The sequence below is a fragment of the Cuculus canorus genome, chromosome 1 (genome assembly GCF_017976375.1).
Source record: "Cuculus canorus isolate bCucCan1 chromosome 1, bCucCan1.pri, whole genome shotgun sequence".
NCBI lineage: Eukaryota > Metazoa > Chordata > Aves > Cuculiformes > Cuculidae > Cuculus > Cuculus canorus.
Genome location: NC_071401.1, coordinates 94,278,527 through 94,566,884, shown reverse-complemented (window position 1 = coordinate 94,566,884; position 288,358 = coordinate 94,278,527). Strand labels below are relative to the sequence as shown.

The window sequence follows — 288,358 nt, the reverse complement described above, 5'->3', positions numbered from 1 at the left end:
TTGCAGAGTTTACAGGTGTATTGGCTTTACATACCAAGTTCTGGTGGTGAGGGGGAATGCAGGAAAAGCCTCTGTGAGAAGAGGCAGGGACTGCTCAGTGCCAACACAGCCAGTTCCAAGCGGCTCCAAAACAGACCCACCACTGGCTAAAGCCGAGACCATCAGCCAAGCTAGTGGCACCTCTGTGAAAACGTATTTAAAAAAGGGTAGGAAAAATGGTGTGGCAGTTGTATGAGAAAGGAGTGAGTTAAAAAAGATGTGAGAAGCAATCCTGCAGCACCAAGGGCAGAGAATAAGGAAGGGGAGTGGGAGAGCAGCTGGACGTGTGGCAGGCAGCTGGACAAGGTCAACCACCACAACTGGTGATTTTTCTGCCTGTAAAATACCTTTCCAATGTTCTTGTGTAACTGATGAGTTTGGACTTGTCTCCTCTCCCATTTGTTATGATTTCCCCACTTTCATCCCCAGGAGCTATGCAAAGCCTGTAAGACTCCTCTTGCCAAACCTATTTCAGTCTGCCAAACGAGAAGAAACTTAATCCCCTACAATTCCCCTTCTCAAAGTCTGCATATGATTACACCACTTTGGAGTTGTGCATGTAAGGATTTTTATTATATTAATCTAGGGATCAAATCTGATTTTCAACAGAGCGAATCCTTTGTGCTCATAAGAAGGTCATGTTTGTGAGATAGAAGAATTCCCTTCTGTAAACCGATCTTGATTTTATTTTCTTTCATTTTGTACTTAATTGCTATCAATCCTTTTTTGGAGATACAATAACACAGGAATAATATCAACATCTCAGGAAACAACTTCAGAGATACTCTTGTTAATTAATTTTGTTATTTTTGTTTATTTTTTGCCAAGGTGAGCTTTTACGGCAGCAACCTGAGCTATGCAAAGCTCTGCAAGACAGTGAAAAGGCAATGGCAAACACTAAGCTGTTCCTACCACATATCTGGATAGAGAGTTCAGTTCAGTTCAGTTCAGTTCCTGATGGGCAACCTGAGTCTCAGCATTACTCACAGTTCAGCTAAGGACGACCTTTTACAGCACCTGTGATTTCAGATCAAATATGAAAGTGGAGGGAGACAGCAGGATTCTTAAGTCTGTCCCAAGTAATATTAAAATCATTGCAGGAGAGAGATGGAGTTCCTCAAAGAAGTGATGAGAAAAAAAGACAGGGGATAAATTTCAGAAGCTGAGGAATAAGTTTGCAATAATTGACTGAGCTAACTTTCTTTAGGTCTCTCAGTGTAAATTTGAAGGAAAACCTGCTTAGTCTCTAATACGGTCATTCCTGCTTCAACTCCACTTTAAGTGGCCACATACAGGCACAACAGTAGGGTTAAAAGGTGGAATAAACGCTAGTAGACCCCCATGCAACAGCCCTAGTCCTGTAGGCCCTGTTTTGAAGGCAGATTGGGATGTGATGCAGCCTGGACAGAAGCCAGAACAACTTTCCTTCTTCTCACAGAGTTCAGATACTCTGTTTTAGCTTCTGCCACTCCTTTGCTTGCTAGCAGAGAGTTGTTGCAGCTTGTTGTAAGCAGCTTGAACTGGCTTTGAATCGAGAGCTTATGCTCCTTTGCTCTTCTCAAACCTCTAAAATTTCTGCCCAGGAAAATGGCAGGGGTGCATCTTCTCTTCCTCTGCTGCTTCCTTCTGGGCTGTGCAGTCCTGCTCTCTCCTCCATGCCTGCTCCCTTATTCCCTTAACAAACTGCCAAGAAAAAGCCATGTATTCCCACTTCTGACTCTAAAGTGCCTGACTGCTGTGATTGTAGGTGATTGCTCTAGGGCAGGACAAGCCCAGAGAGCTCTGGGAGGATATCCATAGTCTCTGTTATACAGCTGATTAAAGCAATTCAGCATCTTGGCAGCAAAGCAGCAAACAAAGACAGTGTGAGGCAAGCAGCTGATCATAAAGGTACAGTTCTCTATCTCAGGGCTGAGTTTCAGCAAAGACCAACTTCCTGCAGATTCAGCTCCAACGCCGCATCAAAAATTATTATGGGCCTGATTGTCTCTTACTTGGTACAGTTCATTCTCTGCCATATGGACCAAACCATCAGGCTCCCAGTGACACCTTGGAGTCACCATGGGCCATTCAGCCCATCTGAGGGAGTCTCCTTTGGGCAGACTGGAGGTTGCTACATACCTTTTTGTCCCAAACAACCCTTCCCAGCTACTGGCTGGGACCCCTCTCAGCTCCCTTGCTTCTAGGAAGTGTTCAAAGACTTGATTTGTGAATTGTGAATTATATAATTTGTGGCAAAGTTCCTGCTGGATGAAAGATGTGCACTAATACAAAATATGACCATTGTGACAGAAATCAGAAACAGAGCTATGAAGAAATGGACACAAAGGATGAAGACCTAGAGAGTTATGATTAATTGGAAACTTGTTATCAGAGTGAAAATGTTCATGCAGTGATAACTTACATTAACTGCCTTGAATCATCTTTGGGCTCTGAATGTGGTTGGAGCTCAATAGGACCTCTGTGGAAGCACAGTACATTACCAGGACAACTGAGTTGGTGGGAAATGCCATGGTGTATCTGTGTCCTAGTATCAGTCCTGCTGTTTACTTGCTGTGTGTTCTTGGGTAAGTTATTTCTCTTCCATATTTTCTTCATGCAAAAAAACACTGAGGACTGAATTTATCTTATCTGTAAAACTCTGTAAGTTTTATGAATATCAAATGTTATATAGGAGTCCTACAGTTCTTAAGACTCACGGTGTTGTCTCTATTTCGATGTGGGATTTGTGGGCAGAGAGGAATTTCAGTGACAAAATATTAATCTCTGTTTTATTTTTTCTTCTTTTTCATCCTTTCTGTATATGTATTCAGCTCTAATTGCAAAATGTGAAAGTAAACAGAGGGAAGAAATTCAAGCAGCGCCCCTGTAGAATCAAAACGTTCCAGACAGCCTTGAAGTTGTCTAGCTTTGATACAGCTGACAAGGTAGTAAAACTAAGGGACTGATCACAACATGCAGTGATGACATGTCATAAAGCTGAGTGTGACTTCTCATGGTACAACTATTTCCAGATGTTATCTTGCAACAAGAACGGTGACTGTTCCTCCTAATGAAACCACATCTTGATAGGAAACTATTTTCTAAGGCATTATCCTTAGAAATGGCCTCTAGAGTCAGAGATATGAAGTTCTGACATGTTGAAGAAATCACAGGTGATCCTAAGAATTAACAGGAAGATGGCCATGGGCTTCACCGAAATGTTCCCACATAATGTTTTATAACTTTGGCAACATGTTCTGTCACTAGGAACAGGACATAAACTCCTACCAGTGCTTTCCAACACAGAGGTTTATTATTTCAGCTAGGCTGTAAACAAAAGAAGAGGGGGGAAAAAAGGAAAGCACAAAGCCTCGTGCAATGAAAAGGGAAGACAAAGCAGGAGAGTTAAGAAGTGCTCTTACTTCTTATTTGATCAGAACTTGTTTTTCTCTAACTACACTAATGATTTCACTACAAAAGTACCACCTCAGTTTTGCAGTTTGTTTGGACATAGTGGGCCACACAAATCATCCCACAGTAGTCTGCTTACAGACCTTACTTGCATGGAGAAGTGCTCCAGGAGCAGTGCCAGCTTTGTGCTAAGAGTTAGGAGTTTCAGGGTCCCCGTGTTCTGTTTTGCCCTTTCTGATTTATCCGTTCCTTGCTCAACCTGCAGTGCTTTCCTGCTGGCACTGACATCAGCAGGTGCTGTCAAATGTCTAGAAGAAACCAAAAAAATTCGAAGCCTCTTAGTACACAGACTTTGTGACTAGTATAATACTGGGTTCATAGTAATTTTTCTTTATCTTTGGGTCAAAATGATAAAGTACTTCTGGGAATAATATGCATTTTTTAAGCATTTCACTCTGTGCACCAGTTTCAGACAGATGGTGACATTTTGCTTCATTATAATTCTAATTTTTCAAAGGAATTGACTACACAAGTAAAAAAGTCAAACCAATTACAGTGGTCTTGGGGCATAATTTTTTCTCACAAAAGAACATACCTGAAATCTCTTGACATATTGTTTCTTTAGAAGAAATAAGCATATGAATGAAGAAATCCTTATGCTTTTAACTATATCTAATCAGCATTACCATAAAAATAGACATCCACACAGAAGAAAACAGTTTTTTTAAAGCAGATGTTTTTTGGACAATGATGTTAGTGATATATTAGCACAGAGTAGACTTGCCAGGATCTCAAATTCAGACAGCCCCTCAAGCTTGTAGACTCAATGGGTGTATTTTACTCTTCATACCTAAGCCATTGAATCCCTGCTAGAGGAAGCAAAATTGATGAAAAAAACCTTTACATTAAGCTGAGAGAAAAATCTTCCCTTCATGGAATGTGAGCCTGTGAGAAGGAATAATAACATGCTCCATACCTGTTTTGGCCCTAAGATTGCAACTGGAAAATGAGCTTTGTCCCCTCAACACTTGAAATAGCAGTTGCCTCATGACTCAGGAAGTTGCAGGAACACAGCTTCTCTTGTGTGAGAGGTGCTGGTTAGGTGAGGGTCATACTTAAGTACTAGGATGTGCTGGACACCCCAAGTGCAGGTGGAAACCACAGAAAAGAGGTGTACAAAGAGCTGTCTGAGGGGACAGGATCTGCTGGAGGCACATGAGAAACTAAAACATAGACCCTGAGGTTTCCAGATTGATGTTTCAGCAATCCACAGGGCTTCACTAGGCTGTCACTTGGCACCTGAAGTTTGGGTACACTTTGCTGTTTATCACAATATTTTTGTTGTCACTCTCACTGCAGTCTGCAAGAAAAAGGAGGCTGGGGTACCAGGGTTCTTGCATAGTACACAATCATTAAAGCAATAGAAACACCATGATATCAAATGGCATTTATCCAAAATTTCAGTTCAATAGATTATAACTTGTGCCCACACAACCATGACCACAGTGCTGTATTTTTGCATCTATATTGCTTCCCTGCCCTTCTTAAGTCATGGAGTAGTCATGAGCAAAGCTACTGCTTAAACTCTTGTTTGATTAACATCATGATAGCATCTGCACTATTCCTTGAGTTCAGTTTATTAGGGGTAATTGGTCTGTCTGGGTTTAACTTATCTCAATGTGTATCAACTATTTATTGCCCTATACACCTTAAAGGTATCTTCCATTGGAAAAAAAGCTAATCTACTCTCTGACACATTTTCCCAATTACAGTAGCTGCAGCAATTCCAGGAAAGTGCTGCAGAAACGGATGAATTCCCTAGATGCAAGTCTGTCTGTCTTTAGCCAGCTATTGGCTGATGCCTAATGTTTCTTTTGGTGCATTTGCATCAAAAAAGTTCAGAAATTTTGTTCTCCCACTTGTCCAGGGAGGGAATTAGATTGAGTAATTTAGGACTTCCACCATAATACATTGACTAGGATGGAATATGTATATGTATATGTACACATATATAAATAAATATATATACACACTTATGTGAGATATATACTCACTTATATATGTGTGCATATACGTATACACATCCATATCTTATCCTAGTCAGTGTATTTTGGTGCACGTCCTAAATTACACATATAAATATACACACATATATAAGTATATATACATATCTTTATATAGATAAGTGTATATATATATAAAATACCACTTTAGCATCAGAACCCCTTGACTCCACTGAGGAGGACTGCTATTAAGAGTAGTTCTGTGTGGCAACACTGGGTCTTTCTTTCTATGTATCTGTGTTGTTCTGCCTTGACAGGTAATTTTAACGAATCTAGTTAAGTTTTTTTTTTGCATCAGATTCTCTTCTTTTAGTCTAGGTGTACTTCACTGGTAGAGGAGAGGGGTAGGTGAATGTTTTTTGGTTTCCCTAAGAGTGCTCGTCGAAACATATTCCTTTTGCTTCAGGATAATGCTGTATCTTAGTCACAGCAAAGCAGCAGGTACTTTGACAAATCCAGCTACCTAAAGCAAGGCTCCTTAGCACTCCTGATGCAGTAAACAGACTAGTTGTTGCAGATAGGTACAGTTTCAGTGAGCTACTCTGGTTGCTCACACATCAGTTTGGCCATTTATTACAAATTTCAGACAAAAGAGGTTCTGGTGAGGCTGTAGTGCAGGAGACTCAGAGAAGTCTCTTGCAGCGGTTATTTTTGTTCACAACACTGGTCACAGCCCAAATTATTTAGCTTGCACATGTTATAATGCAGTTCACAGATGGAATTTTGCAGTGCCAATAAATACCTTGCTTTGCTAGTCTTTGACCTGATGGATTAGCCTATAAATATGACAAATCTCAACAGTGTGACATCAGCATTGAAAATATTGCCCTAATCAGGAAGCACACCTGGAAATAAATGTGCTGAAGTACTGAGAGAACAAACTCTCTGTCACCAGGAGATCATTTACAGCACTACCATTGTTTTGAAGGGATATTTGAAAGGAAGGTGCTCCAATGTCGCTAGTACGCGGCACATATTTTAAGGTCTCCTGGAGTGGAAATTGATGTAGGCTAATGAAATATTCGCCTATCTTTAATTGCTAAATGTTAGAATTATGTTCTATGAGCATGTAAATCCAGCAGGATTAGATAACGCCACGGGAGTCGGAGTTGTTTGCAGGACGGAGATGCCATCTAGTGGAAAAGGCTGCTGAACCTTCCTGCAGGAGGAGAAGGTCCTAGAGCCTCACAGAGCAGTCACCGTCCCCTTTCCACAGCTGTCCTCGCATGGAGACATACAGTGACACAGGACCAGATCCCAAAGAGCCAAAGACTTAGCGTGGGAGGAAAAAAACCCAACAAGCAACAATGTGATGTATGCTTTCCTTGATTCCTAAACTGCTGACAGTTGTACTGGAAACCAGTTGTATCCAGGGTGCTTGAAACCTGGGGTTGGGAGAGGAAACCTGTTGGAAAGTCCTGGCGAAGTGCAACCTCAGACACAGGGACTCATTCACTTCCCGCCTCCTGCTTTGTCTCTCTGGGCTGATGACAACAAAAACAGGTTCAATAGGAGCAAATGAAAGGGGTGTACGCCTCAGAGTAACCCATTTTCTCAGAAAAGGTGATGGACAATATAAGGTCGACACTATGAGATGGGTTTAAATGTGGAGATGCTCAGGCTGGCTGTGAACGAGCCCCCATTCAAACCCAGAGCAGAGGAGGGTAAGGTGAAAGGCTGATTTATATCATCAATGATTTATATCATTATTGCATTTTTTTCTTTTTTTTTTTCCAAAGCATGCCAGCAGCTCACAATGTGATGTCTGCAAGACCAAATTAATCTCCATAAAATACAATAAGTGTTGGGGATATAGCTCCTTATTGTGCTGAACTGGTCAAAGTGCAGGAGGCAATATACTGCCACACCCCAATAAGTAGCAGAGCTGTGGAAGGGGTGAGGTGAAATAGCAGGAGCCACTGCATGACTCTACAGCTCAGACAAAGTTTCCTGGAGCTGATCTCTTCCCTCAGCAATCCTTGCTCCAGATCAGTCTCTGGAAGGCTGCTTCACTGACTTCAGTTTCCAGCAACACAGGCCTTGCTCTGAGTTTCTCACAGGGACCTGGTCAGTGCCTGGAGACCCAAGGTGTGAGAGCTGGTCTTGAAACAGGACTGTCTCCATGTGCTTCTTTGTCATTAAACAGGACCAGTGTTTGCTTCCTACATAAAAAGAACATAGGAAGGGTTACTGCACCAGGACTTTGAAGACCCAGAGCATTATGTATATATTTAGTTTTTATTCTTAATCCACAGCTGTGAATGAAGTGATTATAATGCCCTTAAAACTTCTTGATGAAGTCAGATGTTTGGAGAACAGAATGTGAGTTGTTAGCTCCTGAGATCACTTTGCAGATGTATAAAATAAAAGTGAAAAATATCACTCACACATTAAGCCATTTCCATTTTCCCTTCCTTTTCCCTGTTGCTGCTCTTTTCTCATCTATAAATACCCACTCGAGTGCCTGGTCCCAAAGCAGTGCTAGAGTAGCTCTTCTTATTATCAGCACAGCCTGATCATTCTGTCTGCCAAGAGCTTAAATATGCTAACTTGAGCTACAGAAAGACCTGGATGTGGGGAAACTGGCCTGGCTCTGCTGTTTTACAGAAGAGACAGATCTCCAGGTTCCTTGTGCTGGGACTGGGAGTCCCATGTGAACTTCTTCTGTGAGGCTGTTACACTGGAAACTATCCGTTTCAGCTGGACTCTGCCTCCCAACACCCTGTAGGGAGGGCCTTGATACTAAAACCAGGGCTATAAATCCTGCCTGGGGGGAGTCAGAAACTAAAAACATTAAAGGCATTTTGTGCCTTCAGAATGGCAAAGTTTCTTGTAGAAATTGGCCTTTGTGTTCTCAGGTTTATCAAATCTCTGTCTCTGTAGTTGAATATATTTTGATGATGGAAGAGCTTCTCAAGTCCTTGGAGTTCTACCTGTGCTGAAGAAATCATACAAAAGTCATCCAGTGTTGCTCACACTAGAAACTCCCCATTGTGGTAAAGCTGCAGTTTCTAAGGCAAGTGAACTGCTGCCCCCACGATTGTGTTAAAGAGTGTTGATGTTTTGTATGATGCTCCAAATGTCTGCTAAGCATGAATGAGAAGCCCCATTGCATAAGATGGTTGTTGCAGCCAAACGTTTGCTTGCTGTCGTCTCCCATAGCTGAGCCTATGTTACCAATGGCACAAGCAAAACTACAGAAAACAGCCGCACCACAGAATGGCACGTGACTGACGTCTAGTCAGCAACTAGCACAGAAGAAGTCTAACTATCAGTATGAGGGAGACTGAGAAGTATTATGGGTAAAAAGTACTGTTCTTCTAGGTGAGTTTCCTTCAATAGCAGTGAAATTACTTCTGTTCCACTGACTCAAGTGACCAAGTCATGGTCAACACCTGCTGAAAAGAAAATAGTTAGGAGATATTCAAAGCTAGGGGAAAAGAGAGATTTCTGATGCTGACATCCTTGTCAGTAGCAGGTTGTTTTCCAAGAGCAGATAGACACAGATTTTTTTTTTCCAGTTTTCAGTTAAGAGCTTTTTTTGCTTAGTGTCTGCTGCTGTTCATTCTGCAGCAGACTCCTCCTGTGTAAGAGGTATTATTTAGACTTCACTCTTCACCTGGATAGCAAGAGCTTCTTTTCAGCCTGCTTTGTTTGCTTTTCCAATTATATAGCTCTTCTTTATTCCTTTTGTGGCTATTTCTTTTGGTCTTTCTTCCTCCTTCTGTGCTGAAAGCAGATCAATGCTTGGCCTGGCCATAAACCTTCCAAGTTTTTTTTCAGGTCATCTTTCTAGAACTGATCATCAACACTTGGTGTAGAGAGGGGGAAAAAAGTAACAGGGCAAAGAAAAAATGGATGGTGACTTTTTTTCTCCTCTCTGGAAGCTTTAAAGTATAAATATAAGGGAGGAATTTTCATTATTTTATATGACTTCAAAAATTTAGCAGTCAAGTCTGAGCTGACATTGAAAAAGAAAAAAGTCCTCAGTTTGTAAAATGCCTGTGAAGCTAAAACACTCTGCAGCCCAAGTTATGAGTATGATTCTGTCCAGTGTGTCCAGCTGGGTCAGTAACTAGGTAGAAGAACTGCAATGAGCCATCGCTTTGAATCCTTAGCAAAAGACCCTAAGAGCAAAGTAGTATTAACAACTACAGTATCCATAGGACACTGTCAAATTCTCTGTCTAAATAGGCTGCTTTGGACCAGAAGCTGCACATGGATGCTGAAATTTTCATTAATGTGGAGATTTTCAGCAACAGTTGCTTTGCTCCTATTGCACTGCACTCCATAATGTGGCTGACATAGACTAACGCACTTCACCCTAGTGCCTCATCCGTTTTTATATCCACTACTGATTAGTTAAGGCTTGTTTTATAGCCTTTGTGGCTTATATAAACTTCAAAAACTATGAAATTCTTTTTCTCAGTCTCTCAGCTTGCTCTTATAACTTGCCTTTGAATCTTTCTCCTAGAGGTGGACATCTCTATCTAAACACTCTTGGTAGATTGCCTTACCTTACGGGTTTTGTGTTGATACGAGTAACCTTTCCTGCCTGACAAGAACTCTGTCAGTGGTTACAGCAGCAATTCAGATCCTTCCAGCCCTGGAGTAGCAATAGAAACAGCAGCTGCATGGTGCGCACAGTATTTTCATTCTCAGTCTGCTTTGCGTACATAAAAATGCTGGGAAGAAAACATGGTAAAATGATTTTATATGTCAGATAGAAAGGCAGTTTGTAATGAGCAGAAGAATGAAGGGGGAAAAGAATGTGAGACTTTATTGAAAACAATTGCAAGTTTTGATTTGCTTGCTTCAGGTTTGCTAACAGCATTATCAGAGTACTCTTGTCAAGTGCCATTGGCTTCAAAACTGTGTTCTGTTTCCTACAACTAAGACATAAAAATAATTTTTAAAATTGGACACTGTCATCTGCGTATGGATGTGTGGCTGATGAAGCCTGCTGAGTTCTTAATTTCTGCCTTTCTGGTCAGCCCTTATTGGCCTTGCTGAGTGCAGTGCAAGTATGCAGGTGTAATTCAAGATGGAACAAAACAGCAGTAGTCCCTTAATCGAGGTCTAAAAAATTTTCATGCCTCTACTTCATATAGCCATGTGTGTACAAAATCACTGAAGCGCATTGGCATGGCGTAGTGTTAGGTGGAGCTGCTTCAGGGCTGTATCCTGACCTTAGTCAAGCTGTAGAGAGAGAAAACTGTCATGAATCTTCACCCGCCAGATGATTTGAATAAAAAGGTAAGAAAAAAAGCACTTTTACTAAAGTAAGAATTTTTCAGCTTTCCACAAGATTACACACTTTTACACTTGCTATAGAGAGATTAATGAGTAGCTAGCTTTTATAATAAAAATAATAGGAGTATTTAATTCATCTGACTTGCTCTGATTCCTGCTGAGCCAGCAGAGCTAAGGTGGAGCATGTTGGGAGATCAAGGTGTTGTTTTCCTTTCCCTGTTCTGCATAAATTGTGCCATTTTTGGCACCATTTACCATGTCAAAAATGGAACGACAGTGTTTCAAGAGCCTCTTCTCACCAGAAGTCTTCAGGAGCCTTAGCCCTGTAGCTGTTAAACAGGAATTTCTCTGGGCCTTATCCGGTGTTTGAAGGTGTTAATGAAACCTCGCCTCTGTATGAATATTTACATATTGAATTATAACTCTTTCATCATAAAATACGCTGCCCTTTTTCTGTGACTGTTTAGAAGTCTGCCCCTGATAAGAGACACAGTAGACTCCTGGATTTGTTGTTGCAGGGCTTGTTCCAAATCCCAGTAAAGCAATGGAAATATAAGCTGGGAACCATACATCCGGGAGCACAGCAGACCCAGATAGTTAATTACAGTCCCTGCTGGGTAAGGAGGAGGGACAGCCATTTTAAACACAATGTAGCTATTAAGCATGGATGGCCAACTAGCCAGGTTTGTGAATCAGAAGAAAATAACACTGAAGGCTGCAAAGGTGAGTTGGGTGTATATTTTTTTTCTGTTTATCTATACTGGAGAGTCAAAGATTTTCAGTATGCTGCAGCGTGTACAATTCATTTCCAGTTACAGCAGGCTTCTAGGCAGAATCTAATCTTTCATATAAAAAATAAATCATTGAAAGGAAATTACACTAAGTGTTCAAGATAAAAAAGAGGCAGAAAATACCTTCAAATCCAGTTTGAGTGTCACTCCTACTATGTATTTATCTTTCTTTGCAAATCCTTCTGTAACATTAAATTTGTGGTGTGTATTTTATTTAGATTACTAACCACATCTTTTTATAAAGGCTACATCTCTGCCAGTAAATTAAACAGTGTCAGGAAACATTCACAGCTGCTGTAAATCTGTCTCCTGTTCAGTATAACTTTTAGAGTAGTGCCTAATATGATTTTAGTCTCAGACAGATAGGACTCTCTCAAGTATCTCTTAGTCCTTGTCTGGGAGTTAGCCTTTCCAAGAGACAGTTCCCAATAAATAGTTTGCACGTAGCTGAGTTGACAAAGAGGCTGAGAGTTCATTAGTACAAATGTGGCTGTTGCTTGCCTTTTAGCCTTGGTGCCAAAGAACTGTCCTGGGCACTTTGAATTTATCAGCACAGATGTAGCAAGTGTTATGCATATACATATGTTCACCTTCTGGAAATAAAGGCAGTATGATTGTTAACTTAAAATCTCACATTTACTACCAAATATGGGCATTTTTTGAACAAACTTGCTCAGTGTAGATCTGCACTTGCCATTCGTCTCCACACATGAAGATGAGGACTTCTTTATTAATCAGGGTGACTTGACGTTAACATTGGGTCAGCTTCTCTGTCTTGTGCATTTGCTTAATCCGGTCTCTTTTGATACAAAGCAGGCTGTATGCCTCTGTATGTATAGGCAGACTGTATGCTTCAGTAGTAATGGTTCCCTGAGGAACAGAGCAATGAGGAACCTGAGGCAGGAGGTGTCTTCCTGCTCTACGCCCATAACTTCCCTTACTGCTAATGCAAGAAATCTCTTCATGCATTTGGGTTTCTTGGAGAATAGTAGCTGCTTAATGTAACTTTGACCTCTTTGGTTAGCCAGATACAAATACAGACCTCTCTATGAATGGGAATCTCCACTTCTCACTCACATGTATTTCACTTCTCCTGCATCATGTTGTCCACTAGTACTCTGGGCATTTTAAGTAAAGAGAAAGATCAAATGGGATTGAGCCTTTACTTAAGCATAGGTCATGCTTTATTTGTCATGCAGTGCAAGTGAAGGCATACTCACTTCCTCAAAGGATCAAACTCTTCGCATGGGAACTTGGGCAAGACACTTGTTTCTCTGTGTTTAGTGTGCTGTGACCAGATTGATGCCTGCACGGGTCTTAAAACATGGATCTCTACTGCAGAACATACTTCGGTTAGCTGCACAGCTTTTGCATGTAGGTTGAAATTAAAAGGGTATTCAGGAGATTATAATACTTATCTACAAACCTAAAGCAAATATATCAGAGCATTCATCCAAAAGTCTATGAGTTTAACATCAATTATTACAGAAATAATGAGAAAGCAACAAACAAGACATTGCCCATTACTTAGAAATAATCTGTTATCAATACAAAGTGGATTTGGGAGCAGCACCATAAATATACTGGACTAGATCATTAGATTAGAGATGATTCTTTACCAAACAATGCCAAGGGCTGAATATTGAATGGTCCTGTTTACAGTCCTCCTTCCAGAAGTTTATGATTCATTTTGAAGCGAAACGGATTATTCTTACACTTAGAGCAAGACAAATCAGAATGGTGATAGATTGCTAACTGGGACTGTTTCACTTTAGGCAGACATTATACAATTCAGAGCAGGGGATTAGCATTCTTTTAAGAGGAATAGTCAGCTTGCTTTTATAGATCTACTGCTATGTCTATCCCCTTCCCCATTTCTCTCTCACAGCAGAGAAGCTGAGGGTTCTCTCTCTTTGCCTTTGAGTTCTCCAGACTGCTTTCTAAGTGCAATACCTTTCTTGATCTGCATCAACATTTGTTCTTTTATTTTATCAATTTAATCTTTGCAAACCATGAAAATCTCTATGTTCAAGTTCTACAAGGTAGGTCCCATTCCACCTAACTTTTGCCACCCACCAGTTAAGCATCTAGATGAGGCTGGTAAAATCCCACTAAAATTAGGTGGAGTGGATTGCTCCTTGGAGTTCCCTGAACACATTGCCTGATGAATCCCACCCTGTTATGGAGTGTGAGGGAAAATTTCTAGGTCTCCTTGCTTGTACTTTGCTCAGATGGCGATACATACTCATGCTTCACCTTTCTGAATTGTCCATGGAGCTGAGCTGTCTGATCTTCAGAGACAGTGAGCAATGGTGTTGTACTCTGTAAATGAAGACTTGATGCTCACCCTCTTTGAAACCTAGATGTGTAATGTGCTGAACCCTATTTTTACCATCGATAGGCTTCCTAGCATGAGAACCCAAAGGTGAGCTCAGAAAGTAATGACACCATAAAATGAAGCAAATGCTTCAGAAATGCTGGACTGAACCTCTATTTGTTCTCTCCATCTATAACTGTCGGATAGCTAAATTGAAATTTCTGAAGTGTTTTGAAATCCTGGATATGCATGCTATAGCCAAGCATTTTTATCTTCATTCTCACATATCTTTAGATTTCTATTAATTTTCTTCCTGTTTATTAGCTACAAACTGTCACCCCATGTGCTGGTAAGTACACGAACTAGGTTATATGACTCAGTTTAGCAAGCTCTCTTGTTTGCGGGTGGTGAACCTCATGCAAAATACATTTTTCTGGTCCCAATACCATAAGGTGTAATCAGGAGTTGGTCTTGAAGGGATTTAGCATGATTGGAGCTGTGCAAGTTGGGAGGGGCAGACAGAATATCTGATTAACTCCAGGTTTATCTCACCCTGGCCAAGCTCCTTATGAAAAGGAATGAGTACAATGTGTAAGAGGTCAGCCTGCTGTCAAACTGCTCCTGGGAGGGAAGGTTTGGCCTTTCCCTTGAGAGAACAGCAAGCTTGATAACAGCAGGATAGTTCCAAGTGTCCTGAGGTTTGTAGTTGTTCACCCTTGCATGAGATATAGGACTTGGGCCAGAAGTAGTTTTGTTTCCACATCTTTATCTTTACCTGTGGAGTAGAATAAGTTAGATGTAGGTTTCTGAGTTTTCTGAGTGAACATAAGCTGAAATATTAATCTTTCTCATTTCTGGAATTTATTTTACAAGAAAGTAAAACTGAAACACATTTATTTAGGGAGATACCAACATGGACTTAGAAGCAGAAAAAGAATCAAGCTAATAACCCAGCGTGTGCACATATTACTTGCCTGGGCCATTCCAGTGATCTGTTTCAGTTGTCCCAGAGCTCTGTCTGGCTTCTGCCATCTCTGTGACAGAATTTTCTTAAGAAGTTAAATGAGGTCATACAACCACTAGACTGGTGTGTGAGGCTGGTATTTTCCACTCACCACCATTCATGAAGTCAAAAAGATTTCAGAGTTTGTTCTGCCTATCTAAGTCCCTGGTACTTCAGAAATTTATGGTCTCTGATATACAGTGGAAATCCTTCATCTCAAAAAAAGTGATAGAAATACAACATCTCAATGCTCTCTGCTTCCAATAACCTGGGAAAAAAAGCATAACTTCCATCAAGGAATTTCAACACTTTAGTCCCTATCTAGTGGCAATGATTTTTTTTCAGCTGATTGTTAGAATTATCAGCCTATGACAGTATCATTCGGTACAGTAAGTTACAGTAAATGCTTTCCAGCAATGAAAGCTTGATTTCTTTATATGCTTATTTTTATTTTAATACCCAAGAGAGACAGCTTTCATAAGGAGTCTCACTTTGTAGTAAATGCAATATTAATTTTAAAACCAAACTGTTTAGGTTTTGACCTTGAAATCAAGAAATTATAGAAGCAGAGCCTCACTGATCAGTCTAGAATTGTTTGCTTGTTAAAAGCAGCATTTAAAATAACAAAATACCCTACTGTTTCTCTGATTTTCCAAGGAATTATTTACACTTCTTTAGACAATGGAGGAGATTAAGTAGAAACCTTAAGTAATGAGTATTATTCATCATATCTCTCTCTAAAGCTGAAATTATCTCCTTGAATCTTTGCTACCCAGGCTGTGATTTAGCGAGTCATTCAAGTATGTTGCCAACATTTAAACATGCAAGAAGTTTATTGATTGAAGTCCTCACTACTTCTAGGCTCTATACAAGAAGGACTGTTGAAGAACTCTACGTAGTTTTAACAGTATTATTTTCAATTCAATTTATATATAAATTATAGCAGAAGAATGACCAAAATTAGGATGTCCCTTGATCATCCAGGGAAATCATAAATTATACCTCATCCATATAGAATTCTTTCTAAAACAGTTAAAATAAGTCTACCTATAGGTCTTGATTAAACAGTGACAGGAAACCCAGATATAAAAGGTGAGAAAATACTGGGAAGGAAATGAAAACTTTAACATTTTGCAGCAAAAAATGCTAACCAGGTATTCAGTGCATAAAAATAAGCCTTTGACAACTGCTTAAATGAGTGAGAGCTTCCCTCTTAAAGAGGCAACTTTTGCTAAATTCAATAACTATTCTTAGAATAGAAGTGACAGTTCACTGGGCAGCAGAGCAGTCACTTTTCCTAGTACACAGTCAGTAAACAAAGGAAAGACATCTGAAGCTGTGACCCTGGCCCTAATCCTTGTCCCCCTCCCAATATCTTTCATCTGTCCTTTACTGATTTCAGGAAGTGGTAACATTTGTTAAAGAGATTAACACAGAAGTCAGAACATGCAACTACCAGACATGCTTTGGGATAAATATGATTCACTGAACATCCAGAAGATGGCATAGATGTAGCAAGCCTGCTGTGGAGAAGCCTTTAAATGCCATTAATGCCATTAGACGGGACAAAAAAAAAGAAAAGAGGGAAAAACTTCATGTAACTTCACTTGTACTCCACAGGGCTACCCCAGCAAATATCATTACACAGAGAGAAGGGAATAGAGTAACCAATTTGTGAAAAGTGTAAGGAGCTTGAGTTGCAGAGCTATGGGCAGTGCCAGGGAGGGGACAGAGCGTTTTGCGAAGGCTGGAGCCTGCAAAAACCAAGGGGCAGCTATGTGGCTAGAAGAGGCTACAAGGGCCAGAAGGAGCTGAAGCAATGTTTAGGTTGCCTGTAAGGAAAACACAGTGGTAGGGAGGCCTGCTTGCCTGTCAATAGCTTCTGATGGAAAAGGCTTTGAAAGGGAAGGCCATTTCTTTGGATGCTATTTAGATTTTATGAATGTGGGTTATTGTAATAATGCTTTTATTAGATGTTAGGTTGGTTATTATTAAGTGTGCTGCTATTATTTTTTTTTTGCATTGACAAGAGGATGGAACAGTTATATGTTTTTAATGTTTTTAGTCTCCATTATACAGAAAAATAAAATAAAAAAAAATCAAGTGGCTCCTTTGATATTTTTATCAGTGCACAACTAGCACAGATGTGGAACGAAAACACAGTCTCTGATTGAAAGAGTCTTCAGCATAAAATGTAGTTATAGGCAGTATAATACTGAGAGCTTAATACCATAGCCTGTGACTTGGCCATTGTGTTCAAAATGGAGGAAAATCTTGGTCACGTACCAAGGCTGAGAGCAGTGATGATGGCATCTTACAGATGCTGAAAAGCACTGCTGTATCCTAAGACTTCCTGAAGTCCTGCAAAGGTGTTTTCTTCTGTCATTGCAATGTCTGTTCTCATACCAAAAGGAAGCTTATGATGTGACTGGGATGAGAAGGATCTGGAATTCAAAATTCAGTAGAGAAATTCTACTCGTTGCAACATGGTCCATTGAGTAGCTCTTGCCCTCATGAGAAATGTCCCGTTGATAGAGCCGTCTTGGACAAAGGGATCTGTGAAGATATGTCAAGAAGAAAATAGTTTGAAAGTCGCAACAATTATTGATATGGCTAAATGCAAACCCATCTTTTGCAAACTGTGGTAATAATTAATCTGAATCATCAAGGGAAAGTTGTTATTTTGTCAAGTCTTGCATAATTGTTTGTATGTGGTCAGGACCGGACACCCCACCGCTCTAATCCTCAGGTTGAGAAATTATCAAAATCTTGAAAAACAGAAAAGATAGAGCTTTCCCTTCCCTGAGAAGTAGAAAAAGGCTTCTGTCTCCTATGCTTTTTTATATACAACCACAAATGTAGCTCTTTGATTTATGTAACAATGGGAGAAATAAGTGAATTAGAGATGGTTTAGTGGTAAGAGACTGGACTATATGTCTGGAAAACTGCTTTCTGCTCTGTTGCCGGCACTGAATATGAGCAGGGACGAGTCACACAGGGCTGGAGTCATACAGCAGGACGAGTATGACAGTCCAGGTTGCTCCAAAACACTATCTCCGTTGAATCTTTCTCTTAGAAATGCTGACAAAAATATTTCTTACAAAAATATTCCCTTGGTGCTCAAAGGTCCTGTGTAGTCTTGACAGGTCAGGACACTAATGCCAAGGTTAAGCCCCGCTGGCATTCACAGGTGGGCTGTTTCCAAACTAATCTCACCTGTGATCTTCTTGATCTAACAGACCTTCCTATTACACCTCTCTCATACCGGGCTCCAGCCAAAACCTGACTGCCAGGAAGGTGCTTATTTTGCAGCCAGTAGCTCAAGGCCCACCACAATGAAACTTTTCATTTGGGATGGTCTGCTGGGAAATCAGAAAATGTCAGAAGAATTAAGCCTGTTATTAGAAAATTACCAACCAGCTTAACTGATACGTGGTATCAAAGACACTTAAATCCCAATCTGTGTTATGACCCGTAGCACTTTCTGTGGTAACTAATTAAAATAACTTCTTATTGAAAGAGGAGGCAGTCTAGTTTAAGGTGAAAACCACAATTACTGTGAAAAATAAGTAAGAAAGAAAAAAATAGACAGATCAGTTTCTTCTGCTTTTTAGTAGCAAACCTCCTGCTCCAAAATGCGATTTCCTTCTTAGTGACTCAATCATCACCTTAAAGCACAACAATAGTGGTATCTTCTAAAAAGTACAATATAATTTTTGAATTAGGATACCAGTATCATACTCCCCTTCCAAAATCAAACTGCATGCTGTCCTGCTCTGTAATTGCTAATGAAGGTTTCAGTATGGGATCAGTCTATTAGCAATGCTACTTGTTACGGAACAGATTATAGATTCTGAGCTGAGAAACAAGAATCGTTTATATTTAGGGTTGCAAAACCTGTTTCTATATTCAGAAGGCATAAATGCAGTATTTATTTCATGGAGGAGGAAACAAATTTCCACTTCTATGTCCAGATGACATAGAGTTGGCAGTTCTTGAGATGATTAACCACAAGTAATGAACAAATCTTTCTAATTCTGAGATTATATTGTATTATAATTCTTGCTTTTGTTGCTTTGTCCAGAATTCTTATGTATAAAAGACTCTTCAGTTCATTGTCTTGGAGCTAGCATACAACTAAATGCCAGTAAGTTGGTTCAAAGACATAATTATGAAATAAAACTTAGCTAATGACCATGTTTCAGCAAATCACATAGTTTCGTCCATGTGAATGTAACTGGCCTTATAAACATCTTGGGCTGATACATAGCATTCCCTGGCACATTCTGGCCTAGACCAGTCACTATGTGATTGTTATGTGTTCACTTTGGTGTTTACAGCTTGATTAACTGAGAGGACCACAATTCCCTCTTCTGCCTCTACAACTTTTTTTACTCAAATGTTTGTTGACTGACTTGTTATATGAAGTTTCATCATAATTAGATATCAGTTCAGAGTTCTTCTTAGTCATGCCTTCAACCAACCTATGAATAAATTGCACCTCACAAAGCCGTTCAAGTAGCTCTGACCATACTGGCTCTGCCTTTGAGTAAAAGAATGAGGATATGTTGAGTAAAAAGAAAAAGAGACCATGAGGGAAAATTTAAAGTCAGATTTTTCCATGGCCTCTGAAAGAAGTTATCACAGTAAGTGCTAAATGTCAGCAAAGTGATGTCAGCACCTCTGCTAATACAGTTACTGTTGAACTGTAAACCCTGAAAGCTTTCAGTTTCTGAAATAACTAGAGCACACTGAGGAATAAATGGAAAATCAAGGCAATGGGATTCATTTCAGACAGAGTCTTGACTATCTGCCCCCTCCATATTCCAGTAAGGTAAAAAGTAATCTAGTCAGCCTCTTTCTCTCCGTCCCTTGATACAGAGATTTAGTACAAAATAGGGAATTAGGAGTTCCTGAGACCAGTCCCATATCCCTCTGTGGTTTTGCTGTGTGAGGGGATATGTCATCAACCAGGAGCTTGAGCAGGTTTGATTGTCCAGCCATTAATTTCCTAGTCCCATGCTGACTGATGGAGCTGTGAGAGTAAACTTGTTGAAGCTTCAACAGCACTTTGTGTAGCAAATAAATATCCCCGTCATCCAGTAGCTTTGTGGAAACAATAATAACTGTGCCACCAAATAGCTGTTTTGTAACATCTTTTTTTTTTTCGCTGAGTTCATATTCCTCAGTACTCCCTTAATCACAAGTCACTAGTAAACTGATTTTTTTTTAACAATGTATTTAGTTTTGCCTTGCTTTCTGCCTTCTGTAGACTAGACTTTTCTGTCTGAAATGACTCCTTACAAAGCTCAACTTACTTGCTTTGTAAGTCTCTTTTCTTTTGGTTTGTGTTTTATATTACCCATTACTTCTAAGACTTACCAGTAAGCAGTCTATGCATAAAGTTTGATGCTCATTTCTCCGCAAACATAGGATCTGAGTTTTAACCTACCTGGAATTTAAAGACAACTTCCTCCTCAAGCAGTGTTTAAGATTAAAAGAGAATATTAACTTGATGCAGATTTTTAAAATGCATGCACCTTTCGAATCACTTAATTCAGAGATGCCTTGATGTATTTTAAACTTTAGCAAAATGTAAGTATTTCATGTTTACTTTGTACCACAATGCTGCACATACTCTCCTAACAACAAGTGGAATGCTGATCACCCCTTAAAGTGATTTTTTGTTGTAAATCAAACCACTGATTCTCCATTTCTAAATAAAGAAGGAATCACCAAAATTCATCCATTCCAAGTGGAACGGTTGGAAATAACTGCCCTGCAAGCTTGCGTACATAGCTGAGGAGTCAGCAGCTAGAGAAGGCGGGCAGCTGAACCAGTGAGGCTGCAAATTCAAAGTGTAACAAGAGGTGGAAAGCCCAGGGGTCACCCCAGGAATGGTTCTTATGGGTGATTCTCCAACCAAAATGGTTGCAGTGGAAAAGAACCTTTAGAGGGTGCTGCCACTTGTATGGGCATATTAGATCAGCTTGGGAGCAGTCTGCTGAGAGTGATCTCCCTGGCATCCCCACTTACTGTGCTTTTGTAGCGTACAGAGTGAACAAACCAGAGTGGTTCTGCATGGTGCCTGCCTGGGAGGAGTGCTTTGGGCATGTAGTCACTGCTGGTGCTCTGCAGGCACAGGCTAAGTAAAGTTTGAAGTAAAACTCACTGACTACATAGTTAGGTCCCTGGCATGGACTGTTTAGTGCTATTGATCTGCTCTTGTGGGGCCTGTCTACTTGCACAACTCTCTCAGTAGCAAATTCAGCTGCACAGGTGCTGAACTATAGCAAGAAAGAAGGGAATCAGGGCTGTGGGAGGGAAGTTAGATCAAAACGAGTCCCTGTGCATGGGCTCAGTGCACAGAGGATCTGAGCAGCGTTGGAGCTGAACCCTGCCCCATCTCCTATTTATAGCATGCACTGTTGGGTCTCTAACCTAAATCTGCATTTAGAGCTTTGCTAGGGAAAGCACTTATTCCCTAGCCTGAGCTGAACATATGTGTATATATATGTAAGTCTATTTGGTTTCCATAAAACTTGAAATACATGCTTAAATTCATAGTGCTCATTCCTCTTGACTTGAAGTCTGTGCTGGGAGTCAGACTCAGACCTGCAAAGCTAACAAAGCTACTTTTAAAATGTTGTGAATGGCAAAAGGAAAGCACACCTTACGTAGCAATAAAGGCATGAATTTAACGAAATCTTAAGAATCTAATAATAACAATTCCAGATCTAATAGTTACAGAAGAAGTAAAAATGCTTGAATTCAAATTCATATCCATATAATCCTTAGTTTCTGACAATTATTCTGATATTATGCACACCCCTTCATTACACCTCTGGGTACTAAAGTTGGCAGTTTTATTGCTATACCAGTGGGGTTAGAGAGCCGTCGGGAGTCAGTCTTCCTCTGGGACAAATGAGATGTTCAGGCTGAGAGTTCTTCCTTGCTCCTAGGATTCTTGGAGTTACTTTTATGTTTACTAACATGCTGTTACACTTTTGCTTGGTCTTTGTTGATGTCCAGCACCCCCTTATATCTGAGTTTACCACATATAGGACCTTTTACATGTGTTAAATATTGTTTCTTTGTTACTCCTAAGATTGTATTTGTTCAGATCCAGGTCTGACATGTCTTTAACTAACCATTGGTGAGTTTTTTATAGCCAATGCCAAGCCTGTGTCCCATCTCTTGTCATCTTGTGCCTGTACTAACCTATGTTGCATCCTGCATCTCCATTTCTTAAGGCTGCTGCTGTCGTATCAGAATTGTATTTCTTTACAGGACATTAACATTTTGGAGTCATAAGTACCTCCTTCTGTATAAATAGCATTAGCAAGCAGTTATTCAATCTAATTCTATAGTTGTACCACACAAAGAATAACAAAAGTAGAACGAATTAGCCATAGACACCAGGTCAATTAGAGAAATTGCTTCCACAGTTAAAACAAGTAAAAGAAAGCTGCAGGCAGGTCAAGGTGTAGTTCGGATGAGCAAGACCCAGAAGCCTCAGTCCGTAGGGTTTGTGCACTCAGTACGGAGCTTACTAGCAATAGCAATACTGAAGTACAACTACATGGTTGCAGTTCAGGGAGTGTTACGTGTGCTTAGGGCCTCTTAAAAGTGTTCAGTACGATTCAAGCTCAAAGGTGTGAAAAAAAAGATTCCCTGAAGACAGTAGGGATCATCTTCTTTTTCTCATGCAGCAATGGGAAGAGGCGGGGTATATTATTCACTAGCATGTCAAGGAGGTGGTTTCCTTCAAGACAAAGAAAATAAAGGTTTTTGAAGCTTCTTGGAGCAGCATGATGAAAGCAGGAAAAGAAGGGCTTCAGTAGCCTCTGTCTTGTGAAACCCAACTAGATTTTGGCTTACAAGGGTCACTGAGGGCATGTGGAGCTTGTGCTGATCAGCCTCAAGCATTTTAGATGCAGCACACAGATAAGGTCACTGATCTCACATCTTTATTACAAAGTCTGTTCTCAGGTGACATCAGCCACCTGCCAGCTCTATCTTTTAATTCCCTTTCCTATCACTGGGATCTGAGTACCACAACTACCTACCCAACGTTTTTTTCTTAGATTCTCACCTGCACCTCTGACATATTCAAATTAATTTTTTTACTACAGCTTGGCAAGCCCAGATATGGAGAAAGACATAAGCATGTCTTGAAGTTCATATATTTAGCAAGCATTTAAGCACATACTTCTATGGAATTAGTGTCAGTGGAGAGCGTCACAAGCTTCAGGTTTATACATTAAATGCAGATAAGGTACCTGCTCAAATTTGATGCTGAATCAGGTTCTTAATTGGTTGAAAATCTAAAGCTCAGCCTTGAGCCATTCTTTCTACAGGAAATCCCTCTGGCTGTAGTGAGATAAGTCATGCCTCCCTGAGCGCAACTGTGCTTATTGCAGTCAAATAATATAAAAATCACCAGTCATCAGGGCACAGTTTGCTTCTGGTTAAACCCGTAACAGTTGTAAATGATTATTCTTATCCAGAGAGTCACACTAAAATAGAACAGAATCCGGTTCATATTCAGTTTCTTTGGGAAAAAAATAAAGGGGAGAGAGGGCTGGGAAGTGAACTTACATGTTACAAGGGCCGAGGGAGGATTTCTGGGTGTGAAATATGGGTGAAGAGACACTGCCAGAAGAACAACTAGCTTTCGTATGCTTCTCCAGTCCCAGAAGTCTGGGTTACCCTTGGAAAAACACTCTTGAAAATCTACTGTCTAGAAGGAATTGATAGAGATTAAAAGGCAGCTGCAGAATCTCAGGCTTCTGAGTATTAAGGTACTTCTGAGTGGCAACCAGGAGTCAAGGCTATTTGACATTTTTGATCTCAGGGCATATTTTGATACAGCAAGTGTATGTGACAGAATTTAGGTTAAAATGCAATGGATTTGGATAGTATTAAAATGTATTATTATGGAAAGTGGGTTAAGTTTGGAATGGCAAAACAGACTATTTTATTAGGGCCATATATATCTTTAGATGCAGTTTTAATTACATAAATTTTTGTCCCTTCAAATGGATAATAGAAGAGGTAACGTATGTCTGTCTTTCAGAATTTATTTTTAACTGGACAATTATGCTTTGCACTTCATGAATTATTGCACTGTGTGATGTTTTCTTACATTGTCAGAACACCATCCTTTTCTTCCTACATGAAATGTTGTATCAGGAGTGACTGAAAAAGTATTGTGCACCTGTACAGTAAATTATCAGAAGTCTGTTAACTTCTGTGCTCAGACATGGCATAAGGGCAGTCAAGTTCTTACAGGGCTCCTTCTTCACTCTGTTTTTTTGTAATTACCCATTGAGAAAAGGGAAATTACCTTCAAGCAAAAACTGAATTTGAGAATACTTTAAAAACTGTAGTGCAATCAAGTTAAGGAAAGCAGTCTGCGTGTGCACAACTATTACCTACGGGAGAAAGCTCATGAAGGAGTATTGCAGATTGCAGGAAAATTTAAACATCCATAAAATGTAGACTTTAAGTGGAATTGAAAAGAAACCAAGCCTGTGAAAACATCCAGTCAAACCACCCACTTTATCTGATTTTCCTCTGGTGCCGCCTTAGGCAAGAAAACAGAACCCTGAGGCAACTTTATCCAGCCATCACTAAAAAGTCTTGTTTCATTAGTTACAGTCTAGTGTCAGTACTGCAGCCTGGGGAAAGCATCCCCGGGGAATAGCTTGGGCTCTTTTAAGTTTTGCCAGCCTGTGCTTTCATTTTGAGTCTCCAACAACTGTTGCTGTTTCTAAATAGCCTTAGCTTCATTAAATGTAACTGAAACATTTAGTTCATCAGGGTCTGCACAGGGCACCTGAAGTTTCTTTGTATTGCCTTGGCATAAAATATGTATATAGTAGCCATATCCTGGGATATGACAGGGTGGAAAGAGCTGAAGTGCAGCTTCTGTCCAACACTCTCTCTTTGGAGGTAGACAATTGTTGCTGTGAACAGAGGGAAAAGACATCTTTGCTCCCCAAAGACCTTGCTGTTTTTCTCAGTCTGCAGCTTTACTGACCTCTCCATATTACCAGTGAGCCAAACTCACTGCTTTCCTATTTAGCTTCAAAATCAGAGTCTCAGTTGGCTGCCTTATCTTTGTGTTTCCTATTGCCAGCTTCCTCTTTCTCCAATATGCCACTGGCTTAAAGCTCTCAGTTTCTATTAACTTCCACAAAAGAAAAGGATCATGGGTTGCATTTGTCCCACTCACATACTCATACAGGCCAACACTGGCATTAAGACTACAACTCTGCATGGAGTGTCCAGCTAAAGAAGACCCACAAGCCTTGAATTCCTCACAAGTTACCTCCTGGAAAATGGTTCATAACTGAAAATGTCCTAAGGGGTTCATTCTCTGAAAGCCCACCATGGATCAGGTCTGCAGTACCACTAAAGCATAGCGCCTCAGAGGGAAATAAAACATGGGAAGTTTATAATAAAAGAAGAACAAAATTCTCTTTACTTTCTGTATGCTGAGGAGGAAAAAAGGGGGAAAAAAATTCTTTCTGCTGTGTTTCAAATGTCCCAGTGTGTGAACACATCAGTTACTCCAGGCACAAGTTAAAAGAGGGGTTGAAAACACAAACTCTATAATGGATGTCTAGACTCAGAATGACTCCCAACACCTCAATATTACTTCCCATGTATGGGAAAAAGATGTGTATGTCCAAATTCATTCAGCAGCACATTCCTCCACATTTTCTTTTATTTGTTTTACTCCAGACAAATGAAGCTCTCTAGCCACTTTACAGGCATATAATTAGACATTTCCCTTCCCTTTCAAACATTTTACATCAAGGTGTCACGAAAGTCATAGGACTGAGGCATGACTTTTATAGAAAGAAAAAAAAAGATTGAGCACAAGGAGCAAATTAAAGTAATAGTTAAAAAATGAACTGCTAATTCAACCACATCTTCAATGGAAAATTCATATTACAATGAAAACACCAGCATATTTTCTTCTCCTTTGTGAGTTTAGCTTGGAACATCACCACAGCTTTAAAACTGGATGAAAAGCAAAGAGTCTTGGAGTGAGAATTTCTAGCATCTGTTTTGCTTTGGCAGCACTAAAAGGAAAAAAACCCCTCTTGTTAAAAGATAGGTGAAGATGTTTGGCTCAGTTTTCTGACCTTGATCTTCGTGTTAACACTGAGAAAATCTGATCACAATGGCCTAATTTATTTTTTCTTAATGCAAACTATACTTTTATACTTTCTAACTATTTCTGGTATTATTTGAGAGACATTTGCAGGACCTTGGTACAACATTCAGGTCTTACTTTTTTTTTTTTTTTTTTTGCAAAAGGTTACAGGATGTATAGTTTGAAATCTGTCAAATTAAATAAAAATTACACTACAGATTAAACTATCAATTTTATTGCCCAACTGCCTTGCTTGGTGCTAACTTGTTCTGAGAGAAAGGTCTGATTCAGCATCTTCTGTTACTGCAGGTCTCGCTCACCAGTGAATTGAAAGGCCATTCATTCAGTCCCTGTGATAACGGACAAATCCCAGTGGCTTGATTCATGCAGGCATGTCAGTGAATGAGCCACTGAGCAGAATTTGTCCCCATGCATTTGTAGGAAGCTGATTAGATCCTCAGTTAACCTCTGGACCTCCAATTGCCAAAGAAGAATGTAGGAATTTTGGGGGTGATGACTTTAGGATAGGAATTCACCTCATGATTACTTAACAACAGACTGAGTGTACATTTTCAGGATTTTGCTCACCAGGAATGGTTAAAAAGTAGCCAGAATACAGTTGATACATAATAGGATTCTTACTGGTATATTAAACCTTGTGCAAGATGATGTTATTAAATGAAAAGTCTAATACCACAGTTGTTCCCACTGCACTGCACATGGATTTTGTACTTGCAGATTGCAGGTTGTCTGACTAATAAGTGATGAATCTTGTCTGTCCCTTGCGATTTCAGAAGTGATTTGGCACACATTTTACCATTGGCATAATGTCTTCTTTAAAACAGAACTTAGTTTTATCTGTAAAAATGCTGCAAGTTTTCAGTTGTCTGCAGAAGCCTCCTTCGGCTTATTGACTTTGCCTGCTAGGATGTCACACTAGCACTGACTTTTAGCTTTTACAAGAAGCAGAAGAGAGGGATTTTGTAACAGCCATTGCAGTTAATGGATTCATCAGAGTTTCTTTATGCTACAGCTATAGTATCATTAAATGCAGTTTAAGCTGAAAATAATTGCCCAGTGACAAGGAGAATACAAGCAAATAAAAAGTTTTATTTGCTAAATGAGTGGACTCAGCAAATGACTTTATACCCAAGTGATCTATGGAAAAAGCAATGTCTGCTGTTCAAATTCAAATAGGAAAGAATTAATTTCTTCATGTGTAAAACCTATATTGATCAACTAAGCCTCACTAACCATTCACAAATCAGACTATCACAAAATAAGTTTTGGGAAATCATTTTCCTGGCAATACATTTCCCTTCTCCAGTATAGGGGCATTTACAAAAGAAGCTATTTTGTAAGTGACTGGGACACAAATACTATTTTGGTGATCTATATACTCAACTAGGCTATTAATTCTATTCAGTTCAGAGCAACTCATTAGACACACAGCTCTGCTTTTGCACATGGCCAGCATTTTCCTGCTGTAACCAAGTAAGCTCTGAGTTCCTGCCTAGTCCAATGGGGATCTAGGCAATTTCTTTACCTATTCTACCATGAGGTCAATATTCAGATCAGTGTGCTTTGACACTTATGACACCCTGACAGAATCAAACCCCCTCACAAGATCTGCCTATGATGTTTTATTTTAGTATATGACAGTTTTCTTTTCAACAGCCAGATTGTGCCAGAGGTAGGAACAGAGGTTCAGCACTTAGCCTGCTTCTGTGTGGTCTGCGATTACTCCTGAGGTAAGCCTTCAGCAAGTGAGTAAAGCTTTTCAGATATCCTGCTTCTTGAAGAGATGATAACTCAGTTGGCAGCTGAGTATAAAACACAGGAACCATCTCCAGCCACTGCAAAAGCCTGGTCTTGTTCCCACAAAAAGAGTACATGACTAAAAGATCTGCAAAGGGGTATTTTTGAGTGCCTGTGTTCCCAAGGATTAAATTTTGGATGCCCCCACAAGCACACTCTTGCATGCTGTCCTGTAAACCAGAGATAAAGCAAAAGGACAAACCAGGAAGCCCTGATCTCCAACTGGATTGCAGCAATTTCTGAGGCCACTCAGGTGTGACTCCACTAAGGGATCTGAATGGCACCAGACTTCCACATTTTAGGTGCTTGGATCAAGCGGAATGCAAAAGATCGTGGAGTCCTACTCTCTCCTGTTTCTTTACCCTTGGTTTACCAGACAGCATGCAAGAGAGTGCTTATGGGGGCTTTTCTGAACTCTCTAACATCGGTAACAAGTGTAATCTCAGAGTTTTGGCTATACTAAAAAAAAAGGTGCCTATCTGCAAATTAAAACAAATTAAATGATCTGCTTCAAGCACATAGCTCTTTTTTACAACTGTTTTCCAAGGAGAACAGTGCAAAGGTAGATTTTGCCCATTTTGTATTATGAGGAGTGTGATCGACTTTTCTTTTCACATCTCTGCCCATTCAAACAGTTTTCACAGAAATCAGGTGAAACAATGACTGAGCCATTTAAGTCCAATGCAGAAAATCTAACATATGGACCACAGTTGATGGGGTTGCCTTGTGGTGTGAGGATCTGCCACCACCTTCTCCAAATACTCCACCACTACTTTAACCTGTTCCCCTAGACATAGTAATTGGAGGATGTCCATGGCAGCTTGCTTGGATCCGCCTGAAAGAGACATAACAAGTGCCAAGAGGGAAAAGGAGATGAAAACCTATATAAACATGTAATGCATTAAATTCTGCAGTGGTCATGCTTTGACTTTAATCTTAGCTCTTTCTTCCACTCGTATCTCCCTAACCATGTCTGAAGGTGGCTTTGCTGCCAAACCACCTTTGTTGGAATTTATTTGTTTTACATTACAGTGATGAAAATCAGCAGACAGCAATGTAGACACTGATACGCTTTCATATACACATTATATTTAATGTAACTTGAGGCACAAAATCTTGAAACTTTCACAAATCTCTGCCTGTCTTTCCTAAGAGTAGTCTGTTTCAGTAGATCCAAGAAGTTGCAAAGATCATCCGTTGCTTAACTTCAACACCAAAAATCACAGGCATTTATGATTCAAATTTTCAAGACTATTGCACTATGCACACTGTTGTGTTTCCATAGAACTGTAAACAGTGATCAGGTGTTTCCAACAAAAGGATTGGTTTATACACCAGAGGCAGTAGGGGTATCTTTAACTATTGAATTGTCCTTAAACAAAGGTAGGTGTTTGTCTAGGTTCTGCTAACTAGATAACAGATTATATTGTGGGCTTTTTGGAAGCCAGCTATTTCTGAGGTAGATAGCATGCTGGAAATGCTTTGGTTCAGCATCTCTGTGTGGATTTGTATTCCTATTTACGTGTGTATGCAAGTCCATGTTGGGAGTTACTCCATTGTGTTAAAGTTATGCATGTTTGATATAGGGAAAAATTTCATAGAAATGTAAACAACAGTGGAGAAATGCAGGCTAGAAAAGCTGTGTGTATTCTACAGGAGTAGAAGTGAAGCTCAGTTTTTTTTTTCTCCTTACTATTGTTTCTGTGGTAAATTGTTCATCCATTTAATTTACAGTACCCACAAGAAATGCCAATAGGATACTTCCCTAATCCAGACAGATCAAAAAGAAAGTGATGCAATGTACTTGGAATTTCAATATCAAGGATAAAAGCACTAAAGCTTTACAAAGAATCAACGTTGTACATAGTCCATGCTTTACATATTTAATTTATTTGCTTAGTACAGAGGCAGCATCTATTTTCAGAGATGGTGCTTTTTTTCCCCTCCCTAACTCAGCAGCTGGGATAAATAAGAAAGTAGTCAAAGATCAAATTAACAGTTTGAGGGCCACAAGTCTGTGGGATTGAGTGGAAAGGAGGACAGTTGAGGAGGAGAGTGACAGGAAGAATTGCAACTTCCAGATATCCCCATAATAACTTCTAGGCGCACGATCTTATAATGTGATATTTATTACACTTCACAGTAGATTGGTCTATCTCAGACAAGTTTCTTGCTGTGCTGCTAATTATTCCGTTATCCCTTTCCTCACACGGCACTGCAGGGAGGATATAAGTGGAGAAGTTCTTCTGAACCCCTTGCACTGAACTCACACTGATGCTGGCAGCTTCTGACAACACACGGGCCATACTGTTGCGATAGGAATAAACCTACCTCGCTTCAACTCTGTAACTGGAGATCCAAGCATTTTGGCCTCAAGTCATGTCCTTAAGCTTCTCCCTGGACTGCAGCTTCCAAAATACCAAAGTACAAATTCTCTTCTTTCTTCTTTGCTCGCCAGCTCTCTGGCTTACCACCTCAACCTTCTCCAACAGCTGAGAGTGAGGAAGCTGCAGTCAGGAATAGGTCCGACTAGAAGAAAGAACAGACCCTCAGTAACCAGTGGGGCAGAAGAAAGGTGAGATGGGATGCTCAGTCCTCAACAAGTGACTGCCAACACACTCAGGAGATGCTATTGAGAAAAGGAGCCCCTTTCTGCTGAGGAAGGCAAGGAGGAGGGACCAGTAACAAATGGACTGGTGTGGAAAGGTATTTGTGGGTGCATGGCTGGGTTGGAGAGAGTGAGGAGCTGGCATGACTGACAACAAAGAATAGAGTAATGAGTTTAAATTGCCTTCGTTCTAATGAAGAATACTAATCGGGTTTTTAATCATCCCAATAGAAATATTCAAGCTTGTACCACACCAGGTTGCCCTGACTAGAATCAGGGCTCTATCATAGCCTGAATAATCAAGTCTTTCTGTTTCAGTACCCTGTCTAGCACTGCGTTTTCTGTCAGAAGGTTTGAACCTTTCTTACACTGAGGTCTCTCCATGCTGCCACAGAGATGTAAAAAGAACTGTATGGAATACAGAATAATACCCAGAATATTCTTCACTTCCTTCTCACGAAGGCTGTGTGGCAGTGCAGAGCACTTGTTACTGGTTTTCATCTTAAGGAAGGTTATTCACTTCAACAGTGGCACACTGAAGTGCCGTTGAAACATCTATTCCCCCCTGCTACTCCCAGATAAACTGCCCTTTGCAATACTTAATACAGCAACCACAGTACGAGTGCATCCCAGAAGAGTGCAACCTGGTCCCCAGAAGAGAAAGAAGATTGCTCTGCAAGAAGCTAGAACATGAGAAGCATGGCACAAATGGAAGATGATAGTGCTGATAGTATTAACTACTTGTAGCTGTGCATTGAGGGCATCGGAGATGACTGAATGATCATAGAGACAGCATTTGCAGTAATAGCTTTGAACAAAGAAGTCACTTAGAGATAAAGTGGCAGTTAATTCGAAACAGAATTTCAGACTTAGCTTTGCCTTTTCGCTCCTCTTTGAAGGAAATGAGAGGTGACACAATTGGATTAGATACACATTTAGTCTTTTTCAGAAATGAGGATATTATTTACTGAAAGTATTGTAATAGTTCCAAGCTGATAAATGCAGTACATTGTTTTTGGCATGCATATCAATTCTTAAAACAAATACTATTACTAGAAATTTTGTAGAAGCTCCTTTGGACTCTTGACAGTGTATTAGGTAAATGTGGACTTTGTAGTACTATAGGAAAATGTACATTTTTACAGAAGCTTTGCAAAGTTTGGCAACACCATCCAGCCCAATTCTCTTTATAAAAAAACTCTTGAAGTTCATTTTTTAGGACTCGGCTGCCAAAATCCACAAAACTTGGCCTACTCTTACCATGACAGTAAGCGAATGAGGGAGATAGAGATGTACCTTGGCAAATGTCAGGAGCAGAGATATAAAAATGAGAAAGACCTTGAAGTGAAGTAGTTCCAAAAACCCAGCCATAGCAAAAGACCCTTTCCTTCTCCTACACCATGATATCTAGGGTCACAGCAGGTGAAGGTGGTTTGGTCTGACAAGGAAATTGTGAAAACCTCACTTCTAAGAGAGTATCTCTGCTCCTGTAGGCACACAAAACACGTATGCCATCTAGTATGAGTGTGTGTATACAAATTCAGGTTTTATTTGCACACTAGTACCTATCTCAACGTAGATATAGATATAGACTACAATTATTTTAATTCAATTTTTTTCATTTCAGAAATTGCTGGCAATGAGTATAGTAGTTCTTCTGAGGTGGACTGCTTCTCTCAGCCCTCTCTTTATAGCAGCTGGCTGTTTTCATCTTTGCTAAAGCTGTGTGAAAGGTTTTATTTGTTGTGGAACTACAAGTCAGGAAGGATTCACCTGCTTTGGAGTGTGTGCCCAAAACCAGAACTGGCAGGACATCTTGTAATGTATTGCATCCAAATACTGTCTTGCCAATGCTGGAATTAAATTGTCTCACTCAGTTTTGATAGCTCCAGATTTCTGTAGGCTCAGTTTATTGGAAATCTAGAGCCCTTTTCATGGCCTAGGCCTGATGGCCAAGCTCCAGAAAAAAAACATTGTAGATCACTGTGTTCTTCTGGACAGACTGGGTGCCTTTTTGTCCAGTCTGCTCTACTTAGTAAGAAGGAGAGCCATAAGACAGGGCCCACTAAGTGGCCAAGACCAGATGTTGCCCTCTTGCTGTCCAAAACAAGTCTTGCTGGTCGATGAGAATCTCAACATGAGCCGGCAATGTGCGCTCACAACCCAGAAGGCCAACTGTATCCTGGGCTGCATCAAAAGAAGTGTGTCCAGCAGGTCGAGGAAAGTGATTCTGCCCCTCTATTTCTCTCTTGTGAGACCTTATCTGTAATACTGTGTCCAGTTCTGGAATCCTCAACATAAAAAGGATATGGAGGTGTTGGAACAGGTCCAGAGGAGGGCTACAAAGATGACTGGAGGGCTGGAGCACCTTGTCTACGAGGACAGGCTGAGAGAGTTGGGCCTGTTCAGCCTGGAGAAGAGAAGATTCAGTGGAGATCTTATAACGACATTCCAGTACCTGAAGAGGGCCTACAGGAAAGCTGAGTAGGAACTACTCATAAAGGTTTGTGAGGATAAGACCAGGGGGAATGGGTATAAACTGGAGAGGGGCAGATTTAGACTGGACATTAGGAAGAATTTCTTCACTATGAGAGTGGTGAGACACTGGAACAACACATCCCTGGAAGTGTTCAATGCCAGGTTGGATGGGGTGTTGGGCAGCCTGATCTAGTGAGATGTCCCTGCCCATGGCAGGGGGGTTGGAACTAGATGATCTTTAAGGTCTCTTCCAACCCTTACTATACTATGATACTATGAAAACAAGCTGGTCTCCATCATCCAGGTGGGAACTCGGGACTGTCCCCTGAGACACTTTCCTGTGTAGCTCTGTGAGTTGCTTGCCTGCAGTCTGTGTCATCTCCTCCTCACACCCACCACTTGGCTCAGTAGTATCTTACCCATGTTATTCAGTAGAAACCTTATGGCTTCAGTTGAGATGACAGAGTACTTTCCTGATTCTATTTACCTGTGGAAAGTAGCTCAAATCTCCTGTGTCCAGGTACAGGACTGTTTCAAAGGACAGCTCTCAGAGGCAGTCCTCTAAGGTGGTTTTTTAGTGACTTTTCAGGCTACTGACTTGCAAAGATGAAAAAATGTTGCTGCAGATCATTTGGGATATATTCAAGGAAGTGATACAAAACAAAGTGAAGGAAGTTATTGGAAAGTACACATAGTTAACAACAGTCTAGACAAGCAATAAAACAAGACAATATAGGGAAAATGTAAACAAGCCAAGGCTGAAGGGAAAGAGAAGAACTAAAAGAACTTGCAGAAAACTGAGCAAATCTCTCTGAGGCTGGAAAATCAGGGCAAGATCTGAGGGAAGATCAAGAAAGCAAAACAAAGGTTAATTTCTGTGGAACTACAGTTGGGTCCCTAATAGCAACAATTAGGGTGAAAAAAAGAGTGGTGAACCACATACCACAAAGGTGAAGCAAATATGAAGGAAATACTTTAAAGCCTGCCTTAGCTAGCTTTAGAAGCTTGCAATACGAACATAGTAGACAAGCTTGAAGGGACTCAATTCCTTCATTAGAAAACTCTGCTCCAAGAAATAGGTAAAAGCAGATGACCGCCAAGAATAAATAAATATCACAGATGGCCTTTTAGGGGCTGGAGAAACAAATTCTGCTAAAGCAGAAAAAGAATCTGAAAAGGTGTATCGGAGCAAGTGGAGGTTCAAGGTAGCTGAATAAAGAAAATAGCTGAATGAACCCCGAGGAATAGAGTTCCTTTCATTCCAAGCAATCCGGAGGTATAAGTTCATAGTCCTGATGAAATCAATTGTCAACAGCCTGCAGTTAGCTGCAGATGAGGGGGGGAAAGGCAGTTTGACTTTAAATCTGGGTACATTGCAGTGGTCAAGGTATCAGGACGTGGAAAAGTATGGAAAGTGGAGGCACTCCGCTGTGACCCCACTGTCACTGTTTTTGCTGGCATTCAGCGGAGGTATGTTATGAGAAGTAGAAGAGACACAGGGAGTTCCACATAAATACACTGATAAAAGCTATGCTGGAATTGTAAACCAGTGCCATAAGGATTTATGGGGGTTAAATAATTGCTTCATATAAAAAAAATCAGTGAATGATGAAACATTATGAATTTGCCATCATTCTTTTTGCTTTCAGTTGGATATTACAAATACTAGGTGTATTAGAGAACAAAGGCACTAGTGGTCTGATGCTAAGGTCCATATGTGGACACGGGAAAAGCAATGGATGTAATCTGTCTGGATTTATGTAAAGCCTTTGACAAGGTCTCCCCCAACATCATTCTCTAAACTGGAGAGGTATGGATTTCATGGGTGGACTGTTCAGTGGGTAGGGAATTGGTTGGATGGTCACATTCAGAGAGTAGTGGTCAACAGCTCAATGCCCAATGGAGATCCGTGACAAGCGGTGTCCCTCAGGGGTCTGTATTTGGACTAGTGCTGTTTAATATTTTCATTAATGATATGAGAGCAAGATTGAGAGGCCCCCTAGCAAGTCTGCAGATGACACCAAGCTGAGTGGTGCAGTTGTCACACCAGAAGGATGGGATGATATTGAGAGAGACCTGGACAGGCTGGAGAAGTGGGACTGTGTGAACCTCATGAGGTTCAACAAAGCCAAGTGCAATGTCCTACACCAGGGTCAGGGCAATCCGTGCTTTCAATACAGGGTGGGGGATGATGTGATTGAGAGCAGCTCTGCAGGGAAGAACTTGGAGGTGCTGGTTGATGAGAAGCTCAAGATGAGCTGGCAATGTACACTCACAGCCCAGAAGGCCAACTGTATCCTGGGCTGCATCAAAAGAAGTGTGGCAAGCAGGGCAAGGGATGTGACTCTGCCCCTCTGCTCTGCTCTTGTGAGACCCCACACGGAGTGCTGTGTCCAGTCTCGAATCCTTAATATAAGAAGGATATGAAACTGTTGGAATGGTTCTGGAGGCGGACTGCAATGATGATCAGAGGGGTGGAGCACCTCTGCTATGAGGACAGGCTGAGAGAGCTGTTTTTGTTCAGCGTGGATAAGAGAATTCTCCCAGAAGACCTTATAGCGACTTTCCAGTACCTGAAGGGGGTCTGCAAGAAAGCTGGGGAGGGACTTTTTACAAGGGCATGTGATGATAGGACAAGGAGGAATGGCTTTAAATCGGAGTGGGGGAAATTTAGATTAGATATCAGGAAGAAATTCTCCCTGATGAGGGTGGTGAGGTACTGGAACAGGTTGCCCAGGGAGCCTGTGAATGCCCTATCCCTGGAAATGCTCAAGGCCAGGTTGGGGCCTTGAGCAGCCTGGTATGGTAGGAGGCAGGGGGGGTTGTACTGGGTGATCTTTAAGGTCCCTTCCAACACAAACCATGCTATGATTCTATAGCTGGTTGGATATCTGACAGATACTCTTAGATAGCATACAAAACTGGAGAAATCAATTCATGGTAATTGTCATGTAGATTAATTAGTTGCAGCTAGGAAAAGGAAGTTGTAAAACAAGCAGATTATTTTGTGCACCTTGTAAACTTCATCTTTGCTAGGCGTTCTCTTGTGTTTGAGAGTAAAAGTATTGCTTTAGAATGTTATATTTAATATCAAATACTAATGTATCAAGACTGTGCAGGTAGAGTGCAGTTTTGTGGACTGGATAATGCAGTCAAACAAAGCAGATAAACAGGCACTCAAAAGCTGAAGCTGGAACAATAGCAGATGTAAAGTACAATCATTTGAAGACAAGTGAGGAAACTGGAAGGTAGGAGGTGAAATCAAGGCATGGGAATGACTGAACCTGAGAAGATTATGATGGTGGGAATATTGAAGAAGTCAAACAGATAACAGAATGCTAGAGATAGCCATGCAAATACAGCCAAGGTCAGTTCAGCCAGGAACAGACTGAACAGCTTGGTCTGATTAGGTTCAGCTAAGCAGGCTGGCGCCCTACGCAGGGATGTTGCCAAACTGGACTCAGTGGAGAAACACGTCCCCAGGCACGGAAAAACAGCAATGCTGCTCTCTTCCCAGTGTCTAGTGAAAGCCTAGGAGATTCAGAGAAAGAAGGCATTTGGAAATATCAGTCACTGTTGCCTGTAGAGGTTTTGGTGTATAATTAATATTTCAGTGTAACTTGTCTTTTGTCTTGTACAGCAGTTGTGATGTTTTACTGAAGCCATCCTATCTGTTTCTAGAAAGCTGATTTCAGATTTTCATGCATTTTCTTCCTTAAAAGCTGTGACTGAAATCTCTGTAAGACCAAACCATGGGAAATTAACCTAGAGCTGAATATTAATCAACTCTACAGTATTAAAAATCATATAGCAACCAAATTTTCTCTGCCCACAACTTGGCACCAAATGAAACTGTAATCTAGAAGACCATCCTCAGAGACTAGACCTACTGAAACAAACATGTTTGCACTCCCGGAGACCTTTGGACAGCTCTAGACTTAATTGTGGCCTATAGTGATACTGGCTTTTCCAGTCTGTACAGTATCTTTCAGACATATTTTCCGTGAATAATAAAATCAAGAGAATGTGGGGGTATATGAGGCCACCTGGGAGCTATATCTTAATATTAGGTATGGGGTTCTGTTTTGGGATTACTTTTGGCTTTGAGCTCTGCTCATGCATATCCTAATACATAGATTTTGCTCTTTAAAGCCGTGAACGAGCATTTTTAAGCATGAGTACCTGTAGTTCAGCATCTATATCCATCTTCTAAGGCTCTTTCAAGCATTCTGCTTTTGAAAAATGCAGACCAGGTAATGCTCTTTGCACTAACTTACCCAACCTTTTAGGAAACCAGTTAACATATGGCAATGGATGGGAATGCACACTCTTTTACTTCTTAATGAACTGCTTGAGAAAATCAAATATCCCATCTAAGAGACACTCGAAAAAACAAAACTGGGTCTACTGTCACATGGCTTCTTGTTGTCATGTGTTCAAGACCACTTGTTAATAGCTGTCTCTGTAACCTAAGAGTTCCTGATCTGAACATGGTAGTGTTAGTAATTGCTATTGAAGGAGACTTGCTCAGCTCAGTATCTTCCAGTTAAATCTCTCTTCTCTTTACCTGCTGCCATTTGCAAGCCTAACCAGTCAGGAGAGCTTTGATTTGTTTTACATGCTTTTCATTTTCTTCTTTACATGATGGATGGTAGGATTTATTATAGCTCAGAGGAACAAAGCAGTTGCTATATAATCTGCCTGAGGCAAGCCATTCTGGTCATGGCCAAAAAGTAATAGCCATGGTCCCTGAAAATATTTTGCTCAGACTTTCTGAAAGAATTCACCTTTGGGGCAGAGAGCAGGCATGGAAAAATGCAGCCCCAAAGGTCAGCATTTTGCAATGCTTATGGCATATGAAAATAAGAGGTTGTGATGGAAACCATGGTGCAATCACAGTGGTAATGGGTGCATCTGGCACCCCTGTGCCATCTTCTTGTCACGAAACAGTAATCTTCTTCTCTTATAATATCATAGATTATATTTTACTTCCTCTTAAACTTGAGTTGAGTACATAAGTCATGACAAACTTGCTTTCTACAGTATTTTATCTTAAAGTTGGGTCTTTTTACCTCTGTATGTACAAATGTTTGCACTTTGCTTTTGGAAGATAATTTTATTAATCTTTTTGTAGTAGGAATGCGATGATCTATGTTGGCAATAGTAAGCCTTGGGATAGTCTTTGTACACACACCCTGTGGTGCAAATGCTGTACCCTTCCCTTTATTACCCTCTTTTTGTGCACTTTCAGTAGTGTCATACGGTCTGTCAACCTCAGTAGTTGTCTATAGGCTCACTTCATAATCTTCTTTGATAGAGTATGGCAAAAGTACAAACTTCAGTTCCTTTCATTCAAGTCAAATGCTATTTTCCAGGAAGACACTTTAAAATGCACAAAGGTACTCATATAATATTTTTCTGACTTTTTGGTACCACTCCCTGAGAGGCCATTCAGTCTGGGCATCTGAAACTGGTAGTAGTAATACCATATTTTTGTTCCAGATAGTCATGGTCTTGTTCATCTCAAAGAAAGTCCAGGATGGGTGTTTTCACAGGGGTCTTATTAGTGCTTATGAAAATAACTTTCCAAGTAAAATAATCTATTATTTCTCAAACTACTACAAAGCAAAGCTCCACTAAAATATCAATGAGTTTTAAAGGTGATGAAAACACTATCCTATCTGATGGAGACCGCTAAGGAATGTGTTTGAGAATCAGAGACAGTGGCCCCATGGGGGAGAATTCAGAGTGGACTCTCCCAGATTCAGCAACTCAAATAAACTGAAATCTGTCTGGGAGAGACTTCCCTTCCCCTTGCTGTCCTCTGAAGTATGCTGTTGAAGATATGTGACAGGATATAGCTAGGAGGTATTGAATTTGCAAGTTTCTCTTTGGTTGAAGAATGTACTTTGTGCTACTGAAAACACATTGATAGAAGGAAGGATACAGTGTCTGAGAAACTTGGGCTTTCCAGCATTTCCCAGAAGGATTTCTGGTCATCAAGGCAGCTCTAAATAGGGAAATACAAACTGCCTAGGCCATGTCTTGAGGAGAAGCCACAGGAACACCAGGGGAACCAACCATCACAGGACAGTTGGAGGAAAATGCTAGATCAGAGAAAGTTGTTCCTCTTTCTCGTGGTTAGTGGTTCTTGTAGCTGATTGCTTTCAGCCCTGCTTCTCCTAATATGCCCTGGAACATATCTTCTGGACCGTAACCCTTGGCCATTTCTTAGGCCTGATATCCTGTTTGTAGCCAAGAGCAATTTTCAAGATTGAGTCCCGAAGAGCATTGTTCTCCATGGTTGTGAATTTGATCCTATTGCAACAAAAATGAATGTTATGCTAGAGCTATAACCTGAGTGACCCAGAGAGCTGTCTGCTCTTGCTCTCATAATAATGAGCATGGAAGTGCTACAGGAATTATATTTGCCTGCTAGGGTGCTACCAGCAATGTGAGCAGATAATGCCCATGGAGACATTTATGCATCCTGCTGGCTCATGATGTGGCAGACCAAGCATATACCCACCACAGAGTTTCAGAAAGCAAAGACATGTGGCCCAGTTCCAGGAATCTGAGGTGAATTTTGGCTCCTTTGGACATTTGAACCAGACTGACAGGGAAGGGGCAATTAAAATCCCTCTTGCATCTGAAACCTATTGTAATTTTCACTCTGGTGTGGAAGGTCGTCTTGGATTTTGGTTACTACTTGCGAATCTGTCCCAGAGCCAAAACCGGAGGATGCTCATTTCCATAGCTGGGGAAGAGGCAGCCAAACATGCCTGGGAACGAGCAGCTTTTCTCAGGGAGCTCTTTTGCTCCTGAGCTCTCTGCCACTTGGTAATCCTTTTGACATCTTGGGCAGTAACATGTCAGTACTGCTGTCTGCAAGAAGCAACACCTCTAGACAGGATCTTAAATTTGGAAACTGAGGTTCACCGTCAAAATCCTTTCATCCCTAGCAGGACAGCAGCTTTGCTGAGGCTATGAAAACTCAAGCCATTTGGATGAAGAAAAACCACCCTCCCTCAGGTGAATAGAGAAGACATATCTCAGCAATTGCAGTCTTTGCAAAGGCAAATTACTTGCAATGGAGTTGAAGCTTTTGAAAACACTAACTGCTGTGGTAACGGGATTTCTACAAAGGTCACTGCTGGTTTCATTGAGAACAGAGCTGTACCTTCCTCAGCCAGCTCGTTCTGCGTGAATCTCAAAAAGTGGAATAAAATCCCACTCCAATTACATGCTTTTCAAGTGTGCAAATGTGTCAGCAACAACATATTGTAATGAAAAGAACATACAGTGGAGAGCTTGTACACAAACCACCTCTCTAAACCATAGCAGGCTAGGTAATGTGCTGTGAATTCCTTGGTGTGGCTGCTGTTGCAATGTCAACAAAGAAGTGACCAAAGAAGCTAGATGGAAAAATGTGTATCAACCATCTTAAGAGCACACATACACAGTGGGAGCATAGTTTCTGCTTTCTTTGAAGTACAAATTTTGATGTGGCTCTTAGCATTCATATGCTGGGAGAACTGCATTTCCTACAGCACCTTCAGGTCCGATGCTTTACCTAATCTCATGGGAATGTGAGTTTTTACCTTTTCAATTCTTTTTTTATCAAGAAAATAAACAATAAGAAGCAGATGAATGGTTTGATCTACTGTTTAGATGAATAATGTAATGCATAGGGGAAAATATTAAAAACATAGGAGACTATTTGAAAACAAATTAAGAAAACATACAGTAGAGAAAGTGCAGAGTCATGAGAGTTTCTCTCCTGTTTAACCAAAAACCATTTAGGGATTAAATACCTTGAACGTTTCATATTCAAGTGTTCCGGTTTGGAAAGTATATATTTATATTTCCATATGAGAAACTCAATGAAACTCTAGCCACAGGGGATCTTCTAGTAAGCATATGAATAGGAAAATATATTTTAGGTTAGTTTCTTAGTTTTACAATCAAATTTTTTTCATGTGCACGGCAATGTGAGTTTTTTTACCATTTTAAACAAATATAATTTCAATACTGAATATGTCTTGTACTGAATGACAAGGTATAATCCAAAGAATGCTTGATGAAATGGTATTTGGACTTAGTTCCGCATTTTGTATTATATTCTGTTATTGTTAATATGAAGTGGATAGTTTCTGTTGCATTGGTTTTATAGTACTTCCTTTCAAACTGAGACACATTTTGAAGTAATGAGTCCATGGACAACTTAGGAAGCATTCCTACCAGCTTTTCACTAACACTTCTACTAACTGAATGCCTTGCTATTATTGATGCAATTTTTCAAAAGCCTGCAATAAAAATAGAAAAAAATAGTTTGCATAGATTAAGGTGGAAAGCCAGCTGGCAGACATGGGAAACATTAAGTTCTAGCAGTTTAGTACTGAAATATAAAAGCAATGTTTGGGCTGCAGGACTGAAATGGCTGTAGAATGCAGAGCACCATGAGTCATAGCAGAATAGTTCTGCCCTCCAGCCAGCAGAACTGAACTTTTCACCAGCTTGATTTTACTTGGAGTGTGCACTAAAAATAAATGCACTATTACAAGAGATAATTTTTTGTGCTTTCCCTTCCCATCTTTACTGCATTTGTCTTGAAACTCTTTTAAGGTTTGGCTGTACTATTATCTCAATGTTGCAGAGGGAGACTGAGTACTGAGAGAACATGTATGCTACAGTGTTCAGACACCAGTGTGATTTCTCTGGGAGCTGTGCTCCTCAGTACTTCTGGGGATCTGGGCAAGAGTAGACAAGGCTCAGCTTTACACAGATATTTAGGTGCATAAAAGTAGAAATAGATGTTCCTATATTTAGGTGCATAAAAGTAGAAATAGATGTTTAGCAGTTCTCAGGTGACAATGTCTTCCTAGGACATCTTGAACTTATTTTGTGAAAGAATTTCTAGAATTATGTCTTGTCTTACATAACAATCCCAATTTCTTGCTATCTTATGTCTGTTTTTTAACTCATTAATTGGGGTTCACTGAAACAGAGTAAAAGAGCTAAGGCTTGAAGTGTCACTGTGACTTTTCCCCACTCCCACTGTGAACAGTCTCATGAGCTAAAGGTCACTCTCTACATGAGAAGCCTGAAGCACTTTTTCAGTGAAAGAAGAACTGACTTTCAGATCAAGGATGAGTTGGATGTGCAGACCTGATGCGTAGGACTAACTTTTCTGCCAGGGATTATTGTTTTATTGTCTGTTTTCCTAACTTAACTCCATACAGAGCCAACATAAGAACCGAAAACATCCTGAGCATGTCTCTTATCATCATGGGATTTCCTGCTCAGCATTATTGATTGAAGAAGCTTGGATAAGTATTTCAACATATCTAGCCCAAACTTTTGAACTGTTACCTGTTGTTGCTTAAAGGAGACAGGTTTATGAGCTTTGATACTGAGGTAAAACTGGGGAAACAATACATGAGCTTACGTGTTTTGGAGGCCACGAACTAACAAATTAGCTTCTCCTTTTAGCTTGCCTCAGCAGCAGTATAGGAATAGTCCAGGACCATGTGGTCACCCACCAGGAAACCACTCTTGTCTAGGATAGTTTGCTTGTAACAAAGGAGGAGCAAGAGCTGAGAGCATACAGCTATTGGCAGGCAGCTGACATACGGCAACCCATGTCTTGCTCTTCCTCTGTTGGCCACACACTCCTCTTGCTCCTCCTGTAGAAGCTTCCAAACTCAGGTGACCTCCAGATGAGCTCCCTCGTATCACTTGACTGGCAGAAAAATAACCCTACAGAAAGGAACACACACATGTCACTTTCTGTCTATTTTAGCAAGGTGATGGCATTCACTGCAGGGATCATGAAAACACCATAGATGGTGCAAAGGTGGGGAAGGGACAGGACAGTTAAAGCAGAAAGAAAATGGGGGATGAGAAACTGGAAGACCGATTTGCATAGCCATGAGCAGTGTATTCAACTCACTCATTTTCTGGAGCCTCTTCTTATCTTCCTGGTAGACAGGTTTTGCAGTCGTAATTTCTTGCTAAGAACTGTGATCACCTGTGGGCTCTCTGTCAAATGGATGAATGGAAAACTGTTCAAAAAAAGATATTTACATTTTCTAGGCAAGGATGCAAAGCTGAGAACTGCCCATCCAACCTAAATTCTGCCCTCTGCTTTGCAGTGCATTTGCACAAAGTGTGAAGTGCACCATTCAGAGCATATCCTTGTATTATGCACTCCCAACAATCCCTCACACTACAGCTGATTTCACAGGCACAGTGTTGCCACAGATGCTGATGTGTGAGACTAGCACCTTAGAATATTCACATTGATTTGGGCAGTTTCCCAGACATTGACAGAAGAAAGAAGAGGAAAGTGGTAATTGGGCATTTTAAATAATGTATAATTCAGTTACAGATAAACATAATTTAATTAGATAGAGAAAAATAATTTCTAGTATGGTCCTTCATCCCATGACATTGCAGAGGGCTCTGCTAACAGAAGAGCGTTATATATATATATATATGTAAATATATATACAATGAAAACTGATAGGAGCTGTTGCCATCTCCCTCAAAGTAAATATAGAGAAAGACATACCAGTGCAACAGGTTCACGGATTTGGGGAACAATTCAAGTCATGTGAAATTCTTTAGTCTCTGGCAAAGTGAAAAACGTCACATGTAACTGTCCTTTTCAATGTAAAACAGCTGCTGCCTACTGGCACTGCCTGAATGCCTACAAACCTGATCACTTGACAGCAGATTTCCAGCCTGTAGTTTCCTATCGTTGCAATCATGACATTCTTCAAGTCTGTTAACGACATTTTAATGTCCGTTTACCAACGCTGCTGAGATTTTGCTTTTGCTAATATGTTGTCTGTGAATTTGAGGTGGGCAGAATTTTGTAGGTAAACAACTCACCCCATGTGTAGATCTCCTCTTTCCCCCAAGCAAAAGGGAATGAAGTTATCATGGCTCTGCTTGGACCATGTGATGTCCGTACAGGTGATGCTGAGCTACAGGTATATTGGACTAGCTTGCTGATATGTAAGTCCTGGAAGCAGTATCCCTGGGATTATGGATACAGAATAATGATATCCAAGGGATATCACTTTAGCCTTTCTGGAGCTGCAGTGAATTTCCTTTCACTGCTGTTGTTTCCATTTGGTTCTGGGAGTCCCATTAAGTACCAGAGTAGTACCAAAGACAGTGGACAGGCTTTACAGATAGCAAATATCCATTCTCACTGTGTTCAAGGTACTTGATTTTCCTCAATTCAAATCAACACTATCTGTGCTTTCTGCATCTACAAAACAAGAGCAGAAAAGCACTGAAGCAAACCCAGAATAAGTCATCAAAGGAAAAGGGTGTTGTGGCTAAACATATTGGAAACTTTGGTGGTCAGGGATTTCAGCTGTGTCCGTGGCTGCTTCAGCTCAGTGCATTACAACCATAGTATGAATTTATTTCAGATGAGATTCAGCCTCTCTTTTGCCAACAGGAAAGGGGTAATCAATGATGTTGACTTTTTATTCTTCTTACTCTTTTCTTAGCATTATACAACCACTTGTAACCTTATTTATTTAGGCAATAAGGCCTTTAAGGGACTTTGATCAGCCTGGCTAAAGTTTCTTCAAAGATTAACTGACGTTCTTTAAAGTACATCAGTTTCCTCTTAAGCAGGTATTTGCTTACCACGTAAGTGCGTGTCGAGTGCTATGTAGTTATAAAGTTTGCCGGGCTCAGCTGTAGATTTCCTTAAGACATACTGCTGACATCACTGAGTCTCCTCTCAGACTACTTTTTTTTCTCTCTCTCTCTCTTTCCCCCTCCCTTCTTCTCCTCCCTCCCTCTTTCCAGTTTCTTTATTCAGGTAATTCCAACTCAGACTTATTACAACTTGTTTTTGACTGACAGTGAGGGAAGGGAGACTCTGTGTTTTATTTGTTGTTTTTTTGGTTTTGGTTTTGTTTTTTTCTTTTAACCATACACATATGCTGTATTGAAAAGACATCCAACGTTTTATAAAAAAGATTGTTTGACTTGTCATGACGATAAGATCTCGTAAGGAATCTGACCATTGCTCTTTTACAGGTAAGAGGTATTTGTCAAAAATGCATACATGCTTAGCAGTGCTTTGGAAACTATGAGGAACTGAAGGCTAATGAGTAGGTTCTTTTTCTACTTTTCTCTTATTTTAGTAATTTAAGAATTTAGAAACTGTCTGTAAAAGAAAAATGTTTATAAGCTCATACCTTCTTGTGAACTTTGAGATACAGGCAGTTTAGGAATGATAAAGAAAAATCTGTCATGGTTTGGTCCTTCCACTGATGAAAGCTACTGAATGTGAGGTTTGTAATGTATGTGGCTGATATTTTTATATGTTGGGGAGGGTGGCAGATATTGATCCTATCTTTGTAAATATTTGCCTGCCAGAGACTTTTTCTTATAGAAATATATAGTGATTTTCAGGGTCTTAGAATCATATATTTCAGTCAGCTCTGATTTTTTTTCAATGCAGAAATCAGTTCCATTGACATAGTGGCAGAACTTGCCTAGAGCTTTATCCAGTCCCTGTTACCTATCTGTATAAGAAAAGATTACATAAGGTTTCTGTGGTAGGTATAAAGGATGTAAACGTCCAATTTGGAGAACATTATGCATTTTCTTCCAACTTTTGTCTGTGTATTCACATTACTTGTTTAGAACAAGTTTGGCTTATCCTCAGCAATCACGGTTTGAGCCTGTGTTGCAAATTCCTCTCTACTCTGTGTAGCTCGTTTTTTCCTCCCTTTTAATTTTCACACAGGGATCATGTTGTAAAGAGATATACAGATAAGTTCCTTTTTTCTCCATGACGTGCTGGCCCCATAAAAAGGAACAAAGCTGACTTTCCTTTGTGAAGCTGGAGTATCTACATTACTTTTTAACTTGCATTTGGCTGTATTGTAATGAGAGGCATTTCTAGGGTCCTTCTGACCACAGTACCTGTGTACCTATCTGGCAAGCCTATTTTATGTGTTCTCCTGTGGTATTATTACCTGAGATTTCATCTTTTAAAATAGAGGGAGAAAGGTGGTAATTTGCTGTTACAGAAATGTCTTCTTTAATTGCTTGACTGTAAAATGTCATTATGCTCTCTGCACTCTCTAATAATCGGCTTATAGGAGGTCAGAAACAAGCCTGGAATGTAACATACTGCTGGTTGTACAGTACAAACTGGCATCAATTTTGTAAAGCAGAATGTAGACGAGACCAAAAACTTCCCCAAGAATTTCATCCTGGTAAATGAGGCATGGCCTAGAAACAAAAACAGCAGCAGATGACTTGGGCTTCAGTCTTCCAACATACATACAATACTTCAGTCCTGTTACTTTTTATAGAATTTCAAATGAAAACTAGTAGGGTTTTTTTATCCTAGCTCATGAAACAAACAAGCCATCAACCCACAGACCTTATTGGATCTGAAGGCACTGTTTGCCCAGATTTCACTAAAGCAGTCAGGAATATTACTCCCTTCTCTTCTCCTGTTTCTCTCTCCTAAGACACACATTTCACACAGAAAGGCTGTATTATTTGGGAACAGGTAGAGACCAAAGCTATTGAATGTGGTGCACTAGCAAGGAGCCAAGAAAAACAGAAACTTAACTGTTTTGCATGCTGAACCTCAGAACATTTTGAAATAAATTTTGATTCACTTCGCTTCCAGGAAAAACAAAGCAGGTTATGCGATGATTTCTTTTTAACTTTTTTTTTTTTTTTTAAATGGAAGGAAAAGTCTTTACCTTATTGTCTATACTGCATAGATGAAAATTAGGAAAAATGTTGGTTAGAGTATCAAAGAGTTAAAATCAACCTTTGTGGTCCAAATGGATTCACTAAATGTTTAATATTTGAAAGCTATCTTCCTGCTGAGCTGTTCTTAAACCTGGTGGGATGAGGGAACATTGGTGATGCCCTTGAATGATTTACTACAGGCTTGAGGATCATTTTAACACTCAATGTGTTTGTATCATTAGTCTGGCGAACTGCTTGGCATTAAGTATGTGCATGCTCTTGGAGTAAACAGGGCACAGTTTACTGTGAAAAAGTAGTTCCCTTACATTGGCTGTTGATGAATTGAAATGCTTGATCATTCTATACCTGTATAGCCTGAATTCTGAGAAATACACATGGAGAACAGCTAAAAACAGTGGATACATTGCAAATAGGGCTGGACGAAAGAAGAAAAAATGGCAAGAACTATAGTATGTTTCCATCCTCCTAAGTACATTCTGAGGTTTACAGCAAGTTAAGAGGTCATGATCAGACTAAAGGGAGCAAACAACAACATGAATGCTGTATTATCATCCTTTACTGGACAAAGTATGTTTTAGGATAACACATCTGCAGTCATGTTCACTCACTGGGGAGAAAGGTGTTTGGTAAATGTCGTATTCCAGCAAAGCCCTTCACAAACTTTGCACTGCCTTTGGTGAAAGGTTGAAATTGCACCGCTGGGACATAGATTGAATCCAGCATATATCTCAGGGAAATACCATGATGTTAAGCAGATTCCCTATGTATGCAGGACAGCCTTGGGGATACTGAGAAGTCTTGCAAACTTTTAGTCATGAAGGCCTGAGAATCTTCTTGGCCTTCTTGCTGAGGAGATCTGGCTTGCTTAGCAAGTGTTAGTGGTATGTGTGCCATCATTTTGGTCTAGGCACTTTGGTACTTTCAAAGCCCCTTCTCTCCCTGCACTGTGTCTGCCAAGTTATAAGAGCCAGATGCCCTTCTGTTTTCTCCCAGGAAGGCTTCTTGACTAAGAAATATCTTTCTTCCACTTGGTTCAAAGTAGGTCCTGCAATATGACCTTCAGAGAATACTGCATTTTACTTGGCTTTTAAGGTGAAGGGGAGGTCTAAAGCTTGGGAAATGTAGCTTGGTGCATTTTAAAACCACATGACTCCTTTCTGGTTTGTTTTTCTCATGGAGATTGTCAACTAGATTTGTCCACACCTAGAGAACCTAGGTAAGCCACCTACTTTTTATAAATCAAAAATGATAAAGTTTTGACTGGAACAATAGTATGGCCTGATTAGATTAATTTAATCTCCATTGCTTTAACTGAGGTGATTCACTCTTGGTTAGATCATAGCTTGCAGGATACCTCTCTGGTTTTACATTATGAACTTCTCCTTATCTACAATTAGCACTTTTGCATTGAGTCATTATGATAAAAATGTTTATCTATTGAATAAATTATCGTAATCTGTAAGGAAGAAACAGTACACCTACGCAGATGACTTGAAAGGCGTATTCTTAGCATGAACTGATGAAGAGAGAAGGGAAAATTACACTATGATCAAAATTCCCCTTTTTCTCACTAGAATTATATAGCCTGAGAAAAACATACAATAAAATAGATGTTCTCAACATTTTGACCAGTAAATAAATTATGCCTGCTTGAATGATTTTTATTTCAGTCAACATTTTCCAAGGAAAATGTAAAAAAAAAAAAAAAAAAAAAAAATTGGAATTTTTCTGACCTGATCTGTGAAGATCCTCCTAATTGGCCCCCTTGTTTTCTGCTCAGTCATGATCCCGACTCAAAGCTGCCTACGCTTACCCCTGGAAACTTCCATGCCAGCTATTCTCTTTTGAACACCCTCCAGCCTCTCATCCAAGCAAACAGGCTTCAGTTCCTGCTGCCTTATCCAGAAATAACGTTTCCTGTAAGTTTCCTTCTTCAAACTCTTAAACACCAAACCTATCAACAGTCTCCTCTCTCCACAATAAACAACCAAACCACAACTCTGTGTACTGCATCAATGGGTAAAAGGACATTGAAGACCAGCAAAGATATGACTTTCACAACATTTGAACAAGGCTGAGCTTCATTCATATACCAAAGCTATATCAGCATATGCCAGGTATTTGTGATACAGAGCACTTGCAATTCTGATTCATTTTCTTAGGCAAATGACATAACATTTTCACAACAACACAAAAACTTGGAAGGCAAAATAGAAAAACATTTAAGACAACTTTTTTTTTTATTACCATATTGAGTCTCATTAACTGGCACGCTTGGTGGTCTCTGTGGTACCTGGTAACTCATCTCTTTATTATTCTCAGTTAATTGGTTTTAGATTCTAACTCCTCTTTCCCTAAGATTAGGCAGAAAGTCAACTGTTACAAGAGACTCCATTTATGAGTTATAAATTAACATAGCAAACATCAGATCATGGGTGCTGGCCATCAATATGTCCATTATCTGCTCTAAAGTGTGCTATGTAAAATGTGCTGAAAGCTCCTGTCAAGGCACAAGAAAGAAATTGCCTGCAGTGTAAAATGCTTCCACAAGACTAGAGGTGAATGAACATAACTCAGGCAGGTGTGGGAAATCTAACAAACCTATTTTCAGCTACGTATAATGGACAATCAAAAGGCCTCATGTCTGATTCTTATTCACAAGTTGACACTGCTATGGGAAATACAGAGGCAGAAGGAGTTCTTCAGCTGGTGGCATTACATCATGAGCTCAAAACTGAGGTCTGTTTGGCTTCATCTGTGAGAACAGATTTCAACAAGCAAAACTGATAGACTTATGTTGTACTTCAGTTTGCTTTGCAGATGTCTAAAGGTCTATTGTACTAAGAGGAATTCTCATAATATAACTTAGTTTTCCTCATATCTTTACTCTACTTGATCTAATTATGCCAACACAATTAAGGCTGCAAGCTACAGTCCCTGTTGCCAGTATAGGTAGCAGCATTATCAAGGCTTCAGTTCAAGTCTTGAGGAGTTCCTTGTCCTTGAATTTCATTCCTACTCTGTTCTATTATCAGTTGTTTTTTTTAAAAAAGTAACAACTCAAAACCACAACCCAACACACAACCCCCCCCTCCCCCAAAGAGGTACTGAACCTAAATATATATTTTTGGCACAACAAATGTACAAAAGCTAGTGTTGAATTCTGTTTCTGTCAGTGTAAAATGACCAAATCTGTGACTTGATCATGACTTAGAATAGTATTTATTGGTAGTAAACCTTTGTCCCTTTGGTGAGGTTTCAGGTTACAGGGAACATAAAATCAAATTTTAAGGCCGTTTCTTAGTGTTTATGTGCAGAAACCCCAGAGAACGTTTCAGTGGAGCAATCCCAGTGATCCTATCACAACTTGATGTGGGGCTTCACCTTTGCAGATACATTTCTAGTTTGTAAGGAGTGAAAATGTTAAAGGGGGGCACCATGCCTCTAAACGCTACCTTACTTCTTTAGACCTTATAAATCTTGATTGCACAACCAAGTTAAAACTTTTTTTTCTGATCGCTTTGTATGATCTTAAGAAACTTGTTAACCACCCAAGCTGTCACATGAAGACTATGTCACAGAAGTCAATAACCTTTATGTTCCTACTAGAAACTTTAACTATATTGCTAATAATACGTACTGTATAAGCTCAATCATTAACGTTGAAATGCACAAAAAAAGCTGGGAGAAGGCCCAGATCGTCATTCCCCATCCAAGAAAGAAAACAGTGGTCAAAGTTTCTGAATTTGCTGAGTTTCTAAACTCCAGGTGCTATTAATAGAAATTACTTCTGATCTTCAGCTTCGCTCGGCTTAAGAAAATACAAGCCACTGAATGGCTCTGGTTTGATTCCCTTCTCTTTTTCAACTGATTACTAGCTCCATCTTGCTGAATGGCAGGTTAGAGGTAGATTTGAGCTGTACCGTGGACAGGGCAACCTTTGAAAGAAGCAGTGGTGACAAAGATGTAGGATGCAGGTTGTTTGCAGGCAGGTCCAGATATCATTTTTTGGAGGTGTATGGGTAAAAGCATCATGGATGAGGAAGCCTTTCACTACACAAGCATGATCAATCCATACTTTTGGAAAGAACATGGTGGCAGTGTATATGCTGATGACATAGACAAGCAAACTGACCTGTGGTAGGGAATGTCATAGGCAAGAATCTGTAAAACAGAACAAACATATCCTGCATCTTTAGATTCCTACATAGTTTGTTTTTACATAAGAATCTTGATCATCTGCTTCATTGCATAATTTACATACTTTTACAATAACTAAACTGGATGTGTGATAGAAAGGGTACATCATGTTGCATAATCTTACATTGGATTTCACACAGCACAACATCTTCTGTGGGATTTGACCTGAAAGTCTTCATTGGTATAAGACTGACATGTATTTATTTAGGATATTCCAGCTTAAAATACACACATGTACTACATAATTTACATGTGTAAGCCTTACTCTTCCAGAAAGAGTGGGAGTACCCTCACATGCACTGCAACAGTGAATTTCCATAAAAGCACTATTCAGAAGCACTGGCCATGTTCTACAAATGCAAGAAGATAAATCTCAGCTGTCTAAAAGTTAAAGGTCTGTTCTCAGCTCGTCAGGCACTGCAAGGAGATGAGCACCTCCAGGCATTAGAAAAAGAGGCAGACTCACGGTGTGGAGGTGTCCAGCTCTCTAGATTTGCTCTTGTGCCTTAGAAGACTAGCTCAGACTAGATAGAAACATTTTAGAGAACTAACATGAACAGAAAGTTATTTCAACCTACACAATCCAACAGTTGCCCTTGCAATGTGTGTACCTTTCGTAATGGCTCAGTTTTGTAGATGATGGGCAGCCAAGTCAGAACTACTGCCTCATAGTGAGGTTTCCAGATGTCTGGTATTCCCAGGCAAATTTTAGGAAAAGCATATCTCCAAATTTCTTTCAGACAAAACTCAGTTAGACAAAGAAGCATTATTCAAGTTATCCCAAGCATGTAGTAGGCAGAGCCATACTGGAAAACGAGTGCCTCCAACAAAGCAAATCATTTGTTGTCGATGCTGATGCTGAGCACAGCCTATAATCAGAACAGGATATTTTTCACAGTGCTGCACATCAGCACTATACTTTGCAGTCAGGTGAACAAAGATGAGGAAAGCTTTAGATGTACTCTAAATGATTTCAGATCTAACAGTGAGGCATGACGCAACACAAAGGATATACTTGCTAGGTGAACATAACGATGAGCAGATGTTTCTTGAATTTCTAATCAGTCTCAAAACAGGTATATTTTCAGCATTTGGTTGGAAGCTGGTGAAGAGGGGAATTTCTTATATATCAAACAGGATGGTATTGTGGAGTGGTGTTAAGAGAAGTCTAAAAGCCAGCAAAAAAGTCACAAGGAATATTTACTGATAAGAAAGAGGAATAAGATGCCAACAAAGAGCAAATAAAGCAGAGCTATGGAGGTCAAGGCAATAGCTGTGGAACAGCTAGTGCTTTCAGAAAGGACGTGATCCTTTTGGGAAAGACTGGGTATGACACTGTGTCTCCAGTGCAGTGAATGAAGGAGTTTTCTGCATTGCTATTAAGCTATCATCTGGCTGGTGGAGTCTCAGTCTTTGGGACTTACAGCAACAGCAGTGTCTTTACCCCATATGAAATATACTACTGCAATTCAATATGTTCATAGTCCTGCTTAGCTACTTTTGCAATCACTTATCTTCAATAATTGTCTACAAAATACTAATTCTGTCCCATAGCACCAAAATAACATATAAACAGCAATAAGATAACATATAAACATCTGGTAGATCTAGTTACACATTTTTCATCAAATGTGTCTTTCAATGAAAATGGAGGATTTATTAAATTGAATACTACAGGACAAGTACGGAGGGTTAGAGATCAAAAAGTTTGATTTTTCCATTGAAAGAATTATCTGTTGTGGGAGATGCAGTTATTTCCTCTTGCCCCAGTTATTCTTTATGCCTGGACTTCTCAGCCAGATTATATTTCCATTTATTTATCAAGCCTAATAACAAGGCAACAAAAAGACTTTGGGGAGTGGTAGTATTTTTTGTTCTCATAAATTAGGCTGCTTGGAAACATCAAAGTGACTTCTGAAATTCATGGCACCTGTAAGTCTTACAAAAAGCAAGGTAGAAGTTGATGAACGTTTTTGAATTTTATAAATAAGCTTGCGGTATTATGAACGTAGTTGAAAACTACTCTCAGCAGAACATGAACAATGTTCTATTCAGTCTAATTACCTCAGTGATCAAAGTTAGTCCTTCCCAAGTTCTCAATTATAAAAGATTGTGGATGAGATGACATGGGATCATAAAGGAACAGTCATAAAGATAAGGTATGTGTAAATAAACAGGAAAAACAACCTCCTTTGAGTATAAGGAAATGCAATAACTTTGAAAAAGAGCATGAGCTCTTTTTTTTACTGTTTAGGTGCATTATCACTGCTGTTTTTCAAACTGCTGTAGCACAGCACCACAAAAGTTTTACGGAGGTTCCCAAGAAACTACAGGACAAAGAAAAACAACTAATAAATCACACAATTATATGCCAAATGCAAACAGCATTGCTTCTGCTGTGTTATCCTAAGAGGAACAGTAGTTCGTTGCACAAGCTTCACTTGTCACTGAACCAGCTGGGAAACTCATGTGGTCTTTACAGTTATGGAAGGCTGAGATTTTTCAGTCAAGCCTTATGGGCTGGAAATGAAGATTTGGGTGAAGATATATTGAATTAATGTGACCAAGATAGAGCAGCTTAGACTGAAAAGCTATGAAAACAGTTTTGAAAAGTAAAAAATTTCGATTTTGTGGAAGCAAGATGTTGTGAACTGTCACTTTAAGCAATGTTTCATTCTTCACCTGATTCAAATTAAACACACATGCACTCCTATATAAAAGGCAAAGCAAAAGTAAAGGTTTAGTTTTGGTTTGCATATACATGATCTTAAGTTCAGTGTGACTTCTTTTTTTTTTTTTCCAGAGAAGTTGAAACTTTTATTTTTTTGCATTTTTATGTTTGTTTTGATATTTTTGGTTTGGCAAGAAAATCAAAAAACGTTGTTGTGCACCAGTACATTCATGCTATTTCCTCCCTTTCAGAAGCCACAGTCTCTGCAGCAGACTGAGGGGTCTGTGTCATGGAAATTGGCAGTCATTGAGTAATTTGGGAAAGCAGTGAGGAAAACAAATATTCTTTTACCTCTGATTCTTTGGGAGTTTATCTGGAAGACATGCAACCCTGGGCTGTGTAAACTCCCAGTTAAGTAAATCAGGGAACCGCTTTTTCTTAAAAAATCTATATTTTTTATTCTTTTTTTTCGATATAAGAATGACAATAAGGTTCTGTATAATAATAACATTTTGTTGATGGAAAGGATAAATAATTAAACAAGTATATTTTTATTTCCATCCCCTCACAACGAAGGGATACAAAACAGCCGTCATGATTAAATCCACAGGCTAATTCAGCTTAACTTGGCAGGTGAACAGAGGCTTCAGAAATTATGTTTCAACAAGCTTCATGAAAGTAGGTGGATTTATAAGTCAGAGAAACTTTATTAATACCTTCACTGAGAAGAGGAAATCAAGGGGGTCCAGCCTTAATCAGACATCAGAGATTCCCCACGGAGGCGAGAGGAATGGAAAAGGTTTTGCACAGAGCTTGCATGTTGTTGCAGTCCTGGGCTCCACCCTGGGGATGCAAAAGCAGGAGGGAACAGTGTTTTGCCGGTTCCTTCCCCATGGCCTCGTGGCCCCAGCCACCCCATGAGCTACAACAGCAGCTCTCGTAGGAGGAGAGGCATGGACAGGGATGGAAAGGTAGTAATCCTGTAGCCTTCCCTCTGCCAGGCTGCTGTGGGTGACAAGAGGAGCCCTTTCTCTACCACCTTTCACCAAGGCGCTCATGGCCTGAAATATCTATGAAAGGACTAAAAATTATCATTTCCATTTAAAACTCCCCAATGTTTCTCACCATTAAGCTTGATTGTTTTCATCCCTCTCATAAAATATAAATGGATTTGAGAGTGTTACTAAAGTACTTCATATGAACAGAATGGAAACACATACCAGACAGTAGCTTATGCTACTTTTACCTTCAGTTATTAGTTTTTAAATCTCTTTTGCTCTCCACACATCCAACTCAGTATCCCAAGCAAGCAGTGGGGCTCAGACCTCGTGTATCTCCACCCACAGGCGAAACAGAATAATCCTATGGACGTCACTGGGATTCTCTTCTGTTTCTGCTATGAAATAACAAATATAACCAAACTCCCTTGAAGGAGTTTCCTCCCTCCCCTCTACATGTTCTCACCTCCTCCCCTCAGAGTGTGTAGAAGTGGAAAAAAAGGACATTTTTCCATTCATTGCATGGAGAGTATGAAAGCTTGGCACACAAGTGAGCTATGTACTGGAATTTGGGTGGGTCTAGGAAAAAGTACAGACTTCAGTGGAAAACATATATGGGTGTGTGTGTGTATGTGTGAGAAAAAGCCTTTTAAACCTTAAATTAACCACATGCATGGATTGGTCAGGAAAAGAAAAAGAGAAAGCTGCCCTGAAATAAAACTCTTGGGCAGTACTGAGAATAAGCAACCCTACACCAATATGGAAGTGTCACAGATATTTTTAGTTTCTCCCTGACCACTTCAAAGAGGCAAATAAAAGGCTCTATTTTATACACCTGTGGAGCATTTTAATTGTTTATTGGACCCTTGTTACCATTACTGTCCCACTTGGGAGCCATGGCCACCATCCGTAAAGGTAATGAGGAGGCAGCGCTTGGCTGGGCATAGCGACAGGTCCAGGGTGGGGATGGAGCCAGGGATGAAGATAGGGTTGGAGACACAGTGGCCTCCCAGACACTGTGCTGTGTTTTGGCAAAGCTCAAGGAGAGACTTAATTGGGCAAGGACTTTGCTCTGAGACCATCGCCAGAGGTTGTGGTGACTTGTCACTGCAGACATGTCTGAGAATTGCTGTTTGAGAAAATTATTCTGTGCCAAGATCTAGAGACTTTATTAAGGGTAATAACGGTGCAAAGGGAAATGTGTGTAAAAGAAGATGCATTCACAACTGACTCTAGATACACTAAAATCTCCCACATCGATACTTCGTATTTGCAACTGCTTATACTTTACAGAATAAGTAATGCACTCACTTATGAAAACACATATAACAGAAAGAAATATTTTCAATAGTAAAGATAAACCTATGGTTTCTATGCAAGTGCGTATATATCTTTGCCTGTGAAATATCACACATCTTGATTCTATTGGACACTACTGAATTTTAAATTCTTTCCAGTATTTAAAATTTTTAATATATTTTTGTTAAGTAGCTACCAAATATCTGTTTCAGATCAAGCAGAACTTGCTCTCTGTTTATCACAGTTGGACAATCAAGGGAAATGGGTACCCAGTGCAATTTGAAATATTTGTAGTGCAGAGAAAATGGAGTAGGAATGAACATTTTTTTATTGTGTCCGTCGAAGAGAATACTGACCACATTTACTCTGTAATTCACAATAAAATAATTAATTATCAAAAAAATAAGTAAGTAATCTATATATGCTTCTGCTATGCTGGCAGCATCTTCTGTGCTTTTGCCTAAGAAAGAAAGACATGCAATTTAAAAATCACTAGGTTTGGTTGGGGAAAGTGGATACTTCATCTCACAGGCTGCATTTTGCTATCATGAAAGAAGAGTGACTTTTAAAAACATTTTCCACAGTAGAAACTTGTTCACACAGGTAGGGCAATCCTTCATATCCAAATAACCTCTCAAGAAAATTGGCTCGTAATAAGATGAAAACAGGACAAACCCATTCTTCTGTATTGGAAATGTGCTTTGTAGTAACGCAAATATCGTAAGGCCAAATTCACTGGTATGTCCTGGCCATGCAAAGAAGCCATAAATTTGGCTTCATTACCAGGTTACTCTGCATTTATTGTTACCCTGCCTAGATCATAGAATCATAGAATCATAGAATCATAGAACCATAGAATCATAGAATCATAGAACCATAGAATCATAGAATAGTTTGGGTTGGAAGGAACCTTAAAGATCATCTAGTTTCAAGCTCCCTGCCATGGGCAGGGACATCTCCCACTAGATCAGGCCGCCCAAGGCTCCATCCAACCTGACCTTAAGCACTTCCAGGGATGGGGCAACCACAGCTTCCCTGGGCAACCTGTGCCAGTGCCTCACCACTCTCATAGTGAAGAAATTCTTCCTTATGTCTATTCTGCCTCTAATCTGCCTCTGTCCAGTTTATATCCATTGCCCCTTTGTAAAAAGTCCCTCTCCAGCTGAAAGGTTGCTACAAGATCTCCTCGGAGCATTCTCTTCTCCAGACGGAACAACCCTGAAGTGGCACAAAACAGCTATACTATATAGGTAAGAGAGACACAGAAACTGTCATAGAGGAAATGTTTTATTACTGTAACAGGGTCTATCTTCAAGCTGGGTCAAGGTGTGCTGTTTCCCCAGTTAGATTTGATTCTGTCTGCATTAGGCACTAGGTGAACAAAAAGTTACCAGTATACAGATCTTTAGAAAATGTTTTCTTCCTTGCCGGTTGCTTGCTTTTTGCATCCCTACTATTTTCAATACTAGTTAGGTTTTTATATGTTTAAAATGCACAGATTTTTTTTGGTGGAAAATCTGTTCCATAGACTGATATTTCAGTTTTGTTATTTAATGACTGCATAGAGATGGAAAATTATAAACATTTTTATTTCAGCGGTGTTTGTGAATGTGTACCTACAGTGGGACATTTGTGGGGTACTAAGGCTGTTCATCGACCAGCATAATATCTTGTGGTATGGTCTAAAGGACTGCTGTGATTTACGGGAAATGTAGCTTTCGTATGAAGAGAGCACATCAAAAAAATCTGCCACAGCAGAAGCCTGACTCCCTGCAGGGAGCCTCACCTCACAGCCACACCTGCACTGAGCTGTGAGAGCCCTGATGTGCAATGACTAATTACAAAACAAAACCCAACTTGACTGAAATACAGTGCATGCATCATGCAATGAGTTGGCATTGCAAATGGTAATTAAAAAGAGAGCTGCAGAGTCACTGCATGTATTCATACTGTACAGTTGACGTACAGGTAGGAACCGATACCCGTGCTCATCAGAGCGAGACAAGGCTGTTGCCGGGACCTTGTGTCCAATGTTGGATTTGAGGCTTGGGGTATCTGTAGCCCAAGAAAGGAAAGAGATGCACAAACCACTCTAAATGATTTGAAATATCCTGCTGCTGCCTGATAAATGCATTTCATGTACCAGGTGGTAGCTGAGAAACATGGAGAAGTAGCCCTGGAGAAGGCAGACTGCAGACATTTTAGCAGCTTTTGTGAACTATCAGGAAAGTGCTCACTTTTCTCCCTGCCTCTTGCATAACCATGACTGGGCACATTACTATTCATTTTCAGCCACCCGCTGACAATTCAAATTAAAAATCTAGAGTAATTGCCTGGGTTTGGTTTTGTTTGCTTGTTTGTTTTTAAACAAATCCAGATCTTTATTAGACCAAGAAATTAATTTGGAGAAGAAGGCAAACAAACAAGAAAAGAAACCAGACAAGCTTTTTTGTCACATTAACACTTCTTCAGGTCTGAAACAAAAGCAGCAAATTTCAAACCAACTACAGTTTGGCAAATCAGTTGTTCTAAATTTAACCTTATTACTATTATTCAGTGGTAGAGTAGGTGTCTGCCAGCTTGTGAACCGATGGGTGAGTCCTGGGAAGATTAAAAACAAGGTGCTGTCCTTCACCTGCTGTGAAAGAAGGGAAAACAAGGACACAGCCAACCTACAGTGAGCAGGGAATGACACTCTCAGCAAACTTAGACAGCAGCCCATCCCAGCATGTTTGTGCTCCTCACTGACCTGGGAGGGGACTCCCTTCCCTATGAACTTTGTCAGACTTAACAACCTGAGCAGCAGATGGGTTCAGACCCATTATTTTCTATATTATTATAAAAGCCACCACCTGTGACTAAAATACTAGGAGGAAACACAGTCGTCCCTCAATTCTACAGAAACATGAAACTGTCTTGGAACATGAGCTCGTGTGGTCAGATTATAGCCAGGTGATTTATACCACACAATATATAAATAAGCATAAAGAGAAGTAAAATATACCTCTGGGCAAACAACTTGATCACCTTGAGCCACAGCCCTGAAATCAGGGGAAAGAGCAGCATAACCTCTTTGAGTGCTTTTGCCCAGCTGGTGTTCCTGTGGGAGCTGGGCTCCAGGAAGGTGGCCAGTGCACATGTCAGGATGGGAAAGACAGTGGGAGTTGTGTGAAAACATGCTCTCACAGAAGCCAGAGCCACTGCATTGCAAAGGGCCTGGTCCCAAAAAAGGAATTAATTACTTAAGTAGGACTTAGGTAGGCCTTAGTTGACTAAGTGAAAAACTATTTTGCAAAAAATCCCTGCCCAGCTTCTCTGTTGTGCTGGAAGTGCTCTACGTGTACAGGTGTCTACATTTCTGACCGTCATTTTGCTGGGCACCCAACAGCTTTGCATTTGAGGATGCCACAAAGCACCACGTAAGACACTAAATGGATTACTAGTATCTCGTATCTAAGTAAGAAGATCCAGAAATGAGGCATTCCTTGGCTTCAGTCTTCGACCAACATATCCCCTTCTCTACTTCTTCACCTTCCACTTGCATGGCAAGTTCTCCCTTAGCTCAGTTCCTGCTCTGTGGTGTTGCTGAGATATTTGCCGGTGCCAGAAGTCTACTGTGAGGGGTCGCTAATCCTCCTACAGCAGGTTGAAAATGTAAATGAATGTGGAGGTACAGGGTATAAGCTTGATAAGCATAATGCTGGTATAAGCATATTGCAAGAATAATACCCTTTTCAGCATTGCAGAGTAGTTCTAGACCTCAGCTCCAGAGAAACAGAGAGGACAGGCTCTCAAGAGTCTGTTTAGACTTGCCCATGTAAAAAAAGTCAGGTAAGGTTTGCACAGCAATAATGAGGAAGGGGTTAGGGGGTGGGAAAAACATCACAGCAGAGGCAAGTTTTAATGCTGAACTGTATTAATAAAGTGTTTGAAACTGAAAAGAATTTGAGCAACCATATGCCAGCAAGTGAGATATTCAAAAGTATTGAAAGTTGCACTGCTGAAGAAAAGCCATTTGTAAAAATAAAAGAGCAGAACAAGTTTCTGGGGAACCATTCTCTCTTTTCCAGCAGCATTGTATAAATCATATTGCCAAGTACAAAAAGGAGAGTTTCAGTTTACTGAAACTGATCAGTTTACTTACTTCTTTCTGAAAGAAGACTTTGGTGTAGGTGAAAGTTCCCAGACTGAAGGCTCTGCATGGCCAAGTCCCCTGTTCTTCCGCAGAGCCTGGGGCAGGTTTTTGAAAAGACAGACGACTCACTTGCAGTATGTTAGCTGTTCAGATGCTAGTGGAACATGCTTTTTTCCTACTTGGAGGCCTGATGCAGAGACCTGTGAAATCAGTGGGAGCTTCCTCATTAACCTCAATAAGCTTTGAGTCATCTTTTGCCTTCACTCTGCCTACTTGTTTGTTTTCCTATTTGCTTGCATCTGTGTAATTTCCAAGGCTCATCTACGTAAATCAATAGTTGCTGCAAAATTGCTGCATACTGCCCTTAGAAAGAACAAGATTCCAGTACAAATCTCCCTCAGAAACAATGTGCCATGAGACTTCTTCAGCTTGAATTAATTTTTCACAGCCAGATGTCAGGCCGGCAGCCTAGGAGGAAAAAGATGGATTTGAGTTTTCACTTTCTTAATACTGGTCTGTAAATGATTGTCGCCCTGTCCCTACCATAAGTGATAAAAACATGCTGCTAGCTTCCCCACCTCACCGCTCACCCTCACCTCCAGCACAGTCAGTTCTGCAGCCTCCAGGCACTACCCTGCCTGCAGACTCAGCTGAGCTCCTGCTTTCACCCATTCCTGGGTGCCTGATCCTGGGGAGAGTCGCCATTCACAAGGCTGCCCTGTGCCGATCGGTAGCTCTGTGGAGGGGTGGGGAGCTAAATGCACAGCTTTGGGAACTGATTTGGACTTGAGGAAGTATTTATAAAAATAAAATAGAAAGTTGTTAGTTTTTAAAGGCAGCATCTCTCACAATTTGACTGATTGCCAGCCTGCCTATCATCACTCTCAATGCTGATCAGATCTAGCGCTGAAGTACTCTTTAATGAAGTCCAGAGTAGCAGTGTCCAGCTGTATGACTGCATACTGCTGCTGGTGTCATAGGTGAAGCATACTTCTGCGACTACTGCTTCCCTCCTTCTACCTCTGCTCTCTCCTTTTGTATTCCATAACTTAGCTACGGAGAAAGATTTTGCTAGCTGACAATTGTGCAGCATAATCTGGTGCATAGTCCAAAGGGAGGAGGGTGTTCATGCTAGGCAGAGCACTGAGAATTCATGAGGGACTTTTATAACTTACTGAACCACATCAGACCTAGGAAGATTACATAGCTCTTTTCAATTTCCTCACCTCTACTTTTTTTTAATGCCAAGCCTGCTAATGGTTTATGTTGGTTAATAAAACACTTCAAGTTTTGCTCCTGTATCAGAGTGGCAGTGAAGCATGCAGGAGGGTTTGCTCAAGTGGCAAAACATTTCTGATTTGAGAAAGAGCAAACAACTGAGGCCATTCAAACAAGTCATGCTCCTGTAGAATTTAATCAGTTGTTTCTGCCAAAAGAGATCTTGCACAAGCAAATCTGGCTTCATACAACAAGAACATTTTTGCATGTATGCAAGCTGGCTTTGACCTCTTGATAATGCGGTCTCTGGGAGCAGAGTTAATGTGCTTGTTATACTCCTGGCTGCTGCAATTACCTTAATATCAAGGTATTCATGCTTGGTGGTTTGGTATGTAGCTCTATGTTTTATTGACTTTGTCTGCACTAAACTTCGTTACCAGCATGTGCTCTAATGGGGAGTCTCCTTTGGCTGTTCCAAAGGGCTGGTGAGGAAAGGAGGTAATTCACAGGACATTAGAGTGCTAGACAAGTCTGAGACAATTAAATTTTATTCCTCCTTGAAGTACTTGTTCTTTAGTTCACTTTTATTTGCACATGCAGTTTGAGTAGGGTTTTTTTTTACAGCAATAAAAAGTAGTTTATCAGTATAAAATCAGTTAACTGATGGACAATAGAAGTAGTTTTAATTTAAAAATGTGTACAACTACTATTATTCAGTCTTCTTAGGTTGTATTAACTTACTGTGGTAGATGCGATTTCTGATTTAGAGGGAAAGGAGTAGAAACCAAATAACTCCAAATCTTCTGGCTGAGGTGCTGGGGATGATTGTCGGAGCACAGAGTATCTTACATGTTTATGTAAGGCATAAGATGAGAAATATTAATGTAGGTGTTACAACATGGGTTTTATACATACGGACAGCCAGAAATCATTTATTGTGGAATATTGTACTGGTTACTTCACCCACTGTGGAAGTGGAGGGTGGGAGAGAACCCTCCCCTGAAGCCTGGGTTTGTTCCAGTGTTGGTTTCTTCAGGGATTCTTTCCCCACGTGGCTGCTGATGGCAAGAGAGGGGAGAAGAGGCAGTGCTGCTCAGAGGCCATGTGAATGATTCTTTCTCCCCATATCAGCATGGAAGAGAAGAAAGGAAGTAGTTCTGCAGGGAAAGGAAACCAAGATGAATTTCCCTGGAGAGGAAAAGAGCACTAGAGGAATTCAGGATCACAGAGGAAAAAGTGATGTAAAAGAAAAAAAGTAGGAAGCAAATCAACGCAAAAAATATCCTACCACCAAAAAAAGCACCAGAAATTGGCTTGGATCCATTTCAGGAAATCACTGTAAAGCTGAGTAACTTTGTCACATACAGAGTTACAAATCAAGGGAAGACACAAAAGATAACAGGGGAGCTTTGACACAGCCTCTTTCATCTATGGCAGATTCTAAAACTAACATCTATGCCATGCTGACTTCATATGTGAAGGTAAACCTTACACATCGGCACAGTAGAGAGGCACAGTGAGAAACAGCTTTGGTTGTGAGTTGAAACAGAGTCTGGAGACATTGCCTAGGGCTGAGCTTTACTGAGAGCTTTACTTCTCAGCTTAAGCCTGAAATGGAAAATTTTGCAGCTGTCCCTCTGTTGGCATAGCCATGACTCAATTTGTCTTGCAACTACCTTCCTACCTCCCATCTTGTAGGGGGAATTCTTTGGTATATCTGACATGTTAGGTGTCCTCAAGATCTGAAAATGTGACAGGCTGCAGTGTCAGGATTTTTCTCTGTTTAGGGCTCCTGGACACGGAACAAAGTATTTCAAGGCAGAGCGGAGGCAAAGGCAACAATTCTTACCAAGCCCCTTTGCAAGGTGAAACTGTGGACCCAGCTGGTGCTGCAAAAGAACAGCACAGTGTATGTGTACCAAGCCTGGCATACGAAGGAAGCATCAGAACATCAGTGCGTGTCAGGCAGAGCTGCTCTGCATGGGATGGCCAGTGCATCCCAAACATACCAGATTTACTTCACATACATCAACCCTTTGTGCAGAAGCCAGTGGTTTTGGGGCATGGTAGAGCCATGGTGAGTGCGGTGTGCCGAGTGTCCGTGTGCCCCTTGCCTTGAGCCACCCTTGACCGTGACCATGTAAGTCTGCTCTTCACCAAGCCTGTGAGCACTGTCCATGCCCCACCAGCTCAAGCCCAACAGCTGGAGCACTGAGGAGGGAAGGTGGAGCCTTTGCTGTCTCCATCCTTGTGGCCTCCAGAGGAGGAGAAGCCATCAGCCACGGGGAGGTGCTCCCGAGAGCAGGCAGCCAGGTAGGCTGAGCCAGGGGGATGGGATGTGGACACGTCCCAAGTGCTGGATTGGAAAAGCCAGCTCTCTCCTGGCCTAGCAATTTGGGGCAGGAAAATTTGTTCTGACAATGTAAAGTTTGTGCCTGGGAGTAATGGCTAAGAGGAAGTGTGCTTGACAGGAAGAAGCGTATTTATTTCAGGACAGATTTTTGCACGTGTTTTTCATACATGGCTTATCCAGAGTGAGACTCTCTGTGGGGAACTGAACGTCTTCACTAGGTGATATGCATCTTCTTAAAAGGTTTCCTGTTAGTGGTTGCGCGTATTTACTGTGCACTGACAGTAGTGCTTGATTTTGATTTTGCCTAAAGAGTAGATGCATGTATGCTCCTTCCTGCTCTTACCTCTTACCCCTCCCCCCTCACTGCCTCCCCCTCTCCCCCCCCTCCCTTCCCATTTCCTCCTGTTGTTCTTTTTCAGATCACTTGAAGGTTTTTTCCTGTTTATTGTCCGGACATACTGTGCATTGTGTGTCGATTTGACTGTCACATGAGGACTCTCTTACTGGGATCATTGGTGCATTCCTTTCTTTTATATATATATACACACACACACATACGTATGTGCATGCGTGTTTGCATGGCAAAGGTTTATAGACTATGAAAGAGAAATGTCAGTGATTAAACCAAAATTAGAGTGAGCTACAGGTGTTAATGGGAGCTAAATTTAACTACCCTTTCCCAGAAAACCTGCAACAGTGTGAGGAGTATAGTCATAAGCAAAAATTCCCCTTAATTGACATAACAGGAAAGGTACTTCTGTGGGTAATTATGGTGATGTCCTGGACTGGCACATGTGTGTACCACAAATATATCTTTTACTTCCTGTAAAATACTTTTAAGTAGCTATAAGGAAGACTTTGGGCTCTTTTTGAGGGAAACAATGGAACAAAACAATGCTTTTTGTACAACGTGCCAAAGCACAAAGGATGCAGGGGATGTTTTTTTTCTTTGTTGTTTTTGTCAGCAGGAAGTTTTGTTGTTGGAAACGACTATAACATGCACTGTCCTTGCTCTACGTAATCATTGTCTGGTCCTGCAAGCCGGGTCTTGTTACTTGCCTCATCAAACTGGCACAGGCACTGTTCTGCTTCACTCTGTGGGCTTTGTTCAGTCCTGAGTGTCAGCACACTTAATCTTCATCCGGACTGATGCACAGTAAACAAACTTCAGGAGTTGAGTAGTCCAATGATTGCTGGGTTCGTTCAGGTCAGGGCCCACAGCTAGAATGCTGACTTTGTGAATTGCCTCCTTTTTTTTCCTTAGACGGCTTAAAATTGGAGTGCTGTACAGTGCAAACAGCTTTAAAGTGTTTTCAGGTGCAAATATGCCTTTCTAAAACTCGACTTTGAAGTGTTCAGGTCTGCTTTGTTTCCCTCTAGATGAGTTGTATGTTTGTAACAAAGAGCGAGATCCGATTGAGTAAATCGCTTGTGGAAGTTAATTGTTCACAGTGAAAGCTGGTCTGGCTCATTTTGCCTCTGTCGCAGGAAGAGACAGAGGTGCTGTCCTGGATCTGCGTTCTAAACGAAGCATTGACGCGACTTTAATTTTGATCAGATGTCTCTCTTCAGGGCATTAAAGAAAACCTGCTCAGTAATCAAAAAATGCCTCTTCTCTAGAGAAACGTAAGGAAAAAAATTTAATGCTTTTTACAGAAATAAAGTACTAATATAAAATGTCAGCTTGGTCAAATTTCTTTTGCAGGCTATCATAAAAGAAACCTACTTCTCCATATTTGGCAGACACCAGAATCAAAGGATGATTTTTTTTCCTGGAAAAATGAATGTAAAATTATTTTAATGTCAGATATTGTATGATGGTAAATTTATATTCCAACTGTTTTTATTCACTGCTGCTGTGTTTAGATTGTGTTTGTGCCTTCTCTCCATCAACATTTTCAAATGCTTTTCAGAATTAGTTATCTGCTTTGGTTTCATTAAGTAACAGTCTTCTTTTATTCTCTCCTTAGGACTGAGGCAGTGAGAATGGAAACCACAAAGATTAACATGTCTCGTGTCCCACTGGTTAACGGAGGCATCGACACTGCCATGCTCAAGGCACACAAGCCCCGTGTGATGTCCAAAAATGGTCACAGCAACGTGCGGATAGACAAAGTCGATGGTATCTACCTACTTTACCTTCAAGATTTGTGGACTACAGTTATTGACATGAAGTGGAGGTACAAACTCACCTTATTTGCTGCTACCTTTGTTATGACCTGGTTCCTCTTTGGAGTTATCTACTATGCCATTGCATTCCTTCATGGAGATTTAGAAATAAACAAGTTCACCCCAAAGCATGAACCATGTGTCAAGAACGTAGATTCTCTGACTGGGGCATTCCTCTTCTCCCTGGAGTCACAGACAACCATTGGCTATGGATTTCGTTTCATCACAGAGGAGTGTCCTCACGCCATTTTCTTACTTGTGGCCCAACTGGTCATCACCACCTTGATTGAAATCTTCATCACAGGTACCTTTCTGGCCAAAATTGCAAGACCTAAAAAAAGGGCAGAGACTATTAAGTTCAGCCACTGTGCTGTCATTACTAAACACAATGGAGAACTTTGTTTAGTGATCAGAGTAGCAAATATGAGGAAGAGCCTTCTTATACAATGTCAGCTATCTGGAAAACTTCTTCAGACGTACGAAACTAAGGAAGGGGAGCGGATCCTGCTGAATCAAGCCACTGTCAAGTTCAATGTTGACTCCTCTTCAGAGAGTCCTTTTCTCATTTTGCCTTTAACCTTCTACCATATTTTGGACGAAAGCAGCCCTTTGAGAGATCTCACACCTCAAAATCTCAAAGAGAAGGACTTCGAGCTAGTGGTGCTTCTGAATGCCACGGTGGAGTCCACCAGTGCTGTCTGCCAAAGCAGGACTTCCTACATCCCTGAGGAGATCCACTGGGGCTATGAATTTGTGCCTGTGGTTTCTCTATCTCCAAATGGAAAGTACGTTGCGGATTTCAGTCAGTTTGAGAAGATTAGGAGAAGCACAGATTCTACTTTTTATAGCATGGACTCTGAAAAACAAAAATTAGAGGAGAAATACAGGCAGGAGGATCAAAGAGAGAGGGAACTGAGAACGATGTTGTTACAGCAGAGCAATGTTTGATTGAATAGACAAACTATTCTGACTGATCTTTTTGGCAAACTGAAAAAACATACTGTATGTCTGCTATGAAACCAGCAGTGAAGTCCTTTTCAGCAAGTGGCTCTGGTGTAGAGTAAACCTATCCATTTTTTTGACTGAGTTGTTAATCAAAGATTTTGTAATTACCCAGGATTTCTTTGTTCATTATATTGACTTAGCAAAGTTGGATTTGTATTGCATCTCTGCCTTATACCACCACTAAAAGCAGACACACCACGTTCTGTTTGGAAAGTGAAACTGGATGCACTGTGGTGATTCCTTCAAATATTTATTTTATATGGTTTTACTGTGAATGTGCATTTGCAGAGACAGCACACAATATTGCTAGAAGAAAATATGCTCCTTTAAAATATATATATTTAAAATGTATATTCTCATACCAGGTATTGCCTTCGCAGGGATTCCTGGCACTGAAAGTAAATTTATTGCAGAGACAGGTGGTTGGATATGAGAAAAGCCTGCAGGGACGTATAAACTCCTTCTTAAATCTTGAAGGAGAATGACAGAATAGTCATGCTTGGTGGTGACGAAGGGAGCACCCTGCTACTTAGAGCTTGGTTTTTGATTACTTACTTTTTAAACATTGTTAATTCCTGATTTATATGTAATAGCAAAAAGGGGAGACAAGGGCAAGCTACAGGGAATCATAACAGTAATCAACTAAGGTTAAAGCTGACTTTGAGACACTTGTTCTTTATTCAATATAAGTAGTTTGTAATAGCATAATAACAATACATTTCTACAGATTGCTTGCTTTGCTATGGACCATATATAATTCTGGATAAAAAAAAAAAGCTGTATAATGTCTGTAGACAATATTTACTTTTTCTCACAGCCATAAAGGACAAGCATGCATTTCATCTATTTAATTTTTGATCTATTAAAACTATTCCATTAATAAAGGAATTTAATTTAGGCAGCTCCTGATCTCTTTGTGGCACCAGGAGAAGGTGTGATACTTCAGAGATGCTAAAGAGCAGAGTGCTTAGCATAGGCAGTTGCATCCAGCAAATAACCCATGGAGTTAGTAGATCACTAAAGTGGTCAGCTTATGGGTAGCTAACCAGGTAGCAGTGGTGTCCACGTAGCATGCCTATTATACATAGACCAGCTATTTTTATGGGACTTAGAAATTATTTCTGACTCATATCACTTTGGCAGCCTTCTGAGTTCTAGAGATTTTGTTCCTCTAAAGCTCTGGCAAGGAGAAGTTGTATTAAGTACAAGTTCTGGGTCTGTGGGCCAGGTCTTGGCCACAGAGCCAACACGGCCCGTAATGATGAAAGGATTTTTGGCATCATTACACTTAGTGTTACTGTGCTTAGCTTCCCGGCACTGTGTGGCCTAGTGGAATGCAGTCCTGCAATCTGCCATACAATATTCTATACAGTGAATGAATCTAACTTCATGCCTAAAGACCAACACAGCAGGTTGAGCATGGAGATGTCTGTGATGCCACAAGTGAATGTCAACAAGAAGGGAGTTGCACTGCAGGAGGTGTGGGTGGTAAGAGGGGTCATGAGAGGCTTGAAACTACTTTTTTATGTAAATGGTTAGCTCTCCTGTGTGAAAAGTCAGAGATCTAAGTACCTGTCTGAAAAGAGAGACTTAACTTAAGCCAAGGATATTTCCTACCCACTACAATGCTAGCAAGGTTTCTAAACCATTGTAATTGCAGAGTCTGCCTAGCATTTTTGGTAAGAATTCCCACATGGTACTACGTTCTTTTGTCACACAGGTTTTCATTTGCAACCACATACAGAGGTTGTTAATGTTTAAATTATTGATAGTTAGCTTGCAGTTTTCCTTCACTTTGTTTGATTGCTTATTTCATTGCAAGGAAGTGAGTATGCTTCATGAATTTTTGCAGTCGCTTTGTAGACCTGAGATTCATGTCCTACAACTCAAAGAACACTGCTTTGGGATGCTGAGGGGAAACTGCACACGTGTTTCAACTCTTCTTCTGCAAAGTCTTAACCTCCATGTTTGGATAATCAAAATACACTCAAATTCTTTCTTCTGTGGGTAATGGCTCAAATCATTGCTAAAGTCATTGCCTTAGCTATGTATTGACTCTAAACCAGCTTCACCAACAGCAAGTGCGCTGGTCCTTCTCCAGAAATACCTGATGATGAACTTGATCCTCTTCTTCCCATCCCCTCCCCATCCCCAGAAATAGAGACAGGTCAATTTGTGTCTTTCAGATGAGTGTTCCATCTATTTCAATAAACTTGGTTGTTATTGCATTTTCTTGCTTGTATATAAAGAAATCCCAGTGCATTGAGCCCTATAGGGTACACACATGCTAAGCCCCAGTCCCAGTGGACCTACATGTTTCTTGAGTGTCAGATCTAGGAAGTCCTGTGGGTACCCAGCTGCAACAATGTACTTGTGTAGAGACTTCTGTGGCAGCCATTTAGGAGCCTAGACCAGGCTGCTCCAGGCTTTGACAGCTGCTGAGCAGTAATTTTTTAGGATCTTCATTTTGGGAGCTAAGGAAGCAGGTTGAGACTTAAGTTCCTGTGTACACCAGCCGCGAGGTCCCACTGCTACGTTCACTAGGTCATTCCAGTCATTAGGTTATCCTGAAGAAAAAACATCATAAGCAAAAGCCTTGGAAATAAAAGCATCACAGAAATTATATTCTCTGAACTTTCAGTCCTATGATTCTTTATAAAAAAAAAAGAAAGGAAATGAAAAGAAAGACACTAGAAATCTTTGACAAAATCAAAGTAAATATTTGTCAGGTAGTGGAGATTGTACAGTAGTATTATATACATACACTAGAATAATACATAATGCACTGCAATTCATACATTCATTCCAGCTTCAGAATACAGTCTTACTCTGCAATAAGCTATACTTTTCCTTCCTGCTTTCATACAAGCAAAACTTCCATTGCTCTATCTACAAACTAAGAAGGCCTTGGCATGCTTAGCTGTAGGGTAATGAACTACAGTGGAAAAACGTCATGACGTGGATCATATGAAACACTAGCAAACCTCTCGCTGCTTGTGGTAATTTCTGGTTGTGTAAACACTACTATCATGATTTTCCTCAGCTGATGACAGGATGGAGAACCAGAGAGCAAAACCTCCATGGCCCTCCCAAAGCTGCCTTGGCCATGAATAAAGACTGTCCATCCCACATGATCTTTGAGGGTGTGAGAGCCATCATGTCTGCTTTTCCCAAGAGTGCTGGGACAGAGCATCAGCAGCTTCAGCAGGTCAGATCCCTACATAGCCAGCAGCAGTACCTTCTCTCCTTGCCCCACAAGCGGAAGACAGCTTTGGGAACCACTGATTTGGATGATTATGCTGGTTTCTAAAATGCACTAATTTATGAATGAATTTAAATTAAATCTAAATCTAAACTTTCATAGACTAAAGAAAGTGGTGGAGCCCCACGTCCCTGTTGCACTAAATTCATGAATATGTCTGTCAAGGATAACAAATCCTCCATTCCAACCACTACATCATTCAGAAGAAAATAGTCATGGTAAATTAAAATTTAGTGAGGAATATGACATATTTATCGGCTTTGTTTTATTTTTTGTGAGTCATCAGTGAGCAGAACATTTTTCAAATTGTTTTAATTATTTGGACTTAAATAGCACACAGCTGAAAAGGAACTTATTATTTGTTTTGACTTCAATACTTCACTTTTCTTTTTTCATCTTTTTTTTTTTTTTTTTTGATTTATTTTTCTGTAGAGGTAGGTGATTGGTGAAGCAAAATATCTGTTGCTTTTTTGCAATGATTTAGGAAGGGGAGAAATTAACCCCCAGACTGCAGGCTGACTGTGCCAGAGTCAGATCCATCATCCTTCCCAAATGTTTCACATCATCTTCCAAACTGATGACAATGTTTGTAGAAAGCCAAGAATTTAAGAGGAGAGCATAATGATCTTCAGAAACATGTGCTCCTCTAATTTTCTGAATAGAGGTAGGCAGGCCAATAGCCATTAGGTCTAAAAGATACCAGGAGAGAGAATGCAGAATGGAAAAACAGAGAGGACAAAAAAAAAACCCGGTCATGCACACTCACACTCATTGGTATGACTGAATATTTGCCAATTGCATAGGATTCCAGGTTAAAAAATCCCACGATACTCAATTTGCTGAGAAGTCAAAGGACTGGAAAAAGTGAATGCAAGTTCTAGATTTTAACAAATTTTCATGACAACTTCCAAATATATTTACTCAGCAGTAGTCTGATGACAGCTTAATCTTGAAAGAGTACAGGTAAGACTCTTTGATCAGTCTTTCAAACCTGTGATAGAGAGAAGCTTAAAAAAGCATAGTGTATGCTCTAGGTCTTTCTTTTTCATTGCTAATAAATTGTTTGGCAGCAAAGCATCATCTCCTGGTCATCTTCATGTTGTTGGGATTACATGAATAAAAGAATGGTACCCTGACTTGCCTGCTCAGCCTTCAGCAGATACTGTCTGCAAATACCAGATTACCAGAACAGAGCCCTTTTAAAGCAATAGGTACTGGTTGAACATCTTATACCTAAATGGCTTGAAAGAGCTTTTGGAGCATTTCCAGGATATCATGTATTCCCTCAGCAGAGACTATTCAGAGCTGCCCTGTCCTGTATTAGCACATAGTACACAGAGCAGATTAACATAATTCCAAAAGTATCACAACATACATAAACTTTTTATGTCTCCTCAACAATAAATTCCAGAATAGTCACTGTGCAACTTACCGTGTAGCATGACAGTTAAATTCATTCCTTCCTTACTATCCTATGTAGATATTTATGGAGAAAAAATATGACTTGACTGACATTAGTGGTACTGAGAGAAAGAAAGCATTTAAGGACACAGGATTTATGATTCTGACAGACATTTTGCCATGATTCTTTCACAGTAGACAAAGACTGTACTTCTCTACTTGCCTGCTCCTCTCCTTTGCCCAAGATCAGCATCCTAAGCACCAACAGCAGAAAGGAGCATTGCCTGACACTACCTAGGCTCCAGCTGAGGCTCAAATGTGTGGCAGTCTCTGATGAACCCAAAACTGATGCCGAGACCCTGAACTATGGAGGTGTTCTGTTCTACTGACTTTAATGCAAAACAAAAGTATCAATGAGAGCAGCAATATAAATCTGCCTTGGGCCACCCTCACTATGTATCGACTCCAGCTCAGCCTCAAAGTAAAATGCAGAGAGTCTGAATTGCTATACATTAAAAGGGGCTGGGGTGTCTAAGGATAAGACTTAACAGAGATCAGATGTCTCCAATACTCATCAATGGCTTTTGCAGTACAAATTGTTCACCTTCCGTAGAGAACAATATTTCAACGTCTTTTCCCTTCTACTGCTTATATTAAACATCTAATTATCTAACTCTGGTTAGGATCATAATTTATTATCTTTCCTTTGCAACAAAGATATATACTTGAATCATAACCAGAGTAAGAGTTCGCTTAATGACTGTGGTTGAACAACAATTTTCAAGTTAAGGAATTGTTATTTATTCTTTACCCAATGAAATTGGTAAAATGGTCCATGAAATGTACCCTTCACTGTGCTCCAAAATAAGAAATACATCAAAATAAATACCAAAGTCCAAGATCTGGAATAAATTAGGTGATTCATGCAAAATGCCAATCTGACTGGTTATCGGAAAAAAACAGATTGTTATTTTCAGAAAAAAAGTATTGTAAATGCTACCCTAAAGCAGTAGACAAAGTTTAGGAAGAACAGTATGTATCTGTATAGACTATGGAAGACTCTTGATATAAGTCAACATGTAAAGGTGCAGATGTATAGCTGTTTTCCTGTGAGAAACAAAGCTTTAGGCAATGTTCATGTCCCAAAGCATGTCCAACTAATACAGGTGTGACAGAATTACTCATTTCAGTCTTGGAGCAGTACAATTAGGTGTCTAGGGACGGTCAAAAAGCAGGTTAAGTGTAATCTCCAATGAGATCCTTAAGTTTCTTCCCCCCTCACTCTCTCCTTTGCTCTCTTCCATGAATTCATTTTGACAGGATCTGCTCTCTGCACCAAGTGCCTCAAAATAGCAGTGAATAACAAATGGCATCCCTACAAATTCTGTATGAGCATAAAGCATCTCCAATCTGCAGATTTGGGTTACTATTTTGACAGCTTAAGGCTGACAAAAGGTAGAGAAAACACTTACGGAAAGCTATGCAAGAAAAAGGGAACAGACGAATACCTTCTCTTAACATGTAGTACTTCAAAACTGAGACTTGCTTTCCTCTTTAAGTATGTTCCACCTAACTCTAAGGCAAGTTGGTTGTTTTTTTTAGAAAATTGCCCTAAAACCATATTTTGACTCATATCCGGGTGAATATGATAGCCTATCTTTTCTCCTTCAACCAAAGTTCTTGAAAGTTAGAACAGACACTCAAAAGTTATATTTTGAAACAAGAAATAGTTGAGTCTTCCAGTTATGTTGAAAAAAGTTTACTGAGCTTGAAACATCTATTAGTGAAACACTGATAGCTTTATCATGGCAATTTTATTTATACTAACCTCACAAACCTGGGAAATCTTTAGTTCTGAGAAGAAACAAGCAAGTTTAACTTATTTCCTGATAGACTTCTACCATTCCCCAGTTCTACAGAAAAATAAGAGCTTGTCTGTACATGGCATTACTCCAGCACAATCATTTAACAACCTCAAGTAACAAGTCCAGTGGGGAATGATAGTACATGTGGATGCTATAAGACTGGAATGTGGGTGTCTTTCCCTGCACCAACTTCACTGACTTCCATGACTTATTCCATCAGAAATAAAAAGAAAGTCTTGCATTTCCACACAACTTACTCCATTTTACCACCCTCCCACTTTAAATTTATAGCTTCTCTTATACCAGATACATTTATTCATATGTGCAGACAAGCCTCAGACTGAGAGAAATATTCCAGGTTTGCTTGTGGAAATCACCTTTCCAAGGAATTTTTTCTGGGTGTTAATGTCACTGAAATCTAGAGGCCAAATTCTTGGCTTCATGGTTCCCCTTTCTGCAGCAGCTTGGTGTTGCAAAGAGGCCATAAAGCTGATCCAAGAAGCCAGCTGAACCTTTTCTCTGGTGCAAAAAGAAGAATCATCAAGACCGGATTATTTCCACTGGAAATGTGAGCCTCATTTTGTTGAAGAAATTAATGTGTTGTAATGAAATTTTACAACCCCTATAATAAGACCATTATCAAGATTGTTACAAAACATGAAAAAGCTTTAAACTTCCAGTAGTTTCATGCTAGGTAAGAAGAAGTGTAGCCAGCTCTAAATCTGTTTTGTGATGAATAGTTGGTGTCGGATACAGGTTTGTTTAAACACTATATTTTACAACCATACATTTGGCTTTTTAGCTGGAATTTGAACTTAGGCTTCATTGCTAATCCATAGTAAGTGACTCAGCTTGTATTTCACAAGTTCGTCTGTGGACTTTCATATTCTGAAAATGTCTATTTTAAACCTGCAATCTGATATCATCATCCTATTACCAACTATACATCTCATATCTGAATACAGCTAATAAATAACATAATTCTATCCATTTTGCTTCTCCTTAGAGTATGAGATTCTTTAGTGGAAATGGTCAATATTAAAGCAGTCAACATGCATTACTGTCATTTCTTTTCATACCTGGGAAGCTGTGGAACAGAATAATGAAACAGCATGGTTAACACAGCAGGTCAAAGGTGGAGGTGTCAATACCAAGTGTCAAAGCTGGAGGTTTGAGTTTTAGTTCAGTGCAGTCACAATTAGGTCACATTATGCATGTAAAGATTTTTAATACATTTGATGTTACCTGAGAAGTGGTATGTGTCAGATTTTCTATCTCATCCTCCTATCATCCAGGAGGTAGTTCAAATTCACACTGATGTTTGTCTATTGAGATAAATACCACTGCTACTGGCGTAATTTTTGTTCCCCTCTTCAACTGTCTTGATCAGCCTACGTTACCATTCAATAGGAAAGATGGATTGCTGCTGCCGAGACTTGTGACTCGGTGTCTGGACCCAGGACAGACAGGAGGTGAGGCTGACTGAGAGCCACCCAGGTGATGCATCATGAACCTGCCAGATATGCCACCTGAGGCACTCCACTAAGTCACTGGGAAGCAGAGCTTATGAAGAGTTCCATGTTTCTTTTGACTTTCTCTGCACTTCAGTTGTGTGATGACAAGAGTCATTCTATTGCTCACATATACCTTCTCTACCCAGATTGGACAATATTTGACAAAAGCAAGCTCTGCAAATTAATGCTCCCAGCCTGGTAGATAAAATGTTTGATCTTGCTTTCTGTCATCCTTCTCCTACCTAACTTCTGCTCGAGAGCTTTCTTGGGAAAATTATGTTTGCAACTAGGTTTAGAGAACAGACAGCTGGTGCAGGGCAAGAATATCTTAGCTTATAACCACATCTTTTCCAATGAAGCTTCATCTAAAATAGCTTCAGTTTTCAGGCAGTTACTGAGCGATTTGATGAGGTGGTGGAACAACATGCTAGAAGGAAATAAACTGCAAACTGAGGGGCTGGGCACTGAGTGGAAATATTCTAAATGTGAAGACACCAGCTCCAGATGCAGCCTTGGGTTACAAAAATAGAGTTTTGCTGCTAGGGATGCATTTCAAGTCCCACTCCCTGGTCAGGACATGTCACGACACCAAATATGTATGCACATGGTTATCTGCAGTATAACTAATTCACTTGCTGAAGTCTTTCTAGTGACTTCAAATGATTCTGGATATATGCTGCAGTGGTGGCAAGCCAAACTCACTGCCAAAACAATTAATGACAACTCCATAGAAGCCTATGTAACTATGTTTGCTTATGCCAACAGTGAATCTGGCCTATAAACTTTGTTCTGCAGCAATCAGAAGCTGCACAATCCATTCAGTGGTTCAGAAGTTAGTAAAATTTTCATGGCCATTGGCATATCAGCCATGTTAGGTATGCAATTAGATTTTGACTATATGAAATAGTTCTTTTCCACAATCATTTATGTAAATGCTCCCTCTTTGTTATTGTTGAAGCAGTCACAGCATGATCACTCTCCTTATCTTAAACAGTGCTTAAGCTTTGAAGCCTTCCTTTCCACACAGTAGCAATATAATAAAATTGATTGTATGATTATGTGTCTGATTTTAATTTACTAGACTGCTGGTAGAGGAGAAACAAAATCACAACTTGTAAAAGAGCAGAATGGACATAACTGTGGACATTACTAGCTTTACTAAATGTATCAGTAACTTGGAACTGGCTCAGTACTGGTCATTTTAAGCTCAGGCATTTGAATTCAGAGGAGATCTTCAAAGCATTGCATTTTGTCTTCTCTTTACTAGATGGTCTTTGTCATAAATCCCTTGTTCAGCGGTTCTTGCAAGCAAGTCATGTAGTCTGTAATAGCAACATCTGTGAATGCAAGACCACACAGACAAAAGTAATATATAGGAAAACATTATGGTGGAGGGCCTGGTACTTCTTCCCTTTTCTGTTGTTTTACTTAAGTCCATAGACTGATTGCTTGTTTTATTGGATTTGTCCACACTATCAAGCTGATAAATGACCATCATCTGTGGATTGTGGCAAATGAAATGCTCCACAGATTTCCATCCTTTTTTTTGACCAGATGAAAAAATAGCCTTAATCCAAATAACTGATGTCAAGTAGGGTATAGCTTTTTATCAACACATAAAACACATGAAAAAAAAAAAATGTTATACATTGGCAAGGGAAGGCAGTGAGTGTAATCAGGTTCCCAAGAGCACTTACAAGTTTTGTGTTAGTATCAGTCTGGGAAGGAGGAATTTTGGGATAGTGCAGAAAAATGGCACTTACAGGGAAGCAAAGAAATATTGCCTCATTTCATTCGTTATGTTCCTTTGTCCTTATAAGCACCCTCACTGACAAAGAAGGAGGAAAAAAATATATTGAAAAAGCTTACTGCACCTGCCTCCTTCTTCAGTTTTGAGATTTCTCCCCATTCAGGCAGGCAGAAACCCCATAAATAGTTAAACTGACATTTGGCTGTTGGAGGAAGGAACAAGTTAGTGATGGGTGGAAATCTCTGATAACACAAATAAAAGGTAGCTCAATTACTTTTCGTAAACATAATCATCAGTAAGATGGTAAGAATTAAACAGCCATATAAGGAGCTATGTTAGGGTGATTAAGCTTAATTAATAGAGGCATTTATCAGAAAGAAATGATTCAGCCTGGTGATTCCTCATTCATGTCTTCGTGAAGGGGAAGGTGCATGCTCCAGCATGGCTTTGCTTCGTTTCCTCTGCTTCCCGTTGTTTGCACAGGAGCAAGACCTGGATTGTGTCCTGGGTATTGCACTTCCTGGAGCCAAGCTCACTGGAACATCAGTATGATAAACAATTATCTTTCAAAAATTAAAATGCTTTCAGCCTATTGAGTCCTCACAATTGCATTTGTAGTAATATCAGCCTGTCCTGGAAAGGCTTTAGAATTAGGAGATTCATAATTCTCACATTTCACCTATGTAGTAAACCATGCTGTCAACATTTCCATCACTCATATGGAAAGCATCTACATGGACAACCTCCCATGATGCAGATCTGTATTACAGTCAATTCCTCAGGAGGAAAAAATGGGTGGAGATGGTTGGTACATAGTACTGAATGTCAAGTGCAATTTAAAGAATCCTCTAGAAGGTGGATTTGTATCCCTGAACTCAGGTTGAGATGGGAGTAGTGACATAAACCTGCCTGCAGTCTTCTGCTGGCATGTGGGTGATGTAAGTCCTATAAGCACATCTGGCCCACGTGACCTGATGGCCGGGTGCACATGAGGGATCTTGCTACTGGCCCCTCCATTTCATAATCCAGTGATGATATTAAACAGTCAGCTCAAGCCTTCGCCCTTTCAACCACCATCAGTTCTCTACTAGTCATCTTATATTGCTTTGACAGCAAGCACTGCATCACACCGGCTTTGACAACAGCAATAATTAGTTTTTGGGCTGAATGCAGCTCTCACAAGCCTTTCTAACAACAGTTTGATAAGACTAGTGAAGTCTCATCTTCTTAAGAAAAGCCCCTCAAGCACAGAGAAGCACTTAGAAATATTTTTTGTGCCTGTGATGAGTTGGGTGGAATTTCTAATCTGCAGCTTCCCCACAGCTGTGGGGATCCCTCCAAAATGTGTCTGTCTTGAGGTATTTATAATGTGTCTATCACTAAGGTAGCTAAGCACCACATGGAAATGCAGCATGCAGGTTTGCAGATGATGCAGCTCATCATTGTCTTGTCTCTCTCCCAAGTTCCCCAGTCTGGCATGCTTTCCATGGTGTTCGCTCCAAAGGAGCTTGTTACAAATATTCACTCTTCCGAAAGCCCTCTCATGGGAATGGTGCACAAACCTGGCACCTCTCAGCCTTTAGTGCAGCTTCCCTTCCATAGGTAAAAGACTTTTAGACAGGGCTTTCATTTTTGTGTTTAAGAGTTTGGCTTAGTATGCAACAGACTTCAGATGCTACAGCAAACAGCCACATTTAGCTGAACAGTACTTATATTATCTCTCCATACTCTTTGTAAACCAACTTTCAGTGTCTAGTTCTACTGAGCTTGCCAGGTGAATACAGCACAAGGGTCACAAGCTAGTGTAGAGTATTGCACTTGCTCCTACAAAGCCATGAACTATTTTGCCTTCTAATCTCTTTTCTGACTGATTCTGAATGTACTTCAACCTGAACTATCTATCTAATGGCCTGATCACCCATTTCCTTTCATTTTGTCTGCAGTTTTCATCTCTTCCTTCTGTTCCACCAAATATTTACTTACAGGAGAGTTATCTTATCTGAAAGATGAAGTTTATGCTCTTCAAACTAAATATGCAGCTTGGACTGCTAGTAAACTATCCGTAAAGTAGCTGATAAAGGAAGATCATTCCCAAGCAGATCTGGTCTGATCCAGACCTGAAGCCAAGGTAAAGACTTAGAATTCCAAATAGCAGCTAAGGAATTCGGACACTTGTGCTGTCTAGCTAGAATACGTCTGAACAGTTGCTAGGCAAATTCAACCGTGCTTCCCAAACCAGCTCCACCACTAAGTTTTGTACACACTTGCACATCTGAAGCCTGACATTTTTACAAGACGTGTTTCAGAAAAAAACACTCTCAGTGGCACTTAGTTTACAAACACCTGAATATTCAGCAGGTTAAAAGCATTCCTGGCAGTGAGGCAACCCTGTATCCATCCAATCAGTAACTCAGCCCACCTAGTAGGGCTCAGGTATGGGGACTTGCTAAGCATCAGTGGCTGGGTAAACCTTTTTTGTCAGCCCTCTGAACAAGAAAGAGTTTTGACCAGCTTTGAATAGTTTGCTCCACTTTGGTGGATGTTCACAGGGCAAATTCTCTTAGAAGCAGATGATCCAAAGGATGGGAATCTCAGACAGAAATTACTGACACTCCCTTTCTTTTTTCCTCCCAATGTTTCAAACCCAGAGAAAACAGGTCTCCAGTAGCCTAGCTGCAGCCTCCCTTGTGCTCCCTGCTAGGTCTGCCTTTCACACATTTGCTGAACTCTGGAGTTATGGAAGGTTACAGAAGCAGAGCCAGATTCTGCCATTGATTTCCCATGTTTTCCCTAGAGAGCAGCCTCATTGCCTTCCAAGGTATTATCCACAAAGGAAGCAACTTCTTCCACTCATCTGGCCCTTGGTAGTCATGTTACATGCTTGCTCTGCCCACATACTGCCCCACAGAGACTATCACAAACCATGGAAAATTCCAAAATTTGCCTTTGGAATTTCTGTGTGTTCTGAACAGAGGAAGGGGCTGGGTCTACATCCAGATTAAGCTTAGATTTGGTTTGTGGCTTGAAGCTGACCCAGGACTAGAGTTCATATTCATAACTGAGGAGTAGAAAACTCATGTAATCATCTGATAAGGATTCCTACTGAAACAGCTGCTATTTGGGCACACATGAAGCAGAGCAGGACACTGAGTATTCCCTCAGCATCCACTTATTTCCATAATATGGCCAGGAGACCTTGCCATCAAACCCTAAAAACAGACAATGTGAGCTTTATGATTTTCTAATACATATGTTAAACATATCTACTGACACAGGTTTGCTCATGGGGATCAGAGCCCTGGATATTTGAAAGACATTGTGACTTCTGGCCTCCATGTGGTACCTATACTATGCCTAGGACTGGAGTTTTTCCTAATATAGCTGGAGAGGACTGTATCGCTATGGCTTATGGAGGTAAGTGTGCTTGCTGCACTGGCCAAGGCACTGAGACTGGGCTAAGGGACTTGTGCGAGCTGGCAGATTTGTACCATAAATATGCATTGCTGCCTTCTCTGTAAACTTGATTCTGCAGTAGCAAAGCTTAATAGAGGATGCTTATTATCAGTGTTTTATTCACTTCTAGGAGACCTCCTTCCCCGATGTCTTACAGCACTATGTCTGACAATGGACTCAAAAAGAAGATGGGGTCTTCAAAACTAGTGAAGGTGACATCTTTCTTAACTTATAGAAGAAATGCTCATTTTGACAGGAACAACACAACCTGCCCAGTGACCAGCAGCATCAGATGAAATAGGCATCAGTTATCGTAGCTGATGTGCTCCAACATTGTAAGAAAAAAACTGTTTGCTCTTTTATCAGCGCAGCACACAGCACCAGTTTTCCATTCATTCCATTGCTGATTCAAAAGCGAAAAATGCCAAACCTTTCACTTTTCCAGTGTTTGTTAAAGCACTAGCATTTTATTTGGAGACTCTGAGAAAGTAATTGTTTAAAGTCTTAAACAAGATTCCTGTGTGGCCAAAGATATCCATTCAGAAACCACGAATCAGGCCACTAGAGATCTTAAGACTGGGATAAACATCATGAGATCTTAAACCCCAGGAAAATATCGACTCTATTTTTTTCTTTTTTTTCTTAGTGTTTATCTCTTTTGTCCTCTCTCCTTTTTTTTTTTTCTCTTTCATTCTCTTTCTCTCCTCCCTCCATATTTCTCTCCATCTCTCTCTCTTATTGCAGTATTATATTTTAAAATTTTTCTCTGGACCACTGGAAGCAGAGAAACTTGGTTTTCAGTGGTCGCTGAGACTCAATTGTAATTGCCTAGGACATGAAGTTTTCAGAAAAACTAAATACTGGGAGACCTAGTGCCATTAAAAGAACCTCCCACACTTACCTGCTATGGCAGCTCCAGATACCCAAGAGATCTAGAGAAGCTTCCACCAGCACAGAAGCTCAGCTTCATGCCATTTATTTAACTCTTTTTAGTTCATATCTGGTGACATCAATTTCATGGCTACTTTTATTACTATTTATTGTCTTTATCAGAGTAACCCTTACAGGTCCTGGCTAGGCCAAACTCAAGACACTCATACAGATTATAAGAAGTAGTCATTAACCGCAGAAGCTACAGTATTAAAGGAAAAGATGAACAAAGAGAGGAAGAAATGAGAGATTACGTCTCCCTTCCCCCTTCACAGATACTGTGCAGCACATCGAGATGGAGTGACTTTCCCACGCTGTCTCAGGAAGTTCGTGGCAGAGCTCAAAACTGAACCTAGACGTTGATTTCCAGGCAACTGTCCTATTTGCAAAGCTGCTTTTTCAACCAAAAGCCAAAGAAATCCGAGCAGTAACACTCATAGATAGCAACCTGAGATGACCTGCCACCCCATGAGCTGTGACTGGGCTATGCTCTGCCTCCCCCCCAGCCACTGCCTGCACAAGAAGGGCACACAGGGCAGTTGGGGTCCCTGATGGGAGAGGGAAATCCCTTGCCTAAGCATCCCCAGGTGACAAAGGGCATGTTTCTGCAGCACATACCCTGGTAGGTGAGCTGTGACCTGAGGGTGAGTTCAGAATTTGTCCTGACACACAGCATGGGGAGGAAGCACCAGTGCCAATAAGCAGTGTGAGCTGCAGTGCTCAGTCACCCCCATCATCCCAAGGTCCCCCTGCACTGTTCGAGGTGAAGGATGGCTGCCGGCTCTCAGGTGGCTCATTTTGGTCGAAGAGGAAAAAAAAAAAAAAACATGAACAACTTCACTTACCGTAGCATGACGGGAACAAAGGAACAAAGTACACTGTTCTTGAAAGTCAACACATTACAGAGAAATATCTCAAAGCTGGCAGGAATATTAATTTGATAAAAAAAAATAGTTTGCTGCTAAGCTTCTTGTGTTTTAAGGAATCTGTCTTACCTTATCAGAGCACAGGCTAGAGGTGCTGAATCACTTTCCAGATAACTGGAAAACTATCTGATGTAAATAATTTTTATGACTCCCAACTATGTATTATTAATGACTTTATGAAGGTTATTAAGAGAAATAATATAAACTGTATTGCGATCCAGGAACAGGTATTGTATATCTTAATTAAAAGAAATCTGAGGAAAACACAAACGGGGAAGTAACCTACTGTTTGTCTGAATAAGGTGATCTAGGGTTAAATCAAAAGAGAGTAAGCACTGCTCTTGGGTTCAGAGGTCTTGTCTCCAGTGCACTGAAAATTATATATTGGTAGAGCTTAGGATCAAAAGGAGATTCCAGACCTAAAAACCTTTGCAAAGTAAGAGGATGGGTATGCACAAACAAGTGACAAGTTTACTTTTGCAAAGAAAGCAGATGGGATGGGACTCCTCAGGAGTAGGGAAGGTTCAAGGCTTAGAAAGGGGCTAGAATTAGATTCTCTGCCTTTTCTTTTCTCTGAAGTCGTTTTGATTTAAACAAAAATCATTGGCTCTGCAGGCTGTGTCTGCTACTGAAAAGCACTGTCGCTTCCCCGGTGGGACTGAAATAAGAGTAAGGGTGGGTAACATAAACAAGCGTGGCTGGCCTGAGTAACATGGGCAGTGCAGAAAGCACCTCAAACTGCAGCTGGCAGTGCCTGGGGACCGGGGGGAACCTGGGTGGTGCCTTCCCCAGCACAGAGAGGGCTGGTGACCAGAGTGCAGGAGAGGGGATCAGAGAGCATGTGAAGAACCACGTGCTGGTCCTCTGGGACAGAGAGGCTGCTCATTTCCTAACCCTGGCAGCAACAGGGCTGTGCTAAAAAATATTCCTCTTCCAGGTGTGTCTCATTTGCCAGAGCATATTCCCTGTTGCCCTGCACCCCATCATGAACCTGCCCCTGCAATAGCAGCTCCAGGGGCTGTGCTGCTTCCTGTCAACACAGCAGCTACGGCTGGGTCTCAGCAGCTGCAAAGCTTCACTGGCTGCCCCTCTCCTCACCCCAATCCGAGCATGAGCTGCTGCCATTGCCAGTCACTAGGCTCTGTGTCTTGAAAGACGAGAGAAGGTTTGTTGTTTACTTTGGAAGGCATTCACACACACTTTTGTTATTGCAGATCACACACAAAGGACAATTTTTGTCAGTTTTTCTCTGATCCCTACTCAGATATTATTCCAGGGCTGATACCAATCTTGCTGGCTGCAAATGCAGGTACCCTTTCCTTCCTGCTCTGCTCTCTCCTTTCCCATGGTTACCCAAGTAAAATAAATTATTTACAAGCGACTTTGTGTTTGCAGCATTGTTCAATTTGGTAAGAGGGCTCCTGTTCAAAGGCCAAATCATGCTGTTCTGTGGACGTATTCCCTCGACTTTTATGAGAACTACAATAATATAACCTATTTCTACTATGTAAATGGGCAGATAGCTTAAGACTGTGTTTGATTGTCCTAGAAAGGCTCTATAGGAGTGGGCAAAGGGCAGCTGATGGAGGGTAATACATCTTTCATGTGCACATGAAGAAAAAGGTTTCTGGTCCAGGGCACCCTGAGCCTTGTCTGAAATGCACACAGCTTAAGGGTGAGCCACTCACTGACTGCACAGGACAGTGTTTCAGCTCCATACAGGGATGTAACACACAGACGTCTTTTGTGGGTTCCCTGCACTGAACGTGGCACTGCTCAGCTGGGCAGGCCTTGCAGGAATTGCCTGGAGGCCCTGGTGCAAATCACACACCATGTCAGGCTGAGCCCTGTGGGCACCCTCTTGGTGGTGTTTCATGGGTTTCAAAGGCAGGTGTGGCCCATGGAAAAAATGAAAAACAACCGCCTCTACAGCAATTTGATGATGTGTCCTAGATCTCCAATATCACAGAGGCTTTCACATTTTAGTTTCCCCACTCTACAGGAGGATAACTACACCCCATACACTTACCCTTTCCCTTTCTGTTCTCACAGAGCCCTGACATTTCCCATAGGAGCTTTAGGCCAACAAAAGATGCCAGATTGCTGTCTGTCTTTTCTTCAACATTTACATTTTACTTAACAGATCCTTGAGATGTCCAAATGATGGATAAACATTGTTATCCTTCAGACCAGATGGACGGGTATAACTAGAGAAAACAATGATTTCTGACCCAATGCCAATGTGAAGGATGAAGGCAGTGCTGGTTGGCCAAGGGCAGTGGTTGAAAGAGTTTGTAGCCACTTGGGTCTCAAGCTGTAGAAACACAGCAAATCCACTTAACTTGCAGTTTTGGAGAGCTTTTGGGTCCTCCATATGTGTTAAGTAATGCACAATGGTACTGATAAACAACACTTTTGTTTAACTCCTGTTATGTAGAAACTATCACTCTTTTCTGACGTGGCCATTTGCACTCCCTTGGCTTCCTCACTTATGTAGCCCACAGCAAAACCATGAAGCCATCAGCTCATGGAAACATTAACTGCAAGAGAAAGCTGTGGCAATTCTGCTTTGCAATACTAGCTGCCACAGACATGCCACAGGCCTGAGCCCAGCATTTTGGAAGGACTGCCTCAAGCTTTGATGTGGGGAATGACTTTTCTGCCACCAATAACTTCTCCCCATAAATTTAACGTTCTTCTGTCTAGGAGAAAAAATTGCTTTGGAACGTGGTCTTGGACCATGAAATCATCTGCCCACAGGAACTATGGGCTATCTCAGCCCTTGTCACCCTTTAAAACATACAGACAGGAACAAGGTTATTAAAGTGCATCCTAAAAACCCCAAAAGCACTAAATCAAAACACAACATTGCACAAGCATTTTTTTACTCTGGGAAAGGAAAACCAAACAACACGCACCATATATTAATCGTGATTTAATGTAGCCCTGGAATCATGTATAACTCTTGGGAAGATAAAAGAGGTATAATACTATGGATAGTAGAACAGTCTGGGCAACGCTGAATTCACAGAGCCATTTCCATTAAGCTGAAGTAGAGGATTGAAGAGATGCACAGAGAGACATTTCTGGCGTTTCTTTTTTTTTTCTCTCCTGAGTGGAATCAGACCTTTGGTCAACAGGAAAAGCTAAATAAGAGGACTACAGAGGGCATGATAACAAGCAAATCACACACAGACACACACACACATACACACAGAGAAAGAAAAAAGTGTAGTCTTTGAAGCAGTGGTTAAAAAAAATTCCCACTGGGCTTGTGACTCCCCTGAGACTCAGTGTAGCGTGGGCGCAGGCAGGATGGAGGGCTCAAGGATGATAACTTCCTGCTCTGTCAAAGCAACAGGATGAGAGTCCCGGCATGCCTTGTGCATGCCCCGCACTTGGATAATGTCACTGGTGCAGCCTCCGAGCCCTCTCATTTCCTTCGGCAAATAAACACCTCTGCTTCCTCTTCATTCTTCTAACAGATATTTGGCGACAAAGCTTCTCAATTTCCTCAGGAGAGATTAAGAGAAGTATAGGTTTTTCCCAGTTGCGCAAATCTCCTAGTTATAACCTTGATGTACATCAAGAAATTATTTCCTCTTTCATCACTAAAACCTTTGCACAAAACTCCCCTGAATCCTGAGCTAGCAGGGAAGGCACTATTGTATTTACCTTAGCTCAAGAAAGGCCACAGCATGCTACAATGCAGCCACATCAATGACTAAATGTAAGCAGCACGAAGGCATTTCTGGGTATTTATCCCATTCACACTCTTGATGGTTCAACAGCAATTCATTACTGACCACTTTCACTGCCCTCTATTCCCTTCTCCGAAGGGGTTGGACAGCAGAGACTTTGCCAGGGCCTTTTCCATACCAAACCTAGAATGCTGTGCCAGTAAAGCCACTTGCATGATGAAGGACAACTGTGATTATTTTTTTCCGAGAAGTTAGACAAGGTACTGGCAGCTATCAGCTAGCAGAAACCACTGTAACTCATTAGCACCCCTCTTCCCTTCAGCTTAGCAGATCATGCAGTTCTTGTGCAAGGAAATAGTTCAGTGTCTCATTTCCCTCTCTTTACAGGCAGTGATGGGCGTGTCAGCTCTGCAACCATTGCTCTGTTTTCAGCATGCTCACCTTAGGTATAGGATTCAGCTTTCCAGGATGCAACTATGCTACAACAACAGTACTGGATTAGGCATCTACGGTTTTCTTTTGGGCTTCTCAGAGTGTTGCAGAGTGAGAGAAGTACTCCACTTTGTGAATAGCAAGGACAGGATGCTGTGCAGTTTTTAGCCTTTTGTGTATTGAATCCATGCTCTGCACAATGGCATGCTTCAGAGCTAACAGTCCCTCAGGAGGAAAACACACTGGAGGAAGCATTTCCTGCCATGGGCAGTTGACAACTGGTGTTGAAAAAGGGCTTCTTGAATGATGGAGACAAGGCTACTTAGGGGAAGTTTTGGTAAAAGTATTTTACTCTTCTTGTCAACAGCATCAATGGTTTACCATAACACAAGTAAAGTAAGAGATCAGAGGGAAAAGATGGTGGGAGTTAAGGCAATGGTGTGTCCAACCATGCAAACACAGGTATATCCAGCCAACTCTGGTTATCCTCAGACAGGGCCAAGTGTCCCACACCCGACAATCATATTTTATGAGCAAGGATGCAGATGATAAGCACAGAGATGTCACAAATCCTCTTGTATGTAATACCATGCATGTCTCTGGAGGGCTGTGATAACTGGGGGGTTGCAGTGACAATGCATAAGAAAGAGTATGGGATGAAGTCAAGCTATTTGGATGGTACAGACAGGCCTGAGCAGAGCAGGGATTTCATGAGCCATTTTTCTGCAATAAAGCAAGGACAAGTGGGAATCCAAAGGTCAAGATTAGGACAATTCAGATGAAGCTGTAAAAAGACAGGACAGTGGGACTCTGAGAGGAAGAAACCACAAAAAGCGAAACTCATCTGCTGAGCTTGGAGGTCAGCAGAACTGCAACAGCCAGGATCTTGAGGGCCAGTAAGCTGGGAAATCTGACAGATGTAAAAAGAAATACTAATTTCTCTGAACTGGTAGCAAAATGTTTTATTCCACCGAACAACCCAAAAGGTAATGCTTCTCCTGCAATTAATTACTTCTAGCTAGTAATTACCTCCACAAAACCCATGGCACAGCTTAGCCTGACAGTAACATCACTTGTTTTTTTGGAGAAGACATTTGAAATAAAGGTCATATAAATATGAAAAAAGATCAGTTTGGACAATCACGCAGTTTCCATGAGTGGAACTGGATGAAACAAAAGGGTTTAAATCAGAAAAATATCCATTTTTTTTGACCAAATATTTTTGGTGAATTCCCATCAAATTTGTTGAACTATTTCAACAAGAAAGGGCTGATAAGACAATGCTTAACCATAAAAATATTTGGTTTTCCACTTTGAAACTGAATGTAGCTTTCCAAAATATATCTCTGTATAAATATATCTTTAAGATTAAGGCAGGTGAGCAAGTGTTTATCTTTGAAGTCATTTATTTGCAGTTTAGGGCAGCTTTACTGGAGATGCAAAGAGAGGTTATAGAACTCCTGCTCGAGCTGCCTGGCATGTCATGCTCCACATATTACCTGACAGCTGCACAGTCTTCTTTTTTACTTCTATCCCCTGGCATAGTGACTGTCATCGCTTGTCACAGCTGCAGCTGACACAATGAACTTGACAACACAGATGAGCTTGTCCTTTATGTTGCTGTTTGGTCTCATCCATGGCTGCTCCAGTAAGTCCCTCATGTTAGACTACTGTTCTCCATGTATATAATTTCCCCATAGCACTCTTGCTGAAGCAAGGCTGGTTGCCTTTTCTTGTTTTCTTCATAACACTTCCTTTCTTATAAAGGGGCTATGCAGCCTTTGGGGGAGGGGGGGAGGGGCAGGGGATGGCAGTAGCTGAATGTTTATTTCATTGCTGGTCAGAGTTGGCTCTCGTCAAAATATTGGATGAGACCAATGATGTAAAGCATAATCCCTTCTATGAGAGTGCCAGAAAACCAAGGAGCAGGTGGCAGTTCTTGAACAATAGTCAATTACGTTTTCTAGGCAAATATTTGCTCATATGTCCAGACAATAATGTCCTGTGGAAATGTGCTTTCACGATGTCCTTGACAAAGGCTTGTCTATTAACCTGGACACAATCGGGCACAGCTCTGGAACAGTGTTTAACACATCAACTTCTCAGTTCAAGCAACAACAAAACATTATACATCAGATTCTGAAGAAAACAATCACCCCAAATTACCTTCCTATGAGGGAAAAAGAATGCCTCTTGAAGAGGATTCACTTTTAACCTATAAAATCATCCAATGTGAATGTGTGTGCTGGGATCTGCGATTCAGTTTCTACAATTTCACTGTGCTTCCAGAATAGCCTTGGCCAGGTCAGTCAAGAATGGAGTTTCAAAAGCCCCAGCAGAGTGACCACACTGTGCTGTGTCCCTACAAGCAAGTTTGGCCATGCTCAGGTGCTCCTGGGAGCTCAGTGGTTGTCTCAACACAATGCTGCCTCCAAGCTCACATGCTGAGACCCTGGTGAGTAGTTGGCCTTTCTTGGCACATGGCTTTCCACTGCCCCATGCGTGGGCAGGGGATGAGTCTGCCTGAGAGCCACTGAGGATCATACTTGTTGGTCTTCAGCCTAGATGTGGGTAGAAACTCTGAAGCAGGAGCCCCCATCATAGCTCAGAAGCATCTCCCTATGGTGAGCCAGTGACATTGGTGTCAGCTGTCTCCTGGGGACAGTGGGGACAGAAGAGCCTCATTTTTAGGGCACAAATGTGCTATATGGTATATAACAATGTACAACTGTATTGCTACCACTCATAGTACTGAGCAAATAATAGTTTATCCCAACAATGTCCAAACTTGGAGCAGATTGTGGCCTAGACCTAGACAAAATCCAGATGAATTTTCTATACTTCTCTCTGGTTTTGGGGTCACACAAAATGAATGGTCTGTAACAGGGATTCCAGTCAGAAGCACTTGGGAATTGTTAGTTTAGTCCTTTGGGTTGTAAATAATCATTCACAAGCTGTTCCTTTTCCCTACTATGAATTCCTTAATGCATACCAGTATTTTTTGAAAGTTTTGGCTGAAAACATTCCAGCCTCTGCTTTGCGCACCACAAGTTCACCTCATCTTAATGGTGATTCATTATCCACGAGGTATGTGAGTCACCTCAGGGATGTGGGTTTGTTTCTTATTCCCTGACTGACAGATGGACACTTAAACAGGGATGAACATAGTATTTGCTATAGACAGTAAACAAATAAAGGAACCAAAGAGCAACAAACACAGTAGTGGCTGAAAGTTTCGCAGAAATGCACATTTGAGCTAAAACTGATGAAAGTGAAAGAATTCTTGTAGTTTTGACTGGATTTTAATGAAAAATTAAGAACTTGTGGCCTGGTGTGAAGGTCATTACAGGAACAGATAGATAAATTGCATAGCTTTTCCTAATGAAGGAGGTCAAGCAAGATAAGCAACTGGTCCCTGCTGACCTTAGGACTGAACCTAGAAGTCACAGCAAACTAAACTTGTCTTGGTTGTTCATAAAAAATAATCCTGAGCCAATTTTTTATGTTTTGTTCCTGTTTATGGATGATAAAAAAAAAAAATCTCAAATTCCTGCTGCAGAATTCCTGATAGTGAAATCATGCTTGTAATCTTTTTCCATAAGCTTTAAAAGCTCAAGCTTTTGGAACATCTTTCATGTGCTGGAAGAAACTTGATTCTTTAGGCAGCTAAGGTTTACATCTCAAGTACCACAGAAAGAGACGTTTAAGGAACAATAGTTATGACAAGGTTGTGCTGAAGGCTTTACTCAGTTATTATAATGCTTTCTATTTCCTTTGATTTCGGGTCTTCATAAGTTGTAAAGCAATGCCTCAACTGGAGGCATCTTTTGCTCATGATGTCCCAGTTTTCACTGCTAATGCTTTTAACTGAAGAAGAGTCTAATAAGTAGATAAGTATCAAACACCAGGACAGATTTAAATTGCACTCAGAATATTTCTTGCAGTGGTCTGAGTGACCAAAACTGCCTAAGTGGCTGAATATAGAGAGTTCAGCACAGGCTGGTAGGATTTCATGCCTAATCCATAGCATCACAAAGGAAATCCTCCTAGACATCATTGCTATGATCCCCCACCCCCTAATATGCTGCCGACTATCAGCACTATTTTGATGGGAAAAAAATCATCTGTTTAGAATTGGAAAACATCACACCTCGAATCATACACAATGGCTTCTGAAGAAGTAACTAAGATACATTGTCTATTAATTACCTCTCTCCAGCAGGCACATTTAAAAGCATGACTACAAAAATCAGGGCATACACAAAGGCAAAAAATATTCATTCCCCTAGGCCAAAAGCTGTTTTCTGTCACACCCAAGAAACCACATTAAAGCCTCCTGCCTACAAGGTGCCAAGCTATCTTCAAAGCACCGAATCCCATTTGCTGCCGTTGACATCAGCAAGCACAGCAGGCAGCCACGGCACCCTGTGGCAGCTCAGCACTTGCCGGATGAAGCGTCGATGCCCTGGTATGGCAACACATGTGCACACATGCCAACTTCTGCACCCATAGTGTGCCCCGTCAGTGTCAATGTGAGCTGGACTCCTGCTAATGGGCTGTGGGGAAACAGTCCCTGCAGTAGAGCTAGACTCAGTCTGGTGCCTGTTTTGGCGCTAGAGTTTAGCTCCTGTCCTCTTGGGGATGATTTGTTCTGGTAATTAGCTTTGCTTTTTGTGTAATTTCTGGGCAATGATGCTATTCATGAAAACAAGTGAAGGAGAAGTGGAACTGAAGTTGGAGCAGGCTTGCACAACAGCACAGCTCTCTGCGTCCTGACCCAAAATCACACGGCTCCTTCAGACTCTGGTGCCTCTTGAGCAGAGGCTGACAAACATGCACGATCCTGCCAAGCCTCAGGATGGGTCTGAAAGTGCTCAAAACAGTATCTCCAGCAATGAGGGGATTGCTCTAACCCACCACACCATCTAGCGTCGGGACATTTTAAAACACTCAGTTCTTCCCTGTCTGCGTGCTTTGGTATATCCTAAATAATATACACTTCACAAGGCATATTTATACAATCAGGGTGTCCTTTGTAAAGCCCTTTTTTATTGTTGTTGTTCTTGTTGCTTGCTGGGTTTTGTTGTTGTTGTTGTTGTTGTTGTTGTTGTTTTTCGTTTTGTTTTGGGTTTTGTTGCTTTTTTTTTGTCCCAGGGTCTCCTGAATTAACAAAAGGCAGCAAATTGCTGCCTTCCAGAAGGGCTATGGGTGAGTCTAGTCCAGAGCAGTCCTCTTCTCTGAGACTGTATTGGCACTATTTCACTAATAGTTGTGCTGTAATGGTGCATGGCAATTTGTAGACCATTGAACACACCAGCTTCCTACCTAAAGACTTGAGTAGCAGAAGTGTATTGCTAAGGACGACAAAATTACTGGCTAATGAAGTAAGCAGGACATACAGATCATGCTTCCCTGTGTTAAAACAGGGTAATGCTCAGGGACAGTTATGTGCTCAAATGACACCTCCAAGCTTATGTACTTAGAAGAACATCTGCCTTGAAGCTGAGTGCACAGCCCTGGAGGCAATCCTAATGATGTCAGTTTTATTACAGCAGATAATGTCAGTGTTCAAGATGATTAATTCCAATACTGTATACTTGGTTTTCTCATTGCCTTAGAAATAAACCACAGGATATATATGGGGGAGGGGGTTATTTTCATCCTGCTAAAAGACATCCCTTCCCACTATGTACTCTTAGCAGATGGCAAACCATTTTTTGTTCTTTTTGTTGCCCATGATCTAGAGTCCTATTAAGGTCTGCCCTGTGAAGGTCATGGCTGCCTTCTCCAGAGATACCACTCCTCAGTTATGGGGAGGAATACGTGGGAACAACAGTAAAGTGTCCTTGTGGCATTTTTCTCAAGTGTAAAAGTATTCAGGGTGCCCAATGGTTCACTTTTGGTGAATCCTAGTGCCATCTTTTGGGGGAAATAGGAATATGCCTTGACAGACAAATATGCCTTGACACATTTGAGGAAAGCAGCTCTGTTTTTTCGTGCTGCCAGGCCCTGGCTTCCAGGGGAATGAGATGTTACAGGGGCTGATGCGTATGCAGGGCAGGGCTGGAGGTGTAGGGTCTCCTGGGTCACTTAGTATTACAGCGGCTTGAGGAGACAAACCAAGGCTGACTTTTGTGAGCAAGACCATGTTTCCAGGCCAAGTAGGACAGTATGGCATTCAACAATGACTATGGTGGCCTCTGGCGAGCACTGCAGGAGGGAGTGAGCACTGGGCTGGGGGCCACTTGTCCTTGGGGTGAGTACATTGTCACCCACGCCACAGAGACTTGCTTAGGGAATGGGAAATGTTCAAGTTCTTGCCAGAAGGAGCAGCTGGGGCAGCAAAGCAGGGACAACAACGTCTGTGGTACCTTCCCAGCCCACACCACCTCCATCTCCCACTTTCACACATCTCTGTTTCTCCCTGAGGATCAGGCTCAATGCCCTACTCCAGGTTCGGTCAAGGGGCATAGCCCAAACATTCAAACAGAAACTTAAGGGAGCATCCGAAATACAGAGGGCATCCAAAAATGTCCTGTGCCTTCAGCTGTCTCCAGCCACACAGCTGTAGCCCAGGAGGAAAGCCATGAGGGGAGAGAGCAAAGAGACCGAATATGATCTATCTGTGTTGCAAAATATTGCCATCAAAAAGCTGGTTATAAACCACTTCACAAGACCCCGCAGACTTCACTCAGTACTCAGAGCACTGGTGTGGGAATGATAAGACCATGGGGACACTTCACCGGGGAGTATGAGGGGTATGGAAATGACACACATGCATACGAACACTCGTCTGCTGCCATCTGAGGGAAGCTCTGACCCATGCCTGAGGGTGCCCAGTTGCTCCCACTGCAGCTGCAGGGAGAGGGGGAACAGCAATGTGTGACAGGCACACAGGACTGCTGAGTACATCACTGCCTGCAAAAGCCACAACCCCACAGGTTCATACCGCAAGATGAACTCCACCACCAGAGGAATGCAGTGGCCATGCAGGATAAGAAAGCAGGAGGTTTTGACATGGCATCCCTCTGCCTCAGCACCCCTTGACATAGGCTGCTCTGGCACCTTACAAAGCTTTCATCCACAGCCCAGAAAGGCTGAACACTGGGGATGCTGGCATGGCCATAGCAATGGGTTTGGTCCCAGGCTAACAGTGTGCTTTCTTCACTGCTCTTCAGGAACACAGCCAGAGGAGCCCAGCCCCAGTGGTCCAACCTGAGCGTGCTGCTGCTTAGTAACATGGATTTCTAATTCACTTACCAGTTCCTGTATTTTTTTAAACAGATCTTTTATTTTTCTAGCTGAAGAGAAAAATGTGCAGCCCCTTGCACACTCATAGTTCTGTGAACAACATTGCCTGTAAGGACTGATCAGTTGGGCTGTCCAACTACCACTTGAGCCATGGTTTCTGAATCTCAGTGCCTGAGTTAAGGGACAGGAGGATTTGCAGGAGCAGACACAGTCAGTCACAGTGTAATGAAGCATTTGCAGGCTAAGCCCAGCATGCATGCCTTACTTATTTCAACAGTTCAGCAAACCATACCACTCATGTTCAGGTCACCTCTTTCTGTATGCAGTATGGAGGACTAAGCCTGGGAGTCCCCAGGAGCCCAATTATAAAGTTAATTGCATAAATCATGCAAGTCCCATCGGGTGTACATGAGCACTGCTCCTTCCCTGGAAGCCTGTCAATTCTCTACAAGGTTTACCATCAATCCCAACTTGCCCAGATCTCTTGGTGCTCAGAAAATGCTGCTGACACCCAGATCTTCCCTAGTGTCTCATAGAATCATAGACTCACTAAGTTGGAAAGGACTCACTGGATCACTGAGTCCAACCATTCCTAACAATCCCTAAACCATGCCCCTCAGCACCTCATCCACCCATCCCTTAAACACCTCCAGGGAAGGTGACTAATTCACCTCCTTGGGCAGCCTGTTCCAGTGCCCAATGACCCTTTCCATGAAATTTTTTTTTCCTGATGTCCAGCCTGAACCTCCCCTGGCAGAGCTTGAGGCCATTCCCTCTTGTCCTGTCCCCTGTCACTTGGGAGAAGAGGCCAGCTCCCTCCTCTCCACAATCTCATTTCAGGTAGTTGTAGAGAGCAATAAGGTCTCCCCTCAGCCTCCTCTTCTCCAGGCTAAACAACCCCAGCTCTCTCAGCCACTCCTCATAAGACTTGTTCTCCAGCCCCCTCATCAGCTTCGTTGCTCTGATCAACATCCTCAACATCCTTCTTGTGATGAGGGGCCCAGAACTGAACACAGTACTCAAGGTGCGGTCTCACCAGTGCCGAGTACAGAGGGAGAATCACCTCCCTGCACCTGCTGGTCACGCCGTTTCTGACACAAGCCATTGGCCTTCTTGGCCACCTGGACACACGGCTGGCTCATGTTCAGTTGACTGTCAATCAACACCCCCAGGTCCTTCTCCTCTGTGCAGCTTTCTAGCCAGACTTCTCCTAGTCTGTAGCACTGCATAGGGTTGTTATGCCCCAAGTGCAGGACCCAGCATTTGGCCTTGTTAAACCTCATGCCATTGGTCTCATATTACATTATGATTATTCACGAAACTTGTTAGCACGTTTACAGTCCGTGAGAGTGCTTTTCCCTTCAGTTGCTCCGTAGCCTTGAAATAGGCGACTGCCCAGACACTTGTTGGTTGCTGCTACCCTGAAGGCCATAAGAGGCCCCAGCAGCTCCACAGAATGGGTTAGAATGCATGAGCATTTTTCATAGACATTCAAGAGCTGTAAGGACTCTATTTCCATCTGTGTGAGAGAGTTCACTTGGGGAGAGAAGGTCACGCTTGCACATCAACGTGCAGGTGTCAGACCAAGGCTGTAGTCTTCATAGTCAAAGGTACTCAAACACAATCCTAAATCTACATCATTGTACAGCTCTTTTGCTTTTCAAGACCCCCCCAAGACCCACCATGGGGGCATAAAGATACCAATCACAGTTTTGAAAAGTGTTTTGGTGAACTAATTTTTTTCAGAGGGAACATTTTGTGTAGTGGCTTTTTAGCCCCTAATGGCTGCCTTTGCTAGAGGGTGGGTTGCCTCTAGGGCTGTGCAGTCAGCTTAAAGTCCTTCTGAACAAATGTGACTTTGTCAAATAACAAAGCACCAGGGAACGTTTTCTGGAACATCTGAGGGACTGAGGGACACAAAACCTGTTGCAAGTTAGACAATGTTAGTTAAAAAAAAAAAAAGTTATATAAAAAAAGGCATATTAGACCTCAATGATTCTTTATTATGTAATTACGATTGCAGTGAAGCTCACCAGATATTTTTGAGAAATAGATGAAATGTTTGTGGAAATTGTAATGAAATGTTAGCTGGACATATACTAAAGTGGTAATTGTAGTAAGAGAATTGAAGTATAATTTACAAACTGCACTGTTTCCTCTGCTCAGGTGGCTTCAGATATTACTTTAGCTCAGATGTGCTACCCTGCCTCCTCCTACTGGATGTGCACATCACATGTTCCTCTCAAACATCTCCTCTGGGCTCACTACTTTGAGTTAAACCTGACTTTACCTTCTTTTTTAAGCCTTTTTTCGTTGTCTTGAACCTCTACATTCCCTAGGGTCTATGGCCTCCCTTTCTTCTGCTTTCACCTCTCTTTCTGTTAACCTTTTGGCACCCAGTTGCTGTTTCCTTCCCCACATCCCTCAGATCCATCTTTAACTTTCCATGTCTACATAGGAAAATAACGTGTTTGGGTTTCCCTATGCATTAAAGATTCCCAGCATCCTCTGTCCACATGCCAGGTTCAGCCTAAGGGGAAGGGGAGGCAGAGCTAAGTCTGCCTCCTTGATTGCTGCCTTCCTGTGGTTAGCCCATATTTTGATCCTCTGGTTGGCTCTCTGTTTACTGACAACTCAGGTCTGATTTCATGTCACAATCATCAAATCAGGATTAACATTTACCACCAAGTAATCCTTGCAAGAATGTCTTAAAGGTCCACTTATATCCCTTTCCATAAATTGCTGATTAGGGGCCAGTGTCATCACACTTTGCTACTCCGTCTGACAGTATTTCATAACTCTTCTTTGTCTTTCCCTCTTAATTTTGGCCTTTTCTTCCTATTTTTCCTTCCATTTTCCAAGCCCAACTGATAATAACTGTCATTTCCATGCTTCCTTGGTTGTATGGCCCCTTTCCTGCCACCTCCTCCACTTTAATTTTCCAGTAACAGCCAAGGTAACGACATTTATTTTCAGACCTATTTCGAGAATCAAGCCCTGCTCTGCTCCAAAGGCTGTGTGCCACTTACTTTAGTCATAATTTTCTGTCTTTTCCTTGGAAACTCATGGTAGGTTTACAACTTGCTTACAACCATATGTAGCCACTTACAACTTTTGTAACCAGCAGTTATTCAGGGAAACACCAGATGCTTCCATCCTTTGGGGAGCCAGACTGTGAGCTGTCTGTCTGTGTCAGGATATGAGCCCATCACAATGTCCAAGCACCTTATAAACATTTCCTGGATTTATCTTCAGAGCATGTTAGAAGAAAAAAACAATCTCACCCTCCCTACTTGAAAAAAGAGCTGAAATAGAAAATGTTTAACTAGTCTTGGTAAAAAATACAGCCTCTTCCAACATTTATTAGTCTCGTGTTTCTAAAGATACGGGCACTTTAAAACAACATCTATTAGTGATGGTCTGTATTTACCATATCCACCATGATAGGATCCAACTCGTGGCTGGATCATTTGAATGTCATCCTCATTCCAGGAAACTGAAATATATTAATGTATTAGAGCAGCACTTCTGGGAACTAGACAGCGTGAGGTGATTTTTCAACCATAGAACAAATAAATATTTTCATGTTCACTTTTTTCCTTCCTCTCCTGTTTTGGCTACAGTGATGCAGGTGAACACACATCACCTCCAACCCACAACCCAAAGGTGAAAAGGGACATTATTTTGAAAACTGTCTGTTTTAATGGTCAGTGCTGTTGCAGATGCACTGGAGAGCTTCACAAACGCTCCACAACTTCTCCAGGAGAGTATAGAAAGGTGGTGTTTGAAGTCCTATGTCATTATTGACAGTCCTGTAGTAATGTCTCAGCTGGCCACAGGGTCTACATGGCGTGATTGTTGATACAAATGGTAATTAGTTTTGCAAAAAATATATGAAAGGAGTGAGTGAAAAACATGTCTAAAACTTAAAATTTGTCTTTCATATCATCTTAGGACTGCTTTGAAGCCTAAAAGGACTGTGGCAGATTTAGCCCAAATGCCCATGCCTGTTTTAAGAAGCCAGTATCCATTTTCTGCGGAGCAGCTTTTGAGTTTCCAGTGGAGAAGAGTGACATTTTCATCGTGAAGAGAACTGGAGATGTGTAGACACTTTTTTTGGCAATGTTACTCATGACTATGTAATATTAAGCAGCAACACACTGCTGGGAGCTTTCTGGATGTGCATTTTCTGCCTGCAGCAGCTTTCAGCCTGGCTGGGACACAGAAAGCATGGGGCCAAAACAAACACTGCACAGTGCAGCAAGATGAACTGGTGCAATTAGTGCAGCCAGTTTACAACAAGAGCTTTGAAAAACCTTCCCAGTGGTCTGTTGGTGGAGAGATCTGAAGAAGGGAGGTTTTTCAGTCCATAAGAAAGAAACTGCTCCAAATGAAGAACATAGGAGTCCATTTAGAGCTGAGGGGGTGAAGGGTCATTTACCTGCTCAAGGAAGACTTTTCAGCCAGATGAGGTTACAAGCACATTAATTGCCTGGCTGAGGAGAGACATATAGACTCCAGCAGGAGTGAGGTAGCAGTCCGAGAAGTCATAGATGGAAATATTTTTGACAGCAGGAGACTTCAGGCCTGCTCATGTGCAGAGAAAGTGCGCGCACACACACAAAAAGACCCATTAACAGTTATAAGAGAAGAACAAGAGGGATAGGTTTGTGAAGTGGAATATGTTTAAGCTTGGCTAACATCCAGTCAAAGGGGTGTGATAACGAACTACAAATATTTAGCAAGCTGTAAACATTGAGGCAGACCAGGAACTCTGGAGCATGATGCATGAAGACTGTAAGTAGAAGTAATTGCAAAATATAAAAATAGTAGGAAAACAAAAAAAACAACTTGTTTGATAATGAGACTTATTAGCCTTGCTGTTAAGGGAATGTGTGGAAATAATCTGGAGCTGAGATATCTGTTCATAAAGGCTTGTGGTGATAGGACGAGGGGGAACAGGTATAAGCTGGAGAAGGGCAGATTTAGACTAGACATTAGGAAGAATTTCTTCACCGTGAGAGTAGTGAGAAACTGGAACAAGTTACCAAGGGAGGTTGTGGATGCCCCATCCCTGGAGGTGTTCAAGGTGAGGTTGGATGGTGTAGGAAATATATTAGAACAAACTGGACATGCTGTAATCCTAAAAGCCTGCTTGCACAACCTTGTCTATGACGATCAGTAGAAAGGAATGTGCTAAAGTATCAATGTTTAGACACAAAGGCCTATAGTCAGTTCTTAGATACGAAGCCTTAGTATAAGGCTTCAAGGTTGTGATGTTTTCTGAGAGCCTTGCTATCTCATGAGAATGAGGAGGCTGGCTTGATAAAGTCAGAACCAGGCATGGGAACCGGGTGGGTAGTTTAACAGTGTGACTTTACGATTAGAATATGTTGTAAATATTCTGATTCCATGGAAACATGCACTCTGATTATCTGTATAAATAGACCCTCAGATGTTAGAGTAAACGAGCAATGCTTCATACCTCTTGGAGGACTCGTTCATTGACTCTGGGACTCCCCTCCCCCAACAAGTGGCGCCCGAAAGGCAGAACCTAGCGAAAAGCGGTAAGGGTGAATCTTCGGCGACGAACCCTAGCGAAAAGCGGTAAGGGTGCCGAGCCCTAGCGAAAAGCGGTAAGGGTTAAAAGCGGAACCAATAGCGAAAAGCTGAGCTGTTAGCTTCAGGTTTCGAAGCAAAGGCTGTGGGGAGCCGGCTGAGTCAGCGACTGCGGACTGACGTAGGAAGGGTCGCTACCTTCCCTCTGCTTTTCTTGCTTGCAGACATGGAATCTGAATATGCAGCAGCACAAAACCTGCTATCAGGTATTCTCGCTAAGCGAGGTGAAGCAGTTGCGGAAAAGGCGTTAGTGAAGCTCGTTCAGTGGGCTAGGGAGAAAGGATTTCTTGCAAATCCTTCTCAACTTTTTGACTGGGCTGCGTGGGGGATGAATTATGGGACTGCACGATCACGAAAAAGGGCGAAGAGCCTTTTGCGGGCTGTGGGGTAACTCGGCGGACTGTCGTTAACATTTTACAAGCACTGAAGGCGGAGTCAAAAGTTGCCGCTGCCGCTGTGCGCACCATAGCCCCCCCCAACCCCCCGGCTGAAACTCATCGCACCACGACGAATTGTATGAGTGCTTTCTTTGGGGTAGGCCGGAATTACCCAATGAAAGGAATGACTGGGAAAGTTTGTACCAGTGTCCACGAGCTCTTAAATCTGTCCGTAAAAAAGGAGAATGAGTCTAAGGACCTGGACGACCCCATTGTGTCAGAGGCCCCCGACGTTCACCCACCAGAGGGCGGAAGTGCAATGACACAGGAACCGGAAGTGTCCACAGTAGCCGGCTGCACTGATAAAGTGCGGGGTGGACGAAGCTGTCGGGCTAAATTATAGCCGCCTCTCCTTCCCCCTCCCGAGACCGTTGCGTTACCAGGAAAAAGTAGCGAGGAGTCAGAGGAGGGAGAAGATGGTGTAGTAGGGGAAACACCAGGTAACTCCACTGAAGTTAAACAGTTACAAAAACAGGTAGAATCGACAATGCAAACTCTTCAGGAAAGAATGGAGAAGTCCATTCGTTCGTTAGAGGATCGTATAAAACACCTAGAAGGTCCAGTGTCCGCTGCCCCTGCCTCCTCAATTAGAGAGATGATTGATAAGCCTTGTGTGCCAATGACACCCTCAACACCTTCAGTTTATCCCCCACAATATGCCCAGCCTTTATGTCGGCCAAGGACCGGTAACAGGTGGTCTGAAGTTATTTGAGATGCTCTCTTAGGTGGGGATTGCAGCCAGCAGGCTCCCTTGCTTTGCTGATTGTATTTAATGCAAATAACCCACAACCTAATTTTGAGCAGCATGACTGGAAAATTCTACAGCAAATAAAGAAGGTGATAAAGGAGGGAGGAATAAAATCTGAGGAAGCGAGACCTGCATTAGATTGGATACATACGGCTGACGTTAATTTCCCCATAGATTGTCGTAACATCGCCATGCTGCTTCTCACCGTCGCAACAAATTCTATGGGAAAGGGAGTGGTCTCGTCAGGCTGCCCTAGAGGCAGCACGACCAAGAGCTCCCAATGATCCCTTAGCAGGAATAACCGCAGAGATGATTACTGGACAAGGGGCATACTCTAACATGGCCCAACAGTTGAATTATCCAATAGCCTTACATCATCTGGCTGCAGCCACTGCTCGGCAAGCATACTATGCATTACCAGGGGAAGATCCATCGCCCACCTTCACTAACGTGAAGCAGGGACTCACAGAGCCGTATACTCATTTCATCGACCGATTATCAGCAGCATTAGCAAATCAAAAGGGCATGGATGTAGCTGGAAAGCAAAGCATGTTCAAATTGCTTGCTTTCGAGAATGCCAATCCAAAGACAAAAGCGACCTTAGCCACTCTCCCCAAGTCTTCTGAGGTAGTTATGATAGAAGTGGCAAGCAGAGCACAAAGTACCCAGCAAGGAAAAATGATAGCACAAGCTGTTTCAGCTGCCATGTCTCCCACCACCTCCCTTCTAGCCGTGGCAGTACAAAAGATCAGAGGAATGCCAACACAAACAGACAGGAGGGTCAGTTTAGGAAATTGCCATAAATGCGGGAGGAAAGGGCATTTTCGAAAGACATGTACTGCAACTGTGTGGTGTGACCATTGCCAGAGAAGCAATCATGCTGGTGATTTATGCAGGCTGGCAAAAAACAAGGAAGCCAGCGCGAAGGGTCCCCGCGTGATGACAAAAGTGGCGGGCCCTTTAATATCATCCTGCAGTTGTCGCCGCCAGTGACCCGAGGCAGCCTGGGAATTGATTTGGCAGCAGCAAGAGATGTAACATTGATGACTACCATGCCCCAGAAAATTCCCACCGGGGTGAAGGGGCCGGTATGTTCCACCAATAGCACTATAGGTGCTCTGCTTATCGGGAGGTCTTCAACTGGACTTGCAGGACTGATTATCCTGCCAGGAGTTATAGATGCGGACTTCACAGAGGAAGTCATGGTTATTGCATATACACTTTCACTGCCATTGATCATAAGAAAAGGGACTAGGATTGCACAGCTGATTCTTTATCAAAGAGAATGCACCATATGGGACAGGTCTCAAAACACCCCAGAAAGAGGAAGCCATGGATTTGGGTCCATGGGAGATGCCATGGATTTGGGTCCATGGGAAATGCCATGGTAAATCTGGTACAACAGATGCGTCAATGACCCATGATCAATCCAAAGTTAGCAAACAAGAAAAGCGAATAAAGATCAGGGCGATGCTTGACACTGGTGCCGATATCACCATCAGCAGTGCACAAGTGTGGCCCTGAGATTGGCCTTTGACCACTAAATTGTATCAAGTACAGGGCATTGGTGGTGGCATCGTACCATTACAAAGCTGTCATGTGGTTCAGCTGAAATTGCCCGAGGGGCAAGACATTGCTATACAACCATATGTTATGCCTCTGCCTGGAGATCTCGGAGGACTGATTGGACGTGATATGTTATCCCAGGTTGGAGCAACTTTAACCATTCCTCCATCTTCGAATTTATCCTAATGGCCGCTGCTGAGCAGCCGACAACCCCTCGAATACAATAGAAGGCTAACGATCCTGTTTGGGTTGAGCAGCGGCCATTAACAGAGGATCAGCTGCTAATCATACATAAATTAGTAAAGGAACAACTCCAAGCTGGACACATCCAACCTTTGACCAGTCCTTGGATTACACCTATCTTTGTAATTCCTAAAAAGTCCAGGAAGTGGCGCCTCCTGCACGATCTTCGCAAGGTAGACGATCAGATGTGGCCTATGGGAGCCTTGCAACCAGGTATGCCATTGCCAACGATGTTGCCAAAGGATTGGCACTTATCGGTAATCGACCTGAAAGACTGCTTCTTTACTATCCTGCTCCAACCAGAAGACACCGTTCACTTTGCCTTCACCTTGCCGTCGATAAACAAAGCTGAACCAGTGGAAAGATTTGAATGGGTTGTCCTCCCTCAAGGGATGAAGAATTCTCCTACCATGTGTCAACTCTTTGTTTCTTGAGTGCTTAAGCCTATTCGTAAACAGCTCCCTGATACCCTCATCTATCATTATATGGATGACATCTTGCTTTGTCAGAAGGAACCTATCACAGATATGCTTATTAAATACTTGGAATCCCAGCTTAATTCTAACGGCCTCATCATAGCACCCGAAAAAGTCTAGCGTCGAGCACCCTGGAAGTATCTAGGTTGGACCATCACTAGTGCGACTGTTAGGCCACAGAAATTGGTACTGACACCTAGTGTCAAGACGTTGAACGATGCTCAGAAACTGGTTGGAGACTTACAGTGGATCCGCAATATTGAAGGAATAACAAATGAATAACTCGCACCCTTTATGCCCCTCCTCCGTGGGATAGACTCAGGCCAACCCATCGAGTGGCTTCTGCTGCACCAAGCTGCGTTGGAATTTCTGAGTGACAAGATCCTGGAATCCTTTGCCAATCGAATGCTACATGATGTCCCTATAGGACTGTTTATTTGCAATTCACAACACCCTTTTGCCATTCTACTGCAATGGCCCACCTGGCAAAAAGAAAAAGGGGGAGAGTCCCCTGCCCAAAGGGAGCCAAATGATGCCAGGCGACCGAAAAAATCCATAAAAGACTCGAATTCTTTAACCTTGTTTGAATGGCTTTTTCTGCCTTATACAACCCCTAAGAGTGTATGGCAAAGGACTGAGGTTGTCAGTCACCTCATTGAAAAGGTTAGGCAGCGTTGTAAGGAGATACGTGGTCAGGAACCAGCGTGGATAAATTTGCCCATAAGAGCAGCAGACTTTGAGTGGATATTAAGGAACTCGGAATTCATGCAGATAGCATTGATTGGATTCCAGGGTAAAGTAACAAGCACAGTGCCCACAGAGCAGCGCATACAGCTTATCGGATGATATCAATGGTTGGAAAAACCAAAAATAGTACAGCAACAGTTAAAGGGCAGACTGTCTTTACAGATGCTGGAAAGAAAAGCAGGGTGGCTGTATGTGTGTGGAAAACGAACGGACAGTGGAATGACCACAGAATACATGGGAATATGACAGATTCTCTCCAAACGCTTGAATTGGCAGCCATAGCCTGGGCTTTGTCCACTTGGCTGCATGTCCCTCTGAATATAGTTTCAGATTCCCAATATGCTGTGGGACTAGTACAGAAAATAGAAGATGCTATTCTCAAGCTACCAACAAATCAGAGACTTGGTGAACTGTTTTTACAAATCCAAAAGGCAATAGCAGTCCGAACACAACCGTGCTGTGTAATACATATAAGGAGCCACTGCACTACTGTGGGTCTGGGGGAAGGCAACGCTGTTGCTGACTTATTAGTCAGTATCGCTACCTCAGCCCCGGTCAGCTCCTTTGCCAAGGCAAGAGAGAGCCACGAGATGTTTCACCAATCTGCCAAAGCGTTAAAAAGACAGTTTGACCTCACTTGGGCAGATGCTCATGGGATTGTAAGATCCTGTTCTCAATGCAGTGCACATGGAACAGGTTTGGGCTTAGGTGTTAATCTGAAAGGGCTGAATGCCTATGAGGTCTGGCAAATGGATGTAACCCATATACCAAAATTTGGACGGTTAAGGTACGTACGTGTTAGCATAGATTATTCAAAAATGATTTGGGCTACAGTGCAAACTGGGGAAAAGGCACTTCATGTGATCCGACACCTTGCAGTCTGTTTCGCCGTAATGGGAGTCCCACATTATATTAAGACAGACAACGCCCCTGCATATGTTGGAACACGGGTGCAGAAATTCCTACATTATGGGGAGTAAAGCACATCACGGGAATCCCACACCTTTCAACAGGGCAAGCTGTCGTTGAGAGAGCAAATCGCACTCTAAAGGATTACCTAGCTAAACAAAAGATGCCTGAAGACAGGGATGTGCAGACTAGATTGAGCAAGGTGCTGTTCACCCTTAATTACTTGAGTTTATCTGCAAGGTTAGAACAACCTCCTGTTGTCATACACAATAGTAATACAAAAATGGAACCTATCTCTGAAGTTCGAATCAGGTATAAGAATCCTACCACAGGTTTATGGGAAGGACCCAGCCCGCTTTTATTTACTGGGTGAGGATATAGTTGTGTTTCCACAGATCGCGGACCTATATGGGTGCCCAGTAAATGAATGCGGCCTGCTCCGATCAGCCAACACCACGAGAGGTCAACCAGCCACGATGGCGAGTAATTAAACAGTTGAAGAAAGAATTTGCAGACGATACCTGAGTTCCAAACATCAAGATCAGTATCCAACGAGTGGTATCCAGCATCATTGCAGACAAGGACCTGGGGGTGGGTGGGTGGAAATTAAACCCTACCATCTTTGCTAGTTGTAACCGCAAATGTGAACTTTGTAGAAAACCACTATCCTTAACTATAGAGTGTAAAGCTTGTAGGATTATATTTCCAAAGAATAGTGATTTTGTGTGTTTGCTACTCTGTATAGTTTAAATATTCATACCATCATGCTATTCTTATTGACTGGTCATAAACAATATTGTACGGGTATATTAAGCTCTCAAAAAAGTGGTTCTGTGTGTGTGTGCGTGTGTGTTTAAAGCGCTTTAAACGTTTGTAAGATTTGGGTAGTTTGAGCCTTTGTTTGTTTTGATTAATCTTAAAAATGCAACTCTCAGACCTTTCAATCTCAAACGTCCACTAAGCCGGCAAACGGGTAGATTTACCTGGGACCTTTGAAGTGAAAGGCTGCAGAGGATAGAATTTAAAAAAAAAAAAAAAAAAACAAAGTTGAAGAGGTTGCCGCAGCAACCCAGCATGTGGACGTGTGACAGCAGTAAATGCTCCTGCTTGGATCTTCTCCATAGCCTCCTCAATAGTAAGGGATTCTGCAATAGACTTTCTCTTCTCCGAGAGCTGAAGGATAACTTGAAGAAGATCATGATTGGTCAGGACCCGCTTACAGCATGGTTGCAAAAATTGGGAATGGCTATCCTCTTTGATGAAGTCATTAATGGTTAATGATGTCATTTTTACCGTTGATTTTAATGTTGCTCTTTGGTTGTTGATTGTTCCCATCTTTAAGAATAGCAACTCATCTAGTTAGTCAGGCTTGGGTTGTGCAAAAAGAAAAAGGGGGAATTGTAGGAAATATATTGGAACAAACTGGACATGCTGTAATCCTAGAAGCCTGCTTGCACAACCCTGCCTATGATGATCAGTAGAAAGAATGTGCTAAAGTATCAATGTTTAGACACAAAGGCCTATAGTCAGTTCTTAGATACGAAGCCTTAGTATAAGGCTTCAAGGTTGTGATGTTTTCTGAGAGCCTTGCTATCTCATGAGAATGAGGAGGCTGGCTTGATAAAGTCAGAACCAGGCATGGGAACCGGGTGGGTAGTTTTAACAGTGTGACTTTACGATTAGAATATGTTGTAAATATTCTGATTCCATGGAAATTATTATCTGTATAAATAGACCCTCAGATGTTAGAATAAATGAGCAATGCTTCATACCTCTTGGAGGACTCGTTCATTGACTCTGGGACTCTCCTCCCCCAACAGGATGGGGCCTTGGGCAGCCTGATTTAGTGGGATGTCCCTGCCCGTGGTGAGGGGGTTGGAACTAGATGATCTTTAAGGTCCCTTCCAACCCTAACTATTCTATGATTCTATGATTCTGATTCTATGATCTTCAAATGAGAAGAGGGTTAAGGAAGCAACAGTAGTTACACAAATGAAAATATTTCTGTAATAGTGAGAGAGATGGATGGGGTTTCCCAAGCAGAAACTTTCTCACTACTTCTTCTGGGATTGTGCACGGAAATTTACTCCGCCTCTCATTATTTTACAAAATATATATGGCCCAAGATTCTGGTACATAACACAAGAAACTTTCTGAGCCTGGTTTTGAGAATTCTTCATTCCAGTGATTTAGAAGTACATCTCGGGGCAATTCCTAGCCTAACCATCCTGGCTGTTCTATTAAATTTTCTTGAAAATATTGTTCTTAAACAATGATGGCCATTGGCCAATTTTGAAACAATTTTCCACATTCCAGTTGGCCTAATATTCTCATTAACCAGCTCACCAAGTGGTCTCCCCTATTCAAGTAAGGCTCTCACTGGGTCATCCGTCTGATGTAATCACAGCAGCCGGTGCCTTAACAGAGTGGTCACACTGCCCAGGGGGTGGAGTGGAGCCAAGCTTGGTGGAGCCAAGCTACTTTGGAGGTTGTAGCTGAAGCCTGGAAACAAACAGGGACCCAGGACAGCTTTCTGAGCAGCCTCACATGCTTCCTGAAAATTATGTGGTCTACTCAGACTTCATTTTCATATTTTCTCTTGTTGAAATCCTTGTATGATCCACTTGTGTGGTCTGCATGGAGGTCAAGACATAACCAGAAGGTATGAGGCATGAGGGGGTACATAGCCATGAGCTTCATGCCTTGACCAGGAGTGTGTATAAGCAATGTTCATTATGGAGGGAGGCCCATAGCGCTGATTAATAAAGTGGGAGGCTTCATGGACTCCTTAGCCCTTGCTTCCCCCCAGTGTAAGGCCAAGTTTTGGAGGGTGGCCTCCTTCAAACCCTACGGGCTGTGAGCACTTAGCTCTGATAAGGAAGGGCTCTCTGAACAGCCCGACACAGAGAGGGATGTGACTACCCTAGTGAGAGCTAAGGAAAAAATATCTTTACCAAGAAAGCACAAGGGAGCTATGTTTTTCCTATGGGGCATTGCTACCACATAACTAGGTTTCTTGTCACTCGTGAAAGAGTTTGTATTGCTGATGGACAGCAAAGTCCCAGCCAAGTCCAAGGAATAGCCACAGTTTGTGGCTATTTGTGCATGTCCTTAGCAGCACCTAATCTCCTTAACGCACGTACCAAAGGCAGACAAGAAATGCTGTGAAGATATCCAAAAGCTCCAACCACTGCACAGATAGGGAAAAAAGCACTTGTGTTACATTATGTTTGCTTCAGGAGACAGTTAAAATTCAGGCATGAGTTAACTGAGTCCTTCAGATGGATGAAGTGCCATTCTGACTTACTAGTGATTTAGGTAAACAGAGACTATTCTCAGAGCCATTCCCTTGATATTTCCAAAACTTGAGACAATGGCACAGAAAAAGATCATGGGATCATTAAGCATATAATACAAAGTATAGTGGGCTTTTAACCTTTCTTTGAAGTGTAGTGGGTTTTTTTCACCTTTCTTTAATGCATCTATAATTAAAAGCTTATTTTAAAATTAGGTCTTAGCTGGTGTAAGAAAGAGTCAGCGAGATGAGTTTGCAGAAGGAAGTTTGAATCACTGATGATCCCTGTGTTTGTGAGGGCAGTTTGAAAAGCATGCGGCATCTGAGGTACTCAGATACATGTGGACTCTTTTGAATACCGAAAGTGTTGGGAGTGAAGGAGTTCAGTACAGTTGCTGCTGTGCTCTCCTATTTTCTGTCAATCTTCCTTTAAGATTCACAAGACAACTGTTGTAAAATACATCCTTCAAAGGCTTTTTTTTTTTTTATATACTTACTAAAACAAATTTACTATTGATGGAAATATCTTGATTGAGAATGCTGGAATTTGAGCTTCCTAGTTTTACTTTTAAAACTTTCCTCACCATCACTTCCCATGTTGCAGTGTAGCTTCTCAGATGTGCATTTCTTGGTAACAGATAAGCACACTTACATCTCTAAATTTCAGGAAAAATGAAGCTTGTGCTTTCAGAGTGATCCTCAGAGTGCTGTAATAAGGTATGAGACTTGTCTGAAAACTAACTGTAAAAGAAGACCTAATTTAAACAAATGGCCAAAGTTATCAAAACTACCAACTTGTACAAACGTGGACTCAGCAGGGCTGTGTTGTCCATACATCCAGGTGCTTAAATGGTAAGCAGCACATTCAGCTGAGGTCTTGGGTTCTGGCTGAGCCTCACGTGAATGTTTCTCATGGTATGGATGCGGAATTGCTCAGTTGCTCTGAGCAATTTGGCTGTAGTGGGCCCAGTCCTTGTCATAGTCTGAACTGCGAACCAGTCCCTAAAACTTTGGCCTCACTCCAGTGTTCCCAGCTCCCAGCAGCAGGGTAGTAGGGCAGTAGGCAGTGAGCAGCAGACGCTACCATGAGTCCACAGTGTGTTTTGCCGCTGCCACAGCCCTGGGACAGCGGGCTGTTCCTTACCCTCCAACAGGAAGACCCTATACTGTGTCTGCTGCCCCTGGGGTAGGGTGGCTATACAAGTAGCAGAGACACTCATCCTGATGCAGAAGCAGTGGGGTCTCTCCATTCTTCACTCTCCTTTTCATCCTCATGGCTCCAAAATCCAAGTTTTCCAAGGCTCATGAAAATCTATGACCTGGTCTGGGGGAAAGGTGTAGCTCTAAGACAGCTGTCCTGGACTGGGTCGCCAGTGAGTTTACCCATGGCCTACTGTAGGATTTTGCTGTCCATCATGAGGAGTCTCCATTGTGCCATCTGCTGTGACTCTATCCATGTCCCAGGATTTGAACCCTATGTCAGGATGTTGCTCCCATTGCACACGATAGCAGCCAGGCAACACAGTCTGGAAATCCTGCAGTCAGCCCTCTGAGCACCGGGGATGCTTTGGAGGCCTCCAGGCCTGTCCTTGCCAATCTAAACAAAAATGTTTGCTTTATCTGGACTCTTTAAGTGTTTAATTAAAAGGTGGTTCAACAGTACACTTACCGATTTTTGTGTTGGAAATACACATGAAGTAGATAGCAAGCATCTGTAGCTGTATTTCCACTGAAAGACAAACTATTATTCTAACAGTCAGCATGTAGGTGTGCCTGCCATAACCTCTTAAAATAGTGACTAACCTTTTCCAAGAGTTCAGCTTTTCTAACCTTTCCATGAGTTTTTTTTTTATTTTTTAAGAGATACAGACTTATAGTGCTTATTTCCCAAGCGATCACAAGGCTTATGATGCCACTGCTCAAGTCTCAAACATTAGTAATATAATCCTGTGCTTATAAACTGCCACCAAGACACTCATAACATGGGAGTCTGGCAAGCCTCCTATTGCACGGCACCGATTAATGCTCCACAAAACAGATATGCAGAACATTTGCCATAAAACTTGAAACCACACCCCATTTGTCTGAAAAAGAGACAAAAGAACAGAAAAAAGAGGGATACAGTTGGAGGACTGAGCTGTCTGAGGTTTCTACGGTAAACACTGCCTACTGCAGATAGCCACTTATAAATGTCAGTGCTGATTTTCCAGACCAGTTCTTCATCTGGTATTGCAAAAAAAAAAAAGGAGTCATGCCATTAGGCACTAGATGTAGTTTTAGGGCCCATGGTACAGCCTCTGAATCTGAATCTAATCTTTCTGAATAGAACAGAAAGAAAACAGCCTGCCTTTTGTGAACAGCCAGGATGGACTGCAATAGCAAATTAACAAACTACCATACACTACATTCTAGAGTGAGGAATAATGGAAGGTATTCATTATTCACTTTATTTACTAATAATGATACAGTATGTATTAATAGCAAGGGGGCATGGGAATTCAACGTATGATTCAGTATGAAAATACATCTCAGGTTCAGATTATGCAGCGTAATCTGATGGCAACAAGAGATAATTTTTGGGTATCAGTTTTCTTCCTTAGAGGCCTCCTTTGGACTTCATTTTTAATATTGGCCATGAAGTTGTCAAAAACTGGGCATGGTTGCAATCTCTGGGAAAAAGAAGGTCAGGACAAGAATGGCAAGGCATTGTTAAAGAAGGTCTGCAAGTATTTTAGCAGAAGTGTTTGGAAAAGAAGACACACAGCACCTGTCTACTTTGAACTTGGGCTAAGCATTGCTATTTGGTCCTACATTTTCATGATGGCCAGATTTCACAAAACAAAATTTTAACATGGTGAATGGGAGATCTGATAGGTGTGCCAGGCACTAAAAATGCAAATGCAAACTACAGTGTCAATCTGAATTGCCATGCTAGGCCAAGCTTATTTTATTACATACATTCTGCATTCTAAGTACTAATATGTTCATAATGTAAACATTAAGCATACAGAGTTAAAATTCAAGGCCACAATATTTTTGATTGTCCCTTTTTTGTGTCTTTGGTTGGCCGAGATCAACTCGTAGTGTATAAATGCATAAGTTATATAATAATTATATAAAAAGGAAAAAATAACATTGACTTGTATACTTCATTCTGACAAACGCACAGCGTTCGCGACTCAATAAAGAAAAACTGGCGCCCGCCTAACAAAAATACTTAGATGATTTCTGATTTTGGCAGTCAGGGGCTGTCTCTTGCTTTAACCAATAGAAAACAAACTCCCTTAATAATGATGAGGTTCTAACTGGTATTTTTTAAATATCAAACACAATTCCAGTTTTACTTTTTTAAAAAAGAGATGCATATTCTGACTTCTGAATTCTGCTTTTCCCTTTTTTCCACTTTTTTATTACTGTAAAATCAAGTCTGTTCATCCTGTAATACTGGGAATGGTATGATACTGAGTAATATGTTTCACAAGTCCAAAGAAGTGTTTCTTTATAGTCCCAACACTACTACATTTTCAGTCTATTCAGTCTCTACTGGTAAAGAATTTCCTTTTCTCCCATTCGCATCACCTTTGTCCTCCTCTTTCTCCTTTCTGCGTTCTCTGTCAGGTGCAGGCCTCTGATCTACAATCATACACTTGCCCTTCAGCACATTCTCATTTCCAATGTTTGGCTCAGGGTTCCTGTAATACTGTCAAGGAATCTTAAAGTTTGGGTTGTCTTCACAGTTTGAGTAGCTGATAACACTCTGATGAATGGAACACATTTAACTTTAAGTAAAACAATGCTGCTATATTCCGAATCAGCTTCAAAACTAAACCAGTCTCTTCTGTTCATATGTTCTTATTTTTTAAATACAGGTAGGTTTTTTCCTTTTTTTCCCTTCCCCTCATCTTTTGTAACAACTCATATGTTGTATGTTAGGTCACTATAGACTTATCCTTATGTTGCTGTAGTATAGTCCCAGTTTTGCACTAGCAAGATATCAAACTTTACATATAAGCTTATCAACTTTTTAAGACCACTAGCTTTCGTAGGTTTTCTTATCATTTCATGCTTTTACCTACAATAGTCTATTGTTGTTTGGTCCACAGAGTCGATGCCCATATACATTACATTTTAGTATCTTAATACTTCTTGAATATTTCCTTTAAATCCCTACTACAAAGAGTCTTTTTGACATCTACTTTTACCGTATTTTTTCCCCAGCCAAACCTTCATTTGTCTCTTAAGGCACTTCTAATAGAGTACTCCAATAGAGTTCATTGTAAATCATCAGGGACCGTTCCCCAATGAGAAGTGTCTTTGTATTTTCCGGTGCTTCTTCTTTTCCTCGTTTAGTAGTAGGTGCCAAGATGAGAAGGCATATGAGCAGCTGGCAGCCTGGTATTGGGGTAGATACCTCCAGTTGGTGAATTCCAGTATGGATTAGGGGCAGCGAAAAAGCTGGACGATGTTACCGGCAAAGCAGGCGGGTGGGGAGCTACAAAGTTCATCTTCTGAGGGTGTGCATGATAGGAGCTCATGTAGGGGAGGTCTGATGGGTATTTGTACATGGATGACTCGGGGGGGTGAGGCTGGAGAGCCTGAGCGATTCCATGGAAATCAAATTTGTAGGCGTAGCGCTTACCATGAACCTTAGTCATAATATTTTTATCATAGTAGTAGCGAAGTGCACGGCTGAGTTTGTCATAGTTCATGTTAGGCTTGCTTTTCCGCTCCCCCCAGCGCCGAGCCACTTCATCAGGGTCAGTCATCTTGAACTCCCCGTTGGTGCCCTCCCAGGTGATGCAGTTGGAGTTGGAGCTGTCTGAGAGAAGCTCCAGCAGGAACTGCCATAGCTGTATCTGCCCACTCCCTGTGGGAGAAACAAAATAGAATTATCAGGACTAGTGACTAATGACATTAAGACATCAGTTCTTCCAGGCTCTCACATAGGACACTATTAGGAAACATTGCAATGTTGGTTCCTACTTCTTACTCTTAACTAGCTCCCTCTCTCCCAGCCCTGTCTCATGAAATCCTAAAAAGCAGAGATGATGGTAGTGTGTCACATTTTCCCTCATCCAAGTGGCAGAAAGCCATTACATGGAGATTTAATAGTTGCCTAATGTCATTCAGTGCAGACGATTGATGGGGAAATAGTACAGCCCTCATTTAGGAAACTAATCTCTACAGTTCAGGACAAACTGCTTTCACTTGCGTAACGTTTTGTTTCTTCTCACAGCATTATGTTGCAACTAAATGTTCTCTGCTATGGAATAAGCCTACACAAAATGGAGAAGTTTAGAGAAAGCTGGGCTTTTGCCAAACCATATCATCCATTTGCAGCATTTGGGGAAATGCGGAACGGAAACTTATTAGCTTGCTGTTGCACTGCATACAACCATAGGGCAAAACATTTGCAAGAACAGTGAAAAGGTCCATAAAATACGTTTTTATCATTATTCTGTGTCAAATGAATTTAAATGATTACTGAAGTTAAGACTTCAAATGTTGTTGTTTTATTTTTCTCATTCCTCTGCCAATTTAATCTTAAAAAGAAAACAATTACTCTGATGTTAACTTTGCATAAGTGTGTTGCCCAGAGTTATAGGAACAAAATTTGACCATTTTAGGCAACTGAGAGTAGATATCAAAGGGCCTTGCCACTGATATTCACATTAAAGCTTAGCATTTCTTAATAAAGCAGCACTGAAATGATGCAAAATACAGCTGAAGCAGCTTGCAAGGCAATCTGTTTCACAAGCACAATGTCAGCAGAATTTGCCAACCAGTTTGTATGTGCTAACTTCTAAGTACATCTCTGACCAGGAATTGGTTGTGTTTGGTTTTTGGTTTTTTTTTCCAAATCAGATATGTGGGTATAATAAACAAGCTTTTGTTTAGAAAGTTTATACTCGCAAATTATAATATCAAGCTAAAGTAGCATCTGAAATCGATTAGCAGTTTATACTCCAGTGCAACTGAAACCCATAGTCGTCTAAATGATATCTATCCAAACTGTCCTTAATGAATTTCTTCTGTTCCATTAACATGCATTGTGAAAACAAACAAACAAAGGAATCCATGGTATGAGCAAGGCATGCAAGTTTTAATACACAAAACATAACAAGAGGATTAGTCTTTGAAAATCAATAAACAGTTCAGCACTGGACAAAACACAAATTTTGAATAAGCAATCCAACATATGTTCTAACATAAACACTTGCCTTCCAAATGTAATATATAGTCCTATGAAAATAAATGGTTGCTGTCAATTTCCTTTTAATGAGAGAGCAATTCCACCAATTTATAAACACACAAAACATGTTAAAGAACAGTAATGATGCCGTGTAGGAATTCTGTATTCAAATGTTAAAAAAGTATCCCAAGTCAGATCATGTTAGTGATCCACAGTAATGAAGGCTACCAAGTAGATGCTTGACTAAACCATAAAAGCTGGGGTTTGCAAACAAATTAAAGTGAGGTAGCCTCTCACCCCCTTCCGGTTAAGATCAGTGTCACCTGGAAAACCACCGCCTTAGGCCATTTAGAAAATCCTGTTCTTAACACTTACTTCATTGCTTTCCTATGCCATACAAAGCTGTTAAGAAAGTAAGCTAATCTAGAACTGTGCTTGATGTCAGCTGGAATAAACTGAAAGCAAATGGGTCAGTATTTTGGCAATTTCATGCCTTGAAAAGCCATATAATCGTTGCAAGAAGAAAATTATTACTGGGTGTTGAGAAGACCTGCAATGTAGACCCAGGAAGACTGAGCACTGTGGCTGTTAAGGGAAATAGGAAGTGATGCATACAATGTCAATCCATTGTGGCAGATTATAATGTTGATTATGGTGGTGTACAGCCACAGTGTGTACTGCGGACTCAGGACAGCAACAGTGAAATCTGCACAGTTCACAATCAGTGTTATTAACTCACCAAGAAAGTTAGCTAAAATATGCTACAATCCTCTGTCCATAATACACCCTGTTGCCGCCTTCTTAAAGCGGAACATTTTTGACATGTCTAATCCAGTTGTTCTTTGCAAATAGATTATGAATTTCTGGTTTTCCCTATATATTTTTTCTGGTCTTGTTTATTAATCCAAAATTTTGAATTTCTCAAAGTCTGTGTGACATCGTATTGTGGACTAACAGAATCTGGGACACATCTGATGCAGATCGGTAAGTGACCCATGCCTTTCTGGAGGGATACCTAGAGGACAGATGGGATATCTTTCAGCATCATAGAAGTGTTTGGATGAGAAGAATTCTGAGATTGAGTTCAACCATACCTATCCACTACTAAACCACATCTCTGTGTATCTCATCTACCTGTCTTCTAAATACCTCCAAGGATGGTGATTTAACCACTTCCCTGGGCAGCCTGTGCCAGTGCTTGATAACCCTTTCAGTGAAGAAATTTTTCCTAGTATCTAATCTGAACCTCCCCTGGCACAACTCAAAGCCCTTTCTTCTCATCCTATCACCTGTTACTTGCGAGATGAGTTCAGCATCCACCTAGCTACAATCTCCTTTCAGGTAGTTGTAGACAGAGATGAGGTCACCCCTCAGCCTCCTTTTCTCGAGGCTAAACAACCCCAGTTCCCTCAGCTGCTCCTTATAAGACTTATGCCCAGCCCCTTCACCAGCTTTATTGTCCTTCTCTGGATATGCTCCAGCGCCTCGATGCCTTTCTTATAGTTAGGGCCCCAAAACTGAACACATTATTTGCTTGAGGTGCGGCCTCACCAATACTGAGTACAGGGGAAGGATGACTTCTCTGCTCCTGCTGGCCATGCTGTTTCTGATACAACACAGGATGCTGTTGGGCTTTTTGGCCATCTGTGCACACTCCTCATACCATTGGTCGCAGCCCACTGATCCAGCCTGTCCAGATTGCTTTGCAGAGCCTCCCTACCCTCAAGCAGGTCAACACTTCCACCTAGCTTAGTGTTATCTGCAAACTCACCGAGGGTACACTCAATCCCTTTGTCCAGGTCATTGATAAAAATGTTAAAAAGATGTTAAATGTTAGATGTTAAAATGTGGCCCCAACACTGAGCCCCGGGGAATGTCACTTGTGACTGGCCTCCAACTGGATTTAACTCTACTTATCATCACTCTTCAGGTCTGGCTATCCAGCCAGATTTTAATCCAGCAGAGAGTATGCCAGTCCAGGCCATTGGCAGCTGGGTTCTCAAGCAGAATGCTATAGGAGAGAGCATCAAAGGCTTTAGAAAATCCAGGTATTTGATGAGGTGTTTGACTGAGTGCATGTAACTATCTATTCTAGGATGATTTGAATAGCTCTCTACAGAGCAGCTCTCCAATAAGTATCATGGCAAATAAGACAGCAGGCTCACATGTAGATGCCTACATTAAGATACATAACTTTGTGTCTTAGTCAGTGACCTCAGTCCCACCCTTATGTAATCTAGAAATCTAATTCTGCAACACATTGGGTACCAGCAGCTCCCACTGAGCCATACTGAATAGTGGTAAAATTGGTCACATCACCTTCCAGGTCTGGCCTTAAAGCTGAAGTGGGAATACTAGCAGTGAAGAGAAATTCTCCTTAATCAGTAAAATTCCTTCTCACCTGGATTTGCAAGTCGGCTGCTGGTCGGTCCAAGAATCTGGTATGGATCTGCAAAATTGTGAAATAAAAATTAGAAGTAATGTAACAAAGATATCAAATATTTTAGATGTTATTTTTTAACCTTGTAAGTGGCAATGTACACTGCCTGATGGGGCAGCAGGTCCAACACTGGGGAAAGCAGTTCCTTTCTCTGCATGGCAATATTTGCATGTTTTCCCTTAAAACTGAGTATGCAAGTGAACAATTGCAAAGATACACATTTGCCTTTTATACCATATTAGTGCTTACAAGCACATATTCAGACACACTGTAGATATGGCCCAGAAGTATTCTGATTTCTGCTTAAATAAAGTACCCGTACACACAGGCACCTTTTGGTACTATCAACTCTTGCAGTGTACCAGGGCTCACAGGCACAGACAGGTAATGGGATAGGAGTCCTCTCCACAAAGGACAGCAGTCTCTCTTCTTGTGAGACCACATTTGTTTTCTTCACAGCACTGCTTATTGTTTCTGTGCCAAAAAAATTCCAGAAGAGAGCTGAAAGTGCATGGTGGAACACAGGCTATGTGTCTGGGTTTACTATTCTCTGTCACAGGAGTCCAGTGAGGGATCCCCTGTACTAACCTTGCCCCTAGGATTTTTGGAAGAGCCTGTATCAGTCACAAAATGCCCACAGCATATCAATGTTTTCCTCAAGGGATTCCCTCTGGAAGTGAAAACTTATTTTAGCTTCAAGTTAAGTATACGATAGGAAAAAAGGAAGGCTGTGACAAAAGTACAAAAGCCAAAGCAATGGGCTACAACCACAGCCCAGAGCCCCTCAGTGAATGACCCTGTTGCTGGGCTGCCTTGTCTCCAGACAGCTGCTCTCAAATGGCTGTCAGTTTTACAGCCAAGAAGATAATCATGTTACATTCCTTATACATTTAAATAATCTTTGCTGCTCACACAGCCATTAAACAGCGCTAAGGACTTATATAAATCATCAGTATATTTCTTGAAAGAGTCTCATGGTTGGAAGGCCAGATTAGATAAAACGCTATTTGGGCAAAAAGCAGGATAATGCTTCCCAGGCAGCATGCATATGAGTTAATGAGATGTAGTCATGCGCACAGTCTTATTTAGCTATAACAAAAAACAGAATGATGATTTTAAATCCATGTGATAAAAACAGGCTCAGTCTTCTGAGCTAAGAATATTCTCCAAATCTCTTTTATTCCCTGCTTCTACCCTTTTGTTGTTAACAAAAGCCATAACTGACTCAGAATTTCTGTGGTGCTTTCTAGCTACTTGTCCAAAACACAGCTGAACTGACAATAACCGATTAGGTCCTACCACATAGATTAGCTGTTTTGAAAACACAAAATGCCTCCATTTTGCTAAAACACTAGTCTGTAAACTCATAAACTTCTACTTTCTCCTCAGTTTCCAACAGATCAAGAATTCTTTTGATATTCTTGTTTAATTTCAGCACTCCAATTCAAACACGTTTCTGTATGCTGTAATCCATCTTCCAACTGCTACAATTTCAACTATTGTGGAGTATATGGTCTTTTCACAGACACCCTTAACTTACACCTCTGTACCTAAACTGTACATAGGTACTTTGTTTAACACCTGTTTTACTCTGCAAGGTTGTTACTGCCAGAAAACATTACTAAAAGCAAATTTCAACTGCCATGGGAGCCCTCATCTCAGATGCAGTTCTAGAGCCAACTCATACATGCCTGGGGATTTAGTGGTCACCAGATGGAGATCTCATTAGTGGTCTGAATCAGATGTTGCAATTTGTTTCTGGTTGGTAGTTGAAAGCTGTCCTTCTCATCATGTTCAATAAACCTCATCACACCCAAGCATAATTCAAACAAAATGACACCCACCTAACTGAGGACGCTGGTCTTCTGTTTTAGGAACTGTTGAGGATGAGGGCTGAGTAGCTGAAAATGGAAAAAAAACCCATGTAGTTATTTTTCCAGTTTGGAAGACAGTGATAGATCATAGGCCCGGGACTCCTACTGCTCAACACTCAATGATGGCCACAACAGGATTTAGCTTTATGAGACGATATGGTCATGGACCTGATGAAGCCTAAGTTCAGTGAAGAATGTGGCTGCTCCAGTGACTCCACTCAGTATTTCCTATACACAGTTAAGAGGCTTTCCAACCAAGACATAGGTAAAAATCCTTCAGAGCTGAATTTTGAGGTAGTTCCTATCAGTTCACTTGAGAGTCTATTAAGGTTGCACCAGGTATGCATAGGCATAGTCAGATTTTTTTTACCTTTTGACTGAGGACTGGGGTGGGAGTGACTTGTCCATGCTGATCTCCTGGCTTGCTCATAAGGCAGATCTGTGAAGAAAAAATACACTGATTCATGCAGATATGGCATAAAGCATTTATGTCTATAAGGGACACATTTCTAGAAGACCCGTTGCATTGGAAAACTCACTGAAATAGGAAGGTTACTCCTTGTTAAAACCTTTATCATCTTTATCGTCTCTAAAAATAAAAGTAACATATTGCCCCTTGCATTACTCTTTAGAGGTGACTATTTTTGTTAGATGTCTGACCTGCAGTGAAACAGTTGGTACGAGTTATAAAGTCCACCATCTCCAAAGGCTCAGAGTACACACTTCAGTCCCTTTTTCTCAGCCTGTGACACCAACGAATGACACACACTGCACATTTTGGACAATTTCTGCTAGAGTCTTGCATGTAACATCCCCCAAGAGGTCAGAGCTCAGACTAAGCATAAACTGTGTACCATTCCTTCCCAATCTCAGCATGTAACAGTATTTGAAGAAGACAGATATTAGTTGATCTAATGTGCCATTCTTTGTTAGCCTATGGCTGTTATCCCTTGAGATTGATCGAATCTTATAGGTCGAGTTTGGGAGCTCCCCTTCTGCCACCCGATCATAGGCAAAGAGATGTGTGACAACAAAATCTTGGTTTTGTCTGCTGTGATTCCTCTAAACCACTGTTGCATGTTTGAGTCTGCACCAGCTCTCACTGCCATCACACACTTTACTATCCTCTTTATATTACTTTATTATGCTCTTTATATTACTCCTCAGGATTGCAAGTGCTCTCTTCCTCAGATGCACCTTCTGGTCTCACTCTTATGATTCAGAATCTGAAATTGTGTGATTATTAATTGCTGCACTTTGCCAATCTCACTTGCTTTTCTTCTACTAGGCATTTAAAATTATTAATAATTCTTTTTCCTTTACCTTCTTTTCCATGGTCCAGTATCCTCATAGATCTTCAGAAACATAACACGTGAAAGCAGTGAACATGCTTAAATGTTAAACATATATATGTGTATATGTTATATTTCTTCCAAGAAGTGGCTAGCTTTTTTTTCCTGCTTCATCTATTCAAATACTCCATTCTACTTCCTGGGACAAGCTCCTTAACTTTATGTATTTAAATTTTCACTTGCCTTTTCTTTCATTTACTCATTACTTCTATTTCATATAATTGATCTAGCATATAAAAATAAAGAAAAGAAAATGTAGAACCTTTCTTCATAAAGTGGTAAATTCAAATGTTTCGATTACCCTTTAAAATAATTTGTAGTTGCCTGTGCTTATCTATAGCTGGCTTTAACACATTAGCTAAAATTGCTGCCAAAATCAGAGGCTTATGTAGCTTTCCCAGGATCTCAGGAAGGTAGCAGTACCTACCTGGTAGAACTAAGTTAGTGCAGATGATTTAATTCTTAATAGTGCTTGTGATTGCTTTTAGAAATTATGTTTAGAAGTAAAACCAGTTAAAGAAACAGTCACAGACTGTCTCTGTGCAAAACAGATGTATTTCTGTCCATTTCCAAGCACTATGAACAGAATTATGAAAAACGGAAGTTCACTACCAAATTGTCTTTCATTGCTTTAGCCTCTTTGGCTTGAGAAGCAGACTGGCAGTACCAGATCTCTATCACAGAATCATAGAATCTTTGGACGGAAAAGACCTTTGAGGTCATTGAGTCCACCATATGTAACCACAACTAAACCATATCCCTGAGTACTTCATCTACCTCCAGGGATGGTGACTCAACCACCTCCCTGGGCAGCCTCTGCCAGTGCCTGATAACCCTTTCAGTGAAGAAACTTTTCCTAATATCTAATCTGAACCTCCCCTGGCACAACTCGAAGCCATTTTCTCTCATCCTACCACTTGTTACCTGTGAGAAGAGATCAGCACCCACCCTGCTACAACCTCCTTTCAGGTAGTTGTAGACAGTGATAAGGTCTCCCCTCAGCCTCCTTTTCTCAAGGCTAAACAACCCCAGTTCCATGGCAGCCCTGCCAGCGAGATTCTTGTGACATAAGGAACCTATGCTGCACTACCCTTCTCCCTCTCCCTTTCCCTCTCCCTCTCCCTTCATTGCAGGTCTCCAAATTATTAGACACCTGTAAAATGAGAGGGTTGTGTGATGTTGTGTGTTGGTACTTGGTGGCACTTGCAGCCTTAAAATATACTGGGTACAAATTCAGTGCTGTGAGAGAGCAGTTTTGCCTTTTAACTCAATACATCATAAGATGGTTTTCTGACTACGCCCTCTCCATTATAAGAAAAATCTGGTTATCAGCCTTTCTCAAAATAGCACATAATCCCAACTTAATTCTTAGCTCAGTATTGTGCCTTGATAAACACGTTCCTATTTAGATAAGCAGATCTGCTCTCGTTCATGAGATGTTAGTACAACATGTCCTTATCTTCAACAGATCTTTGATGGGAATGTTTCTGTTTGATGAGACATTTGGACAAATCCATATTAGGCCTTCCTGAGCTCCAGATAGCTTCATTGTGTTACTTTCAGCTTGCTGAAACCTCATGTTCTGTTGTAAAGGTGACTGAAGAAATATGCCTTTGCCATTAGTTCATTAGAAGCCGTGCTCATTTCCTATCTTCTATTTTAGTGCCCTAACAATGACAATGCTTAAGTACTTTCTCCAGAATTGTATGCCAGTATTTGGCTAATTCCTATTTAACATTTTTTATCCCTTCCTCCTCATTTTTGACCTTTTTCATGTCATCAAGTGATTGTCCCCAGGATCTGCTATTGCTTTCACATGACGGGTGCTTTGTTATGGAAAAGCTTCTTTGCAGTCTAGTTGAAATGTGACGCTTGGCTAAAAGAAAAGCCATAGAATAAGCCAACAAAACAGCTTCTTGCGAAAAAAAATAAAATCTGAAAAAAAAAAATTATTTTTTCTTGCTGAATGAAAATTCTGACTTTAAGGATGTTTGTCAACTCTTATTTGTAAAAGATAAAATAAAATAATACTTTCAAAATCACAGGATAGTTTGGTGTAGGAAAAGTTTAGTTAGAATACACCAGTTTACACAGAAGAATAGAGACACCTTATATCCAAACTACAACTACCACAAGGAATTGTGTCAACACAGGAAGATAATTTTAATGTTGACATAAAGCATTTTGCTTTGTAAGTGCAATTGTAAATGTGATTTAGATAAAAATGATGAAAGAAGGACTTAACCATGTCTGATATGTGTTTTTTTAAGAAACTTTTACTTCAGACAAAACCAGTATTTTATTTTTCCATCATAAGTCAGGATGAAACAAGTATTGAAATCATAGAATTTCTCATAGGAGTAAAAAAATAGATTTTTTTGTTCAAGTGCAGAGGAAACATACCCATAAAAATACACCTGTGACCATGAGGGCTGCAGTCTGCTTTAATGTCTCATGAAAATATCTCACTTTATTAAAAACTATCCTTTCTTCTGATACCGAGACTAAGAAAGTACCCTGTGACACTCTTTATTTTGACAATTATATCATGTTTCCTCATCATCAGGCCCTGAGTTGAATGATTATAAACTTTTGTATCTTTCAACATGCTCAAAAGATTTTCCATATTCCCACGACTTCCTCTAAGTGCCTTCTAATTCTGCAAATAACCTTTTTGATAAGGGATGATTCACACAGCCTTCTGTACAAGGCCACACTGCTGATTTATTTAATGGTACAGTCAGATTTACTGTATGATCCTCCACTGTGTTTCTTCATTTGTTTGTTTTTTTTTCAAGCTGACCAACAACTGGAGCAGTGGCTTTCATTGTGCCATAAATAAAGATGCTTATGTTAAGTTCTTCTTTTATCAGAGAATGTATTTTCACAAGAGCTCAGTCAATTCAGTTGTATGTCCCTTCAGAACACATGGTTGTATGCCTCTGGCTCAGTAATGGATTTCCTTTAAATGTAGTGTTTTGCTGCAGCTTTTCTTGATGTCCCACAGTACTTTGTGCTTTTTACCAGTAAAGCAAATGCCCAGATTAGGCATTTTCCAGTATCTTCAGAGGTGAAGGGTGATGCAAAGAAAATTTTCAGTTTCATAGCATTGTCCTCATCTTTTTTAATTATTCCCTTTTGCCTTTCACAAAACAGCTCATCCACAATGATATCATGAGCTTCAAACTTTGAGCAGTGGGAACTTTCTTATGTTTTGATTTTACTTATTTATCCTCTTAAACTTACAGTTGGATGTTGTGGGATTTATTTGCTTCAAAAATAAATAGAAAGTAGATAGCAGCACAAACACTTATCCTGCATTCTTAGACTACTGTTTCCCAATATATTTCAAACAGCATTATAAAGGAGGGTATTCTTCCCTCATTTTACAGAGAGCTGAAGCACACTGAAAAGTGACTGTGCTAGTGCAAAGCAACAGAGCCAGTGAACAGAGTAGACGTCTTCTGATTCTCTCTTGCTTTAAACATTAGATAGCATTGCTTCAAAGACAGAGATATGTATAAGAAACAGACTTATTAGATCTATTTAATCTTCTCACTCTACACAACATTTATACACACGCATATAAAAAATTTATGTATATAATATGTGTATTCAAAATCTAGACTAATGTTTATGAAAAGACAGTTAAAGATGAAAAAGAATGAGATCCTTCAGGAGATGAAATGAATAAGATCACAGCATACAAAAGGCGGTCATTGTTCATACCTGGCCTGGTTGTAATTCTTTGTGTTGCTTCTGGATAAACGGATGTATTTGGAAAAATAAAAGTGGCACCTCCTGAAGAGAAAGAAGAAGACATAACACCTAAAGATTTGTTTTCACCATCCCTAAATCCATTGATATTTTCCCTCTTGTAGTCTGCCTGAATGAAGACTATGAATAACTAATTTCTGTGTTAGAACTCTTACATATAGAAGTTAATTCCAATAGGCTTTGCACCTGTGTAAATCCATTTAAATTACTGGATAAAAGCCTGTACAAAATCCATGTTAAAGGAGGAGACAGTCAAGTTCAGGAAATCCCTTACACCTTCACCACAATCACCTTCACCCACGCAGGCAGTTTCATATCTTCTGAAATAAAACTTCTTTGTCTTCTCTTCATTTCTGCATGCACTTCCCAAACAGGTTCACTTTTTCAACAGAGATTGTCGGCCTGAGCCAAAGTCTATTTTGTCTGTGGGAACCTTCTCATAGACTTTGGTAAGCTTTGGGTCAGACCCTCAGAAATTTCACAGAGTGAAAAAAATCAAAGATACTGAGCTTGATATAGCAAATGGCAGAAGAAGAACTCGTTTCTAGCTCTTCTGCGGTCCTTTGAAAATCCCACTCCAAAGTCCTTCTGCTACCAGAACAACTAATTTGCCTTATGCTGACAACCAGCATGATATTATTCACACTTCCGATGACAAAAAATGTAGATAACCTCATTTGGTGAAATGAATTTCAAAATATCATTGTCAGTGCACACATATAAAAAAAAGATAACACATAGAACTGCTGAACAACACTTGGATAACTATATGTGGAAACTGCTTCACAAATTAGAAACCAAAAAGCCAGAGACAGAAAAGACCACTGAGGCCTTTTATATTTAAAAAGGGCTTACTCCAAACCCCATCAAAGTCAATGGAAAAATTTTTGGTGGGGTTTGCAGCAGTCCTACAGCCCACAGTAGGACTTTATTTCAAGATTTTTCAGGAAGAGATCTTCTAATATAGTTAGTTTTATTAGGAAACTGACTGCTCTTTACCACAGTGAAAAAAAATAAAATAAACATGAATGAGGCATCACAACCCAAGGTTTACTTTTTTTTTTTTCTTTTGCATTATCCTTTGTATTATCTTTTTCATTTCTCAAAAAGAATTGTTATTTCTGGTCACTGTAGGTAACTAATAGCCTCAGGCACGATCATGCAATATTCCAAACACCTTTAATCAGTATGTATACCATACCACATGTACAATTCCATGCCAGCCTCTGTTGAACAAGTACTAGAGCAAGATAAAATTTATTCTGAATTATTTTCATAAATATTTTAAGTCATATCCTGAAAGACATATGCTTTTGAGGCATGTATTTTATCATTCTCCTACCTACACTAAATATTCTTCTAAGCCAAATTAACAGGGGTAAATATTAACAAAAACCGTTTTACATTTAGATCAGACTTAGTGGAGATTGCAACATCAGACTTCACGGAGTTTCCAGCTCAAGTCCCATATAGTTGATAAATGAGATGAGCTAACTGCCTAAACAGAGATTTTATTGAATCATATGATATATACTGCATGGTAAGGGAGAGAGTCTCCATTTACCAGAGCCCACATCACTTAAGCAAGTGCTGAAGCACTTTTGAGCTCCACAAACCTTCTAGGGATCCAGGAGTAGATCTGACAGTAAAATAAGACAGAATAAGAAAAAAAAGTCCTCAGAGACAAAAGACCCAAGCCTGCAGTTTATCATGTATCAGGGACCCCATTTTCTTGTAGAAGATAAGAAATTACCAGTAAGTAGACCATTTTGATACCATCTGGCCATGAGTGACCTCACCTTGTTCTTTTTGTCTATGCATAAAACTCACACAGAGCAAGCAGAGGGTACGCTTGTCTCCCTCCTGATTTACCATTTCCATTTTTAGCAAGCAACCCATAAAAAGGAATCCTGTGCTTTTAGAAGATGACCTATAGCATTGGGAGCAGTGCCAGCATTACCTGTGTTTCTAGCATGCATTAACCGTGGAGAGTTTTGTAAGGCCTTATCAACATCATCTGAAGTCAAATGTGGCAGAGGAGCTACAAAACAAAACAAAAAGCAACACCAAAATGAAAAAAAAAATTGTGAATTATGTTTTTAAACCACATTTTCCCCTAACAGGATTGTTTGAATGCGAGTTTACCAACAGTCAGTTCCAGCCTGCAGCCTGGAGGGAGGTGTGTGCTACAGCTTAAACAATATTATGAATGTATAATATTTCTGACTGATTATTGACAGTGTGCGTGTGGAGAAGACTGCACCGCACTGGTGTTGCAATGCTTGTTGCTTTTTTCTTTAAAAAACCATGTTCACTTTAACATCTTCAAAGTAGGCAAACCTGCAAAATTTCCTCAAGTTTAGATGAAAGTCCTCGAAGTGGGAATTCAACTAGCCCTGTCTATTCCTTTGAAATGCTAACCTTGCACTGTAAGTAATCTGCATTTAGACTTCAGGGACTGTTCCTTTTTTCCATGAATTTACAGAACTTTTATTCAATTCAGTGAAGTCTTCCTGATCCTACTCAGTGTAGAGCAAACTGCTGACAGTCCTTAGAATCGTGCCTGGAATTCACTTTATGAATCAATGTTGCACTCTTGTTTAGCACTCTTATTGTTAAAATGGAAAGAAATGAGTATGTGACCAGAAAAAACATTGGCACTGAATCCCATATGATTTTCTTCCTACGTTATGCTGATGAATATGCTGGCTTTCAATCTGATATTCCTCTGAGATGGACATGTAGAAATATAGCCTAACCCTTTTCTTTGATGAACATGCGTGAAAGTCAACTGAAATTAACGGGAATCATCCCACCAAACTCAAGAGGCTTTGGATCAGGTTCCCTACTGTGTTCTTAGGAACAGCCACATTTGCAACAGACATTTGAAAACCCAGCTGAGCGTATCCACATCATTAAATCTAAAACTGCTATCAATCACAGGTTGATTGTAGCCACCACCATAATGACAGAAAACTAGCTTACTCTCTCTGAGGTAGTGTAGGTGTGACAGGAGAATATCTGCATTATAGCTTGGAGTTAGTCTCTGGAAGTCGTCTTTGGTCATTTTACACAGCTCCTTCCCATCGATATTCTGGAACAACAAGATGTCCACATCCGGGAGACCATACTCTTTCACTGCCCATTCCAGCCACTGGCGTACATGGTCTGTGCTCCACAACGTAGGATCTGGTGGTATCACAAAGCATAAAATTAGGTAAAAAGGGGAAAGACACGCACTGGACTAGTACAAACCAAATGTAGAACACAATTGGACTGGAGAGACCTGTTAACTGATTTGGCCTGTTTATGCAAAGGAGAAGAAGTGTCTGTGAGAAACTACTAAGGAAGATAAGTGAGCTCTGATTATTAACAGCAAACACTCTGCTGTTGAGATCCTTCTCCCATTTAATTGCTTTGTCTTGTTATTTTTATGCGTTATTATACATGGATTAACATAGGGTCCTGTCCTCATGCAAAGAATACTCTTCAGGAAAGTATTTAAGAGAGCCCACTAACAGCACCATGACTTATATCTGTATAATTTTTAATGCTCTCTGTTGAATTTCTGTCTTATTCAAGTGAAATTTCCACCAAGTCAGAAGTACTGCTTCTTGAGCATAGGCTAAGTAAGCACTCAGATTTGGCTAGTTATTTGACAAACAATGAAAATTTTTCTGTGCTTCCTTTCCTAGACTGCTGTGTTCTACTAGTATACATTGTTACAATTGCATGGATTTTCACTTACTGCTTGAAGTAGTGGCAAAACCATCCGGTAAATAAATAAGAACTAGTCCAAATTTTTAGCAAAATATAAGGCTAAATACCTTGTGGTTTTGAAAAACTCCTTGGTTTTAACTTAAACTTCTTTTACACACCTAAACTCTTCCTTCACTATTTTTCTTCCATTCTACTTTTCCCTGTTCTGGAGTTACAGTAAGCACTCATGAACATGAAGGTGCCTAAGACCCCGCAGTGCACATCCCCATAATGGAAGACAGCTCATGCCATGAAGAATTTACACTTTTTGCAGAGCAAAGATTAAAGCCAAGGGGAAACAAACTCCTCGAGAGTTTGTGTCTTCCAAACAAAATGACTCTGTAATTCTGTGATATCCTGAAGACTAAGAATGGAGCACACAGAAGTGTAGTCCATCACAGGGAAGTCTGTAGAGCGGCTGGGACTTGAATGACAGCCTAAACAGCATTTCTGGCTTAACTTCAGTGGCATTCCCTCTCTTTTGATTGTTGTTGAGGCTGGTCTGAAAGACGTAGACACCTCCTTCCATAGGCTAGGAACTATTCAGTCTGTCATGCTGTTGCTCACTCCCAATCCTTCACCCATTGGTGCCTCCTCATTTCTGATGCTTCTTTTGGTCCTTTAAGCCCTTGCAAGTTAGAATATTTAATCTTCTGGAGCTTCAGAGGATTTATCTGTTCTCTGAAGTGCACCATAGAACACTTAAAAGGTCCCCTTCATCTGGTAAAAGATATGTAGCAAACTAGAGGAATGCAAGTCTTGTGGTAAACCTAAGGTCTGGATGAGATTGCACACACCTACAGCAAAGAACTCCAACTACATTCAGTTTAGTTTGAACTAATCAATCAAACACCAGGAAGTTTAACAAAACATTTTTATTATGCCTATTATTTTAAAATGCTTCTTATTTACCATGATTAGAAAGATAACACAGCAGGAAATGTGAATTTGGGGTTCTTTTTTATTCCTAAATACTGGCACAGAGCTGCACACTGCCTATGTGATAGTCAAACAAAACCAACTGATTTTTACCCATACATTTCTTCTAGGGATCTAAAACCAGCAAGACTGTGACCATCATGTTCCTTCAGTGTCATTCAAATCCACCTCAAAACACACCTCCAGGAATACACTGAGAAAAAAAAGATCTTGCTGAGCTAACCATGCTAAGGATTACTAAAAAAACGAAAAAGTGCCAACCACCAAGAAGACAAATGTTTTAGAAGAACATTCATATGCAGTGCATTTCAGTGTGGTCTGCTTCCAGTTGGCAGGACACTTCATTATTCAGTGCATCACTCTTCCATGCTTCAGAATAGGACTGTCAATACCATTGCAGAGGATACTGCAATATATTTGTCCACACATATCTTGACAAATAACTGAAATAATCACAGCTTGCAAAATTGGCCACAGTTAGTACTCTTGCATATCTTAGCAACTGAAAAACTGTAAGAATATTAAGCAACATAGCAGTAGCAGAAATGTTTCAGCTAGGCACAACTCTGCTGGAGAGGAACTAGCAGCAAAATATGCCCTTCTGTTTGCAGGTTGCAGGTGTTGTGTCTATGCTGTGTATACACAGTGGTTTATGAACACCCACATATGTCATGATGGCCTATTGCTTTGACTTCAGAAACAGGCGTGCTAATCATTTTGCAAACTGAGGCAACAAACCTTCCAGCAGAGGTTGATTTGGAGAACATAGCACACAGGATTGAATGCCTTCTTGTTCAATTAACTGTCCTATGACCAAGCTTGCCAAGGCTAACGAAAAATTTCTCAATTGTTCTCTTATATTGCAGTGGAGTTGTCAGTTTGCTTATTGAAATATTTTACACTGCCCAAACTCAGGAGATAACCTAGATAAATGCTTTTCATGCACTGTTTGATCTCACAGACGCTATTGTGCTTTTAGCATGCTGAGGGCTGGACTGCATTTGGTATTTGCAGGGATACCATGTAGTACAGTGATCCTTTGCTCGTTTCCACACACTCTGCACCCAGCTAGCTCATGGTGTTAGGAAATGGAAGCAGCTATTCATTTTGCCCACTTTAGGGCAAAAGACTTCAAAAGGAGCTAGGGAAGTCAGATACGATCCTTGCCTGTAATCAGCCAGTTCTGCTGCTGAAATGGGGATAACAGGTTGAGGGATGTGGCTTCACTATCCCATTTCTCAGCTCATTCTCTTAACCTGTTTTGCCACTTTTCTCCAAATCCTCTTAAATAATGCTAGTAGACTGAGAGGATAATACATTTCTTTGCTGGAAGAAACCTGCTGGTCTAACCTGCTGGCACAATGACTCTTCGCTCATTGGTAGTCATATTTGGGGGTGGAACGTGCTTCTCTTCCATGTAGTTTCCATAGTTCATCCCAACATTGTCTGAGCCGCTAACCATTTTCCCTCCTTTTGCCACGCTGCAGTCATCAGGGGAATTCCTAGACAGAGAAGAGAGGTGTGTTTCTATTATTATTGCAGTCACTACTAACATCGTCAGCAAAGAATCACACTAAATGAAGAGGAAAAACAAGAGATTCAAGCACCAGGTGTTGGGCTGTCACTGGAAAACTCAGTACCTACCACTCAATGATACTGCTGATTTCTTCAGTTGCCTCAGAAAATATACCAGCCTCAATGGACCATATATTTATTTTTATTTCCAAAGGATCAGGCTCTTACATGTCTCCAAACATACAAATACTAACAATTTCTTTCCAGAGGTCGGGCTACAATGGAGACTGCAAGTAGTTGCACTTTTCTCTCTAAACATCTCACAGACAACTAAGAAAATGCAGAGATGCAGCTAATGTAAATTATCTGAGGGAGAACTATTATTTGTTGCCATTGTCCAAACTTTGGACAAGGCTTGTCCAAGACTTTGACAGCTTCCTTTCTCCACTGTTGTCAGTGTTTCATGTAGGTCACGCCCAGCTGCACTTTATGTCACTCAATGTAGACACACTTCTATGTACAGCCTACAGAAAACGCACATTTGCTGAAGCCATGATTCAAAATACCACATGCACCATTCGAAAAGCCTTTCAGCTCCTGACTAGCACATTCTCCATGGTACTGTAGTGAAGAAATGGAAATTTGCAGAGGATCTGCAACCAGATACCTCTTTAATTTTGACTTTGCTTTCTGAATAGAGTCTTTAGGTTTAACATCCCACAGGGGGATCCCTAATGGCATTTTAATTGCATCACAGTTTTCCTTCTGGCAGACACAGACATATTTGTTCTTTAATTTAATGTCTACAATGTGTTTCATCAGTGAGAGAAATTGTTACAAAAATCAAAATAAAGGAGAGAACCACGGGGGAATACCTTTAAGTATAAAGAAACTCGCACAGGAAGGAGAGTGTTAGTTTGATTTTGCTTTCTTTAGTGATACTACATTACTAACAAGCTTTCTTTTAGTCCTGCCATTTAACTCTTGAAACAGTACTAGCAGCAACTCATATTGCTTTGCTTCATTTCAGTTCTTTGCAAGTGAACTAATTTGCAGTCCAGAGAACTGAGAGACCCTACTAGGACTCACACTCCTGAAGGAGTGTTTCAGGATCTGCCCCCTGTGCCCAAAATGTGTTTCACCCCGAGCCTCTTGCCTTCCCCAGCTCTGAAATCCCAGCTCTTACTGCAAGGGTTGGGAAGCAATGCCACTGCACATCCATCAATGGTCAGTATGCAGGTGCTTTCCTGGAAGAATTTTGCCATTGTCTGAGGACAAAAAAGGAAAAACAATATACAGTTTGGACCACTGTCTGCTCAACATACATCAAAAGGTTGTGGCAGATATTTTATCCAATGCCGAAGTAACTTGATTGTGTTGACTGCTCAGCACTACCATTAGTCAGGAGCTAATGCAGTTATAATTCTCACAAGTGTGTTTTAAAAAATAACTACCAGTTGGAAATCTGAAAATATTTAGTATATAAACACTAGAAGTATACTTTACGTAAGTATTTAAGTCTTTTTCTATGCAGTGTTACTACCAATTTTGACCATGTTGTGTTAATGTAGATACTAAAAAAAATGAAACCATTCAATGGGTACAGTATTCTTCTTCAGAAGAAGAAACAGGGCCCTTAATATTAATATTGCCTGGTAATTGTTGGCCTCACATACGTTTTTCAGGTATAAAATATCCTGTGTGCTACATAACATATTACACATGAAATCCTCCTAGTGTAAAGGTACTGCAACTGTTTTGTCAGCCACCAAACTGAATAGCAACCACAAGGGAAGATATAGTCAGCACATGGTATTGCCTGTCATTGAGTGGTGGTAAATTTAGCCTTTCCCCTCAGAACCAGAATATGTCTGCATTATCCTCTGAGGTTTAACTTTTTCTACCCCACTACATACCTCCAAGTATCATTCTGGGATGCAGCTTATTTGTGTATAAACAGAGATAAGCAAAACAAAATACCTTTCTTTCAAATGTAAACATCTGAAAAGATGGAAAACATTTGAAAAGAAGCTTTTGTGAGGTTTGCTTGTGACTAAAATGTTGGCCTTTTCTGCTTACCGTTAACAAATACAAATGGCATATATGCATACATGAGTCCGCATAATAAAGCATGAATATTTGGAGACATCATCCAGCTCCTGCCCTTATACCTTTGCAGATGCCCATCATGACTCCCAAGGTCAGTTATGTCACAAAGACAAAAGAACTATTTGTCCCATTCACTGACTTTTTAGGTAAGTTTTTGAGAAACGGAAAGCTAGGAGCATCCTTTGATGGATGTAACTGGCACAGTTACTTTATTTTGTTTATCTGTGAAAAAGAACTTGGGATACAGGAACCTCAAAGCCTTGCTGCTGATGTGAAATATATCAGTATTGGCTCACACCAATTCTATGGGCAACCATGCACTAAAAACACTCTTGTAAACACTGAACAATATATGATGTGAAAAATTCAATAGCAGCACACAGCTTTTGGCAATTTGACAGGGCTTCTGAGCTGGTTTTCTGATCTGAATATAAACAGACAGAGGTGGGGAAGAAGATCATAAGTAAGTCATAACTTTTCATTAAAATCCAAAAGCAGATGATGGTCAGGGTAGTTGTCCTGTTAGCTTACTGGATGAACAATCAATCTCCAGTCCAGCAGATCTTCTAAGACCATTCTTAACTTTAAGGGCGTAAGCAGCCTCATGGGAGCTAACAGGACTACTCAGGTACTTCAAATTGAGTGTGTGCTTATGCATACCACTGAACCAAGGCTTAATTCAAATGGCTGGAGCAGACCTTTACGGTATAGAAAGCAAAACTGAAAATGCAAGCAGACACTAGAAAATCATGTTTTTAGTGCCCAGAACAACAAGAGAGTGATTGTCTGAAAAGGCTTTCTTTGGGACTTTCTGTGAGTCTGCTTTTTTTCTGAACCACCAGGGAAGCAGGAGCAGTGGAACAGCAGCTTTCAGAAAGCGTGCCCAATGTAAAGGGTACAGCTTTATAGTGATTCATCCTTAGCTCCAGGTCTGAAATGAAACCCAAGATGTTTTTCTTCACAGTTGTATGTTATTTTTACTCTTTGTAAATATACTGTGTTACACCTGGAATTCACACACACACAAAAAGAAAAAAGTGGAAAGGACTACAATTATGCTGCCCAAGAGAACTGTGTCCAGTCCTGAGCTGATTCAGCTCTGATAGCCAATAAATGTCTATTGAAGAAAGTATTTCTCCTTGAGTCCTTGGACCTGGAAGCCTCGCCTTTATTCAGGGTCACTTAGAATCAAGCTGATTTGATGGTTAAATTTATCACCCTTGCCTACTGAAGCTAACTGGAGTTTTGCCAACCACTGACTCTGATGAAAGCAGATATAAGTTCATAAATAAGCGTATGAAACACATTTTTTTTCCTTTTCACTCTGCTACTATTTTCCCCATGTGATGTGAAACACCTGTGTTGTGTTAAAACATCAGATGTCAGAAAAACACAGATTAGGAATCAGCAAAATTTTATAAACACCTCTACTTAATATTTCTGAATTTCATAGGGAAAAAAATGACAAAATTATATTCTCCAACTATCTACAAAACTTTATAAGTTTATTTAATAACTACAACTTGGGTAACTGAAATAACTTATAGAAAAGGGATCTCAGGAGAGTGGGGAGATGTAAGGATATCTTTGAAGAGTTTTCCATGCACGGTACCCATCCAGCCTGTGGCTGGCCAGGTCAGAGGACATGCTGAGCTACCAGGAACTTTTAGCTGCAAAGGAAGCACTGAAAATCACTTCCAGTGGTGATACCAAACGCTTGCCTTGACAGAGCTTGGTTTCCACCATGCACATTCATCGCCCAGCTTCTTCTGTGCAGACACCAGGCCAAGCCCTGCAAACGCACCAAGCCCTCTGGTCCACTGCAGGCACCTGCCCTTAAATCTACTGTGTGAGCACCACCACACTTCCTCTGCTGAAAGGAAAACAGAGGTTTTATTTTCCCTTCCAAGGCTTCTTGTGAAAGCACTGCAAAATTCCCCGCAGAGGACTCGAGCATAATAGAGAGATTAAAACACCAGAAAATGCACATAGATTGAAATATCCCTGGGATGCTCACACAGGCTTTCAAGCAACTGCTTAGCAAACTGGAGTGGGGAGCTACTTCCCCAGCCAGTAAGTAAATAAATGTGTGAGTGGGTAAGTAACTCAGTGCTTAGCTGTAACTTCAATCACTCCCCCACCCATGTGGAGCGGCTGTGTGAAGGCAATGCTCGCCCACAGGAAAGGTGACAGGCAGGGTGGAAGCAAGCTTCTGAGGTCTGTGGAAGAGAGAGAAGCTCCTCAGGAACTGTGCCACTGACTAAAGATGGCTTAAACTGATGCTGAAACCATGGTAACAGTCTGTTTATCTTTGCTATGAAGTGTCAAAAACAATCCTAAGAAGACAAAAGAAACAGGAAAAAAAAGGAAAACTGAAATCTTCACTGTGCCACACAGTCATGGAAGTGCACGGTTCCATGCAGGGCTACTCAGGGGCAACCAAAATGGTCTTCAACAGCTCTACCAGACCAGGGCTGCAGAGAGGCTAGGATTGGGGCAGCGCCAAGCTAACACATCATGTAGCACCAAAACCAGGGACAGACATCACTGTGTGGGCTGCCCTGGGCTCAGTAGGTGCTCAAGGTCGTGTGGGGCTGGCCCAGGGGTTGCTCAGAGATGACACAGCATGGCACATAGAGGCACCTCTGGTCCCTTCCTCCAGTGGAAGGAGGAAGCAAGCACCACATGCCAACACATGCAATGTTGTTGGTTTTCTATAAACAAAACAAGAGATGCTTGTTTATTGAGTTGTATATGCAGCAGCCATTTATTTTCAATCAAACAATAACTTTTGCTAATTGAAACAATCTTTATTGGTTTTGTGTTTTTGCTTAACTTTCCCCAGCTATCTTCCAGTCCACAACTGCTTCAAGCCTTAAGGCCATCATGGCAAATTAAGGCAGTCAGCGTCTGGCTCACTAGAGGCCAGTCAAGCTATAAATATTACCAGCCTGGCTCTTTGTGTTCACAGTGTGGGGAAACAGCTGGTTTAAGTTTGACTGCACGTTGTCATTTCTCCATTAGTGCAAACACTTCAATATTTCTTATGTGTGAGGTTGGAGTGAAGAAAGGGAAAGAAGGGGGGGGGGGGGGTCACTAAAAGCCAAAGCTAAGAAATGATGTTCTGTATATACGTAATTTACAATTAGATTGCTGCCTGCGAGAAGGCTGAAGTCTGACATGATGATAGCTAGGCCAATGCCACAATGACTTCCCAATTGGCCTATAACTTTCAGGACCTATTTTCTCTTGTTTTTCTTTTATTATTTGTATAGAAATTCTATTATAATGGTAATGGATTACATTTCTCAAATAGTATTTCATTTCAAGAATTTGTAAAACTGTTGTATTTGTGGTTTCATAAAATATGAAATACCAGGAGACAGGGCCCTTCCCAAACCACATACGCCTTCTTTTGTGGGAAGGGATCATATAGAAATTTCGCAAAGTAGGGCATGCCAGGCATAAACTGAAGTGACATCTTCTATGGAAACCATAATCCCTCATCTCTGTGGAATGTCTGCTGATTTTCCTGATTAGCAGTATTGGGCTGTGAGGCTGGTGGGTGTGAGACGGTAAAGTCAATGATTAACTACTTTTCTTTTTTCTTACTCACCTTTGGCATTGTCTTAAAATGTCATTCCCAAACTTAAAATACTGAACACGCCCACTGATACTATGTCGATCAAAATAAAACACCTACTAGTAAAGGGGGAGAGAAAACTCATCTCCAAATGTGCTGGGTTGAAGACAACCTACCTACTGACAGTGCCTGTGCCATGCCAGCCTGGGGGAACACCATAATCACTGCTCTAGACACAGTAAATAGCGTACTGGAAATAAAGCAGTAATGATAGCAATAGTCATGAATAATGACAGTGATCATACCTCTTGTGGGATCCTATGTCATTATTTGAAGACTAATTTTGTATTTCACTACCCACATGAGAGCTTTTGGTTTCTTAGCACTTCTGAAATTCTGGCTGTATTCATCTCCCTCTAACTCCTGAAGCTAAGCACACAATTTAAGCATCAGTGGTCAATCCGAAATGTAACTGTGCCAATTATGAAAGAACACATTATTCCAGAGTGGAATGCTTCTTAGTTAGCACCTGCTAGCCCAGCACCTCCTGAAAACCTCCAAAAAAGTAGGCATAGTAGTGCTGTGCTTGGTTTGTTTTTCTCCTTGGCAACATGTTTGCCTCAAGAACAGAGCCAAACCATGCAGACACACATGCACACAAATGTTAAGCTGGTGGATTTTCAGAGCAAAGAAGAACTTCTTGAAGTAGTCACAAAGAAAGCCCTAGATGGGGAAGATCCTCAATTTGCAGTTTTTCCAGTTTGGTAGGCAGCCACTCCACCAACCACCCAGTCACTGGGAAAAAAAGATTATCAGTGTGAAATAACTAACACCACATCTTTTTTACCCAAGATTAATGTTACTTTATATAGGCAGCTAAAATAAATGCATTAAGAAAGTTATCCTCTTGAGACAGATCTCCCAGCTTTGCTGTGGATTGACGTAGGGGCTGACTCAAGACTTGCTGGAGACAGAGGAGAGAGTCCCATTGACTGCTATGGATTTTGGACCACGCTTGTTGTTTAGTCTGATCTGAGGTTTACCAAGAATACCAGAGCTGCATGCTAGTGGTACACCACCAGATGTGGAAGGGATAGCACTGAGGCTCAGCTGCAGTGTTGTGCTCCAGTGATGGAAAAAAACATGCCCTTGAAAAACAAGTGATGTCAGGGTGATTATTGCAGACCAACTCTGTTTCTCCATGTGTTGGATGCAAGCAAGGTGTGCAAATACTCTAACTACATCTACCAGTATCATACCACAGACTGGAGCATAGGGCAGAGGTGCCTCATCTATAACAGTTTAAAACACATCAGCCTGGATCCTAGGAGTGTAATGGTCCTTTTGTGGTGGCAATAGAGAGCCCTGTATGGATGAATGCTGAGCACATCACCTGGCACATGGCTAGACTGTGCAAGGTCCCTCAGCTGCTACCATTCAGATTTACTGGTTTGTATAGTACAAAAGAGATACCACTTATGAAACTTTATATCAAGGAAAAAAAGAAAGCAAGCAAACAAAAACTTGAAGTCACTCTGAACTCTGAAAAGTCAGCCTGTGTGAGAGATGCCTTCAACCCACCTAGTAAACAGTCTCTTTGATGAAAATTTAGAACAGTAATATGCAAAGAAAATGGTATTTCTCAAAAGACACATTAAGTGATAATTTAGTTCTCAAATGGCTTTGGAGCAACAGTTGGTAGCGCTTAAAAAACATCTTACACGTGATTAAATCTTAATAACAACTAATTATTTCTGACATTTCTTTAAACCTTCTGTATCAGCCAAGCTGATGTTGGAAAACTTCTTCTGTACTTTCACTGCAGCTAACTTTCAAAATGCTTTTTCAATGAAGTCATCACACTACTCACAGCAAGTGAAATTTATCTGTGGCCTGAATAAGACTCTATGTTCCACTTCAGCCTCCCTTAAAAAGATTGATTACCTACCAGTAAATGTAGGTCTTCCATGCTACCTTTGTGTAGTCCCACCCACGGGCGAGGTGGAGTCCCATGCATGAGTGTATTCTGAGACCACTGAGAAATCCATGGATTTAAATGTTGTTTAAGCAAGTACCCAGGGCCTTCTGAGAGCATTTCCATGGGAGTGAATTTCACCCTGATTGCATAACATGAATTGCATTCCTTCATTGTAATAGAATTTCTCATACTTAATTTGATAAAATATGTAAAGAAAATTAAACACAAAAGTAACTAACAGTATGACATATGCAATCTCCAGATTTATTTTATAGTACTTTACTATAACACAGGGAATCTTTTAGTCTAACTCAAAAGCAACAAACAGCAGGAAATACTATTACATTCAGGTGAAAGATTGACTATATGGTGGCACGAAAGGTCTCATTAGATTTACGTACCTGGAAGAAATATAATGTCTGTGCCAAAATAATGGATTTGAAGAAACTCATTTTGATACCACCTATGACAATCTGCATTATATATGCAACAGCAGCAATGTAAATGACAGCTTTAATTTAAACTCTTCTGGCTTTATTGAATTTAAGGTAGGCCCTTAGGCTATATTTTCTGGTGCTGTGCAGCAAGGCTTAGCTTTAAAAATACTGTTATTGTTAAAGAAAACTGCGTAGCTAATCCTTCTGCAGCACATGGAAAATAACCCTTCAATTTCATTCTAATGTTATTTCTTCTGTATTCAAAGTAGTGCCAGTTTCAAGACTGTTACGTTTTGACATTTAATGTAGGGCAATTACAGCCAAAATATAGCGAGGGAGAGTCCTAGCAGAGTGAGTACATTAACTACTTTGAATGGATACTTAATTGTTGATATATAAGAGGTTTAGTATGCTCCTAAAATTTTATACTCCCTTCCAGATGACAGAATATATGACCAGGAAGCAGCCAAACACAGTAGAGAAGGGAGAGCTGGACAGAAAAAAAACATAGAGCTAACTATTCTCTGGTTATCACTTTGTGGGATCTGGTACCCTGTTTTGCATCCTATTTACATGGTATTATTCAGACCCAGGCTTCCCTGTAGGAAGACAATTACAGAGGATACGGAGATCCTAGAGGATACATCTTTGCAGGTGTGGCTGTGGTATTTTAGACTCCTTTGGGACAACCCAGATTTTAAAACTGGTGCAAACAGAGAAGGTACAGCTTTACTAAAAATGGAAAGCAGCTCCAAGCTCTATAGCTATTGCATGTGTTAAATTTTAACATGCAAATCATTTTTAAGAACTGAGCATTTCAATTAAGGAAATAGATTTATGGACTGAAAATGAGCAGGCTGAGGGAGGCTTCTGCACAAAAGAAAATGCAAAGTAGCCTACAGAATGGCAGAATACCACTAATCTGTGCATAGAAATTGTGGCTGATATTACGTATGAGATGAACAGCAAATAATCTATCAGGAAACATCAACATACCAATGGCAAAGACAAGGAGGGTTTTCAGGAAGGAAAGCATTGTTTTCAGATTTGTAAGAGATGTGTATATCACACTGACTTGTAGTGACTGCCGTACCAACAGTACTAATCAATATATCAGAATATTTGTTACGATCATTTACCAATAATATTTTACTACTAAGTAATTCCATTTTATGCAAGGCTTGAGTCATACACACTTTTTTTACAGTTGGCAGGAATATTGTGTACTAAGAAGCATTACAATTCCCAAAGTATGAAAACTATATATGTTACATGCACACACATGTAAGAGTTTTAGAAATGCCATAACATATTTATATTTGTTATGTGGCAATGTTAATTCTCTATTAAAAGTTTATTATTTAGATCTATTTTTCAGGCATGTTAGGCCTTCTAAAATAATAGTTTTCTGATTAAATAAAAAGTGTATGTTAATTTTTTTTGTACGAAGCATAAGTATGCAATATATGTATGAAATTTTTTTTGCACTGGTAACTATTATTACCTTTCGTAGTCTATAAATTATCTTTCTTGATTTATTTTTAAGCATAACATCATGTCCTAGGAATTGCAGTGAAGTATGAATTTTCCTTGTTCTGTGTATTTAGAAACTTTGCATTGCCCTGTCAAAAGGGAAGGCTGTTAAATCCAAGTTTAATAAACAAAACCCTGCATCCAATGCTGCAGGTTATTTTTGATCCAATATAGAAAGAATTACATTTCTTCCCCTTATATTTTCAACCACGACGCATCCTTTAGAAAAACAGTGTTGCGAAAAAAAAACATTTTCCAGTTCAGAGCAGTAATCTGTACAGCCTCTTCTAGCAACGTAGCCCATGTGCCAGCTCACACCCTTGTTGATATTGGGAAAGAATGGCCACTGCTGAGCTGTTCACTTTCTAATGGTGGCCACATTAAGCACCTCCGAGTGATGCTTCCCATAGAAAAATGAAGAACTTAGTCTTCACATACTGCTCAGCTGATTTGCACTAAGCTCCAAGTCCTAATGATGGAGTAGGTAGACCTAATGCTAATTTTTAGAGAGGAGGTACACAAAATTTCTTCTTTTCATCTATTTACTTCTGTAACGGTGGTGGAAGTGCTCAGGATAGTGCAAAAGCATATCATGGGTTCCAGGTGCCTTAGCTACTCCTGAGTGCCACCTCATTATAACAATAAATACTTCTGCTGAAAAAGTATGAATCAAAATTATGCCTCGTGATTATTTAAAAGATATTGATTGCTTGACAATTCCCCCAATGCCCAGATTATACATCCTTGCAAAAGTAGATGGCTTGTTCTGCTTTAACAGTACAGACCACATGCGCAAACATCTTATGCGGCTCCTGCAGAGACCAAGATACCTCTGAATGAAAGGCAAAACCTCTCTTTGCAAAGAGTAGCTTGGGCAGCCTAAACCACCACCCAATTCCTGTCTATTGTCAGTGCAGTTAGCCTGATTATCAACCTGAGTCAGTCCATGCACATACTGATAGAAAATAGCATAAAGGAAGGAGAAATGATAAGCATTATGAAGATATATCCAAACAGCACGTGTAATTCAGGGCTTCTGAAAGCTTATCCATTCCTAGAAAGTATTCTGAGTTCACATATACAAGGTGAACATACCTTAGATTTGGGAGATATGAACAGCGAAGCCCCAAACTGAGTGCACACCCGCAACCCACCAGGCTGTAAAACATGCTGAACTTGAGCCCATCCTGTCCTGCCTGCTGAAGGTGAGCTGCCAGACAGGCAGTAACACATGCTTTAACCATGGGGATAGGTGAGAGACAGGGATCCTAACTTGAGCCCTGCAGCTGGGACACTCTGCTATGGGGGCTGCACTGCAGGTCCCCACTCCCTTGGTTACTTCAGTTTTTATCCACGATGGCACAGCAAATGCACTGAGCACAAAATTTCTCCCAGCTGCACACTCAAACACACATCTATCCACAGCGATACTTTCAGGCTTCTTGGACAGCAAGGCAAGGCTCAGTTGCCTCCTCAGGCACCCTACAATAGCAGAGGCACCTCAGGGTGTCTGGCCCTCCCTGGACCGAGGCAGCTCTTGCAGAAACCAGAAGCTTTAGTTCCTGGAGCTGTCTGTTCCCAAATCAGGGCTTTTGCCAGTCTCTACTAGTCTGTGTCATGTTGTGTGTGACAGCACTTTTTCTACTCTGTGCACTCAGCTACAGTTTACAGAAGCCTATGTGGAGATCCAATTAAACTGATCTGACTATAGACACACATTTTGGACTCAGGAAGGGTCCTGACCTCCTAAATCAGAGTATAATTCTTATCAGGGCTGTTAACAAGCATTAGATGGGAAAAGGTCTCCACTAATAAAGGATAGTATTACTATGCACCGTTTTTTCCTTAAACCATCACTGCACCAGCCAAATACCTGTGATTCACAAACTGAGCTCTAATATTCAGGCTAGTTACATATTTCAGGAATCCAAGACAGCAAATTCACGATTCTCACTTGATTTTTTTAAAAAATTGATTGACCAACAATTTCAAATGTATCCATATCATCTAGACTCTTCATTAAGATCTGAGGGTATGTCAAAGTAGGAGTCTGTGTAACTTTAGTTATGTATAGTATTACAAATTATTACCACTAATCTCAGTAACAATTAACACTAATTATCTGCTCTAATGCTCTGTATGGAATTTACAATGAGAAACACTGTGATCAGTTCCCTTACAGAGATGCTAAAGCAAACACTTAAAGGTAATTTTAGGAAGCAGGTGAAACTGGTTTTGATTACATTTGTGCATTTGCCAAAAAAAAAAAGAAAAGAAAAGGTTAACAAACCTTATTTAAATTGGTTCTGAATGAGTAGGCTTATAAGAAGACTTCCCTTAATTCACTGTAATTTCAGATCACTGTTTATTGCTATGTATCTCAAATCTTTGACTATTCACTGGAAATTCTGATTTGACTTCAGTACAATTTCCATCCTTACTGATGAAAGTGTGGGTGTGATGAGCTGTCAAACCACTTTGCCCAGCTTGTGGTGCTCATCACATTAGCACAGCAAGTGTTAAAAGCAACCACAGGGCCCATGGTTCAGGTTTTTCTAAACAATTGATGCTGGGAGATAGGATGAGTAGGCAGATGAGATGTAAAGCACAGTCTTCACTGGTACCTCACCAACAATTGTGAGCAACTGACTCTTTCTGGACCTCTGCCCTTCAGCAACACCAAAGGAAAACTGGTTTGACAGTCAGGTATCTAAACAGGAAAGAACTTGTTTGGATGGTTTCCTTAAAAAAAAAAAAATCTTAATTGTGCTTTTTCAGATGGAAGAAATCCCATAAAGTGCTCCTGTTCTTGCGAGAGCTACCAGTCAATATCCACAAATGCACTGCATTACTCTTTCAGCTTAATTGATAATATTCTCCTCCATAGTGACGCTCATAAAAAGAATCCTGAGACTGCAATTATTGCACTGACATGCTGTGGCTAGTGCCCATTTTGCTGAGTAATTTCTTTTCCTGTTCTTTTCTACTCCCCTGCTGGCCTTCATACATATGCCGTTTCTTCATTGTGAACTCTTCTTAAATCTAACTCCACAGTTATGCTTTTTGGCACTATGTTTATATTAAGTAAAAAGTAAAGAACAACAGTTCATTCCCTGTGCCATTACAATAATTTATTTCCTATGTTTCTCTGTTTGGTTATATTTAAAGCAAAGGCAACTGCCCAAACTACTGTATTTTGACAACTTCCATTGAGTGTTAGATCACACATGCCACACCCTTAGATGGATCAATGGTGCTGCCCCACACTATAGTAAACTCACATTTTTCCAGCTTTAAGACATACTTTTCCACCTAGTGTGCAATGTAAGTTCACATCCAAAATGATCCACAAGTAGAGAAAACACAAAAGTACTGCACATGGTCTTAAGTAGCCTGTGTCTGTAGCACCATTTGAAACCCTCAGTAAAGAGCTGAGTGGGGCTGGGAGGTGTAACTCATAATGTATGGGAGAACTGTAGGCTTCTGGAACATCATCTGGCGGTCAGGTGGGATATCTTGGCCATCTAAAATGGTGCTAGATTCACAGGTTTAGATATCTGCGCTATACCCATCTCAAGAAAAAGTATACTTGAGCTCCAGTAACACTGGCCTTATTACCTTGACCCATTAACCTGGTTTGGGTTACACTCCATCTTGATGGTGACTCTGGCTGGGGGCTGTGATAACCAGTCTTGCTGGGGAACACGTGGGCTCATCTTTGATGTCTGTCCATATTCACTGGAGGAGGAGGCCGTCATCTCTGTCTTTGCAAGGTGGGGCGATCCGTAGGCACACTCAAACAAAGACTGGTCTTCACTCACCACTGATAATGCTTCCTGAAAACCAGAGAAGAGAGTCAGCATGACCATGTTTCAGAACAGACATTACAATAACCACCAAGGAAAAAAAAACACTTGTCCCTCTTACAAGAAGATAAACAGCCAGCCACATGCTTAAATGCTCATTACATTTTTAGGATAACACTTTTGTTGGTGGAGCTGAGAACTCATGGTGTCAGGCATGTTGTCAGTATATGAAGGGAGGCCAACCTCTCCCCTGGGAAGATTTTCCCCCCAGTGACCAAGAAAATGCACAAACACACTGTACCAAATGCTTACGAAGAGCTGGGAGGGAGGAAAGGGCAAGACAGGCAGCAAAACTTGGACCTCCTGTGTTCCAGGTAGGGATGCAGAGGGCCAAATCTGCTGGAGGTGTAAGCAAGCTGCTATTGCTGCTTGAACTGCCACTGAAGGAAGTGACCAAAAGCCATGCCTCACTGACTCACTGGGAACTCCTGTTCCTTCCCCTGGGATCAAGGCCAAGCCCCTTCTGGACAGGGAGCCAAGATACAGCTGGGTGCAACCTCCGTTTCAGGGACCATGGTCTTCATGCCAGCATCCGCCGCTGGCTTGAGACCTGAGAAGACACCACAGCCACCGGCTACCTCTCTCTTTCTCTCTCTCATAGCAACACTTCCTGGGCTGGCCAGACAGGCATCCCACTCCAGTGCTGTGGGAAAGGCATCTCTGGCTGCCTTCCATGGCAGCACTGTGGTTGTATGGCCCTCAGAGGCAGCAGGGTTCTCCAGGGCACTTGGTGGCAGGGTGGCTGCCATTACAGCTTGCTGGAGACTGGACAGATGCCAGAGGGAGCAAAGGCTTCCCTTTCTCCCCACAGCCATGCATTTGCATTGGCACCAATTCCGTCCCTGTGTTATCTGGAGCCGAGCTGTGAGAAGGAGGTGGCATCCAGGTTCAGCTCTGGCAGGCAGCATACCTCCTGGGTCCATCGGGAAGCTGCAGCGACCCGTTGCTCAAGTGACTTGTCCTGCTCAAGATGAGGCTCCCTGGCCATGGCAACCAGTCTGGGCTCCCACCTTCCTCTTGGCCCCCAGCACAGCCCAGGCTAGGGGGGCGTCTTCTCTAAAACCAACCCTCTGAGGCAAGTCTTCAGTTTCCAGGGGATACTTCAGGTGAAAATGGGGCATAACAATGTAAACGGACACTTACCCAAAGCACTACTCCCTCCTCCCACTCTGGCACCCCGTCCCCTCCCATGTTGCCAGCAGCTGGGGAGCAAGCCCCAGCACCGGTCTGGTGGAAGAGGTTCAGTGTGCAGAAAGCCTGAGATTAGCAACCATGGAGGCAGCCAGCCGGCGGTAGCTGGAACCACAGGGGCAAAGGATGGAGGGGCAGGGGGGAGCTTGAGCCACACTGGGGGCAGGGTGCTCCCTCTGCAACTGCACCCTCACGAGGCAGTGTGTGTGGGCCCACGCCACCACTAGCTCTGCCACTAACGGATGACGGGAGGATAATAAAGCAATGTCGTCCTGTGAGCGGAGAAGGACCTAGCAGAGAGGGGAGACAGAAAAGAGCCAGAAAGAAGGGAGTCCTCTAGCTCTGGAAAGCCAGGTGGCTGCCTGCAGGCTCTTGCCTTCCACATCTGGTGAAAGAGGGCTTTCCACAAGTGACCACAGTCACATGCTGTCCTAAAAATCAGCAGTTGTGTTTGTTCTTTTTAAGGGGGTATACATTTATCATTCTTTCTATTCACTTGGTCTGTGAGCCCTCAGGGTGAATTCTGTTAATATTCAGTTTTCTCTGCAACTGCAAGGGCTGAAACATCACTTTCTTCTTTTTATTTCTCATGAAAATTGAGATCACCCCTTATTATCTGGACTTGAGAAATGAGATCTCAAGCATCCCTCCAAATGCCATGAGACTCTGGACTGAATCACTAATGCTAACTCTGACTACAGGCCTGAACACAAAATTCAGACAGAGATCTTCACCATTTCATAACTGCTATTCAGTTTATAATGTTGTTTAAGCAGAAACATCACCAAACTCTCACCATTGATACAAACTCTCACCATTGATACTAACTCTCACCATTGATACTAACACTCCAGTTAGCATCCTTGCTTTGCATGTTCTTCCCCTACCCTGCACCCAGCTACCATATTGCGGCCTCTTGGGTCTCTGGGGGCAAGAATGTGCTTCTGCGGAACAGGAAAGATGCCAGAATAACAGCTCTCCCTTTTACCGTGTCTCTCAGGCTCCTGTGGGTCCAAGTTGTGCTAAAAAATGCTGCCGCTGCTGGTGTGAAGCTTTTCTGATGAGTCATTTCTGGTAAAGCCCGTAGAAGGCTCCTGCTTTTCGAGGAGATGCATGGGGAGGTGGCTGCTGGCCCCTTGCTCCTGAAAGGTTGTTCCCGGCTACAGTGTGCTGAGAGCATGGGAGCTTGGTGTGCTGAGATGGTAATGTAGCAGGGATCATATCACAAGAACTTAGTAAGGAAAACATTAAACTGGAAGGAAAATAAAAAGTTCTTTCTGAACAGGTCATGAGAGTTTTTCATGACCTCATCTGAAGTACCACATCCAGTTCTGGAATCCTCAATGTAAGAAGAATATGGAACTGTTGGAATGGGTCCAGAGGAGGCTACAAAGATGATCAGAGTGCTGGAGCACCTGCCATACGAGGACAGGCTGAGAGAGTTGGGGTTGTTCAGCCTGGAGAAGAGAAGGGTCCGAGGACACCTTAGAGAAAACTGGAGAGGGACTATTCACAAAGGCTTGTGGGGATAGGATCAGGGGGAATGGGTATAAACTGGAGAGGGGCAGATTTAGAACAGACATCAGGAAGAACTACTTCACCAGTACTGGCACAGGATGCCAAGGGAAGTTGTTGGATGCCCCATCCCTGGAGGTGTTCAAGGCCATGTTCAACGGGGCTTTGGGCAGCCTGATCCAGTGGGAGGTGTCCCTGCCCATGGCAGGCAGTTGGAACTAGATGATCTTTAAGGTCCTTTCCAACCCAAACTATTTTATGATTCTATGAAGATACACATATACATATAAATATATCTATATGCACACACACACAGACAGCCTGGCCTCCCACAACTGAGACTATTCACTGAACAGTTCTCTCTTCTTTGACCCACTGTAGAGCTGATACATGAGCCATGTATGAAACATTGATTTCAGAAGAGGTAGTTCCAGTAAATACATGAAAGTGTGAATTATACAGGAGAAAACAGATATAAGATTGCAGATGCAACAGGCAGAATGTTATTTTACTCTGTAAATCATTTACTAACATATCTTTTCAAAACAGGCATTGAATGCTATATAACGTACATACTTCTCCTCCACAGAAGTGAAACAAAGCAAATCTATTCTAGTTCCTATTAAACCTGATTCCATGTAATATAAGTTTATTTAGGAATACTTAGGGTAAATATAAATGTATACAAACAACACTCCCTGCCCCAGTTTTTCTGTTTATTGGCATTACTAATGACAGTAAATATTGTTTGTGCTATGGATGTCTATTACATTGCACAAAGAGGGAAAGTACACACATTTTAACTTCCCAAGGAGGACAGCAAATGCTGGAAACATTAGTCCAATTAATAAGGGTTGTGTGGATATCTAAAAGAGTATGGCAAAATCAAGACAAACATAAATGAACCCAAGAAACAGACTCAGATGTCACATTTCAGGAAAAAATGCCTGGTTATTCATGGACAAAACCCCCTCAGTTTGCTAGCTAGAATTTTGTTCTCATTTAACAGCAAACAGTCATCTGTATTTGATCCTGCTAGTTATCAGTTAGTGCCTAGTGACAGATCTGTAAAGGCTCTGTAAGAATAACTGAATTTCTGCCAACTCTGCATGCTGTTGGGTCAGTCCTTATGTGGAAGGCTTTTTAATGAGTACTATACAATAGAGAACCTCTGATATTTCACCCCAAGTCCTCACTTATCTTTGCTGGCCTCTCTTGAAGAACAGTAGGATGTGTGTCACCTCCCCCTTGAGTGCATTACCAAAGCTGAACTGGCCACTTGATGCTTTTGCATCATTTTGAGGAGTCAGCATAACTATACAACATTTTGACTCTCCTTCAAATGCAGCCAGGACCATCAATTTCAATTTACCAGCAGCCACTACAGGTGAAATCTGTGGTCCTTGCATATCCTCATGCAAAGGGAAAATTTTTCTGCAACACACAGCTGGGAGTTATGTGCCTGGGGTTGGCAACTGCTGCCTTTCTTCCTCTTAATGATGTTAAAAAGTGAGATTTTTCATCCAGGCATTTCTGAATCCACTCTGACCTTGTAAGAGACAGTGATGCTGAACAATCAGAGCTCATACAACCTGATATAACCTCATGTGAAACTCATACTGTGGGAAAGCACAGTAACAGCATCAAGAATTTCTCAGCTTTACAAGAATGTCTAAAAACTGGCATAATTTGGTATCCCCCTTGAAACAGACAGAAAACGCCCTTCAGCTGCTCCTTGCAGGCATCATTTCATCTTGTCTTTCCTTGATTGTTCTACACTAATTAAAGCCTTCAAGCCTTAACCCTATGTAAACTGTGACAGGAATACTCTAACAGCAAACTACTGTACTGAACAGCAGATAGAAAACAGTATGGTTATTTCTTTCTTAAATACAGGGACTTAAAAATGTGTTTTCTGTTATTAATTCTAAATGCAAGCTCTTGGGCCAAACATAAGATAAGAATTGTCAGCATTCGCTGTCGTGAAGAATAGCCGCATGGTCTGGCGACATACAAAACTCCTAAAACTGACAATGTTTGGCAAGGGATTTTTACATACGGATGCCGGTTCTATTTCTAGTAAATACTTTTCATTACTCATTAACATGTTAGTCTTTTTTTCTCATCCATATAAATGCTGGTTCTGGAGCAGTTTGGCAACATCAAGCAGTAAGTGGGATAAAGCAAGGCAAACATTATAATGCTCCTTTCAATATTGCCAAGTTTTGTACCTTCATGGCATAATTTTAGTAGTGGATCAGTCATCTTCCTGGATTTTGCATGACAATAATATAGCCTCATAATATCTCAAAAACAAAGCCTTTAATTTCTATTAAGTGTCTGGGGTAATGTAATATGAATTAAGCAACACATAGTGCTTACAGTGGCAGGTGGGAAAGGTCTTTCATGAAAGTCTGTGAAGTAGAGCTGTTGGTAATATTATTTGAGGTCAATATTGGACATGGATTTCCTTTACTTCACCTTCCTTTCTCCACATACTTCCTCTCATGACACTGCACTCAAAACATAAAAATTTGTTCCTTCATTACGATTTTTTAATTTTTTAATCAGTTTTACTATGTAAAATATGGTTTGCCACTTTGACTTTCTGTACTACTAGTAAAAGAACAAAATGTCTTCTCTACATTGGTTTTACTTATGCTTCACTGATAAGTTAAAAAAAAAAAGAATAACAGACTGACAAATTTGTAGAACAATAGGTACAGCAACGCCTTTAAAGTAGGCATAAAGTCATCAGGACAAAGGTGTTTACTTAATCAAATGCAAGATTACTCGGCCTAAAAAAACGAAGTTACAGGAAATGTGATTGAAATAGTTCCCATAATGAGAAGTATACGCAAGCTGACCTGTCCTTTATATGCAATGTCAGGAATTAAGAACAAAGACTTTTTTTCCCCTAAAGCTTGATCAAACTTGAGAAATGGCTAAAGAAGACTCATTGCATGTGTGTATATACATGTATATGTCAAAATATTCAGCTCTGGTTTTAAAAAATTTCTTCCAGTATTTCCATGGTTATTGCTCAATCCCTGTAATAGAAAAGGCTTAGTAGATCTTTTTTACCCCACTGGCTACCCAAAATCTATCAAGTGAGTTGCTGTTAAAAAAATGTGCTTCAAAAACTTTGAGAACTTACTGGCCAGTGCTGTCAAAATCCAACCAGGCAATAGCACACAAGTATGTTGAAAAACACTGGCCACAAAACAGTAGGACATTGGGCAAGAAATACACATAAAGAGGAGACACAAATACAGCAACAACCCTCGTTGCATTTTGAGAGATGCTGCAGACCGTACAATACATTTATTGCTTGTAGAGTCATCTTGTGGAGTCAGCATTCCCACACCCCAAAATGGCCCTGCTACCCTTGACTATGATGAGGAAACACTGCTATGGAGAATTTTTAATTAGCTTTGCCATATGTCATTGAATTTATGCAATCCATTTTTTTATACCAGTTTTATGATATTTCTTCTCATTAATGTAAACACTAATGTAAACACTTCTCTAACTTGATTTCATGATGATATATATGTAAGCACAAGCTTAGACTTCCACACAGCCACAATCCATTCAGCCAAACTTTCCCATCACTTGTCAGGTGACTACAGTTGGTCAGAAAAATTAATTCTCCGTTCTACAAGGAATTCTGACATACTGGGACTTATTTTCATTTTAAATTAGACAAAAAGCTGTTATACAAAAACTTTCACAAAAACGTTTATTAGAAGGATGAATTGTAGCACATTGGTGTGTGTTTTGCAGATGTCAAAACGTTCTAATAAACATATACATTTGGAGAGGACCTGCATTTTCTGAGGGAAGACTGTTTTGATTAAAACCATGCAATTAGCTCTAAAAGTTTCCATGTTTTTTTGCACTCGGTATCCTTTCTATACTTGATAGCATTTGTTATTGAAATTGTGTGCAATTGAGTTACACACAATCACAAACAAAAAGAAGAAGGGAAAATGTGCAAGATTGATCACAGTATGCACCTTGGTACAGCCACTCCAGACTTTACTGAGCTACTCTTCTCACTTGCTAGTCTTCTATTCTTCCTCAGACTACACCTTCTGATGTTCTACGAAGCCATTTATCTGCAGTGAAAATTTCAAACAGGCAGGAATGTCATTTCCATGCTGGAACAGAAAGCACATGCAAGACTGGACACCAGAACCTCACAGAGCAGCAGGCAGCCTTCCAGTATGAAACTTCACTCTGCTCACGTTTGCAACAGGCATCAATGCACGACAAAGTAAGCTGCGGTTGAACTGCTTAAATAGTTTCTAGCTTAAATTTTTAGCTCCGCTTCAAAGCCAAGTCTGTGAGCCTTGGATTCATCACAATAATCAGTGAAACAAAGGACAAATGACTGATGTTTTAGCCTTTTTATAGTTTATTAATCATGATGCTCTTACAACTCTATTGTGACCATTTGCAAAAGAGGTGGTTTTTGCAAGATATTCAATATGGTGTGTGGAACATATTGGAAAAGGTTACTACTTCAAATGCAGTCACCTGAGTCAGGAATTGCAGCACACATCTGGAATATGTTTTCCTTCTAGATGTCTGAGTCTTGGATTCATTAGATCAGACAAAAATCCACATATTATATTCATGAGAGAGTTCAGAAACAACAAAAAGTCTTGGCAAGTACAAGATAGGAAAGACAGATGTTGTCCTCACCTCCACCCATGAGAATCTTATTGCCAGCTCAGCTAACATCTCCCACTTATTTTCAAAGAACACTTGCCTAGTCCATAGTAATCCAAATACAGGCCCAGTGCTAATATCTTCACCTCTTGCTGAGAAAAATACAAAAAATATTTGGAAGAAATTAGAGCCACTGCCACATTCTCACTTGGAAAAAAGGAATAATCAAGCATCCATCAAAATGATGTTATGAAAGTGCAGACTAGATTAATTTCTGGGAAACAACAGTAGATGTTTAAGGACTGATCCTGCAGCTCTCTTAATGTAAATCATTCTTCTGGCTTCACTACAACCAGTAAGTGCACAGAGGCCTCATCGCAAAGCCTAAAGGTTTAACTTTTTGTGTCTTAATTAACAAATTCTGAGACATTATATATTCAAATGCAGACTGTGTGTTTTATCATCATTTCTAATATAGAGACTCTCATTCCTGAAATGTCAGCAAATCCTATTTTTGTCCAAGCTATTTTTGTCACCTCCTTTCATCACACGGTAATATTTGTAGCACTAGGCATCAACTCCAGGTCTCCAAGTCCTTCATAAAACAAGAAAAAATAGCACTGTTCCACTATTGCAGACAGGGAAGCTTTGGTAAGAATCACTAAAAATGGGTCTTGGCTCAGAAAACATATCTCCCTCATGCCAAAGTTCCATGACATATTTCGGAATGCCCTATATCTCACACAGTAAAATTATCACAAAAAGTAGGGCTGATGAACTACTAACTTCCAGAGACTGGGAAGTGTCCATGAGCATCTGATTTGAAGAGCTGCCATTTCACAATCAATTATTTCACCTGCAGTCTTTATCTGACAGTAAAGCCCAAATGAATAGTTTAACCGCAAACCGAGAGTTAAGAAATAGGGAACTTTTTCATACATGTCACATGCCCTGAACACTATCAAAGCAACACTGGAAGCTTGTTCAAGTGTAGTGATGAAAGCTTCCAACCTGCATCCATCTCAGTACGCATTGAGTGCTCGAGTGACTTCAAGAGGGGTATTGCCTGGAAGCAGCTCTGCCCACGCACAACCACTGATGAACTGCACCAGACTTCTGAATGAAAGTGGACCTCAAAATTCACAAGATTGTATCAAAAAAAGCCTAGGGAATAAACCAGACAATCTGGTGCTATACAGTGATGAGTGGTTCTATTTTTCTTTCTGTATGAGCAAAGTACTTGTAAACTACTTAAAAGGCTGAGGCAACACCAGGTTTTATCTATCACACCAGCAGCTGAATGAATAAGGTTAGGTGGCTGCAGGGCTAGCGCAGCACAATCATCAGTTAGGCTGAGAATATGTATTCTTGAATGATTATGTCAACCTTAATTCATCAGGGCCAAAAAAAAAAATACAATTGTATCCTGCAGATTGTATATTGTATGTGCATTTTTTAAGAATATGTAGCTTTGTATGCTTATTTTAGCACTTCCATTCCTATAAAGAGCCCTAACACTCAAGTTTGAATGACTATTTTTTCAGTCAGTACAATAGACTTTTCTTCCTTTTCATTTTGATAGTATTGTGAATTATGAACTTTGAAAGCCTGAAGTTTTTTTCCTCCTTCGTGCTAGACTGTTAACTTCTAGGGCCTCAAAAGGCCTAGAAAACTGGGAAAACTTGGATATATAACTCCTTTTCACTTCTGTCTCAGTCCAGCACTAACCTGTTGCTACCTTGCTTTTCTAGGAGAGTTTATCAGTCTGACAGAGCAGCCAACCTTCTAGTTTGTTAAAAGATAAACATCTGGAGGTTTTTTCAGCAATCTTTTAAGCAAAGATTTGTTTGGCAAAACAGGTGGCAGTTTTGTAAAGTGGCCCATAGCCCAGTCGGAAGTGAACTGAGGCTGCATGCCACACCTGCTATGAACTATGATAATTTTCCCAAAATTATATTGGAAAAGAGTATTGGGGCTAAAACAGCTGCCCAAAACAAAACACCAGTCCCATTTTAGGAATGCAATCCTATCCTCTTCATGTTTCGTCTTAAAATGTTTGGCATCATAGCTAGGCTCGGCAGTTCAAATATGATGTCTTCAAGACTTGTTGCATGTTTAATGGTGGTAGCAATCAGTCCAGAACGAAAGACTTGTCTTGGACACAGCAATTGCCCTGGTACTCTGGTTTGGCAACTTTATCGAGAAAATTCTTAGCATAAAGATAATATATAATTTTTTTTCTGCTTCATTCAGAAGATTTGTCCATTTTTATCAACAACATAACATTTGCAGCTCTTTTTCCTAATGCTTAGACAAAACCACAAGATTATATATTACATTTATACAAAGTTTAATATTTGTTAACTGTAACAGCTGACCCACCACATACATATCTGTATATATAATTATATATGCCCATCATACATAGACACATATGTACACATGTATTTTTAGAGAAATCCATCCTCAATCTCTGAACAAATTCTAAAGGAAAAATAATTCAAGCATTAAAATACTTTTCTCTAAGGCATACTACATACTAAAGACGAATTCACCAGCAAAGTGATGAAAAATGTACAAAAAAGAACATGGAGGCCTCTACAACCATTGCATTAATGAAAGAACTAACTTTTCAGTTGTAAAATTGAAAAGATTATCCAGTTTAGTTTCCTTTCCAACCAATGAATCTTTGGTTTTTATGAACGCCTAACAGCATTAGGGAAATTACACTTGGATGATGGCCATGAACTTGGACTTCTGGGTGACCCATCACTTCCCGGCACTGCCTCTATGCATGGTGTTAGTGCACGTGCGCACCTGTATGTGCGTGCATGTGCATGTGTGTGTGACAAACAGGCCACTCAGTTTCTAGTTGGAAAGACTGCAGTTATGGGGGGTCTTTGCTCCAAATGGAATACTACATACCTCAAAGAAATCATGGGGGAATAAAGGGTGTCTACTGGGTGTGTTACACATAAAATCCGTCTGGTTCCCTCAAACCATCATCCAGGCATGACAATCAGCTGAGAGGGGCAACCGCTCTCAGGCGTCTGCAGAGCTGCTTTCCTGCAGCCTAGCTTCCTCCTCAGGGACCTCCTGGAGCTGGAGATCCTCTCACCGGCTGCATCAGGCTGACAAGATTGCAGATGCTCCCCCATCTTCACCTTAATACGCATTAAAACTCTCACCTTCCTATTTAGAAAACATTTATTATATTCAAAATATATGAAAGTAATTTCCTTGCTTGATAGCTTTAGCAAACACTGCTTAAGCCTCCTTTTTTCAATAAGGATGTTTTTATTTACTTCCAAATGTATTTCTCTTGATATTTTTCACTAACTTCTCTGCATTAGATGACTGCAATTAAAATGTAAATGGCTATTGCTTTTTAAGAATTCACTACATTAAGAGCAGTCTCCAGTTTTGCATAATACTAATTGAAAGTCCTTTGTTTACATTAGTTCCCCTTCCTTTTTCTCAGCAACCTTTTATTTTAGATCTTCCATGTATACATTGACTATACATATAGATAGCATTATACGCTTCTCATTGTATTCTCCATTTTACAGTCATATGGAATATTGCTCAGATGGGTAATCTTTCTAAATTCAGAATGAACTTTCCAAGTACGTCCACTGTGCATGTAAAATATGACTTCCTGTCACGATAACCTTTACAGTGTATAGCCGAACATACTTTCCTATAATTGTTTACAGTGAATATCTTGATTCATAGTTCAGCACATTTCATTTTAGTCATTTGCCACAAAACATGACTAATGAAATTAAATGGGGTTGAATGTCACAATATTAAGTAATTTGTGTGCGCAAAGATTAATATGAGAGCACTTAGTGAAACAGCAGTAAAGTTAATTGCATGCTTATGTTTAATATGTTTAAGCATATTTAGCCTGCTCTGCTGAGCCAGTATAAAGTAAGGATATTGTTGTTTTAGTTCAAACATTAACTGTGAGATCAGATGAAGAGACTGGTATGGTTTTAGATACATTGCAGTTAGAGAGGCAGCCAAACCAACAGATCAGCAGAAAAACGTTTCACAACTATGACAGTCAAAGGCTGGAGTGAATGTTCTTTGTCCCCAAACAAAACAAAACAGAAAAACAGCAACAAGAAATCTCATATACACAACAAAAAATTGCTCCCCAAAAAATTAATCCAGATTACAACTGTGGTTTTACTTTTAAATTGAGTTCTTATTACTTTATTTAAATGCTGCCTTTCTAAATAAAATTAGCAATCCAAAATTGCAGGATTCAAACTATTATTTTAGAAATTTTTCAAACTTTTCCATTCTTCTTCCATTTTTTTGAGAACTGCCTCACAAATTCGATTTTTAACTTTATTGAGCAACTTGTGTCTCTGTGACCATGTTTTCTCCTGAATCTGGTATGCAGCAGAAACAGTTTGTGGCCCATTTTTAATTGTAGATGTAAAGAAGAAAAGCAAAATGTATATGGTGATCTTTGATATGGCAACAAGAAAAATCCTGCAGACTTCCCTGCAGCAGCATCTCCTCTGAACCAGTGATTATCAGCTCCTACTAAAGCCATGCTCTGATAATGACTGTATTTCTCAATGACACCAACATTGCCTCCAGAAGGATAAATAAGACCACCTGCTGCCATTAATGAAAAATGAACTGAGAAAGTCAATGCAAATATAGACACTTTCAAGCCCAGAACTATGAGATATGCACTTACCACAGCAATAGAAACCATGAAGTTGCATTTCCCCATACCTTGTTTAGAAGACCAAGTGTCTAATAAGACCAAGCGTCTAATAAGCATTACTGTATGAAATGAAGCTGTGCAGATGCAAAGTTTACGATAGGCTGAAAGAAAATATTTTTATTTACTTCCCTTTGGATTGTATTGAAAAATGACCCCTGAAATGTTTTTATATACTGTACACTATGCCTTCAAACATACAGGAGAGGTATGCAGGCTATTTCTCTTTTATTGTTTCCCCAAACAAGCCCATTTCCTATAAGCTGTTCCCATATCTTTTGTGCCACGTCCAGCTTCCCAGAAAAACAGCAGGAAAACAAAGCGTGATCTCAAAACAACTCATTTCCACAGAACAATGTGCCATACCAAGGAGAGAGAGAGCTAGAGGGAGGAGGGCTGGGGAAAGGGGAGAGAGGGAGAGAAGCTGTTTTGATGCTGCCAAGGGACATAAAGAAAAAAGGAAGGAGGAACTTTTAAATGTCACAGAGAGGAAGAGTTGTGTAACTGTAAATATGCACCAGGCAAGCTGCCAACTATTTCAAAGGATTTGAGGTTTCAAAATTATCGAGAAGGCTAACTGATTTGCACTCTGGGTTTTGAGCTTCCAGGAATACCTTTAGACGTCTGAAAGCCAGAAACTACCATATCTTTTTATAGACCATTCAAGCCATACTTGGTCATAATTTCAAGTTGAATCAGTAAGGAATGTAAACAGACACCATTCATGCTTCTCTGCAATCTAATAAAATGAAAGCATGGACTAAACAAAGCAAAATGCATGTTCTGTAGCATGTTGTTCTATAGGAAGGGAATACCAGAAGATGATGTTGACTTAGTTCCTGGATGACCTGAGCTATCTCTGAAGTTCCCAGTATTCAGTAAACTAAGAAAATCCATGCACACAGTTTCCGTAGATATAATGCATATCACTTATTAAGACATATAGGATAAAAGACAATGATAAATGTCACTATGCCATTTTTAAATCCTGTTCCCATATCTGGCTTGTCAAGGCTACAAAAGCAGAAAAAAGTAATAAAAGTTAGTTAGGAAAAAAATTTAGCCTTGCTGTCCATGACAATCGTGCAAATAAGAAAGAAGCATTTGTAGAACCAACACCACAATTGGAAAGCTCTTCCACAAATTCAAGAATCTAACCAACACTGAAATCTTAGGGTAGGGAGACATCACTTTTGCAGTGAAAAAAGTGTGGTGCCTTTCTTATTTCTGTTGAAAAAAGATACAAAAACACAGACTTGACAATCACTTGCAATTAAAACCCACATTCAAAAACACTACCATGTGTCAACATGAGCTGGCATTATCCTGAAAGGTACATGAAAGGTACACTACAGAAAAGGAAATATGGGGAATCACCTATGTCATGATGTGCTGACTTCCTACTGCAGAGTTCGTAACTGCCAGGGTACTGCTGCAAAAAGGACCTTTCAAATGTCTCAATAGTATCTACTAATCACGATTTTTATGCAGTGCCAGATGAAAGAAAGAAATGGGCTCTGCTATGTGGGCACTGATCTAAGGGAAAGCAGTAGATAGACCTTGTCACAAAATGCTTGAAATTCACAAAGGAACATATTTTGAGGGAGACAAAGCACAAGCTAAGTGCATAGTGTGGCTCTCATAGATGTGCCAGAGGTCATTTTTCACTTTCAATGAGCTACAAAAAAGATTACAAAAAAATGAAAGGATACTTTGCAAGAATTGGAGTGATGGTGAAGGAAAAAGACTGAGGAAGAGGGAAGGAAGAGCAAAGAGCTATTCAGCATAGTCTGGAGCAAGACCAGCAAAAACTATACAAATAACAGATTCCTGTCCAGGCTCCTTCTGGAGCCTCTTTCTCTGGCTCTGCTCTACCTGATCTCACTCTTTGTGTCAACATCATAGAGGCAAGAGGGAAACTGGCGGATTCTCTCCACTTTTGGATGCCCTTTGACTGCCAGGACGATCCCTGGACGTCACAGTGGGGAGAATACACAGGAATAAATGCAATGTGAGATACTGAGAGTGAACCTGTGCATTCTCTGGTCAGCCCCAAACCCTCTCTGCTATAGGCAGCTGTGCAGGGTGAGAGAGAATAACCCTGCAGGGTTCTGCTGGGGCAAATTCCCTAACACAGCACATCCCACCAAAGGGAAGACGGCTCTTCCTCTTCAAGGGCAGAATCCTCTTGCCCTACTGCAACACTGGGACTTGGCTTCTCACAATGTCAGGAGCTGCCAAAAGCTGACGTAAACCAAAGGCAACAGTAAGTTGATAAGAGCACTTGATATGAGAGCAGCAAGGTGGGCTTTTTATGTTTTATTTTCCCTCTGAGGGCCTGACAGACTGGAATTTGACCAAGGAAAGTCTTAACAGTTTTTTTAATATATCATTCAGTTCACCTGGAACACATCCAGTTATTAAGGCTTTTGTAGTTGTCGATGTTTGATACATTTGAAAGTCAGGCAAATAACACATACATGTACATGTCCAGAGTCAGGTATTCATGTTTGAATCAGACATCTGTTCAAAGCATGAATTGATCTCAAGACACCAATTCTGCAGCTAGACAAATACAAACTGATTGCTGAGGATTTCAAACACTAATTTTACCAAAACAAAATTATCGTTCAATGCGAACTAATTTTGTTCCATCAGAATTAACAGAAACACAGAATTGTTTTTACTAAGAGAACATTAATTCTTCTGAACTTCTTTTAAATATCTAAAAGCTTTGTTATTAGATACTTCCAGTAACACTGAAATCTAAACCAGATTTTCAGAAATCAACTTTTTTTGTAAGAATACGGAAAACAAATCTAAGGTTCCTGGATTTGTTCTTCCTAATGTTGAGTGTTTCATCACTGACCAGGCATGTTTTAAACCTGAGTAAAAGCCCTCTGAATCTTCAGACTTTAGTCACAACTGTGGAGAAAACATTTCTTAGAAACATTTAAAATTCCTTCCACATCTTTCTGTATTCTACTTTTTCTACAAATAGGGTTTGTGTATTGAGTACGCTAAGTATTACATTTGTCATATACACAAATATTTCTTTTAATTAGTTATTAAAAAAATTAGCTCTTATTTATATAGTTTACAAAGTCTGGAGTTCCTGATTCTATATTTCTAGTAAAATTCTTGAAGATATTTTTCTATCTCTCACCATATTTTTAGGCGTCATTGAAACCATCAATTCTTGCAATGAAAACTACACCACTAATTTAAAACTTAGTAGCTAAAAATTTTGCATTCCACACTGATCTTTTATATGAACACTTCTATTGATGTAAATAATTTATAGATATTTCTCAAAGCACTAGAACAACTTCAGCATTAACTGAGCTTTCTGGCAGCAAATGAAATCTTAGCAGCTGAGTAGTATAATGTCCTATTTCATGCCAGATTGAAAGTGCAGAGAGCTTAGTAACCATACCAATTCTGTGCTAAATAGAAAAGCTCAGAAAATCACAATGGAAGCGTCTTAGACAGGAACCTGAAAAAAAGCAGCTGTTTCTGAAAATACATATTTGGTGATTTTTTTCCAGTCACGCTGTGGATTTGTGAATAAAACTATAGTCTCCCATCCAGTATTCTGCCCAATCATCACCTATCATGCGTGTACAAAAACTCACTGTGGTTCAATGGTGCTACATAACTCTCTGTTCCCACTAGGATTACAACATGGGAATTGAAAAAGGCAAAATGTCCCATACTTAGCCAGCAGTAACAGAAGTAATTAGGAGGCTACTGACTATATGTACAGGAGAGTTCTGGACTTTTACCACCTTTATTTTCACTATTCATAAGGAAATATTTTCACATATGATCAAGTTACTCTTTACACGCAATTTGACAAGACCTGCATCTCCAGTCAGATGAACCATGCTTCTACTGGAAAGGGGTATAAGATGGTTGTGTGAAGATGCAGCAGTGTGAAACCAATTCTGCTCTTCAGAAACATATGTTTAGAAGTTGGGGATGATTTAGGATTACATAAAGCAGAGAAAAGATAACTGGAGTGAAAAAGAAAACAGAGGACTAGATGAAGTAGTCCTAAAGGAGCTCATAGAAATCTAGAGAAGGAAAGAATATGAATGACTAAAAAATATGCTGAAGTCAGTGAGATTGGAGGATTCCGCTGGTGGCTGGAGCACTGGGAAAGCACGGAGTACAACCAAGTCAACCAGAGGAACTGGGAAAATCAGAGGGAATAACAGTAAAGTTCATGCATTATTGGTGTGCTTAAGATATCCACAGTGGTTACAATTTATATGAGAGACTATACATCACTTTATCTTCTAAGACATGGCGCCAAATGAGGTTGGATTTTTTAGAGTAGTGTACAAAACTAACTAAAAAATAGTCAGTTCAGTTTAGAGATATATTTTGACATTTGATCATCAAGGCCACAGGCTCTAGGAAGCTTAGAAAGTCTATCAGAAAGGAAAACTGAAAGAGAAACAAGACAAAAGATACTGAAGGTCAGGGAATTGGACACTTCTATTGTGAGCTTCTGCATTAAATTTCCTCTGTCACATAAAAGAAGATAGAATCAGCATTTGATATTTAGCAGCCACGTTGGCTAACAGACTGGAATAGAATGGATAGATATTAAGATGTTCATACTACAGCAAATACAGAAGATATAGCTTAGAAAAACACACTGACTGATTTAATATATTTTTCATGCTAATTCTGCTAGGGCTTTTGACAATGGGACAAACTAGGGAATCACAGCACAGTTTATTTCTGAGCCAGCTGAGTTTACAAATAATCTTACAGGAACCTCTGATATGTCATACTAAGCCTTTGGCTAAATGACCTGCCCTGCAAACGATATGTGTGTAAGGACAATGCATTCGCATGTATGAGCCTAGGACTCTTCCTTGTGTCTTATTTCTACAGTTGTTCTGGGATCACCACAGGCATCACATCCCCTAGAACAACTCACTCTGCCATTTGCTAACTACAAGGCAGGTAGGGAAGTGCTTGTCTTTAACCTGACATAGTTTGCCTGGAAAGTAAGCATTTCCTTGTTTCAGAGGGCAGCACATCCACTCTGGCACTGGTGATCTCCGAGAGTGACGTTTGCACAACATCTCTGCCAGGCTGCAGCTGAGCTCACTGCTTGAGCACAATCATACTTAATTAAAGAATCTCAGGGGCTTTGTACAAAAAGAGTCTTCTACAAATGCTCACTATTATATAAAAGAAAATGCAACATTTTAGTTCTTACATTTTCAGTTTGAACACTGCATTCTCTGTGCATTTGCCTAATTTGCAGGAAAAATCAGGAAATTTTGGTGGTGTTTTGTGTAGGACTTCTTTGCTTGTGAAGTGAGGCTTTTTGGGGAAGTTCAGGCCTCTGCTTCCCTTGCGTGGCCACACTCCCATGTATTTACACAAGTCTGGTGCTTGTAAATGTTTTCTCAAGTACTGGAGATTACAGTATACTCCCTGTCATGAAAATTCAGGGCATAATGACTTCAGTTTTCTTTTATCCTGGTATCCCTTGCATACCAAGCTATGTGTTTAAAAAGATCTAAAACTTTGTCCTCATTAGGATACTTCAGAACTCAAAGTACTTCCTTGACAGATTTTGTTTTCCTACCTTTCTTTTTTTTTTTTTTCCCAGTACTTGACTGGCACTGATTATTATTGCTTCAGTTGCTTATGTTTGTAAATTGTAAGCAAATTGCATTGTTGCTTCTGCTCAGCATCTAGTTTTAGCATCACTATCAAACTCTGAATTTTCATTTTCAGGTTCATCCCAATCCTACTTACTTTATCTTATCTAACTAAGATTATAAAAGAGTTAATTTTGAGTCAGGCTTCCTTTTCAGCAATGGTAGTTGCTAACTTTCATGATCTTACTGAACAGTAGGTACTTTTGAACGTAAATTCTAGAGTGAGACAAAAACCTAAGATTGCTAGTTTTGATTTCAGCTAAAATATTGTGAATTTAAAGGCTTAAAAGGAAGAGAAGAAGATGAACAATATAACATATATTATTCCTTGAAATTCCATGATTCTGCGCTCATGTCATCATCTCCTGAATTCTGGATATTTTTTACTGACAAAATTAAAACATTTCTTATTGTCACCTTAATTTCAATATTGTCTCCCACTGTTCTCTACTTCCACCCTGAAACTTTAACGTAGAACCTTTTGCAACATTTTCCCTTGTCCCTTTATTCAACCTTTTGAATTTCTCTGAGTCTTTCTCTTTTCACTAAGGAAAGTAACAGAAGAGAAGCCAGGAAAAAGAGGTGAACAGTGCCTGGGGCTCACAAACACATTTTTAATGCTGACCTTTCTCAAGCAACCTACCAGCCGCCTTAAATGAGCCTCTCCAGTGTCATAAAACTTGCTTCAAGCCCCATAAATTGCAATATTTGGAGAGAAAATTGCTACTAACATATATAGAGATGCATTATCCTTACTTGTGATATTACAAGCATTGGCTATTAAAAAAATTAGCTGAAGCTTTTCTCAGTTACTATACAGAAAAATTATTTCTCCAATAGGTTAGATTCCCGGCTTTATTTCTTTAAAGCTTCAGGACAAAAACTTAATATTGGATATCTAATGGCAAGAATCCATTTGAATCCTAGCTTACAAGTTATAAACATGACCAGAAATGTGTCTGAGTCATTATTTTTATTAATTAAGAAACATATGCTAAAATTCCAGGTTACTGAGTGCAACAGACCCTTAGAAAAGGTACTTGCTTTGTTTGAAATCTACCTCTGCACATAAGTTGAAACCAAGATCTAAGAAGTACAAACATCACATGCGGCCCCTGAAGAAGCAGGTAAACAACATCCAGGTGGTTTGAGTACCTCTGCAGTATCTCTGCCCTGTGATGAGTTCAGCCCTGTTACATGAAGTGCTCAAAAGTTTTTAAGTCAGGCCTTAGAAATAGGGAGTACATAAAAGCAATGTGCTTTGGGTCTGCCTCCTGGCTTTTAAGCCTTTAAGGTAGATTTTTTTAGTACTAGAGAGTCTTTTGTCAATGAAAACTGAAGAATTCAAGTTTTTATATAATTTAAGAAACATTCCTTTAAGAAAACCACTAAATATCCCAAGACTCCTGATAAAAATTGTGACAGTTGGCAAAAATTGCATTCTCCAAGGCTCAGACTGACAGAGATTGAGGCCAAATAAAACCTCTATGAAAGTGGAAAACATCACTATGAAGGCCCAAGCTCAGAAGAGGAATGTATTTGGAATTGTACTTGGTCTGGTCTGGGTTCCAAAAGGTTAGATTAGGTTTGTGATGGTGGAAAAAAATGTTAATCTGAATACAACTAATTCTTGCTAATTGGAAAGGATCCGGGCACCATTACAGAGAAAGAATTTATGCATAATGAGTTAAAAGTCAATAATTTACACCTACATTTTATGGATTGAGCTTTACTTCAAAATATTTTTAACATCTATTTAAACATATGTTTTTAAAAGAAACGCTGTAGTTGTCTCTATCTGCACACTTGCACACGAAGCAGCTTTGCAATTCATAGTTCATAGCTATCCCATTTTGAATGTTTGGAACTAAAGCTTCACATCTTAAGTGAGAAAACAAAATGCAAAAGCATTGCATGAGTAGCAATCATTGTAGCAGGTTTATGTCTGAAAAGAGGTCACTGACACCATGAGTATAAAAACCTACTGTAATCCCATCAAATGAAAAGTCTAAAGAGTTTAGAAGGGAAAGATTACTACTTTGCAAAATAAAACCAGCTTCTGTATATTAAAAGTGGGAAGTAAAATACAAAAGTTTTACAAAACTTCACTTTTCTAGGAGTTCAGCTGGTTAGGAGGAAGGTACAAGAAAGCAGAGTACGGCAAAGCCACTTTGCCCAAATCAGTCTCCTACGTGACTGTCTTTCTTCCACTTTTAAGTACATTGTTACTAAAAAATGTCTTTTCATAGGAAAAAAAAAGTTCTAATTGCTTTCAATGTTCCTTACTTCTTTTGGAAAGCTAATATTGACTAAGTAGGGTTTTTTTCACATTGGTGAAAGCAGGTAAGTATGTAACAACACTTTCCAGTTGTGGGTAAGCAGTCCATCTTCAAAAATCCACCCAAAGTTTTACAGAGCAGAGATAGTGGGAACTCTCAAGTTGATCAGCACCTTGGAAAATCAAGATCTTTATTCAAGGCTCTAAGCAGAGTTTTAACAACCTAACCCAAGGGTGTTTTTATTTTAAATTTCAAACTTGTCTACTTGAAGACTTTCTGCTAAACTTGCCTCCTTTAGCATAAAGTATCAATTATTTAGTTGGGATTGCAAAGATTAACTATGCACTTGTTTTATCCAGGAACCAGTCATTAGAACTAGAACTAGAACTAGAACTAGAACTAGAACCAGAACCAGTAATGGTATTCACTTACTTTAATTTCTTTGGCTCTGAAGGCATACTCCTCCAGAGTATGACATCCAGAGGTTAAATTCCTGTCTACCTTTCATTTCAGCTTTGTAACTGTAGTGACTACATTTCCTTAAAACTTGGGCATTCTAAATCAAAGGAAATTTTATTTTTAACCTCACCAGTATTTAAGAAAAAAACCTAAGAACTCAGCAGTGAAGTCATTAGACTACTCTGATGATTAAAAGAAAAAAAGAAAATTAAGAAGTTGATAGAAGTTTGTAGAGGATTTTCTAACAAAAAAAATGTTACTTTTTTTTAGTTTTTCTATTTTTTTTATAAAACATTAAAAAACATTTTCAGGATAATAACTGTTTCTCAACCAGTGTTATAACAACACATACAAATTTATTCTTCTCACTATGTAGGAACCACATACATAGGAACAAAGATACCTTTTTTGCTGTTTTTCTATCGGATAAGGACAATGATCTGTTTTTCTGTATCCTTTTCCTATATTTTCCCTCCAAATTAGAAGAAATAAAATGATTTTCTGTCTCTCTGGACTTAAGTTTCTTCAATACTTAACCTGTCTCATGCTGTACATGTGCAGACAGTTCTGTCTTTACAGGTGTATCAAATGTGCTGTATTTGTCTTGTTAGTTAAATAAACAGAAAGTGGAGGCTGTCACCTCACCATTGCAGAGCGCAGCATGATGAGGCACATTTGCACACTCTTAATCTAAAACATCAGTGGAACAGCTCACATGCTTTTACTTCAGCACACAACTGTATGGTTTGATGGACCGCATCCACAAAGACCATTCAATGAATACTGTGCTGCCTGCGACCCTCCACAGAGCTTGTTTTTTTGGCTGAGGCAACCCAGCCCAATTCAAAGTTCACTGAAGTCAATGGAGAGACTCAGCATCATCAACATGATCATGCTGATCCAGAGCCAGGACAGGAAACTCTGAGGAAACATAAGAGCTACGCAGTTGTTTGCCTTGAATATTTGTTTAGTGTTTTGGAATTTACTGACCAAAGCTGCATGGAAGAAACTTGGCAGCCAGAGACTTTTGCCAAGTTGTGTTATTTTGGTTGTATCAGAACTCCTGAAATAAACCCAAAACTCCAAGCGAGTCTTTTGTGTTCATGCCTAGCCTCCTTGAACTCACTCCATCCAACTGTTCAGGTTCACCCTGAACTGACAGATCTACTGCAGTCTTGGCTAGCAAGGCAATAAGAACATGATGTGCCCAGTTCTCCTCTCACTTTACATCCATCTTACACCTCTGTAGCCCACTGAATACAGCGGATCCACTTCTGATATACTCCAGCTTAGAGAAATAGGAAAATTCAACAGGTTTGCTGTACAGCTCAACAGAAAACTCCCAAAGTTTGAATTTCTTCAAATGGCCACCATGATGTATTTCCTTTCACTGAAACAAGCATTAACTGAAGTGGCCATGTCCATCAGTCAGTTCTTTGGACAGAAGGAGATTCCAGATCTCCCGAGTGTCTATTTTGTTGACTAAATTTTCAGCAAAAATAATCATTTGGAACTAAATATCACATTTAGAAGAGAATGGACATGATAAAAAGGAGTCTATGGATGATTTGTTTAGAGTTTGTGTTCATTAAGAGGGTTAATACAAATGTTCCTGATTGTTTCTGTTGTTTATGAATCTCGACCTTCAGAACAGCACTGAAATGTGCTGTCTCCTAAAGATGTTCCCTACCGATATGACACACATTTTGCATTGTTTCACTGCACACCAGCATTAATATCCCAGAGGTAACCCACCCTTCTTTTAACGGCTGGTGACGGGTCCAATGGCTGAGCAAAAATCAGTTGAAGGAAAGGGAAGTGTTGTCGGAAATGAGATTAATCTTGTAACGAGTGTTCAGCCCTGATAACCCATCTGTGCAGAGAACTGCTTTAACTGGAGAGCAATTAACCTTCACCTGACAAGCTCTGTCCAACCGTTATAAACAACATTAAAGGCACAGGATCCTACTCTTTTTTCCCCCCTTTACGCAGACTAAACAATCAGATTCTGAATTCCATGCAAATGGTACATGTAACTGTGACTTGATGACAAATCGCAGGAAAATTTTTTAATAGGTAATGGTTGTATGGAAAAATGTGAAAAATGTCCCTGGCCACAGCTTTAGTGAGTTGATCTGATTAGTAAAAAGCAAGAATTTTGAGCACTTCCAAGGGAATACCTTACGCATGAGGGAAGCTGATGTGAATATGCCAAAGACTAACAATAATAAAAATGTATGCAAGTAGATAAGAGCTGGCTAACCACATCCCAGAAACATTGCTTTCAGGAAGAAACATGTATTTCCCCAACACCCTTGTGAAGCCAAAGCCAAGAGGAAACTTCCTAGAGCTTCTTCATCCATGGCCTTGCAGAGATTACTTGTCAAAAAACTTCAGCTTGCAGAAACCGTCTGCATTTAACTGGGCTTTTGAGTCAGGTCCCCACAGGACCAGCTCCTCTGTTGATAGCCAATGCTCCAAGTGATACGGTCACCATGATCTCTGAACTAGTCTGTAAATCCAACCTCAGATTCCCAGGCTGTTAGACCACAACATGAACTTAAGAAACTGCCTTTCCCACAGTAGTTTGAGGAGATAATTGAAACTGGGTTTATTCTTCAAAGATGAAAAGGCACAATATATATGAAGCCACAATTACAAAGGACTGCTCAGCTCATTGGGGTAAAGCCAAGATACCAATCACAGACACTGTGACAGAAACCTAGAATGACTCCAGGGGAATCACTGACAAAACGATGCACAAAATTTGGGCTGAGCACCTTATTAATTTCGGTGAAAGCTTGGCCTCGTCAAGTCATTGGTCAAATCCTTTTGACTTCCTTGTGGCCAATTTCATTTCAGGTTTCCTAAATCTTCATTTATTCTATTCATGTGCCTAAAAGCAATTACCATGAAGTTATGATTAACAATGGAGTTTTTCTGCCTTTGTTTACTCTTCTTTTGCTCTAGGTGTCTCTTTTTCCTAGCAGAATTTCAAATACACAGATTAGTCATGGTTTTATTTCTCTGTACAGTCTCTTCTGTTGAATATATACATCACTGCAGATTGCAAGAGATGGCGTGGACTTTTTAACATATCTAGAGCATACTCTGAACTATTTGTTGGAGAAATCCACCTCAACAGCTAGTGAAACGCATATTTTATTTGGTGATGCATACCAATAAGAAAAGGATGCAGGCAACAAAAAAGTTGGAGGGAGGTTGCTTGCTCTTCATCTGATGGAATGACAATGTATTTTAAGCACCCTGATTTGCAGTATTGTAAATTGCAGGGACACTTTTCCCACCATTGTGGAGAAAACACCTGATATTTCATAGTCCAATAAAAAAGAATTGGTCTTAATTTTTTACACAAATATATAGGTTGTATTGTGGTTTAACTATTTATATAGTAACAGGTAGAACATTACATTTATATCAAACGAGAAGGGCTTAGATCTTTTCAGTGAATTAAATATTAACAGATAGGAAGTTCCTATTGAAAGCATTTCCTGTATTGGTAGTCCCTGATTTTGGCAACTTATTTGGGTAGGAAATGAATGCAGGAAGTATCTGTCTACAAACTCTTTATCATCAAGGTAATTGCTGTGGCAGCATTTTACTGTTTATCGAGGATAATAAACATATTGTCTAAAAAAAGATGTTTTTCAACTCTAAAGATTGAGGTTTAAAAAGTATCTTACAGGCTAGCATTGCAGTTATGCAAAGTCTTCCATTTAGAATCAATATGCCGCTACTTGTTTCTCTCAGCACAAATATAATTTCCAGTCTCCTGTGGCTTTTTTCCAAGTTATAGCCCTGTTTCTCTGTATCCTTCTCTCATCTCTCTTAAGTGAGGTAGGTAATTTTAAAGAGTTCTGCCACTTTCCTTGAATAGTTATTTACCACCCCTTCCTGCACGTATTTGCATATACCCAGTCCTTGTAATTTTTTCTTGTATTTCCTTCTCATCTATCAGGCACTGCTTGCACTGGCAACACATACATTTAACTAAGCAAGTCACATCTTCTCCTAGTGTGAAAAGTTTATGCCAGCCTAATGACACCATTTCCCCCTCATCAGTTGAGATATATACTTTGAATAAATATACATTGCAAGTGAAGGGAGACATTATATCTAATGCATTCCTCCCACTCATTGATTTCTAAAATCCACCCTTCTGAAAGACCAGTTGCTTGACCAATTGTATGTGGATGATCACTAGGTGTGTCCTTAACCTTAGCTTTAAAAAATTGCAATTACTCATGATTCTTTTTTACCTTTAAATGCCCAATAACATTTTTATGTCAATAATTGTCTTTTTTTTTTCCTTTTACTTTGAAACAAATTCAATTTATGACATGATAATTACCAGAAGTGGTAATCACCAGTTTCTACACCATAGTTACTAAAAGCCATTACTATTATTATTTATATATTGGCAATTCATATCCCTTTCCTGAATGCAATATCTAATGTTTCTAACCAGATGACTATGTGCATAGTAAAAACCAGCAACCTGATGCCTAACAATGCATGCCAAGGAGAGGGATAACTTCCTTGCAGTACAGATTTGCAACCTGAACCTCACCACATTTCCTGAAGCTACTTCTCCCTCTGTTCACTGTGATGTTTACAGGATTATACAATCCTCCTTTTAAGTGGGAGTTCAGAATAATTTGAGGGACACAGAACTACCCAACCTAAACCTTTAAACCATACAGACACATCGATCCTTTAATGAAAGTATTGATAACTTTTTAATATAAGCACTTCGAAGTTTCTGTATTGCTGTTAGTTTTTTGAATAGAGTCAATATTTCTTCTGTCATACACACATCGTACACATTAAGGACAGCAGGATGATTAGCAGAACATGTCACTTTGTCAGACCATTGGCTTTTTGTTACCGACAATGAGAAAACCTGCTAGTATTTATTTATTGTATAATCACTTATCAAAAGAAATTAGTTTTTAAATAGCTAATGATGAATGTGATAGAAACGATATTGCCATCAATGAAAAGATTTTTGTGAACTTGACAAGATTTGGTATTATGAGTGATACTTGCTACTGTATCACTTTGCTAAAACTGATAATACAAGTGATACAAATCCAATTTTTATTTTATCCTTTCTCTACTTTGCTATTTTCAAATTAATTCTGTTGGCTTGATTTAGAAACTGTTTAGGAACTTCTTTTTGAGTAAACAGCATTATATAATTTTACGGAATTTATAAACTGCCACTTGGAAAATAAATACTACCTTCTGGCATTCACATTTTTCAAAACTACTTCTGTATTTATCTTTCAGCAAGTCATTCTCCAAGAGCACTTGATTCTTTTAACATTATTTCTGAAAGCCCTCTTGTAGCTCTTGGAACTTGCTGAAAAATATTTTGTTAAGAGATAATATAGTTGTTGTCAAGAAAAAAACAAACAAAACACCGAATTCAGACAGTCAACTAAACACATTTTTCAGCTGTTGTTCCTTGCCTGGGGCCTTAGTACTGGAAAGCAAAATCCTTATATTTGACTTCACTTCGGCATGTGTTGACAGGAACCAGATTGAATTAAATGACAGCTGATTAAAAGTGAAACAACAAAAAATTCTCAAAATATCTTCTCTTATATGACTATTTGTTCCTTGAAATTGTTGTTTTGCATTTGAATCAGAAATATTCTTTTATCTGGAAATAATGGTAGGTCTGATTCTACTGCCTTTATTAGAACAAAAGCTTCATGAAATTGGTGAAAACTTTGAATTAAAGAATGCAAGATCAGGCTAAGTGGTTCAAGACACTTTTGCTGTTTTTGCTTCTGATTCACTGGTGCACTCAAGTGTCTGCTTAGCTTTAAAAGGATTGTGTCATTTCACCAAAGCTAACGGAAGTATTCACAAGCTTAAAGTTGAATATACTATTTGCTAACTGAGGCGAGAACAAAAAGAGAATAATATTTATAATTTTTTAATGCAAGGATCAGAAGGACAAATTTCTCTAATAGTTCTGTTGGATTCAGTGCAGATGCACTCCTCTAAGCAAAGAGTTAGACATTTCCATACACCAAGAACAGATTTTTCTTTAACTGTCTCCAGTTTTCCTTGGATTCAGAAATATTTGAGTGAGTTAGATTTTCTAAAAGAAAGTGAGAGAAAAGCAATACTATATAGAGAAGCACAGATTAAGATTCCTCACCAAAAAAAAAAAAAAAAAAAAAAAAATCTTGCCACTATGTACTTCTTCAATCAGTATATCCAAGCCCTAGAAACCACAAAGATCCTCCTGTCCTTTATCAAATACATAGACTTTTTCTTCCAGGAATCATAGATCCCATGTAAACAGCACATTAGAAATCAATAATAAAGAGTGGACATGTGCATATTTATAAATTAGAGTAAAAGAAATATCCACAAGTATAATCAGTTAGTCATTGTAAAGCCAAGATAACTTACTGAAGGCCGTTTCTAAGAGTAAGTATAATTGCACTGGCAGGCAGGGAAAGAAATATAACAAGGCTTACTGCATGGCAAGGAAGTATAATTCTAGTTGCAATTTTCTAATTAATGTTCTTTCCTCCACTATAGGATAATGGAGATGGAAAAAAGCAAATGAAAATTACCGTCAGGATAAGTATTTTTACTTCATCCCAAGGTCACACTTAAGTAATTTTTGCTCCATTCTGTTAAAAAAAATGCCAAAAAAAGACAGATGCCTTTGATATTTTCTAAAATTGTACTTACATTACCTAGTGGGACACTTACAATTAGCCATGCTGTATTGATTTGATAGTCTTCACTTCAATGCTTTGCACTTTTGTGCTACGGCATGTATCTGTCAGGTGTTACTTGTGCAAGAAGGAGACATGTCACCTTATTGCTGAAATTCTGACTGCTGAAAAAAGCTTGAAAAAAAACTTCTATCCTTCAAATGCCAAAAAGCCTAACAGTGAGATTAGCTATGTACATTATCAGGTATAAGGAAGCAAAAGCATTAGAAGTATCAGCCTCCTGACTGAGGAGTGAAACCAAATCCTTGTCTGTGGAGGCACATACCTTCTCCCACCACTCTCCTCTCCACACTTTCTCACTCTGCCTTCCATGAGAGCTGGAGTCGCTCCTGGTCAGAGGGAGAGGTCCCTGGCCTGGAAGAGACTGTTCTTACTGCATAGAGGTCACAGTTACAGTAAGCCTTCCATGCCATGGCCTCGGAAGAAGGCATTACTGCACCTCTTTCTCTGAAGAAACCTTCCACCTAGAATATCAGCAATGCAGGAGCTGCCCTGGGCTGGCAGGGAAGTGCATGGGAAGCCACTCTATCTGCCTACCAGAGCCGTGGCCAGAGGTGAACCACATTTCCCTGCCACAGGGAGAAAGGGAAGGAGGCAGAAGAAGGAGGGCAGGGGATGAGATGAGACCTATCTTCCACTAAAGCCATACTTGTGACATCAATCCCAGTGCCAGAAAACTTGCACAAATGCTTGCCTTCACAGACACCAATTAGCCCCAGTAAGTCAGTCTGATTTCTCATGAGTAGCCCTGAGTGTCCCACAGGTCTGCAGGTTTGTGATAGCAAAAGGATGAATCAAAGTTTTACTGGAAGTCCACCTTTACATGTACATTTAGAACAATTTCTACCCGGTTATGAACAAATACACAGGCATTTGCAACCCAATTTTGACATTTAATGACTCAACAGTTTCCCTAAAGAAGAGAGTGAATTCCCAGCACAAAGGCTTTCTACCTTCCTTGGCCACAGGCTCTTGTTGCTCATGCTGGGACAGCTGGGTCACCCACTGTCAGCAGACACCACTGACTATTATATTGAAATTGCAAAACATTTGCAAAACATTACTGTTCAGTGAAAGCTCAAACACCCATTTGGCCTTCAAATGGAATTTCTTCATTCCGTCAACCTCTCAGTTAAATGACTTCTTTATGTACTCAGTATAGAAGAGGAATTGAATCTCTTTGGACTGGTTTAGCTTCATATCAGAGTAGATTTCCTGCAGCTAGAGTACAAAGCACCTGTCATTTCTTTCCAGTCATTTTACATTTTGCACTTGCATAGATAAAACCCTTGCTTCATAATATAAGGCCTTCTCAGCACACTAGGCACCAAAATCCTTTTTTTGGGGCGAGTATTTCCCCCTGCAAATTTCACGCTTCCAGATGAGGATACAAAAATATACGTTTTTCCACTCAAGAGGCTCTGCTGTCTGTATAGCATTAACAGGCTGCGTACTGCACAGCTGTACTCAGTGTCTTCTCACCTCTGTAAGGTGAAGGTAAAATAACGATGAAATACTGTTTACAACCATTTAGCCTATAACAACTCAGTCAACACAAAAGTCAAAAAGAAATAATAAGAGCTCCTCAAAATGGATACATCTAAAGTCACTGTAACATCAGTCTTGAAAAGAGTTCCCATGAACGTCAATAGTGCAATCTGATTAATAGACGCAAAAACCAGTGTTACTATCTCAGCACATAGCCCTTTTTTAGCAATGCAAAACTTGGCTCCCTGAGCCTCAAGATTTTCATATAGAGCACCTGTCATGTCCTGTGTGCTCTGAAATGCAGAACAAACCCAAAGGGAATTTAGCAGGAGCTACTTAGCATATAATAGATACTGGCCAGCAATGCAGAGGAGATTCAGATCTTTGTCTGCATAGATAGCCTCCTGAAAGCATCAGTGATTGCAAAAAGAGAAAGTTCATTAGTTTTTTTAATCACACTATCCTCAGGCAAGACTTTCAGGTTTCAAAAATTATAACAAAAAATACCAAATGATCTTTAAAATATAAAAATTCATGCAAAAGTTACTAAGAAATCAAACTGCAGCACCACTTAGCTAATAGCGAGGCACTGCTGTTCGTATGTCTTAGTAAATCTCTGGCATAATTAGAAAAGTACAGAAATACACAATACCATGAAGAAAACAAATACCTTGATCCCACATCTGATAATACAACTCCGCAGAGGTCTCACTGTACGTGCTGGTTTGCACTTTACGTAAAATTAGTTTCACTGTCACAAAGCATTTAGTTACAGTTATACTTCTGCAATTAATCACAGCTATTGCTATATCTGTAACTGCTCTTTGTTGCAACATACAGAGAAGCAAAAACTAGATACATAGCTAGACAGATAAATTTATTCGACTTTCTAAGCGACATAACCTGAAAAACTCAGCAAAGTCATTCTTAAAAAAACACCCAACCATGCATCGAGATCAATTTATAAGCCAATAAGATAATTTTATTTTCCAAAAAATTATAAGAAAAAGAACACGCCCATAAGATCTTGCCGCCACCATTAAAATAACATTTAGAAAGGTACCGTATATCAGGATATGATTTTCTAGACAAGCACATATTTAACACCTGCATGAAAGAGAAACAAAAGCTGGTGCCTCTCATTCCCGCTTGCAAATATTTGTGTCTCCATCAAGGAGAGAAACAATTAAAAGTATTCAAAAAGTTAGTGGTCTTAGGAACCCTTTCTTTCCTTCCAGTGCACACCCTCTCCCCTTATGGCAGTCCGCAAACATATCCAAGTTGTCAGAATGATACCTACAAGAAATTTCAGAAGCTCTCATAAAAGGGCTTCGCATATGCAATCCACAGCACTGAACAGTGAATTTAAAAAAACCAATTTTTTTTCCGAGTTTGAAGTTTTTAAGCCTTGCGGATGGTTGGAGTAGGAAAAAGGAAATTTACTAGGCAGTACAAAGGAAATCTTGTTGTCCTCTATTGTGGCAGTGGGGGTGTTGCCCAATTCTAACTTATCTAGGTTGATAAAGGAAACTAAAGAACACACCACTGAAAATAATTCCAACAAAAAAGGTACCCCTTTCTTACCTTAATAGTGCTTGCCATAATGTGATCAAGATTATTGATCGCTAATAATTGCTAATAATAATTATTGCTTCGCTCTGACCAGAAAGAAGTTTTGATGAGGTTGTTTAGAGCGGATGAGATTGTGCTAACTCTGGGAAATGAAGTCAGCCAATGGCAGGAAGAGGTTTCTATTGGTCCTGGCCACTGCAGCTCGAAGAAACAGGATATTTGGGAGTGAAGAGATAAGAGTCCTAAAACAATGTTGTTTTTCTTGATGATATGTGACTAAATTTTATGGTTTTTTATTTTTTTTTAACAAAAAAGTCAATTGCCTCTGACTGCCTGGGCAGGTGTGATCTGATGTGCAGTAAGTGTGACATGCCACTTTGAGGCAGGATGCAGATGTCAGATGAAATGGGCCAAATTAGGCACTAGTTTCATGCAGTGTATTCACTGGGGAATTGCTGATTCAGGTCCAAAGCCAGACTTGGTATAAGTGGGTGTAACTCCAAATATGTTAATGAAATCTAACCCCGCTTACACCACATCTACATTTGTCCATTAGCTTAATTCCTGGATTCTTGAACTATTGACATTTTCTAGCCTATCTGATCCAGCACATCTTTTTTTTCTCAAAGAAGAAGGTAGATTGGAGACAGTTGTTTCTTTTTGATGCCTTTTCCTTACTGGGGAAAGGAAGTCACCAAAAGACATAAATTTCAAAAGCAAACGCCTGAATGTCATGAAGAGTCTTAATTTTTTCACACTCTTCCTTTACTTCATAGCTCTATCAATGCCTGAAAATGAGATAGTTTCACTGCCAATTCCCTTCCTGGTCAGAGTATGATAGTCATTTTTTATTCAGTGGTATATTTTTATTTGTCATTTTGTAGCACTTGGCAGTCACAGTGCACCCCAAAACTACCAGCTGTGCAAACAAAATACCATCCCTGTCCCGGAGCCAGGCTTATGAGTGCTGAACTGAAAAATAAAATTAAAAAAAAAAGATTTGAATAAGAAAGGAAAAGCATTTCCACAGCATCAGTCCGTGTAAAGTTCACATGTAAAGAACCACTCACAATCCAATGCTGGCACAATCCTCTTGCTTTTATGAGTCTCGTGGTTTGTAGAAGACACAGTTCCTGGTGTCAAGAGATTCTGAGCTTTCAGCTAGAAGAGAAAAGCTTGAGAAAAAGATCCTCAAAAATTAAAGGAAAAATTAAAATAAGTTAGAATGGATTACTTTTTAAAATAAACTTGTAATTTTTAAAAGCTGGTCGTACTATAACCAGTTTACAATTTCTCAGTGCTTCATATAATCGTGGACATAGGTTGCTTGAAAGCACTGCAGCACTGGGTAGATAATTCCCACTGTAATAAGTTCCTGCCCTCTGATCAGGGACTCTGGTATGATAAAAAAGAACATGATATAGTGATGGCTTGTCATAGCATTATTTAGGGGAGGCAGATGATCTCACCCTCTCCCAATGCCTTTCTCTCCTGCTCCTTAGGAAAAGAAATCAGAGTGTTGTTCTCTAATGGGTGATGACTGCCGCTATTTGATATGTATTTTTTCCAAATGGCACACGATGACAGCAGTAAGTCACAATTCACTGTTCCCTGCCTCTCCTGACTTGAAGAAGGTGAAATGCAGTCATGCACTTCTCCAGAGATGTACTCAAAGCACATTAAGCACTGCCTGCTTGGCCCTCAAGCATTCGTCCTGCAGGCACTGCTCCATCTCATGCAAGGCAGGACAGAAAAAAGGCTTGTCCACCTATCCCTGCTAATGAGAACAGCTCTGCCACCCATTAGGTCCTGGGAAATCCTAGTTTCCAGGTGCCCTGTGGAGACCACAGAACTGGAAATTCCTGGACACAGTGGAGTGACACAGGACCAATGCAACTGGGATCTGGCAGAGCTGTCCCCGTGGAGTCCCTGTTTCAAGCTCAGTGGATGGATGTCTCCCAGTTGGGCCTGTATCTCAACTGATCTCCATCTGCCTCACAAGCCTCAGCATCCCAAAGGACTGAGCAAACCTCCATCACGCTCCAGACCCCAACAGAGAGACTCAGAAGGGCAGAGCCAACACCCTGCTTTTCGTCCTTACTCTGGATCCTGATCAACCCCACATAAAAGTTCTGCTTAATTTTATAGTTCACTTTAAGGAGCTATGGTTTCTTCCACTGCAAACATGACTTCTGGTCACTACAAAGCAATGCAGTGTCAGCACTATATAAATATAGTTTATATTCTCCATTAGTTGATTCATTCAGAAATCCAGTGTTGCACTACTGAAGGTTTTTTCACAGTCTGTATCTACCAAATTACTGTGTTTCTGCAGAGTAGGTAACTTCTGGTAACTTTCCTATTTTCATTATGAACTGTATGAAAAGAAAGCAATTTACAGTAATTGTATTTCATGGGGATGTTGATTTCCTCCCTTTTCATCTCCAAACAATGAGCAAGACAACCAAAAGATTAGAACCTTTTACTTGAAGTTTCAAAGCACTGTATAATGTTTCGTTTGGGTGACTTCTACTCCAGTTAAGCCCATGACATTTTGGGTTTTGGGGTTTTTTTTCCAGATATATTAAGAGGCTTGAAGTGTCAGTTCCAGCTCTCCAGTGGTTGGGATCTAACAAATTTATTCACAAGCAAGTTTTAATAATGATTCTTCTCCAGCCTACCTCCATACAGACAAACCTCTTAATTTATATAGGGTTTTGGAAGCATAAGGCAGGCAATATCAGACTTGGCTGAGTTCTATTATTGTTATATAAGTTTTACAGAGCCCACAGCCCAGTAAGGATTTTGCCATTTTAAACTGGCACACATTCTGTGCCAAAGAATTCAATGAAGTTTATTTGACTTTCAAGCTAATACCCACAGGCAGATTTCTGAGTGCTGACATTTATGTTGATTAAATTGCAAGATAGAGCCTTGGTATTGTAAGGAAAGGAAAATACTGGGTAATCAAATCGCCATCATCCAGTTGCAAAAGAAAAATAGTACAAACACTTCTACTACTTTTCTCTTTTCTGCATTCCATTAAGGCTAAATAGAAAGAAAATATGATTTTGTTATGCTAGGCAACTATTTGCTATTGTCTGAATGCTGTATGAATTTGAAAAAAATGCAGCTTGGTCAACAAACTGAAGGAAAACACAAAAAAGTATTGAAAATCCACACAAGTCACCTAACACTCTGCCCCTTAATTTCTCTCTCAAGATTGTCACGGTAAGTTGTCTGAGGTCCCTTCTATTGGAATTTTCTTCAGCATTTAAGCCTCCATCTAGAAGCCACAGAGCAATACGACACTACTGCATATGCTTAACATTACACATCTGCTTAAGTTTCTTGATCAAAACAGGGCTTTTGAACATGCTTTAGATTTACAGCAGTGCTTAAGTTCTTTCCTGAATACAGACAGGGTTAAACACTGTTTTAAGTGCCTTCTACCTTTAAGACTAAAGAGCTCCATCTTTAGAGAAGAGCTTTCTAAACTGGAAAAAAAAGGATTCAATCCATGCTGATATAAGCCTGCTTAAATCAGCAGGGCCCTGTACAGAACTAAAGCTTTTATCTGACCATGCAAAAGAAGTTGTCAGACTTCAGTGCTTGTTGCAGACTTTCTAGATGTACTAGGAATACGTTCAATATGCATGCACACACCTAAACATATGTAAATATTTCCAAAGAGTCCATTTCTCATGCTATCTGAAACAGCACTACTAACTTTAAAAAACAATCTTGTCCTCAGATTTTTTCCATATGATATATGCTAGAGTGTTTGGATGTAGGAAATACAGACAATATTCCCTATCTCAGCAGATCTGCAATCTATCTTGCTGTCTGGGAGGCAAACCAGGAACGCTGCTCTCAGCCTGGGCTGACCAAAGACTAGAGGCACGTTCTGCTATCCTCACTAGTGCCTTTATGTCTTTTACTTTGACAATGCTTGTTCAGCAGTCTGCACAGATAGCTTCTTTCCTTTTTACTTTCAAAATATTATTAGTACTGCTAATAACATGGCCTTCATCCCTTTAGCTGTACAGATTCCTTTACATTATAAATAACTCTGGCTAAATAATTGTGCAAGCTGGAGACACGTTCCTTTTGTGCATTATGCTGACATACGGTGTCAGCAGATGAGGGTGTTAAAAGGAAAAGGAGAACAGAGAAAAGACAAGAAAAAGCGCATTCTGTTCCTCTTACCAACATTACAGGTAAAAAAACAGGTTCTCCTCTAGGCAGAACCAGGCTACAAATAAAAAAAAAAACCTCAAGTCCAATAAAAGACTTTGCATTGTAGGTTTTGAAGACTTTTAAGAAATTCAGGCTAATTAATGCTACTTCATGGCACATGAAGATACACCTGTAAAGGTCTTAATCCTCTCAAGAAGACATAGCGTTTTGTCTAAATGTAGCTCCACGCATCAATTTGGCCATACTCAGGTCGGTGTGTGACGGCCAAATACACTCTTACCAAGTTTTCAGCAAGCCCTTCAGCCAGACTTCCTCCCTGTAATTCACAGCTTTCAGCTGGCTCTGAAGAAAAAGTCAGTAAATCTGCTCACGGAAGGGGAAACTCTCCTCTCACCACAAAGTAAGCTGTCACAAACAGGGGTGCTCAGAAGAATGGAGTTTCACAACCTGTCCTAAGAGACTGTGGGGCCAGCTGCTCAGGTGCTGCTCTCCAGGGTGATGAGGCTCGTTCCCTGTCCCCAGGACTCCTAGGCCTTCAAAACTGCTGAAGGGACCTCTTCCCAAGTAGGTTAGATGCAGCACCAGCTGTAAGGGCACAGGACAAACTCCATCCTGAGAAAAATAGGGTCCAGTTCTGGGGCAGGCTCATGCCCACTGGCTGGACATGTGGAGGTTAACTCTGGGAGGATGGCGCTACTGTGAATGAAGTGGGGAATTTACTTTCACAAAACTCAAAATACTACGTCAAAGCAAGCAGCCCCTGTGAAGCCACATAATTAATAGTAATCATCACTCCCTGGCCGTTGGGGCAACAATGGAACACATCCCATGGAAAGCACCCTTTCCTCCAGCATCATTTCCAAGGTTTCATGCTTCTCATTTCCTTTATTATCAGGTCCTGCACTGCAGCGGAGCAAGGAGGAACACGTCCTTATCTCTTCAGCCTTTCCCCAGCTGGTGCTGAGCGCCTGGAGCACCCCTGGGAGTCTCAAGCAGCTCAACAGTGATGGTCACTAGAGGGTGCTCCCTGTCCCTCTAAAAGATTGCTGCAGGCTGGTCCGGCTGCATCGTTCCCTCCAAGACAACATGAACAGCTCTCTCCAAAATCAGAAATTACTGCCTTTAATAAAGAGTATTTTAACAGAAGCAGATAAAAGAGATTTCTTTGGGCTGCGGTGGCACCCACTGTCAGTCTCACCCTCAGGGCTAGTTACAACTAAACGTTTTTCCACTCTCTCCTCTTTTCTTCCTTAAGAACACCCCACACGCTATCTTCAGCTGCTCCAACCTGTTCAGCCTATTAGTCCCTTCACGTATTTCTCTCTACCCCACCTTCCTCCCTGTCACAGTAATGAATCCTCTTCACTAGCTGGCGGAGCTGAAAAGTCGGGAGAGAGCTTTATTCGGGGGCAGTGTAATTTTTTTTCAACTTCACTTAATGGAAAAATAGCAGTTAAGAATGGATTGTTTTCCAATGGACACGGTTTTACAGAAACAAGACGTTGGAAGTTTTCAAAGTGAAAGTTGACGTACCTCACTTACTGACTCAAGTGTCTAACTGTGACTCAAGATATTTAAGTTTCTGTCAGCCAAAATGCATCTGGTGACTACATCACTTTTTGCCCACCTTTTCTGTTCTGATTGTCTTTGGGCACCAGCTATATTCTCTACAGAAAAAAAATACCACAGAAATGGGAAATGAGATGGGAGCCCTGTTTTACACAAATTGCATTGACACAGTCACTATTATATTGACACTGGGGTTATTTGCAATAGTCAACATGTACTTCATAACAGGGAAGTGATGACACTCATTTGCAGACAGGGAACTAAATCACTATCTGTCTAGTAAGTGCATTTATTCAAACTTCAACAATTTTAAATGTAGGTGTCCAGACTAAGCTAGTCCTCCAATACAACTATCTTCAACAGCGACTTAAAAGAGGTAAGATAAACCCACCTCTTAAGTACTTTCCCCTCTCTCTCATTACCTGCAATGGGAACCTGTACGATTACCTGAGACACACAGCTTTTGGATAACTCTGCTCATGTGAGATGAATCTCACCCCAACTTTTCTTTCACTCTTCCTTTATTTTCCCATCTCCAAAATGTTAACAGTTGTACCACTAAATGCCAAAGGACTGGTCTATGGATTACTAACTAAAATGTGCTGAAACCTTTGGCTGAAAGTTGCCACTGATTTGAAAGCTATTTGTTTTATGTTTGATGCTAATTTAAAGTGAGATAAGTGACAATGATATCACACGACAAAAAAAAACAAAGCTCCAAACCAAACAAAAGAAAGCCCCAAACACTTCAGAAAAGCAAATACTCTGCAAGGATAAAGAAATACGTGTAAGGGCAAAAGCCAACATTTTTCATCACTTTCTTCCAACTGTTTTAGATAATTTTAACTGAAATACACAATAGTTTGAACTGGTTGTTAGACAACATTGTTCTTGAAGGTCTTGCCATCACTAGATTGATGGGCATTGCACACAGGAAATACGTCAGGTATATTGGATTTCTACACTGTATTAGTGTGGCTGTTTCAAGATTTTCATCAAGAATGGAACCTATTAAAGCCTCTCTCATAGTCTTCTGGCTTTTATAGCATCTTTGGAGGACTGTGTGCTTTTTTTCCTCCTCCATGACCAGGAAGTTTAAAGAAAATGCTTTCAACTGTTTCATTCGACCTTTTACCACCGGGCTTTTGCCTACTCTGCAAATTTGAATAGGAGGTATAGCTGTGTTTTCTTTCCCCCTCTCTCTAGGTAATTAGCTGAATTCCTTAAAGGATCAGACACCCATCTAAAATTGGGACTCATGGTATTGTACTTCTTTGCTAGTGTCTGTGAACAAGAAACAGATGTGAAATATCTGTGTTTGAAACTTAGTGACCCAGAAAGACCAGGGCTAATCCAGATCATTCTTAATAACTGAAATCTGCCACCCTTTGACCACCTTGAGATACATACATACACAGAGGAATATCCTCTCCTCCACCTCAGCAGACAGATAGACAGACACAAGTAGAAACCCTCAGGACTTTAATATATCTTTGTGCTAATTATGAACTCATATGTAGTTCAGGATTTGAACAACAGCAAAAAAATGGATTCCCTATTGATCTTTTTCCCCAGTATTGAACAGCCTCCTTACAGATAGACTGACTTCCACACAAGGTGAATTCTTCAGCAGTGAGGAAGAAAGGAAATGTAAATGAAACAATAGATGTATAAACAAACTTTCATCTACTTAGTTTGTCTCAATCCATGTCAGGTACCTCATCATGTCTTATGTTAAAACTGAAACAATCTTCCTGTCCCCAGTACAGACCCCTTGCCTGGTATCACTCTCAGCTGTGAGTAACTGGGCACAATTAAAAGAGAAATGGGGTGAAGGTTGATGGAGCAATGCACTAACTAGACTCCTCCGTGAACATTTTTTCTTTTGTTAAAATTATGAAGGAGAAATCAGGTCCTTGCCTTGCCTTTTTTCTGTCTAGGACAGAACATATATTTATCTGAAAACACGAGAACAATAATCATTCAACGATTATACTGTGATAAGGTTAAAAAAAATAAATAGAAAATAAGCTCTTGGAATATGTGATAGTACACCTTCTAGGTATATTCCCAAGACTAGGCTGTGCGGTTCAAAAGGATAACATTCACATATTTCTGTAACTGAATGATATTTCTGTCTCTTTCTAAGACCCAGCAATAACATATGCCTTATGAGGGGAAAAAAATTAAAAAACGGCTGTTAACTAATATCGGTCAACCTTGAATCTCGAGCTATACAACTAAACTAAAAATATTTTATCACCATTTTGACAGAGCAAACGTTGAGAGGAAATAACAATGAGAAATGTCTGTAGAGACTGCAGTTTTCTTGTGGCTGCCTGGGAAGCAGGGAGGATAGGTCACAAATCATGGCATGATCATGTGCTACTAATAACTCACTCATTTCTCTGGCAATGAACCCCCCATTCCTCTCTTTTGCTAGACCCAACTCTGGGAGCATTACTCCTTATCTGCAGTGGTGGTCATGCAGGATTGTCTAGGCAGGAGAAAGGACTTTTGTTCAGAAACTGGGTGATCCGAGAAACTGCCTATTGGCAACTCTCTACCATCAAGCAGTTTTATAAAATAACTTTTTACTACCAGAATGAAATGTACCTGTGAACTCATCTATGTAGTAACAGCATGCATTGGATCTGTAGTACTTCATGACAAATGCCAAGTATTTCCAACACCCAAGAAACGTCACATTGATAAAGTCTTACCTGATCGGACTTCCATATGACCAAATTTCTAAAATTCAGCACATTTAGAGAAACACATTTCCAACAACATATAAGAAAATTAGATGATAATCTTAAAAGTACTAGAGTGAAATCAAAGAACTTAGCAACAATAAACCAAAATGTTTTCTCTGGAGGACAAAATACACAGCAAAACAGTCCTCAATTACTTTAATGGATAAATGTGTGGTCATAAAATGCTTATCATTTTGAAAAAAAAAAAACCAAAGACCCCAAACTTAATTGCCAAGATAACCCTAACTCAAAGGTTTTACAGACCTGGAGTTTTTCATCATTATCACAATCTTTTTACTCATATCAAAAGCACTTTGTAAGTTACACTGTGTTTTAAGAAAAATAAAGTCAGTGTCTGGCTTCCACAACACTGATGGCAAAAATCATTTCACCTCAATGGGACTAAGATTTCAACCCACTGAGAATTAAACAAAATTATACATTACCATAGTTGCCTGCAAACTGGAAATTCTGAGTTTCAAAGGGCTTTAACTTGGTCATGTTACAACACAAAAAGTACTGTCCAAAACCAAAAAAATGAGCAGAAGTAGAAACAGGGAAGGAACCAATAATTGATAGGATTTAATACATAATTTAAGGCCCAGGAATCAATCTCTAAAGCCTTCTCCTACTATGAAAGGCTGGCCAGATGTGTAAAAAACTTGCTAAAACATGTGTGTTCAGTTACCTTGATGGCCCGTGTCTTTCCCCACAACTATTCACAATTTGCTGGGATTCAGTAAAACAGAAATGAGGTTTTGTATGTAGAGGTAGTCCCACAGAATGGGGCACTTATTCTAAAACAATCTGTGTTTTGGATCCAGACCTAGAAGATGCCAGACTTTTCAGGTTCATGACACTCAACTCCATGGGGTGTCTCTCAACAGTCAGTATGAACTGAAAGATAAAGGTTTAGGCTATCCCTTCTTCTGTTGGTTTTAATCTGACTTTGAGTCACTTTAGAATTAGCTCAGTATTCCCCACAATATCCTGTGACCAGTTTACAGAAGAAGTTTCTTGTTAAAACAGTTCTATATGAAGTGCTTCTGCATTTCTCAAAAAGGAGCTGTGGCCTTAAGGCAGTTTGGTTTCCTTCGCGGCTGCATCTTTGCCTCCTAAGCCTTCCTCCCCACTGTGAAGGATTTCCAGTCACCTATGGGTGTTGCACAAGAGGCAGGGTGCTGTAGCCAGTCTGGGTCCACAGGGGTGCCAGTGTGTCAGGCAGCTGCAGCCAAAGGCAATGCAAAATGCAACCAGTGCAGCACAAAACATTCTTACCACCTTTCCCTTGGTGGCCATACAGCTTCTTTCCCTCACCTTCTTACTGAACTACAGAACCTCATGGAAAGCTGACATCTTTGAGCTCTCAACCACTCCATCGAATGGTCAGAGAGCTCTGTTTCCTTATGAAATCCAGACAGGATCTACCTGAGACAGAAATGTCCTTGACACTTGAGGACAAACCTGTCCCAGAACGACCCTCCAGTCAAATCTGTCTCTACACTAAATGACTGTCTTGATGGAGAGTGATCTTCTTTTCACCCATAAAGTTGAAACCAGTATCCCATACACAATTCTATTTTAACAACCATGAGCATCAAAAAGAAAATTTCGTTTGGCTTGAAAATGGTAGTTTTTTTATGAGGAGAGGGAAGAAGACATGTTATTCTTGTCAGTGCCATTTTTAAAAATTATTTGGCATTAAAAAAAGGAAAAGGAAAAAGAAAAATAAAAGGGAATGGGAAAGGGAATGAGAATAGGAAAGGGAAAGAGGGAAATTCTCCTTCGACTTCAAAGTAACCAAGACTTATGTTTTCTTTCAGTGTTAATATTTCAGTTCTTAGGCTCAACAAAGGACACTACTGTACCTGTGTTGTTGTCACTTAGCAACTGTAACTGTTGGATTTATTTTGAATGATCTCATTTTGGTTTTGAAAATAACACCACAGATGTGAACTTCAGTCCTGCAAAGACTTGGATTTAGCTTTACACAATTGAACACTACATTCTCATTGACTTCAGTGAAGAGTACATAAAGTGTAAGAAATTAACTTACAGATGGGGATTTGCAGGCGTGGACTTTATTTTTTAATTTTTACTTTTTCTAAAAATTTTCATTCTAGCCATAACTGAACCTCAGTTGATGCCTTCACATACTGAAGACACAAATGCTTGAAGCCACCGGTTTGCATGTCCAATGTAGGTCAATCAACTGCAAGATTTACCTGTGTAATCAGATACTCAGAGTTTTAAGAGAGCTAAGAAGCAAGTGAAAAAAAATGCAGCCAATTTTCAGAAAACAATGGGCTTACAAAAAATATTCAAAAATCCATTTGAATGACAGTCCTGTATTGATGTATTGAACTTCATACACTGCGTGGCTGACACTACTTTTAGTGCCAATTCTTCACAAGGAGTTACTCGTCCTATCAGCCTACTTCGCCACCTAGCTACAGGTACTTAAGATGATCATGTAGTTTAACACCCTTACTCTGACACAGTGCTTGTTTCACTCCGAGGCCAAACTGCAGTTCCCAGTCTTGCAAAGACCTCTTACCATGTGCCACATTTCCATTATAGTTCAGTGAAATTGTATTTATTTATGGGCAATGCAATAACTTGCCAAATAATGTGGTTTAGGGACAGCTGAAGCCATTTGCTCATTCAGGACAAACTTGCTGAGTAGTTTTGGCCAGAACAAAAATAACAGCCAGCTTTGAAAACATAGGACATTCCCTTGAACGGATATTTTAAATGGATTCAACACTTTGTTTTCCAGGCACTTGTCATGAAAGCAAAGGAAGGAAAGAGCATGACTATCAACATTTTCAAGGCATGAAAGCTTCCCCCCCCTTCTCCTCCTTTCTGCATAGTAGCCCAGCACGTGCCCAGGCACAGTGCTCAGATCACCTGCATCCCTCACCAGCAGGACATCCCACCTGCCAAGAGAGTAGCTTCATCATCCAGTCATTCACTTCCTATCTCAGTCTCTCATTGCACTTTAATTGTCCTCTGCAAAGTGGGACACAAGGAATTACAAGCAACTAAAATACAGTATAACACTTGGTTAGATGCTTTTCTGGATCAGGGCCTTCAATCATAAACTCCTCCCAGGTTCTGTACAATGGCAGCCCCAGATCTAGGGTTTGGGGTATCTTTGTTTGCCATTGGAATACAAGTAACACACAAGAATGATGTTATAGAAGAATGCATTTCCCTCAAAGCTGTGTTGTGTAGGCTTTGTTCAAAATAAGCACTAGCAGAACCAAAGCTGCATATCTGCCAGTATCGCAAGTCCATTGAGACATTGCCAGCCACACAGCTCTCTCTATGAGGAAAGAATTTGGAATGTATTATTTGACATAGAACCATATAATTGCCACATCAAAAATTATAGGACATGGTTCTAATTAACTACCAAAAAGTGGGCATTTTTCTGATAAGCTTCTAACAGAAAAAAATAACATATATAAAAGTGCTATGAATAGTCAGATTCATATACAGTAATTTGTTATTAATTTCAAAGAATGTAAAAAAGAAGTCAAAACACTTGTCTTTTCAATTACAATGATGATTTTAGTGTGTTCAGCTCTTAACAAAATATTCAACTGCTATGGGAGAAGTTTCATTTCAAGGATTTTCTCCCTCAGACTAATTTTCTTACTGTCATCAAAAACTATATGGATATGAAAAACAGTCATTGAATATGCAGTAGGTTATCTTGGTATCATAAATAAATTAACTTATTTTAGGAAATAATTGTTTATCTGGTTGTGGTAAAGAAACAATCCTGACTATGCTAAAGCACAGCTCTACTTCTGAGAAGAAAAGATTCTATTTGAAATATTTTTATCTAAGTGTGATTGCATGTAACTGATCAGGGCCCTAAACTGCCCATGTGTGAGGGCCACTGACAGAACTAGTCCTGAGCATTGCTATTTAGTTCTAGATTCAGACTCTTCAGTCCACTAAATTGGATTGGGCATTTGTGTCTTTGTGGGGATTGAACATAATTCTGCTTTTAATCCCATGGATTGCAAAACCTGGCTATAATTGATAAATCTTGGACTTTTGTCTGGACACAGGACAAATACATATGGACAGTAGCCTGCCTCCAATGACAAATTTCAAGGCAAAGGAAGCAACTGAAAACAAAACAAAACAGTGTGAATCTGCACTGGTTTTAAGCAGTGCTAATCTTTGCCTGAGGCAGCAGCATGTGCCCAGCTCAGCAGCACTATGCCTGTGTTCCCTTCACACCTCTGGATTGTGTGCCACTGTCAGGAATGGTGCTCCACAAGTAGGATTTCCATCCTGACCTTCCTGGGGAGACAACTCATGCAACCTGAAAACCAAGACAGAACCACTACACTCTTTTGCTAAAACTACTTTGCTGCAGCTCGTTGAAGGAGGATGCTGCCCCTTTGTTCTGTCCCAGTGGTACGTTTCTGTTATCTTCAGAGGATGACTGCATGGGGATTTCAGAGAAGGTACCAACAGGCTAAGAGTGGGTGAAAGGCACTCTTAGCAGATAGATTCACCACTAGTTTCTGTTTCAGAGAAGCAGAGCTTTTATAATAGAAATAATATTAACTAATGTTTCCATTAGCAATTTTCATATCTTCCATGGATAGGGGAGATTTTTTTCTTGTACAAGAAAGTGAATTGCTGTGGCTTTATACCCTGAAGAATTTTGTCTCATGTGAGCAACTCAAATTTCCCACCAGTTTTTGAACTCGCAGCACAATATAGCATGTGATGCAAAAAGGATGTGAGAAATGTTATTAGAAGATGGTTTCCTTATCTGGTTTTATCAGAATTGCTTTAAATCACTCTGATGGCTCCAAAATTATGGAAAGCATCTTGGGAAAAACAGTGCTGTTGTAGGAATTAAAACCAGTATGCTGTATTTCTAAAAATTATATAGCAAACACTTGTTTTCAGTTTTAAAATAATCTTTGCATTATGAGCATAGATCCAGACTGCCAAATCCTGATCAGATAATTTATGGTGCATCAGGCATACACAGGCCAAAAAAAAAAAAAGCAGCCTTCCCTAAGGGGGGGTCACTGAAGATTTCTTTTACTGTAGAAGACAGATTGGGTCACAGAGAATCAGTATCCACCCCAGTCAGCACCAGAAGAAACCACTTCAATCTCTAGGTTGCTCCACACGCAAGTGAAACTGAGGCCACACAGGTAAGCAGGAAAGTGATCTCCCACCAGCTCTACACAGTAGTTCTTATTTGCACCAGTGCCTTTTTGTGAAATTTCTGATGGATTTGTAGCAAGACTAATCTAATAATATGAAGCCTAATACTGCACAAGTTGTTCGTCTCCTTGTGGGACTCAACTTTCATTACCATCAGCTGCTAGGTAGGATGTTACATGTTGTTCTTTGCTCTAGTGGATTCCCAGAGCTCTGCTTCATGCAATAATAAGAAAGTAAAAAGATATTTGCCAAGATAAGATGACACCATTTTTTACCTAGTCAAATCAATACAGAACATAATTTCTAAGAAATGATCACACTCATTCTTCTCCACCAGCAGGAAAATCTCTCCAATTTACCAAGTGGGAAGAGATGCAAATAGCTGAGGGAAACAAGTATTACCAGGTTTTGAAGAAGCACAGCAAAGCAGGAGCAAATAAATACCAAGTTTTCAAGGGTAAACAGCACCCAATAGTCTTTGGCAAAGAATGGAAGTTGGTGGTTAGCAAACCATTTAGGGAAGTGATCATGGAAATATAACATTTATTTTAAAGGATTTGCTAATGGGAAAGTACATTTCTGTGCTGGCACAAAGATATGAACATTTGTGAAAAAGTTAGGGAAAAGTTAATGGAAGGGAGCTTACGGTAAATATATTGAAGCAAACACTATCTGGAGAAGGTATCTTTTTGTATTACAGTCTCCATTTCATTCAGCCTCCAGGAAAGGTCATTGGTTTAATCAAAAGCTCTTTCCTTTGGTTAGGCTCCCAAATGCACATACCATCAAGATCTGGTGCACAGAAATAATTTGAAGCAAATCTTCTAAAAAAAGGTTTTGAAGATGCTTGCCAGTAGAACACTGTGCCTCACAGCTATAATATCAGAAAAAAGCCATTCAATTTAAATTAATATATTTGGCCAGACAGCTATATTAAAATTCTTGTTGTTTTTTCTATTATAATGGTAGCCTGTGGTATGACTAGCCCTCTTCAGAAATCTGTATAGTTATTGCCTTTCTCTTGCCTAGGGTGCATCATATGTTTTTGATTTTGATGAGCTGCATTGCACTACCTCATTAAAACAAACACTTATGCAAAACAAAAGGATGTGTATCACAGTGCAGGGTATGTAAGCCAGCTTTGAAGACTGCAGTGTTTCAAAAGCATGTTTCAAAGGAGAACTTCCGTCGACCCAACTCCACTTGTGTTTAACATTTGTGGATGATGTCAGACACGTTCGGTGCTTTCTTAGCCCCTCCAAACATGGGGTCTTCAAAAGCGATATCAGCTGCAGCTGAAAAGCATGCAAGTGCAGTGCTTGTTCGGTGGTGGAAAGGAAAGGTAAGACTTTCTCCCCATATGCATGTCTTCTGTCAGCTAGAGAACAGGTGGCTGTACCCCAGGACGGCTCAATACAATGTGCCAGAGCTGCTGGACAGCTCCACTTCTCCTCCATGGACACCTGCCCAAGGACAACGTTTTCCTACTCCCAAAGGCCTCCCCACCTCTTGCAGTGGTCTCCTCTTTCAGTGAGACACCATTTCCAGAGCAGGAGGACTGTATTCTGTAGGAATATATTTTTCTGGTTAACTTTCAGCAACTGTTTTTAGCTGAGATTATTGTTGTGTGGAGAGGTGTGCTCATGCAAAGGGATCTTCGTATAAAGAGCTTAAATGCAGAGATTACCCATGTCTGAAGTTAGGTGAGATGAAGCCTAGCAAAAAAAAAGCTGAGATATGCAACTTTTCTGTTTATTTCTGGGTTTTGGCTTGTTTAAAAAACCGCAAGCACCAAGATTGATGTTTTTCATCCAAATCTCTCAAGCTGTTTACAAGGCAAATTACATCATTGCTACTACTAGCTTAACAAAGTTTACATCGGCTAGATTTTGGAAGGTCATCAAGATGTTATAGAATTTCAGTGATTATTGTGGTTTTCTATAATGTATTCCTCATGCTAATGCTTTTTCATTATGTGTCAAAATACTTAGATTAATGTAGGCATTGATGCAAATATTTGCATACTTTAAAAAATGTTCACCGTTTGGTATTTTTTACACACCACAAGCTCATTTTTAATTAGTTATCTTTGAGATTCAATAGCCACTGCTGGTAAAAAAATCAGTCTGATTCTCTACAAACTCCCTAAAAATACAGCACCATTAGTTACTATAATTGTAACTCAATATAGGAAGGGAATTAACAGGCTGTGTGCTACATCGTCCTTCTGAAATAATTATTGCTGATCTATAATTTTAGTTTTCCCAGTGGCACATTTTGAAGTCACTGACATAAAATAATGACAAGACTGGTGTGTTGCAGGCTAAGGATAATAGTGTCTTTCCACCGTGTCTTTCATAGTGTCTTTATTTATGAAAATTCTGTACTGATGGATGACTTCAGTGAAAAACAGCTAAGCACTGTTGGATTTGTTTCTGGTCCTATAGCTTAGTTTTGATTATCCATTCAGAAAATGTACTACAGGAAATGCAGGGAGTGGACTGGTTATACAGTTTGAATATAAGTTTTTAAATCAACATAGTGGTTTAAAGTAAGCCACAGCCTAAATGCATTGATGCAAAGTACTTCAAAGGGCATACAACGTGTAGAAACTAATTCTATGCTCGTGGGCAACCACAGAAAAACAAAAAGACTATTTAGAACCTGACTACTTTGTTCAAAAATATTCAGTCATCTTGCCTTATGAAGAACTCCACTCACCAGTTCACCTTGTCATCTCCCTTGGGATGGCTCTACTGTCTCCTGTTTTTAACATTTTAATACAGTCATTTTTTTTCAACAGACTAATTATGTTTAGAAGTGAGTATTTAGCTTTCTTTTATCAAGCTAGCAGCTTGACTTCCAAAAATACAGACTATTATCTAGCATTAAACTCTGCCAAAATAAAATGGCAAAAAGTGATACAGTTCATAACCAGTAAAAGTATATACATATAGCTAAAAAAAAATTGGTGAGGGTTAAATCCTGTCTCCACTGAAGCCAAGGGAGTTTTGTCATTGTCTTCCTTAGAGCCTGCATTTCATCCTAGCTACTCATAACACTTTTAATGTTTGATAGGGAACAATTTGAAGTGATAAATAGCAGCCAAAATACATGTGTGAGAGAGGGGGAAGATTTAAAAACAGCCTCAGTGTCGAAAGTAAACTTCTGGCGGTTTTGAAATTTTTGGCCTACCAGGCTAAGTCTGAGTATAACCAGGGGATACATTTCTCCTTATGCTAACTATCTGAAAGCTCTAAGCTAGTCAGACCGGCTCCCTCTGGAGTCATCTTCTAAGATGTTAAGTTCAGGCTGCCCAGATTTAAAACCAAAAAAATTACAAAGGCCATCAGCCCACACAACCAACTTTCACTCTGAAAATGAAGTTATTTCTATTTAAATGCCTATATTGTGTTAAAAACTAGTTTCAAGTGAAAAAATGACCCCAAAATGCCTTATACTACTCTGAAGAAAAATTTCTATCATGAAACATGAACTTTTTCCTCATTTCCTATTGGTAGAAACTTTACTCTGGCACCCTGAACTGGAGTTACATCCAAACTCGCTGCTCATGTTCAACTGGCTGCAAAATTTCATCTGTGAGACAGAAGGCTGGAAATAGTAAGGTAGATTGCATGTGACTTTCTTTTCTTGTGAAATGTCACCACACTTAAATTAAGAATTATGAAGGTATTTTACATCTTTCTTTATTTCCTTGACAGGTTTCCAAGGTGATCCTTCTACATTATTTCAACCTAATTCCATTCAAGAGCAGAACTCCTCAAATCAGGGAAGTATAACATTTTGTATTGCTTTCCTGACAATGTTTTTGCTGATATAAAGCTAAAAAAAATTACAATAATCACATACTCGGTCCTTTCTAAATGATTAATCATTTTTTGTTTCTTTACAACACCAAAAAAAAAATACTCTAAAAATACTTGAGTTTTGTTTTCAGATGTAAACATACATACCGGATACAGAAACATCCAACATTCCAATTTGAAAACTGATTGCTCATTTGCTACCTGAAAATGAAAATAATTAAAAATGGCTGTTGGCATAAATGAAATTTATGTAATTATAGACTCCTTCCTTTCTTTTCAAGCACCTCTCCTTCAAAAAAAAAAAAAATAAACTTGCTCATGCTTATGTCAGTGAAACAGTGATATATTTCAGGAAACTCGCTCACAGTTCTTCCCTGGAGGAAGGAGGAAGATGATGTGTAATAGGTTATATCTACACACGTAAAGCCAATCTGTGTCTCACATCCAAGTAAATTTTTAGACAAAATTGCTTGCTTGTCACAGAAGAAATAATGGTCTTAAGTTGTAGCCACATGCAGAGCAAGACCGACAGAAGAGATGCTACTCCCTGTCAAGCCTGTCAGATATCTGGCTGTAGAAAGACTTTTCCTGTGCTTTCCATGCCAAAACCGGTAAAATTAACAGTGCTGCTATTGCAGCCAGCATTTCCAAAAGTGCCTTCTCATTAAATTCTATCTCATTCAAACCAATATAAGTATTCTATATCTAAACCACATGGAAGTATGTAACAGTAGGGCTAGGCGTTACCTGAGGCTCACTCAGCAGAAAGGCAATCTGGTTTGCTCAACATCACCAGCAATGTCTAGTAAAGCATCTGAAATCACAAGCCCACTGTCCAGTTTCCTGGAAAAAATGCTGTCAGGCACATGCTCTCTTCAACACAACTCCACCCATAATGTTATGGCTCTCATTTTTATTGTATTTTTCAATAATGAACTCTTCAAGGCACAGGAACAGGCTGTCCCCATGTGCTTAAAGATAAGCCAGTGGGAAAGAAGACCAGCATAGCTGAACAGAAAACTTTGGCTGGAACTCAGGAAAAAAAAAAAAAGAGAGTTCATGACCTTTGGAACAAGGGGCAGGCAACTTAGGGCTACAAGGATGTTTTGAGGTTATGTAGGTAGAAAACTAGAAAGGCCAAAGCCCAACTAAACTTAATCTGGCTACTGCTGTAAAAGTCAGTAAGAAATGTTTCTAAGTCCTGTTTAATATCTTCATCAATGATCTGGAGGAGGGGATCAAGTGCACCCGCAGTAAGTTTGCAGATAACACCAAGTTGGGCAGGACTGTTGATCTGCTTGAGGGTAGAAAGGCTCTCCAGAGGGATCTGGACAGGCTGGGTCAATGGGCTGAGCTGAGTATGAGTCAGCAGTGTGCACAGGTGGCCAAGAATGCCAATAGCACCCTGACTTGGATCAAAAATGGCGTGGCCAGCAGGAGCAGGGAAGTGATTATGCCCCCGTACACAGCACTGGTGAGGCTGCTTCTCGAATACTGTGTTAAGTTTTGGGCCCCTCACTACACGAAAGATATTGAGGTCCTGGAGAATGTCCAAGGAAGGGCAACGAAGCTGGTAAAGGGTCTAGAGAACAAATCTTATGAGGAGCAGCTGAGGGAACTAGTCCTGTATAGTTTGGAGACACGGAGGCTGAGAGGAGATCTTATTGCTCTCTGCAACTACCTGAAAGGTGGGTGCTGGTCTCTTCTTGCAAGTAGCAAGTGACAGGACAAGAGAAAATGTGCCAGCAGAGGTTCAGATTAGATATTATGAAAAGTTTCTTTACCGGAAGGGTTGTCCTGCATTGGAATTAGCTGCCCAGGAAGTGGTGAGTCACCATCCCTGGAAGTATTTATAAGACACGTAGATATGATGCTTAGGGACATGGCTTAGTGGTCGAGTTAGCAGTGCTAGGTTAAGGGTTGGACTCTATGATCATTAAGGTCTTCTACAACCTAAATGATTCTATGATTCTATGGATTTAGAACACACTCTCAGAAAAGCCCAGCTGATGCCATGGAAGTCTTGCATTACAAGATCCCAGGGTTCACATCAAACCTATCTTGGAGAGTCTCTAGTTAAGGCATGCACTTACAAGGTCATGAGAATTTGCCCATCTTAAAGACAAAAAGCAGTATTGTGGAGCTGCTCTTTAATTTCTTCCACGCAATATTTCCCTCTAATAAGGAGTACGGCATTTGCAAAAGCAATGCATACTGGACAGATCCTATGGCTCCAATTCAGCAAACACCCCAGATATTTTTAAGAGGGGCTTGGAACTGCATGAGAAGAGAGTTTCTGTTTAAAAACTTCCACTGGGATAATATCTAATTTTGTTTGTCTTAAGTGATAGCAGGAAGGTATGATTTCTAGCTTTAGGCATCGAAGATGGCCTTATATCGTTTACCTCAGGACTTTTACCTGGTGTTTGTTTATTTTTAAGTTATGCATCCACTTTGCAGCTCTTTGCCTGTGGTACTTGATTAATTTACCCTCATAACTGATGTATGAAGTGGGAAAACACTGCTGCCGCCTTTGTTGCTGGTGAGATGCTATCTCCCTGCTGCAGAGCAGGAGGCTGAAGCAGAGGGAGACCTCATGCCATGCTCCAGATCGAGCACACAACTGGTAGAGCTGCCAAGGCTGCCTGAAGACCAACAACCAGAAGCCACCAGGATCATCACCTCCACCTGGTGTTAGCTATAAGGATAAGCCAAGGATAAGGCTGTTTTTTTCTTCGCATCATCCTGAAGTGTGAAGGATGTAGGGCTGCACCAGCCATGGCTTATGGCTCCACAAAAGGCTTGGGGAGATTAGAGAACAACAGGGGTGAGGACCTGGAAGGGAGAGCTGCTTCAAGATAGATAAAGTGGAAAATCAGACAAAAGTGGCTTTTGTGTAATCAGTGCTTCAGAAAAGTACTCATGTGGGGCCAGTTTTGCTATGGGTAAAAATCATGGCAGCTCTGCAGGCACTATGGAAGCCAAAATGTTAATTTATTCATACTGAGGACCTGGCCTCCCATGACCAACATCATCAAAAATATTGACATTTTGCAAAACAGTTGTAGTTTTCCAAAAGTGCTGCATTCAGTTACCACTAAATGGTTGCCACGTTCTACCCCAGAACTGGGTTCATTTCAGTGATGCGTGAAGTGACTCCTATAAAAACAGTTTGAAAAGCACTCAGGGATTCCTTCACAATAAAAGTTACTCACCACATGGTGCAAAAAGCCAGGAATACCATCCCTCCTTGTCACCAAAAGCGAAAAACTGAAAGAGGCAAAGAGATCCTAACTAGTAGTGATACCATTACCTTGGGTAATAGAGTTGTATGTCTGAACTCATTTTAAAAGAATCTCATTCTGGGAAAACGAAAAAGTGAAGATTAATGTGTATTTAGTTTTAGGCAAAGCCAAGCGGACACAAAGCATTGAAGCGAAATATTTCACCAAGCTCCTAAAGACACTATCTTAAATATACTTTTAAAAGTACACGTGTTGGTGAAAGGAAAATTAACATACAAAACTGAGTTATGAAACTTTAAAAAGTCACAGTCCCATGAGGCTATGAACCACTTTTGCCCTCCTACCTTCCACAGAAACCATAAAATAATTAGTTCAGTGATTTGTAAATCCAAATTACTAATAACTGTATCTCTGATAAATGTAACTGGGTAATAAAACTACCCAAGATAGCAGTTTGAAACATATTTGGTGGAACTTATTTCTTTCTAAGCCACTGTTATAAAGTTGGCACACGAACTTTATTTTAGAAGTTTAATTAAACACTTCAAGCCTGTGAATGCACCCTTCCACTACAGAATCAAGAAGTAGCAATATATGCAAATCCTTCAGCAGGATTATCTTTACCTTACCTTAGCTGCCCAAAAGTTCGACATCTAGGCCAAAAGAGTTGCCTAGACTTTTTTGCAATCTATTTTAAAATGGGATTAAATATCCTATGGATATGCCTGTTTCCATTAGCTCTGCAGACAGGCTTAGCTTTCAGACAAGTAAAGCTAGGTGAGATGAGTCTTGACCATAGTGACATAAAATAATGAAGAAAAGGCAAGTAAGTCAGAGAAGTGTTTCATAGGTCTTACCCTAAGGCATCAGGAAAATAGAAAGAGTGTGAGATGGTAAGACAAAATGGGTGGCACTGTGCAGTCAGCGCCAGCCACACCAGCTCCCTGATCTGAGGGAACTCAAAAAGAGCTTTGGGATCTCACTGACATAAGTGAGAACTGGACTTGGCATCCTCTGTACAAACTGATACTAATGGAAACTCTGAAAGAAGTATGTGGCAACTGCTTTATGTAATTCCACAAGTAGATATATCTGGGAGCATGGGAGAGCTGAGAAAACTGTATATAGGAATTGGGTCATACACATTACCATTTTAAACACAGCTCAGCAACAACAACCAGAAGTCATCAACAGCAGACAAGTGGTTATTTAGTGGTGGTTTTAATCCAGGTTTCAAAAAAACACGATGTTGACCACACCTCAGGTTACACCCATGCACGCCTGTTAACCTTGGCAGACTCCTCTGGAAAGCAGAAGGCTTCTTAGAGGGACAGAGACCAAACTGCTCTCTCATCTTGGAAGTGAATGTTCAAGGCCATGCCTGAAGGCACTGATATGACAGGAAAGATGCTCACCTGGCTTCCTCCTGCCTAGTACTGTTCTCCCAGGCAAAAGGGGTCATCACTCATCATAGTTTGTAGTCCCTTCCCAGTGCCCAATCCTCTCACAAATATAGACATGACACACAAATAGAAACCTCACAGAATAATACAGCATCTTGGAAGGGCCACAGATAACCTTGAGGCTCACTAAAAGCTTTATTCCAAGGACAGCACTTGACAACATGGTGAGGTGCCTTTTGTATTACAGTCTCAGAACTAAGTGAGAACTTCTTGGTCAGAGGAGAGTTATAGAGTAGGCTTCTAATATGTCACTGGGTGCTACATCTGTTTTATTTCTTTTCCATATTCCATTTCTCTCCTCCTGAAACCACTGAACTTCTCTCACTTCTCTTAGTACAAGTTAAAAACTGAACCTTTTTATACTGCACGGGACAGTAAATGTAAGCCAGCTAAAGATAGCTTACACAGGTATCTCAGAAAATACACTGATCCCAAACTCTGTACCAAAACCAACAGCAGCAGCACTAAGAATGATTCTGTGACGAAGCAGTACGAAGACACACACTCCAGCCACGACATTCAGCCACAAGCACTGAGGCCCATCATAGCAGCTACAACTATCAATTATGGTATTAATTACCATCACTGACATTTGTGAGGCACTGTACCACACGGATCACTGCTTGGTCTGGACAGAATACAAGTGTATCAGTAGGCCAGGACTTTGTGTGGAATAACTTTAAGAAAGTTATCAAAGAGGAACAGTTGCCATAGGATGCAGGTTTGTATTTCACCATAAATTAGAAACTGATAAGCAAAGAGCAGGAGATGGGTTTTCAGCATGGAAGATCAATGCAGTGTGTCTAAAAAGCAGTACTCAGTATATTTAATCGAAGTGATAGTTATTCAATGGCACATATTTTTTTCCTACCTACATTACTTTTTCATATGCATTTTTTTATTGATTTGTCATAGCACAGTGTTTTCTACTTGGCTTGGTGAAACATTTAGTATTTCCTTCAGCTTGCCTTGAATAACCTAAAAAATACATGAACATGCATATCATCTCCAATCTGACTGGAGCCTCACTTCCTGTTTTCCAGCTCATTACTAAATGTATTAAACAATGCCAGATTTAGGATGCAATTTGAGACACTCCGCTGCTGATCTTGGGTGCCAGGTTAAAAATGGAATGTTTATTATTATTGTCTTATTTTCTCTTTCCTATCCATTTTTAATTGGGTGACTGAAAGTCATTTTTTCCCTTGACAAGAAAACTCCTTAAGCTTCTTTTAAAAAAAAAAATTAACCTATTCTTCCAAATCCATATTTTTGTGTGTTATAAAAACTGTGGTACAACAAAGACTTCCAATTTTCCTTTGGAAAATACATCCCACTTCATCTCTTTCATATAATTGATAGAGGAGGTGTATTTATAACTTTGCCATTGTTTATTATTGCAACTAGTTAGGTGTTATTTTTGCCCTGCAGTAAGGCTTGAAGGTGCCTTCCAGCACCCTCTCATGTTTGTTTTTAAAACTAAGTACAAAGACTGTCACTCCTAAATTCTCTGCTTCCCTTGAGTTCCTGCGTTTCTCTTGTGAAGGAGCTCATGCACTTCATTCTTCAGGCCTTTCACAACTCCTGGATTAATACCATGAGGTCTGGGTAACTTGTTGCTATTTAATTTATCAATTTGTGCCAGCACCTCGTCTGTTGATTTTGGCAATGGAAGCAAAATGCTTTAAGGGCGCCTCTAGAGCAGATATCTAAAGCAAGTCACACACATATCCCTAAAAAATCCCCACTCCAGCAGCCAGAACTACAGATTACAGCCTGGTTGATGGACACAAGCCACACCAAAGTAAATAGGGGATTCAAATAACTCAGGTCTTTCTGATGCTGAATGTATGGTACTATGTCAAGCCTCTATAATTAGCACAATTGATAACAGATTTCCTCCCCCCTCTAAATAGTAAGTATTCACGTGCTTTGTTCAGCTAAGGTTGCTGCCGGTCTGCTGCCAGCTCTGTGTGTGCGCACACATGTGCATGTATTGCAGTGTCTGCCCTGAGGACAATGTGCTACTGCTGAAAGATGAACCTGACCCACAATGCAGATGAACACCTAATGACATGATTACCATCACTATATGGGCATCATCCCAAGAGTGACTATGTAAGAGCGATGCACATTAATTGAAACACAAAGCATTAGGCTTGGTGCAGCAAATAGATGCAAAGCTCCCACTGCCTGGACAGACCAGCTGGCATGAATCCCACCTCCTTGCCCAAAAACTGCAAAAGCAAGAGCAAACCAAGGAACTGGCGGCACGTGGGCACCTCTCTGTTTAGACAAAGAGTATCCCAGAGACAAACAAACTCGGGGAAGCTGACCTGCTGGCAGCCACCTTGCCCTTCTCCCCTCACCCAAGCATTATTAGGGCTGCAATGGGATCCATGTGTGATCGCTGGCCGGGCCACATGTTCTCCACGCTTCCCACACTCCCAGCCCTGCTGGGGCTGGGGTTTTAAAGGAATGATAGCATTAATTTATCTATCTGGTGCCAGAAGACCGCAGAGACTTTGCTAATTCTGGACACCTGCAAGGCCCATGAAGTGGGCAGCCATACGGCACCAGGGCAAGAGGAAAAGGGGTGGGAACAGCAAAGAGTAGCGCCAGCCTCCAGGATGTGAGTGCCAGGAGTGGGGGGAGCTGGTTTCTTCATTTGCTTTGGAGCATACCCTGACATTTTTCAATACCAGACCCAAATGTCATTAAATTTGGGGTTTGTTTGAATTAGCTACATCTGCAGGGGGGCTGGAAGTTACCCCAGCAGAGAGGGAGAGTCCAGGTACAACCCAGTGACCAACCCTTGGGCTGCACAAAACCAAAAGGTTTTGGCTCCTTCCCACCTTGAGCGCATTAACCTAATGAGAGCCAAACAAAGGTGGGGGAGGATCAAATCTGCGCTGAAGCAAACAAAAAAAAATGCTTTCTCCAAAACCTGCTTGGTAGATTTAATATAACTGGGTTTTGGAGGATATCTATCTATCATTTTTGTTTGGCATTAATATAAATCAAATAATCCCTTGATCCCAAGAAGGCACTGAGGAGACTCAGTCAAGTCTCCAGAAGGGATGTACTCCTTAACTTGGAAAGCTGGCAGATGATTTGTTAGCAAATTTGAAAGTGCCGTAGGAATTTTACAAAATCAAAGAGCCCTTTCATAGACTTTTCTACCCAATACTCAATCCAGTGTCTAAGAATAACATTCAACCCTCATTAATTAATGATATCAGCCCGAATAATGTCAGATTGCCTCAGAGACCTTGCCGGGATGGATGAGTCACACCCTGCCGGCTCCAAGGTTCTTACTCTGACAAACTACAGTGTGTGATGACGGGCTGCTTCTCCTGGAAAGCTCTCGCCCACCGAGCCCAAGAAGCTCTCAGCTGAGCCCTGTCTGAGGCATGTGCTCAACACTGGGGCAGACTGTGAGGTTAATGGGCCTCTGAGATAACACTCAGCTCCTTAAGGACCTGCAGGCTAGGTGCAGGCAGCCAGGGACCCCTTCCTTCCCTCCACCAGCGCGAGAGGGGATGCCAAATACAAATAACGTGGCTGCCAAGCAGGGTGAGCTAGTGAGCCGTGAGCGTCACTCCAGTGTGCTTCTCCTGTGGGCAGCACCAAAGCTGGCCCATCCTCAGCAAGACTGGTCATCTCTGTTGGGCACACAGACCTACACCCTGGATGTATCAGAAAGGGAAATAATGTTTTTTTTTTTTCACGCTGGTTAGGTGGTGCTGCACGTCCCTGTGTATTTTGCGTGACAGATGCAAGAATGAACTAGTTTTAGTCCACTAGCTTTTGAGATTCACAGCAGAGTAGAGATCATAACCAACAGTGAAATGCCACAAAGAAATCTACTCTGCATGTCATGCTTTTGCCAAAACTACAAACTGAGATTTCTCACAAGACCCACTCAGCTGATACTATTCCAATTTGGGAAAGATACACCAGCTGTCTCTACAAGTTTACAATTTTACCAAAGCCATAATATTGTGTAAAAATATCCAGACTGCTTCTGAAGTGCACTGTACTAATACTGATGTAAAATTGCCTTGTTTCTATTTGCAACTTAAACACAAATCCCCTCTTCAATTTTTCACATACCCACCTTTTGCTTTCTGCAATAGCTGAAAGAACAGTGACTCCATACAGTCATGAATATGAGGTCCAGTAACATTTGCATATCACCATCTTTTTACGCAAATGTTGCATTCCTGAGGCTTCATTAAAAATTTACAGGCAAGAACAAAAACCGCATTGTTTAACACAGTCACGTAAATGTTTATTCATAGATGGTCTCTCTCACTCCTTGTGATGACCATGGCTGGTCAGGCATGCACATTGTCTCCTATCACCACACCCTGGCTTCCCCTCAGATGCCCTGTTCCTGCCACAAGCGGGCAAGATCAGCACAGGGCTGAGCTGAGCTCAATGTAAACACGAGCTCAGCAGAAATACACATGTGGCATTCGTTGAGGGATTCCGGTCACAGAGGCAAAGTGTCAGAGAGACAAAGCTGGGACTTGTCTTTTTGTGCAGTGTTTGTTTATACGCCGCACACATTATGACCAGTAACATGAAGCCATCAGTTTCAAGTTACAAATGTACCATAAATGCTGTAAGTAATTTATTTTACTGCTGTGGTTCGGAAAGTAAATTTGGGATTTTTAAAAAATCTTATGTGATTTTGATGCGCTCTGATTGCTACTACAAATATACATGTTTTTATTATGCATAAGCATCATTTTGATGTGATGGCCAAAGCTCTCAAAGGGTTTGATGATGAGAGGTGTGGCCTTAAGAAAGGCCCATCAGACTTCAGGACCCCCTCCACAAACAATTTTCAGTTCAGTAGGATTGGTTTCAGAACAATTTTAACATGCTGTTCAAGGCATCTTCATTCTCAAAGTGATAAACAAGTCTCACACACATACACTTGCGTTTGGAAGAGGCAGTGCTAAATAAGCCTGCAAAAAGCATTAAATCTAAATTTTTTTATTTTACTAAAGCATTCTGAAAAATTACACTAGTGATTGCATGTGAAAAATTTGGTGATGTTAATTTCACCACTGAAATATGATTTCTTTTAAAAGCCTTTTCCTTCATGGTCCCTGCGATAGGATCCACTCCAACATCTGGATAACAGAATCCAGGCTGACAGACTAATGCACATGTGGAGGAGTGTGTCTGCTACTTTGCTGCTTCTCAGGACAGACACATTGTCTCCCTCTCCCTCTCCCTGTCCCCTCCTTTTCTTTTCCCTTTTTTTGTTTTTATTCCTTTAATAAGACTGCACATGTCCTCCAGCTCTCTGCTGCGAATGTGACCAGTATGTGATATTGCCTTGCATCAACACAGAACGTCTGGCTTAGGTGATACCAAATGGTTACTGCCCTGGCTTTGAATGCTTGCTAGGTTATTAACCAGCACATCTGGCTCTCTCCCTAGGAGGGTGAGTTCTGCAGTGCCCCAGGAATTTCTTTCATACACCACTTTTATTAGGTTTTCAAAAGAATACGGATTACCACTGGAAAGGAAGACTTCGGTCATTTGCAAGCATATTGGTCCTCAACCTGTTTACCACATTTAAAAAGCAACAATAACCGAAAATCATTACTTGATTTTCAGAATTAATCTTTCCCCACTTTATCACAGTCCTATTGTTGTCATATTTGAAAGATCTGCTTTACTGAAAAAATGGCTGGTGATTTGCAATAGATTGAATTTAAAAAAAAAAAAAAGTTCCAAAAGCCAGTAACTTAGCTCAGAAATAAAGCTCTCAAAACATTAATTTTTAATCTTACTTTTCCTGTGGTCCTCATTCCATTATCACAAGAGGGAAGAGGAACGTGTTTCAGGTTTAATCAAAAGAAAGAAGCGTATGTGTGGCTTCAGAGAGAAAATTTATCTCCTTTGCCCACACATGGAAGTTACACAGGACATGAAATTTGAATGCAAGAGTTATATTACCATGATTTCCCTTCTGGACATCCCTATTTCAGTAATGTCAGAGTGGTTTTGTTTATGTCATTTCCGAAGCAGTTTAAAAACTGGGAAAACTGCTTTTGTTTTCTTACTGAAAAAAGAGCCACGTGGGGGAGTTACAGAAGTAGCTCTCCAGGGCTTTCCTCCCACCTGTTTAGCAAAGTTCAACACCCCTGACTAAAGTTCTCCTGGAGCAAGCCTGGCAAAAAGTTGCCTGCCTACCTAGATATCTGCCTGTCTGCCTGCCCACCAACCTACTCGAAATTCTACCTTCCCAGGAGGAAACTTATTCCTCATGCATCACCTGCAACTGCTGAACACACTCAAAATGCAGCTAATATTCTCATGCACAGCTAAGCAAGTACAGAAAAAAAGATTGCTGGACTTGATAATCAATTTCTTTTGAAGCCATGTGAAGCCAGATTTTTGGAAGCTGTAGGCTTCCATCCTCCATTGTTCCAAGTGGGAGTTGCTCGGCACTCACAGCTTTTGAAGGGACAGTATTTCATGTAGGTGTCTAAATGGGAACTCTGCTCTCCACTAACCTTTTGCAATTGCTTTTGGCTAGACTGATCATCCAGAAATATCACATTGCAAGCACACACAGAAAGTGTATTTTAAAACTACGCACAAATAGCCCATGCTCCTCCAGCCAGGAAAAAGAAACAACATTCTGTGATTTCCCCAGCTGGGGGGACAGCCAGGCAAAAAGTTCACAAACTTCAGTAAATTCATACAATGAAAACAAAACCAAAACAAAAAATCCTAATTATGTAAATGAAAACAGTGAATGTTTTCAAGAATGTCATAGTCTTACTTAGAGATTTCTGCCAAACAGAACAAGAGGTTCATCAGATAAAAAACTGATTTCTTTAGATTAATGTTAAAAAAGGGAAGATTTTTGGTCAGAACTCTAAGCCATAAATTCTAGTATTAAATAAATTACTGCTGACAGAACATAAAGATCTTCTCACCTCCTCAGGTCTGAATCTTCTGAAAAGCCCACCTTGGCAGCATTAGACTTGGCATTATGCAGTCACTGTCAGTTTTAAAAATAACCACAGCTCACTTGGTCCACTAGAGTTCATGGAAATCCCTACAGGATTTGTTGTTGTGCTTGCCTATAAATTGCATAGTCTTCTTCAGGCTTCCTGTCCTGCACACAGAGGCACTAGCACAGAGATTCGACTGAGATTGTTTTCCCCCTCTTCTGCTTCTGCTGCTTTTATTTAACACACACACACTGAAAAAAAAAAAAAAAGTGGAGAGAGAGAGAACTGGTAGAAGTTCCTTACAGGAGTTGGAAGGGGACATCTGCAGGCAATTTAATATGAGGGTTTGTTTCTGTGTCAGCTGGCAACCCCTGGATAACTCTGTCATGTAACTTATATGCTAAAACATGATGTAGGACAACCAGTGAGATGGGTAAAAATGGCAGCACATTAGTTTTATTTGATTAAGATTTATACTACTTCAGAGGGAGCAGCCCTGCCATAAACTATGAAAACAAATACAATTCTGCAACCAAGAGAACATCCCACCCTGCTGCAACCCAACAGCACTGATCTCCATCAAACCCACCTTCTGCTGCTGCCCAGGACAGCCTCTCCCTTCCTTCCAATATAATTTGAAGAGCAATAGAAAGCAGTTTTTTTCAGATAAGGAGGTGAATGTCTCCATTTCTTTTGTGGAGAGCCATCCCTTATAGCAGCCTTCTCTTGATTTGGTAGTGAGCCAGCTTATCCTCCTTCGCAGGCGACAGCAGCAGAATGTGGACCGGCTCAAGCAAGCATGAGGCTGAGCCTGAAATTTGTGCCTCAGTTCACTGCTTCCGTCTGAGTTTGAAAGGCTGCTCAGGAACATAGACTGGTATCTGAAGAGAGCTCTGGAGATTACCCAGCTCACTAAGTTCCCCCACTCCATGTGTTTAACTTCCTCCCAATTAGACAAATCTGGTCAAGTGAGGAAGTGAGGAATGCTCATCCATTCTGGTTCCACTTCTGTTCTTGCATCAGATCTTATGTATTTTGACATTTATAGCCATGCATTTGAACTGAGGCACTGATTAGATTCAATTGTTAAAATTACCTTCCTCCCCCTTCCTCTTTGTATGCATACTTTGATTTGAATTATTAGCAATTTAAAAATCAATCTTGCAGTTAAATGTTTAATGATATAATTGCTTCTGTTGCCTAAATTTGTTTATTTTGTGCTTCATTAGCATGTAATAACCAAAAGTATATTTTCCTCTGTCTGAGTTAATAGTGTCTCTGCAATGGCTCACACACTGTTAGCTGACTGGCTGCAGTTCTGCAACAACTTGGAGAGAAGTGAATTTTCTGAAGCTGTAACTAAGGAGTAGGTGGCTTCCTTTAGTTTCTCTAGCTGAATGAATTTGAATTCTCAGTTGGCTTCCACTTCAAGTTCTAAACATTTTTTGGTTCATTCTAAGTTCATTTTCAGGGCCTCTTAGTGTAAACGCTGGGCAGGGAAGCTCTGCTGACCCAGACCTGGACATATGTGCCAGGTTGGGTCCATGCCACACAGCACACTATGCAGCTTTTGGACCCCGGTCTTCTCCATGGAGAGGTCCTACAGAAGAGCCCTGCAGGTCCTGCCTGTTCACCTACACAGCCTCCTTTTCAGAGAAGCTTGGAGGCTGGGAGGAAGGCAATTTAGCCTGTCTCCTGCTGACAAGGCAGTAAGGGCTGTGCCCCAGGTGTCTTCAGACATCACCTGGGGTTCTCCTATGCAAATCTTTGCCCTGCTCTGACATTCAGATTTAAGTCTGGGACACGGCTGCTCCTGCACAGTCTGCCATCTACTCCTTGCTTTCCAAAGGATTACCACACTTGTGTAAAATGTCATCTTGATGTGATTATATTGCTTTTGGATTGGAGCTAGCTTGTTTGGAAAAAGCTTGAGTGTATCCCTAGTTCTGTGTTACATATTGAGAATATGCCATGTAAGATGGGATTCAGTTCACTAATGAAAAGCCACTGACAAGTGTCCCTATGCTTTAGACTCTGTAGAAACAAAAGATACAGGTGGTTCCCAAGGTTTACCCCTTCCTAAGTTAGGTCTCTCCTCTTTCTCCAAGAAGGGGAGACAGAAACCACTTAAGCTAAATACCAACCAAAGGCAGCTAAAGTTGTGTGAGCATCTTGTCCAGCACAACCCCAGGCTCCTCCTGATCATTTGCCATTTTAAAGTTATCCCATTTTACTCTACCTTTCCTGCCCAGAGAGCACAAACTGAGCGTTACTGTTCACAACACCAGGCCCCATGACAGAAGAAAAACACAAATGCAGAGGTAAAAAGTATTACATGGTTGGGAAGAGAGCTCCTTCTCTACTTCCAGCTGTTGCATTAGGGGCAGTGGCAACAATATTTGGTGTGTTTCTCATGTTTGCGATATTCTTGCCAAGTTATTCACTGCCCTGACATCTGCCAGGTTTCTGGGTTCCTGGAAAATCTATATATGACGAAGACAGTATGGAGAAATAATTATGTCAGCTCATTCTGGAAGACTCACAGCACATCATAGATTTATCTATCTCCTTCTGAGAGCTACTTTGCTGAATTTGAAATATCAGGTTACAGTGTCCCACTAAACTTTTGATAATCTGCAAGAAGGTGATAATGACTGCCAGCAAGTTTATCTTTGATCCAAGATAATCACAGAAAATATGAAACATATAATGCACATGCCAAATACTCTTTTCAGACCTCAGCAGGAGAAGGAATTGATCCCTTTTGTGTCACAAAAAAACCCAACCCACTGGAAGCAACAGAACTATTGGCCTGGGGATGTAAGGCATATATTAGAGTAAAGCTTATCCACATTAGTTAAGTTTAATCGTGTTGTAAATCTGGAGGGAAACATTTCAGTTATTAGGCAGTAAAAAGCTGTATTTCTGAGCAGGACCTGGTAGTGAAAGGAGCACACTTGTAGAGCCTTTTGGGTATAGGGCTTACTGGCAAGACAGACATAGGAATTTAGGAGGACAGTAGTCATCCAACTATACTTTCTGTTCTTATAGGGCAAAAAGGACAGGATGTGCATTTTCAATAAAAATAAACCAAAACTGCACCAAGAATATGCCTATGGTATAGAATCATTTTCTCTTTCTAATGAAACATGCCTAGATATACTCAAATACTGGCTACTGGTTTAAGCAAAAGAAGAATTTTTTTTCACAGAAAGAATTTGAATTGGCTTGGGAAAGAGCACTGAGAGTCTCAAAATATCCTATAGAATAACTGGCAAAGACTTATAGCAAACAGTAAAATAGTGAGTTGGTGGAAGTTATCTAATCAAATGTCCATAAATGTTAATGACGTAATGTCTGTATTAATAATCTAAATAAGAGGATTAAGCAGCACATCAGCAAAAGATATTACACCCTAAAGTCAACTGTGGGACACCAAAAGGACTGCTGAAATAGTCCAAAAGAGTTTTGAGGGCATTAGAAAATGGGCAGGAAATAATGACGTACAATTTCAGATTTAAGGAAGATGGTTGTCAGTACAAGTATGCAATATGAGATCCAAATGAAAGGAGGATGGGAAGAGAGAGAGAAGAGGGAGAGTGAGAGAGAAGAGATTAATTTTTAGCATCATGTGCAGAGGAAACACAGCACTAAGCCCAAGGGAAGCATCTCACCTTGTCTGTGGGCTCCAGGAGCAAAAGCCCTTGGAGTACGCCTTCCAGCTCTAGAAGGTGTTACCAGAAGGATAACAACATGGCAATTCGTGACCAAGCAACACAGCTCAATGATTCATGACCAAGGTGACAGCAGGGCTGGATGCAGCTGTAGTGGTGATGGGGGTGGGAGAAAAGGCTGCCTGGCCCCTATCACCTGAAACGGACTGTGACCACAACTAATGCGGACAAGCTGTGGGATGCTTTGCAACCTCTCCTGAGCTCTGCCTATAAATCTCCCTCTTTAAGAAGGCGAGAAGGAACAAAAGCAGTGTGAAATTACAGGAGTTTGGGTCTGTACAGAGCAGATACACAAAGGCTGGTCAAAAAGGCGTGTAGGGCGGCTGCATACCTGGAAGTACTTCACGGTAATGAATCATGGGGAATAATATCTCAAGAAGGGTTTAAAGATGACCCATTGCTTGGGATATTTGTAGTCAGGTCAAGGTAAAATGCAAATCCAATGTACAGTCAACAGTCATCTCTGACTCCCTGGGAGGCAATCTCTGCATGTCTTTAGCAGTTGCACTGTATACCTGTGTGGAGATAGTTCTGGGCAGGTGGTTTCTGTAGACACTTGTCAAGGAAGGAGGAAACTGTCATTACTGCTTTCCAGAGTCCTAAGCCACAGTGCTGGAGCCCCCCCAAGGCAAGACTTTCTTGCACCCCTTCCCTTCAGTGCTTTCACTGCAGCCACATGCAAAAGGTGCTGCCCTGGAGGCATTAAACACATCATGGAAGCCTGAACTACTGGAGTTGCTGTCTGTATCTGCCGAGATGGGCAGGACCTAAGAAGGAGACACCCACTTTGGTAGTGGGTTTGAGAGAGATCTGCAAGCAGCAAAACAAATCTGAGATTTGGGAGCCCTCAGTCTCACTCCAGGCCCTAGAGCAGAGGAAGAGGAAGGGGAGGAATCTTTCTTTCCCATTTTCCCCAAAGCCTAACACTTTTTTGTCCCTGTCTGTTTTGTCCATCTTTCCCAACTTCTTAACTTCTCACTCTCAGCTTGCCACCCTGGTTCTAGTTTCCAGGACCATCCATTTTATGATTTCTACCCATCAGCAGTAGAAATGTCCAGACTTCTAACTGTCTGGAAGACTGCATAAATAAGATTTGAACACATCTGACTCCACATAACAGAGGGTTAGTGTAAAGCATATATATCAGCCAGAGCACTAAAAATGCATTTGGTACTCTTTGGTTTGCTCTTTCCTGCTTATGAAAAAGATAATTTTTGTTTTAAAATGGCCTCGCTTGAGGAATTATCCATGCCATTAGTCCCCAGAACAGTAAAGATTAAAGTCTCTAGACCATCCCCTATCAAAATAACATACTTTTCTTTGAACATGTCATTAACACTGTTTTCCATCTGGATGTTGGCAGCAACCTTGGATTTGCTCTGAATTGCTGAAAGTTCATCAATTACAGTATACAGAAGTCATTATCTCTCTTTCCCTTTAGCAAGGAGGTATTTGCTCAGGCACAGAGAATGAGGTAGAGTTCAAGAGAAAATTTAAAAAAAAAAAAAAAAAGAAAAAAAAGAATTTAGATACATAAATTCTTTAGCAAATGGCTACAATCCAGAACTCAAAACTTCTGAGAACACAGAAGATTCTGAGAATCGCAATTGTTGCATGTAAGGAGATTCTAGCTTTTAAATACAGTAGTGATTCTCTCTTCATTACACCTAATTGATATATACTGACAGAGGATGGAATTATTCTTGATCCTAAGCCTGGCGCTTTGGTGGCGTGGTGCAGAGTGTCACTCACATTCACAATAAATTCTGTTACTTCATTTTATGGGAACCCAGAATAAACCATGGCTATCATTCAAACAAGATTTGGCAACTATGATCCATCAAGCGTAATTAGTAAGAAACACAGTGAAATTGCAGTAGTGGTTTTACCCTGTCAGTACAAAAGCAGGGGAAGAGCTTTTAAAGTTTTACCAGAATAACGAATGAAATACACAGCGAGGGGTAAGCAAAGGGTCTGGGATGTATTACTATTCAGCAATGGCAGCTTCGGGGATTGCTGTTACCAATCCTTTTTCACATCTGTAACCAAGGGACATTTGTAACCCGTAAGATGAGAGCCTGCATGCAGCAGTTATCATGGAGCAGCTGTCAGGCAACACGTTTACAGTCCAGACAACCCACAGTAGCTTGTTCACCTCTATGCACTGGGGATAAAGGTACTGTTTCACATCTAGAGACCACTGCAGGCAATGCGTCCATGTGGTCATCACTGATTCATTCCTGTAGGAGGTTTGGCTCATTAGCCAAACATTCTCAGGAGCAGTTATTCCATATTTTCTGGAAGGATGGGAGTATGTTATCAAATTGACTCCAGTGGTGACAAACTGTGATACAGTAAGATTAGACACTACATATGGATCGCCTACTCAACTATGCTGCAATGTGTCTGCCATTAGCTTACTTCACATGTGACTTTGGGCAAAGCTGTTTGTATCTTTGGCTCATATTTCCATGCGCTCACTCTTAGCTGAGCTGCCCAAATATAATTTTGTAAGCAATTATAGAATTCCTTTAGCAATGCAAAGAATCCACAAAGACTATGCTCCTAGCTTAGTCAAGACCGTAAAAAAGAGGTGGGAGGAAAAGCCTGGTTTTATTTCCTTATCCTGGAGGATAATAGTAATTCTATTGTCCTTCCCCTCTTGTCCCCCTTGCCTGTTCAGGCAGACTGTATTGTGTGTACAAAACTCCCAGCCTTGGATCCTATTTAGAGATTCTACAATTCCAGGAAAAATAACAGATTATATCAGACCCAGAGTATGCTCCTTAATGAATAATACCAGTTTAAAAAAATCAGACTTAAACGTACAACACAGTAGGTATATTCAGAAGCAACTCTAATCTACCTCAATTTGAAATCCAACATATTTTTTGGCCAACAAAGGAGGTCTGGGATCAGGTTTTGTAGTATTTCTGATGATAATACAAGATGCTGTGCACGGAAAAGTGCACATTAATTAATAACACATTAATAACTTCCTTAATTTGATAGATTCAGAGGCAAGAACCCCTGGTCACATCCACAGAATGAATGAAGTTGTACACACACAGACAAGCTGAATTTGGCTCAAAGTGTTTTACACCCTTTGAGAATTTTTATTAAAAGTATCCTTTTTATCAAGCTATTTGGGATGTAAAGCATTTCCGTTTCTCAACTTCTACAAGGCTACACAATGCCTTGCAAGGCTACACAATGCCAAATTCTTGTGGCTACACAATCCACAAAAACCTCTGTTCATCTACTGCCTTTCACCTGTCTCTTCAGTCATCCCAGATCTCAAAATCATCACCAAGGAACAGAAAAATCAGACCACATAAAAATACACAGACCAAATCTTCCACCAGCATAGATCAGCCTTGCTTCAATGGAGACTATACCCATTTACCCCAGGGTAGACTCCATACCTGATAAAATGCAGTGATTTCTTTACCTACAAGCCATACACTGGACTTTTCCTCTCCCAGTGAGGGTCAAAGGAATATCAGTAACCCATTTTTTCCAATTCTGGTTCCACAAAATCCCCTAGCAGTGATGGCAAACAAACAAGCATTTGATCTTTGCAAATGAGGCTGCTGAAAGCAGAACTTAACTTTAAAAAAAAAAAAAAGTTTTATTGAATAGTCAGTATTCACAAAGCATTTATCACTAAAACCAAAACACACAAAACTCAGGTAGCATTTGCAGAGTGTTTCTGTGACTACCGTTGTAAGAACTAGAGTTTAATGAATAACAGAACAACAAAAAAAGTCACATTAAAACATGTGTGGAAAACAGAGTCTTGCCCATACAAAGCAACAACCTAAACACCGACTTCTTGAAAACATCTCTAACCTATCTATTGAGTTTGATGACACATAACTCTTCTTAAGCTGTTTTATTTAATACCTGTCAAAGCAACCAGACAGTACCTCCTAAATGAAAAACTTCCTGAGGCAAAATAGTTCAGACTGACAAACAAAGGCTCAGCTTCCTGGTGACAACTGTATTCAGCACATTCGCACAAAACCCATTTTGGAAGCAAAATTAGCAAAATTAGTGTGTTTTCTACAAGTGACCCTTAGGGTATGTAGAATAATAGATCCACTTTTTCTGTGTTTGAAAACTTCTACTTACGACAAAAAGACCTTAATCCCCTGACAAAAATCTTTCTTAACGTTATGCTTAACATAAAAAAAAATATAGCTCCCAATTAAAATTACAGCTCCTTTCAGTGCCATCGGCAGTTGTGAGAGATGAGGACAGAGCTGGTTGCAGAGAGTCCTGTCTACAAACTCCTCTCCAATGTGCCAACTCATTACAGAAAACCCATGCTGGAAGAGTGAGGGAATACACAAACCTTGGTATAAATACAATTTTCTTGTATGCAAGCCTTTAAAACTATCAGAAACTGCCCAAATAACTGTCCAAAATTAATTTCTTCATTCTGATTAGGGATACTGGATACCAAGAAATCATTTGTCTTGCATTAAGTCAAATAAGCACTTATTTTCTTAACAATTTGCCACTAATACAAACTAGTGGTACTATTTTAAACCTTTAGCAGTAGCAAACCTTATTAAACTAGGGTGCTGATCCCACACACCACTGGGCACATGAACAGCTTTATCGGTGTGAGTAGTCTTCCCTATTCCAGTCCTCTCACAGGCACTAAATGTGCGTGGAAATGAAGATTAGGGTCAAAATTCCCCAGATTCTACTTAACTGGAACTAAAGGTCCAAACATATACATCATTTTTCTTGTCCACGTCAAATGTTTATTTTATCTTTGGGCAAAACACAAGGCTGGGGCTCAGGTGTAACTAGGTGTTAGGAAGCAGCAGGAACACAGGTTCACCACAGCAATTATGGATGCTTCTTTCAAGCTGAAAAATGTGAAGCTTGATCTTTAGTAACTATGGAATGAAGCTGCCCAAACAAAATGAGGACATGCACATCAAGACTTTCAAAACATTCCCAAAATTGGACAGTATCTGCCTGGGTGCTGGAATCCTGCTCTTACCATTTCTCATTCAGGAATTAACCACAAGAGCTGCAAGACTGGTTACATTCTCTCCTGGTAGCAGGAAAGGCAGATTTTAAAATAGCACGCATAAAAACTCACATAATGCAAACTAAATCACCATTTCTGCAAAAAAGATGCCTCCAAATATTCATATTGCCATTTTAATTTATCTTTTGCATTAATTTTCTGCACATGTTCAGGAAAAACCCCTAAATCTTAAGTCAAATCTTAATAAGTCAGACACTTCCTAGAAAGTTATAATCAAAGTTACAGCTCTAAATGCGCATGAATGATGCTATCTCTGCTTACTCAAGAAAATAAACAATACCGTATGACCTACCTGATGAAATACAGTTAAAAAACATCATATGAAAGACGTCTGTAATGAACTCAGTTTGTCCCTTCTATCTCACCACCAGATATAAAAGGCCCTTACACCAAATATTAGTTCCCATGTCCCATGCACTGTACTGTACTTTCTTATGGCTTATTTTTAAGAATGTAGTTACACCCACTTTTAAAGTCTAAATGAACAGAGCAGCCCTGGCAGCTTTCTGAAGGCTGTGTTTAGACCAAAGCAGACCCTAATGACATAAACAGAAATGTGAAAGATTTGATGTCTAGTTGGCTAGCTTTCCTATCCCAAACACAGCATTAAAGTAATTGCCTTCCTCGCACCCTTTTTCAACGTAACAGCAACTCCTGCATGCTGTTCTACTGAAAATAGGCTCCTACATGTTCCCTTGAACACATAATTACAGAGATTTTTATGCAGTCCTCTTTTACTTGCTGTAATAAGATGCTTGCATACCTAGCCTTGCCCTCTCAAAGTTAACTGCCATGGTTAAAAACAAACCTGCTTTGGATGCCAGTTTGGGCAGAAAGAATGAAACTGAGTTCTTAATGTTATTTCTGGTGCTACGGTCACTTAAACGGCATGAAGAAGTACTAAATCCCCTTAAAATTTTTGAAGTCTTACTGGCTGAAATGCAAGTGCTGAGACATGTTGAAGAGAGGCTGCTTATGGTGGGGGTGTTATTCTATTCTTTTCATAAAAACATTTGAGGACCAGAAGACTGTGAAACCGCTAGGTTTTAAAAAACTTGGGAAGAGGGCAGGGACGAGCTCTCCTACTACTGCCAGTCATTCTAGTACCTAAACACAATCCAAAAACACTGCAGGGAGCTATATAGAGAGCTTCTTTCATTCACTGCCTTTTAACGGGAAAAGTGAGTTGTTTAAAATAATATTTTTTTTAAATTCAGTTAAAAATATTGTTGAAAAATGAAGCTTTAGTATAGAGAACTGCTAACTGGTAGATAGTCTATCGAGAAGAAACTCGACGAAAGAAGTTCTAGAAGATGACACTTCAAGGAAAGACAGAAAGAAAGACACAATCAGAAAGAATAAAAAAGTTTTCACTCACAGCCTGCTTAAAACGGCTTATCTGTTTCTTTTATTACATCAATCTTATTATACCAACAGTATTTTCAGACAGCAAAATCTATGTGAATGATAGGTATGTAACTTCATCATATTATTTGTATATAAGGATCAGCAGGCTTTACCTGCCGAAGACAATGCTATACAAGTGTCTTTTTATTTTGTGAAAGAAAATTACTGTTCTCATCTAAACACAGTCAGGAAAACATTCCCAGAAAAACTCTCTATATGGTGAAATAGTGTATCCCCCAAACCAGGCAGTTTGTGAGGCTCAGATGCTGCTGTTTATGTGCAATGCCCCCCAAATGTCTTGAGCTTCTCAACACATCATCAGCTACACCTGCTAAGTCTAGCAAATTCCTAGTCTTCAGTGAAGAAGGATAAGAAGGACACAGTAACAATAGTAACAGTAGTAACAACAGCAACAATAAAGTAAAAACAGTACAGCAGATTTTGAAATGTAGCAAAATAATGCTGGTTTTAAGGCAATAGGACAGTTCAACATCTACACTACTATGACTTACATAAAACTATGCACTGAATCTTTTCAACAGGATGTTTCTTTGGCTTTGATTTTTTGCATTATGCTCATTTTCCTTCTCTAGCTAAGCCTAATGTTTGCCACTGGTTTTCATTGAGCAGAACTGGGGACATATGAATTCAGTGTTCTTCAAGTAGGCATATTTTATCAAGTATACCAAATATTAAAGGACAATCAAAGGGTTTTAATCTTAGAAAAAGTTATCCTCAAAATATCCACATAATTCAGAGCACATCAATAGAGGTACCAGCAACAAACACTGCAATACTGACTCAGACAATAGCATATAAATATCGAAGAATAAAAAGGCCAGTGTTGTGCAGCAGCCCAATTTATAAACATGCAAGAAAACCTGCAGTATGTATACATATTCTTTAATTGTACCACTCTCAAAACATCTGAGGTCTCACAATAAACAGGAAACTAACCTTGATGTGAGCTGCTGGATCTGGGACAGTCTGAATCATGTCCTTTAACAGGCCAACGTGTTTACCAGGAGCTCAGATCCCAAGGCAGCTGCATAACCAAAGAAATAAGTCATACGATTACATTTTAAAAGTTTATTTTCAATAGAAATCTCTTATCTTTTTATAGACTGATAAACATTTTTTCTCCCCAGACCTCCTTGAGAACCAGTACAGTTGAAGCTCTAAGACATTTCTGTTTCCATACAGTCTGTTAAAGATATATTTCATACAGGGGAAAACAGTCAGACCAGAAGTTCTTGTGGAAAAATTGATCTCTGTCTGTAATGGACAATTTTCCTTAAGTAAGAAATCTGGGATGCGCTCTGCCCTGCACAACTTCATTATTCACCCAAGATACTGGGGATTTCTACAATCCTTTCTTCCCAATTTAGAAACATACAGCAGGATCAGGACAGATCTGGAGCTGATATAAATAACTATCATTTCACTGAAGTGGTGCCCATTTACAAGAGCTACAAATCTGGTCCAGCCACTCAATTAACAGCACTTCAGAGCATGCATCTTCTGGGATCCCTTATCTATGTCCGGTAATAAAGCACAGAGGGGTTGGGGAATGCGGGGCACATTTGCCTGCATGTGCAGGGGGTGGGAGACCATTAAATCAACTTAAAATAATAACAATATATAATCTAAATAATGTGCTGCTTAGTAACAAGAGCATCAAATAACTGCTAACAAATTGAGATCGATAAGTTAGGAAACTAGACAACATGGAAGACATGTAGGAAAGTGAATGTCATTTAAAATAATTTGGTTTTTTTCTCTGTTATCCCTAAAAGCCTGGAAATTCCCAATTCTCAAACAAAAGGTTTCCTTTTGCCCATAATCTTGAACTGCTTTCACCCTTTAAAGGAGCAAGGCACCATCAGAAAAAAAAAAATATCTTTTTCCGCAGCATTGGCTTTTTTAATTTTGTTATCTGTTCTCACATTTACACTAACTTGCAAGTCAAATTGCAAATAGCTATTACCTATTCATTCAGGACAAATGTAGGCAGACTGACTAACGCTGAATTGCAGCTTGCCCCAAAAGCAGTCCTCACAATGTAAGGGAACCATTTATAAACTGTGGTACTACACAGTTCAATTAAAGGTATCACTATTTATATCCTGGTACATTTCCCACTTAGTAGTTAAAGGAGCCAGCTTTGTCCATTTTCAAATCCATGAAAACGATGTACTTAATTCGATGGCCTATAAGAGAAACCTCAAAACAAGCCAAATTCCCATTTGATATACTTTCCTCAGCTGTATGCAGATGACCAAATGAGATACCAATGTCATTGTTTTCAGTGAAGACATTTGCCACAGATCTTAAATGTCTTCAAAAGCAAACAATGTTTGTTTCTGTAAAAGCAAACTTTCAACAGTGATGTTGTTCAGATTTAAGTCGTATAGAAACACTAACAGTGCTGACGTGCCTTTCAGTTCCCTTCCTCCCTTTCCTAGTAAATCCATGCCCGTCACGTTATTCATGGGATTTATGGGGTTTGTATTTGAAGCTTTTGAAATATCATACACAGAATCTGGAAACTACTAAATTTTATTTAAACTGAACAGAAAAATATTTCAAAACCATGTTTTGCCAGTTTGCATACTTTTATCACTGTCTTGCCATAAAAGTATCTCACTCTCACCCTCAGCAAAGAAGCTTACCCAGGAAAGAGGGGACTTGTACCACATCAGTGTTTATTTCCATCTCTCTAACATCTTTCCTCAGCATGCAACTATGTACTGTGTTTTTCCTCCCTACCCAAGTATTTCATTCAGTTAGCCTAGGTTTCAAAAGAGAGGTGGGTTTAGGTACAATTTGGGAAGCAGCTTCCAATAACATGTGGACAAAGAGAAGAGGCTCTGCCACTTCAGGCACCTGTGCCCCTCTTTGTCCATGGGAAACGCCACTTGTCCCCTGCCCTGGAGCCTGTCCTCTGCCCAGGAACAACTGCATGCCACCTCACATTGTGGTAGAGATGGAGCATGCAGGACCATCAGCGCATCTAGCCTACTATAACTCAGAGAGCTGCTAAGCTGGAAATGGCTGACAGCAGCACAGGGTTTTCTGCCACTCCTGAGCTCTCACTGCCTGGGTGGTTGCTCAACAAAAGCAGGATTTTGTACTTAGGAAGCACGTGTTGAGCTCAGAGGTGTGGACCCCATTCCAGAAAAGCCCCGTGTCACTCTGGGATGGAAAACAGACTTTTCTTTCAGAGCTCAATGTTGCTTGAAGCAACTGGGGTTTAAGAGAATTTTTTTTAACTATGCTAGGCCCATTCATATCGCATCTTTTCCCCAAGAAGATGGATTCTTTATAGAAGAGAAGATGACGCAGAACATTTGCAAACACGTTGCCAACTCTACACCACATGGTAAGGGAATGAAAGACGAGCAATGTTAGCCAGTGTCAGCTGGAATGATGCATATGCAACTGTTCTGGTCATTTGACTTTTTCCTCATACTGCTTTGTAGCCCTGATGCTAGAAGATGGAATTCTGCTTTAAACTCAACTTTTGGGAGTGTATTCTTCTTTCTCACCTGGATATTAATCTACAGCTAACCTGACACAGGACATGTCCTAGTTTGCAAAATGCACAACTTTTGTCTTTTTGCCCTTGCAAATCACTGTTAAAAAAACAGGACAGTTTTCTGGGCTTTTCCCCATCAGAAATATCATTTTAATTATTTCAGCTCCACCTTTACTGGCTGCAAGTGGAAGCTCCCAGACATCTGGTACTAACTTGCTGAACCAGATGGTATTTATTGCCAGAACTTACGCTGCTCCCACTCCAAATTTCATGCTGGTCATATTTGTGCTTGACACTCTGTCACAGGATTTGCATGTGGGTGCAGATTTTGCCCTTCATCCCCTGGCTAGCATGACTCTAAGGTAAGAGTCAAAAAGACACTAAAGCCTGGTTTAGGGAGACATCTCTTTTCAGGAAACTGAAACAAGGAAATTATAACACAAACTGAAATTTAAGTGCTTGCTTAAGTGCCTTCCTGATTTAGGGTTTCACCCTGGAAAGATATGTTTATAGCCACAGAGCAGGTTCGGGTTTTCTTACAGTTCCTAGCTTCCTGAATCAAGACTAACTTTCATTAATCCTGCTTTAGAGTTATGGGTGCCTGTTGGCACCCAGCCTCACTGGCTGCTGGAGATTGGAGAGACAGCAGCAGTCCTGGCAGCATCCATGTGATGGACACTGCAGCTTCTGCTGGCACATGGTCAGATGCAAGTCCATCAGACCATCCAAATGGAAAAAAGCTGTGTTGCATAATGGGAAGCCTTCCTGCCACATAAAACAAATAATCATTCATAAAGTCATTCTAACAAGTAGGACTGTGCACGTCTGATTGCTCAACCAGAGCTACAGAGCTGCCATGGGGCTGTGACACAGCATGAACGGGGAAGCAATGGCTTCTCAGTAGAGTAGGAGCAAACAGGCACTCACCAAATGAAAATAAGTTGTATTTTAGTTATATATGGTAGCATGTACTGAGCACGTCTCAAGGTCCGCGGGAGAGAAGGCACCAGAGGAAAGCCGTGAGACTCCTGAGACAGCAGACCAGGCTCATATGCCCTGCCCATATCCCTGAACAAAGAGGATAGCTGCCACGAGCCTGTGGGCAGCATTAAATACTCACAACAGGATCTGGATTTTGGTACTCATTTCCATCCCCCTGATATATCCAACTCATCTTAAAAGAACAACGGCAACAGTGAAAAGTAGCAATATTGCTCATGAGACGAGACACACAAATTCCCCTCTGATGTTCAGTACAGATTAAAATATCAGATAAAACCATGTTATTGTAGGAAACTAGCCAGACCTGTGTATGCTTGTGCTACACACAGGGGGACAGATAAACTATGGTGCCTGTTGTCTTTCTGTGCACACATGCATACAACCTGTGTTTTTGGAGTTACGTAAATACATCAAAGGGTTGCAGAATTATGTACAGCTCTAGACTTCACCAGATGTGATTACATTGTTTTTTTCCTTTTTATAGTCTTATCAAAAGGGTTAGACTTTTTGATGTACACATATACTGACAAATTACTGAGAAGTTGAACGTCCCCTTTATGGGAGGGGGGGGACATGACAAGGGGGAAGAGGGAGCAGTATGCACCCCTCTCTCGTACATTTTCACACTCATGTTACCTTGCAGACAGGAACATAGGTCCATTTTCCGTAATTCGGCATGCTACGCTCGCCTAGAAAAACCCAGCAGGTTCCTCCTGATATATCCTACACCCTGCACTAAAGTGCAGCAAGAGAACATGATCAGGCAGTCAGTAAAACTGACAGAAGGCGGCTTTGAGCCAAACTCCTGGCAAAGCAATGCCCATGCAGAGCAAAGCTTGGCTGCAGCAAATAAAGAACCACGGTCTGCACAGCTGTTCCGTTGGGGATGAATGTGGCCCAAAGTACTTATCTGCAAAGGGAATAATATCCAAAATACAGCCACAATGTGTATCCAGTACTGGATAATGAAGGGCTGCTTAATCAACGGCAAACAAGATGCCAGAATTGCTGGGCCAGATGCCTGGTGCAGTGAAAGCAAGACGATATTAAATGGTTACCGAAGCACAGGCTGCACAGGAGGGAGCAGCACCGAATCCCTGCCTGCAGGGCTGCGTCTCTCTCCAAAGAGCCCTGTATCACTGCTGCTGGGTCAGTAAAAGCCTGCACTTTACAAATACGTGAATGTCAGACACCATGGAAAGCTATTAATGGCACACAGCACTGGAGATTTGCACACACATGCAGACACGCAGTCTGGTACGATGAATAATACAGAGTGGCATTGCACTGAATTTCTACCAGCATGATTTTAGGATGTTTATCATTACTCACAGGAGGTGAATCTCTAACCAGTTATGCAGACTATCCCAAGAAAGTGCCAGCAAGACTTTCAAACCCCTCACACTGTCCTACAACTGTATTTGTCACATATTTTATAAGAACTGATGTTTTTCAGCTGCTGGAGAAATTTTGAGATATCCATATCTGGATTGTTTTACGGGAAATCTCTTTTTGTGCATCTGTGTCTTACCGGCACAGGTGAGATAGTGTGCAAAAGAGAGAAAGGCTGGGATATTCGAAAGGCAGAAGGACTATAAACCTGCTCTCAATGGTCCATAGAAGTAGCACAAGCTCCTGCCGCTGTAGCTTAGAGCTGCACTTCCTTGATAGATAAATATTCTACGTGTGGTTTTCAGGCTTTCTGTGATTTGTAGACACCTAAAATCATTCCAGTTATCGTGAGAGCCCTTGTATAGTAAATTTAATCCAAATTTAGGCTTGCTGAACTTTAGAAGTAGTCTACACATCTGAGAAGCTACAAGAACCACTAACTGAAAATCAGTGTGCAGTCCTTTTCCTAGTGCTGCTCCCGCTTTATTCATACCGTAGGGTTTTATTGAAATTAAGTTACTATACTAAGTTATTAAGTTATTTAAATTCAGCCCTTTAACAAGACTAAGAAAAGACTAGGTGAAGTCCTCATCCACTGAAATAAACTGGACTTTTGCCACTGTTTGAAGCAGGCCAGAAATTCACCCATTCTGCCTTAGCTGATGTGCGCAGAACTCAAGAGCAGAAGACTGCTACAAGCATGGCATTCGGAAACCACTAAACAAACAAACAAAACAATAAACTTCTTGCACAGCATGGCACCGTAAGCCTATGCCTCCTCTTCTCTAACACTTCCAGGTTTATCAGAAGGTACTGTAGAGCCAGGCAAGCACCCAAGGTTTGCTGAGAACCTAAGGGGATGACACAGATCATGGCCCACGATGCTGTACCGCAGGCCCGTATTCCTTGCGGGGAAACAGCTCAAAGAGTGAAACCTAGTAGTAGTATCTAGTGATGGAAAGCCCAGAACTGAAGGCACAAGAGCGTTTATAATTCAGCATTTGTAAACTAGGACTTTAACAAGCAGACTGTGAAATACAGCTCTTCCAAATCAGGGCCAATACTGACTGTTACATAGCAGAGCTGCATGACATGGGCTTCAATTTTTTATGTTTAGGTTGTGGTTGAGTATAACTACTTGAGGTTTTCTTTTTGTTTTTTCTTTTTGCTTCTTTTGTTGCATTTTAGTGGCCTCAACAATAAAACCCCAAGGAAAGGGCTTTCCTGCTACACTCAAGAAATGCTACTGCTGAGGCAGTTCACCTGCAGTCAGTGCGTATTTGCTACTAGAACTTCATGATTGCAGGTGGATACCATCCATAAAACAACAGTGAAGGACAAGAAAACCAAAACAGGATAAGATGTGTCAGTCAACATTTCTACAACTTTACATTGTCAATGAAAACTTTTTGCACTCATCCTGCCATTGTAGGACTGAACTCAATGGATGTACTGTACACTATCTGATATGCTTAGCTGCAGGAGTGAAGCAATATTAGGTGGCGTTGATTGTTCTAGCAGTAAACTAGGATTAATAGATCTGGGCTAGGAGAGATTCCTAACCTGTGAATTGAGTACCCTTCTCTTTGATACTTATGAGCACATAAAATAAATGGTAAATTCTTTAGGAACAATTAAAATATTATAAAAGAATAACTCATTGATAATTTTCTAGTTACATGTGTTTGAAAGGTTTTTTTTTTTTAATAATAGGGCACTATTTGTTTAAACATCCAGTGGGAAAAACAAAAGCGGATTGGATCTGGTTGCTTGATGGGTTTCAATTCTAGAAGCTTAAAATCTCACTTTCCAGAAAGACCTAAAGAAGTTAATAAAGAAATGAGTACTAATCTTCTCCCTTTTTTTTTTCCTTTTTTCTTTTCACTGGAAATAAGAAAAATTACCTACCCAGCCCTCCTTCTGAAAAGCCTTATGAGGATTTGGCTTTATGACTGGTTCACACTGGGAAGTTCTGTCCCTCATGAAAAGTTAACACCATTTCTGTCGATCAGACCAGAGTGCTGGTCTACCAGTTTGTCTCTGATCGGACTGCCCTTCAGCAGTACCCAGTTCCACTATCCAATGAGTCGTGGTGCCTCCAGAGCCCTCGAGATACCATGCAGCAGGAGGGAACATGTGCAGTCTCAGGAGTGGTGGGCAGCTAAGACCTGCCTCTGTCTGCAGCAGACGTTGGCTTTGCATGGTTCAAGCTCAACGAGAAACCACACATGAATATTGCTGTAAGCAAGTCAGTAATTGAAGAATAAGCCATGTATCACTACCTGTCTGTGAAGGCACAGATGGCCAAGGTTTACAGTTAGCTCTGTACTAACAATACTCCAGGTCCTTAATGTCCGTCAGGGCAAATGGACACATCTATCGGAAGACAGGTCTGTGCTGTCTAGGTTATGTCTATCTTTTCTGGAGTTTAAGGAAACTGAAGACAGAAGATGGGATTTCATCTGGGACACAGAGCTGATCTGCACACATTTCTACGGACCTGGAACATGAATTGGTAGTACAAGGAGTTAAATATCTCCTAATGGATGAAGACTGCTCCCCTTCTTGAAGAGGTCAATCCACCTACAGAGAAAAGACGTCCCCCTCTCCTTCTGTTTGAATGTAGAGCTGGTGGAGAAGGCACATTTCTATGCTAACACCCAAAAGTATCTGTGCAGCTACTGCTTATCTCATGTTCCAACCCATGATCTCACGGGAGGATACAGCCCTAAATTAGCTCATTTACAGTAGGAACTTTAAACTACAGCCAAAAATGTTTTTTATTAGTACTCCCTATATAGTACACCTCTGACCAATAACTTGTTTTATTTATTTTTTTGGCAAATTACCCTGTTCTTATTCAAAGCCATAATGAGGATTATATATCAATGTGGAATGCAGAGCAGCTATTCCTGAAACTCCCAACTGCATATAAAAGAGTCTGGAATTCCCCAAACACTATCTCTTCAGTCCAGGCCACTTACAAATGTGGTTAACACGAATGAAGTAACATCTTCAGAAAGGAAGGAGACTTCTTAGTCACATCTGACACATTTAACTACACCAACCACTTTCCATAGCTCAAGGTTTTGACTGTCTATCTTAATATCATGCAGGAATGTTTGGTAACGATTACTGCCTAATGCTTATCCTGTTACAGAATACTTATACACATGCATAAGATACCAAGGGAAGAGTTAATGAAGGAATTCAGGATGGCAGTCTCCAAGTGGAAAACCACTGAGATGACCAGAAACCTTCCCAAATCAAGTCAAATCCCTACTTGGTGCACTTTGTGGCTTTTCTATTTCATACTAGAGCTGTTCTGTTGGACTTCTGTGTTTAACTATTAAAACTCAGCTCAACTCTATGGTTAGCTGAAGGTCGACCAGTTAGCTCCATAAGAGCAAGACACAGGCACAATGTAACCACCACATAATTTCTTTCTGCAGGTTATAATTATGGACCAGAGTGCTCTACAGAAATATGACTTTCCAAAGAAAAACGGTGTATTGTACAAAAGCACGATGACATCAGGAGAGATATATAGTGACAAACAGTAGTTTCTAATTTGCATCCATTCCACTGTGAAATCCCAAGCCTATTTCAAACATTTTAGCCGACACTCTACTTAAAATTACATCTGCAGAAAAACACACTCATTGTTATCAAAAGAATTAATAACAAATTATTTTGAAGCTGAAGTCATGAGCTAAGGAAAACTAGTATCACTTATTGAAAGATGAAAGCAAATGAGAGTGTTTTCAAAAGTGAAACAACAGGATCCAATTCAGTAATAACAAATTACATATCAACCCCCTGTAGTGTGCGTTATCAGCTCCTTCAAGCCTTCCTTGATTAGTTCCTCTTGAACTTTAAGCCCATTTGTTTGAGAAAGATTTGTGGATTAACCAATGACGGCATTCTGCACTGAGTTCTGGTACCTGAATTTTCCATGCCAGAGGTAGCTGTGTGAAGCTGAGTGACAGATGATGTACAGGAGATTAGACTAGATGCTCTAGCTGCCCTCTAGCTGTCAGATACCTATGCCTCTATTTTTGTTTTTGTTCACATGAGATCTGTTTCTAATAAGCCTATGGAAAGAGTCAATATAAATTTTGCACCACACACAGCATTCAGGTGATATATTAATATATTCAACCATATTTAAGCATCTAATACAAACTGATGGCACATATGTAATAAGCCAAAAACAGTAGTATTTTTAAAAAGTCACGAATAATTCTGTGAACACTTAGTAGACTTTTAAAGGGCAATTACTTGATTAAATCTGCATAATCAGAAATTACATCTACCATGCACTTCCAATAATTTCTGAATAGACTACACTGGTAGATTATTTACTGTAGGTTATCCACATAGTTCTCCCAGACCTAGAAAACTGAATTGTTATAGCTAAAAGCAATATGTAAAATCTGAAGGCTCTAAAATTAAATTCACAGGAGAACTGAAGTGCAATGTCACTTAGCTTAGGAACATACCAGCAAGAAATAAAAAATAGTTAACATTTTTTTCTGCTTTCAATGAATTTCCTCAGTTGTCATGTTTAAAATATCTATATGCTGTTCAGGAACAGAATGTACTGGCACTGAATACGTTGCATGCAAGCACTCACTTTGGGGACGCAACAAATGTTTCAGCAATCTGCACTTCAAAGTTGTCCTCCTTTTTCCCCCCCTAGGCTTCTGGGGATGCTTCTTGCCCTAATGAGGAGAATCATTACTTTAATGAGCAATATGATTTCATTGGTTTTTTTTCTTGTGTGTATGGACTCACTCTTGTTGGTCCAGGGTGATGCAAAGGAGAGAGGCAGCTACGTGTCCTGGGGAACTCACCCACAAGACAGCTCCATTTAATGCCTTCTTTGAAGTCTCAGAGCATTCGTGGGAACAAACAGCCGTAGTTGTCCTGCCTCTATCTCTATACCCTAGTCACAACCTACCAACTCTCCTCTTGTGTTATGGTATCTCACTGTGGGTCTCCCTGTGCTGAATTTGCTCAGCTGTCAGCTTTGTGGGTGGGAACAGTAGATGCACCTCCCTTAAGAGGTTCCCCTGGGGAATGCTGGACCTGGAAGGAGAACAAAGATTGTATCAAGCCCTAAACTGGGCTCAGCAGGAACTTTTCTGAAGCAATTTATAATAAATCAAGAGCAGGCTGTATGAATGTAAACTAAATCCTACAGTCACTCACTGAAGTATACCAGCAACCCCTATAGTAGAGAAAATGTCCAGAGATTCAGTCACATCCAAGGACTGGGGTTTGTGGACCTAAGGTGTTCCAGGGAGTGTGAAAAATGGTCCCGTATATGGAAACTGTCCAGGAGAAGGCCTTACTTAGCCCTGGACGCTCACTGAAAGTGAAACAACACTTGCTCAAACAGTCATCTTGAGGTGTCTGAAGCACGTTTCTCCAGGACAGCTTTGTTTTCAATGACATTTGTAGTGCCTGCTTCCCTTCTACAGCCATGTATGGGTGTCTGCTACATCAGTAAAAGCAGGGAGTTAGCTTATGGGATGTCAGCAGCAGAAGGAATGGATAAGTCCTCTGTAAAAGTACAAGCATAGCACAATAGAGAGGGTGATGGAGAAGTATGGATGACCCTTCACAATCCCCTGCAGGACTTCTGTTGTTTGGAAACTCCACCCTAAGAATGCCAAAAGGATTTCATAGGGAACAACGTTAACCTGACCAATGTGATTCACGCCATCATTTTTTTCTTAAAGTAGTCTTAAGACAAAGTATAAATATATGTGGTGATCCTTCTTCAGCATATTAGTAAACTAAGCCAGCTTCCAGTGGAAATGATCTTTTGACTACAGGACAACACTCAGCAGTCTTTTCAGTTCTTCAAATCAATTTTCCTTTCTGTTACTGAATGTTTTTGTACGCCTCTTGTATGTCCTTGGCATAAAATCTTTTCTTTCTGTTGGTTTAATTCCTCTTTTTATTTGTGGCACTTCCATTTCAGATGTTGGAAAGTAAAAAAAAAAAAAAAATCAGAACAGCTGTATAAACATTAGGAATTTAAGAAATAAAATTATTTTCATTAAGTGTTGACTTGCACTGCAAAAAGTGCTTCAAAAGTACATATCAGAAAGACTGGCACTTCCATTGCAACTTCAATCTCTCTTTATCAATAAGAAATGTTAATGCATTATAAAAATAGAAATAGGACATATCCTTAGTAAAAAAATACCTTGGAAGGATATGTCATCTTCAATAATGCTTTGATTTGTGACCTTCACAGCTTTGTTTTCATTTTTATTTCAAACGCATTTGAAGAATGTCTATAAATAGCTAATACTGACTGAATGTATAATTTTAGGCTTATTTTTTCAGCATCTGGGTTTTGCAGTAGTTTGCTAGATGAAAAACAGACCTGTCACTTGTGAAACTGTAGAGCCTAAAGTTAAGTGTTCAGAAAAATAATATTTTGTGGATCTAAATGTGTTTCTCAACAGTCAGTGTAAAACTGTAACATAAAATTTTCAGCACTTTATTGAACCTGTGCTAAGCAAAGATGCAAGTTTGACTTAGAAATGTGAAGAAACAAACTTCACATGGAAAAGACACTCATTAAGCTCAACTGCAAATTCCTAATATGTTTATTACTCTATATTGCAAGGGAAATATTTGCATTCCACCTCATACATTGTTTAAAAACAGAGTGAAGAGGAATGCACTTAGCTCACCAAGTCTGATTCCACAGCAGGCAAAAAGTGCAGCAAAAGCAGTGCATGGGTTTTTGCATGTAGATAAGGGAAAAAGAAATACTAACAACTGCAATGCATTTTACTTGCAGCTGGAGAAGCAAAGTGATTACATGGTTAAGGCAGGTTTTGCTCATCCCTTGTGCTTTTCCATCAGATCTTTGGAAGGATCTAGCGTGGCAAAGAGTTACAGATGCAACTACCTCTGCAATTCGGAAGCAAATTGGAATAGTTTTGATGTATAAAGACATGAATAGGCCTGTGCAAGGATAAGGATACAGTTACCTTCTTACTTATCTTTAATTCAAAATCAGGACTTAATGGAACGAATATGGCTTATGGTCCAGACTTTCCATAGATGTAATAGGAAATCTTGGAATGGGATGCAGGAGGGTTTTCTTGAGCATTGAGGCCCTTTATATTTAGTTATTCTGTAATTAGTTGTTTTTATTGACATACGGCATACAGATGGGCTTATACATTGCCACAGGAATACAGCCAAAGTTTATTATCTTACTACATTTATTGCTGTGCCTTCCATCATGGAGACTCACAAAAGCATACAACTAGAACAGGACCCAATCTCATTTACGTTAAACAGCTAAACCATTACAGATCTCAGCCATGCAGGATCAGCCTCGAACCACTACATGAGCATACACATGTGCTTCGCCCACTTCTGAAGAGGTTTGTGTCTGGAAAGAAGCAGCAACTTTTCAAATAGAGAATGTTGCTGCAGAAAACAGCTAATTCCCAGAACTGGCAGAAGCGCATGGCAATTTTAGAGAAAGGATTAATTCAGATTGTATCTTCAGTGAGCAAATCCCAAATAACGCCTTGATTCTATGAAACTGGTATGTCCTCAAATGGTATTTGAGGGCTGGCACCTTCTCATGGGAATTCTGTCACAGGAATTTAGCATGCATTGCCTGCACCTCTAGCTGGCTGTCTTCCCTTTCTTTTGGCTCAGCCATACAATAAGATCCCTTGTCACAACAGACCTAACCTGACATTGTATAGCTTACAAGAAATGGTACTTCCAATATTTTTATAATCAAAATTTTTCCTTTGTTCTCTCCCTCCAAAACAACAGATCCTACCTCAAATGCTGTCATGAAACAGTGATGAGAGAAGGACAAATAAGATTTTATGGTCGTTCAGCTTTAGAATAAATTTTTGTACACTCTCTACATATTTGTTATTTCAGCCACTCTTCCCCAAAGATGCAACCTTAAGGAATACCCAGCAGTATGTTTTAAAGCAGTAAATAATTCGCCTTCTTTATCCTTTCTGCTCTCACCACTATTCTTTCTGTACAATTCCTAAGCTTCTACTACACCTGGGAGCTGCTCATGCTTTTTTCATAGCTTATTTCTAAAACCCTAATTTCTGGTTCTCACTCTCATTCCTATGCTCAGAGAGAGCTGGCAAATGTTTCATCCAAAAATTATTCAACCTTTCGCAACATTTTTTTCTGCCAATCCCCTGCTGACTCTTTTGTGCAGATCCTGAACAATTAAAACAATGATCAACAGTACTGACAGTAAGTTGAGTATAAGGCTTTTCTGTGAGCTGCAGAGACACTATCAACAGAGGTGGCATGGAGGGACTCCAGACGCAGCACTGCCCTGGAGTCTCCTGTATGGTGAATATCAGGCCCACCATAGAGATCTAGCAAAGGAGATCCAGTCTAGATAGCAAAGGTCTACCAAATGAACTGTGGCGTTGAACTATGACCCTTTAAACTGCTTTCTGTTTCGCATGAACTTACAATGTAGGCAGACTTTTACCTCTACTTCTATCTTCTTCATTTGCCCTCCAAGAAACAATCTCTACATCTTATAATGGAAATTCCCCACAAGATACCACAAATCTGCAACATGTCAAACAGCGTCAGGTCTGTCTCCACCTCTTCAAGCACAAAAAGAAATCCCACCTAGGAGAAGATACTGTATGCATTTAGCAAGACCTCCTGACTCTACCACATGTTGCCTGCTGCACCTCTGTGTTGAGGTGGTGGAACAAATGTGAGCTCTAGGGCAGTAGAACCACAGAATAACTGCAGTTGGATGGGACTTACGGAGTTATTTGGCCTGACCTCTGCCCAAAGTGGGACCAATTATAGCAGGTTGCTCAGGAACTTTCCTAGTTGAGCTCTGAGTATCTCCCACGCTACAATTACATTACTGCTCTGGTCACTTCTTCCAGTGTGTGGCCACTCTTACAACACTTTTTTTCCCCCCTAATTTCTAGTCACAATTTCCATTGTTAGCATTTGCAGCTGTAATCCCTTGGACTTCTGCTGCACACCGCTGAGGAGGGTGTAGCTCTCTCTTGCTCTACACCCTCCCATCAGGTAGATGAAGACTGCAACATTTTTTTTGTCTGTTTTGCAAATTCTGGACCTTTTTCATTCATGCTTTTGACCTTTTGCTCAATGCTACATTGGCTTGCTACAACAGTGAGGAACTAATGCTATTCAATTCAGCTGAAAAAGAGGGTTTTAGTGTCCATCTCTGCAGGCAAATCTGTAGCTTGGTGTGAAGACATTATTTCAAGAGCATATGAACCCTTCAAATACTGAATCAGAATACGCTTCATTAAGTGCCAAACAGGCATTGTAGGTATCTCATATTGACTACATATTAAAACACCTTTTTGCCATCCACCAGGGAAGTAAAAACAATAGGCATGCGGCTGTTGTGGCCTCATCAGTTCTCCAAATCACCGTTTTGCCATGTCACTAGTAATGCATTATTACAGCTTTAGTAAATATTTAAAGCCCTGGACTGGTTCTACAAGTCCATTTTGTGTTCTCTAATATTATTAATCATTGGAAAAAGTCATATATGTCAGTACTAAAGATCTTTTCAGACGTGTTAGCACATAGATTAAGATTTATGTTTTCTATAACATCAGTCTTGCATTTCCTTAAGCGAATGTACTCCTAAAATAAAAAAGAAAACCTTCAAGAATTTAACTGAGTGATGCAAAATATTTCCTTCAAATGTAGATCAAATTTCTTCCACTTTTTTATGTGCCATGTGTATATAAATGTCAAATACCAGATCTATAACAGCAACAACTCTGTTTTTTTTGTAGAATTAAAGTAAATCACTATCCTTTCCACACCAAGCTTTGTCTCATCTTCGTGCAACCAACTAATGAAATATAGTTAGGATGAAAAAAGAAACAAAGCACACCCTCAGCTCCCTGAAACAGGAACAGAGACAGTCACTAGAAAGAGCCCCTAATCAAAAGGATTCGGTATCCTCATCCCCACCAGGATGTAGGCAGGGACTTAAAGGGAAGTAGTGAGTGGAAGCAAGTCCACCAAAGGGACAGAAAATGACCCCCCTCCTTGCCCATGCAGGGCGTGCTGGGGATGACACAGCACAGTTGAAGTCTTGAGGAGATGAGCTCCTGAGGTAGTAAGAGCCAGCAAGGAAACTTCCGGAACACCGTAAGGGAAATAAGAGGTGTTCCACTAAGAAGGTGATGCAGCCAACAGCACAGCTGAAGTGCCTTTTTACAAACACACAAAGCTTGGGCAACAAACCGGAGGAGATGGAAGCTACCATGCTGCTAGAAAATTAAGATCTGGTTGCCATTATTGAAATTTGGTGGGACGAATCCTGTGACTGGAGTGTGGCTATCAATGGCTACAGGCTTTTCAGAAGGGACAGAGCAGGAAGGAAAGGTGGAGGCGTTGCCCTCTACATCAGAAAATGGATAGAGCGTGAAGACTTGCCTTTGAAAAGTAGCCATGAGCAGGTTGAAAGCTTGAGTCAGAATAAAAAAACGAGGCAAAGAAAGGAACCTTGTGGTTGGTGTATGCTACAGGCCACCTGACCAAGGAGAGCCTACTGATGAAGCCTTCTTCCTCCAGCTACAGAAGGCTTCATGCTCCCAAGTTCTCATCCTATGGAGGGACTTTAACCACCCTGACATATGCTGGAAAAGGAGCACAGCAAACTGCAGGCAATCCAGGAGACTCCTAGAGGGCATTGAGGATAATTTCTCAACCCAGGTAATAGACACCCCTACTGGAGGGGATCAATACTGGACCTGATGGTCCCCATTGCAAGTGAACTCATCAGTGATATCAAGATAGGCGGCAGCCTGGGCCACAGTGATCACGCACTGGTGGAGTTCAAGGTCCTGAGGGATATGGGACAGGCAAGGAATGTATTCAGGACTCTAAATTTAAGGAAAGCAAACTTCCAGCTTTTCAACGAGTTAGTCAGTAGGATCTCCTGGGACATGGTCCTCAGGGACAACGGAGTAGAACAGGGCTGGCCAATATTTAAGGGTGCTTTCCATAAACTGCAAGAGTGCTCAGTCCCCAGATGTAGGAAACGGGACAGAGAAGGGAAGAGATCAGTGTGGTTGAGTTGAGAACTGATGGTCAAACTGAAGACCAACAGGGAACTGCACAGGCACTGCAAGCAGGGACTGGGAAACTGAAGACCAACAGGGAACTGCACAGGCACTGCAAGCAGGGACTGGGAAACCGGGAAGAGTATAGGGACACTGCCCAGTTGTGTAGAGAAGGGGTCAGGAAGGCCAAGGCACAGCTGGAGCTGAACTTGGCAAGTGAAGACTAACAAGAAGGGCTTCTACAGGTATGTCAATCATAAAAGGAAGTTTAAAGGAAGTGTACCCCAACTGAAAATGGTGACCTCATATCAACAAATGAAGAGAAGGCTGACATACTTAACAACTTTTTTGCCTCAGTCTTCACTGATGACCATTCTCCTCACTCCTCCTGGTTCAATGGACAGCAAGATAGGGACCTAGGGTGTAAAGCTGCTCCCACTCTAGGGGAAGATCAGGTCCGTGACCATCTGAGGAACCAGAACATATATAAGTCTATGGGACCTGATGAGCTGCATCCCAGAGTCCTGAGGGAATTAGCTGATATGTTGGCCAAGCCACTCTCTATGATATTTTAAAAGTCATGGCAGTCAGGATAAGTCCCTGGTGACTGAAAGAAGGGTAACATATGGCCATTTTTACAAAGCATAGAAAAGATGACCCTGGAACCTTCCAGCCTGTCAGCCTCACATCTGTGCCTGGGAAGATCATGGAACAGATCTTCCTGGAAGCTATGCTAAAGCATATGGAGGACAGGGAGGTGATTAGTGGCAGCCAGTGTGGCTTCACCAGGAGCAAGTCCTGTATGACCAACCTAGTGGCTTTCTATGATGGGGTAACCGGTGCAGTGGACAGGGAAAAAACAATGCATGTGATCTACTTGGACTTCTGTAAAGCCTTTGATATGGTCCCCCACAACATCCTTCTCTCTAAATTGGAGAGATATGTATTTGATGGGTGAACTGTTCAGTAGATAAGAAATTGGTTGGATGGTCATATTCAGAGAGTAGTGGTCAACGGCTCAATGACCAGATGGAAATCATGACAAGTGGTGTCCCTCAGGGATCTGTATTGGGACTAGTGTTGTTTAATATCTTCATCAATGATACAGACAACAAGATCGAGTGCTCCCTCAGCAAGTTTGCAGATGACACCAAGCTGAAGGACTTGTGGGTGCTGATTGATGAGAAGCTCAATGTGACCCAGCAGTGTGCGCTCACAGCCCATAAGACCGACTGTATCCTGGGCTGCATCAAAATAAGCATGGTGAGCAGGTCGAGGGAGGTGATTCTGCCCCTCTACTCTGCTCTTGTGAGACCCCATCTGGAGTGCTGTGTCCAGTTCTGGAATCCTCAATATTAGAAAAATATGGAATGGTTGGAATGGGTCCAGAGGAGGGCTGCAAAGATCATCGGAGGACTGGAGCACTTCTGCTGTGAGGTTAGCTGAGGGAGTACCTGAAGGGGACATAAATGAAATCTAGAAAGGAATTTTTTACAAGGGCATGCAGTGATGAGATGAGGGGGAATGGCTATAAACTGGAGGGAAGAATATTTAGACTAGATATTAGGAAGACGTTCTTCACGATGAGGGTGGTGAGACACTGGAATACGTTGCCCAGGGAAGTTGCACATGCCCCATCCCTGGAGGTGTTCAAGGCCAGGTTGGATGGGGCCTCAAGCAGCCTGGTCTGATGGGAGGTGTCACTGCCCATGGCAGGAGGGTTGGAACTGGATGATCTTAGGGTCCCTTACAACCCAAACCATTCTATGATTCCATGATTCTATGAAATCAGTATTGTCACTTCAAGTGCCTTTGATGCTTGCAGCTGCAGTATACCATGACGTTAAACACAGCAACTTGGAAGTTTACTTTTAGAGGTTTGCAGGAGTGGTTGTATATTATTCATGTACTTCATCTTTGAGCAGCTCATACTTGTAAAAGTGAACCCCTTGAGGAGCTAATTGTCTCAGTCTCATATATGAACTACAAAGACTGAAGGCCCAAATCCTGCCCAGCTCCCATTCATATCGCTGGGCTTTGGATCTTACCCACACTAAATGAGCAATAGAAGAGAGAGCACTCTGAGATTGATCAATACACCAAAATAAGGAAACAAACAAACAAGCAAGACTTAATTTCTTTGCCTTAGAAGGATGTGGCTGGTGGGGAGAGTTAACTAGGATGGCATTAGTAATGGGTATGGTGTTCTCCCTTTATGGTATACAGAAGTTGTATGTATTTCCTAAGGACTCGGTGATACACATGAACTTTCTATAACAAAATGTCTTTTAAGAGTGCCAGATGATTTCAAAATTACTCAGAATTTCCTCCACACTATGTCACAACACCACAGATCCTAATATTAATTATATCTTGCCTCAAGCAACTGGCCTCAACATCCTTTTTCTCCTCTCCTTGCAGAAAGGCGGGAGGAGACAAGAACTGGTGATTTCAGAAGTGCACAAAGTGCAATGATTTGAAAATCTTCATATCACTTCTGAGGTCTGTAGTGCAGCTGGAGACCCACATACTACCACCTCTGGGAGACTATTTTCACCATCAATGGAAAAATAACATGCTCCAAATATATTCCCTGGCTATAGATCAGAGTTCAATGGAGAAAAAACATCCTTCACAGGGGTTCTACTTAGCTGGGACTAAGAAGGGCACCGTAGTCAAAGGGTAAGGAACAATTAGGCCTACTTTATATTTGTGAAACAATTAGCCATTAATTAGGCCGGTTTCACATTTGGAAAGGGAAATAGCTTTAATTAGAGTGGAATTATATCCCTCTGACAGACTTCAGAAGGAACTCTAATGGCAGGATGCAAACTATAAAGCCAGGCTTTTACAGCATTTAATAGCTTATGGAGCATATTGTAAATATACGGTCCTTTCAGTATATATGACAACCATCTGCAACAAAAACTCCACATCTCTGCCAGGATCAGAGTTACTAAATGTGTGTGGGGGGAGAATTTTAAAACAGTAACCAAATCCCTAGCTTGGATCCAGCATCTTTGTAACTACATTTGGGCAGCTTCTCTCCCTAATCTAGAATTCTTGTTTCCCATGGAATTCTTGACACAGAATATAAAGAAAACAAGAAGTACCACTTAAGGAGATAAATATTTAATGTCTACCTACAAAGTATACTTTTTCTTCAGTCATACTTTTGTTTGGCCATTAACTAGAGGAAGGGTCTGCACATGAACTTCCATCTAAAGAAGTAAAATTAATTTAACAGATGCCTTCTGTTACTCACTCTAAGGCTGGCAATGGGCAATGATCTCAAGTAAAAGTTTCTAGGGAGCTACAACTGTTCTGCAACTTAGTTTCCACTGACTTAGCTTAAACCCTCTTAGGCTGGGAGAAACCGCAAATCTTCCATCGCAAGCTGTGGGATCTCTCCTATAGAGTCCAAAAGGAATTGGCTTTGAGGCAGGACAATCCAATGACAGATATTTACCTAAAACCAGAAACATATTCCCATACTCTGAAATCAAAATTAAGCAAGATGGAGCCATAAGCGTGTTGAGACCCTACAGAGCAGACAACAGGACAACGTGGCATTTGTGTTGGGAACACAGTTGATATTTTTATTTCTTGGTGGGAACCACTCCAAGCAAGACACTTTTTTGAATTTAGGAATGATATCTTCATGGAATTTTTTTTTAGTGAAAAATAATTCAGCTTTCAGCTACCCTTAACTATTAGAAGATTTGAACCAAGTTTCCAGAACAGTCATGGTTCCAACAGATATTGTAGGAACTAAGGAAAGTCATAGCTCCTCTACCCAGCTTTGTGCACCTCCCCTTGCCGCCATGGCTTGGTGTTGTTTAACTGCTCCTTTTGGTAATGCTATATTTTACATAAATAACTAGGCATTCATTGTAGCACAGACTAGCACGGATGTATTGCTTTCCACATATTTCAACCACTGGGCTACAGTCTTTTTCATCCTATGACTAAACGCTTCACTCAAAAATGGACCCAATTCTACGGAGGGGATGGAGGGAGACTGATCTGACAGCACCCTTTAATGCTATAATGAGGATATCCCAAACCAGAGAGATTCCATTTTACATCGGCACTCTACTTAAACCACAGTAGGGATTTGAATTGAGGTCTGGGGGTTCAGAGAGTCCTGGAAAATGCATTTCCATGGACCAATAACGGAATCAAATTTGTGAACTTTTAAGGATGAAACAGGAAGAGTTCAAGGACAACACTTCCAATGGATGGATTCACAACATTCTGTATGCTAATGAAGCATACAGAAGAAAAAATTATTACCCTAAATTTTTTAAAACACTATTTTGCACACCCACCCAATGTTGTGGAAGTCTGTGAAACAAGAGACTTAAAAACAATAAATTGGGCTTAGGAACAAAAACTTCTTACAGAGAATTTCTTATTCCTATTAATGCTCCTTCTTCTCATCTCAGCTATGGAGAAAAGTGATACTACTGGTAAATGCACCTCAAATCACTCAGGCCTACAGATTTAAACCCACACCTTGGGTACTAGCTACAACTTTGGTGGAAACTAACACGGGTGATGCCCCCCCAGCCAGTGTGCTCTTCCTGCATGCATTCATACAAATTATCAGATAAAGAGTGTGCAAAATGTGTATAGTTATTTTCCGTAATCACTGGGAAAACTCATCCCAGGAGTAATTTCATAGGCAGATTCTTCTCAACTAACATGCCTTCAGAATATAGGCTCTAACACAGTCATCAGGCAGATGGCAAATAAAGGAAGAGAGCGTAACGTGTACAGGGGAACACAGAGGCAAGTAAGGAAACAATTAGTTTCTTAAAAGATGATGTTGCTTTCCACAGGAAAGAAAAAGAGATAATGGCAAAGCAAAAGCAGAATAACACATTGGCCCACTGTCATGAAGGAGGATAACCAGTATGCTACTTTCTGCCAGTCTCCTCTTTATTATATTCTTCAGAATAAAGACACAACAGCACACGCTGTCTTATATTTCTAGTGTGTCCAAGGTTTATTATTAACACTATGACCTTTTAAATTCTCTCTCATCTTGGAAAACAACTTTTACTTTATGACAGGGCCATAGAAAGGGAGCATGACAGAAGTCACCACATAGCTCAATGCAGTAAAGAAGTAGCTTTCCACTACCTGCACGTGGGAGGAATTTCTCTGTCTTGTTAAAGTGGGGTGGATAGCCCATATAGACCTTTTGAAAGAAAAGTCAAAGTTGCCTCAAATTTGTGTGCAGACAGGCATGTATTCAGGTTGTTGTATTATTTTAACCCCAAATCAATTTTTATTTTCAGATATTTTTATGTTATCATTGCATTTTACACCTTTAGGTGCAATATTCCTCGTCTTTATCACCATCCCCTTGATGTCTTGATGTATCACCTTCATTTGCTTCCAGAAAATGAAATCACAGTGCATAATTTTGTTGAAAACAGTCGTATTACTGTCATTCAATTATTCAGAATGTTCTTAATTCCCACATTTTTATTACAGTTAAAAGAAATTAAATAGGGGCATTCTCTAATCACCTTTATTTTTCAAGAAAACAATGTCTGCCTGTCATTCCACCTCAGTAGTGTGATAACAAGGAAAGACAATGGTAACATTAGTACAAATATTTTCTCATAATGTTTTTTCTTCCCACGGCAGCAAGAAGTACAGGCAACTATTTTCCAAGTAGGCTAGTGATTTTGTCAAGCCAGTCAAGACGAGGCCAGATTTTCAAAAACTGCTCAGTACCCACGTGATAAAAGTAAGACTCAAAAGAAGACAAGGAACACCTAAACTAATTAATTACTTTGAATAGCTTAATAACACTTCATTAAAGAAAATTACTCTAACTTACATTATCATTATCTACATAACAATTACTCACTTGTTTTACACAAACTTGTGTTTGAACGTAGCTGTATATTCCTTGCACTTGGCATGAAACAAATCATGAAATAAAACCATTTAGCAGCAAAGCACACAAACTCAGGCTGACGTATATCATCCTTAATCATACAAGCTTCCTACTCATAGACTAAATAACCTGAAGAAGCTGAAAGATTAACAGAACATAGACCATCATCTGGTCCTGATTCCTTTCTCCAACACATGCTACACATTTCTTCCAGTTCTTCTAGATAGTACCCTAATATAAAAAAGCAGTAAGTTCTCAGCGACATCAGAAAATTGAATATTCCTCTTGAGCCCTTTCTTTTTAAAGGCTATGCTGCTGCACAGATTCCCAGACTCTCTCTGGCTGTTTGGAGTATGAGATATCCAAAGTCATTGCTGACGGCAATGAAGGAGGAGGATGAGTGGCCAGTGAGCTCCTGCAACAAATGCTAATTGTGACAGCAACAAATCCCTGGAAAATACCCTTCAAACAGCTGGGGGGTCAAAGGAAAACATCTTGATCTGTGACCACCAAGCCACCTTTGGAGCTAACAGTGTGCCTGATGGATTGGTAGCAGCAAATACACTCGTAAATCCACTGAGTTGATGGCATCCCTTTGCTTGATATTTACCAGCATGGAAGTGTCTCCACGTGGCACTGTCTGTAGCTGGCACCGTTGTATAATGAGGTCTTGCATTGCTGAGATCTGGCTGGACGATTTCTGCATAGTACGAAAACAAAACATTGTCATAAAGTCCAAACAAATTTATGTTGGGAGAGGGAAATTAAGAACAGACAATTTCCTCCCTCGAAATTCCTGTTCCCATATTTCCCTCTCCCTGTGACTTTATCTCTTCTCCTCATCTTGAGGAAGCCACAGGAATTAAAAAAAATAGGAGATTTTGTCAAGAGTAGAACTGGACAGTTAATCAGCAAAATAAAACAACCTATACAACTCATATAACCTTGCAGCAAATAAAGTAAAGCTGCCTGGTGGTGACAGTTTAATTCTAACTACTCTCTGCCAAAGTTTCATTCTGGGTTTGAATACACAGGTTGCCCAAAGGAGTGGCATATGTCCCTCCTTTCCTAATTTTGAGACACATCTTTCAATTCATGTATTTCAAGATAAATCAGATGTTAAAGGTGATGTTTATAGTCTCCAGAACTCAAAAAAATACATTTACACTAAGAGTATCTTGGCTCTTTCTGGGCTGAAAAGACCATAAGACCTCATGTATAGTTGTATAAATAAATGAGTATATGAAATTTAGTAACAGGAGCTCTTGTGACTCATAGGAGTCTTTGGAAAATCCCCACTAATCTATTAATAATAAAGAATCTGTAATGCTAAAACTGCAAACCCCAGCACGTCCTCTCTTCTTAGCATACCAGAGAGACTTTTTTTCTGGTAACAGTAGCATATTCAAGACAGCGTAGGCTTGACATAAGCCTAGTTCAAATTCTGCAGCCAGATACCTAGAATTAAGATCATTCCCATGCAGGATATTGGATATTCAACAAAATTCTCAGCATAATGTAAAAAGCTAATATTTTTAAATGAGATAATACGAAAGCGCACAGTACAATCAATTAGTGTAGAATTCCTAGTGTTACCAGACTGGGTATCAAATTGTCTTCATTTCTTGCTGATCCAAAACTAGAAATTCAGAGTACAACAAACATGCACTGAAGTGCAAAAGATTCTAGACGGGGGAGCTGAAACCTCTGGCAGAGATGAAGGTGTTGATGGTAGTTTGATACCAAACATTCCCCTAGGACATAGTCTACAATATTGACATTTTTACACACCATGATTAGGTTTCAGAATTATGCCCCACAGATAAATCAAGTGCTCTCTGCTTCGAAGAATTTTTTTTCCCATGCTGTCTACAGATACTCAGATGTGACTGAGTAGTTAAAATCACTTGGATTGCATTTCAAGGTTTCCTCTATAGGCACAGTGTCTAGGGACCTGAGGTTTTGATTGTGCAGCACAGTTCTACTATGAGGGGTGATTTCTGGAGCCAACTACGTGTTCAAGAAATTCATCAGCAGTTCATAGAGCCTTTTACCTCAGAGGACACTGTCACTCTTGCACTTAATTTCAGTACATAAAATACATAGATTATTTCCTACTTTCTGCGTGTTCACCAAAGTGACCATCCCTTCTCATATTTCCAGGTTCCTAAACTGGACAAACAATACCATTGGAAAAATATATATAATATTTCATCAACAACTAAAGGAACAGTGCTGTGACTGGTAGGCCTCAATTCCCTTCTTCTTTTCTTTGTTAGCCTTTGTGTATGTTTTATTTTTTATACAGCACTTCAGGCATCACTCAACAAATTGATAATCTCACCACACAGAGACACAGTACAATAAACAAAGCTAAGTGGAGAAGATCCATTTAGTAAGGAGACCACAGTGGTTCCACTTTTAGCCCAGTTCTTCAAGTAATGGGACTTCAGATATCACACTGCATTCATATACCACTGTGTCTTGACCTTCCATCAGCTTTAGTTTCCCTCAGATTTAAGAGAGGCTTAACAGACTTGAAATACTACATTGCATAGTGAGGGAAGCAAACGGCTTCAAGCAGGGAAATACTGTTAGTGCCCCCACCAAGGGTAAAGCTAAAAAGCAGCAGCCTTAATTAGACATCCGAGAATTCACATAGGACAGCACTGCCAAAGAGGGCTGATTCATTTTGCACCTTACAGACCACTGGTATTTGTGACTGAGATCACTAAAAAAATGAATTTGCCCATCTGAACAGAGTCACCCCTTTTTATGCCCACAGTCCTGCTCACCAGCAAGGACAGATGCTTCCGAAGTGAGAAGCTCACAACATCATCTGAGCACTATCAGCATATTCTATGGTTGTCATCCACGGGCTCAAATGAAGTCTACTTACATAAGTCAGCTGATGGATCACCAAAGCCAGACTCATGGGAAAATCCAGTCTGGCAAGTATTAATATCAGCCTGAGAAGCAGCACTTGCTCCTTCAATGGGATGTCTCTTAGCAGTATTTTTCCCTTATGTAAATGCCTGTAAGATTATACGCACCCTGTACCTTGAATTAAATTTCCTGTCACTATCCTCTGGAGATGAAAAAGTGCCTTGCCAACTGGCACATATCTTCCTGATTTGACACAGAGTTATTAAAACATTACCGATTTGCTCAGGCAGGAAATGCATTCAGAAAGACAGTGCTTTGTGGGGGTACAACATGTACTCAGGTACCTCCACAGTATCCGATTCTGTGATTTGGGTGAATGAAAAATTTTACCAGATTAACAACAGAAACAAATATAGCAGAAAAATAAAGAAAATTATCAGTTTCTCACATTATTTTACAATCCGTTTTTCCTTGCAGACAAATATTTGAATTCTGATTAAAGCCTAGTTACAGAAGTTACCCACACTGAATGTAAATATCCTTTTGTCCAAAGATCCAAACATGGATGCATGGACACTTACACCTTATTTCCATGATGAAACAACTTTTGGTGACAATCTTATTTATTACTTGTCCTCAGTAAAGCTTATGAAGAAACATATCAAGCTAGGGATCATTCATATTCAGGATAAAATATAAATCTTCAGTGAATCTGTATGTGAAATAAGTGCTCTTCCATGAGAAAATGGCTAGTAGAATCTGCCATCCAGAAAATTATCACTGTTTTCAGCTAAATAATATATTTGCATTTGAACAAGAAACAAAAGAATACATTTATATTCAGATGACCTGAAATATTTTCAGCTTACCCAGAAATGTGTTTGTTCTATTAATACAAGGCTTTTATTTTAAACAGGAATCATATAAGAATTAATTTTGAAGTGTTTTACTGGTGGCAGATAGGTTAACATTCCTCCTAATCCACACAGTAACAGCCTTTCTCTAACAAAAAAATTCTGACAAAAGAATACATTACAGATGTCTACTTTTCAGTCTTAAAAAAAAAAAGTCTGAGCAACTAAAAGGTAGAAAATAGCCAGAGAGAATTATGAGCAAATGCCATATATTAAAAAGTTCTCCACATGTGGCACAGAAAGAAACAGTCAATTCACTGCAATTGTCTGCTTAACAGGTTGAGCCTCTATCCAACTGGTAGCAATCAGGCAGGACACTAGAGTGGGCAGGAAATCTAAAATTAGGTTTTACTACCTATAATGGAGGATTTATGGGATAATTTAATTGGCAGTCTTGGGACTGAAACCCAATGTGGGGGAACAAAAACATCTTTCTGGATATACTTTATGAACCCTTCCTGTAGTGGGTTGAAAAATAAAAGTACTGGGGAAATAACCTAGAGATGTAATATCCCCTTTCTAGTGCTAAGTAGGCGATGCATGAATACATTTGTGGGCATGTGGGGGGTGGGGGTTAACCAGAGATAGTAGGAAGTCATGCATCGATACAAACAGATTTCTTCCTTTTAGGGGAATGTCCTGTAAATTGTTTCTTGTAGTGAAACATGTCTCCAGGTGACACAAGGTATGATAAACAGCCCCAGGCTGTAATTTACTCAAATGCATTTATGACTTTGCAGAGTTGGAAGCACAGCACAAACAATTTATCAACTGCAGCAGATTGAACACAGCCCTGTATTCACTCACCCCAGGACAGCCACTGCCATCCACAATATTTGCTAAGCCACTTGTACTTTTGTTTCTCAATGGTGCTTCTATGCCTACACAGACCTTTTAAAGTCAGATCTCAATGAAGTAGCACTTCTTGCTTTCACCCATATCAGAACACGCTACCAATGCATTTTCCATGGCTTGCTGCATTTATTATTTGGGCTTCACGCCAGCCTGGGAGGTTCAGAGAGAGGAGCAAAGACACTGCTCACTGTCACCCAGTGAGAGGGGATGGACTCCCAGCTGCTCCTGCTGGAAGATGATCCGCTGTGGCAGATCTTGCCATGGCTCCTTGCTGTAAGGTCCTCAATCTTAACATAGATCCCCAACTCCACAACCGACTGAGATGCAGGGAACAGACCTACATCAGTATGGGGGAAGAAAAGGAGCTACCTATCTCTAAGAGGTACCATCTTCTACCTCTTTTTAACATTGCGACCCAATCTAATCACAGATTGACCATCTCCTTCTCGGATGCCTTTTTCTGTCCTTTTGGCAAATCTAATATTGTTGAAAAATGGCAGTCATTCATCTAACTTCCCAACTACCAGAGCCAGGGGCTACCTATTTCAAAGTTCTTCTGTAATGAAATCTCCGGTGCAGACATTTATGAAGACATTATAGTATTTGACATGTGCCTTTATTTTTAAAACTTGTGCACAACCATATTCGAATTCATGGTGACGAGTTTTGAGATTACAGGAGACTATGCTTACTGACTATAGTCAGTATAACAAACCTTGATGATGATGATGATGATTATAATATTATTACTATTAGAACAGCAATGATGTCAAGTTATAAGCTATCATAATTTTTTTTAAAAAAAGCACACTCCTATTTTTTTCAGAAAGTGATATGCAGAAATAGGCTGAAAAATTCTAAAGCTGTCACAAGACTTGCTCTCTCAGCACATTTCAAACTTAAACAGTATGAGATGAAAAAATCCTAGAAACAAGGGAAAACTAAGATTCCAAAAATCAGCCTTTGCAGCAGCTGATAGCTTTTAAGCCTACTGTAAAATCAGACGGGCCATTTAGAGACCAGTTCATTGAAAAGGCTAGAAAATCTCAAAAAAAAAGTGTTTAAATGTTCAAATATGGGCTGATGGTTTTACTGTTGTGCTTTTTTTCTCTCTTCTGTTTTTGGAATGTTAATGTCAATCATCCTTCATTTCTCATTTTTATAGTGTTCCTCTTATCCTGTTTCCACTAACATAAAGGAGAAAAATCCAAGTTTTTGCTGGGTTTAAGGCACTCTTGCTCCTGCACTAAGAGGACTCCTATACAGATTGACACAGGCTTATAAGTCATTGTTATAACTATGATGCTGTTGAAAGGTCAAGTCTCACTTTTTATGATATTGAAAGTTTTCTTTTTTATAGATTAACTTACTTTGTATTTCAAATATAATTGACATTTACTTTATATTTCAAATGTTTCTTCTGCAAGCCTCCATTTTATTTTCCCCTGGCTTTCATTTTCTACCTTTGGGGATTACAATGAATTAAAGAAGAAAACCTTTGTATTAAATATGGCCTCTCTGTTGCCTAAACTTAAAATACATGAAAAATTTATAAACTGTGACAAGTTCAAGGTGTTATGAATCACATTCTCCATCACGTAAACTGAGCCTACATCTGTGAGTAAGTTGCCTCTTCATGTAAATACTATTCAGAGAGCATTTCCATAAAAATACACCTTGGCACCATTCTGTTTCCCTTATTATTTGCCTGGCTGTGCTCCTTGTTTGACTAATTTTCATTTTGAAGAAGGTACAACAGTCATTTTCATGGGGGAAGCTGGGGAAACTTTCCATTTTTATGTAAGAGAAAACACTGTAGTCAATGTAATAGGACTGCATGAAGGATCAGTAAAACCCAGTGTAGTTGTATTTACAGAGATAGTCTGAGAGAACGTTTCCACTTCCAGCTACTCCCAGTAAAGACAAAGCTAGAATATAGTGCACTGAGTCCCAAACTTAGCTTTCACAGAAGGAAACACCAGGTCTTCTCAAAAGTTTCATTTAGTTCTGTCTGAGGTCAACACCAGTTCTTTCACTAACCTGACTAGGGTCCAGCCTAGTTTGCCCAGGGAAAAAAACGGGCGCAGAAGAAGGCGAAGGGGCCATCCTCAAAGAAAATAGCAGCTGGCTATTAATTAATGGACACATTATTAATTATTATTAATGGACACATTAAACTAGGTCATAACACTGCCACTGATGCTGCTCCTCAGCCACAAAGTCCCAGTGATGCCCTGGGGCACAAGGTGCCTCCCAGACCCAGTATCTTTTATTTTGCCTAACAGCATGCTTAGCTGGGATTGAAGTTTAACCATTTTAAAAATCCTTAACTAGTCTTGCAGCACACAACACCAGGGACAAAACAGAAATGATCCCAGGTTGTCCTCAACCACCCCCTAAGTCCTCACCATTACCGGGGGAAGGCAAGAGAGAATTTCTCATCCAGGTGAGGAGCCTAAATGCAGGCTTGAAAGCTTGAATTGCACCTGCACTGCTCCCAGTGGGAGGATGAGCTGGTTCCCCGCTCTGGAGCCTGGGTACGGACACTCGGTGCTGGAGCGGTGCTGGATCACCCTGAGTCATACCAGAGTGGGCCATGGCACCCACCCTCAGCTGCTGCCACCGAGCCCTGCATCACCACACACTCACATGTTCAAAGAGCATTTCAACCATGTTTCCCAAACAGAAACACTGAATTATTATTTTAAATTATTACGTTTGTATTTGCTGAAGCATTCACCCTACACTGAGGCTGAAAATGGACAGTCTGTGGTCTCTTTTATGAAATTGTTTTCCTCCTTTCAGAAACAAAGTGGTAAACCACTAATGACATGAGCATTTTTCTCATTATCAGTTACAACGTTAATGATTCTTATTTAAGCAAGCAGTCTTTTAAAACCTCTCAGGCTTGCATGTCCGTTATTAGACCTCAGACCGTTTATTATGTTTTCCCTCAAGAAAGTTCTTTTATAATGTTAAATAGATGAGGCTGTTTCAAGACCAGGCAGCAATTTGCATCAGTAAACACTTTTAGGAACTTGTTGCTCCACTGTCTTAGAACTGACTCATTTTCAAAATCCCTTGCCTAAAAGTTTAGTGAGTAACAACACTCATGTCTATTTCCAAATAACTAAAGGGTCAACTAAAATTGTGGTCCAACACCTGAAGCAAAGGCAGACCTTAAGATCAATGCTAGTATCAAACACTGCTTTGTAGTCTTGTGCAAATTACTCAGCCCACTATTAGAAAACATTAACTGAAACAAAGTGTTTTGAATTTGTTTGTCCTAACCCTCCAGCTACAACATGGTGTTAAGTCATGTCTCCACCTCCAAGAGTACACAGTCACCCAGATAGAGACCAGAACAGGCCACAGTCCTTCCACACAAGGAGCGTTAAGGACTTTTATTTGCTTCCCTTTTATCTCAAGCCTCATCCCAATGCTAGCGCTAAGACAAATGGAGGCACTATCACAGTGACCGAATGGCACTAGAGAAGCGTCCCGGGGTTGGAATTGGCAAGTTTAGGAAGGGTAGAAAGCCAAGCACCAGAAAATCAAAACACATTCATAAAACAACAGCCTGACATTTTGAATAGTATTGAGCACATATTACCAAGTGGTTGCCACAGGATTGCTGTCATCTCCAGGAAAAGCAAGCATGCCACAGATATTTCCTGTGCATACTGATCCTGGGGGAACAGTAAAAGTTGGTTATTGCACAGACCTACTCTAAATGTTCTCACTTCCATAATACACAAGTGTTTTCTCACTGCATCCATTTTTGTTCAAAACCATTGGTGGGCAGCATACCTAATTCAGCTTTTGTTTAAGTTCTTATGTTCTTCCAAGATAATTGGCCCTAGGGGACTTTAATCTAAATGGAGTGTATCTTTGTAGGGACCTCATAGAAGTATTTCTAATGTTTAATGGTCTCCTGAATTACTACTTTCCTCCCACTGTGAAGGAAATGGGCTCGCCGCCGTCCGTTTCCCTGTAGCATTCATTACCGCTAGCAACAGGGATGCAGAAGCAGCATCCCTTAGTCCATCCCATGCTGCAAAAACACAAGAAAGAGGAGGCAAAGCGTTTATCCTCCTTAATGAAGGAATGCTTGTTCCACATCTATGTGATCGAGTAAAGGCTGTCCTCATGTGCAATTACTCAAGACCCATCCATTTGGGCTCACACGAGAGGGGCTACAGTAATCATAACCTGGCACAGCTTGCTGACTCAGGGCAACTTGCTGACATAGGCACATACCTGCCAGTGGTGTGGGAACGTGAATCTGTCCATGTGGGGTTATTTCTGCCTTTTTTGTGCAGTCATTTCTCAGATCACTTTCTAATGTCTTCCAGACCACCAGCAGCCCACAGACCATATGTGGAGTAACACCGCCATTGACTAACTGGTTAATGAGTTATTCTCACAGCCTGCAATAAGGCTCTCCTTAGGAGCTGGTAGACATCTCACTACTTGCCAGCAGGCATAGTTGAGAACCAGATCTGAACTGCTGTCAATACCCACTTTAAAATCCTTATAATTATAGCAGCACAACAGCAACATTTTGTTTATCTAAAAGCTAAGGTCCTCATTCGCTCCCCCTGCCCCTAGCAAACAATCACCAGACATGCATACACAAAAAAAAAAAAAAAAAAAAAAAAAAGCGGTATAATTATAAAAACTGCAGCCCTTCAGTTCATAACAGTTAGGAAACACTGGCATACGGCATTATAAACCCTACTGCTAACCCCGACAGACCCCCAGCTGCAACCATCTAGGGCAGACTGTGCTCAGAGCAGCAGGATCCTCCGCACCCAGGTGTGACCTCTATGCCCAGTCCATAATGGCAGATAAACGAAGACCCTTCATTACATGCTGTGCTTCATGGTGCTGCTTATTCCTTGGGTGAGTTTGTCTTTTGAAACTGTTTCAGTGCTAGTAAGAGAAAGTACACAGGCTTCCTGAACATAGAAAACTTCTAAACCAGCTTTACTCAAAAGCTGGAGTTTAAAGTTTCCCCATGATAGTCTCAGCTATTGACAGACAATATGAGCTGGGCTGAGAAGGGTAGTCTATATTCATGGCCATTTAGTGTTGGTTTAGTGACAGTCCGCGTGTACACCAAGCCTGTTGGGCTTGCAACCTTCCTCTTCTTGCTTGTTGAAATCACCTGTCCCACTGCAAGAGGAGGAGGTGATAGGTGATGCTCTTTGGCTGTAAATGTCATCATATCCAAACTGCTGTTCAAATTTAAAACAGAGCAATTGGGATTCCCCTGCAAAAATAAGCTACCAGGTCTTGTGAGGAATTAAAACAGGAAACCTTGACAGCAAATCTTCACTCCCTTCTTGCTGCCAAAGGACTGGAAGGAGGCCAAAGATGCAGCAGGAGGGAGTCATAAGGCCTGCAGGTGTATGACCCCTGTCTCTTCCTCCATGAAAGATGAACCCACACAGAGAAAGTGGAAGTTCTCTGAGCTCCTACAAGTGAAATTTTATCAAGAGAAAATGCAGTGTCTGTTTCCTGTGCTAAAAAGATAGTGCCTTTAAATGCTGTAGTAACTGGGGAGAATTAAGGCTTTAGGAAGTCACCGGAGTGAAAACTTTTCTACAGCTTTCCAGGCCTAGTAGAAACATGAAGAACAAAATCTTAACTTGAAGAGCTCTACCCACTCAAGAAATCAACTGAGAAGCTTCAGCTGCTTCAGCAAGGTCAAGATTTCATCCACTGAACACAAATTCAGAGTATTCAAACTCTTTCATGGGTTATTCTGGAGTGGAGAAGAGGAATTTATGGGTTAGTGGTTTGTTTCCATATAAAACCAACCAAAAATGGTAAATATGTTGAACAGGCTTGTTGCTTTTCTTTTCAAGACAGCAACGGTCCAAAGGAGAACAGGACGGATGAACACCTATAAGCACACGTGGTGCAGTACACAACCAGTTTTGAGTTTCTGTGCACCAGCCAGGCTCTCACTTCCTACCAAGCCATCAAAAAAATTTTTAAAAAAAAAGAGATGAGAGTTCAAAAATTCAGTATCACCTACTTAGCTGCAAGTAATTTTTTGTGAAATTATTTGCCTTGCTAAACCTTTCCACGAAATGCAGGGGAGAGTTGATACGGATGGGGATCCCGCTGGGGCAGGTCCACAGCTGGTGCAGAGTAGCTCAGCTCCAACAGCCTCCTCAGGAGCTGGACAGGCACTCAGCCTCCAGCATGGGAGGTACTTGCATCTCACCTGAGCGTCAACATTACCACTTGAGCACTCTGGCTGCCAGTGATGATTCGTTTCCTCACAAGTCCATAAACACTCATAGCTTACGTCAATGTGGTTTCAGGCTCGTGTTCAGCTCAGACCACTCACCTTGCACTGTCCAAGAGGAACCCAGAGTCAGTGGTCAAAAGGATCTGAACTGTACTTCTGCAGGCACACAGGAATGCCAGAAATTGGCACGGAGGGCTAGCCAGAATACATCCAACCGTCAACAGGCAGGAACTAGGAATGACACTTTTCCACTACAAATGTTAAAACTATCCAAGCCCAAATCCCCTCCCCACAAAATTAAAATGCCTTCTTTCTATTTTTCCTGGTGTTAAACATATGTTTCATATGCCTTGCAAAACTTGCACAGTTTGTCCAGTTTGAAAGCAGAGGCTGAAGTGCAGCAAACACCCTTGCTCCCACTCCTATTTCTGCTTTCCAAGAGAAGTGCCAGAGTAAGTATTCTATTTTTGTAAGAGTTTAAAGGGCATGGTCAGAAAAGTGACTATGTAAAAATGGCACCTTTTCATCCAGCATTTCTGTTCCCAGTGAATATTCTGAGTCATGTCTGCTTACTTTAGTGACCAAAATAGATTTTTACTACTTTCTCACTCCTCTTTAGTTGTGTAGAATCAACATAGCAAAGAGGGAGTTATATAAATCCTATCCTGGACCAAAACCCATCAGGACTCCTATTAACTTAGTATGAGGGGCAGAAGCGACGGCGGGATGGGTCTCTGTGGGTGTCTCAGATGGCAGTGCTGCTGCCCTCCGATTTCCCTGTCCTATGCCAGGCATGGCACAGCACATCACACAGGGTGGTGTTAACTGAGAGGCAGAGAAGAGAATAGCTCTGATTCCCTCCGCCCCAGCTCCTATGCCCTTTGGCAAACCTGACCCACTGTCCCACATTACTTCTCCGCAGACCAACCACAACCTGAGCTCCCTGGGCTCACATTTAGTCTTTTCTCTAAACTGTCATGGAAATCACTAGCAAACAACAAACATGAAGCTTGCACCTCCATCTTGCTAGCTCTCACAGAGCTAATATGCAAGACTGACTGCAGCTTCAGAGTTAAGCTGCACTCGTTACACGGACAATTTCACACAAAGACATCAGTCAAGGGCCAAAAACTGTTCCTGTGCCCATGGCCAGGTACAGAACTTAAGGCCTCTCCAAAGCAACCTTCCCATATATGTGCTTTGAGATATTTAAGCAAAGTACAGAGGCGAAGGTATCACCTATATGGTTGGTAAAACCCTTTTGCGTGGTATGAGATATTGGACCAGTTTTACAAACATAACTTAAATGGATATTACTATTTCCTGCATGACTAGAAGAGAATCTTTATAGAAAGACAGCAGTATTAAACATTTCTATCTTACTTTACTGGTAAAAAAGCGCACTTAATGTCTTAATTTTTCATTTTTTTCAATGAACTTGCCAGCAGTGCAGAAAGCATAAAAAGGGCTTCCATTGCTATTTCTAATGTCTAATGTTTCTATCGCTGGTGTTAAAACCGGTCAGTAAAAAGGTAGTATGACAGTAAAAATGAAATGATTGTGTAGTGGATCAACTTTAAAATAAAAATAATAAATAAGCAATAAGATTCGTTCCCATTCAGACTGTAAAACACTCATCCGGTCTCTCTGCTATACTTTTACTTATGTTTTTCCTTCAGCCTTTCTAAGATCACCTGCTGGGGCCTAGATTGGTCCCTGCATAAAGAATTCACTGCACTCAATGCCAGCCATCTGAAATCTAAGATACCTGGTCCTGCGGCCTGGATTCCTACCTAAATTGATGGACAGAGGATGAATCTTCAGTGATTTTCCCAAACTAACATCATCAGCTCTGACTGGCAAGATTAACCTGTCCTCTGACCAGGGAGGGAACTTACACAATTATTATTAACTGGATGCTTGATATTTAGAGAGCTACAGCTAGGTTAGGTGAATCCTATCCTCCTAAAACCATTTTTCAGTCTCATCACATAGAACTGGCTTCTCTGCATAGAAGAATTGAGATCCAAGGTTCAGATTTCTCCATGCTCTTCATTTCAAGAGGTTGGTGAATTGCCTTGCTGAAAGGAAGCCTTGGTTGTGCCTATCAAGAAGTGCTCTTTGTGGTTTCAGGATGCTGACATACGTATTGGTGACAGATGATTTAGTTGTCTTGATTGCAAGAGATATAGAGCACGTTACAGGATTTTTGCTATAAATACATAAAAATATCAGAGAACTTACAAACGCCACAAAGAAGTGAAGAGAACTGGCCCAAATCCCCAGCTGCACATTCTGGACAAATCTCATGAAATTTGGAAGAAGGCACAAGATACCCACCAGGACCAAACTAGATCTTTATTTGATTTAAAATCCTCTGTTTCCTTCTCAAACCTGCGTTTAATGGCACAATCACAAACCTGCGCAAAAAACCTACCATCTATAAGCTTTTGAAGAACCAACTATAATCTCAATAACCAATGTTAACAGCAGTTTTTTAGAGAAATGATGGAGAACTTTTACTATATCTGCTTTGCAAGAGTCCTGCAAGCACCTTTTTCAAGCAGATTTTTCAGTTTGGTCTCAAGCATGTGTAAATGCAATATATTAATGTTACTTTAGTAGTTGACAATAAATCCTTTGTGTATAATTTGTGAACTCTATAGAGAACAGTTCGTTTTATAAACAGAATATTAAAACACCAGGTTTAAATTTATTGCAGGGTTTATTCAGCACTGACAAAACCTTCTTAGAAAACTGAATTTTGCTTAGAGGACTTTATTTCCGCATAACTACTACACTTTTTTCTTTATAATTTTTTTTTTAATTACACTGAAGAATATAAGCCACAATAGAAATGCATTTGTCAAAAGCGAATTATTTGATTGCCATGTTTCATTATGTGTTTTCATATAATGAGTCACTTATAAAATAGGTAGATTGTGCAATTTGCTAAATCCACAAGATATTTACGTACACATTTAATCGCACTAAGACAAATCACACATTAAGTACTGAATATCAAAAAGTATGTGACTTCTCGAAACAGTCTGCTTCAGTCAAATCAGGTCATATACCCTGTGTACATTCATACTCAACAAGCTAAAAGTAAAGTAATAAACTCAATGCAAAGCCTGAAGGTATTATGGAAAGCTCGAACTGGTAAGCATACGTGACTCACAAATTATAAGAAATCAATCAGATTTCACGAAACATTTTGTCACAAGTAGTTTACAGGGCAGCAAGCTATCACTCCCAGCACTAGGACACTAGCAAAACAAAAAAGACCTGAACAGTTAACGAAATGCATCTTTACTAACAGTATAATATTAGCAAAACAAAAATAAATAAATAAATAAAAAGAACCTTACTGACCACTTACAGCAGCTAGTAAAAGGCAGAAGGAAAAGATGCAAGTTCAGCAGGCGATATAATTGGGATGAGAGGAGGTTAATAGGGAAGGGAACCTATTTCTGACCCACTCGCACCTGCACAGCCCTAACCAGGTCTGCCTCTGCAACCCCATAGCATCCCAGCTGACAGCCCAGGTGCTGCAGTGACGACTGTGACCCCTCTCCTCTCATTAGGGCCACTGTTGTGTGCTAGCCACAGGCAGCATTCCCTGACTTAACAGCAATGATCTCAAACTCCTTTATGCTCCCCAGCATAAAGTCTGACACCCTAAATTGCTCTCCCGCAGCCACCGGTTATTCAAGCTGGTGCAAAAGCTATCAGGGATTTTCTCCTGTTGCTGTTTCCTTGCGAGGTGAAAAGAAAACAAGCCTGTTTCATTACGGACCTCTTGGAGAAATCTGAAAACTTGGGTGTCTAAACGGAGCTGATTGAAACCACTTTTAAGCTCAGATTTGTTTAACTTGCCTCATGCAGAACTGCGAGCCTCCCGGTGCTTATCATTTCCTACAAGCCAACCTTTCTTTCTTAAATAGGCAACTAATAAGGCACATGTAGTTCAAAGCTACTGACTACCTGATAAATTCAGAAGATCTGAAACACAACAGAAATCAATATGCATTTGGAGGAGCAGCATCTGAAAGAGGCAGCAGCTTTTTAATATCCTACCGATACCACAGAGTGTCTAAAAACCCGGGCAGCGTGCTGCTTTCGCCCTGCAAAAAGGACAAACAGAAGCATGGCATCTTTTAGTGGACAGTGAGAAAGCTGAAAGTAATGCTAATGTCAAGGCACTTTAATAAGCACCTGGGTATCATCACTTAGTGCCCATATCAAAATTAATAAAAAGAGAAGACCTCAATTCAAAACTAAGCCGCCAACTTTCTAGCTACTTGGGCACAACAGCAATCTGCCAGACATGAGCGGCTGCTCCGAGTTCAGCTGAAGAGCTCCTGTGGCTACAAGTAGAGGCCCCTAGTTTTAAACCATCCTTATCAAAGCCTGTTGTATCTCCAACTAAAATGAAAACATATGTTTATTGTTTTCTCTTTGGGCAGGCAATTAATATTTATACGATGCATTATCAAACAAAAATAACTATGTATTTTGTTCCTGGAATAAGTTTTTCTTATTGGAATGAAGTTGTGCCAAGGAGGGATTTCATCTGATGCAAGCAGCATGCAATAACAATCCACTTCCCATGATAGCTTTCTAAATTAAAAAGAAGCATTTCAGAATGGGCCATAGCAAAGGTAAGTTGATGCAAATGAACCCCACAGTGCAGTCTCATGCTCCACGCAAGAAAAAGTGACAAAGAAGCCAGTAGAATATGTGTTTGCCACAGCAATATGGGAAGCAAGTTTTTTACAAATCTATTCATGCTTGCTTTAGATCAAACACCATTTTCACTCTTAAACAACATAAAATACAGCTCACTGTATACATTTGAGTTTTGATATATACACTGATTAACAAGGACATGCACTATGTCCCCAGTAGAACAAACTCTTGGTTTTCATTGTGAAATTACTGTTTCTTGAACTCAATCAAGCCTTCCAGATTATACACATACCACTAAATATAAATAGAAGAGGTTAAAATGCAGTTTAAATATAACAGATATGTCCGCAACACCATATTTAGATATACCCTTCAATTTTTTCCTATTGCCTACTTTTCAGTAACATTTAAATTTAGCAAAGTAATTTTAGACTGCCAGTTTTCTACCTACACTAGTTAGCTACGATGTGAAGGAAATGTATTAGATTTTCTCCACTTATTTCATTACCTTCTAAAATGTTCTAAAATGCCAAAATAATACAAATTCCTGTGACTCAAATCTTCAATCTAGGCAAAAGACAAAAGGATGCTTAGCTTTATGGGGAAACCTGCCTGTCAAAAACTGCATGGCTAGAACCACATGGGGAAATTAAAAATATTCAAGTGGCTGTGAAAGTGGCCAGTTGTGGGTATAATGAAAAACAGTGTGGTGTTATTGCACAAAACGTAATTCTTTCAACCCAAGACAAATATCATTATAATTCAGGCTGAAAATATCTTAACAACGTGAACCTTTTTTTTTTTTTTTTTTTTTTTTTTTAGACAAAAGCATTTTAAATCAAAGCTGACGTACAAAGCATAAACTAATCCCTGGCCTACCTTACCAGCTATAGAGCAGAGAAACACTGCAGACAGCATGAGGCACTCAAGGCTAAGCCTGCACCGCTGACCTTAACTGATATGGATCGGGCCCAAAGGGCCCTTTCTGACCATACCCTCTGTCAACAGCTTCCATCTCAAGTTTGGGACGCAGATTTCCACAGAGCTACTTGCATGATTAAAAGAAGTATGGTTTGCCCTTAGAGCTGCATTTTCCCAGAAAAATAAAAAATGTTCACTTATAAGAAAATGACAAGCTTCCTGACAGTGGGGGGGGGAAAACCCTAAAACCCAATGCTATTGATATTTTAAGAGAAAGGGGTTATTTCAACCCAAACATTTTAAATTATTTGTTACCTGCTAACAACTCCTGGAGCATTTGGTAAGGCAGGGGGCAAGGAAAAGAATGAAATGTAACATGCAGTGTTTCAGGGCTACTAGATGCCATCAGCACCGCAAAAGCTTTTCATGTTTTTTGATCCTCACTGGAGCGTAGGTAACTGAGAGGAAAAATTGATGTATATGAGGACCTTGATAAAGTGGACAAATTAAAGCGCTCTGCAGAGGGGGAACCAGTGCCATGAGCCTCACATTTTGATAGTGAGGTGCTGGTGTTTTGGAGAAAGGACTATGGGGAAAGATCTGCTTCATCAGTAGCCAGGTATTTTGCTCATGTGGCATTATTCAAACCAATTGGATTACAAAAGTCATCCCAGGGTTTTGTATTTGTTTACATAACTCTAGGTGCAAACAGAAAATAAACTGCCCACAGAAGGGCAGGTAGCAAAGACGCATCCACATTGCAAAGGTGAAAACACTGATCATAGGTGCCATTGTCATTTGAACACTACCATAGGACCCAAACTGGTATTTCAGATAGAAAAGGTCTAACTTTTTGATATACAAACAAGTGTACTTGAAGTAAGAGACACTACTTCCAGGTCTGTAACAATATGCACTTTAAGCTCATGGTTCCTATCATCGAAACTCGGCAATGGACTCAGATATCCAGATTTCTTTGGTGTCTGACAAAGAGCTGAAACTGGGTTAAAAGAGAGGGAAGCCACACAGTCAGTACTGCTCATAAATCATCAGAAGGAAAAAATGTCTAACGTATATCTAGTAGAATATATCTTTAAGAACCAAATGCTACATAAATTACACTCCAAATGGAGCAACACTTTAGGAGCAAAAAGTCCCAACTAATCACACCTAGGACTTATACTGACAGGCCATTTATAAAATTCCTGTAACATGTAACTCTATCCAGTACTATATGATTTGTTTAACTTTGGGACTAAATTGTGGGAGGTGGGGACAGATGCTGTTCAAAGCCCTAACCCGGTGGTTAGTGATATTTTTTCTTGCTAAGTTTTTCAAAGAATTGCATGGCACATTAGCCATTGTTTGCCTATATCCATGTACAAAAGAGAAAATAAGAATGGATGATATTATTCCAATTAGCAATATCTTCAGGGTTTTTTAAATGTTCTTTAAGAAAGAGATAAGGTAAATGACATTAAAATATATTTGTTCCATATTAAGTATGGCTTACGGGGGAGGGTGCCTTTATTTATTTCCTTTTAACTAGGAAGTTCTCAGATGGTCTATTTCTCTTCCTTGATTTTCATATCAGTTCAGGTACGTTTGAAATCACATACCTGATACACGTACCCTGACAAAAGTTTACATTTCATACCCTAGTGAGAAGCTGTCCTTTTCTGCGCTACTTGTTTCAGTGAAACCAGGGAAGTGGTTAAAGGGTTAAGCCAAAGGAATGTGACATTTCTCCATGTGCAGTTCATAGACCTATCCTGGTTTTCCTAATGGACTCAAAATTACATGGGTAGATGTAATTTCCAAACTATAACTTCAGAACTGAAGCATGGCGTTAATTCAGAGAATGACACTTTGAATACAAATAAAAACTTCATTAAGGAAACAGTAAGTTTACATGTACTGTGGGTTCCTAGCAAAGGCAGCAATGAATGAAAGTTTATGTTAGCCAGAACTTGCAACTTCAGCTTTTGTAAATATCATTACACACACTCCAAACTCTACAGCGGAGTCATCTGGTCACCAAAATAGATCTCTGCACATTGTATCGCAGCGCTTACTCCTAAAAGCACCACAACAGCTCTTAAAAGCACCACAACCAACTCTTGTCTCCTCAGACCAACTCAGGTGGCGGAAGGTTATCCTACAAGGGAAGAGCTTGTCAGCTTTTGAAAAGGCGCAGTAGAGATATTAGTTAACTGAATGATGAATTGGTGAAAGAATTGCAAAGACACCAGGAAAAAAAAAAAAAAAACACTTTAAAAAAAAAAAAACCAACAAACGACGGCGGGGAGGATGATATAATTCCAGAGACCGATGCCCGGAAAGCCAGCAGCCGGCTCGAAACCAAACATCACCGACGCTCCAAGGAGTGTTGGAGGGGGGCGGCTCGCGCAACGAGGCGCCCGCGGAGGATGCGCCGCTGCGGCCGCCGAGCCCCGGGCGGCCCCGCTCCAACCCCGGGGACCCCTCGCCCCGCTCTCTCCGGCGCTCCCGGACCCGGCGGGCGCTCCCCCCCAGCCGCACCATCGCCCCGAAGGAAAAGGACTTACCGGGAGAAAGCGGGGCGACTCCCGGGGAGGGAAAAGGGGTCTCCGCCGTGGGAAGGCAGCGCCCGGCGGGAGCGCTGGGAGGGAGCGGGCGAGGGGACGGCGGCGTTTGCCGAGTGAGTCACTTCAGTCGGGACGGGCTCAGCCCATCGCGCCGGCCCCGGGCTCCGGGCGCCTCTCCCTCTCGCCAATCGCCGAGCGGGGCAGCCCCGCTGCTCCCCGGCTCCCCCGCTGCCGCCGGGGCACGGGCACCCCCCCGTCGAGCCCCCCGCCCCCCTGCTCCCCACCGCCGCCCCCGGAGGAGCGGGGGGAGAGACGGGCGGGGGGACGGGCGGAGCTGGAGGTGAGCGGGACCTCGGCGCGGGGGGGGGGGGAGGGAGACGGGGCTCCCGGGGATTCGCCTGGACTCGGCTCGGAGGGTCTCCGCTCCTCCCGGCGCGGCGAACAAGAGCGTGTTTTAAGGGACAGAACAAGCGTGCGGTTGTTACGAGGACCCGACGTGAAGCCAAAGCCTGGCCCCTCACCAGGCGGCAGCGGGAGCGATAGCGCGGGGCGCGGAAATAAAAGTACAGGGGGAAAGACGGAGACTGGGTTGTCCCAGACGGGGCTGAGCGCCTCATCGCCCGGTGGGGCAGGGAGGATGGAGGGGGGGTGATCTCCGATGGAGCAGCGAGGATGGAGAGGAGCTGAGCGCCCCAGGGCCCCGCGGGGCAGGGAGGATGGAGAGGGGCTGAGCGCCGGTGGAGCAAAGAGGGTGGTGAAGGGCTGATCTCCGATGGGGCAGAGAGGATGGAGAGGGGATGCTCCCCGACCCTGGCAGCGGCACTCACCTCACACACGCGCCCGCACTCCCATGGGAAAGCCCGGAGGGAGGCCGGGGAGATGCGGGCGCTGCGTCCCGTCCCGTCCCTCCGCTCCTGCCCGCAGCCACCGCCGCTGCCCCCGCACCTTCCTCGGGCTTGGCTTGGCCGCAGAGCATCGCCCGCCGCTCTCCCGGGCTCCTCAGCCAGCGGGCAGAGCCCGGAGCCAGCGGGCAAAGCAGAAAACCCAGTACTCCCTTAATTAAAAATAATGATTAAAGCAAAAAGAAAAAAAAAAAAGAAAATAAATTAAAAGGGTCTCAGTTTTTTTTTAACGTAGAACTACATAATGTATTAATTGGTTGCTATTAGCATGCAGTTTTATTGAGCATCGCACACAGAAGTCTGATTGTGAGCGAGGAGTGTTTTCAATGAAAGTGGAGTTATTTTAGCTGCAGACATGTTTACATTTCTGTGGTTTAGTCTATAACTTTCTCTTTTTCTTGCTTCAGAATTCTGCTCCATGAACCAAAGCCCTTAGCTCCCAGACATTCCAAAAAGTCTGCCAAAATAAGGGGGGGGTGGGGGGGGAGAGAAAAAAGGAGAAGAAACAGAAAAACCAGAGAGAGACCCCCAAGTCTGGGTCAGGCTCAGGGCTGCATATGGGCAGAGGGAGTATGCCCCCTCCTCACTCTCTCTCCAGTTAAAAAGCCTTCAGGGCTCCATTTCCTGTTTTTAAGGAAAAAAATAAAGCAGGTCTAGGACTGATTTTAGACACTGCCTAGACCAGGGCTGGTGGGTGCCGAGGACCTTTAACTCTCTCTATGCCGAAGGGTACCCAATAACGCACTGGTCCAAACAACCACACACTTCCCTCCCTCAGAGAACAGCCACAGCAGCAAGATGAGGTTTTTTTTACTCAGCTGTGCATTTTTGGTTGATTAAGAACCTGAAGGTCCCAAGCAACAACCTGGTGCACATCCACCACAAATCAGCAGAGCGAAGAGACAAAATACCCCCAAAGTTGGACCAAGCACCCTGTGCTGCAGACCTGCCGCAGCAGCACACACCTATGTAGATCTTCTGGAGAGCCCGCATGGTCCCTTCTCCGCAGGCTGTGGTGCAGAGCTGGGGACCATGTAGTTGCCTTCCCCACCTTCTCTGCAGCTGCTGTCTCCCTTGCTATGGATAGGCAGTGTAGCTTCTCGGTTGTGTGGTCCTCACTGAGTGGGCGTGAAAACAACTTGAGCTTTTGGGCGTTAAATCCACAGCTTAGGAAAATCAAAACGGAGCAGTTTGGTTAAAATTAGGAACACACACTAGCGAATGAAGCAAGAAGTTAGCAGACACCTCTCCAGAAAACTATTGACTCGAGTTTTCCACTCTGAGGCTTGGTAGGTTATGATATGAGTAGAAACAGAGCCATCAGAAGAAAGCACCCATGTAATGAAGGGTTGTGTCTCCAGGGAGTTAGGGAACTGGCAAGGAGAGATGGTAGGAGAGCAGAGGCAGCTGCAGCACTGAGAGCGGCATTATCAGGCTCAGACCTAGTTTGGGGACACCCAGCAATGCTGGGATCCCACATCCCCATCCTGCACCTCTGTCCCAAGTAACCTCCCCCAGAACAGGGGAACCTGTGTCACAAGCAGCAACACAAAACCTCTCAAGTGAGGCAGAGGAGAAAAAAACACAACTGACTTTCTTGGTCAGGCAGACGGTCACATCCCCTCTGTCTCCCAGCATTTGTCTCCCAACCTCATCCCAAACGTTTTAGGTGTCCTCCACCCCCTTTTCCCCTACCTTCGTTTTTATTTTACATGCCAGATGACTCCTGTATATTTGGACCTTTCGCTTTTGAAGAAGCCAGAAAGCGTTATGATTTCCTAATGCTTAAAAAAAGAAAAGAAAACACCTTTCCCCCAAGATGTTTTATATTAATTTAAGTATCGGTTCCTGGTTCATGTCAGCCCCTTTTGCAATGAAATGTCGTGCGTGGGCTGTCACACCTGCTAAATATAATCCCCTCTTTCTTTTGATATTCTGCAAAGGGCCTTTAAAGGTTCACATCCTCCAGTCTGGAGATTTAATTGCTTCATCTCGGATTTTAAAAAGCCTTGTAAATTTCTGAATTTTGTCGATTTCAAAGCAGAAGGGAGGCAGGGGGGATGTGATAGGGATGCGAGGGCAAGCAAGAGGCGATACTGAGAGCACTGCGCCAACACCGCCTGGCCTCACAAAAGCTCTGACCCACTGTCCCGTCTCGCAGCTTTTGCTTTTTGGGGCAGACAACTCGATCTGGTTTTATGACTTATGAATGAGTTAAATATGAAAATAGTAGCCTGTTGCACCATGGTAAATGCTCACCAGGGAGGAAATCACAGATTCGGTTTTACAGAAGGTAATGGAGTGAGATTACCTGCACTAATGTACTCAACTCTTCAGAGAACATAAATCTAGCAGGGAGATGGCCTCGAAAGTATTTTCTCCCCAAAACAGGCTGTGGCAGGCAGCAGTTTTGTCCTTACAGTGTGCCAGTGGCCCCAGGTTTGCCTGGTGGTGCTGTGGTTAGATACCCCTGACCAGGAGGCGAGGGGCAGTTAGCCCCGTGGGAAGGTGGGGGCTAAGCTGCACCTTGCTTGAGACCCAAAAATGTCTGGCAGGAGGGCAGCAGATGGGGCAGGTGGGCTATGAGGGGTCTTGCAGCCCTGTCATGCACTTCGCCACGCTGTACGTGCAGCATCTCTCAGTAAAACACGATGGCCACAAACTGCTCTGTGAAACTGTGTGATGCATAATTCCTATTAAACTGAACAACACAATGGAGAGGGGGGACACTGGGCGTGCTGTCAGCTTCTTGCTGCACCCTTAGAGGTGCGAATGCGGGAACGGTACCCTTGGTGGGGCCCCTAAATTCTGCATTTTCCTTGTGGGTTGCAGCAAAGCCAATGAGGGTCATGCCCAGCTATTGATGTGCCCACATGTCTGCATCATCTTTATGTTAAAAGTCCTGTGTGGTCACTCTCAGGCTGAGGGGGGCAGGCAGCCCCGCTGCAAACAAGCCACCACCACAAAGGACAGGAGGCGAGCTGGTAGACTTCCTTGTGCAAAGCCTCTCTGCATTGTACTTTCAAGCTGAATTTGGGTACTGACGTTTGAAATGCTTCCCAATAAACCAATCTTTTGCTGATCCTTTAAACCTTACATGCGTAACCTGAAATCTTCAGCTCATGTTTCTGCAGAAAGTGAGTTGTTCCTTCTGTGATGAGAGCACAAGGTAGGAAAGGGACGGAGAAAGGAGCCAGCCAGGTAGGAGGCTGGAGCATCCCTTTCCATGCCACCAACTTGCAGGCAGCCCCTGCTCACATTGCCTTGTAGTTGTCATGGCAGTTGTTCCTAAAGCTGGCCCTGGTTCCCTGTGCAGGGAAAGGATCCTCCATGCAGACTCATTTCTGGAGCTTTCTTTCACAAGGAAGGGGGAAACTTGCACATAGTAGTAGATGAAGTGTGGGCCTTTGAGAGCTTCTTCTTGTTCAGGAATGTCGTGTGGAAAGAAGAAAGTGTTCACTTCATTTTCCATCTCAACAGTTTTCAATATACCAGTTTGAAACAGACATTCAAAAATACTGGATGTTTGTATCTGGAAAAAAGAAAGACAACAAACCCACCTCTTTTTACATTTTTATTTCAGAGCAGTGGACCTATGAAAATGCATATATCTTGTAATATGTAGCAAAACCTCAGATAACTTACAATCTCTTAACAGGAGTACATACACCTTCTGACTGGGGACTGGACCACTTCAGGGCTGAAAACCTTACCATGGTTTCAGCTTGGATGCTGCAGGCTGTGAGGAAGGCAATGGCAAGTGCTGTGGGTTTTCAAAATTGGACCAGGGGTCCACCTGGATCTCATTTTTGTGCCTCTCTTCCCTTTACTGTTTGGCAAATATTAAGTAGTGCTTTGAGGTTCCTAGAAGTCTGAAGTTTCTCTTTTGAAAAAAACAAAAGGAATTATATTGGAGCTCCTATATTTTACAAAAAGAAGTGCTTCATCCAGTAGTGCTGGGTTGTCTGTACACCAACAGGTGAGGGGGTGGGGCATGTTTGCTGTGCTTAAAATGCCAGCAGGATGGGCTGTGAGCTGCAGCACGGAAGCTCTGCTCTAGGCAGATTGCAAACTCATGTGGGTTTGGACAAACTGGACAGTTGTCCTCTGTGAGCAATAGGTGTAGCATTTATTTATCTCAAAGACATTTCAACTCCAATACATTAAATAAACTAAAGAAAGGATATTAGTGAAAAGTTCATACTGTTCATTATCGCAGTTATTATCAATGCAATAGGACATACAAATGCTTTTTTTTCTTTTGATATGGAACAAGTTAAGTGGACAGGAGATTTTATTTTTACCACTGTGCAACGTTTTTGCCTGGCAAAATGCAATCCCAGCACCTGATTTCTCAGTAAAATCAGAAAGGATTAACATCGTACCTATGAAAATACCATTTAAGATGAACTAGTCTGGCAATAAAAAGGGAAATATAATAAATATTACCTCTCACAGGTGTGGATGACATTCACTAACGAAGGTTGTCTTATGTAAAAATGACATTTAAACCACAATAGATGGGCAATTATATAGACACATTCTAGATATGAACAGGCAACTATTTTTTCAAGTACCAGAATGGATGACTTTTACAGCATTCATGGATTTCTTTTCATCAGAACTAGACACTGACAGCATTTTGTCAGTCTCTGAGAAGACCACTGGAATCCCTCCTATGAGACAATCTCTTTTAATTAGGGAAGGGAAAATAATTTCTTCTTTAAAGCTCTAAGGCAGCAAAAGAAACTATTTTATTTGGACACTTGCTGGAACTTACCTCATTAATATGTGGTTTGATAAGATATTTGGATGAATGGGATATTGGTCACCAGGATATTCAGCACCAATAGATATTCAGGTCTGCTGCATCAATTTGAAACAGTTCACACTGTTTCCCAAACAGCTGCCTAAAAGGAAAGGGAAATAATTGTTAGTTTGAGGGTTTAATTTTTAGGATTTATTTTCTGCTTAAATTGATAGCTGAGATTAAAAAACAATCAATATGTTGGCAGGAAGGATCCAGAGAACTCTTACGACTTCCATGAATTTCAGCAGGGTTTTTATGAAGCCACAAGTAATGATGGAAGAAATTAAAGAATGTCAAAGTTCTCATCTAACTAATGGGAAAGTTGGGATGCTTGCCTGTATCTGTTCTAAACACCCTTACTCTCCAAGACAAGGTGAAACTGCCAGCTCTTTTCCCTGTATTTTAGCAGGTATGTCCCAAACCAGATAAAGGTGAAGATCAGCCTGTAAGGCAAACTAAAATAATGATGAAATAAACTCTCCCATGCAAATTTTCATGGCCAGAACTGAACTTCTGACTCATTCTCAGTTTGGGGTGGGGGTCAGAACTTGCATCTTTTGCGATTTTATCATGTAAAGCATTTCTCCTGCCCTCTCCAAATGGGCTTTTCTCTGTATGGCTGTCTGTATTCACAGAATAATAGTTCATTTGGTGAATTAACACAGAAACATTGAGCAGTGCATGTTTGCAAGAGCTGCTAACTTCAACCACAAGGCAGAAATTAAGAAAGCTGAAGTTGAAATATTTTTGAAAACAGAAAGACAACATTAGGATAGGTGATAAAATGCCATAATTTCTAAAGCATGCATTTATTTACTGATAAAAGAATTCAGCCAGCATACGGAAAATAGTGGGGTCAGAATGGTGTTGAAATATAAAAGGCTGCGAATAAATGATGCCTGAAGACAAGTCCACCACAAAATAAAATGTTTACACTGTTCAATAGAGACCGATTAATAAACACATAAAGTTACTTGCTTATTATTTGCTCATGTCCTTACATTTTTGCATTCTCTTTACTTTGTGTTTACAGATCTCTGAGGAGGCCATAGTTTAATACAAATGTAAAAAATAGAGAACCAATATCCAGATAAGTTAAATTTTTATAGGATTTAAGTTCGTGAGCTATCTTAATTGTCTCTCTTCTTTACATTAGTCTGCTCCCCTATTTTCTGCAGTTGCCATGGTACCAGGAAAAACCTAATTTTTCCCTTCAGGTCTATGTAATAGGTCCTACGTTTATATACAAGTGTCTGTACAGCTCTACATATGGCTTTGGCTAGCAGACCTGCATACATACATACCTCTAAGAAACGTGATTTTAGCATGCAGACTTAGTTCTTTCTCTATATTCATCTCTTTGCAACTATGCTTATATATAATCACCTAATTTTACTCTCTTTTATTTAGATAATTCAGCCCGAGTTTTCCGCATCATTTCTTCATTGGCTGTGCCATAGAACAGAATAATACCTGAAATTACAGTCAGAAGCAGAAAAACAGCCTTCCTTGGAACCTGAAGCTACAAAAAGCTCAGCAATATGCAAAGAGGAGATAACTTGATTTTCCAAAGCTATAATTATATGCACACACATGCATACACAGATGCAGAGGTTTCTTTTCACATCTGCCTTGTGGCAGTAGTGCAACAAGTTACACATAGCCTAGAGGCGGCATGTATGTATGCTGCAGGCATTTCAAAGCACACTGCTGAATTGCTGGGCACCAACACAGGTGCCTCAGCAAAGGCTCCGTCTTTGCCGGCTGGAGAGGAAGGGAGAGGCCACAGCAGAAAGTGACTCAGCTCTGGATGTGACACTGAATCACCCTCTGGATGAGCCAGAGGGAAGGGAGAGACCCGCCCCCTACTTTCAGCTGCTAAGGCTACATGTCTAAAGCAGACCATAGTAACTGCTGGAGTTGCAGCACTTGGTGACATACGTAACCTGGCGGTGTGCAGAGATGGGCACGCTGTGGCAGGTGCTTCTCAGTCAGCACCTTGACTGAGGTCTCCGTTACTGGCTGATTGGTGTCCTGTACCTTGTGTGTCTCACCACCTCATCTCTCTGTCTTGTTCAGCACAATTTATGTTCCACATTTCTTTCAGGCATCATCTTTTGAAACAAAGAAAAATGCAAAAGATGTTTGATTCAGGACAGCCATTTGGACTGGATTAAGTGAAGTCTATTTGTTCTGTCACAGACAAAAAGAATGACACACCAGAGCCCCATATTTTTTTGACTTGCAGCCTTAGAAAACTTTGGATTATCCCACAAAGGGACACACTTTCCTTGATTTTGTATCTGAGCCCTTGTATTAACTGGAAAACACTGGAAGGTTCTTGCAGGTCAAGAGGGGACCAGGACCACATGTGCTGTTCATTGCAAAAAGCCAAGAATTCGTAAGTATATCTCACTCCTGGAATATACTTCTGACACTGTGGGTTTAGAACAAAATATGAGAATAGGTTCTTCAGACCAAGAACTGATTTATTTTTTCAAACTACACACATAGTATAGGTGTTCTGGACATAATGATCTGTCATAATGTGGCTCCTGAAGGATGGCAGTTTCCCAGGGCAACTATGGTTTTGCATGAAGGCTGAAGAAAGCCTTTGCAGCTAACCTTACATATGTATTGGGTGACACTGGTGAGCAAAATGGAGATCAGGACAAGGCTCTTCATGTTGTTGAAAATGCTAAAAGGAACTTCCAGAAATGTGCAACAGATGATAACAAGACAACAACACAAATCAACTGTAAGAAATTCTACAGTCTTTATTACCATTAATCAGAATAGATTATCACAATTGGGCCGATCTGGCTTCAAGATTTATCAAATCAATACAGTCTAGGATAGACACTTAGTAAAAAAGCAGTTACCAATGTGAAGCTTGCAAAGACTCACCTTAGCCCCTGTATGAAAATTCTGACCTGATTTACAGCTCAAAAAATCCCTATTTTAGTGAATTGACTCCTTACTGTATGAGCAGTGGCAAATGCCACACCATTACCATGTTGAAAATAAGAGGAAAAACTGAGAGAGGTTTACTAACAGGTAGCCAGGTGGTCAGATTCGGTGGCAGCAGCATATAGCTGGCTGGGATGTCTCTGCCAGCGCAGCTGGCTTTGCACGTCATACAGTTTCACTGTGCAGCCATACCATGGGGATCAAGCAGTACCTATTTGGCTGTCCTGCATCCTTAAGACAGGGATGTTCACTGCTGAGCTTTGTTTTTCCCTTTCTCCAAATATTTTATTACTTAGCTTTATTTCTGCAAAGCTTTCTGAACCAGAATGATGAAAAACACTTTCCATGATCATTTTAGATATCAGACGTATCAGAAAAAAAAATCCCACACATGCATTTCATCTGACTTAAAATGTAATTTTAAAAGTTTTAACACTCACCCAATTATTACACTGGCTGCTGTCATCATGTTGAATTTCACAGGGAGCTCAGTTTAAACGGGTAACTTTTTGGTTTAGTTTTCTTTTGCACACATAAGAAAATATTAGCAAAATTATTTCAAACATTTCAAGCATTTCCTATTTTACTTTAAGGAAAACATGGGCCAATGTATTGAAAAGTTTGGTAAAGTAGGTTGTTTTTTTAATGAAAAGAACAGTTGATTCTCCAGAAGCATGGGAATTTTTAGCCAGCACTGCATGCATCCCTTCAGAATGGAGTGAAAACGCTCCTGTGGTTCCAACCAATCTGCCTTTTATGCAAGAAGCAGGCAGAAGGTCATGTTTTCAATGGGACAATACCCATTTTCTTGAGAGTGAAACAAAAACATAAGGTGCATTTTTACAACACCATAGCTGTGAAGATAAGCTTTTTAAGAAAAAAGAATGTGCAAGTGGAAAAAAAAAAAAAAAAAAAGAAAAAAGTAGGGGAAAATTTGCACAACTCTGTTTCTTGACTAAAACAAGAGCCTTTTCTGCTTTGGGTTGAAATAGCTGTTGCAGTGTATGCAAACTGCAGCAAATCTCAGGACAAGCCACTACAAATGCAGGCCAGAAAAAGCCTGGTTTTTTGCTTATATTACACAAAAGCATCTTTATGTGGAAATTATCCCTCTCTGATCTTTTTCATTTTCTTGACGCAGAAATAAAATAACTTAGAGTCAAATAAAAAGCTGGGAACAGAATAAGCAGTCTAAAACTATATCACACCAGATAAAATTCCCTGGAATTATCTGTGAACTCATTGAAACTGTATTTTATTTTTTGTTGAAGACAACTGCTTTGTTGAGGAGGTAATGTATAGATTAAGACAGTACACTTAAACTCCAAAGTCCCCTTGGAGAGTTCTTTCTGATATAAATCTGCTATCCTTTAACTTGGATTATAAACAATCTACATGTTATGCACCTGGTTCTGGCAGGGTCTATATTATTTCACTCCCAAAAGCAGCTTTATAAAGAGAACACACTGCATTTCAACAGCAATATAAATAATGTTGCCGTTTGGGGATCTCTTGCACCGCTTTCATTTTTCTTTCTTTCCTTTTCATCTGAACTGAACCACACCTCTCTAAAAATACTCACTTTCTTAATGGAAACCATATTTTGGGGCATTTCCCCCTCCCCCCCTTTCCATGTGCATGACCTGTTGAAATGCCTGCACAATCTTTAATGTCAAATTCAGACGACACGTGTCTTATGAAAGTCTGAGACCCAGCTCCCGGCGGGGCCTCCCAGATCTGTCCTATGTCTTTATGAGAAAGAGGGACAAAACCTTCTGGTTTTGGCATTTTATATTGAAGTCTGCTTTAAGCTAGGGGGAAAAAAAAAAGAAAAAAAATAGCAACGTAGAGTCTAGACAGAAGAGATTGGGTTGAAATCTGGAAGCTATTCAGTGAGGCTACGGCACATGGCAGCTTGACTGCAGCAAGAGATCACATTACGCTGCCTAATTACACATGAAAAATGTACACATCACTTTTCTTAAATGCTTGGAAAAATAGATGTTCAGATGGCAATTGCGAACTAGTAACTGAGCCAGTCATACATAGTTGGAACACTTCACAAATAGCATTTCAAAAACGTGCATTTTTTTTACAATGTAATTATTTGTGTGTGTGTGTGTGTTCATAAAACAACTTATAAAAAAGATATTCTAAATTTAGCAGGCAGTTGCACTGTAGAAGGAGCACAAAAAGGGAAAATTCAGCATGTAAGTAGGAAGAACGAGGGTCTGATCCTGACTCCATGTAAGCTGAGAGGCAAATTCCACCAGGCTTCCTTAGAAGCGTGGTTTGGTCTGCAGGTTTACTTGCCTGACTTTACTTATGTGGCCCCAAACATTTACATGTTCACTTTAAGCAGATGGTGCAATTTACATCTCCATTGGGAACTGCCCATGGGAGTAAAGATAAGCGGTGGCCTTCATGTTTGCAGTACCTATGTCACTGAAGTTTTGTGTTTATATTCTTGTGCCTATGAAATGTTAGAAGTTTCTCTGTTAAACATTGTGTCTATTAAAATGTGGACAACAAGGGGGAACAAAAACATATAATTTACTGCATTGTTTGACCATGAAGTTTTCCTGTAATCATCACTGCCTTCTCCTGACCTCCTCTCCGCAAGCTCTATTAATGAGTCCCTTTCTGCTGCACTCTTGAGATGCACTCACCACTTTCTGTGATGGGCTAAAACAGTTCAAAGATAAGTATGATGGAGTTATTCTTCTGTTTCTGTTGGCTTGAATGATATCTGCTCTTCTTTATAGCTTAAACATGAGTATTCAAACATGTCTGCTCCAAGGGAGAGAACAGTTTTCCAAGCTACTTCCAAAGTTTTGCTATTTAAATCCTTCAGTGCTAACGAAACATATAAAAGTGGATTTGCAGGGGAAAATCTTGTTAGTATGTCTGCCTGCCTCCCAGACTTTTCCTAGAAGACACCTCAGAGAAAATTCTTGCAACAGTACAAGAGCCCAATTCTGCACTCTGGGCACAGGACGGTGCCACTTTGGGTGAGCATGGAGGAAAAAGTGATGCCCAAAGCCCACTCTGGTAACAAGGCTCCATTTGACTGCTCTCTCTAAGTGCCTTCGAGTCCTTCACTTCTGGAGCCAGCGGCCAGTCAGACCTTGGCTGAACTGCTAATCCTGCCAGACAAAGAGGAAAGAACATCTTGTAAAGTTTTGTTGCTGTTGTTATTAAAACAGACTAAGAACAGAGTAACTGGCCAAGCTATCTGGCAAAAATGACCTGCAGAGAAGTCCTTTAGAACAAAAATGATCATTTCTGGATATGGGAGGAAGCTTCTTCAGTTTAGAGGGGTGAACTGCAAGGAACTGGCTACCTTTAGTTGGAATTCAGCTTGTTGTGCTGGTTATTTTATCACGGAACACTGCAGGACCTTCCTCAGCTTTTCCCTCTGATGGCATGGCTAAAAAAAATAAGGTGCTTTGCTGTTTGCGTAGCCTGTGCCTGCTGAAGTCCTGCAATTGCTGCGCAGTCCAGCATGAGAAAGATCAGTCACACAGGAATTAAAAAGATATCAGAATAATGTGGGCAGAATATGAATTGGAAACCCCTCTGCTCTTGCCAAAGACAGCTTTCCTCCTTTTCCTGGAGGGAGAGAAGGACCAGGACTCTGCAGCACCCACCTGGGGTAGGCAGGGTAGGAAAGCCTCCCAGGGGAGTGTGCTGGGGCTGCTGTGGAGAGGTGGGATACTGGTAAGAGCAGGAGCCATGACCACATTAAGGCACATGCTGTTCCTGTTTTGAACAGGCAGGAACCATTGCGGGCAAGGGCTTCCTTCCCAGGTTAGCCTCTGCAGAAGTCTGGAGCAGGCAGACAGTCCTGGGCTTAGGTGCTGAGCAAGCATCTTGGCCCCCACCTCCTCCGGGTATCTCTCCACTGTATATTTTGTGTGCCACTGTGGTTGGAAGCAACAGCACCGAACTCTGAAAGTCCTTCAGCAAAGTAAGGCCTCATCTTCCAGCAGGGTCAGGCTTGCGTGTAATTTATGAGAGTTGTGGTAGCCCTACTACGCTCTTGCTGTTTGCAATGAATTTTAAATAAAGTGAATATTTTTTCTTCTTCTTGCATTTGGAAGGGTCACTGGTAAAGGAGGAGGAATCATTGCAGGAAACAAATAACTTCCTTTGGTTATTCATCTTACCACAGCCGTGCTATTTTTAACAAATCTTATTAAAAATTATAGAACTCTGTCTTTTCTGGAATCTATTTTGTTGAACAAGTACAAAACAAACCAAGACAGGAAAAATGCACCGTTTAGAGCAGCGTTTTTTGCTGCAAGTGATTTAGCAAAACAAGCCACAGGGGAATGCAAATGGCTTTCTAGAACTGCTTCCTGTGGCCATCTCGCTCTACATGTGGAAGAGAGGAATATTTTAAGTTAACCATCTGCATAACTTTATACAATAGTAAATTATTCTAAGTGTTCTGATGACCAAAAAATACACTGTCTCTGAGATTATGACTGTTATCTGTGTTATTTATTTAATTTCTCTCTGCAGCCAGCTTTAAACAACAGCTTTTCAACATGTTGTCAAACCCATAGGGGTGTGTTTAGCAGAAGGGACTAAAACTGACCCACCAGATTTGGGGATTTCAGGTCCCTTCCTGGTGGGGTCAATTGGGACAAGACTTTGACAGAGAGAAATTCTTTGCACAAGTATTTTTCAAGGTCCCAGATCTCTTGTATTTATTGTCTTACTTACGACCTAGAAATAATTAATACATTTTGAAATCTTACAACCAAATGTGAAAAGTCTCTCTTCTTGCAGCTGTTTCAGTTTAGATAGCAAGAGGAGAGGCTGATTAGATGGTCTTACATCAATGTTAGCTTTCTGTTCACTGAGGTATCTTTCACCATCACCGCATTAGTACTACTCATTATCAGCCACTACTGACTTCATTAAGGCCAAGATATGTCCCTACACATACAAAGACTGAATTTTATACTGAGAGATTATGTATAAGTGAAGGAGACATCAGAGTTGCAAACAAAGAAACAAAAATTTGGGCTCTGACCGTTCAAATGTTTTAGATGCCTGACTCAAAATTATTTCAATAGGAGTTAGATGCCTGAGGACCTTGATGAAACTCTTCTTCTCCAGCAGAAGTGAAACTACGAGGTAGCTTTATAACAGGCAAATAAATATCCTTTGCCAGAAGAAAAAGGATATCCTTTTGAGTGCTTCTGTCCTCATCTTCAAAAAATTTTGTCTCCATTTCTGAAAGCACACTTCAATTAATCTACCTCTTCTGGGACATAAAAGGAAAACGTCTCTGGAGAATAGACTCAAGACTGCTTCACGGAACCGAAATTTGCCGTTTCAATATGCAACTATTTAGCCTGGAGGAATCTCCTTGTAGGGTTGGAAGAGGGAGCAGGGAATCTTATCATATATCTTATCATATAAGATCATGATCTTATATGTGATCATATATGTTACCACTACAAATAAGGGTGGCAATGCTCATTATGCTGCTGGATTAAGTACTAAAGGCACTTGCCCTACTCATTTTTTAAAGCTTCAAAAGAATTGTCTATCAACAAGCTAATCTGTTATTGATCTGGATCAAATATAATTTTAGCAGTAAAGGACTTTCTAATCCTTGAGAACCACCAGCATAGGTCTTGATGTGCCACACTGTTCCTCCTGTGTTGTGAATGCATGAGTGTATTTGTGCAAAAGCAAGAGTTTATAATCAAGTATATTTTTGAAAGTCATTGCAATAATTATTATAGAAGATGCCAATCATGGCCCAATATCCTTTGAAGACTGGCGAGTGCTCAGCTGGGGAAAGAGGCTGTACATTGTTCTCAATCCATCCATTGCAATTGGCGTCTAGTTCTGAAGCCAAGCAAAACCATTGAAACAAACGCCATCAATGAAATGGCCACATCCTGTCTGGCAGATGATCTGGACCAACTCTACATCCCATACAAAGATACTTACCATACAGCCTTAACACAGATATTTAAAATTATTTTACAGGGTTTTAGACAAATAGCATCAATAATAGAATAATTTCAGGGATATTATATCTCCTGGTAATTAAAACATTTAGAATGACTAATTCTCACGTCTCTGAAGAGGTACCCCAGAAATCTCACCATGATAGCCAAACATCTCTCAGCTCTGCATAATGTATGTCAGATAGAAGTGATCCCATACATCTCTCCCCAGGAGAATCATGGGTAATGTGACTTTTACTCTTTAGGCATCAAAGGATGGAGATAGCTTAGCTATTCAACCATACATTTTTCCCATGGACTTATTCATTGCTTGTCTTTCCTACAGACTGACATATATGATTCTAAGAGATATGTATTGGAATGTGAAACAGTTTCTTTCTCCTCTGGAACTGTTTGCAGTTTACAATGAGTTCAAGAGAAAATGAGAGTTGGTTTATTGGGATATTAAGCTTGATTTTCATCCTTTTTAATTTCAGGTCAAGTTCTCAGAGGGTTACCTCTTCCATAAACCAATTCACATTTGGTTTGACATTTGTGAGAGTAGCTGAGCAGACAGCTGTCCTGGACCTGGCACACCAGGTGCTGCGGGTATCATTGACACATGTCTCCATGTTCCCAGCAACCACATAACAAGGATGTTTTCCTAGAGGCAAGTACACCTGTGCTATGGGCTGTGGGTGTCAAGCATTAGAAAAGAACCACTGACTTGTGCTACAGTCCAGGTACACTGGCATTTTCCAGCTCCGTTAACAAACAACTTGTAACTCTAAGGGTAGTGCAAAGATGACAGTCTCCCTGTTGACATCACTTGATAAAGCCTCTACCCCTTGAAATGTCACTTCACATTTTTCTTCTCTCTTTGGTTTGGAAGATCTGTAAACAGGGATACTCCACCGGTCATTAGCGGTTCCCTGGAACAGTGCCTATAGACTAATATTCTGGATCTGAGGTTAGCACTGTGGATTAATCCTGAAGGAAATCCTGTAGGTGTTGAAATAAAAGGCTCCTGTATGAAGGCTTCCCTGAAATCTGAGATGCATTTAGGCACTAATGATAAAGGGCCTGACATCTGCAGGGAGAGATTAATCTGAAGAATAAGGAAATATTTGAATCCAGATGATCTTAAGGTCATATTCAGTTCAGAGTTTTATTCCAGTTTTCAATTTCTAGCTTAATAATAGCAGTAGAGATCTCTTTTGAAAGATTATGAGGTAGCAAGGAGAAATGCCAGGGACCAGCAAGACTGGGGCTGCTCCATGCAGAGAGGATGAGCCAGGAGCTGAGTTCGGCCACAGCACAGGCTGTGTCCTCACAAATGAGGACACTATCCTGTGTCATCTGAACATGACAGGCAGAGCCTAAAACAGGGTCCACGAACAATTCCCAAGACGACAAATTATGAACAAGGTTCAGAGTTCATCTATGAAGTTCAGGCAGGAGATGAGGCCAGAGATCAGGCTACACTAACACAGGAGCTCGGGCAAGGAGCGGGTGCCCAGGCTGAGCTTAAATGGGGCTCCTGGACAATGGGCAGAGTGTGAATTGGTGGGGTGCTAGGTGAAGGTAGTTTGGGCAGCTAAGACCTCTTTGCTAACAGGGTCCTGACACTGACGTAACTGCAAACTTAAACAAAAAAAAATACAGAAGAAATAACACCATAAAGAGCTTCAAGAATGAAGGAAAAGGTACTGAGATTTTTAACAGGAAAACCAGTTTAATCTCAAACTAAATGTTAGCTAAGGAGAAGTGAGGGTTAAGAATCAAACACAAGCGTTTGCAAAGCACAAAGAGTGACAGCATACATGTGTATGGACAGCCCAGACCAAAGAGAGCTGTACTGCACATGGCACACAGCCAACTGAACCGAGCATGCAGATCATCAGTCAAAGGAAGAGTAGCAGCAGTTTAAAGACCTAAATCCATTTGGCTGGGAAAAGCTGCCTGCTGCTAGTGAAGTCAGAAGAAAGTTCAGTGCTTGAGGTGACTGGCATTTTTTGGAGAAAGACCCACTTAAATCTTTGCAAGCTGTTGATAAAAAAAAATTAAATTAAAAAAGTCCTGTTTTCACTAATGTCACTTCAGTAAGTGTTCTGCAGTTTGAGATGGAATTTCTCATCCAGTCCAGAGGAGCAGTCTTTGCAAAGGTCCTGATTGCCCAGGTGGGCAGAGAAGACCCTCACACAAATTCATATTCTGCTGTTCTTCCAGCTACAGAATGGGGGGAAATCTTCTGAAACCAGGAACAGAAAGGCTTTTGCCATCTTTTTCTACTTGGGATATCACAGGAGGGCTCCACATCTCATAGAGGGAGTCCTAACAAGATAGAGCAAAGGTAAACAGACAGAAAATGAGAAATAGCTTATTTAGCTGAGCCTGAAGAGGGACTGTAGGTCAGGAGGAAAGATCACACAAGTTGGAATATAGACAGGACACCAAAGATAGACTTTAAAAACTTGCAAAAAATTGCTATGGGGGCTTTACTGAATACAGCCAGAAGATATCGACACACTCAATTTCTGTGTCCCTCTGCCCCTCCATGATCCCTTCTCTTCCCTTTTCTCCCTGCCCTCATGAGTACCTCTCTGTACAACCTATGGTACCTCTACAGCCAGAAAAAAGAAAGAATGTGTACCTCTGAATCACCATGGCATGCTTCCTAACATAACTCTAGCTGCCTGCAGGGTTGTTCTTGTGCATCCACTGTGAGAGGTGACAGTACAGAGGTGTGAGACAGGCTGGGGCTGAAAAGAAAGAGGTTCTTTCTCATGAATCCTTTCCAAAAGCTCAAATGAATATACCCTGAAGGAGCACGCAATTACCCCCTGGCAGTTGCTACGTTTGAAAGTCTAATACTTTTGATTCTGGAAGGAGGTGTCCTTGGGTTCAATTAAAAAACCAAAACAAACGCCTAAAAATTATAGTTCCATGCTGTAAAGAAGACTGTGGAAATCCTGTTAAAAAAATGTCACTGTATTAAGTTGTGCAGTTTGTTTTCCCTCTAATTTCTGTGTTCTTTTGTCACAACCTAAAGTAAGGAAAATAATGTATCTCAAACTGGTGTTATGCTGACATTCAACAATTCAGAGTGCATGTCCTTGGAATTTTATAAAGTGCAATTTTAAAATATTATTTTTCCAAAACTCTGCCCAAAGGAACCATTCTGGCTGATCAAACAGCCCTTGTAACTGCTTTAAATGCTCACACAGCATTTCTCCAAATAAGGCCTTGTATGAAAACGAAACACCACAGGGGTACCATGAAACACCAGTTAGCACCTTTATAAAAATCTGCTTCTAAGATTAACTATGCTACAACCCTGGCAGATCACAGAATCATAAGTCTTGTATGTCCACAGAGTGGAATTGTGTTTATTTGTCTCAGAGGATGCAATTGCAATAGTCTTTTCTCATCTTCAGAGAAATCCAGCTTGGAGCACCGAGACGGTGCACACCAGGAGACATTTTACGGGAACATGCTTTTGCAGGAGGATGCTCTCTCATTCACACAGCTTGCCTTATGCCCTTCAAATTGCAGCACTCTGTCTGAAGAGGAAAAGCAAAGATCTACCCTGAAATTTGCTCTGTGGGTCCAAAAGATGTTTCGTCCTTATGTTCCATTGGATATTTGGCATTGCAAGATGTCTTTGCGTGTTTGGGAAGAGATGAGGTAAACAGAAAAGGTCTGAAAAGCAATCAATGCTGCTTCATTCCTTTCTTGTGTTTTCTTTTGCCAGCTACACAATGTTGTCTCAGAGAAATCTTCAAGCTATCAAGTGTATAAGAGCCCAGGCTGCAGGCTGCACTGAGCTGAATGTTCAGCAGTCATCCACCTCCCAGCTGGAAGTGTGACCCCATTTCAGTGCCGCATATGCAGAAAACTACTGTTCCTCTTGTGCTTTGCATGGTGGGTGGGTTAACACAATGCTTGGACTAACCCAGCAGCTCAGGACTCTCAAAAGTAGTGAACCTACTCCCATACCTGCTCTGGACTGGGCCTCAACACTTTCTTGAGAGACTGTGCTCTTTTTACCTCTCTTCTTCCTTATTTTTTTTTTTTTTTTTTTTTGTCAGGTCAGTTTTTGGCTTTGGTACCTCAGCTGAGACCCTGCAGAGGCACACACAGGCATGCAGGGCTGGCAGGAGGGAGAAGCAGGGACAAGGCTGCTGAGGGCCAAGGGCAGGAGCCTTGGCCATTGCCTAAGTCCACAAGGCTTTAAAAGTCTGGCATCACAGCTTAGGTGACTCTACATGCAACCTATGGAGTAGTGAAAGATTTTCTTTTAAACAGGAAGAACTGAGAACCACTGAGAAGGTATTTTTGTCTGAACCACCCACCTGAATGGGACAGCAAAGTCTCCCCGGCTAATCCCAAATCATCTGGCATGCCACCACTGCACAGGAATGGGCCAGGGAATAATACTGCCTTTATCTTAAAAGCACGACAGAAGCAGGTTCTTCTTGGCAGCATGCAGTAGTTTGACTTACTGCTCAGTTCTAACAGCCTTGAGATGGTCACATTGCCTTTGTTCACCATGATTTCTGCATCAGATCCCCTGGCACAGAGATGGTCACAGTCCAGCAATGAGCTGCCAACAGAGTGCATGAAGACTGAGACAAAACAAGAAGTTGAACCTGATTTTAATAGTCCGAAGAATGTATGTTAACGCCTGGAGCATTTTTCTTCTTGAGAATGAAACTGCCTCACACCATCCTCCACTTTTTGCATTTACAGTCCATCATCTTTCCAAACTTTTGGAATTTTTGATTTAAAAAGGAATTACAGAGTAATTCCTGCCATTAGTAAATAACACAAAAGCTGATAAACTGTTAAAAAAACAAGGAGGCCTTGCCAAGAGACTCAGACGAGACATTTGTTTTTTGGGAAACCCTCTGTGCAGTACAGTCCACATGCACACTTAATCACGCAGAGAAACATTTACTGTACGATATATTTTTAGGCAATTTTTCAAGTGGCAAATTTCCACTGGGGTACAGCACTTGTCCTGTCATAATTAACTGTACAGAAAATATTAGTCCAGAGCTGGCCTGACCAATGGCAGAGGGAACGTGTTACACCCAAGTTCAAGAGAGGAGCAGGGTCTCTCGCTGTGTGGGCTAGTGAAGACTAAGCACATTACACACATATTTGGCCATCACCACCACGAAAGGCCGTGAGCTTTCCTCACAGTGTGTGCTTGGTCCTGGAGCTGAATAGCTTTCAGCTGCTCAAAATGCTGTTTGGCTGCTTCAAGAGATGAAAAAAAGATGTAGGAGTCAATCACTGGAGGAGGGAGGTTGGATTTAAAAAGGGGATTAATGTGACAGCCAGGGATCTGAAGGGTGGTGGAAAACCCAGGAGGCCTCCCAGCTCCTGTTGAGCAGGCGCCTGCCAAGTCACACAGATCTGCAGCGTGACACATGTCTCCCATCTTGGATCTCGTGGCTGTACAAATAACTTGTGTGTTCACATGGCTCCGGCCCCTCTCTCCACAAAGGGCCAGCACCACATGCTGCATCTTCCTGCATAGCCTCTGCCTTCTCCTTTTGCTTTGAGTGTTTATGAATTTTAAATATAAAACCAAGGGGCAGGACTGACGGGGGGGTTGCTGAGGTAAGTCCTCCAGCACATAGCTCCCAGCCCTCCAACAGCGCTCTCTCCCCTGGCTTCATGTATCTGAGCACGCCAAAAGTGCAGACATTGCCGGTCCCTGGCTCAAACACAGGACAGCCTTAAAAGCTGTCGTGCTATGAATCAACAGGGATAGATTTAGGCATGTATGGAAGGGCTTTGCTGAGTGAGAGTCTAACAGAACAGAATGGAAAGTCATCCACAGTAAAGTGTTTTGTTGTGTTGTTTTGGTTTTTTTTTTAAACAGGGAAATGTTGGCTTGGGAAGATCCTTCCCATGTCTTCGACACAGGAAACAGTTGGAGTAGATATTTTACTGGCAAACCAAGTGGAACTCAGCTTTTAAAAGGTCTCATTCCTTGAAAAATTTCTGCCATTTTTTTTAACTCACTGGCTGGTAAAGGGACAGATGCAGCTTTAGTACCATTCTAGGAGCTTTGTTAAACCACTGGTGTGGTACTCACCCACCTCATGTACCAAAGATGTGTATCTGCTATCACACTGCTACACTACTCAGCCACGGGAGCAATACATGTAATGAAGCAGAGAGGTTTCCAGGTCATGTCTTGACCAGAATGAGTCCACTTGCGTAAGAAGTATTTATGGACTAGAAGACAGTGAAAACTACTGAAACCTCAACTTTCTCCTATGCAGATATCTCCACTTTCTCTGGCTTACTTGATTGTAGGTCACACAGATTTATATTTGTGCATGTTCATAACACGTGAGATAGACCAGGAGTGAGAAACCAATTTGTGAAATGGAAGCTGATCTTCGACTTCACTTTTCCTGCACTTTTCAGATCTGTGAGAACCCTCCTGCTCACTGTTTGGTGAGGTCTGAAGTGTAAGTGGAAAAAGAGTCAATGAAATCCTATCTATCAAAGTTTGTGGTAACCCTTAGTAAATAGGGAGTATTTAATTTACAGGTGACAGACACTCTCTGCTAATATACAGAAGAAGCAAAATAATGCTGTGAGCAAGCACATCAGATTTAGCAGACCCTGGTGGCTGACTGACTGGCTGTCTGCATAGTAATGCGCTCCACAGTTGTGACCTAAAATAGAAAAGTCACTCAGCTCTGGGGTCATTCGATGCCAACACCAAAAGCTAGTACCACAGGGTGATTCTGGGGTAAAACTCTAGCCTGCACAGCTAACACAGTCTTCCTATGTCTTGAGTTTTTTATTCTGAAAAGTTATTTTGTTTTTGTGTAAGGTGTGTCACACCACAGTCCTTAAGTTAGCCCGTGGTTGGTCACCAGTTTGTATCTGTCCCTGCTGCAGTAGTTTAAAGCACTGACACAATCCCCCCCCCCCCCCCCCCGTTCCAGGCAGTCCCTTAGAGGAAATCTATGAGCAGAAACTAATAACATCTGGGCTTCTATCCTCTATCCTCTTTCCGACCTCTGTTGCCCGTTCAAATGTGTCTGGCTGAGGGGGTTTCTATTTCTGGGTCCTTCATAAGCTTTCTTTGTTGTGCTGATTCTCTGATGTCTAATATGGAATACACCATTACTTAAACCTGTCCTTCAGCAGCAGTGGCAACAGCAATGGGGTCTTCCTTCTCTATCTAGGTACTTATTTTAACAGATCCTATAGGAAACTTTACTAAAACTTTGCAAGCCTGCTAGCTATTGTCAAATCTCACTGAAAAGTGTACAGTCAGTTCAAAAATAAATGAACACAACAACTAAAAAGCAAAATGCCAAATATATATATATCCAGGTCCGTTGAGATCTCACAAGCTTTGCTGTCCTTAAAATTCAGATGAAAAGTCCATGCACCTTCTCCTTTCCTAAATCTTTGGTGAGATGAGTTAAATTTTTCAATCTTCTTTCAAACCATGAAGCAGAACAGGCACATTGTGAAAAATGTTTAATTCATATTTTTGTAATACACTGCCCTGGTTTAGTTTACCTTTTTGTATTCTATATAAGAAACTGTATGCATACAAAATATTTATCTGTTCATATAAATGGCTTTATCAGACATAAACATCTCCATATTTGATATTTTAGTCATTCTCAAATATAAAGACTCATTTTCACTTCTTTTATATTTCTCCTCACACAAGCATGTGTGCTTGGGATGAAGCATTTTCTTTCCTTATTCTTTATTGTTTTTTGTTTGCTGATTATTTTTCTTTTGCTTTTAACTGACTCATTAACACAGTTTACAAAGAAGTGTCTGAGACCATATCAGGTACTTCAATGTGCTTCTGTTTCATTATATGTAGAACACACTTCACAGATTGACAACTCCTCAGTTTGATTCTGCCTGTCAAAACCATCAAATTCTCTTTAAATTTTTTATTTCTGAATTGCATTTTTGGTATTTTAAGCACATATTTCTATAATAATACTTTAGAAAAAAATTAATTAAAAATAAACCTATCATTTGTCTGGACGTTCAAGATTTGCGTAAATAGAAGATGTTTTCTAATGTCTTTAAGTTACTGTGTTCTAATTCATGAAGCTGAACTGAGAATAACTGCATTAATGAGCTACAAAGGAAAATAAATCTCACACAGACAGCATATGCAGGATTATCTTCTCTAGCTGATGCTGATGACTCTGCTGAGTAGTATGGGTCCTTTACTGTATTCCTAAATTTTGAGTAGCAAAACGCTATCACACTGTACAGTATGCTTATAAAATTATTTGATAGATATAAAAAAAATGAATTTCAGTCTGTAACAACCTTATATATGAAAACATAAAGATAAAATTAAAAGATTGGTATTATCCTTTAATTACAGCACTTAGAAAATAATGCAGCATCCACAGTCCTGCATACCAGACCAGCCACTGGGAGAGTACACTGTTGCAAAAAATAGCCAACCCACTGAAGACGCCAAGGAGAGCAAATCTCTAGTTCCTGCTCTGCAGATCTATCAGATCACAAGCTGCCAGGGCAGGGAGAGAATAAAACCTAGAATAAACGTGCAGAAACTACCTCTCCCTCCCTTGTGTGCTACCAGAAAGGATTTTTGCCCTGGTTTTGGCTGTTAGAGAAATGCCCTGCCTGTAGCCCCACTTCTCAGAACTGCTAGATATCTTGGAAATCCCTGAATGATTCTTCCAGAGATGCTATAGAGAAGACATAGCCAGAGGATTGAGTAGACATTCATGAAAACTAGCTGTGCTGTTATAGTGCATCTGCCCTTTGCATGCTACTTTACATGGTCACTGCACAGTCATTTATACACCCACACTCACTTGGGCTGAGTGACATCTAATTTACATCTCATCTTGGCTAGCTAGAAATCTTGGCAACTGTAGAAGACTTCTAGCACTTCCAAGGTTAGACATCTATCTCATGCTATTTCTTGTTTCAGTTAATTCTTTTTCTTTACTGCTTCTCACACCATTAAACTGCTAAGAAATTTCTTATCCATTTGAATACTTTATCTTCCAGAATTTACTGAGCTCTTGCTACAGCATGCAGGACATCAGCACTGATTTGGTATCTGAAGTTCTCCTCTATCACATTTGCAAAGAGATTAAGCAGTTTATTGTATTTTTATACTGAAGCTATGATTTATTTTCCTTATGTTTCTTTCTGAGAATTTTTTTTCTCAGTTGACAGCGGGGATAGGTAAGCTTTTCTTTTTCTACGGTTGCTCCTATACTCTCTGGTCCTGAGTCACACGCAATCTATACTCCACTGACTTATGTCAGGACCTTTTTTGGGCTGTGCTGAGATCAGAGCAGCAGGTTTTGGGCAGAACCTTGAATATTTAAGTAGTAATTCTGAGTGCTAAAGCAATATACTGTGAAGGATAAGCATTCTGAAACGAATCATGACAAATAAAGTGGTGAAGAATATGTAGGAGGCCTGTTAAAATAACAGTTCTGAGCTGTGTCACTTAATGACTGTGTTTGAATGCTAAGGTATTTCATAGAAAAGATGTCCATGATTGTTGAGGTATTTTGAAGCATCTAACTGAATCGATGTCTGCAGAGGATTAAGAAAAGAAAAGGATTCACAAGTTGGCTTCAAACTCGATTCCACTTGACTTTACTTATCTCAGATGTAAGCGTATCTCCAAACTCAGCTTGGATCCCAAAAAGTTCATAATGTAAGAAAGCAGGAGTCCCACATTTTTCCAGTCCCCTCAAATATCCGAGAAATATCCTCAGAAATAGCATGCATACTGATGAGCTCTCAGCTGAAAATGAGAGGGGAAAAAAGGAAAAAACACCCAGGTGTATTAAGTTCGCAAAAACCAACATTGTGATTGCAGTTCAGAAACAGACAAATTCAAACAGAAGGTTCTTCCAGTGTGGAATCAAGCATTAACGTTCCCATGTTTGTATTAAGATCTCATCTTCAGTATTGCAAACATTGCTGTACAATTGCATCTGTAAGAGCAAAATCCAAATAAAAGCAAATGTGAAGAATGGCTACTGGGATAGCAAACAGAGAGGCTTTTCACTCAAGGAAGCTAGAAATGTTTGTTTTGTTTACTCCAACAAAGTGCTAAAGGGGGGAAAGCCTAAGTGCCTTCTATGAGACAATTAGGGAGGTATTTGAGCTACTGAAGCAAAAGATAGACTTGACAAAAGAGAAAACAGATATTTTTAAGAAAAACTGGCCACAAGTAAATTTAAACAGGGAATGAAACTGCTAACCATCAGAATAATGAAGTTCTTAAACAGCGTTCACATAGAAGCAAAGTGGGTGGTTGAGCTGGAAACTGAGAATCTGGATGGCTCACAATCTGTCTGGGGGGGGGAAGCAGCTACACTCAACATCAGGCCAAACCTCATGACTCAAGCATGGCCCTATTTCATATAGCCATAATCCAGGTAAATAGAAAGAGAAAAAAGTTGCAGGGCATACTGTAGACCCCAAAACGTTTTGAGTGGATATTTTACTGAAGTCAAAACATAGCATTTGAAAAAACAAGACACTGTGAAGTGGGCTAAAGCTGCTACTGGGAAGTGGGATGGGAAGAAAGGTTCCTATTTTCTGCAGTAAAGAGATCTTGTATCCCCAGTAACTGGAAAGTAGACAGGCTCAAGGAGCAAGACTGATTAGGACATGGTGACTGTTCAGGCTCTACCTTAATAACAAAGAAGTCTTTAAGAATTTTCCTGCATGAATTAAGATTTCTGCACATGCGGTTAAACAAACAGACGCTTATTTTCTACATGTTTTTTTTTTCTCTAATGCACCTTAAAATAAATAGGGGTGTGTATGGAATCTAACCTGGATCGAATGAGAGCATTGCATTAGGGAAAACACTGAATGTTCCCATTATTGAAGACCGCAATTATTAATAGCTGGAAGTAATAAGAAAAAGGGAACTAGTTGCTTAATGTAGCTGCTCTGAGAGTGGAAATTCTGGGCCAGAAAATACCAAGCACACAGAAATGTTTTGTCATTTAGCATATGAGCAAAGGCTGGGATCTCAAGTGGCTGAAGACTAGACTGCAGGGGAAGGGGAAGAGGCAAGGTCACTGGACCCCTAATATATAGAACTGTGGCATCTAAGGTATCACATGAACTAAAGCCTGAGGGAAAAAGCATTAAAAACCAGACTACATCTGTGTATGCACTAAGAGTAATGATCTCTGTCAGCCATAGTTTCCTGCAGGTATGTTCACTGTGACAAGTAATAAGGATTGGTGAAATTCTGCTGGTGAATATTTGCCTGATGTCTGACCAAAGCACATAAAGCGCAGAGCATAACCCAGTACAGTGCATGGGTTCCTACTGTGTGCCAGGAATCTACTTACAGGGACAGAATAAGAAAAACAGGAGACAAAACCCAAAAGCCCTTCCCCACTCTTAAGTGGACTTAGTGGAGAAAGAGGAGTTCCTTGTAAAGGTGGGTGAGGTCATCCTGGAGCCTGAGCGAAACTAACAGTGGTACATCAACACCCAGAAGCCACTTGGAAGAATTTCTATTCACCATAAGAGTAGAGCAGGGGAATGAGTGGCTACCTTGCCTGTCCTCTCCGCTTCCCCTGAAGAAGCAGAAGTTTCCTGTAGTGGGGATTCCACTGCCTCAATAGAGGCTTCCTGCAGCGTGGTTCCCTTCTCATTCATGCAGCCCTTGGTAAGACCAAACCAGATCCATGTTCAGAGAGGACAGTCCTCTCTATTAAAAATGTGAAACACAAGACAGCTGAGGTTGGAAGGCATTCTTGGAGATTGTCCAGTTCAAATCCGTGTTCAAAGCCGTGTAAGCCAGATCAGGTGCAGTTTGGTTTCAAGCATCTCCAAAGGGGGAAGAGTCCACAATCTGTCTGGGAAACCTGTTCGCAGTGTTTTTTTTACCGTAACAGTATTTCTTACATTTAAGTTACCTTTATTTCACATTGTGCCTGTTGCCTCTTCTTTCATTGGGCACAACTGAGAAGAGTTAGGATTCCATTCTCTTTACTCGCTCACCACCAGGCATTTATACATATGGATAAGATTCCTCTGACCTTTCCCTTCTCTGAGCTGAACAGTCCCAGCTCTCTCTGCCCCTCCTTGCGTGTCAGATACTCCAAGATCCTAACTATCTCAGTGGTCCTAAAGAACAGGTTTCTTTACCTATTTAGTGCAAATTTTAAAATAGGATAGTAGGTATAATGTTATTTGACACTCTTATTTTAAATTAGAAGATGGTATGTCTTCTTGTGCGCTTCCCATTGTGATTATCATTAAAGATTGCATACAGGCTTTGTACTCTGAAAAGACAGCATATATTTACAATTAAATACTTCCTGAGTTTTAACTTGTCATTGAAAGAATACCTGTTCTTATACACATTTGAGTGATTTGAAACAGAAAGGAGTACTATATTAAAACTGTTGTTTTCCAGAGCAACTTGCCTCCCCGTGATCGTGTGTAATTACCATTTCTTCTAAAAAAATGGGGTCTACAATTGAGACATGATAATAAATCTCTGCAAAATGCAGTCTATAAAGAAACATTGATTTCATGCTTTGAAGTTTCTTGAATAAGGTTAAGAGCGCTTGTGCAAACATCACAGGGTTTGCAGATAACATGCAATATTTTTAGAAAAAAAGTATGCTCACATATTTGTGAATAGAATATATGATGATTTCTGCCATCTGTGTGTATGCACATTAACGGAGACAAAGATTGCATTCTACATATTTCTTATGTAGTTTTGCAAATGTATAAAGAAATTAGTGCACATCAAAGTGCAATGATTTTGAGAGAGCAAAATGACCAGGTTTTGAGGCATACCAAGCACCTCTTGAGAACAACAGCTGGTGGATTTCTCATACTTGTGAAGCCTAACCATAGCAATTAAAGGTTAGTTTAAAAGACAAAGGTAGGTTGTAACTCATGTTCATTTTGGATTATAAGCCTTGGGTGGCATCATATGAAACATCACCCTGATTTAGTGAGATTATAGCTTAATAGCTTTAATTTAATTGAGGTGGCTCAAGCCATGCTGCCGTGGTAATATAAATGGAAATAGAGACTGGATGGACACTGAGTGTTTCTTTCAAGACCTTCACAATCTCTTATCAGTTAGGATCCCAGATCTGAGTGCTCCAGCATAAAAAATTGAGTCTTGGAAGCCAAGACCTTACTTTTATTGGTGAGACAATAAAAAAAAAATCCCTCTCCTAGTGAATCAGGGCACAGATTTATGAGGGTTCAGGAGAGGAGGCCTTGTGAGCTTGCACCACATAGGAAAGGAAGATGAATGCAGCAAAAGATCTTGGCCAATGTTTCCCTGCCAGCTCAGACCCCTTGCAGGCAGCCAGTGCCCATGCCAGCAGCAGCACTCACAGAGGTCTTGGGAAGATACGAAGAGCCAGCACAGGGGGTCCTGGCATTCAGATTCACATTGAAGCCAACAGTATTAGTGTAGAAACTTACACATTTCTTTCTGATATGGGATTCTGTATGAAAACATCTCGTTTTCATCTGGCCTTTCTCCTCTCCCTTATCCTACTTGTTTCAGCTTAATTCCATACTTAAGCAACCCCACATGGCGGTTTGAGGCTAGTATGTCAATCAGTCTTAAATGAAGTTGAAGCTCTGCCTTAAGACTGCTTGCGTACTAAATACTTGTGCTTTAATAACAAAGTCTGGCAATCCTCATAGATGATCTCGTACTATACTGCACTGCAAGAAAGGCACAGCACCTCTCCATGCAAAGTATTCTAATTAATGTATATAGCATACAAAGCGCAGAAGAAGGTGGTGTTCTTTGTGAATGGAGGATTTCCAGGTGTATGCTTTCAAGGGAAATTTACTTTAAATGAATGGGACTACCTACAATAGAAATTATTAGAAAATTTAAAACTCCGTGATTAGTCAGAAGTAACAAAAATTCCTGTTCAGGAGAATTCTGAGTGCCTTCTCTCTGTACTATGGGGACTCTGTCACCTAGTAAGAAATACGATAAAGGGAAACCAAACAGGGTATTGTTAAGAGAAGCAGGAAGACCCTCTTATTCAGATAGTAGTTAATGAAAAAAAGAGAAGCTAAGTTTTGTCTTTCACTGTATTTTGCATGTCTGAATATCTGATTGATATAATCACCAGCTTGTATCTAAAGAGTAGAAGCACATTTTTACATCTTTCATGAGTAGCAATTGCAGAACCAGGCAGTTGTTATTATCCTTATAAAATATACTTGAAGTTTTAGCCTTTTTAAACTTATTTATAGTAACCTAATAGATAGACAGCCTAATTCAGAAATTTATACAGTAACATCTGAAAGTGAATTTTGATTTAATAAAAAGAAAGCAGAGACATGACTTTGGAAAATTAACTACTGAGTTTCTCTTACACGCAAACACACACACACTCAGAATCACTGTTGACTTTGGAGAATCACATAGAGTCAAGCATCATATTCTTCATATACTAAACTCGCCATTGGATATTTTAAGAAACACCTAATAATATTGTACTTCCTGTGAAGAACTGCTGCCCACACAGCAACTGAATCACAGAATCACAGAATCACAGGAATAATCACAGAATCACCAGGTCGGAAAATACCTCCAGGATCATCAAGTCCAACCGTTCCTATCAACCACTAAGCCATGTCCCTGAGCATCTCATCCACCCATCTTTTAAAAACCTTCAGGGATGGTGACTCAACCACCTCCCTGGGCAGCCTCTGCCAGCACCCTATGACCCTTTCTGTGACTTTTTTTTCTGATGTCCAGCCTGAACCTCCCCTGCTGCAGCTTGAGGCCAAACCCTCTTGTCCTGTCCCCTGTCTCTTGGGAGAAGAGGCCAGCTCCCTCCTCTCTACAACCTCCTTTCAGGTAGTTGCAGAGAGCAATAAGGTCTCCCCTCAGCCTCCTCTTCTCAAGGCTAAACAACCCCATTTCCCTCAGCCGCTCCTTGTAAGACTTGTTCTTCAGCCCCTTCACCAGCTTCATTGCTCTTCTCTTGACACGCTCCAGAGCCTCAACATCGTTCTTGTGGTGAGGGGCCCAGAAATGAACACAGGATGTGAGGTGCAGTCTCACCAGTGTCAAGTACAAGGGCAGGATAACCTCCATGGACCTGCTGGCCATGCCGTTTCTGATACAAGCCAAGATGTCATTGGTCTTCTTGGCCACTTGGACCACTGCTGGCTCATGTTCAGGCAGCTGTCAATCAAGACTCCCAGGTCCTTCTCCTCTAGGCAGCTTTCTAGCCACTCTTCCCCTAGTCTGTAGGACTGCACAGGGTTTTTGTGCCCCAAGTGCAGGACCCAGCATTTGGCCTTGTTAAACCTCATGCCATTGGTCTCAGCCCAGCAGTCCAGCCTGTTCAGATCCCTTTGAAGAGCCTCCCTACCCTCAAGCAGATTGACACTTGCAACCAGCTTAGTGTTGTCCGCAAATTACTTAGGGTGCATTCGATCTCCTCATCCAGGTTATAGTAGTTAAAACAAGGCCAGCACACTATGACTGTTAAGCAGAATACTGGAGTGAGTCAAGAGACCCAAGACTTTTCCCCTTTCTGACACTGAATATATGATCTGCAATTTGCTGGGTTTTGTGTCATTGTATTCCTAGTTATAACCTGGCCATATTTTTTTCCCACATCTATAAGGGGATTTCTTCTCGATAGATGGAAGTAATGACCTGAGAGCTAAGTGTTTTTATCCCACAGTGTATTTCATTCTACAATAAGCATATACTGAACAGTGAGAACTAGGCTATTGCTAATTCTGTAACTGATGTACAAAGATGAACGCTCTGTTTCCAATCCATGGAAAGCTTATTAAGTAAGTTATAAGGCATTGCAAACTGGTGGTAAATGTGTGGTGGAAGATTAAACTATTAACAATTTTGGACCTAGCCTATCTTGATTTTTACTTCCCCCTTTTACTGCCACTCTGTTAACTTAAAGAGTAGTAGTATGTGCTTAATGATTCTTGCTACTTATACAGAACAATTGTGCCTTGGTGCCTGCATCACTCTACAATTGTATGCCCTGGCAGCCCTCTTAGTTCTGTTTCTTCTTCTGGAGATAAAAAAAAAAAAAAAATTGATATTGGCCCAGCAACCGAGCAATTAAAAAAATTAAAAGATGCCCACAAACCCCCTTATGTCTCAGGCTCCTTTATCCTCTAGTTCTACTACCAGGAACCACCAGAAAGAATATTAACAGAACAACAGAAAATACTTTGTCATAAATACGAAGTGGATACAGCCTCTTTCCATGAACACATGTTCTGCCTTTTCATTGCAGTACCCTCACATTTAATTTATTCAATATTTAGCAAACATACTCATTTTTATTTCCTTTCTTTTCTTTGATCACAGAACGTCTTCAAAGAATACTCCATGTGCAGTGTTCACACAAGTGCCTTCATTTAATTGCTCAGGTGATTCAACACATGTGCGCACCAGGCTAGGGGAGTACAAGAACTTTTCTGGCATGCATCAGCTCATGTGAATGGAAAACTGGAAAGTGATGAATGAAGCATTTTCTGTTGAGGTTGTAGAATGACAGACACCATGGGCACAACCAGGAAAAACAACGACGGATACAGCTTAGAAATCTCATTTCCATGGAACTGTGCCAGTGAAAATCAGTCACTGAAAACTCTCAAAATAGCACAAAAAAGGAAAGGCACAAAGAAAAGTAAAATTACTTCATTTGGAATTACTGCCTTTTGTAACACCTATTGCTACATCTATTGTTCTATTCAATTATGTCTATTGCTAACATTCAGTATCAAAATGCCTCCAGGAATCATGATTTACCATAATATGAACAAAGTTCAGATAATCTTAATATGAAGCTGGAAAAGAGTATACTATAATGTATAAGAACAGAACTGCATCGGAGAGGCAAATCAAGAAGGCTTCTCTCTGCAACAGCCCAGAACAGTTTCCAGTGTGCCACTGCTATTTAGATAACATTGTGACAGGCACTTTACAAATTACCCAGAATTTACGGGCCAGATCGTGACACCATTACTCATGCTGAAAACCAGCATTAGAATGGCAGCAGCCCCACTGAAGTCAGCAGACTACCAGACCTGAAGTCACAAGCAAAGGTTTCACAGTGTAGCTCCACTCTGTCCCCAGGCAGATAACCTACAGACCCACAGACATGTAGTCAGGTCTCGCAATAAAGGTACATAACAAATCTGAAGGAATGTTTTCTGGCTGCAAATTGCGGGAGGGGAAAAGGGGCAGGAAGAGACACTGTAGGCTCCTCTAATGTTTTGTTAGGCTTGCTGGCTCCAATCTTAAAAAAATAAGCATCTCAAGGGATATAGGATTTTTCTCCCATCTCCTTCTTTTCCTAGTTGAAGATCAACTACAGTTTTCTTAAGGAATAAAAAAAGACAGAAATGATAAAGCTAAGAATATTGCCTTATCAGTCAGCTACGTACAAGAAACAGAAGAGTTGTCAAGACAATATTAAAGGTTGTGATGATATGCCAAAGCTCCTTCGGGAGGATACAGGCTCTCTAAATCTTTTTTGACTGTGATACCAAGTTACAAATTACCCACATCTCATTCCAGTGTTCTCCTTTATCTCTTCCTCCACTCTTCCTCTATGATTGCTATAGTTTTTGTATTTTTATTTTCTTTGTAGAGTTAAGCTCTAATCCTACTTGATTCTAGCCATATTAGCATCTATTTTATGAAAGGAGAATACTTCTACAACCACAGCAACAAATTTCTTTCTGACAAGATTTATCTCATTCTTTTTTATGGCAGTGAGGCTTTTCCCCCCTTTAATTACCCAACAGAAGCAAAGTCTCTCATCCTTTTTTCATCTTTATATACTTTGCTTTCAACCAATTCCAGATGACAGCATGAGAGAAAGTTATCTGGTTCAATAGAGCCAACTCCTCTTACATATTTGGGTTAACCTGCACTATGAACAACAGGCTACACTTCGTACTGACCATCTAGTAAAAGTGTCTTTTGCTGTAAGCATTTCTTGCAGCAATATTTCTTTTCACGATGGTAAACTGGCTCTTCGTCACAAATTCTGTGAAGATCCCAGCCCTTCCAGACCTTAGCTGTAGAGTGAGGTGTCATTCTCTCAGATCTCATTTGTTCATCCACTACTTTCCTTGCATGCTACACAACAGTTATCTGCTGACTCCTCTGTCCCACAGCCCCACAGCCCTCAGGCTTGCCAAGCACTCCCATCTCCATCCTCTGCTTTTGTCTCCCTTGGTTCTGCGCTCTGGTGTCCACAAGCACATGCTTTGTAAATCAAACAGCCTGGCAGTGTGACATAGGAATACACTTTGACTAAATGGTCACAACACAAATTCAACCATATCTTTTCTCTTCCTCTCATGCCCCATTTTATGATGTTTATCACTGTTTTCATGGCAATTGTCCTTCTCCATTTAAGACCAAGATTTAATATTAATATTTTGGAGGGGTGAAGGTTTCTCTGGCAAGGAGCAATTGTGCCAGTCACAAAACAATGACTGGAAGCTTGGTCACCCGTAGACTAGCACCTGAGTTTGCCCAAATGTGACACAACAAGAAAGTTTGCTTCCAAGGATTTGCAAGATTCCCAAACTGTAACCAGCTCCAAGGCTGCACTGGCACTGGAGATTAAGCAGTCTGGTATGTTCAACCCCTTCTGCTGCGTTCTGTCCTCACCTGCAGAAGCTGCTGCTGCTGCTATCTCCTTAGCACATTGCCCTGCTGCCCTTCTGCTCTGCTGCCAGCACCAGCACTGCTCCTATCCATGACAGGACAATGGGAAGCCCAGGCAGATGCCCAACTTCTGCTGGGGCATGACTGCTCCCTACTAGTGAGAGTGGCACAGTTTTTAAACACTGCCTGGGACAGGACTATATCTGCAGGGGGATGTCTCAGTGTTGCACTGGAGTCCCATTGCCATTTTATTTCCTGAAGGATCATGTCCAGGGAATCCCAGGCACCCCAAAACCTCCTTCTAAGCTGAAAAGGCCATGGCAGAGCAGCTGTAACCCCTGGTGGCACCAGCTGTGGCTGATTTTGAGTGCTGTGAGCAGTGCCTTTCCGTCCCGAACCCTC

At 40.7% G+C, this 288,358-nt stretch overlaps 2 protein-coding genes across 19 annotated transcripts; one reads left to right on the top strand and one right to left on the bottom strand.

Annotated features, from left to right (window-relative positions):
* Positions 1-44,670: 44,670 nt before the first annotated feature.
* On the top strand, positions 44,671-70,371 carry KCNJ15 (potassium inwardly rectifying channel subfamily J member 15). Of its 11 annotated transcripts, XM_054056005.1 has the most exons (4): positions 44,788-45,002; positions 48,487-48,625; positions 57,037-57,124; positions 65,551-70,370. In XM_054056005.1, the coding sequence occupies exon 4, from the start codon at positions 65,567-65,569 to the stop codon at positions 66,695-66,697; it is 1,131 nt and encodes a 376-aa protein (XP_053911980.1). In that variant the 5' UTR covers positions 44,788-45,002; positions 48,487-48,625; positions 57,037-57,124; positions 65,551-65,566; the 3' UTR covers positions 66,698-70,370. The 11 variants fall into 11 exon arrangements, with proteins under 11 accessions (XP_053911984.1, XP_053911980.1, XP_053911976.1 ...); XM_054056001.1 differs by lacking the exon at positions 48,487-48,625 and having other exon boundaries at positions 65,551-70,371; XM_054056000.1 differs by lacking the exon at positions 48,487-48,625 and having other exon boundaries at positions 56,998-57,124; positions 65,551-70,371.
* A 39,926-nt stretch (positions 70,372-110,297) lies between these two features.
* On the bottom strand, positions 110,298-254,773 carry ERG (ETS transcription factor ERG). 8 transcript variants are annotated; one of them, XM_054076545.1, is made up of 11 exons: positions 254,576-254,773; positions 213,470-213,557; positions 142,387-142,604; positions 128,964-129,115; positions 125,901-126,104; positions 124,876-124,956; positions 122,868-122,939; positions 118,157-118,225; positions 117,757-117,813; positions 115,874-115,921; positions 110,298-112,146 (listed from the first exon to the last, which is right to left on the bottom strand). In XM_054076545.1, the coding sequence occupies exons 2-11, from the start codon at positions 213,506-213,508 to the stop codon at positions 111,626-111,628; spliced, it is 1,461 nt and encodes a 486-aa protein (XP_053932520.1). In that variant the 5' UTR covers positions 213,509-213,557; positions 254,576-254,773; the 3' UTR covers positions 110,298-111,625. The 8 variants fall into 8 exon arrangements, with proteins under 8 accessions (XP_053932520.1, XP_053932555.1, XP_009559160.1 ...); XM_054076580.1 differs by lacking the exon at positions 213,470-213,557 and having other exon boundaries at positions 254,576-254,770; XM_009560865.2 differs by lacking the exons at positions 213,470-213,557; positions 254,576-254,773 and adding an exon at positions 173,053-173,210.
* Positions 254,774-288,358: the final 33,585 nt, after the last annotated feature.

Coding starts and splice junctions, on each gene's coding strand:
- KCNJ15 (XM_054056000.1), top strand. CDS start 44,957: ATGACGATAAGATCTCGTAAGGAATCTGACCATTGCTCTTTTACAG. Junction 45,003..56,997: donor TGACCATTGCTCTTTTACAG/GTAAGAGGTATT, acceptor GCCTCTGTCCAG/TTTATATCCATTGCCCCTTT. Junction 57,125..65,550: donor AAAACAGCTATACTATATAG/GTAAGAGAGACA, acceptor TTCTCTCCTTAG/GACTGAGGCAGTGAGAATGG.
- ERG (XM_054076545.1), bottom strand. CDS start 213,508: ATGATTCAGACTGTCCCAGATCCAGCAGCTCACATCAAG. Junction 129,116..142,386: donor AACCAGGTTAATGGGTCAAG/GTAATAAGGCCA, acceptor TTCTCTGTCTAG/GAATTCCCCTGATGACTGCA. Junction 124,957..125,900: donor CCTACACTACCTCAGAGAGA/GTAAGCTAGTTT, acceptor TTTGTTTTGTAG/CTCCTCTGCCACATTTGACT.